Consider the following 203,223-nt stretch of genomic DNA (forward strand, 5'->3'; position numbering starts at 1 on the left):
TGGTCATGTCAAAATTTCTTGATCGTGATCGATTGGAAGATCGAGGACACTAACCTCATGTAACTGTGATCGAATTAGTTGTGTAACAATATATAAATAACGCAAGGACAAGAATAACAGCGTTATTCGAGATCAGAAAGTGCTCTGTCGTTATCAGTTATCTACACTAAGCGCATTTATTCATGTTAGGTTTGATAATATCTAACCTTTCGAAACCATTATTTCGTTCGCTCAAAAACAAACCTCCTGATGAAGAATAGATTCAGGATAAGGGAAGGGGCGATTGATCTGGAACTAGTTTGGTGGGTTAGCCCACATTGGTATAATGTGTGAAGCCCATTTCTCTATTGCTACATGGGGCGTAAAACACTATCACTAAACCCAAAAACAAAATGGCGTGAATGTGACGTGCTGACGCGTTGTCTCTCTCTCTCTCTCTCTCTCTCTCTCTCTCTCTCTCTCTCTCTCTCTCTCTCTCTCTCTCTCTCTCTCTCTCTCACACACACACACACACATGAGGGTATTGTACTGGACATTTACTGTTTACCATGCGTCCCCTGAACTGGACCAAGAATAATGGACAGCGACATATCCATAAAACATTTCAGCAATTCAAGTATCAAAATAGTCGTACCTATCAAACTGTCGCTGCTCAGGAAATGTATATACAGTTAAACACAGTTGTGTCAAAGTTGAAAGACTAACATAAGCTCATTTCGAGTTATCAAGGCGTCATCGATTCCCAATTGCGTAGATCGATGCTCATGCTGTTGATCACTGGATAATCTGGTCCAGACTCGATTATTTACAGACCGCCGCCATATAGCTGGAACATTGCTGTGTGCGGCATAAAACTAAACTCACTCACTCACTTCGAGTAATCCCAAGTTCGATACAACCGCAAAAGAATGACTAATCTACCTGCCAGTGTTTACAGCTGCACGTGCCTATCAGTGTTATAGAGCTGCACCTACTTGCCAGTGTTTACAGCTGCAACTGTCTGTCAGTGTTATGCAGCTGCACCTGCCTGTCAGTGTTACACAGCTGCACCTGCCTGTCAGTATTACAAAGCTGCACCTGCCTTCCAGTGTTATACAGCTGCAGCTGCCTGTCAGTGTTATACAGCTGCAGCTGCCTGTCAGTGTTATACAGCTGCAGCTGCCTGTCAGTATTATACAGTTGCATCTGCCTATCAGTGTTACACAGCTGCATCTGCCTGTCAGTGTTATACACCTGCACCTGCCTGTCAGTGTTATACAGCTGCACCTGCCTGTCAGTGTTATACACCTGCACCTGCCTGTCAGTGTTATACACCTGCACCTGCCTCGTCTACACCTGCACCTGCCAGTCGGTGTTATACACCTGCACCTGCCTGTCAGTGTTATACACCTGCACCTGCCAGTCAGTGTTATACACCTGCACCTGCCTGTCAGTGTTATACACCTGCACCTGCCTGTCAGTGTTATACACCTGCACCTACCTGTCAGTGTTATACACCTGCACCTGCCTGTCAGTGTTATACACCTGCACCTTCCTGTCAGTGTTATACACCTGCACATGCCTATCAGTGTTATACACCTGCATCTTCCTGTCAGTGTTATACAGCTGCACCCGTCTGTCAGTGTTATACACCTGCACCTGCCAGTCTGTGTTATACACCTGCACCTGCCTGTCAGTGTTATACACCTGCACCTGCCAGTCAGTGTTATACACCTGCACCTGCCTGTCAGTGTTATACACCTGCACCTGCCTGTCAGTGTTATACACCTGCACCTACCTGTCAGTGTTATACACCTGCACCTACCTGTCACCTGCACCTGCACTGTCAGTGTTATACACCTGCATCTTCCTGTCAGTGTTATACACCTGCACCTGCCTGTCAGTGTTATACACCTGCACCTGCCTATCAGTGTTACACAGCTGCATCTGCCTGTCAGTATTAAATAGATGCAGCTGTGCGACTGTACAGACTGTAAGACTCAATGTTGTTTCATTCCAGACATGTGGCTTGCTCACCATTTCCTTTCTGACAAGGAGATCTTTGTGGAGCTCAGGAAAAATTGCCACCTGCCTTGAAACACCCACGCTAGGTGCAGAATGTGGGGTGTCCGGTATAGCAGGGTCCAGACTAACAAGTTTGTATTGATTTATCTGATAAGGTCGATAAGACGGGCATAGAGGTTCAGAGAAGACACTCGCTCCAAGTAGCGATTATCATAATTTTACGAAAAATCGTTAAATCATCGTTTTGGGCCAGTTGCTGTTATGGATGTGCCAGTTGCTTTCTGTTTGACACATTGGGGATGCTTTGATTACGCTTTCAATCAACTGGTTAGTTAGACAAACATTGACACTGCCTGCAAGTAATCACGACAATTTGGCCTAGAGAAGTAATCATTGTACACGAATATCACTGCTGCATTAATTACACTCAGTGGAGTCCCCACTTCGAGGGTTGCTCTTATAGTCGCTTGGAAAGCTATATAGTTACTGCCACAGAAAACACTTTCAAAACTAAAACTACAACATCTAGGTAGATAATACGATGATTCCAAAATTTACATATGTGATATTGTGTTCTACTTGGGAGAAGGTATCTTCCAGTATTGAATTATTGCTTTGGTAACCATATATTCGACAATAATAGATAGTTCCTGGTCTGCTTTATGTAACCGCCGTCTGAATTAATAATCACCGAGTTGTTTAAATCTCAACCTGGCTGTGGCTTTTATGAAGTACTGTTGGTACTATCCGACGCTTCAAATTATTGTGTCAATGTTCTGTTAGAGATATTTATTTGAGTTTTGTTTTCATGTTAAGGCTGAAACTTTTAACTGAAACCTGTGAAGATACAGAAATAAAGGACCAGACATATAAATAAAGAACATATATGTTCTTATAAACCATCCATCGTTCCTTTAAACTACATTCAGCTGGGGTCGTAAATCCAAAAGACAATGCCACGGTCTCAGTAACGATGCGAAAAGTTATAAGACCATATTTGGAGATGAAAGTACCTTCAACGTACATATATATATGTATATGTATATGTGTGTGTGTGTGTGTATTTTAAATAAAATAAATATATATATATATATATATATATATATATATATATATAAATAAATATATATATATATATATATATATATATATATATATATATATATATATATATATATATATATACGTTGCCGCCATATTGCTGGAATATTGCTGTGTGTGACTAATATAAGTATATTTTGTGTATATAATAAACACAGTTTAGACTGAGGCATCAATAAGTTTGTCAGCATGCTGTTTGTCAGTGTTATGTAACTGCACCCGTCTATCAGTGTATATCATATGTACCTGCCATATAACCATATATGGAGATGAAAGTATCCCAAACGTATGTGTAATAGTCACGTATATCCAATGTAGATGAAAAACACACATTTTGAATGTGGCGTTAATACGCTTCGATATATTATTCCAATATGGATTTGGTTTCTTATGGATATCTGAAGACATAGGCTGTATATCCACATTCATGGTAATTTTAAACAGAGACTCTATGACTGCTTCACTCAAAACTGGGAATACATCACTATATTTCGTCACCCAAATGTAAATACTATTCACAATTTAAATCATCTCTAAGCGTCGAACCATATTTAACCAGTGAATTGCTACCAAATCAACCTAAAATCATAACTCAGTTTCGGTGCTGCAACTTCAGACTCGCAGTGGAATGTGGCCGTCATACAAACACCCCTGTATAATGAACGTCTCTGCCTCTTTTGTCATGCCTGCGGGCCTTGATTACATCGAAGATGAATTCCATATTTTATTAATACGACCATAATATTCCCAACAAAGATCTGATTGTTTGTCAATATATCTGACTCAACCACCGACAATTGAAACCTTCATCCGATTGTTGTCATCAGACAATATACATATTTTAAAATCATTGAGTAAATATCTTCACAAGTTCGCCTTAGAAGGAATGATTATCCGTAAAACAAATCAATACTAAACTTTACTTAGTTTTACTCAGTATGTATTTACTTTTGCCAAATGTATGTATTATGGGCCTTGTGCCTAAATTACCGAATAAACCTGTCTGTCTGTGTGTCCGATATATGTCAAATAAACTGATGCAGCTACACATTGGTGCAAATATGGGCGTTTTAAGAGGGATAGGAGAGGAGGCACATATGGAAAACCAACACAATCAACTCATTTGTTTAGTAGTATGCTTCCACTCATACGACTATGTAAATCATATTGTTTGGCTGCTTATCTGCATGCATTATCTAACACGTTGTATACCAAAGGAACCTCCCACTGCTTTCCTCGCTTGGGTGGGGGTTTCATTGGAGTGGTCTCAAAAAAATAACACGGGGAGCCGGGGAGGGTTGAGGGGACAAAACTTTGATCTTAAAATATGGTAAACACCTACCATAAGTTTTACTCGCGACGTTAACGACTTTATAGATACCCTGTTGTAACGTGAATATTCTTTAGGATCATTGTGTACATCATTTGGAGGACCGTGCCTAACCGTTATGACTCATGAGCAAACTGCAAATCTAAATGTGAATCTGATGTAATTCTCTCATGGTTTGGGGGATGCATTTTTACCTTATAACATCCTCCGCCTGTGGACAAGAGCTGCCCACAGCTCGGATACATGAAACATGAGCACAGGTCCGATATGTTAAAGTTAAACACATTGAACACCATCGAAGCAAAACAGGATCGGTAATTTCTGAGAGGAAATGATAACCCATTTCAAACTTTCGAAATAATCGGAAAAAGTCGAGGATACTGTACCTTAAAACGAGCATGCCAAGTCGGGTTGGATTAGTAAAATGTTAGAAGTGATTGGACGATATTGGACCGGACTGTCATAGGACGTAGATGAATCTGAATCATTTCCACCAGGCATTACAAAATTCCAAATATCCTGAGGGAAAACTGCAGATAACATATCCCAGCCGCAAAATGGGAACCTACCGTCAAACGTCAACGCAAAGGAATAAAAGGGTAGGAACGACCATATGAAAAACAGCGAAAGGGATCGTCTTAAACATTGTGTTCAAGAAGAACCCACAGACTCCACCATGTCGTAACTGGCGTTTGGGTGGTAGTAAACCCTACCCCAGTTACCTACTAATTATGGTCGTTCCACATTGTTCGGGGAGATGGTAGCTCTGGCGCTCCACTCGCTTGGTCTTTGCAGGATGCTAAGTCAAGGAGTGAGGGTTCGGACGACCGTGACTCCTAATTAACCACATAACATTCATGTACCGGCACACATACATTCAAAGATAAACGCAACACCAAGTTTATACTCACATAGTTTTTACTCAGTCTCAGTCCATCTCTCTAACTACAACTTCAACATCAGACAAGGCAGGTTCGTACCACACGAGGCAACTGAGTGGCGTGGACTGGTTTCTGTCACTAAAAAGCGTGCACCACTCGCTCAGTGCCCAACCTGTCTCTTTAAATGGTTCGAGCCTGGCCTGATCTTGATCACATGTTTCAACTAATCGTTTTGATTCGGTTTGCCTGTATCCGACCTTGCAATCATGAATATTACGTATGGAAAAGTACCGGTAAGAATCGTTCGGTCACTCACCCCTTTGTTGTTTGTTTCAATATAAGATTAATCTGTTATGTCTTTCAACAAAATGTGTTCTGTCTCTCTGTCCATAGCCTAGAGCTAAACGCCATTCTATGGAAACTTTCCGTCTTCATACCGTGCCTAACCGTTATGACTCATGAGCAAACTGCAAATCTAAATGTGAATCTGATGTAATTCTCTCATGGTTTGGGGGATGCATTTTTACCTTATAACATCCTCCGCCTGTGGACAAGAGCTGCCCACAGCTCGGATACATGAAACATGAGCACAATTCCGATATGTTAAAGTTAAACACATTGAACACCATCGAAGCAAAACAGGATCGGTAATTTCTGAGAGGAAATGATAACCCATTTCAAACTTTCGAAATAATCGGAAAAAGTCGAGAATACAGTACCTTAAAAACGAGCATGCCAAGTCGGGTTGGATTAGTAAAAATGTTAGAAGTGATGGGACGATATTGGAACGAACTGTCATAGCACCTTACCTTATAACAATATCGGACTCTACATCTATTTAGTACACGTTCAAAGGAGTGCAAGACCAGCAGTACACGTGACTTACAAATGAAACAGTTAAAACCATAAGGATTTCATTGAATACGGACCCGTGGAGGTCCGGGTTAGAATTGATCTTCAGTAGGCCTAACCCATGTTTGCCCACAGGGAAACTCTAGCGCAAATAGGTTGCGCAAAAGAGAGAAAATGACCAGTCTTTTTATATGCAAGCGAAGCACGTAGGAGGCGACGAACGGGATCGGGTGGTCAGGCTCGTTGACTTGGTTGGCACATGTCATCGGTTCCCAGTTGCGTAGATCGATGCTCGTGCTGTTGATAACTGGATTGTCTGATCCAGACTCGATTATTTACAGACCGCCGCCATATAGCTGGATTATTGCTGAGTGCGGCGTAAAACTAAACTAACTCACTCACTCATCGAATAAGGTATTTCAATCTAGAAGATGTGTCATAATAACATTTCATAATCGTGGAGTATCCAGGATATCATTCGCTGGATAATCGAGTAAGCCATTTAAATTGATTTGCGCATACAGACATTGAAAAAATGCATGTGCAGTAAACTACGATTATGGCCAATTCAAAGGGACCACTACTTTTCGTTCGTTATTACCGTATTTCGTATATGCATTTCTGGTGAAACATACAGCGAGTGACTGCTACCTGACAAAATCAGTTGGTAATAACGCCATTCCCTTTATACACCCGTTCGGTATAACAGAATTCCACTGGATGTACGAGGGGTGGTGATGGGTTTGGGGGATTATTGGTCTGAACAATCCGTTGTAACGATGATGATGGTGATGATGATGCTTTTACGTCGCTTTTAGCAATATTCCAGCAATATCACATTGGGGAACACCAGAAATGGGCTTCACACATTGTACCTAAGTGGGGAATTGAACCCGGGTCTTCAGCGCGACGACCGGACGCTTTAACCATTGGGCTACCCCACCGCCCCGTGAGCAAGATGAATAGCAACTTAGTGGAGATATACAGTAACTATTGAAATGACATCCGAGACGTTGGTGGGTAAATATACATCTTTATGCATAAGATTCTTTGGTTTTATAAACTCTTTCAGCGGCATTATGTTACAGATACGCATGTAGGAATCTAAGTGGAAACAATGCATAAAACAGAAGTTGTTATCAATACAATTGTGCGTTTTTATATTTGTTTATTTGAGATTGAGTTCTACATTTTACAGAAGATTAGAATGTTTAGAAATTTATGGCATATATCGCATCAAAGTAAAAATATTTTGATAAACAATATCCAGTAGGAAATATCAGTTTTACGACGGGGGAAAAGGTACATGTACGTATATATTCACAAATGTCTGATGGTGATTAATAATGAAATAAATAGAAAAATGTTTTTTCGATAACAATATTTTTCACACGGGCGTTTTGGACCCCCAAATCTCGCTTCTTACGACTAGCATGGGTTGCTGAAGATCATATTCTAACCCATCTTCACGTTTAAAACAGTGCTTTGAAGAAGCACTGGTAGGTTTAATGGCTCTTGCAGCCATGCTATTTATTATCATCTTTATTGCTCATTCATAACATGCATTCACCGTCACAGCGTGCATCTATTAAAGAGTAATAGACATACTGATATATACACAGACTGCTAATCAAGATTCCCAATCACAGTCCGCTCGTGCTGATTGCATGTTACATAAATTTCCAAAACGTAACACGGATCAGTAGCCTAAAGACAAACTGATCATACAGTCTCGTTAACGAGTCTGATGTAAAATCAGGACATCCATATAAAGTTGATTCTCGCAACAAACCAATCACCGCGACATGTAACAATGTCTGTGAAAGACATGAAACAACTAGTGGTGGTCCGATTAATTGAAATAATCGAAGATTGGTCGCAGTGACTAAACGATCAAGGAATCAATCATGTTTTCTCATAATCGAATACAAACAATTCTGGAACACGTGTTTTCATCAACAATATTTTTCACAAGGTTGGTTTTATCTATTACATTTCATAAGCACTACAAGCTTGTTCCATGTCGTGATTGAATTCATCTTAAAGACACCAAGAAAATTATGTTCCTAACATACTAGTCATCCTTTAAAGGTCACATGCAACGTAAAACACAACTTTGCAGATTCTGATACCTTTCGATATGGACTTACCGAAACAAATCGTCAAAAATGCACATTCAACTTATAAAGTTGAAAAATAACGCGATGAAAAAAAACGCGCGAAATCGGAGTTCAAACGTTTCACTAATTTTCCCCCGACTTTTCGGGGGAAAACGGGTTTCAACAGCTGGGCTGCGCCCATAGCACGTGCGCAAATAAATAGTTTCGCGGAGCTTGGAAGCGGGTTGTCCGGTGAATACTCGGTGAAGGCTTTGGTGTGAGCTATTTTTCTAACGTTTTGTTGATATCTCACAGGCGCGAGCTTTTTATATGTTATGACAGTAAATTAACTGTTTATATAATTTCATTTGTCTATATCACCACACGTTCTTCTTACCGAGACACTTTCTCAGTTCGATACTTAAAAGCAATGTCATTATTTAGCGTTGACAGAATTTCTAACTGTGATATAGATATGTCGTTGTCACAGACTAAACTAAATGTCTTGTTTTATTGACACCGGTGTGTCTGTCTGCCTGTCTGCTAATGACAATATTCAATACACAGCTGCTATCACTGACCACATGCAATTTGAACTTAACACCAATCAGGCTATACACCATAAACAAAATGCATTGATTTATGGCCCGAGTTCGGTCTCTGTCACATTATGTAATTACACAGACAGGCAGGTGTGATACTTGAACACATGACATGTTATGATGTCTGTTGATTGCAAAATATTATAAACTGAGGGGCAAAAGAAACGTCCCCGATCATTTTTTTATCATAAAATGATACAAACACGTGCAATTCAATGTTGAAATGTTTGATATAATTTTTGAACATATTATGCAGACTGTCATTACAGAACAATTGAAACAATTTGCTGTAAGTAGAGTTTTTGTGACGTTTTTCACAGGAGGTTCAAATGTCCGGTTTTCGATCATGACAACACATGCACATCAGTACTGACAGAGTGTCTTTGAGTGTCCAACTCCTCAGTAGCGAGTGTGTCCACCTCTTGCAGCGATACATGCTGCCACACGACGTCGTGCAGAGTGCACAAGACGTCTGATCACGTGATCTGGGATGCGACGCCATTCTTCCTGTAGAGCTTGAGCCAAACCGTTTCTTGTCTGTGGGGGGATGTTGACGTTGCTTAACCTGACGGCCGAGATGATCCCATAGGTGCTCAATAGGTGATAAATCGGGGGATCTTGCTGGCCAAGGAATGACGTTTACGTTGTTGTTGTTCAGGAAGTTCCGGGTAACAACAGCAGTGTGGGGAGTAGCGTTATCCTGCTGAAACAACACGCCTCGATTCTGCTGGAGGAAGGGTAACACGACAGGTCGTAAAACAACATCAATGTATCGACGGGCATTCAGGTTTCCCTCTATCACCAACAAGTCAGTTTTCCTCTCGCCACAAATTCCCCCCCCCCACACCATCACACTACCGCCGCCAAACGTCTCAACTTCCTGAACGCAACAACGTGCTGTGCGTTCGTTCCGACGTCTGTAGACTCGTACCCGACCATCAGCTTTGTTCAACTGGAAGCGGCTCTCGTCACTGAAGAGTACCCGGCGCCAGTTCCGCGGCTGCCACTGCCGAACTCTACGTGCCCAAGCCAATCGACGACGTCGATGTTCACGCGTTAACGTCACGCCCGGAATGGTCTGTAGGCTCTGATACCGAATAAGCGGAGTCGTCTGGATATGGTCCTTCTACTGACTGGATGGGTAAGGCTGGTTGTTGCTGATGACGTCACAGTCAGGAATCTGTTGCGCAAGTGAAGCACCCGTAAATGGCGGTCTTCCTGAGGGGTGGTTACGGGTGGTCTCCTGTCCTAGGCCTGTCTGCAGTCCGACCTGTTGTTCTGAAGCGTGTCATCAGTCTGGTGATGGTTTTCTTGCTGCAACCCATGATTCTTGCAACGTGACTGTGAGAAGCACCCAGCTGCAACATCCCAATAGCTCGTTCTCTCTGTTCTGCCGTGAGTCGAGGCATGTTCTTTGTGTCCAACGTATTGAAGTGATGAATTCGAACAGTCGAGCATAATTTTTATACTGTACTTTCATACGGGTATGTTTCCACAGAAGCATGCAAAAAACGTGAATAAAAGCAATTTTCATGCTTACAAAAAACTCCACGTGGATTTCCTTTCTGTGAGACGTGGGGATGCGTTCGGGAGATGTGTTCCTAAATAAATTTCCGTCATAACGAAAACAGAAGAAATGTTTTTTACAATTTTACTTTGGGGACGTTTCTTTTGCCCCTCAGTTTACACAAAAAATGAGCATGTATTTACAAAACCCAACATCTCTCTATATTTTTGCACACAATTAGCCGTGAAGGCATCTGCAAAAGAACCAGCCGTTACACTTGAGTGCACACCCGACCGCTCTGACTGGGTTCGGTATCCCGGCTGCTTCGATTCTTTGGAAGTTAACCGAAGTACACAATTTTGCACTTTCGATTTGCGATTGTACGCTTATAATTTTGTTTATTTATTTTTTCGTAACCAGCAATGTATATTATATGTCATGAATAAGTGATAATTGTGTTTTAATTATGTTTGATTTTTTGGTTGTATGTGACCTTTAAAAATTAAAGATACGAAATTTTGCCAAAAACACCCTACAAAAAATAACTACATGTTTTTTTCCTTATTTTTTGAGCATTAACAAATTTCATAAAAGACGCTAACCAATTATTTTCGATGATTGATCGGTGGTAATGAACCAATCATCAATAATGAAATTTTAACCAATTCCCAAAACTAGAAACAACACAAAACGATAATATCTCAATTGGATCTCATGGTGGTTGGTTTGTTGTCTACACCTCAGACCCCTCAGCAATATTCCGGTCTGTAAATACTTGAGTCTGGACCGGGCAATCCAATGTTCAGCAGCATGAGCATCGATCTACGTTATTGGGATACGATGACATGTGTCAACCAAGTCAGCGAGCCTGACCACCCGATCCCGTTAGTCGCCTCTTACGACAAGCATATGGGTTGCTGAAGATCAATTCTAACCCGGGTCTTCACGGTTCTGGATTTCATGTACGGTTGGTTAATGCGAGTGCAAACTTGACAACTTTTGACATTTACAATACTTTAAAAAATAACATACATTTCATAACACCATATAATGCAATGCATAGTGCATATTTTATGAAACTGAAATGTTTCTGTTGGCCCAGTTCCCAGACACGTGCCAGAAACTTATGGTTGTGGGTTCAAAACCTGAATGTGTCCCCACATTTCCATGCTCTAGTGACGGTAAGCATTAAAAACCTGCATCTCATATCAGCCGGAAACGACATGAAATACCGAATATCTTTAATAATTTTAAAAGCAGCTTTAATTATGATTACTCAGATTATATTTGTTGCGAATGTAATATTCTACGAGAAGCAATTTTTAAAACAATTCAAGCTGCAAAATAAAATAGTTCACTCTTGCCATCACCGAAAACCGAGGAGCAAGTTATTACTCTTATATAATTTTCAAATTGTTGTGTACAGTTGTTACGATAAAAATATTCATATTCTATTCTAAAACATCCAAAAGACAGTCTAATGAACAGTTGTAATTAAAGATTGTAAAATTCGCTTCTGTTGTTTTCAATTAATTGGATAGATCCTTGAAGCACTAACTATGATAGAATCTACGTTAGAACGTACTGAATGAAGCTATTAACATTTCGACTGTGTCGTTTTTATGGGAGATTTAGTAAGTCTAGATTTCGAGCGGAAGTACTGCAGACGATGAAATTCAGCGCATGCGTAGTCTCACTTCCGACGTTTAAAGGATTTGCCGCGAAACAGGTGCTCTTCGATATCAAAGATACCTTGGTGTTCTTCACATTATTTCGAAGAATCTGTGTTGCATACATTTCCGAGGTACATTTACAAGATTGTATTCAGCTAATAATTCCATTGAATATCAGTTGAAGTGCTTTCTACATTCACAGCTTGCCCACATTTACCCAACAATCTCGCACATCAGCTGTTTTGTTAGATACGGCCTCTGTTATACCATCTCATTCATTGACAACATTTCAACATCGCACGGAAAGTTTCCCGCCCGCAACCCCCGTTTATTATCAGGAGCACTGCACTTTACCGGGCGCACTTTTTCAGATTAATTAGTGTTGCTGGGGTTCCCTAACCCTAACCCCTAACCCTAAGGATCGTAAAGGGTGGCATACACTGACCCTAAACCCTAACCCTAAGGATCGTAAAGGGAGCAGCGAGGGCTGCGCCCGTTAAAGTGCATTTTATGCCTAAGAGTAGATGTTGTTCGTTTTTTTAAAGAAAGCCTACAATAAACCTAAACCATAACCCCTCGAAATAATCATAAAATAGAATGCATTTCAAGCGGGGGTTACGGGCGGAACTTTTACCCATCGCACATATATACCAATTATTTTATCAGTGGTAAGAAAATGAAAAGCTACAGGTGCCACTCGTTTTGTACTTCCATCGGAAACCCTTCCACACGTTTCCTCCTTCCGAAACTTGTCCATTTCGATTGCAATAGTGTTAAACAGAGGCACATGTCGATTATATTCATTTGACATGATTTGTATAGCTAGAATGCACTTTACCGGGCGCAGCCCTCGCTGCTCCCTTTACGATCCTTAGGGTTAGGGTTAGGGTTAGTTAATATGAATGAAATCGTATTCCTGGTATAGTGCAAGGTTAGGGTATGCCACCCTTTACGATCCTTAGGGTTAGGGTATGACACCCTTTACTATCCTTAGGGTTAGGGGTTAGGGTTAGGGAACCCCAGCAGCGCTAATTAATCTGAGAAAGTGCGCCCGGTAAAGTGCAGTACTCCCACGTAGTAGGTCACTAGAGGAACAGGTCAGGCGAACCAGTCTTACTTTTGCTATGCATGCTGGTGTATTATCCATAGTAAGACATCGAAACGTGATATTGATAAATATTAACTCAAGGTGTTCATATCATGCTTATGACACCATGTTAGTTTACTTATGGGCTCAAAATGTAATTCAATCAATGTTGTATATATGGTACAATATAAAAGATGTATCTAGGTGTGCATCTTTTTATGAACGCTGTTAGCTAAGTAAACAGTATTTGAACTCTTCAAAGTTTATGCAACATCGGATTAGCAAGTTCACATCTTTAGAAACGAAGATTTTTTTAAAGAATTTTCTTAGGTTTCTGGATACGCCATCATTGAAAACACTTTACTTTTCGAAATGTTGTTTCTCTGAGACAGATAATGTGCTTTTGGGAGTCTCTTTCTGTACACGCCATAACTGCATATCTCATGCGGAATGCTGTTTTCAATGTATGTGATATAACCACAAATGCAAATATGTTCATGTTCAGAAGCAAATATATGTTCAAGAGCTCTGAACATGTTCATTTATACAAGTCTCTGGGGATGCATACAGTTTGCTCAACACATTTTCAATTCATACCTCAATGAACTGTAAAAAATACAGTCAATCCTTACATATATACTAATGAAACAAATCTAAAACTGAAATAAATTACGGCCAAGTTTATGTCCATCTCTAATTTTCAGCACACATACCCATCCCCAGTTAAAGTACTCTGCAAGTGGCATCTATAGCCACAGGGGTTAAAACAAATTCCATAGAGAAGTGAAAAATTCATGTTTAAAACTAATTTAAATGGTGACATTTGCTGAAAGACATATTACATGTGCAGCAATATGTCAATTAGTTCACAAGCTATAAAAGTTAATCTGCCTTGGTTTCCAAGTCTGAATCATCTACTGTGGGAACCATGGGGTATTTTCTACTTAAATAGTTTCCATCAGTGCTAGAACATGTTAAATGATGGCCCCTTTCATCTTGTTCATGGGTAAGTAGTGGTTAGAGCGTCCGCCCGGAGAGCGGAAGGTCGAGGGTTCGATCCCCGACCGCGTCACACCAAAAGACGTTAAAATATGGTACTTGTTGGTCCCTGCCCGGCGCTTGGGATTAATTGGTACAACAAGGACTGGTCGGCTCGGAGTCAGTATACTGTGTCTGAGTGGGGTATTCATGCTTCACTGCGGCATGGTATTTCAGCGGGCTAGCACTATAAACCAGCTTTAGTCTGGGCTAGTACATACGCATACACACGCAGGCACATCGTCATATGAGTGAAATATTCTCAAGCACGACGTTAAACCCAGTTTCACCTCACCTCACCTTGTTCATGGGTAAAGTTTGATCATGTTTTGTGTGTGTGCTGCAGAGTTGTCTCCCATGCTGAGGGACTGTGTAATGACTCAGACATGTCGGACAAGAAAGCTGTGACCATAGTAAACCAGATTCTCGTAAAACAATCTGTTTTTATAGAAATGACACATTTGAGTGAGCGATAAGTTCAAAAATGGCTTCTACTAATCATCCAAATAGTTTTTCTAGAATGTTTGTTCATGTTTTTATTCACAGCAGCAGACAGAGCATTTGAGGATGGAGTCTGTGCACCTAGATATGGATGGGATCTTTGAGGATGGAGATGACCATAGAGAAGACTTCCCCTCAACGCTGCCTGATCTCCCAGCTGAGTTGGAGCCCCTCGGTGAAGGAGACGAGGATGTGCCTCTCAGTCAGGACCCAGGTGACGTTTGCCTCGTAGATCATGTAGATGTAGATATATGTGGAATAATGTGCCCCAGATATGTCTTCGGCAACCCATGCTTGTCGTAAACGACTAACATGATCATGTGATCAAGCTCGCTGACTTTATAGTTAACACATGTCATTGTATCCCAATTATGTAGATCAGTGCTCATGCTGTTGATCACTGGATTGTCTGGTCTATGTTCAGTTATTTACAGATTACTTCCATATGCTGTAATATTGCTGAGAGTGGCGTTAAATAACAAACAAAAAACTCATCTGAGCATATTTATTCCAATAGTGTTCATATAAAAAGGCGTTGTCTACATTTGACCAGTAAATAATATTCGAATCAATCAATGATTATATTTGGTGTGATAAATAAGCCATGTTTTTCATACAAAATGATGAAAAATTCTGAACAGTGTTATTTTACAATTTGTTGAGTTTTTTTTAAATGTTTATGCATATTTGTTCGCATTCTGATTCATAGTTGTTACACTGATGTTCATCCTATCAGGAGCTCTGGACAATGACATATATCTGTCAAAATTGTCAGTAATGTTAGTGTTGCTACAGTTACAGAACTGCAATGATTGGTGTTGTATACGTTAAATACTATCATGACTAGGGGAGCGGTGGGGTAGTCTAGTGGTTAAAGTGTTCGCTCGTCACGCAAAAGACCCGGGTTCAAATCCCAACATGGGTACAATGTGTGAAGCCCATTTCTGGTGTTCCCCGCCGTGATGTTGCTGGAATATGGCTAAAAGCTGCGTAAAACCAAACTCAGTCAGTCATGACTAGGGCTGTCTATCGATTCATAGAGATCGATAATCATTTACTAAATATCGACAGTTTATCGATAAATATCAGAAGCATAACTTTGAGCAAAAATGTCTAAAAGAAATAACTACATGTTTCACTCACACTGGTGAGTGATGACGTGTTTTTGCTTGGATTATTAACAAAACACCTTCCTAAACATCATTTAGTCCGTAATTTGTTTATTGCATGAGAAAATGAAAACTTTATTCTATCACAAAAGTTAATGAACAATATTATCGATAACACAATTTTCATATCAATAATCATTAATAATCTTTCCTATTGATGTTATTATCAGTCATCAATCATTTTAACCAGCGGTAACAGGGGTGGAAATAACTTTAATATTGCTAGTTTACTCTGGTACAATGGCACATGTAAAATCACTTGCCCTGATAATTTTCCACCGGTACAGTTTGACATACAAATTTGCTTGCCCAACAGAAAAAAACACACTGGACTCAGACGTCGGGCAATGGGTTATTTCCATCCTCTGGGTAATCATGACTATATAATTAACCACACGGTTGATGTTTATGATATACAGGGATCTAAGTAGTGTTGAATTTGATACCGTGGCACGGTCTAACTTGAAATTGCACTAATGAAATATTTTCAATGTGCCCTGGCGGCACGACTAAAATTATTAAAATAGTACTCACCATGATTCAATTTGTGGAAGGGCGGTGGGGTAGCCTAGTGGTTAAATCGTTGGCTCGTCACACCAAAGACCCGGGTTCGAATCCCCACATGGGTACAATGTGTGAAGTCCATTTCTGGTGTCCCCGGCTGTGATGTTGCTGGAATATTGCTAAAAGCGGCGTAAAACCAAACTCAGTCAGTCAGTCAATTTGTGGAAAATGTGATATATTAGACCAACTGAAATTCTGCTAAAGCTATTTTAAAGTTTTGCATCCCATCACTCTGTTTATTGGTTACACTCTCCGTCTCACATCTTAACATGGGCATGACTATTTTGAATCACAGTGCACATAAACGGAAATGAAGGTCAAGCAAGGACAAGTGAAGCTGAACTATTCTTGCTGTCTTGATAGTGTCCAGGAACTCCAGCTTACAAATTTACAGGTTTACATGAAGTTTATTGATTTATTTAACAATAAATTGAAATGACATGATTGTTGTTTAAAGCTTAATTCAATTGTATCCTCAACAGGTGTGGGCACAGTTACACTTTTACAAAGGCACACCTAAATTATCTGTGCACTACAACACCCTTAAAAAACTTGCATTTCTATCCCTGAATATAGTATAGTGGTGAAACAAGTGATGCTACGATTCATCATTGTGTTTTTTCTGTATCAATACAGGATGGTGTGCTTGCTAAAGCACTTGAGAATTGACCCGTGAAGGTCCGGGTTAGAATATTGATCATCTGTAACCCATGCTTGTCGTAGGAGGCGACGAACGGGATCGGGTGATCTGGCTCGCTGACTTGGTTGACACATGTCATCGGGTCCCAATTGCGCAGATCGATGCTCATGCTGTTCATCACTGGCTTGTTAGGTCCAGACTTGATTATTTACAGACCGCTGCCATATAGCTGAAATATTGCTGAGTGCGATGTAAAACTAAACTCACTCACTCTTGAGAATTGTTTCATCAACTATATAACTTCAAGTCCATGAAAAGATGAAGATATCGAATGGGTCAGCTGGTCGAATCATATCTTCGAATGTTATTCAGTCTATTATATGAAGTATACTTAGAAGATAAAGCTACTCTGTTTTCAATTTTGCGGTGCTTTATCGTTGATTTAAGACCGCTAAATGTAATTTAAAAACCGAACGCGTTAGCAAAATTGAAAACAGAGTAGCTTTATCTTCATTCTAGCACGACTGATAAGCGTTTGAAAAAACCGAACTGTTTGGCGCGCAAGAACACAAGGCGGTAAGGGGCCTTTTTCCTGGAAATCGCTTGGAATCGTCCGGTTGAGGGACAGGTTGTGTAATGAACAAAATAAGACATTTTCAACAACATAAATGCTATATTTCAGGAAACAGTATGCTTGTATTTGTAACAAGTAGCATACCTAAATAAAAAAGTATACAGTTAATACTGTGAGCAAGTACAATTATTTGATTTTTCTCGAGCGAATTATTGATCTCCCCTCCTGTATGACAATCGACTCGCCCAAATGCAAGCCGTGAACTCGCTAAGTTTAGTCGCCGCTAACTTTATTCACGGTAATAATTGTTGATAACCACCCTACTATTCCCAATTTGGAAAAGACCTGACATGCCACGTTTTATGTGGGATACATGGACAGTGGAAGTGGAAGACTGGGCATTACGGCCGGGACGGAAGCGGTTAGGATGTGTGGGCCGACGTGTGTTGTCGACGTCTACCACACGTAGATCTGGAGTCGCTTTGAATATACTGCCGTTTTTTGCGCTGCTGACGGATTTTCCAGCTTCGTAGTTTCTTCAGTGGGATAAGGGTTTAAAAATTCTTCTTCAAACCATTCGCTTTTTACTTCAAAAACACCAAAGATGCTGCCGAGATAGAAATTGCCGATGTCCGACATGTTTGTTTACAAACAATAGGGTCAACGAGTTCGTTGTATTCATACGCGGTGAATCGGTCACTTTAATTAGCGGTCCTTAAACTGTCATTTAAGTACGGTTTTTATGAGCTCTCAGCCAATCAGAATCGAGTATCACACATTGTCGTGCTAGAATCAGTGTTTGCGGTAGGAAAGGAAAATTTGTTCCTGAAACGCATTGTGTGTGCATGTCTAGGGACATGTTCTTCTCTCCACACTTCTCTTGTATGTAGGCATGCCACGATGCATTGATGCATCGATACTTTTTCTAAGACGATACAATTGTCGATACATTCAAAACTGTATCGATATTTAGTTTTGAAAGTATCTGTTTAAATATGTTAATGTATCGTTAACATTTTGCAGTTGTATCATGTTTTTTGATGTTATGTAAGTTATATATGATATTTTTCATTCACAAAGAGGGGAAATTAAAACTTTTTTCATCTTTTAGAATAAAATATGTTAATCTTTTCATGGACAATAACAAGAAAAGTAATATTAATGTTCAAAATGTAACTAAATTTACGAAATAATACAGCGAAAATAGGTATTTTGATACGTATCGATTCGTGCAATTTATGTATCGTGACATCCCTACTTGTATGACATATTTCTATGATGAACATTGCTTCAACAGAAAATGCTGATGTGTTGGCCAAGCTGAAGGGAATGAAAGGTGCTGGGAAGAAGGTGGTGAGACGGCCACAGCCGCAACTAGATGCTTCAAGGTTTGTGTTTTGTTTTGTGTGAACGGGCAGCAGGGATTTTTCCAGGCTGCTCATCGCCTGTTTGTTACCCTTGAAGGTCTTGGTTAGAATATTGGCCTTCAGTAACACATGCTTGTCGTAGGAGGCGACGAACAGGATCAGGTGGTCAGGCTTGGTTGACACATGTCATCAGTTCCCATTTGTGCAGATCGATGCTCATGCTTTTGACCACTGGATTGTCTGGTCCAGACTCGATTATTTACAGACCACCGCCATATAGCTGGAATATTGCTGAGTGTGACGTAAAACTCAACTCACTCACTCATTGCCTGTTTGGAGCAACATTTAGTGTTGTTCAAAATCTGTCTGCCAAGTTTACTTGTGAGTCTTAGATCATTCCACACAGGGAAGTCATGTAGCCTAGTAGTTAAAGTGTTTCTCACACTGAAGGCATAGTTCTATTCCCAATTTGTTTTGTTTTTGTTTGTTGTTTAAAGCCACACTCAGCAATATTCAACTAAATGACTAATTGTAAATAATCTTGTTTGGACCAGCTAAATAACTATCTGTGAATAATCTTGTTTGGACAATTCAATGGTTGGCATATTAGCATCAATCCTAAGCAATTAGGATACGATGACATGTTTCAACCAAGTCATGGAGCCGGAACACCCACCCAATCCCATTAGTCGCCTCTTACAACAAGCATCGGGTGCCATGGTCAGACTCACTGTCTTGGTTGACTCATGTCATTGTATCCCAGTTGCGTAGATCGATGCACATGCTGTTGATCACTTGATTATCTGATCCAGATCTGATTATTTACAGACTGCCACAAAATAGCTGGTATATTGCTGAGTGAGGCTAGTTTTAAACTCATTCACTTACTGCAACAAATATTGGGTTGCTGAAGATTAAATCCTTTTACACCAGGCACTGGGTCGCTAAAGAGCAATTTCTACCTGTATCTTCCTGGGTCCTCTTACACCAAGTACTGGATCGCTAACGAGCAATTTCTACCTGTATCTTCCCGGGTCCTCTTACACCAAGTACTGGATCGCTAAAGAGCAATTTCTACCTGTATCTTCCTTGGTTCTCTTACACCAAGCACTGAGTCGCTAAGAGCAATTTCTACCTGTATCCTCCCGAATCCTTTTACACCAAGCACTTGGTCGCAAAGAGCAATTTCTACCTGTATCTTCCCGGGTCTTCTTACACCAAGTACTAGATCGCTAAAGAGCAATTTCTACCTGTATTTTCCTGGGTCCTCTTACACCAAGCACTGGGTCGCTAAGAGCAATTTCTACCTGTATCTTCCTGGGTCCTCTTACAGCAAGTACTGGGTCGCTAAGAGCAATTTCTACCTGTATCTTCCTGGGTCCTCTTACACCAAATACTGGGTTGCTAAAGAGCAATTTCTACCTGTCTCTTCCTGGGTCCTCTTACAGCAAGTACTGGGTCGCTAAAGAGCAATTTCTACCTGTATCTTCCTGGGTCCTCTTACAACAAGTACTGGGTTGCTAAAGAGCAATTTCTACCTGTATCTTCCTCGGTCCTCTTACAGCAAGCACTGGGTCGCTAAGAGTAATTTCTACCTGTATCTTCCTGGGTCCTCTTACACCAAGCACTGGGTCGCTAAGAGCAATTTCTACCTGTATCTTCCCGGGTCCTCTTACACCAAATACTGGGTTGCTAAAGAGCAATTTCTACCTGTATCTTCCTGGGTCCTCTTACACCAAGTACTGGGTTGCTAAAGAGCAATTTCTACCTGTATCTTCCTGGGTCCTCTTACAACAAGTACTGGGTCGCTAAAGAGCAGTTCTGACCAGGATCTTCCCGGGTTGTTGCTTATTTGTTATATGTCAAGTCAAGATGTTACTGGATTATTGCTGATAGCAACATATAACATTGCTGGCTCCTCGTTGAGCACCAGATGCAGTCTGGTTTAGTATAGAGCTCAGATTATTATGTTGGCAAGATTTATCATGCAGCATTTGCAACATCTACTCTATACATTGCTTCCATATAAAGAAACATTAGGGTTCTCGAAAACTCGAATAAACTTAAAGTGAAATGATTTTCCTTTGGGATATTTTCATCCTGGCTTCATTTTATTACCTGGGTCTCAAATCAGTTTTATGCCATGTAACATGTAATAGCCTACGTATTCATGAGTGAAGGCTGACTAGTGGATAAATGCTGAAGTTGATGACCGAACACAATGCTAAATGTTAATTGTTAAAATGTTCTGTCTGTCAGGTTGAGCGGAGACAGAGGAATACCACTTCTACCGCGGGTTTTCAAGGATGTCAAATTCAAAGGTCGAGGTCATGAGGTTAGCATTCTGTTCCCATTCTACTACACTAAATGCACACATGAGGATGAGTAGGGGTTCGGTAGATTGTCAGTGGTATAGAGAAACAGAAGGCATTGTTGATCGGGACCCTGGATGATATCTTTAACAAGTAGGCTTGCACAATACTACACGTCTGTTCACACTAGGAGGCGAATTATAATGTCTGATATTGAATTTTCAGTCTTCATTGGTTAGATGTGTTGTTCTGTTCTGTGTCATGCTGATTGGATGAGAAACTGTCTATCCAGGCTGATGACCTGCGAGTGATGATGAAGTACCTGGAACACTGGGCTCACCGTCTGTTTCCCATGATGCCGTTTGATGAGGTGTTGGAGCGTATTGAGAAGCTGGGTACCAAGAAGGAAGTGCAGGTAGGCAAACGACAGTGTCAGGACGCTTCTACCTGAACCAAACTATGACCACAGGCCCACGTGTCTTTGCGAGGATTACAGTTTAAAAAATATTATTTTTGAGATGACCCCCGACACGAAATTCTTCACAGTACAATACATCAAGACAAGTCTGGACGCTTTGGTGTACTCCTTTGCCGATTGCTACGCTACCATCTCATGCACTCATCACACATACCAATTCTTTATTGTTATTTCTGCGAATTGATTTTGAAACCCAAGTTTGACCCTCAGCCAAACGATCTTGACACAAACGGAGGACAATAGGTCTGCACAAAACGGGTGTGTGGTCAAAGCAACCCATCTGATTGGTTGACGCTTGTTAGTGAGACTGGTTCTTTCTTTTTGAGAAGCCATTGCCGGAAACACAATTCTTACATTTTCAACTCAAGCTGTCAATAAAAGTGAAAATTTATTCAGAATGTGCAGATTTGCAAGGGTTGATTAATCCAAACCCCTGATTTTTCCTTATCCTGACTCATGTCTCCCTTTCCTTCCGAATGCTAGTGGAACCCTTGAATCCCCTTTTGAAGCTCCCTTAAAAAAAGCGGACGTAAAATCAGTTACCAGGAGTCACCTCCCTTCCCAGGTTTTGGCGGGAAACGGCGCCACCTGTCTCCCATGCTCTTCACTCTCTCCTGATTCGCCCGAGTGGGCGGTTGTGAGAGCATCTGGTCCCCTATACGGCTTTATATCCTTTTATTATTTAGTCTTTTTTCTAAATTATCTGTATAATGCTTTAGTTAACATTTACCTACAATATTTTACGGAATTAATTCTCAAATTTCTACGTTTTTTACGTTTTTTACGTGATTATTCACATTGTTTACAATTGATGAAATCTTGTTCTGGTTGTAGGTATCATTTTTCTGCTGTTGATCTGCATAACCTATGTCCTAATTGCAAGCCTATATGTTTATCTGACACTCGTTGTCAGTTGTGTCTTCATCTGTCTGATATTGCATTTTATAAACATTCATATTATCTGTCTAGACGTGCAAAGGACAGGTCCAGACGAGAATTACACGACATGTCTTTACAAGCTTGCAGAGGACCGGCAGTTGGTGTCTGCGCAGATACACCATTCCAGTGGTCTACCGGGGTCGTCTACGGAGGAGGTTGCTGCCATAGATACCGCTGGCTCCAGGAAGAGGTCATCTACATCTGAGACACCCTCTTCGCAGTCTAAGAAGACTAGGGCATCATCTTCCAAGAGGAAGAAGGCAGCTACAACGAAGACTTTGGCGAAGTCTCCACACGGGGCAACGCGGAGGACGAGGTCCTTTTCAGCTGAGATCGTCCCTCTGGAAGAAGTAGATGTCTATGATGAGCCGCCCATCCTCATCCCTGAGATCACATCTAAGAAGAAATCGAAGACGTCTTCTACAGTGACTACACAGGACAACCTGTCAACGCAGACGTTCGGCACGAAGGATCAACGCCCTTCGGAAGAAGCCTCATCCGTCTAAGATGCGTCGGGAAGGGATGGAAAGGTATGGTCTGCACATGAAATGTAGACGGAAATCTCAGTATTTCAGAAAAAAATACAAGGAGTCTTATTTCAAGGCCGTAGTGTTGATGCGGTCGCTGTTTCCAAAACACCTACACGCATATTCGACAACGGCAGCCCTATATCAATATGATGTTCCAAGCTGTTGGGGCAATCTATTTTGCAGTTTTCGGCGATTTTTCAGAATATTTTGGTAAGGGATGGAAAGGTATGGTCTGCATATGAAATGTAGACGGAAATCTCAGCATTTCAATAAAAAATACCAGGATTCTTAGTTCAAGGCCGTAGTGTTGATACGGTAGCTGTTTCCAACACACCTACACGCACCTTCGACCGAGGCAGCCCTATATCAATATGATGTTCCAAGCTGTTGGGGCCATCTATTTTGCAGTTTTCGGCGATTTTTCAGAATATTTGGGAAGGGATGGAAAGGTATGGTCTGCATATGAAATGTAGACGGACATCTCAGCATTTCAGAAACAAATACAGGGAGTCTCAGTTCAACGCTGTAGTGTTGATGAGGCCGCTGTTTCCAACACACCTACACGCACATTGATATTCCAAGCTGGGGGGTCATCTATTTTGGCAGTTTTCGGTGATTTTTTAGAATATTCTGGGAAGGGATGGAAAGGTATGGTCTGCACATGAAATGTAGACGGACATCTCAGCATTTCAGAACAAAATACAAAGAGTCTTAGTTCAACGCCACGGTGTTGATGCGGTCGCTGTTTCCAACACACCTACACGCACATTGATGTTCATAGCTGGGAGGTCATCTATTTTGGCAGTTTTCGCCGATTTTTTAGAATAATTTGGGAGGGGATGGAAAGGTATGGTCTGCACATGAAATGTAGACGGAAATCTCAGCATTTCAAAAAAGAATACAAAGAGTCCCAGTTCAACGCCACAGTGTTGATGCGGTCGCTGTTTCCAACACACCTACACGCAAATTCGACCATGGCAGCCCCATATAAATATGATGTTCCAAGCTGGGGAGCCATCTATTTTGGCAGTTTTCGGCGATTTTTCAGAATATTTTGGGAGGGGATGGAAAGGTATGGTCTGCACATGAAATGTAGACGGAAATCTCAAGCACTTCAGAAAAATACATCGGCGCGATTTTCAGAATATTTGGGAAGGTCTCAGTTCAACGCCGTAGTGTTGATACAGTCGCTGTTTCCAACACACCTACACGCACATTGATGTTCCAAGCGATTTTTAGAATAATTTGTGGGGCCATCTATTTTGGCAGTTTTCGGCGATTTTTAGGAATATTTTGGGAAGGTATGGAAAGGTATGGTCTGCACATGAAATGTAGACGGACATTTCAGCATTTCAGAAATAAATACAAGGAGTCTCAGTTCAAGGCCGTAGTGTTGATGCGGTCGCTGTTTCCAACACGCCTACACGAACCTTCGACCACGGCAGCCCTATATAAATATGATGTTCCAAGCTGTGGGGGCCATCTATTTTGGCAGTTTTCGGCGATTTTTCAGAATATTTTGGGAAGGGATGGAAAGGTATGGTCTGCGCATGAAATATAGACGGTAATCACAGCATTTCAATAAAAAATACAAGGAGTCTTAGTTCAAGGCCGTAGTGTTCATGAGGCCGCTGTTTCCAACACACCTACACGCACCTTCGACCACGGCAGCCCTATATAAATATGATGTTCCAAGCTGTAGGGGCCATCTATTTTGGCAGTTTTCGACGATTTTTTAGAATATTTTGGGAAGGAATGGAAAGGTATGGTCTGCATATGAAATGTAGACGGACATCTCAGCATTTCAATAAAAAATACCAGGATTCTTAGTTCAAGGCCGTAGTGCTGATGCGGACGCTGTTTCCAACACACCTACACGCACATTCGACCACGGCAGCCCTATACAATTGTTTTTTTATTGTTAATTGACCTGTTTACACAATAGTAGCAATGTTGTGGTACATATGTGAAACGAAACACAATATTACTGAAACTCCAGTAAATTCCATTCAGTACTCTCGAGGTTTTCCAGTACTCCTGTATTGAAAAAATAAGGAGTATCTACTCCTGATGTTGATATATTATCTGGAGCCCTGGATTAGATTTCATTGTTCTTAAAACATAAACACAGATTGCTCTCAAGGGTTTTCAAACCAACAACACCACAGTTTGATAGAGGTAAAACATTAATGTTAGATGACTGCGAGGGATTTGTGGCCCACGTTTATTACCAACACAAATGGGGGCTGAAAATAAAAATGCACATGTAGTACTTGAAGGCATAATACCTTGGTCCAGATGAAATGATTTCTACATAGTCACATGACTGCCGACTCCGGAACAATGGTGATGTTTATCACAAGCACAAATCCTGCTTCTTGAGAGCGGACTTTGCAATATATTTCATTACTGGAAGCAATATTTCTCATCGCCGGAATGGTCTGTATTAAGGAAACATCTGTTTTCAGTACTTAATGTTTCGTGATCCTGTTTGAAGTGAGGAGGATTATAGACATCTTTCATTATCTTAGAAGATGTGTTTCCGTCATTGTGTGCCCAAAGGAGTTCACCTACAGGGCAGATCATCAGGAACCCGTAAACATGAAATGGTCGATTTGGAGGATCAGGTTGTAATACTTATGTGTAACTTTGCTATCACAATAAAATACACAGTTCATTCCCATATATGCTCTTGAGGTAACACCTGATGAATTATCACATTGTGACGTAATAATTATGTCTCATAGAAAGGGGATAGTCATGCGTGTTAACTACACTAAGTACTCGAGTATGTGAGTGAGTTTAATTTCACTCCGCACTCAACAATATTCCAGCTATATGCATGGCGGTCTGTAAATAATCGAGTCTGGATCAGACAATCCAGTGATCAACAGCATGAGCATCTATCTACGCAATTGGGATACGATCACACGTTTCAACCAACTGAGCGAGCCTGACCACCTGATCCTGTTAGTCGCCTCTTACGACAAGGATGAGTTGCTGAAGATCAATTCTAACCCGGATCTTCATAGGTTCGAGTCAAAGAACACACAGCACAAAAAGAAAGAAATAATTTTATATTGTGATAAAAACCTTGGTCAAAGGTTGCACGTCCAGACAGTCCAGTCCAGAAGACACCTAAAGGACCATCCACAAATTGAACGGGCATGTTGTGAGGCAGAAAGAGGCAGCTGAAAGTTTTGGGGGTCTCACAGGGCCGCTTGCCCTTGTCACATAGCCCACAGGCTACTGGTTGAACGCCGTTGCGATGAAACCCATGACAGCAGTGCAATGAGCCAGGAAACCCTTCTCTATGAGTAAAGTGAGGGAGGAAGAGCAAGAGGAATGACAGGATCACCTGGAGAAATAATACCGACACTTGTACCGTGGATGATTTTGTATTTAATCCAATTGGATTTACACACAACTCATCTTTTCAGCATTGTTGTCCAATTATTGTAATACTAACAGTGGATAAAGCGTCTCTCCGGAGAGCGGGAAGTCGGTGGTTCGCCCCCGTCATAAAGATGGCATTTGTTATTATCCTGCCTTCAGCTCGGCATAAGAGGGTTAATGGACTGACACGTTGCGGACGGGACACCTATCAGTAATAACGACTTTACTCTCGGCTTTCAGCACTAGTTCCTGGATTCAGGAACGTGACTCATTTCTTTGAAAAATACTGGATATTCGTAAGTGTATGACGTTTGCATGATGATCTGTTGCTCTAGACAAACACAGTTGTATCGAAGTAATAGTGACCTAAGTAAATACTTCGAATTATCCGATGTTCGACAGAACCGTATAGTGACTCATTTAACAAGCTTTTTCTTCGAGATATATGTTATTTCGACACTTCAAGCTCGAAGCAGTGTTGTTTAAGTGTGACCTTTGGTATTGCTTCGTATGAATGTAAGCTATATCCTGTGCATGGAAATGTTATTTCTTGGTTGTTCATTAAAAACAAAAATAAATGTATGTCTATACGTTCTGGGTTAACCTTCGCGTCTGGGTTAACCTTCGCGTCTGGGTTAACCTTCGCGTCTGGGTTAACTTTCGCGTCTGGGTTAACCTTCGCGTCTGGGTTAACCTTCGCGTCTGGGTTAACCTTCGCGTCTGGGTTAACTTTCGCGTCTGGGTTAACCTTCGCGTCTGGGTTAACTTTCGCGTCTGGGTTAACCTTCGCGTCTTCGCGTTAACCTTCGCGTCTGGGTTAACTTTCGCGTCTAGGTTAACTTTCCGTCTAGGTTGCCACAGCTGGATATTTGGCATGTCGGTTTGCTTGTCCATCAGGAGAGCGCAGATTGTGTGAACAACGTAAATTGAATGAACAAAATATATTTGTATCTTTTTGAATATTGAGAGTGTGTTTGCTGCATATGAACAGCTGTTGTTCAAAAGGCCGTTGTTTGGTTTCCAGAAGCTAATTCGTTTCCTACACGCTCACTCGAGTCTTTGGAGGTCTGGCGAGGTGAGGTGATTGTGTATGGTACACTCGGGAAACAGTCACAACAATGAGATCTTCAAGGTCATTGCGTACACTGACCATCGGTGTATCGGGTGGACAGGCTCTCGGAGTTGGTTGTCATCGTATCCCAGTTACGAGGATCGTTGTACTTGATAAAAATCATTAGACTGGCTGGTTCAGATTCGCTTACTATTAGACATATAGCTTGAATATTGATGAGTGCGAAGTTAAACAAACAAAAGATTCGTAGGAGACACGTTTAAAATTAAACCGGGGCCAAACCTCTAACTGTCAAATCATTTAGGTTAAAATTTCACAATTCTGTTTAAATCAAATACCATTTCTTTTTTCATTAATTTCAGATCTCGGATATATTGGTAACAGTTAAAAGCATAAACATCTCGTGAACATGATTTTAGGAGTAGCGTGTGTGGCCATAGTGACTGAAGCGCTTGTAAAATTCGTTCAGTTTGTAGAAATTCTTAATAGAAGGGGCGTAACTCTTCATTGCCTTGGTCAGCACTGTCACATGGCCTCTGTAAAGGTACAGTGTGTGAGAGAGCAAAATTTGACACACTGAGGATTGGCATCATACGTTTAAAATTATGGGGAATCGAACAAGGGTATTCGGCCTGACGAGCGAACCCTTTAACCAGCAGGCTACACATTTAAGAGACACGAATAAGGAAAGATTGGGATGCTTCATATTTTACATTTATTCAAAGGCCCTTGTGTCGAACGAACGGTTCTCTCGAAGTGAAAGCTTGAGTCTGCTTATTCATGACTTAATCATTATTTTGCGGTTGTTTCGAATCCCGAATAACCCATGACCATGGTTCAAATTCCGTCTCGCCTCTGTTATGTCTCAAGGTTTGTCGAGGCGGCTGGGTAGCCTAGTGGTTAAAGCCTTCGCTTGTCACACTGAAGGCCCGGGTTCAGCATTGCAGAAGGTGAGGTGAGGTGAAATTGGGTTTTACGTCGTGCTTGAGAATATTTCGTTCATATGACGACCTGCAAGCGTGTGTATGTGTGTATGTGCGGCTTCTTGTACTAGCCCAGACTTAAGCAGGTTTCATAGTGCTAGCCCACTGAGATACCATGCCGCAGTGAAGCAGGAATACCCAACTCAGACACATTATACTGACTCCGGGCCGACCAGTCCTTGTTGTACCCAACAGGGAGGGAGCAACAAGTACCATGTTTTAACGTCTTTTGGTATGACGCGGTCGGGGATCGAACCTGCGACCTTCCGCTCTCCGGGCCGACGCTCTAACCACTACACCACGGAGGCGGTCCATTGCAGAAGAGAAAATAATGTGGTTCGGGGACAGACTAGATGGAATACTGTACAAAGCGGCTTTAAACCCAAGTCATATACTGACTGTTTCTGTTTTTAACTTCAATACGTGAATGTGGTACCCTGGAACATTGTCGCGATGTCACCCATAGATATAAAAACAAGCAAAAAAGTGTCAAAATTAACCAAAGCGCGAAAATGTCCCTTCTAGGATTCCATGTGTGACCCCTTAAAAGTGATGTACTTCAACCATGGAAATGTAAAGACAGACATTTTTTGTACTTTTGCTTGCTAACCCAGAACGCCCCTACGTAACACAATATCCCATTCATTACGCCGAGAATAACAGATAGTAACGTCATTGTAATGTAGATTAATGATCTGCTAACAAAGGAAATGACTTGGTCTTTCTATAGTGACGACATAACCATACCATTGAAATATATACGCCACGGTAATGAGGTGTAGCAGTTTGGTGCCTTTAGATAATGAAATCCCATATAACTGAGGATGGAATTTGGCCGGAGGGTAAATATTACTGTGCATGGCTGTTGAACATCTGATTTAACAGATTTCCTCTAAAGACAATATTGACTTGAATAGAAATCCATCTGTCCAGATAATTGTATAATTCGAAACATTATTGATCTCTGTACTTTCAATTTGATTACATCGTGATGGATATTTTCGTCCTACTTTTAACACGATGTTCGTCGACGTTGTCGTTCCTCTAAACCATATACACCGTACACAGTGTCGGTGGTTGGATCGCTGACGCTTGATGCTGTTTGTCACGTGATTAGGTAATGAGTTTTGCTAAATTGTGGACTGGCTTACAGAGTCGAGTTCTGGCTTACAGAGTCGAGTTCCCTCGTCATAAACTGCCATGGGAATTGGAATCGAAGTGGCCACCATAAAATGTAAATTGACGTCATTGATCGACGTTGTTGCTCGGATTTGGGACTCGGGGATTTAACGTTGATAATCCAGGTTCGGAGGATCCAGATTTTGAAAGGGGTTTCACACAACATTGGAAGGACATGGTGCATCACCATCTTTGGATCAGTCAGTGGTAATAGATGTTCTAGCGTTACCATTTTGAGCAGTGTGGTCATTTCAAAATTATAACCGTTGCTTTTCATTCATGTACATGCTTTTCATGCATGTACAATATGTTGGTATCGATTGTCCCAAGTAGCAATCTTCGTGAACGTGAGTGAGTGAGTATGGTTTTACGCCACTCTTAGCAATATTCCAGCAATATCACGGCGGGGGACACCAAAATAGGCATCACACATTGTACCCATGTGGGGAATCGACTTCGGCGTGAACAGTTTAACCTCAAAGCTACCCCCACCGACCGCTACCCCTATCTCTCTCCAGCCTCCCCTCCTTTTTTTGTGAATAGAAGGAATTAGTGTAATGGTCTGTTTGTTGATTTGCATGTTCAACACCGCACATTTTTCACTTTTCTGACAGCGGTCGGTAAATAATCGAGTCTGGACAAGACAATAAGTGCTCATGAGCGTCGATCTGCCCTAATTGCATACGATGCCAAACATGAGTTGCTGAGGACCAATTATCAGCCGGATCATCATTAGCTCCAGTCTATTGGACAAAACTATTTAAAACGCAACCTCAAGGGAGTGAGTATGGTTTTACGCTACATTTAGCAAAATTCCAGCAATATAACGACAGGGGACACCAGAAACGGGCTTCACACATTGTGCACATGTGGGGAATCGAACCCGGGTCTTCGGCGTGACGAGCCACGCTTTATATGTTTTTATTACAAGTCAGTGGGTTATAGTCGCGTAACTACGATTAAAAAACTAGCTCGAGAAAAAACTTTCCTTCTAATTGTAATTATATACCATGAAAAATTACGCGAGCATTGAAAACAGAAATCCAATTTAATAGAACCATAATAAGAGAGTAGAATGATCCACCGTCATTAGGAGCAATAATGTGTCACCGTGGCCATAACCATCAGGTATGTTCACAGTTAGCGATCAAGCCTCATCATCCTGATGTAACATCATCCCGCCAAATCCAGGAAATCCCTCTTTGAACGGCACTTTGATGCCATAGCTATTAACAGGTAAATCCGATACCGCACTCTGCGGGTTTTCTGCTTGACAATACAGACACAATATAAACGCTCCGATCGTAAGTGGCTGTTCAGGACTGTACATCATTTTCATGTCACATCGTCGATAGTTCCTACCGAGGGTTAATCTCACCATTATGGGTCTAGTTACCGTTACTTGTTTTTGGGAGCGGGCTGGCGATAGGTTCATGTTGCAGCAGGACCAGCCCCTCCCCGAAGAATTATTGTTTATTTACTTAAACGAGCATCAAGTGACAAAAAGCCTACATACATCATGTGGACGAAGTTGGTGATTCGTAAACACAGTTTGTATCATCCTCGATGTTCCGGGGAATATTTCCTTGATTAGCGTGAGTGAGTGAGTTTAGTTTTACGCCGCTTTTAGCAATATTCCAGCAACATCAAGGCGGGGACACCAGAAATGGGCTTCACACATTATACTCATCTGGGGAATCGAACCCGGGTCTTCGGTGTGACGAGTGAACGCCTTAATCACTAGGCTACCTCACCGCCCTCGTTGATTAGATCTCATTGTTCTTAAAACATAAACACATATTGTTCTCAAGGGTTTTCAAATTTGAAAAAATAACACTCTTTTATAGTACTTATATTTACGGTGGTGTCAAGGAATCGGGTTCGAATCCCAGTGTTGCACCAACAACACCGCAATTTGATAGGGTAAAACATTAATGTTAGATCACTGCGAGGGATTTGTGGCCCACGTTTATTACCAACACAAATGGGGACTTAAAATAAAAATGCACATGCAGTACTTGAAGGCATAATACCTTGGTCCAGATGAAATGATTTCTACATAGTCACATGACTGCCGACTCCGGCCCGGATTGACCAAAGTTCAATGATGATGTTTATCACAAGCACAAATCCTGCTTCTTGAGAGCGGACTTTGCAATATATTTCATTACTGGAAGCAATATTTCTCATCGCCGGAATGGTCTGTATTAAAGAAATATCTGTCTTCAGTACTTAATGTTTCGTGATCCTGTTTGAAGTGAGGAGGATTATAGACATCTTTCATTATCTTAGAAGATGAGTTTCCGTCATTGTGTGCCCAAAGGAGTTCACTGACAGGGCAGATCATCAGGAACCTGTAAACATGGCATGGTCGACTTGGAGGATCAGGTTGTGATAGTTATGTGTAACTTTGCCATCACAATAAAATACACAGTTCATTCCCATATATGCTCTTGAGGTAACACCTGATGAATTATCACATTGTGACGTAATAATTATGTCTCATAGAAAGGGGATAGTCATGCGTGTTAACTACACGAAGTACTCGAATGTGTGAGTGAGTTTAATTTCAGTCCGCACTCAGCAATATTCCAGCTATATGGCGGTATGTAAATAATCAAGTCTGGACCAGACAATCCAGTGATCAACAGCATGAGCATCTATCTACGCAATTGGGATACGATGACACGTTTCAACAAACTGAGCGAGCCTGACCACCCGATCCTGTTAGTCGCCTCTTACGACAAGGATGAGTTGCTGAAGATCAATTCTAACCCGGATCTTCATAGGTTCGAGTCAAAGAACACACAGCACAAAAAGAAAGAAATAATTTTATATTGTTATAAAAAACCTTGGTCAAAGGTTGCACGTCCAGACAGTCCAGTCCAGAAGACACCTACAAGACCATCCACAGATTGAACGGGCATGTTGTCAGGCAGGAAGAGGCAGCTGAAAGTTTTGGGGGTCTCACGGGGCCGCTTGCCCTTGTCATATAGCCCACAGGCTACTGGTTGAACGCCGTTGCGATGGAGCCCATGACAGCAGCGCAATGAGCCAGGAAACCCTTCTCTATGAGTAAAGTGAGGGAGGAAGAGCAAGAGGAATGATGGGATGATCTGGAGAAAGATTTATTTGATACATTTGCATAAAACCGACACTCGTACCGTAGATGATTTTGTATTTAATCCAAATGGATTTACACACAACTCATCTTCTCAGCATTGGTGTCCAATTATTATAATATTAACAGTGGATAAAGCGTTTCTCCGGAGAGCGGGAAGTCGGTGGTTCGATCCCGTCATAAAGATGGTATTTGTTATTATCCTGCCTTCAGCTCGGCATAAGAGGGTTAATGGACTGACACGTTGCGGACGGGACACCTATCAGTAATAGCGACTTTACTCTCGGCTTTCAGCACTAGTTCCTGGATTCAGGAACGTGACTCATTTCTTTGAAAAATACTGGATATTCGTAAGTGTATGACGTTTGCATGATGATCTGTTGCTCTAGACAAACACAGTTGTATCGAAGTAATAGTGACCTAAGTAAATACTTCGAGTTATCCGATGTTCGACAGAACCGTATAGTGACAGCTAAGGACAGAATACTCATTTAACAAGTTTTTCTTCGAGACATATGTTATTTCGACACATCAAGCTCGACGCAGTGGTGTTTAAGTGTGACCTTTGGTATTGCTTCGTATGAATGTAAGCTTTATCCTGTGCATGGAAATGTTATTTCTTGGTTGTTCATTAAAAACAGAAATAAATGTATGTCTATACGTTCTGGGTTAACCTTCGCGTCTGGGTTAACCTTCGCGTCTGGGTTAACTTCCGCGTCTGGGTTAACCTTCGCGTCTGGGTTAACCTTCGCGTCTGGGTTAACCTTCGCGTCTGGGTTAACTTTCGCGTCTGGGTTAACTTTCGCGTCTAGGTTAACCTCTCTGCCACAGCTGGATATTTGGCATGTCGGTTTGCTTGTCCATCAGGAGAGCGCAGATTGTGTGAACAACGTAAATTGTATGAACAAAATATATTTGTATCTTTTCGGATATTGAGTGTGTGTTTGCTGCATATGAACAGCTGTTGTTCAATAGGCCGTTGTTTGGTTTCCAGAAATATACACGGTTCAGTGTCAAGCCGAATTTGAGCCGTCGTGAGACTGTAGTTCGATGCGTGTGTACACCGATTCTTGACATAAATTCTTGAAAACATTTCACAAATATTTGCCCCCTGCCGAGTGGAATATTGATTAAAGTGGCAAGACCACATACGGGGCCTCGGCAGGTGAGGCGCCATATATCGACGCCACTGACTGTAATCGACAAGGTCAAATTACATGTTTTGTAGCACCGTGTTCGGATCTCATCAGATTTATGTAATTCGTAATAACATATGATAGACTTGACGACACATTATGACATCATGTAATCCCATTACTTGACACAGTATCTATCGACTACTAGTAAGGTGCCGGGTTTTCATATTCGGGGTATTCTCTATCGAGTAGATGGTAGTTATCGGCAGAAAAGGCTCACTGACTATCTAGTGAATTATGCTGGATTTCAACTTTGTATCGCAATATAAATACATGTATGCGATGTTTACGTTTGGGACCTGTTGCAAATATGGTTGCGCAACAGAGAGAAAAATGACGAGTCTTCTTATTTGCAAGCGAAGCGAGCAAAGGTTGGCAACGTACTTCCGTCCTTCGCTCCGTTGAACCGGAAGCTGGCAGGGGTAATGGAGGCGAAGAACGATTTGATATGCCCGTGGCGCTTAAAATATTGAATGAAATATATTTTGCGTGTGTAATTATTGAATATGAGATTGGAAATCTGAGAGCAGGACCCTGTGAGGAAATGGGTTTCTACATTTGATGGTAGCGATGTCATATATTGACATTAAACATATTTTTCGAACCGAAGAGAGGGAAGCAAGTTGACACCTTTGCTCGCATAAGTAGTATAAAGGGAAGACTGGTAATGCTTCTCTCTGTTGCGCGACCCTATTTGCGCTACAATATTTCCCTGTGGGTGGGGTATGTATGCCCTTTCTTCCATACGTTGTTGGTTCAACAAGCCATAGATAGATAGATAGATTGGCTTTATTTCCTCCAGATATGAAGATTACAAGCTTTTAAACATCACATGATATTTACAGACAAGTGAATATATGAATGCACCTGTGGGTGGGGTATGTATGCCCTTCTCTTCCATACGTTGTTGGTTCAACAAGCCATATCCGACTAGTTCTCTGTCTAACAGTCACTGTAGAACTCAAATCCAGAAGAATTCTTCGTGGCTGCTTATTTATTCACTCAATCGATCACTCATTTATTTATCTATTCTTTACATTATTCTATAGATGCGTATTTTTTTATTAGGATAACCAACTTACTGTGATTAAATATCCGTCGACCCGTGAAGATCCGGGCTAAAAATTGATCTTCAGCAAACCATGCTTGTCGTAAGAGGCGACTAACGGGATCGGGTGATCAGATTCGTTGACTTGATTGACACTTCATCATATCTCATCGTAGATAGATGCGGATGCTGTTGATCACTGGATTGTTTGGTCCCAGACTCGATTATTTACAGACCGGGATATTGCTGAGTGGGGCGTTCATCAACACACCAACCAAACAAACATCAGTGACTGTCTGACAGGCACGCAAAAGAGTTGGCAGATATGACCACGTGTCCGCTGATCATGTGACCAGCGTTCTGACCCTCCCGTCCGCCGGGGTAAAAGTACAATGTCATGTCGTCAGTGCACTGTTATCTGTCATGGTCTGTGATCGTTCCATGACATGCCCATAGGCGAATTTACATACGCGCAAAGAACCGTTCCACTGACCCGAGTTTTGATTAATTAGTTTGGGTCTCACTTTGATGCAAGGGCAACGTGGGTGAAATTAAAGACAGAACCAATTGAGTAGGGTTCGTGGAAATGTCAAACCGAACTTTGGTTTGACATGAATGTTGATATACATGGTGCAGTCAGTTTGCCAGTAATCAGGTTTGCGTGTTTTAATACTTGGACCGTGTTCCATAAAGCGATCATAGCGCTAAGGCGAGCGTAACTCACACCACAGGCAAACTGTAGCGCAAACAGGGTTGCGCAACAAAGACAAATGACCAGTCTTCGTATCGCGCGCATATACGAAGACTGGTCATTTTCTCTTTGATGCGCAACCCTGTTTGCGCTACAGTTTGCCTGTGCTCACACACATTACCACAGTCTTACGACTGACGTAGCTACGATAGTTATTTGGAAAGGTGCATTTTTCCACTGATGTATAAATGAAAGAAAATGCGAGAAAATATAATATGCTCCTGCAAGACATTTATTTATGTTCTTTTCATGCAATAGACATTCATAGAATGGTTCTTGAAGAATTCACATGTTCCTTAAAGATCACATAAAAATATACTTCTCAGTCGGAATGGTCATACAATGGTAACACAATGTAATACGTAGTAACAGATGTTCTTGATGCATGCATGCGTACGTGAGTGCGTGCGTGTATATGTGTGTGAGGGAAAGACACATTTAGATTAATCTAAACCTTGCAATGAGGGTTTCACCATCCAAGGCTCGGACTCGAGGCTCGGCAATCGCTATGTTCCACCATACTTGTGAAGCTTTCGAACATCCTTACTGAATTACTGCTGATGAACAAACCCGTAAACATCCTGGTTTAAACCACCTCTTCTGCAACCCATGCTTGTCGTAAGGGGCGACTAACGGGATCGGATGGTCAGGCTCGCTGACTGGTTGACACATGTTATAGTATCCCAGTTGCGCAGATCGATGCTCATGATGGTGATGACTTTCCATACTCGATAATTTGCAGACCGTGCGGCGTTAAACAACAAACAAACAAACAACACTGATGAAGCTCTTGTGACTGGTGGGTGCTTCCAGTGAGTAAGTTTAGTTTTACGCCGCACTCAGTATTATTCCAGCTATATGGTGGTGGGGCCTCCAGCAGAGAAAGATGAGCTTACTATAACCCAGAACACCTGGTGTCATCGCTGGTGTTATCCTTCTCAGTTATCCTTTCATAAAATGTTGCCTTTCACGCACATTGATGCAAATAGCTCGTCGACAAACATTACGCACAGCCTACCGTGTTTGCAGGCGTCATCATTCACGGTGACGTGATGCGTTACATTACGTAAAAGGGTATTATGACGATTTTTAAATTTCTGTGTCGAAACATATCACAGTGACAAAACAAACATTATAGCCTGACTTGCACGTCATTTCTGTGTCACATATCACAGTCCGCTTACGTAAGAGTCCGCTCAGGTAAACATCAACAAGGGACGAAATGGATCTCTAAAATTAAACTCTGCAGCTTCCCAACCATGAATGAATACAATCATTTTAAGTGGAACGTGATTCTATCATTCGATATTTCAAACACAACAGCAAGGCGCGAGCGATCGATTATACTTGAATCGTGGTAGTATTTCAGACTTGGCACGTTAAGGTGCACGTGCAGCCCAGATACCCGATGGCGCATGATATAATTGTCTTATTGTCGGATTATAACCCTGTCAAAAGAAAAAATGAGCCTTGATGATTTTGAACTGGATTGTTGATCAAAAAGTAAAACATTTAAAGGATGCTATATAGTTAAACATTTAAACGGAACAAAGATATAAACAATTACATAGAACCAACTCATCCAAACAGTTCTCTAAATACATTCAATGATGCAAAACATTTCACGGAACAAAGAAACGACAAATAAAGAACCAACAAGGAAAAGTTCTCTTAATCTTCCCATATGCGAGCGCAAGCAGGGTTGCGCAACGAAGAGAAAATGACCAGTCTTCCAAAATGCGAGCGAACCCTATTTGCGCTACAATTTGCCTGTGTGTACACACACTGTACAATCTATTTAATATCATTGGACAGTTTCAACGGTTATCAAAAACGTTCAGTATGAAAATATATAGAGATTTGACAATAAAATGTATTCTCTGCTTTCGTTGTTGTAGGTACTTTAGACGCACTGATGCTGATTATGTCAGCCCTTATAGAAACAAGACGGGCATGTCTAATCTGTCCAGTTCGGACTTAATAGACATAAAGATAAATGTATTATTGAATATGCTAATACACACAGCATTATAACAATATTCATAACGACATATGACAACCAAGAAACCGGACAACATATTTTCTCTCCATATGTTGAAGGGGTGACAGCCCAGTGGCATGAGTTCCATATGACGTCCGCTTGACGTCCGCTTTACATGGCGCAGGTCCGGGTTTGATTCGGACCAATTTGAAGCCCATTTTTGTGTTGCCCGCTATGACTTTGCAGGAATATTACCAGAAGCGGCATAAGAGCACACCAACTAATTCTTTATTTCTTTTTCAATCTACCGTCCTTTATACTTTATCTGTGTATACCGTGGCGTTTGACTGGGAGAGTTTTCAAACGCACGGTTTCCATAGTTCTTCTTGATCTTTGACCAAGAATTTGGGACCTTGAAATAATCAGTGCACGTTAACATGACAGAAAGAGAAATTGGTTCCTGAAATTATAACGACGTTGTCTCCGAACATGCCATGGTTCCAGGCATGGTACAATGTCACTTCGTTGCGGTAATACGTACCATGAGTATCGACGTGCACGATGCGATACTGTGATTGCCAAGAAAACTTCGATATCCCACAATGAGTAAGATCATTGTAGCCTTGACTCCATGTTACAATATGTAAATTTTCTTCGGTGTGAAGAAATTGTAATGTCACTGTACATATTTTCATTTCCTTTGTTGTTCCTGTCTTGATACATGAAGAGTATTTTGACTGGGTCCATATCTGTTGCCACCCTCGGGAATGTTGACGTCATCTCTGTTTCCGCTAGCGCCAGCATCGCTTTGATTATTCCGCAGCGTCGTCATGGAATTGCTCGGGCGGATTCTGTTTCGACGTTGAAGCAGTTCCTTTAACGTGTTTCTGAAGCGAGAACCACTGATGCAGTACAATAAAAAGTTAACAGAATTGTTGGTATACATCAGTGTATTAGAAATTGCCCATATAAGGGACAGAACTGCTTCGCAGTGTGGTGTGGTGTCCACCGTCCAGTAAGGTTCCCCAATAAGGTACACGCTGATGGGAGCGGTACACACAAAGAACACCAGATTCAGAGCCAGGAGCATCATTGTCATAGACGACGTCTTTTTGTCTTGATATCGTTCGTGGTTCGATGTTGTTGTAAACATCTCAGGGTTTATTCGCCGAGCATTCCTCTTTCTGGATACAACTTTCTGGGCGATGGAAATATTGGCAATAATGAGCACGGTCAGTGGTATGAAGGAAAACACACACAGGTCAATCCATGGCCAGACACGTGACTGGAAGTGGTCGTAACCCTCCCAAAGTGAAGCACAGCGTTCGATGTTCGCAGCGCCACCTATCGTCGTCTGAACGTCCCCAAGGCCGTACAAGAAGTGCGAGTTGAGCACCAACAACAAGACTGCTATGACTGCAATGTTTACGAATGCTGTACATCGTGTGTAGTACTTCTTCACCGTGTACGGATACATCACCGACACAAATCTCTCAACGGTGACGGAAACGAGAAGCCAGACTGACATGTCGAGGGTGAAATACACCATCCAGATGTGGATCTTGCAGGACATCTCGCTGATGACCCGGATGTCCAGTGGATGACCACACGCAGCCATTGGCGCAGAAGACCAGTATAGAGAACCAAAATGTCCATTACAGACAAAGCTGTGAGATAGATGGACACCGTGGAGTCCCTCATGGACTTCCTGTTGAGGACTATAATGGACAACACGTTACCGATAGTTCCGAGAATCATTAATACGGGTGGGAAGATGGACCACACCCATCTACCCGCCTTGTATTCAACATACTGGGTGTAGTCGTCGGTCGGTGCTGGTGTAACGTTGGAGATAGCCATAGTGTTCATTGTCGTTGGGATGTATACTTGGTTTCAAGTTGAGGGCCAAATGTCCGCAACGTTCGATAACTATCACCACTAATCACAGCATGTTCTTGAAATGTCACAGTGCGGATAGACACAACGATATGTCTTAAGAAACATCTTATATTGGCCGCAAAAAGACGTCATTTGTATTCATATGATATTGCAGTGGTTCGATTCAGAAGATTTTCCTTGATTTGTGACGTGATATGATATTGATAAATCTAAGCCAGTTAAGTGATTGGCCTCGTTATTCTGACAACAGGGAACGGATTCCCAAGGGATCAGTAGCAATCATTGTATTGGTATTTCCTGCATACGGGAAGTCTCATAAATCAAACAGGAGGAATATTTCAGTGATGCCTACATTGCCATCATTATGGGTGAGGTTAGATAACTGTCAATCAAAACTTTGGTCTGAATATCAAGTTCTTGTAGGTCAGCGCTGATGTTTGCATGGCGGACACTGAGAAAGTTGATGATAGATCAACGGGTCACTCGCATTTGGTTTACATATAAGGTAACTGAATATCAAAGACCAGGTTCAACCCTCTTTCACCAGTAGTGGTAGCTCATTGGTGGTTGGTGACATAAAGTATCACTGTTTTAATACTGCTGGCGATATGATGTGCCTCTTAGTAAACTGATTCAGGTTTCTTGTCTGGACGATGATATATCACCTAACGGATGAGCACTCCCATTATTATGAGATACTCCGAGACATGGTTGTCAGGATGTCATTTCATGCAGGCTGGTACAATTAGAAGCCCTGTATTTCTCGTAGGTTATGGAAGCGAAAAATATATTTGTCGATTAAATACTGAGATAATAATTCAAAACTGACTACAACAGCTGAAAATAGCATCGTCTGTGTATTAACGTGTTCTCAAGTCAGGGATCTGATGTGAGGGATCGATCTGGTATTTTTTTCTTCAGGTCAGCGAGACTGGCCCAGATGCCACAATGGCAGAACAATCAATTCCTTGGTGATTATGTGAACATGATATATTAGCTTTCTGGTGCATAAGAGCTCCCTTAATATTGATTGTCATTTCCATGTGCATCTTCTATGTGTCTCAGCTCCGATGTGAAATGTTATGAAGAGTCAGTCGAAAAACGTTCCCACTTAATGGCCACATTGTGTCCGGCCATGTGATTGGTCAGTCTTGGAATGGGAGTGGCAGCGTCACGTCCATCTTCAGTGGTTGTTAGGGTCACGTGTTCCGTGTCTGAGCAATGTCGGATCTGAAAACAAAATAAACCCAACAGTGCTGTCAAAAAGTGGATTGGTTGTCGTAATGTCATACATGTAACACATCCCGTGTTAAACCTGGAACCATATGTCCGAACATGACCATCTCTGCAACCGGTCCAAGATATCAATATTAAAATAAATATTTACCATTAAAACGAAAGATTGAAATGATAAATATTTCGATCGACGAGCAAGGTCTGTAATATATTACTTTCATGCCGATGTGTCGATAACATATGTTTCGTCGCTATCAATCCAAGCCACACCGACACGTTAACAATGTCACATTTGTCAATATTGCATATCACCGACATTGAATATTATGGTCTTAAACTTGCAATTCGCTGTGCATATTTGCCATGCAATGCATTTATGGCGAAATCTGAATCCAAGAACCCATTTTTATGATACATGATTTGTAAACGTAATTCACGTACTTCACTATTTCGATAAAGTTATGCAGCTGAGTGAGTGAGTGAGTGAGTGAGTTTAGTTTTTCGCCGCGTTTAGCAATAATTTAAATTAAGCCTCTGGCCAATATGAAAAATTTACCTTACCTGTTGTACCCTTATGTTTTGGTGTCCTGTTAAACTCAGCTTAAGTCCTAAGAAATTTCATTTGTTTATATTTTTGTTTGTTTTTTATTGTTAACGTCACACTCAACAATATTCCAGCTATATGAGTTTACAAAAAAAATCCATTTTTAACCAGCCATTCCAATGGCTGAAATCAAGAGCATTGATCTCAGCTGTTAGGATATGTGACGTACATCACTCAAGTTGTCAGCCTTTCCGACCGATCAATATGCTTGCCTCTTACAACCAGCATCGGCTGCTGGGGGCCTAACCCGGAATCCAAAAAAACCCAAGTGTTTGCCACTAATAAGGCAATGTCCCCGCCGCTAAAGAAGAACAAAATATTTATATATTTACTACTTGTTTATATCTTTGTCAGATAAAAGATGCCTGAAATGACTGGTGTCTGTATAATCACCCAATGTAGGCTGTCAACATAATTGAAAACACTGGGTACAACGGTTCATGAGATATCGCGTTAACAAGGGTTTAAAAAGTGGTCAAAGTGGCGTGCTGACCTTGAAAATAAGGTCAAGGTCACCCAAAATTGACTGGTGTCTACGTAATCCCCTAATGTAGGCTGTCACCAAATTTGAAGACATTGGGTACAATAGTTCCTCGGGATACTGCGTTAATAAGAGTTTGAAAAGTGGTCTAAGTGGCGCAGTGACCTTGAAAATAAGGTCAATCCTACAGTGTAGGCTGTCACCAAATTTGAGGACATTGGGTACAATAGTTCCTCGGGATACTGCGTTAATAAGAGTTTGAAAAGTGGTCTAAGTGGCGCAGTGACCTTGAAAATAAGGTCAATCCTAAAGTGTAGGCTGTCACCAAATTTGAGGACATTGGGTACAATAGTTCATGAGATATTGCGTTAACAAGAGTTTGAAAAGTGTGACCTTGAAAATAAGGTCAAGGTCACCAAAATCGACTGGTGTCTGCGTAATCCCCTAAAGTAGGCTGTCACCAAATTTGAAGACATTGGGTACAACAGTTCATGAGATATCGCGTTAACAAGAATCGGGACGGACCGGCGGACGGACGTACGGACGCTGCTGAATAAATAGTTCCCCGTTCCGCGTTGCGGCGGGGGACAAAAATGAAATGTCCAACTCAAGTCCAACTCAAGTCTAGAATGATTGGGGAAGTTTTGATTGCCTCAGCTCTTGGCTGAACTAGTGGACGTTTCTGGGGTCACTCACTCACTCCAGAACACCAAGAATTAAGACATCCATCCATCCCCTTGAGACATTCACTCACTCACTCACTCATTACTCCAGAACACCAAGAATTAAGATTTTCATCCCTTTGAGGCATTCACTTACTCACTCACTCATTACTCACTCACTCCAGAACACCAAGAATTAAGACATCCATCCATTCGAGACATTCACTCACACTCACTCATTACTCCAGAACACCACGAACCAAGAATTAAGATTTTCAGGCATTGAGGCATCGCTCACTTACTACTCACTCACTCCGGAACACCAAGAATTAACACATCCATCCCTTTGAGACATTCACTCTCACTCACTCACTCACCTCACCCACACTCACTCACTCACTCCAGAATACCAAGAGTTAAGACTTGCATCCTTTGAGATACTGACGTGAGATTATACGACACTGGTTACAAGGATCAGTGAGATCAAACATTGCCAATCAGTAGTTATACGTAGATAAATATTCGACATTCTCAGGTACCTTCTAGTCACATTAGAATATTATGTCATAATAAACTTTTCAGTTCTCGGCAGGGATTCTTGTAGGGTCTACTCCCATTTGTGAGAACTCCCAGTTGTGAGACTCCCAGTTATGAGACAGTGGAGTCGGTAATTAGCAACGAAAACACACCATACTCCCCTGCCTGATAGAATAGATTCACCCTAGCTAATTACTGATTTGCTATGTAACTGAATCTTGTGGCGGTAACTTAATGAAACTTTATAAGATAAATTAATTAACATACTCAGGTAAATGTCTTTAATAATTAAACACTTTGTGTAGGTAACTTCGTGATCAAAGAGAAAGTAATTTATCTACTCAGATTTACTCCGTCTCCGAAACTACAAGCTATAGTTTAAGAAATAACTCTGAAATAACTCTGAAATTTACAGTCGAAATGCCCCTTATGCCAAACCCTTTCTACCCGACACAATAAATTTATGGAATGCCCTACCAAATTCCAAAGAGTCATGCAGTCTCAAAGAATTTTAAAACCTAATTACAAAAACCAAAAACAAGATTTATATTGATCTTAATTATGGCTCTTGTTTTTGTCAAAACGTTCATTGCTGGCTCAAGCTCGGATCTAGCGACCCAAACGCCGATAGGTATAACAGACATTTAATAAACAGTGCATGGTGCTCTTGGGGATATCAACTACCCGTTATAACCTGGATAATTTTTGAACGGAAACAAAGAATTTACTCCTCGTGTAAACCAGAAAATAGTTGAATCCGTCCACGATTATATCATCACAACCTTCCAATTTTCACAGGGAAATACTGAAATTAACTAAACAACCTTCTCGTGATTGATTTATATTCCTACAATAGCTTGTTAGACACACACAACTGTAAGTCTCTAATTATGACTACTTAGAGAATAGTTGTATTTGATGTAATCTGTATATATCTATATGTACTTAAAAATATATTTATGCAATAGTCAATATCGATGACGTCACATCCTCCATTGCATTTTATGTTTTATGTTGCATGGGAGCGGTGTTAACATAAGCAGTAATACTTCACCAATCCCAATTCATATTCATAAATAATAATAAAATATGTTTAAACCAAAATGACTTTCAAACTTCATAATAGTCAATACAAATGTGTTATCATAATTACATATTCTTCTGAATAAATAAAATATTCAATGAACTATTTCTTCTGTGTAAATATAATCTTTGATAATCTATTTCATTAATCTACTCATCAATGAACTATGCCTCCTGTGGGTACTGGGCTGGGCTGATCCCACTTTCATTGTAGGGATGTGGAAACACCACCTATGTGCACTGAACCATTAATTAATGTGTCTCACAACTGGGAGTTCTCACAAATGGGAGAACACCTCTTGTAGAGTTCATGGGCTGCTTCTATATTATGTTCAGGACTCTGTTTTGCTAGTAACCCATGCATAAACATGTCAACACTCACTTTTTATGCATTTTTGCGCAAAGTTACTTCTTCGATATCTATCGATATTTGACCGCCTCCGTGGTGTAGTGGTTAGAGCGTCCGCCCGGAGAGCGGAAAGTCGCGGGTTCGATCCCCGACCGCGTCAAACCAAAAGACGTTAAAATATGGTACTTGTTGGTCCCTGCCTGACGCTCGGCATTAAGTGTACAAAAGGACTGGTCCTATATCGAGTCAGTATAAGTCTGAGTGGGGTATTCATGCTTCACTACGGCATGGTATCTCAGTGGGCTAGCACTATAAAACCAGCTTAAGTCTGGGCTAGTACAAGCAGCCAGACATACACATACACACGCATAATATTCCAGCTATATGGCGGCGGTCTGTAAATAATCGAGTCTGGATCACACGATCTAGTGATCAACAACATGAACATGGATCTACGCAATTGGGATACGATGACATGTGTCAACCAAGTCAGCGAGCCTGACCACCCGACCCCATTAGTCGCCTTTTACGACAAGCATGGGTTACTGAAGATCAGTTCTAATCCGGATCTCCACGGGTTCGTTACTGTAGGTCTTCGGGTCTTTGATTAACGATCGATGGCTACCTTTAAATTACGATAGCTGACCATGGGCAATGCTATTACAGTAGCGTACAGGTCTCGCTCTGCGCATAGTTGCTGGGTAGAAGGGCGACTGTGTAAGATTACCTTAAAACGATGTTTGTAATCCTTGAGACCGAGGCGGGACGGATAATGACACTAATTATCAATCACTTTAACAATCACAATCACTGCCGGATGGAAAGTATTGGAGATACTCACGGCTGGAGGTAATCGGCGTAATGATTACATGAAAACGTCAATTAAAAATAATTCCGGCGCCGTGTCATAAATGCAAGATAAACACAGGTACCACACAGGTAAGGCCACGGTGATACATATTTATGTTTATATGCCTTATTTTATCGGAATTCACATTTGCATTTTAAACATGGTTATTGTCTCTTTTTGTCTTCTAGAAAGGACAAATTTTAAGGTTACAAAACAGTGATTTAATGCCATATCGATATAGACGACACCAGTGGCGTGCTGATACCATGCAAAAGAAATTGCGAACCTCTTGAGCAGGCCTGTGATACATGATAAAATATTTACCTTTCCTGTTGCACGCTTTGCTTAGGGCTAGTGAGTGAGTGAGTGAGTATGGTTTTAGCAATATTCAAGCAATATCACAGCGGGGGACACCAGAAATGGGATTCACAAATTGTATCCATGTGGGGAATCAAACCCGGATCTTCGGCGTGACGAGCGAACGCTTTAACCACTAGGCCACCCCACCGCCCCAGAAGGTTTCAGAGCCAAAACCTGATTCCTCAACACACTCGAAACTCTCTCCACAGACCAGGGGCGGTGGGCGTGACGGGCCAACGCTTTAACCACTAGGCTACCCCACCGTCCTATATAAGCGCTTTGTTTGCCCGTTGCTTTGTTTGTTTGTTTATGTTCTCTTTATGGGTTTTTATTTTATTTTTTTAGTAATATATTTTTTTAATTTTCATTACTTTTATGGGAGTGTGTGTGTGTGTGTGGTGGAGGGAGGGGGTGTTGTGGGGGTGTGTGTGGGTGTGGGGGGGGAGAGATGGTGGTCTGTAAATAATCGAGTCGACACCAGGCAATCCAGTGATCAACAACATGAGCTTCGATCTACGGAATTGGATGGTATGTGTCAAGCAAGCCAGCAAGCCTGAACGCCTGATCCCGTTAGTCGCCTCGTGCACATGGGTTGCTGAAGACCAGTTCTAACCAGGATCCATAATTCCACACAAACGATGGAAACTAATTACTAGTTTTCTAACACGGATTTTTACCGTGTTTTGATATGAACATTTGACTTGCCTCTGCATGTGTTTGTGACCGATGCCACCAGGCGGCGGATACGCTCAACACCTGGTACCTTCAATATTTGATAGTGATACTTAAACGACAGCTTATGACATCATCGAAATCTTACATTAAACAAGTATTTTGTTCTAATCCTGGAAAGTTATGGATAGCAATATAGTGGTGATAAACCTCTGTAAACATATCACTCTGTCCCTGCATCAATATTTACAGTTACTCAGTGTTCACTGATTGGACAAGACGTACCTCTTCAGCCATGTTGTCTCATGTTATTCCATCGTGTAAACTGCTATAAGGCATTCAGGCTCGTTCCACTCATTACTGCACTAGGACTTGAGTGGCTGATGGTCTCGCAGCTGTGTACAGTACGCCATATTCAACAAGCATGATGACGGCTGCGTGAAGCTATCTTATCCGGTTTAATAATCGATAGTTTATGAATAGTTTAGCATGAAATGAGTGAGTGAGTTTGGTTTTACGCCGCTTTTAGCAATATACCAGCATTATCACGGGGGGGGGGGGGCACCAGAAATGGGCTTCACACATTGTACCCATGTGGGGAATCGAACCCGGGTCTTCGGCGTGACGAGCGAACGCTTTAACCACTAGGTTACCCCACCGCCCCCAGCATGAAATGAAAATATGATAATGTCAAAATTTCTTGATCGTGATCGATTTGAAGATGGGGGACACTAATCTCATGTAACTGTGATCGGTTTAGTTGTGCAACAATATATAAATAGCGCAAGGAAAAGAATATTTAACAGTGTTATTCGAGATCAGAAAGTGCTCGGTCGTTATCAGTCATGTACACTAAGTGCATTTATTCATGTAAGGTTTGATAATATCTAACCTTTCCAAACCATTATTACGTTCGCTCAAAAACAAACCTGCTGATGAAGAATAGATTCAAGATAAGGGAAGGGGCGATTGATCTGGAACTAGTTTGGTGGGTTAGCCCACATTGGTATAATGTGTGAAGCCCATTTCTCTATTGCTACAAGGGGCGTAAATCTCACTCAGTCAATCACTAAACCCCAAAACAAATGTGACTGTGACGTGCTGACGCGTTGTTTCTTTTTCAGACAGACAGACAGTCAGACAGACAGACAGACAGACAGACAGACAGACAGACACACACACACACACACACACACACACACACACACACACACACACACACACACACACACACACACACACACACATATGTATATATGAGGATATTGTACTGGACATTTGCTGTTTACCATGCGTCCCTGAACTGACCACGAATAATGGGCAACGACATATCCATAAACATTTCAGCAATTCAAAGTATCAAAATAGTCGTACCTATCAAACTGTCACTGCTCAGGAAATGTATATACAGTTAAATACAGTTGTGTCAAAGTTGAAAAGACCAACATAACTACTTCGAGTTATCATGTCATCGATTCCCAATTGCGTAGACCAATGCTCATGCTGTTGATCACTGGATTGTCTGGCCCAGACTCGATTATTTACAGACCGCTACCATATAGCTTGAAAATTGCTGTGTGCGGCATAAAACTAAACTCACTCACTCACTTCGAGTAATCCCAAGTTCGATACAACCGCAAAAGAATGACTAATCTGCCTGTCAGTGTTATACAGCTGCACCTGCCTGTCAGTGTTATAGAGCAGCATCTGCCTGTCAGTGTTATAGAGCAGCACCTGCCTGTCAGTGTTATACAGCTGCACCTGCCTGTCAGTGTTATAGAGCTGCACCTGCCTGTCAGTGTTATAGAGCAGCACCTGCCTGTCAGTGTTGTACAGCTGCACCTGCCTGCCAGTGTTATACCGCTGCACCTGCCTGTCAGTGTTATAGAGCAGCATCTGCCTGTCAGTGTTATAGAGCAGCATCTGCCTGTCAGTGTTATACAGCTGCAGCTGCCTGTCAGTGTTATACAGCTGCACCTGCCTGTCAGTGTTATACAGCTGCACCTGCCTGTCAGTGTTATACAGCTGCACCTGCCTGTCAGTGTTATACAGCTGCATCTGCCTGTCAGTGTTATACAGCTGCACCTGCCTGTCAGTGTTATACACCTGCACCTGCCTGTCAGTGTTATACAGCCGCATCTGCCTGTCAGTGTTATAGAGCAGCACCTGCCTGTCAGTGTTATGCACCTGCAGAGCAGCACCTGCCTGTCAGTGTTATACAGCTGCACCTGCCTGTCAGTGTTATAGAGCAGCACCTGCCTGTCAGTGTTATACAGCTGCATCTGCCTGTCAGTGTTATACAGCAGCACCTGCCTGTCAGTGTTATAGAGCTGCACCTGCCTGTCAGTGTTATACAGCTGCATCTGCCTGTCAGTGTTATAGAGCAGCACCTGCCTGTCTATAGAGCTGTTATAGAGCTGCAGCCTGTCAGTGTTATAGAGCAGCACCTGCCTGTCAGTGTTATAGAGCTGCACCTGCCTGTCAGTGTTATAGAGCAGCACCTGCCTGTTAGTGTTATAGAGCTGCATCTGCCTGTTAGTGTTATAGAGCAGCATCTGCCTGTCAGTGTTATAGAGCAGCACCTGCCTGTTAGTGTTATACAGCTGCATCTGCCTGTCAGTGTTATAGAGCTGCACCTGCCTGTCAGTGTTATACAGCTGCATCTGCCTGTTAGTGTTATACAGCTGCATCTGCCTGTCAGTGTTATACAGCAGCACCTGCCTGTCAGTGTTATAGAGCAGCAGCTGTCTGTCAGTGTTATACAGCAGCACCTGCCTGTCAGTGTTACACAGCTGTACCTGCCTGTTAGTGCTATACAGCTGCAGCTGCCTGTCAGTGTTATAGAGCAGCACATGCCTGTCAGTGTTTACAGAGCTGTCAGTTATAGAGCAGCCCGCCTGTTAGAGCAGCACCTGCCTGTGTTGAGTGCTATGCAGTTGCATCTGCCTGTGCCTGTTAGTGCTATACAGCTGCATCTGCCTGTCAGTGTTATACAGCTGCACCTGCCTTCAGTGTTATACAGCTGCACCTGCCTGTCAGTGTTATACAGACTCTGCCTGTCAGTGTTATACGGCTGCAGCTACTCCGCCTGTCAGTGTTATAGAGCAGCAGCTGCCCTGTCAGTGTTATACAGCTGCACCTGCCTGTCAGTGTCAGTGTTATACAGCTGTACCTGCCTATCTGTGCAGTGTCTATACAGCTGTACTTGCTGCCTGTTAGTGTTATAGCCGCCCTGTCAGTGTTATACAGCAGCACCTGCCTGTCAGTGTTATGCCGCAGCTGCCTGTCAGTGTTATACAGCTGCATCTTCGCCGCCTGTCAGTGTTATACAGCTGCACCTGCCTGTCAGTGTTATACAGCTGCAGCTGCCTCGTCAGTGTTATACAGCTGCACCTGCCTGTCAGTGTTATACAGCACGTGCCTGCAGTTGCATCTGCCTGTCAGTGTTCTACAACTACATCTGCCTGTCAGTGTTATACAGCTGCAGCTGCCTGTTAGTGCTATACAGCTGCACCTGCCTGTCAGTGTTATACAGCTGGACGTGCCTGTTAGTGTTATACAGCTACACCTGCCTGTCAGTGTTATACAGCTGCACCTGCCTGTCAGTGTTATACAGCTGCATCTGCCTGTCAGTGTTATACAGCAGCATCTGCCTGTCAGTGTTATACAGCTGCAGCTGCCTGTTAGTGCTATACAGCTGCACCTGCCTGTCAGTGTTATACAGCTGGACGTGCCTGTTAGTGTTATACAGCTACACCTGCCTGTCAGTGTTATACAGCTGCAGATGCCTGTCAGTGTTATACAGCTGTACCTACCTGCCAGTGTTATACAGCTGCAGCTGCGTGTCAGTGTTATACATCTGCCTCTCAGTGTTATACAGCTGCAGCTGCATGTCAGTGTTATACAGATGGAGATGCCTGTCAGTGTTATACAGATGGAGATGCCTATCAGTGTTATACAGCTGCACCTGCCTGTCAGTGTTACACAGCTGTACCTGCCTGTTAGTGTTATACAGATACACTTGCCTGTCAGTGTTACACAGCTGTACCTGCCTGTCAGTGTTACACAGCTGCACCTGCATGTCAGTGGCATACAGCTTCATCTGTCTATCAGTGTTATACAGCTGCAGCTGCCTGTCAGTCTTATACAGCTACAGCTGCCTGTCAGTGTTATACAGTTGCATCTGCCTGTCAGTGTTTTACAGCTGCAGCTGCCTGTCAGTCTTATACAGCTGCACCTGCCTGTCAGTGGTATACAGCTGCAGCTGCTTGTCAGTGTTATACAGTTGCATCTGCCTGTCAGTCTTATACAGCTGCAGCTGACTGTCAGTATTATATAGATGCAGCTGTGCGACTGTACAGACTGTACGTGTCAATGTTGTTTCATGCCAGACATGTGGCTTGCTCACTATTTCCTTTCTGAGAAGGAGATATTTGTGGAGCTCAGGAAAAAAATTGTCACCTTCCTTGAAATACCCACGCTAGGTGCAGAATGTGGGATGTCCGGTATTGCAGGGTCCAGTCTAACAAGTTTGTATTTATTTATCTGATAAGGTCGATTTATTCGTCAAAGACGGGCATAAAGGTTCAGAGAAGACACTCGCTCCATGTATTTATGCGTAAACGTCTATAGCGATTATCATAATTTACGAAAATCGTTAAATCATCGTTTTTGGCCCGGTTGCTGTTATGGATGTGCCAGTTATGTTCTGGTTGACACATTGAGGATGCTTTGATTACGCTTTCAATCAACTGGTTAGTTAGACAAACATTGACATTGCCTGCAAGTAATCACGACAATTGGGCCTAGAGAAGTAATCATTGTACATGAAAATCACTGCTACATTAATTACACTCCGTGGAGTCCACAGGGTTCGAGGGTTGCTCTTACAGTCGCTTGGAAAGCTATATAGTTACTGCCACAGAAAACACTTTAAAAACTAAAACCACAACATCTAGGTACATAATACGATGATTCCAATATTTACATATATTATATTTTGTTCTACTTGGGAAAAGGTATCTTCCAGTATTGAATTATTGCTTTGGTAACCATATATTCGACAATAATAGATAGTTCCTGGTCTGCTTTATGTAACCGCCGGCTTAATTAATAATCACCGAGTTTAACTCTCAACCTGGGTGTGGCTTTTATGAAGTACTGTTGGTACTATCCGACGCTTCAAATTATTGTGTCAATGTTCTGTTAGATTAATTTATTTGAGGGGTTTTTCATGTTAAGGCTGATAATTTGAACTGAAACCTGTGAAGATACAGAAAAAAACGACATGACATATAAATAAAGAACATATATGTTCGTATAAACTATCCATCGTTTCTTTAAACTACATTCAGCTGGGGTCGTAAATCAAAAAGACAATGTCACGGTCTCAGTAACAATGCGAAAAGTTATAAGACCATATTTGGAGATGAGAGTATACCTTCTACGTATATATATATATATATATATCTCGCCGCCATATTATATATATATATATATATATATATATATATATATATATATATATATATATATATATATATATATATATATATATATATATATATATATACCGCCGCCATATTGCTGGAATATTGCTGTGTGTGACTAATATAAGTATATTTTGTGTATATAATAAACACAGTTTAGACTGAGGCATCAATAAGCTTGTCAGTATACTGTTTGTCAGTGTTATGTAACTGCACCCGTCTGTCAGTGTATAACATATGTACCTGCCACATAACCATATATGGAGATGAAAGTATCCCAACGTATGTAAGTATATCCAATGTAGATGAAAAAACACACATTTTGAATGTGGCGTTAATACGCTTCGATATATGTCAAATAAACTGATGCAGCTACACGTGAAAAAATGGGTGTTTTAAGATGGATAGGAGAGGAGGCACATATGAAAACCCAACACAATCAAATCATTTGTTTAGTAGTATGCTTCCACTATACGACTATGAAAATCATATTGTTTGGCTGCTTATCTGCATGCATTATCTAACACGTTGTATACCAAAGGAACCACCACAGCTTTCCTCGCTTTGGTGAGGTTTGATGGGAGTGGTCTCAGACACACGGGGAGCCTGGGGTAGGGTTGAGGGGACAACACTTTGATCTTAAAATATTGTAAACACCTACCATAAGCTTTTACTGCGACGTTAACGGCTTTTATAGATACCCTGTTGTAACGTTAATATTCTTTAAGATCATTGTGTACATTATTTGGAGGATTAGTGATGTATTTTAAGTCCATCATAACTCCACAGAAGAAGAGATTGTACATTTCATGATGTTGCTATGTACTTAATGTACATCTGATGAGGTTATAACAAACAATTTGTCTGTCTGCGACCTGGTAAGTAATCTACATGGATCTGACAGGATGATTTATTTTCCTAAATGAACTGAAACCGTTACGAGCAAAGGTTTTCTAGTTCTCGTTATACAACAAGCATAACCAAAGGGATGACTGTAGCATGAGACAAACGGAACACTCCGTGATCCAAAATTACATAGTAATACGACTACAACATTTAAATAACCTGCAAACTGATAACAAAAATGAGTAATTAGATGTAAAAACGCTACTCCACCTGGTGAAACAAATATTTATACCAATCAACCTTCAATAAACTCCTACCCGTAGAAAGGTTCTTGTGTGAAAAAACCAACTTACTTGAGAGAGCGTCCTCCGTCGACTGTAGAAACATGAAAGGTGAGGACATGTCCTCCAAGGGTCAATTGTCCTCGAAAGTGACACTGTTCCTTTATTGGTTCCGATGCCTTCTAAAGAAGAGGTCCCTCGCAGTTACCTCCGTTCCCCTCATTAATTTACCTGGCAGGTGAGACAGTCGGTCGATAATGCTACCTGTTTACCTGGTCTCAGGTACTGCTGGACTGAACGCCCGTCTACCTTGAATACCATTCATTACCTTCCAATCACTGACCAGCCGCTCTGACACCCTGACTGTAAACAATGCGTCGACGATGTTCATGTTTCGGACAAAGGTGCAGGATTATGCCTTCCTGCATGCTGAACATGTTGCTGTATAGATTATGAAGTGGAAGGACAGATTTAGAATATTGATATGAATGTCCTAACTCTTTGGAAAATAGCACCATACAGCCTATTGTGCATGTAGAAAAAACATCTTTCAATATTATCTTTTGTTAGCAGTATGATAGATCAGAACCGCCGTCAGACTTCACGAGAAAAACAGAACATTACATGCAGTTGCCAGAGTTATTGCCATGCCAAATAGAAACTATCTTCATCTGGGAGTTATCATTTTCAGGGTCAATAACTAGAATCAGTTTCTGAAACACAAGACAACACACGCGTGTACGCATTGACACAAACACGGGCACGTGCAGGTTCCTACAGTTTGAACTGACAGCGTGTCATTGCATCGTATGGGCGTAAGAGAGAGTGAGTGAGTGAGTTTAGTTCCGTAAAAGAGAAAAGACACAGAGACAGGGTGCAGGGAGAGAGAGGGAGTGTGTGTGTGTGTGTGTGCGTGCGTGCGTGCGTGCGTGCGTGCGTGCATCAATATAACAATATAAAAGAGTCAAAATCAACATATTATATTTTTAAAGAATAGGAAACCGGAAAACATCGTGTGTACCTGTGTATTATGCCAAAGTGACCATGCATCTTCCATCATTCATTGACAGTAAATCATTTCGTTTTAAAGTTTCATTGATCTAACTACAAACATATGAAGCATGAGGGCTTGGGGGCTGCTGTCTTTTAATGGCCTGTGTTATGTTAAAAAAACAGCTGTGTTTACTTCCTGTATTTCGTGGATGGGAGAGATACTACAGCGTGGTACCTAAATACAACACACTTCTCTCTGTCTGCCGCTCAGCAGCAACTGCAGCTGTATACAGGTGTTGCCCTTGATCGAAAACAACAGTCGATTTTATCTAATCAACTTCGATTATTAGCGATATAGCCCCTATACATTACATGGCCTCTTGTCTCTGCATGTTGTCGGGTTGCACAACGTATTGTTTACAGTCCACAAGATTGTTCACACATTGGGTATGATCAAAGTTGATTAAAAAACACCGGGCAGGTTAATTGTGTATTGAATTTGCCACAACACCACATTGTCAATGACCGGTGTTATTAGGGAGGGAGTGTATGGATGCCCCACGGGGTTACAACCACCCGTTGGGGGATATTGTCAAGTGGTAAGGCGTCATAATTGATCGGTTCCTCCTCTTCACATTCAGGGAACTCTCGCTGATTTAACACAATGAATGAGAGATGTCAATTTTTCTATTCTTTTCAATTCGACGTTTCCATGTTGGTTCTGGTGCAATCAAAGAGTGACTGACTGAGTTTGGTTTTACGTCGCTTTTAGCAATATTCCAGCAACATCACGGCGGGGGACACCAGAAATGGGCTTCACACATTGTACCCATGATTCGAACTCGGGTCTTCGGCGTGACGAGCCAACGCTTTAACCACTAGACTACCCCACCGCCCCTCAAAGAGATAGAACCCCTGCTATATTCACAGGTTACCTATGTAAAGAGTGGAGTCGAGTGTAGGTCTTTAGCTTAATCATAAGCACATAGTTATGAATCACTAACACATAGTGACAATACCAGTTCGCAAAAGAGAGCGCGAAACGTGCACCACCGGTGGCACCTGTCATAAACACCTGCAAAGTCTAGTCATTTGTTCTTCTGAATAGACACGGGAACATAATTATCGTACAAGTCAAACGAAGGAATTGCATTAGACATGCTTGTTTGTCCCTAACAACTTTGAAAATGCCCTTCACATGTCTGCCATAATACCTTTGAAAACTTTATTGAGGCAAGCAACTGATCAAATTACTTCAGCGATGGCTTCCATAAACCTAAGTGTCATCAGAACATTGCCTTTTCATGGTAAGCTTCATATCGATTGTTCGACCAGTTGTCAGAGTTTCAATTTTATGGAAACCGCATTGGCTGGAAGGATTAGATCGCTAATTTTGTGTGTTGGCAATTAGGCGCCTCTATCTGGCAGTGTGGGTTCGAATCCCGGATGGGACTCAACCCAAAACAGTAGTAGAGTCAGTACTTTACTAAGGGTAGGTAGGTACTCCGTGCAGTCTATAAGAGACATATATACGATAGGACTGGAGTCTGGAAGCAGGTTAAACACTGTATGCCACGAACCACTAACCGCGATATAAATACAACGTGGATTGTATATCCTTCATTTGGCTCGTGAAATAACGGTAACTGCATGATGAGGCGTGCTGTGTGGTTGTGATTGTTTTCATACAATCAATGGTGATTACTATTTACGAGGAATGTGACTTACTATCGGGGAAATCAGAGAACGCGATGATATCGGACTATACATCCATTTAGTGCACGCTCAAAGGAGTGCAAGACCAGCAGTACACGTGACTTACAAATGATACAGCTAAAACCAATAGGCTTTCATTGAATAAGGACCCGTGAAGGTCCGGGTTAGAATTGATCTTCAGTAGGCCTAATCCATGTTTGCCCACAGGCAAACTGTAGCGCAAATAGGTTGCGCAACAGAGAGAAAATGACCAGTCTTTTTATATGCAAGCGAAGCACGTAGGAGGCGACTAACGGGATCGGGTGGTCAGGCTCGCTGGCTTGGTTGACACATGTCATCGGTTCCCAGTTGCGTAGATCGATGCTCGTGCTGTTGATCACTGGATTGTGTGATCCAGACTGGATTATTTACAGACCGCCGCCATATAGCTGGAATATTGCTGATGCGGCGTAAAACTAAACTTACTCACTCACTCATCGAATAAGGTATTTCAATCTAGAAGATGTGTCAAAATAACAATTCATAATCGTGGAGTATCCAGGATATCATTCGCTGGATAATCGAGTAAGCCGTTTAAATTGATTTGCGCATACAGACATTGACAAAATGCATGTGCAGTAAACTACGATTATGGCCATTTCAAAGGGACCACTAATTATCGTTCGATATTACCGTATTTCGTATATGCATTTCTGGTGAAACATACAGGGGAGTGGCTGCGACCTGACAAAATCAGTTGGTAATAACGCCATTCCCTTTATACACCCGTTTGGTATAACAGAGTTCCACTGGATGTACGAGGGGTGGTGATGGGTTTGGGGGGATTATTGGTTTATAGGAATATAACGCCTGAACAACCCGTTGTAACGATGATGATGGTGATGATGATGGTGATGATGATGATTTTACGTCGCTTTTAGCAATATTCCAGCAATATCACATTGGGGAACACCAGGAATGGGCTTCACACATTGTACCCATGTGGGGAATTGAACCCGGGTCTTCAGCGTGACGACCGGAGGCTTTAACCATTGGGCTACCCCACCGCCCCGTGAGCAATTTAAGATGAATAGCAACTTAGTGGAGATATACAGTAACTATTCAAATGACATCCGAGACGTTGATGGGTAAATATACATATTTATGCATAAGATACTTTGGGTTTTATAAACTCTTTTAGCGGCATTATGTTACAGATACACATGTAGGAATCTAGGTGGAAACAATGCATAAAACAGAAGTTGTTATCAATACAATTGTGCGTTTTCATATTTGTTTATTTCAGATTGAGTTCTACATTTTACAGAAGATTAGAATGTTTAGAAATTTATGGCATATATCGCATCAAAGTAAAAATATTTTGATAAGCAATATCCAGTAGGAAATATCAGTTACGACGGGGAAAAAGGTACATGTACGTATATATTCACAAATGTCTGATGGTGATTAATAATGAAATAAATAAAAAATGTTTTTTCGATTACAATATTTTTCACACGGGCGTTTTGGACCCCCAAATCTCGCTTCTTACGACTAACATGGGTTGCTGAAGATCATATTCTAACCCATCTTCACGTTTAAAACAGTGCTTTGAAGAAGCACTGGTAGGTTTAATAGCTCTTGCAGCCATGCTATTTATTATCATCTTTATTGCTCATTCATAACATGCATTCACCGTCACAGCGTGCGTTTATAGACAAGAGTAATAGACAATTACTGATATATACACAGACTGCTAATCAAGATTCCCAATCACAGTCCGCGCGTGCTGATTACATGTTACATAAATTTCCAAAACGTAACACGGATCAGTAGCCTAAAGACAAACTGATCATACAATCTCGTTAACGAGTCTGATGTAAAATCAGGACATCCATATAAAGTTGATTCTCGCAACAAACCAATCACCGCGACATGTAACAAAGTCTGTGAAAGACGTTAAACAACTAGTGGTGGTCCGATTAATTGAAATAATCGAAGATTGGTCGCAGTGACTAAACGATCAAGCAATCGATCATGTTTTCTCATAATCGAACACAAACAATTCTGGAACACGTGTTTTCATCAACAATATTTTTCACAAGGTTGGTTTTATCTATTACATTTAATAAGCACTACAAGCTTGTTCCATGTCGTGATTGAATTCATCTTAAAGACACCAAGAAAATTATGTTCCCAACATACTAGTCATCCTTTAAAGATACAAAATTTTGCCAAAACACCCTACAAAAAATAACTACATGTTTTTTTCCTTATTTTTTGTGCATTAACAAATTTCCTAAAAGACGCTAACCAATTATTTTCGATGATTGATCGGTGGTAATGAACCGGGGCGGTGGGGTAGCCTAGTGGTTAAAGCGTTGGCTCGTCATGCCGAAGACCCGGGTTCGAATCCCCACATGGGTACAATGTGTGAAGCCCATTTCTGGTGTCCCCCGCCGTGATGTTGCTGGAATATTGCTAAAAGCGGCGTAAAACCAAACTCAGTCAGTCAGTCAGTGGTAATGAACCAATCATCAATTATGAAATTTTAACCAATTCCCAACACTAGAAACAACACAAAACGATAATATCTCAATTGGATCTCATGGTGGTTGGTTTGTTGTCTACCCCGCAGACCCCTCAGCAATATTCCGGTCTGTAAATACTTGAGTCTGGACTAGGCAATCCAATGATCAACAGCATGAGCATCGATCTACGTTATTGGGATACGATGACATGTGTCAACCAAGTCAGCGAGCCTGACCCCCGATCCCGTTAGTCGCCTCTTACGACAAGCATATGGGTGGCTGAAGACCTATTCTAACCAGGGTCTTCACGGTTCTGGATTTCATGTACGGTTGATGCGAGTGCAAACTTGACAACTTTTGACATTCACAATACTTTAAAAAATAACATACATTTCATAACACCATATAATGCAATGCATAGTGCATATTTTAAGAAACTGAAATGTTTCTGTTGGCCCAGTTCCCAGACACGTGCCAGAAACTTATGGTTGTGGGTTCAAAACCTGAATGTGTCCCCACATTTCCATGCTCCAGTGACGGTAAGCATTTAAAACCTGCATCTCATATCAGCCTGAAACGACATGAAATACCGAATATCTTTAATAATTTTAAAAGCAGCTTTAATTATGATCACTCAGATTATTTTTGTTGCGAATGTAATATTCTACGAGAAGCAATTTTTAAAACAATTCAAGCTGCAAAATAAAATAGTTCACTCTTGCCATCACCGAAAACCGAGGAGCAAGTTATTACTCTTTTATAATTTTCAAATTGTTGTGTACAGTTGTTACGATAAAAATATTTATATTCTATTCTAAAACATCCAAAAGACAGTCTGATGAACAGTTGTAATTAAAGATTGTAAAATTGGCTTCTGTTGTTTTCAAATAATTGGATAGATCCTTGATGCACTAACTATGATAGAATCTACGTTAGAACGTACTGAATGAAGCTATTAACATTTCGACTGTCGTTTTTATGGGAGATTTAGTAAGTCTAGATTTCGAGCGGAAGTACTGCAGACGATGAAATTCAGCGCATGCGTAGTCTCACTTCCGACGTTTAAAGGATTTGCCGCGAAACAGGTGCCCTTCGATATCAAAGATATCTTGGTGTTCTTCACATTGTTACGAAGAATCTGTGTTGCATACATTTCTGAGGTACATTTACAAGATTGTATTCAGCTAATAATTCCATTGAATATCAGTTGAAGTGCTTTCTACATTCACAGCTTGCCCACTTTTACCCAACAATCTCGCACATCAGTGTCATCAGCTGTTTTGTTAGAAACGGCCTCTGACCATCTCATTCATTGACAACATTTCAACATCGCACGGAAAGTTTCCCGCCCGCAACCCCCCGTTTATTATCATTCTATGCCTAAGAATAGATGTTGTTGTTTTTATTAAAGAAAGCCTACAATAACCCTAAACCTAAACCATAACCCCTCGAAATAATCATAAAATAGAATGCATTTCAAGCGGGGGTTACGGGCGGAACTTTTACCCATCGCACAGGTGCCACTCGTCTTGTACTCCCATCGGAAACCCTTCCACACATTTCGATTGCAGTAGCAGCAGTAGTGTTAAACAGAGGCACATGTCGATTATATTCATTTGACATGATATTTGTATTGTCCAATATATGGTTGTTAATTATACGGTTCCTACCTTGTCATATCCACTGTTGCTCAATATCGTCAACTGTTTGTTTTACGTAGTAGGTCACTAGAGGAACAGGTCAGGCGAACCAGTGTTACTATGCTTGCTGGTGTATTATCCAAAAATAGTAAGACATCCAAACGTGATACTGATATTGATAAATATTAAACTCACGGTGTTCATATCATGCTTATGACACCATGTCAGTTTACTTATGGGCTAAAAATGTAATTCAATCAATGTTGTATATATGGTACAATATAAAAGATGTACACGTATCTAGGTGTGCATCTTTTTATGAACGCTGTTAGCTACGTAAACAGTATTTGAACTCTTCAAAGTTTATGCAACATCAGATTAGTAAGTTCACATCTTTAGAAAATAAGATTTTTTGAAAGAATTTTCTTAGGTTTCTGGATACACCATCATTGAAAACACTTTACTTTTCGAAATGTTGTTTCTCCGAGACAGACAACTAGCTGTTGGGAGTCTCTTTCTGTACACTCCATAACTGTGCATATCGCATGCGGAATGCTGTTTTCAATGTATATGATATAACCACAAATGCAAATATGTTCAAGAGCTCTTAACATGTTCATTTATACAAGTCTCTGGGGATGCATACAGTTTGCTCAACACATTTTCAATTCACACCTCAATTAACTGTAATAAATACAGTCAATCCTTACATATATACCAATGAAACTAATCTAAAACTTGTAAATAAATTACAGCCAAGTTTATATCCATCTCTAATTTTCAGCACACACACCCATCCCCAGTTAAAGTACTCTGCAAGTGGCATCTGTAGCCACAGGGGTTAAAACAAATTCCATAGAGAAGTGAAAAATTCATATGTTTAAAACTAATTTAAATGGTGACAATTGCTGAAAGACATATTACCATGTGCAGCAATATTTCAATTAGTTCACAAGCTATAAAAGTTAATCTGCCTTGGTTTCCAAGTCTGAATCATCTACTGTGGGAACCATGGGGTATTTTCTACTTAAATAGTTTCCATCAGTACTAGAACATGTTAAATGATGGCCCCTTTCATCTTGTTCAGGGGCGGTGGGGTAGCCTAGTGGTTAAAGCGTTGGCTCGTCACGCCAAAGACCAGGGTTCGAATCCCCACATGGGTACAATGTGTGAAGCCCATTTCTGGTGTCCCCTGCCGTGATGTTGTTGGAATATTGCTAAAAGCGGCGTAAAACCAAACTCAGTCAGTCAGTCATCTTGTTCATGGGTAAAGTTTGATCATGTTTTGTGTGTGTGCTGCAGAGTTGTCTCCCATGCTGAGGGACTGAGTAATGACTCGGACATTTCGGACAAGAAAGCTGTGACCATAGTAAACCAGATTCTCGTAAAACAATCTGTTTTTATAGAAATGACACATTTGTGTGAGCGATAAGTTCAAAAACGGCTTCTACTAATTATCCTAATACTTTTTCTAGAATATTTGTTCACGTTTTTATTCACAGCAGCAGACAGAGCATTTGAAGATGGAGTCTGTTCACCTAGATATGGATGGGATCTTTGAGGATGGAGATGACCATGGAGAAGACTTCCCCTCAACGCTGCCTGATCTCCCAGCTGAGTTGGAGCCCCTCGGTGAAGGAGACGAGGATGTGCCTCTCAGTCAGGACCCAGGTGACGTTTGCCTCGTAGATCATGTAGATGTAGATATATGTGGAATAATTGCCCCAGATATGTCTTCGGTAACCCATGCTTGTCGTAAACGACTAACATGATCATGTGGTCACGCTCGCTGACTTTATAGCTAACACATGTCATCGTATCCCAATTATGTAGATCAATGCTCATGCTGTTGATCACTGGATTGTCTGGTCTATGTTCAATTATTTACAGATTGCTTACATATGCTGCAATATTGCTGAGAGTGGCTTTAAATAACAAACAAAAACTCATCTAAAGCATTATTCATTCCAATGGCGTTCATATAAAAAGAGCCCATTTCTGGTGTCCCCCGCTGTGATGTTGCTGGAATATTGCTAAAAGCGGCGTAAAACCAAACTCAGTCAGTCAGTCGGTCATATAAAAAGGTGATGTCTACATTCGACCAGTAAATAATAATCAAATCAATCAATGATTATATTTGGTATGATAAAAAGCCATGTTTTTCATACCAAAATGATGAATAATTCGTAACAGTGTTATTTTACAATTTGTTGAGTTTTTTAAATGTTTATGCATATTTGTTCGCATTCTGATTCATTGTTGTTACCCTGATGTTCATCCTATCAGGAGCTCTGGACAATGACATATACAGTGGAAACCGCCTTAGTAAAGACTGCTTAACTAAACAGACCTGATAAGTAAACACTTTTCTTTGGTCCCGACAAATTTCTTCATTAATTATCACTATTAGAGTCCGGTTAACTAAACTCGGATAAGTAAACAATACCGCTTACTAAACGTCTTCTCACGGTCCCTGGAAGTAAATTACTTAACAAAAGAGACTGGATAACTAAATTAGCGATCACCACATATTCCGACATGAGGGGCAGTCGTGTCAGTCTCCAGTCAAACAAACATCCTACTTACAGCTCGCTGGCGTCAAGCAGTAGACAATACACTGACAACTGGAGACCAGCCCTGATAAGTTGTTCATTGTTACATATACATGCATATGGTTGTCATTTGCAGGTTTTGATGAGTTTGGATAAGTAAAATACCTGATAAGTAAACAATTTTTACTTATCAGGTTTCCACTGTATCTGTCAAAGTTGTCAGTAATGTTAGTGTTGCTACAGTTACAGAACTGCAATGATTGGTGTTGTATACGTTAAATACTATCATGACTAGGGCTGTCTATCGATTCATAGAGATCGATAATCATTTACTAAATATCAATTGATTATCGATAAATATCAGAAGCATAACTTTGAGCAAAAATGTCTAAAGAAATAAATACATGTTTCACTCACACTGGTGAGTGATGACATGTTTTTGCATGGATTATTAACAAAACAGCTACCTAAACATCATTTAGTCCGTAATTTGTATTTTGCATGAGAAAATGAAAACTTTTTTCTATCACAAAAGTTAATGAGCAATATTATCGATAACACAATTTTCATATCAATAATCATTAATAATCTTTCCTATTGATGTTATTACCAGTCATCAATCATTTTAACCAGCGGTAATCATGACTATATAATTAACCACACGGTTGATGTTTATGATATACAGGGATCCAAGTAGTGTTGAATTTGATGCCGTGGCACGGTCTAACTTGAAATTGCACTAATAAGTAGTGTTGAATTTGATACCGCACGACTAAAATTATGAAAATAGTACTCACCATGATCAATTTGTGGAAGGGCGGTGGGGTAGCCTAGTGGTTAAAGCGTTGGCTCATCACACCAAAGACCCGGGTTCGAATCCCCACATGGGTACAATGTGTGAAGCCCATTTCTGGTGTCCCCGGCTGTGATGTTGCTGGAATATTGCTAAAAGCGGCGTAAAGCCAAACTCAGTCAGTCAGTCTATTTGTGGAAAATGTGATGAATTAGACCAACTGAAATTATGCTAAAGCTATTTTAAAGTTTTGCATCCCATCACTCTGTTTATTGGTGACACTCTCCGTCTCACATCTTAACATGGGCATGACTATTTTGAATCACAGTGCACATAAACGGAAATGAAGGTCAAGCAAGGACAAATGAAGCTGAACTATTCTTGCTGTCTTGATAGTGTTCAGGAACTCCAGCTTTCAAATTTACAGGTTTACATGAAGTTTATTGATTTATTTAACAATAAATTGAAATGACATGATTGTTGTTTAAAGTTTAATTCAATTGTATCATCAAAAGGTGTGGGCACAGTTACACTTTTACAAAGGCACACCTAAATTATCTGTGCACTACAACACCCTTAAAAAAATTGCATTTCTATCCCTGAATATAGTATAGGGGTGAAACAAGTGATGCTACGATTCATGATTGTGTTTTTTCTGTATCAATCCAGGATGATGTGCTTGCTAAAGCCCTTGAGAATTGACCCGTGAAGGTCCGGGTTAGAATATTGATCTTCAGTAATCCATGCCTGTCGTAGGAGGCGACAAACGGGATCGGGTGGTCAGGCTCGCTGACTTGGTTGACACATGTCATCGGGTCCCAATTGCGCAGATCGATGCTCATGCTGTTGATCACTGGATTGTGTGGTCCAGACTTGATTATTTACAGACCTCCACCATATAGCTGGAATATTGCTGAGTGTGACGTAAAACTAAACTCACTCACTCTTGAGAATTGTTTCATCAACTATATAACTTCAAGTCCATGAAAAGATGAACATATTGAATGGGTCAGGTGGTCGAATCATATCTTCGAATGTTATTCAGTCTATATGAAGTATACTCAGTGTTTGCGATAGGAACGGAAAATTTGTTCCTGAAACGCATTGTGTGTGCATGTCCAGGGGCATGTTCTCCTCTCCGTACTTCTCTTGTATGTAGGCATGCCACGATACATCGATGCACTGATGCATCAATACTTTTTCTAAGACGATACAATTATCGATACATTCAAAACTGTATCGATATTTAGTTTTGAAAGTATTGGTTTAAATATGTTAATGTATCGTTTACATTTGGCTGTTGTATCATGTTTTTTGATGTTATGAGAGTTATATATGATATTTTTCATTTACAAAGATGGGAAATTAGAACTTTTTAATCTCTCAGAATAAAAAATGTTGCTCTTTTCATGGACAATAACAAGATAAGTAATATTAATGTTCAAAATGTAACTAAATTTACGCAATAATGTCGCGAAAATAGGTATCTTGATACGTATCGATTCGTGAAACTTATATATCGTGACATCCCTACTTGTATGACATATTTCTATGATGAACATTGCTTCAACAGAAAATGCTGATGTGTTGGCCAAGTTGAAGGGAATGAAAGGTGCTGGGAAGAAGGTGGTGAGACGGCCACAGCCTAAACTAGATGCTTCAAGGTTTGTGTTTTGGTTTGTGTGAACGGGCAGCAGGGATTTTTCCAGGCTGCTCATTGCCTGTTTGGTACCCGTGAAGGTCCGGGTTAGAATATTGGCCTTCAGTAACCCATGCTTGTCATAAGAGGCGACTAACGGGATCGGGTGGTCAGGCCTGGTTGACACATGTCATTGGTTCCCAATTGCGCAGATCGATGTTCATGCTGTTGACCACTGGATTGTCTGGTCCAGACTCGATTATTTACAGACCACCGCCATATAGCTGGAATATTGCTGAGTGTGGTGTAAAACTCAACTGACTCACTCACTCATTACCTGTTGGAGCAACATTTAGTGTATTTTCCAAATTTGTCTGCCAAGTTTATTTGTGAGTCTTAGATCATTCCACACAGGGAAGTCATGTAGCCTAGTAGTTAAAGTGTTTCTCACACTGAGGGCATAGTTCTATTCCCAATTTGTTTTGTTTTTGTTTGTTGTTTAAAGCCACACTCAGCGATATTCAACTAAATGACTAATTGTAAATAATCTTGTTTGGACAATCCAATGGTTGGCAAAGTAGCATCAATCCTAAGCAATTTGGATACGATGACATGTTTCAACCAAGTCATGGAGCCTGAACACCCACACAATCCCATTAGTCGCCTCTTACAACAAGCATCAGGTGCCATGGTCAGGCTCACTGACTTGGTTGACACATTGTATCCCAGTTGCGTAGATCTATCCTCATGCTGTTGATCACTGGATTAGCAGATCTGATTATACAGCTGGTATATTGCTGAGTGAGGCTAGTTTTTAACTCATTCACTACTTGAAATTAACAGATATTGGGTTGCTGATATTTTTCATTTTACAAAGATGGGGAATTAGAACTTTTTAATCTCTCAGAATAAAAATGTTGCTCTTTTCATGGACAATAACAAGATAAGTAATATTAATGTTCAAAAAATGTAACTAATCTTTACGCCAATAATGTCAGCGAAAAATAGGTAATGACATCCCTACTTTGTATGACATATTTCTATGATGAACATTGCTCAACAGAAAATGCTGATGTGTTGGCCAAGTTGAAGGGAATGAAAGGTGCTGAGACGCACTACAGCCTAAACTAGATGCTTCAAGGTTTGTGTTTTGGTTTGTGTGATTGAGCGGGCAGCAGGGATTTTTCAGGCTGCTCTTACCTGTTTGGTACCCTGAAGGTCCGGTTAGAATATTGGCCTTCAGGCACTGCTTGTCATAAAGAGGCTAAAGAGCAATTTCTACCTGTATCTTCCCGGTTCCAATCCTTTAACACCAGGCACTGGGTCTGGCTAAAGAGCAATTTCTACCTGTATCTTCCTGAGTGTCCTGTTCAACTGACTCAGGCACTCATTCGCTAAAGAGCAATTTCTACCTGTATCTTCCTGTGTCCTCTTACACCAAGTACTGGATCGCTAAAGAGCAATTTCTACCTGTATCTTCCTGGGTTTCTTACACCAAGCACTGGGTATCAATTTCTACCTGTATCTTCCTGGGTCCTCTTACACCAGGCACTGGGTCGCTAAAGAGCAATTTCTACCTGTGTCTTCCCACAATCCCTGTAATTTTATACCAAAAGCACTGCATCGCTAAAGAGCAATTTGTTCTACCTGTATCTTCTGGGTCCTCTTACACCAAGCACTGGGTCGCTAAAGAGCAATTTCTACCTGTATCTTCCTGGGTCCTCTTACACCAAGCACTGGGTCGCTAAAGAGCAATTTCTACCTGTATCTTCCTGGGTCCTCTTACACCAAGCACTGGGTCGCTAAAGAGCAATTTCTACCTGTATCTTCCTGGGTCCTCTTACACCAAGCACTGGGTCGCTAAAGAGCAATTTCTACCTGTATCTTCCTGGGTCCTCTTACACCAAGCACTGGGTCGCTAAAGAGCAATTTCTACCTGTATCTTCCTGGGTCCTCTTACACCAAGCACTGGGTCGCTAAAGAGCAATTTCTACCTGTATCTTCCTGGGTCCTCTTACACCAAGCACTGGGTCGCTAAAGAGCAATTTCTACCTGTATCTTCCTGGGTCCTCTTACACCAAGTACTGGGTTGCTAAAGAGCAATTTCTACCTGTATCTTCCCGGGTCCTCTTACAACAAGTACTGGGTTGCTAAAGAGCAATTTCTACCTGTATCTTCCCGGGTCCTCTTACACCAAGCACTGGGTCGCTAAAGAGCAATTTCTACCTGGGTCCTCTTACACCAAGTACTACTACCTGTATCTTCCCGGTCCTCTTACACCAAGTACTGGGTTGCTAAAGAGCAATTTCTACCTGTATCTTCCCGGGTCCTTTTACACAAGTACTGGGTTGCTAAAGAGCAGTTTCTACCTGTATCTTCCCGGGTCCTCTTACACCAAGTACTGGGTTGCTAAAGAGCAATTTCTACCTGTATCTTCCCGGGTCCTCTTACACCAAGTACTGGGTCGCTAAAGAGCAATTTCTACCTGTATCTTCCCGGGTCCTCTTACACCAAGCACTGGGTCGCTAAAGAGCAATTTCTACCTGTATCTTCCGGGTCCTCTTCCCCGGTCCTCTTACACCAAGCACTGGGTCGCTAAAGAGCAATTTCTACCTGTATCTTCCTGGGTCCTCTTACAGCAAGCACTGGGTCGCTAAAGAGCAATTTCTACCTGTATCTTCCCGGGTCCTCTTACACCAGGCACTGGGTCGCTAAAGAGCAGTTTCTACCTGTATCTTCCCGGATCCTCTTACAACAAGCACTGGGTCGCTAAAGAGCAGTTTTGACCAGGATCTTCCCGGGTCCTCTTACAACAAGCACTGGGTTGCTAAAGAGCAATTTCTACCTGTATCTTCCTGGGTCCTCTTACACCAAGCACTGGGTTGCTAAAGAGCAATTTCTACCTGTATCTTCCTGGGTCCTCTTACAACAAGTACTGGGTCGCTAAAGAGCAGTTTTGACCAGGATCTTCCCGGGTTGTTGCTTACTTGTTGCAAGTCCAGTCAAGATGTTACTGGATTATTGCTGATAGCAACATAAAACATTGCTGGCTCCTCGTTGAGCACCAGATGCAGTCTGGTTTAGTATAGAGCTCAGATTATTATGTTGGCAAGATTTATCATGCAGCATTTGCAACCATCTACTCTATACATTGCTTCCATATAAAGAAACATTAGGGTTCTCGAAAACTGGAATAAACTTAAAGTGAAATTATTTTCCTTTGGGATATTTTCATCCTGGCTTCATTTCATTAACTGGGTCTCAAAACAGTTTTATGTCATGTAACATATAATAGCCTATGTATTCATGAGTGAAGGCAGACTGTAGTGGATACATGCTGATGTTGATGAACGAACACAATGTTAATTGTTAAAATGTTCTGTCTGTCAGGTTGAGTGGAGACAGAGGAATACCACTTCTACCGCGGGTTTTCAAGGATGTCAAGTTCAAAGGTCGAGGTCATGAGGTTAGCATTCTGTTCCCATTCTACTACACTAAATGCACATATGAGGGTGAGTAGGGTTCGGTAGATTGTCAGTGGTATAGAGAAACAGAAGGCATTGTTGATCAGAACCCTGGATGATATCTTTAACAAGTAGGCTTGCACAATACTTCACGTCTGTTCACACTAGGTGGCGAATTATAATGTCTGATATTGAGATTTTCAGTCTTCAGTGTTTAGATGTGTTGTTCTGTTCTGTGTCATGCTGATTGGATGAGAAACTGTGTCTATCTAGGCTGATGACCTGCGAGTGATGATGAAGTACCTGGAACACTGGGCTCACCGTCTGTTTCCTATGATGCCGTTTGATGAGGTGTTGGAGCGCATTGAGAAGCTGGGTACCAAAAAGGAAGTGCAGGTAGGCAAACGACAGTGTGAGGACACTTCTACCTGAACCAAACTGTGACCACAGGCCCACATGTCTTTGCGAGGATTACAGTTTTAAAAAAAATAATCTTTTTGAGATGACCCCCGACTCGAAATTCTTCACAGTACAATACATCATGTCAAGTCCGGACGCTTTGGTGTACTCCTCCCGCCTGCTTTGCCGATCGCTACGCTACCATCTCATGCACTCATGACACCTACCAATTCTTTATTGTTATTTCTGCAAATCGATTGAAACCCGAAGTTTGACCCTCAACTAAACGATCTTGACACAAATGGAGGACAATAGGTCTGCACAAAACGGGTGTGTGGTCAAAGCAACCCTTCTGATTGGTTGACGCTTGTTAAGGAGATATTAACCACTGGTTCTTTCTTTTGAGAAGCCATTGCTGGAAATACAATTCTTACGTTTTCAAGTCAAGCTGTCAATGAAAGTAAAAAATCCCGCAAATTTATAAAGAATGTGCAAGGGTTGACTAATCCAAAACCCTGTTTTGTGCGGATATATCGTTAGCCATTTGTGAGTCATTAGCTATATTTTGCCGCAGAGACTGTTTGGGCATAACAATAATAACAGTGAATAACACCCTTGACCATGTTCAATTTAGGAACTGTTTTGATCCTGATTTTATCTTTGTTTCTGTCAGCTCAGCTGAAGGTACTCCTAAATATCATGATTATGAAGAATGAAATGTGATGTTTATCATGTAATAGGTAGAGATGCCATAGCGATATGTCTGTGTGTGTGGTAACTTTTAGTTTCGTGTTGTTTTTCCTGATAAGATTGGCGTGTCTGTCAAGGGATTAGTTAGGACAGAATGTTCAGTCAACTTATTTGCAGTGTATCTACTTTTACCATTGTCACTGCAGCTTTCAGCCTAATTTCACCTATTTCTGTGTTGTGTAGACATGTATAAAGAAGATGCGTCTAGACATACCGATCCTGAAAGATGACTTTGTGGATGACAACGAAAGTGATAAGGAGCAGGAAGAAGAAGAAGAGGGATCAGTCCGTAGAGTGAGTAATGGGGGAAAATGCACAAATATTAATGTGGTAACTGTCATGATTAGACATTGGTCATAAGGGTCGTAGGGGGCGGGGGGCCGTTAAAGCGTTGGCTCGTCACGCCGAAGACCTGGGTTCGATTCCCCACATGGATACAATGTGTGAAGCCCATTTCTGGTGTCCCCCGCCGTGATATTGCTGGAATATTGCTAAAAAGCGGCGTAAAACCATACTCACTCACTCATAAGGGTCGTAGAATGATTATTAATATTTTAACATCACAGGTGCAGTAGAATCTGAACCAAGCATGACAGATGAAGGCTTCATGTCTGATAAGGCTTCTTTGTATCCCTGTATAATTTTCTGACATGTTAAATGGTTTTTAAGGTCAGTGTCACAAAGTATTAATAGGGCATCAATACAGAATGTGTTCATGAGGACCTGGACCGCCTCCGTGGTGTAGTGGTTAGAGCATCCGCCCAGTTCGATCCCCGACCGCGTTATGCCAAAAGACGTTAAAATATGGTACTTGTTGGTCCCTGCCTGGCGCTCGGCATTAATGGGTACAACAAGGACTGGTCGGCTCGGAGTCAGTATAATGTGTCTGAGTGGAGTATTCCTGCTTCACTGCGGCATGGTATCTCAGTGGGCTAGCACTATAAAACCAGCTTAAGTCTGGGCTAGTACAAGCAGCCGCACGTCCACATACACACGCATGCACGTCGTCATATGAGCAAAATATTCTCAAGTACGACGTAAAACCCAATTTCACCTCACCTCATAAGGGTCGTAGAATGATTATTAATATTTTAACATCACAGGTGCAGTAGAATCTGAACCAAGCATGACAGGTGAAGGTTTCATGTCTGATAAGGCTTCTTTGTATCCGTGTATAATTTTCTGACATGTTAAATGGTTTTTAAGGTCAGTGTCACAAAGTATTAATAGGGCATCAATACAGAATGTGTTCATGAGGACTTGAATAAAGGAACACTTGTGCTTTCATGTGATCCCTTATCTTTTTCCCTCAGTATAATAGAGAAGTTGTCGTTATAGATTCACTCACTCATTTTTCCAGGGCCTACAAGACTTTGATGCAGAGGAGGCGTTTGATGAGATTATGCGAGAAGAACAAGAGAAGAAGTCACAATCCCAACAGGCCCCACTCACTTCCCTACTGGCCACGCCCACCACCCCTGCAGCAGGGGTCAGGGCACCTGTCACCACCCCTGTCACCACCCCCAGCACCACCCTCAGCAGCACACCTAATGTAAGATGGGTGATTGAAGCACTCCCTTGTTTAGTCTTGCAGATTCATAATATTTACAAAATTAGTCAGAATGGGTCACAGGTCACTTTTGAAATATTAAGCTTATAGTAGTCAGGTTCTGTCACTCTTTGTATTTTAAAGACCTGTTTTGTACAAGTGATTATGATATTAGTACAAGATATCTCACTGCAGTGTGAAACAACGAAAGTAGATTCATTTATTTCCATTTAAATATATCGAGGTGTTACCAAGTTCTGGTCATACTGGTAACTGTTGCTTACATACCACCGGTACCACCAACCGTGTCCGAGTGGGATACCTATGTTAAACTGAGACATGGTGTGGCACTATAGAACTGGGACTAGCCCAGCCCAGCCCACGTTGCTGTGTATGTGCAGTGCTATTGACGGAATGTTAAACTTAAAGCCCATTTGACCTCACCTTGTCTTAATGTATTGCTGAAATACTGCACATCATTGTCATGATGAAATATAATGCTGTTCATTCACACTGATGATGTCCTTGCAGGGCATGACACCTGAACAGAAGGAGAGAATGGAGAGAAACAAACGACTGGCCATGGAGAAGAGGGCTGCCAGGCTAGCTCAGAAGGCAGCTGGTGAGTGGTGTTAGTTGGACAGTCCTGTGGGGGTGGCAGAAAGTCCCAAGCTCCACGGGAAGGAGCTGGGTGTTACACTGTGTGAGCTGGGTGTTACCATGTGTGAGCTGGGTATTACACTGTGTGAGCTGGGTGTTACCATGTGTGAGCTGGGTGTTACACTGTGTGAGCTGGGTGTTACACTGTGTGAGCTTGGTGTTACACTGTGAGCTGGGTGTTACCATGTGTGAGCTGGGTGAGCTGGGTGTTACAATGTGTGAGCATGGGTGTTATCATGTGTGAGTGTTACAATGTGGTGGTATTTACAATGTGTGACAAAGGTGGTTACAATGTGTGACCATGTGGTATTACAATGTGTGACCATGGGTGGTTTACAATGTGTGACCATGGGTGGTTACAATGTGTGACCATGGGTGGTTACAATGTGTGACCATGGGTGGTTACAATGTGTGACCATGGGTGGTTACAATGTGTGACCATGGGTGGTTACAATGTGTGACCATGGGTGGTTACAATGTGTGACCATGGGTGGTTACAATGTGTGACCATGGGTGGTTACAATGTGTGACCATGGGTGGTTACAATGTGTGACCATGGGTGGTTACAATGTGTGACCATGGGTGGTTTACAATGTGTGACCATGGGTGGTTACAATGTGTGACAATGTGGTTACAATGTGACCATGGGTGGTTACAATGTGTGACCATGGGTGGTTACAACAATGTGTGGTTACATGTGTGTGGGTGGTTACAATGTGTGACCATGGGTGGTTACAATGTGTGACCATGGGTGGTTACAATGTGTGACAATGGGTGGTTACAATGTGACCATGGGTGGTTACAATGTGTGACCATTTACAATGTGTGACAATGTGTGACCATGGGTGGTTACAATGTGTGACCATGGGTGGTTACAATGTGTGACCATGTGTGTTACAATGTGTGACCATGGTGGTTACAATGTGTGACCATGGGTGGTTACAATGTGTGACCATGGGTGGTTACAATGTGTGACCATGGGTGTTACAATGTTGACATGTGTGGTTAATGTGTGACCATGGGTGGTTACAATGTGTGACCATGGGTGGTTACAATGTGTGACCATGGGTGGTTACAATGTGTGACCATGGGTGGTTACAATGTGTGACCATGGGTGGTTACAATGTGTGACCATGGGTGGTTACAATGTGTGACCATGTTACAATGACCATGGGTGGTTACAATGTGTGACCATGGGTGGATTTACAATGTGTGACCATGTGTGTTACAATGGTTTTACAATGTATGACCATGGGTGGTTACAATGTGTGACCATGGGTGGTTACAATGTGTGACCATGGGTGGTTACAATGTGTGTGTTACAATGTGTGACCATGGGTGGTTACAATGTGTGACCATGGGTGGTTACAATGTGTGACCATGGGTGGTTACAATGTGTGACCATGGGTGGTTACAATGTGTGACCATGGGTGGTTACAATGTGTGACCATGGGTGGTTACAATGTGTGACCATGGGTGGTTACAATGGGGTGGTTACAATGTGTGGTGGTTTACAATGTGTGACCATGGGTGGTTACAATGTGTGACCATGGGTGGTTACAATGTGTGACCATGGGTGGTTTACAATGTGTGACCATGGTGGTTACAATGTGTGACCATGGGTGGTTACAATGTGTGACCATGGGTGGTTACAATGTGTGACCATGGGTGGTTATATGTGGTAACAATGTGTGACCATGGGTGGTTACAATGTGTGACCATGGGTGGTTACAATGTGTGACCATGGGTGGTTACAATGTGTGACCATGGGTGGTTACAATGTGTGACAAGGGTGGTTACATGGATGGGTAGTGTGTGACATGGGTGGTTACAATGTGTGACCATGTGTGGTTACAATGTGTGACCATGGGTGGTTACAATGTGTGACCATGGGTGGTTACAATGTGTGACCATGGGTGGTTACAATGTGTGACCATGGGTGGTTACAATGTGTGACCATGGGTGGTTACAATGTGTGACCATGGGTGGTTACAATGTGTGACCATGGGTGTGTTACAATGTGTGACATGGGTGGTTACAGTGTGTGACAGGGGTGGTTACAATGTGAGACGTGAGTGGTTACAATGTTCGACAAGGGTGGTTAAAATGTGTGAAATGGGTGGTTACAATGTGTGACAAGGGTGGTTACAATGTGTGAAATGGGTGTTACGATGTGTGATGTGTGTTAAAATCTGGCAACGCATAGTAAACTACGGTTTCATATCACAAAATTACATGAAGTGTATTTCTGTTGAAATATTTGTGCATGACAATTGGATCTATCATGTCACTGTCATACGGTTGGTTTAGTGACTAAACCGGGTCAAATGAAACGCGTAACAGGGAAGTGACATTTCATCAAATTGTTATGATGTCAAGACATCTATAAAGGCTCACCAGCTGACTTGAATAAGTTGTTACAGTGCAGTGAGTGTCGAATCCAATGGTGGTAGTTATTCATTACTACAAACTTCCATTTCAGAATCAAACAAAGAGGCTGCAGGATCCGCTGTCTCCCCTGCTGTCCTGCCTGCTCCAGATGAACAGATGGAAATATCCAAGGAGATAAACACAGAGGATAGGTCGGACATAGATCCCTCTAAACATCCTGACCAGGGTGATAGTCTTAAAAATGACAGTATTACACTGCCATCTTCCAAGGAAGTGATTGTGAACAGTTCTACACCTTGTAAGGAAAGTGTTGACACCGAGGGAACAGTGCCTGTGAACCGGTACTCGGAACATGACACACACATGGAAGTTGATCAGACTGGTGAAGAACAAACCCCTACCCATGTGCCTTCTTTAGAGCCTGGTTGCTCCCAGGAAATGAACGACAAAAAGATAGATTCAGAAAATTCAAATGTTGAGTTGCCTGATGCTGCAGCTGAAGAATTAGTGAATGGCTCAGGTAAAGAGAGCTTAGAAAACAATCTGAATCAAGTCTGTGAGTCATCAGATAACATGGTGGGTCAGGAACAGTCAGATGAGCAAGGACTATCAAAAACAGACGAACCCATTGTGGAGAGCATAAAATCTGCAGAACACTCTTCTGAAGACCCTACAGTTGATGATCAGCAGACGGCAGATCAGATCATGGATGGTCTGGACAGTGATTAAGTCAGCAATAAGTCAATCGGTTCATGATAAGTCAGGACAGTAAAGATCCACCAGGGCAGAGGACTGTTAGAGCTGCAGATGTCCCCTCTTCCTTGATACTATACGTGAAGCCGTGCAGCTTGAATGTGCAGGAATTTACCTTGGTCTTCCCAGAGACTTGTACATCACTGAGCCTTTTATACCAAGTTATGGATTACTGCATAAAACAAATACTGCAGTTGAGCATTTATTTTCAATAGAGAACTGAGAAGAAACTTTTGTTAAGCTGACTCGAGAGCTAACACCTACACTGTAATGAGATCTGACCCTGTATGCTGTCTACCAGATTACATATTGTAATGGCAATATCACAGTGCGTTAGCACTATAAAAGCACAAGCAGACACACACTACATCACACTTGTACATGCACATCGCAATGTAAGTAGAATAATCTTGAATGCAGGGAAATACCCAATTTGACGTCTCCCCATTCTTTGATAAAGTGTACTTACTTGAGTATGACAATGCGAATAAATTATTACACCACAAGTAATGATTCCGTCATGTAATGTTACTCAAAACTGAAGTATTAGTAGTACAAAACAGAAAGGTCCAGTACAGACATAGTATATAACTGTAGTCCAAATAAACAAAGCTGCTGTTGCTTGTTTTGTTTGAAATAATATATTCCTAAGGCTGTGCCATTTATTCACAGATATGAACATGAAAAAATAATGTGATATATCAACTGTTTTATTATATGTATATTAAATCAATTCACAGGCTTGGTTTTCTTTTCATTGCTAGGGTGAGGTGAGGTGAAATTGGGTTTTACATCGTGCTTGAGAATATTTCGCTCATATGACGACGTGCATGCGTGTGTATGTGTATGTGCGGCTGCTTGTACTAGCCCAGATTTAAGCTGGTTTTATAGTGCTAGCCCACTGAGATACCATGCCGCAGTGAAGCATGAATACCCCACTCAGACACATTATACTGACTCCAAGCCGACCAGTCCTTGTTGTACCCATTAATGCCGAGCGCCAGGCAGGGACCAACAAGTACAATATTTTAACGTCTTTTGTATGACGCGGTTCGGGGATCGAACCCGCGACCTTCCGCTCTCCGGGCGGACGCTCTAATCACTACACCACGGAGGCGGTCTCATTGCTAGGGGGGAGGTAGCCTAGTGGTTAAAGCGTTAGCTCGTAACGTTGAAGACCCTGGTTTGATTCCCCACATCTGTACATTGTGTGAAACCCATATCTGGTGTCCCCCACTATGATATTGCTGCAATATTGCTAAAAGCGGCTTAAAACCATACTCACTCGCTCATTGCTTGAGGGATATAGGTGAAGAGTTCAGGCTAACAATATTCCATTAATAGAAGTGTGTGGTGGAATCCTCTGACATCCTGTTGGTATTTGAGGACTGGTAGATTACTTGTTACAATGTCTGATGAGTGAAGATGAGGAGGGAGTTGAAAAATGTGTGGCCTAACTTAGACTGCCATTGTGTTAGGAATGGGTTGTAGCTGATAATCTCTACCATGTCTACTGTCTCAGCATTCTTCAGTATGGTCAGATACAACTATACTGTTCAGAGGGATTCATCTTGATCCGACATGTCTTCCTGATGTCTTCTATGAGCAGGATATTGTCAATGCAACTTTGGTTTTTAAGAACTCAACCTGCCAGCACATGACAGGGTTGACAGCAGCAATACAGTCTGCAATGTAGAGTTGTTCCCCTTCCCTTCTCCAGGTTTCGCAGAGATTGGTAACTATGGACATTTCTCCCATAAGCATGGTAATCTGATACTCCATGACAACAGAAATACCCTTCAAAGCTGTATTAACACAACACTTAATCTTCAAAATAGCAATCAATTTTAATCAGCAATGTATTTTTACACAAGTTTTAGACACATTTACAAAAGTCAAATAATAAAATATGGTCCTGATTGTGAAGGTAACTTGGAAATCATTAGGAAATCTGATGCAGTCATGACACAATGCTTGATGATACAACCATTTACAAGGCGATGTTTTGTTTGTTTTAGAGAAGGTATCAGCCTGATATCAAAGTTCATTGACAAGTCTGGTGCTGTTTTATGTTAATAATGTAATACACAAAGTATTCAAGTATGTTTCAGTCCTACTGTAGTGACGAGACAAAGTTCAAGCTGATATACAGTGTATCTTCCTATCTGAAATCATGATGATGCTGTAAATCCTGTACCTCCCATTTTCACATTGTGCCCAGTGTGCTCACTGAACTAACATTTTGTGAAAAATTATATGAATGTAATGCAACATTTACAAGTAAATGGGTAGTTTACAACAAATACGAATATAGTAACCTAGCCCAGCTTTAAAGACTCAAAATCATGTGTTTTGAAAGCATTATATTCTCAGGTAATTAAGAACATAATGAATCCAACCTAATGGACCTCTAAACAGCAACACGTCGAACACTTTGTGGCCAGATTCTCTCTGGTATATACTAGTATTTGCCAGATAAGCCAACTGCAAAGTTACCAATGATCAATTAATCTATAACAATTTGCTTTACACAGTAACAAAGGTTACACTTAAATACCACTGTTCTCATTACATCATGCCATATTATTTCACAAAATCGTGCTTCAACTTGTTTGCAAGCCATAGCAGGAAATATCTATTGGTTTTCTGACTTGAATCTGTTTATCGTTTAACTAAATGTACGCTTTAGTATGAACTGCCACTCATTTAAAGTTTTATTACACCCACAGCAACTGAATGGCCAAAGAGACAAACTTTATTTAGTCATCTTTTTGAAGAAGCACATCTGCGACAGGTTTACACATGGCTTTGTCACAACATGCACAACATTAATCTGATGCCATTCCCAGGTTGCTATGGTTACATGGGTGGAATGTCCACAGAAGACCAGCTTCTGCATCAGGTGATGCTCCTTTCAAGAAGGCATCAGCTCATCCTCCAGATCATCCAATCCCTGGATTTCATCATCGTCGCCACCAATAGCTTTCCAAAATGATACTGCGATCTGAAACAAAATTTGCTGTTGTAGTGACCTTAACATTTCTGAGGCCAATTCTGGGATTCAAACCACAGACCTGATCAAAGGGATGCTGTGTTCAACCACAGACCTGATCAAAGGCTGGGATGCTGTGTCCACATGACCAAATCCCTGTGTTAACCTGGTGTGTCAGTGATATTGCTGGAATATTGCTAAAGCGACGTAAAACCACTCAGTCAGTCAGTCAGTGGAACAAGCCGATTGGTAAAGCTGTCCTGTGGAACAAATCCACACCCTACACAGTCATAACAACATGTGAAGGATTTATACTGCAATATTTTCCTTTCACTAAGTTTCAGGGAATAGTCAGCATCATAAACATGTCCTCAGGATAAACCCAAGTGGTAAACATAATCTGGTGACTTGGCCTTTTTCACATGGCAAATCTGCTCGAGTTCTTCAGGCTTGGATCACATTAGTAACTACTCGCCTCTTTCCTTGACCTACAAGAAGACTCTTAACCCAATCTTACCCCAATTATTGGCAAGAATCGTGGCAAACCAATAATTCAAAATACTCAATTTATCTTGGAAAAAATACACACATCGTAGAATTCCACACAACTGATAGATGTCGTGGAGTGCAAAACCTAGAAGCTCTAACCTTTTAAAACAGCTCCAACCCAGGCCTTAGGCTGTTCTTAATGAACATAACATTGGTGTGATTTCTGTTAAGTGAGAGACACCAACAGGCAAAAAGGGAGACAACTCACTTTTTCAGCATATGCTTTTCTCTGGTCCATGGGCATGACTTCAGCTTTCTCTGCAAATACAAGACATGTTCACCAACTTAAATTACATTTGTGACATCATTCCATTGTTTGCTCACTCCATTACTTTTCGGGAATGGAGCGATGTGTAGCAGTTTCAAATTAAAGCCTTCATTTTGTCATTTTGACATTTAATTTTGATAACAGAAATTTCCCCAGTTCTTTGAATGTAATTTAAGCAGGGTAATATCCTCGTAACTCTCCATTCCTTAAAAATAATGTGCCTCGGCCCTCCGGGGCCTCGGCTCCATTATTTTTAAGGAATGGAGAGTTACTCGGACATTACCCTCTCTACATAGTTACAGATGTATTAGAAATTCTACAAAATTAACCAGGGTCCCAATCCACAAAGCCTTCGTAACGTTACAACCTATCGTAGGTTTACAAATGTCGTAGCACTACGATTTTTTTTTAGATCGGGCCTGTATTAGAAATCCATGTCAATCATGCAAATTTTCAAACAATTTACTCAACAGAGATATATTGAAAATTAAATGTTATGTGAACAGGTCAAATAGCGCATTCAGGGGTGGAAATAACCCATTGCCCGACGTCAGAGTCCAGTGGTTTTTTCTGTCGGGCAAGCAAATTTGTATATCACACCGGTGTCCAGTTAACTTTCCAATGTTAATTATGTTGTTTATTTTTAAAAATCAACAAGAAAACGGCCAGTATAGTGGAAAAATTATCAGGGCAAGTGGTTTTACATGTGCCACTTTTCCGGAGTACACTAGCAATTTTAAAGTTATTTCCACCTCTAGCATTATAGTAAATGAACATTTCCAAGGTACACTAACACAAACTGGGGAAAAGATGTCGCTATGTAGCTGGCCATAAGTCATCAGCCATCTAGTTACTTCCCCTTACAACCTTGACATGATCAAGAGTTCACTTTCAGAAAGTAAGTTTTGTATTTTCTTACAAAAACAATTTCAACCATCAGTTCATGAATTTAAGACCCATGCATGCATCTGTGAACAAATTAATAAAGCAAACCTTCTGGCTATACCAGGGGACGCATAACATAGTGAATTAATTAACCAAGGTATAAATAGGACTGCAGAGTATTACAATATATTTTTCTGGCAACCAGTATATTGAGTAAAAGAGTGTAACAGGTTCTGTGATTATCTCTATAGTTTAAGTTAATATCTACAGAGACTTTTATTCACAAATGATGTTTCCCAAAATGGTACACTTCACATACCATAAAGTGGTATAAAAAACATAATACATTCATTAAGGAGCAGGGCCCGGTTGTTCAAAGCACCGTTATTTTAACGTACCGTTAAACACTAACGACCCGATAAATAGCTAACGAAAAGTTAGTTAACAGTACGTTAAAATTTGGTTGCTGGAAGGTGTTTTTAACAGATAAGATTTAGCTCATGTGGGTACTGTACCCACTGTAATATTTTGGAGTGGGTATTATGAATGTTGAGTGGGTATTTCATTTTCCGTTACCCACTGCTTTCAAATATGTGCGTATTTCAGTCATATTACTCACCTAAGTATTATGTCATTGAGTAAGTTTACTAAGCAAGTATGTTCTGCCTTATCTAATCAAAACCAAGTTAAATATAATGGAAATGATTTCATAAAAAAGCACTCATCCTATACTGACAGTACAACACTTGTCCTATACTAACAGTACAACTTGATAGCAATTGATGTCTTTTTCATTACGCAAGCGATTTTTATAAATATATTCCGTACGCATTTGTTTTAAATTTTTTGCGTATCCAACATTTTAAATGCGTAATTGGTACGCAACAATTATTTTTGAATGCGTAATTGGAAATTTTCTATGCATATTTTACCCGGATACGCAGCTTATCTGGGCCGCTGAAGGAGGTGTGTGGTCCTGTGCATAGAGCTCAGGTCACAAATCAGTTGAAGTTAAGCAACGTTGGTCAGGGACAGTCCTTGAATGGATGACTGTTTTGGGCAGCTTGACTCCTGAGAGTTTCTAGGATTTCAGTCAGGCCCCACAACGAAGCTCATGTGATACATGTGGTCTCGCCTTTGGTAAGCGAATTTGTTCAAACTTGCCTCTGTTCACCCAGCAGAAAATGCACAAGCGAAATAAGTCGTGAAACTAATAACCTTCTTCAGGCCTACCATACAAACGGTCAACAAATCATCAAAACTGAACTCATATACACCAAAACAGAACATTCACGGAGAATGAACAAAGTTTTTGTAAACTTTTTAAATCACTAAAATATCGTAATGTTGAATGTGATGCTATGAATACTTTATTTACAAACTGAAGAGAAACTGTAGCAGGGCATGTTGACAAGAAATCCTATTCGGTCGAACGAGGGACCACATAGAATTGCAAGCCTGACACTAAGAAGTATGGACATAGGTTTGAAGCTTACTACAATAGGGGGTTTATGCGCTACATCCCGATATCAAATTTTCAAGATTAGACTCATAGTGAAAAACAATTATGTACCAAAGCCTATTCGTCCCCATCACGCTGCATCTTTGACACATTTGTATGTGCCGCTTCGATGCTATGACTGCCGCGGTTGGGATGCTATGAATGCCGCTTTGTACCGGGCTTAATCGCTCTCTTCACGCTCTTGTAGCTGAGTTTGAGGTAATAATGATCAGGTTGTGAGCTCAGAGCAGGATATCTAGCCTGGAAATGTGTGTTATAAATATTCTTATTATTTACTATCCACCTAATTTTGAGATTGCTGTTATCAGAACCATAACATAAATTTCTAGGGTCTCAGTATTAACAAAATAAGATCTGTATGTAAAATCAGTGTCACTCTCTGTCAAACACTTTAGCTTCCAATATGTCACAATATGTACTGCAGTATGGGTACCAGTATCACAATATATTGCAATATAATTTATGTGCCAATATATAGCCCTATAAATATCACCTTTCATTATTCTCAGCTTTTCAAACATCTCCTCAAAGGACTCCTCTCCTGCATCCTCATTCCCCAGGGAGGCCAACAACGCCATGTCATCCTCAGGAAGGAGGTTGTCTGTCACAGAGAACACTTGGTCGTCATGTCATGCACACAGCTCTGGTCAGGGAGTGAACTCCCTGTTCATACAGCAAATGGGAAACACAAGAACCTTGTACAGCAATGTTCAGACAGTAGTCTGGGTGAAGTGTTTCAGTTTGCTAACACCAATAACTCAGAGCTCCAGATAAGATTTAGCTCATGTGGGTACTGTACCCACCCGCAAGCGATTTTTATAAATATATTCTGTACTCATTTGTTTTAAACCTTTTGAGTATCTAACATTTTTAAATCATGCACAAGTGCCCACCAATTGGTGCATAACAATTATTTTCAATGCTCGTAATAAATTGGAAATTTTTATCTATGTGGCGATTTTACCCGGATACGCAGCTTATCTGGGCCTCTGAATAACTAATGTCATTATTGCAAACTAACAGCTGACAAACTTCAATAGTGGAAAGATTTGTGATACCTCCTGCACAAGTAATTGTTTGGAAGATTAACTTACTGATTCAACTAATAAGACACCTGGGTATATATCTAGGTTTTATCTAAATGCCAATATCAGTATATAAGCGTTTCTCATAATTAAATAACTAACCTTAAACTTACACTACTCAGTACAGTCATATAATGCATACTTTGAATTGTTGTAATATCACTGCACAAGTGTAAATATCTCAGTAAGATTTTCATAAATAGGGTTAACAATGCAAATTGTGAGTCAGTCAGTTCTTAAATCATCTTTTTAGCAATATTTTAGAAATATTATGACAGGGGACACCACAAATGGGAGTCACAGACCGTAAGCATGTGAGGAATCAAACCCTAGTCTTTGGTGTGACAAGTTAATCTACCACCCCTGTGAGTGAGTTTAGTTGTACGCCGCACTCAGCAATATTCCAGCTATATGGCGGCGGTCTGTAAACAATCAAGTCTGGACCAGACAATCCAGTGATCAACAGCAGGAGCATCGATCTGTGCAATTGGGAACTGATGACATATGTCAACCAAGTCAGCGAGTCTGACCACCCGATCCCGTTAGTCGCCTCATACGACAAGCATTAGTTACTGAAGGCTCATTCTAACCCGGACCTTCACGGGTCCCTTGAGATGAAGCAAAACCAGGTCGTCCAACCAGCAGTCACTCACCTATTATTTCATCTTTACAAGGCTTTTCCTTTTTGGTCTCCTTTCCCCCCTCAGCTTTGTCTGCAGAAGCTTCATCTGTTCCGTTACTGACAGGGTCCCCACCCCCTACAGATGCCCCATCCACAACAGGGTCCCCACCCCCTACAGATGCCCCATCAACAACAGGGTCCCCACCCCGTTCAGGTGCCCCTAGGGCAGAGTGTCCAGATTCTCCCTCTGACTGAGATCCAGTCCCAGATTTCTCACTGTCATTAGTTGACACTGTTTCATTATCACAGGATTCCTTGGAATTAGATTTGACTTCATTTGCTTTCAGCTCAGACTCTTCTTTCAAAAGTTGACGATAGTAAGGACTACCAATCACAGGGTTTTCTGAAACAGAACTATTCACGTTACTGACAATACATTTCAAACAGGAAACAATTATCTCAGCCATTCTCAGGTGCACTCATCAGTGTTAAAAACTGAGAATAACAATCAAGGGTCCTTGCATGTCACCTAATGTTGTACAAAGTTACATTAGTACCAGTCGGGCTATACCAGTTGTGTCCACAACATAGTTTAGCCTGAAAATTAAGCAATAGTTTCCGATTATTACTTACCAGTCGGGCTAGCTATACCTGAAAGTTACTTGTCCACAACATAATTCACTAGCCTGAAATTTGAATGTAGAAACTAAGCAAAAGATCACAAAAAGGTAAAATACCATCAAAAACAAATAACAAAAACACATGGCTGAATTTCAGAAATATTTTGTTTATGCAGAAATAAATGATGATGATGAACAATTTTGTCAGGCCATTTAAAAGTGTATTATAACTTAACAAGTCGGAGAGAGTGATATATTTACAAAATGACCCCATGAAAATTCACTAGCCAGTGGGGCCAGTGACTGTGGAGATTTACTGGCCTGACCAGATTTTTAGTGGGCCAGGGGCTATTTCACACACTGGTACAGGGATACTTGGAATTCAAACACCATAAAGATAATCTGATTCTAGGACATCCATATATTCCGAATACTGCAGAAAATCTGTATAAACATGTTAAAAGTGCATGGATCAAATTCTTGCCCCAACACAACAACCTAAACATCCCCAGCCCCTCAAAAACAGCTTTATTAAGGAGTAAGTGATGTCTACAAAGTGATGAGTCTTACGTTTCAATATCAGATTCGGCCATGTGTGGGCATGAAGAGCCTGAATAATCCTCTTAATTCCAGTTGTCTCCACAAAGTCATCTTCCAGATCTGCAAATATAGGAAAAGGAGTGGTGTACATGAACCCAAACTCACAAAAAAATACAGTTAAAGATACAATTAGGAACCACTGATTTCCCTCAACAACTGTAGCACTCCCTCCCATCTCCCAGCCAAGTCTATCCTTATACCTTCATCTTCGTTATCCAACTCTGGGTTCAGCTCCACCAACTCAAAGCTGTTGTCTATACACCACTGTTGTGTTGATATTCTACCCACAGCTGTAGCAAAAAGAAATATAATGACAATTAAGACACCACTTTCAGAGGCCCAGATAAGCTGCGTATCCGGGTAAAATACTCATAGAATTACGCATTGAAAAATAATTGTTGCGTACAGTACCAATTACGCATTTAAAATGTTAGATACATGAAAGTTTAAAACAAATGCGCACTGGAATATATTTATAAAAATCGCTCGCGTAATGAAAAAGACATCCATTGCTATCAAGTTGTACTGTTAGTATAGGACAAGTGTTGTACTGTCAGTATAGGATGAGTGATTTTTTATGAAATCATTTCCATTATATTTAAGTTGGTTTTGATTAGGTATGACATAAGGCAGAACATACCTGCTTAGTAAACTTACTCAATGACACAATACTTAGGTGAGTAAAATGACTGAAATACACACATATTTGAAAGCAGTGGGTAACAGAAAAAGAAATACCCACTCAACATTCATAATACCCACTCCAACAAAATACAGTGGGTACAGTACCCACATGAGCTAAATCTTATCTGGAGCTCTGTCACTTTCATATTGTACAATAACTCAAAGATCTCAACAAATCATGTCTAGCTCTACAAAAAAGATAACCTATAGACCTACCACTTATGTAAACGTCTTTTAGTCTGTTTTTATGCATATAAAGTTGACTGTATTTCTATAATGTGTCCAACCAAGTGAAAACAAAATGTTCTGTGTGGCACAAATGATATTTCAAGTATTGACAAAACTAAATGGACCTACCATCAGTGTGAGAGCTGTTGTTACACACAAGGATTAGAATCTCTGGTTCAATCTGTTCGAGATATGGCATCCATGCTTTCACCAACTCAAATGTTGACTCCTGGAAACATAAAATATTTTCACATGAAACAAATCCATCTGTGTGACTGGATGCTACAACAGAAAACATGTTCATGTTAGACAGGAATCTTATGTACAGTTTATGAATAATTTGTGAAAGGCTTGAAATATTTTGGTAGCCCTGACACTGACAGAGTGGCTTCAAGACCTTTAATATATTATTATATGCCACATTTCTATAGCACCATATTTGAACTACTTCTAGATCACTCTAAGGTGCTTCACAAGTTGTTTTTCCCTCTATCATTGGATGTCAATCTCAAACGGCACTTTGTATTATCAATCTCAACTCCCTGGGGATCATACAACTCTTGCAGTCACTAGGCATGAGTTAATATGGCTTTTCCATCCTTACGAGGTACCCATTCACAGCTTGGTGGACTGGGACACTTAGTCACAGTACTTTGTCCAAGTTTTACTGCTTGTTGCTGTACCTGCAACTAGGTGTTTGCATGTTTTCATGTGGCCACCATCTGGTCATTTACCAATGGATTCGTGGGTTCTTTTAAGTGCACAGGGTTGTGTACTGCAACCTAGGGGTTGTGAGAACACTGAAAGAGTCTGCGCCCAAAGTTGACTCCAAGGTTTTTACAACCGGTCACAAGTGGGCTCGATCCCACTCGTTGGATCACTAGCCTGGCGCCTTAGACAGTTCACCCACCATACCCCATTCAACTTGTTGAACACAAACTAGTTTCAATGTGAAAACAATTATGAACAGTGAATGTTCTTCTTTTCCAAATACATGTCAGTAATGTCCGGGTTAGACATGGCCACTGGTGTGTTAGTTCCAGACTAGTGAGAATCTAAACATGTTAAATTGACCAGTTCTCCTAAAATCTAGTAACCACTACTGGGCTGTTGACACATTGGATTTGACAAATGGGGTCTATCCCTGATTGTTTAAGATAGGTGTAACCTTCAAGCAATGTCTGGTGCTCACAGGCCAAAGAGACTAACATCTGAAATTGTTATCCCTGACCAACAAAGCTTAGGTGAGGTGAGGTGAGGTGAAATTGGGGTTTACGTCGTGCTTGAGAATATTTCGCTTATATGACGACGTGCATGCATGTGTATGTGTATGTGCGGCTGCTTGTACTAGCCCAGACTTAAGCTGGTTTTATAGTGCTAGCCCACTGAGATACCATGCCGCAGTGAAGCATAAATACCCCACTCAGACACAATACTGACTCCAAGCCGACCAGTCCTTGTTGTACCCAGTAATGCCGAGCACCAAACAGGGACCAACAAGTACCATATTTTAACGTGTTTTGGTATGACGCGGTCAGGGGAAGGAACCCACGACCTTCCGCCCTCTCGGCGGACGCTCTAACCACTACACCACGGAGGCGGTCAACAAAGCTTAGGACAGAAAGAGATCTTTTTACCTACAAAATTACACATCTCTGCATTAAGGTCTGAGGACACGGGTCTACAAAGAAGGTTGTCAAGTGACTCCTGAGCGAACTTTGAAGGTCTACCAGTTCAGAATCTAAACATGCTAAATGAAGGTAGTCAGTTGCCAATTTTCTTAAAGGATCTGGCTTCAATTTTAATTTCAATTTTGAATATGATGCTGTGAATACTTCACTTACTAGTACTCAGAATTTAGAAGCCTCAAAGCTGATTGGTTGATTGGAAAGTTATGATACCACTTATATACCACTTATGGCGGTGTCTCAGACACTCATGCAGAGAGGCAGAAATTGAATTCTGTATGGCAGGAACAAAAAAAACCACAGAGCCTGTAATTTCCCTGACACTAGGAGATATGCAGCTAGTAGATGTAAACACATTAAATTTATAAAACTGATCTCATAAAGTGTTGCATTTAACAACGAACCGGTACCTGTTTAGGGTCAAAGTACACAATAAAGGCCTGCACAGCTGTAGCAAACTCCTGGTTGCCGATAGTTCTCCTTAGTGATGTGCACAGACTCACATCAGCTGTGTAGTACTTGGTATCAATGTGCCAGTCATAGGCTTTTATAGACTCTGTAACATGCTGAGCAGTGGGGAGATTCTCTTTTCCTAATATTACTGCAACAATACAAAAGAAATTTTCACCGTGACAAGAGACAGAAAATACTTGAAAGGCCTAAAAAAAATAATGTTGTGGTTCCGATTACCTGACCGACCCTTGAATTCTGGTGCCGACCCTATTTTTTTTTAAGCGGTATGAATAAAATAAGCTTTCAGATACCATTGTTTTTTTCCCGGTACTGACGGACATCAGTGATTCTGATAGAGGAAGTCGACATGATGGCTGCAAGCTTGATTGAATTAACAATTACACATTGATAAATGTGTTATTAGTTTGTACTTTACTTCTAAAAAAAATGTGAAAAATAAATCCTACCTACCTAGCTACCCTAAAAGAGGTTTAATCCAAACCACAACATTTTTTTTATAACATATGTTATATTTGGGATTACACTTTCTTAGTAAAGAACAAATTCTAGTACTTTTTTTAGTTGAGCCCCATCTGGGATTCGAACTCACACCTTCAGAGTCAGGCACCTAATCGCCAGCACACAAAGTCAGCCGCCTAACCCGCTCAGCTACCGCGACTTCCACAATCGTAATCAAAACATTTTTTTTATTTGGCCAAAGGCACATATAATCAACAGAAATGAAATGTATGAGCATGATAGGTAAGATCTACGTGTTTGGGCATTGACCGTTATTTAAACACAAACCTAGGGACTTATGGCTACAGGGGTGTGGGGTGTGTGTGATGATCTTTATGGAGAAACAATGTGCAATGTGAATGACCCCGACCCAGATTTATGTACAAAGAAAGTGACCCCCCTGCAAGTCATGTACTACATCAATTTAAACCCCCACCCCCCCTAATGTTTAAGCTTAATTTTAAAATATTTTTATGCACAAAAATTTCTTACCCCTCCTATATAGTACGTGTGTACAAAATTGATGACAGCCCTACCTCCCACGACAAAATGGGTGACCCTCCCTTAAAATCATCAACCCCCACCCCCACCCCACCCCCAAGCTATAGTTATGAAGGGTCCAATACGTAAACCATGTACACACTCATTAGTTTTTAAACAGATGCTCACCGACACAAGGTTAATATAGCTAATGCTAAACTCTCACAACCTAATTTACACAACCAGCGCCAACCAATATTCCATATTTCCCTTCATTATGCCCACTGGGTTCCTGAAGAACACTTTTACAAAGTGGGCGTGACCAAGCATTTCCTGATATTTTACTGTATGGTGCATGCACACGAGTCGAAGCTCTTAGTCGTTTCTAACATGGAACAACAAAATTTAATCCTGAGGCATAACGTCAACATTAGATGTACATATATTCACCTATCTCAGACGACTGAACCAAGTATATACAATGCCAATCAGATCACGTTACTCACGTTTTATAAACTCGTCTGGATCGAAGGCGCCAGTACAAGAAGCAAATAATGCACAGGGCGCCGCCATGTTTGTTGTTGTCTGTGTGCTACGTCATTACTTCTTGCTGTTTGATCTGTTGCTGCGAAACGTCAGGGGCTTGACATGTGGATCGTACCTCGGATTGTTGTTGATAGCCCCTCGTCCATAAACATCAATGATGGAGTTTAATTCAGTGCAGTAAAGGGAGTAAATAACCATCGAGGCTTCCAAAATGCCAGTTATGACTGAGTTTGAAACCAAACCCGAAGATGTTGGCCAGATCCTTGTCAAAGTAAGTCTCCTTCAACACAATGATAAGGGTCGTGTCAAAGTGACACCCATTTTCCTAGCTAATGAAGCATGCAGTGTGAATATGACCTATACCCTGACATTTTCATCGGATCACTATATTTTTGGAAAGAGTTTACAAATAAAATGTGGGCAGAATATTGTATGTATTAACCAGCTTGATTTAAGTGTAAATTTACATTGGCCTAGCTTGAATCGAAAACATTTCCAGCTGAATCCAATCCAACACACAGGGTAACTGGGTTCATTTGCTTGACACCTCATACCTTCAGGTAAATATTTTCATTTGTTCCTTACAGCCAGTGGAAAGAACACAATGTTGGTATGTCAATGTTGTCATGATAATGCACTTTGACTTAAAACATTTTATCTCCTGTGACATTATTCAGAACTGGCATGGTAGTCATGTACAAAGTGGGTACAAACAGTCCTAATTCCCCTTGATAACTAGATCTACGCCTGGCATTCAGGGATTTACCTGAGTCTATCAATTTTCGAGTCCAGGGGACTCTTGATGACAAATATGATAGATCCAAGTCATGAAGAGAGGATTTCCAGGCTGTCGATATGTGTTTAGAAAAAAATAACAATTGTAGATGTTCAGTATGCGCCTTAGCCTCCAGTAGAAGAAGGTTTCAGAGTTAGATAATCATCAAACTGAACATTTTCGTTTATAGAATGACAGTTTATATGTAACATATCATCAATTCATATTTTGTAGATTCAATGATTCAAACAGCCATACCTTTTTAAGACCAATAGGTCTCATAATTGTAGACAAACATTTCAGCGAGTGTACAGCCCTGGCATATAAAACAAATAACTGACTAATTGCTAAAGAGTATTTGTAGAACGTTAAAAGAGACATGTATAATTTATTCACATCCAGTGTAGTACATTTATATATTGGCAGTTATGATTCAGGACTGTTGTAAAATGTTTAGAACCCTCATGGCTAATTTGTCCAACAGTAGTACAGTTTACCTGATGATGGGGCCAGAACAAGCCCTGAAACGTTGTACTCGAGAATAAAAAGAAGATGTAACCCAGAAAAAATCTCTATGTTCATCAAATATCATCTTCTAAAATGCCAATCAAGCAGCTAGTAGTACTATTTACCAGATCACTTACATGTTTTGTCTGTTGATTAGTAACTTATTCCCTCATCATTCAAGTTTATTGCATATGTCAGTTATGCGGTTACCTCCCTTGAGCCTTGATATGACAAATGGCAGATAACATACATTCTAAAAGATTATGTCTTTATAAATATAGACAAGAAGCCTTTGCTACTGACATAAGTCTTGGCAGATTCTGAATTGCCAAAGCAAACAAGATAGCTGTGGGATTTCTGCACCTCTTGCTTAAGACAAAGTTAATAAATGCTATCATGGCCAAAGAATACACCTTTGAAGAACTTTATGTTATGTGTACCTATGCCTACAAATTCATCCTACTATTAAGTCAACATTCCTTGTACTGATTTCTTCATATTCTATGCAAAAGGAAGATTGCCTGACAGAAATAGCTCTGTCTGGACAAAAAAGAGGGGGTATCTCCCTTTATTAGTGATGTTGGCTGCAAAATGCAATTTGTCTAATCAGAGACAATCCATTCTCCAATCTTTATTAGTGATGTTGGCTGCAAAATGCAATTTGTCTAATCAGAGACAATCCATTCTCTAATCTGCTAAGTGTAAAGAGCAGTCCATTTGTGGGCATGGGCTATTTTATTATTGTTCACTGAAACACAAACCAAGAAGAAAACAGATAAATTCAAGATTCAGGTGTTCTATATCGTTACCATGTTTTAAGTCAAATATGTAGTTATCCTTTTACTTTCAGTTAGATTATTCTATGATAAACCAAAACCTCAAATGGATTAGAGAATATTTTCTCCGAATGATTTACAAATGACAAGCTATTCTGAGGCACTAATAATTGGTATTATATAAATTTGTTTTCAGGTTCAAGATGATCTACGGCAGCTGAAGGAACAATTGCTGGCCCAAGGGGATGGTCGCACCATCAACGTAGCTGACCTGGAGACTGCCCTTGCCAAGACAGAGAAAGGGCTGCAGGTAGAACATAAATGTGTTCTTTCTTCAGACATGACACTCCCCAAAGTTTCCCAGTTCCCCATGCCTGTTGCTAGTCTGTCTCACAGTCCTTGAACCACATCATTTTCCCTACTGCCTAACCCACCCTGCAATGCTAAAGCCCTAAATGAAGCAAGTCTAGATTTCCTCAGAATCTCTGGTCTCCCTGGGGCTCCTTTTCAATTTAAATGGGTTTGTTTGTTACTATCAAAATTATATATATTCAGAGACTAAGCGTTAGTCTAGCCTGTTACATGTGGTATGTGGTAACTAACATTAGGATGGTTACAATGTGTGATGCAGTGTTCATGGAACAAACAGATTTAAGAGGTTTCACTGCAAATATAATTTCTTTATTTTCTTGCTTCTTGATTAAAAACATGTCAAATTTGTTAGAATACACCTCACTGGTTACATTTCATTTGTGTCTGACTTCAGACGCTTTATATAATAACTGCATACATGGCCAGGACACTACTTGATCTGCCTATGACAGTGTATGAAATAAGCCCAAAACCCAGCTTGACATCAGGGCTGGTAACTTCAAAATTGTTACCTGCCCAAAATAGATTTAACCAGGCCAGACACCAAGATATGGTGAATTTGCTCAGATGTATGGAGGGGCGGTGGGGTAGCCTAGTGGTTAAAGCGTTGGCTCGTCACGCCAAAGACCCGGGTTCGATTCCCCACATAGGCACAATGTGTTAAGCCCATTCCTGGTGTCCCCCGCCGTGATGTTGCTGGAATATTGCTAAAAGCAGCGTAAAACTAAACTCACTCAGTCAGTCAGATGTATGGAACATCTAAAACTTTTACTAGATGATCGGGGCAGCTAGCTGTAAATTTAGACCGTTCATCAGAAATCTAGCCCGTCTCGGGTGGTCGGACGGGCTTTATTTCATGACCTCTATAGCCCAGGCAACCAGTACTGGTCATGGAGGCGCCAAGTGGATCGGGTGATTAGACACAGGAACTGGGTAGATGCTATGTCATGTAGTTGCAGTATGTCGTTCACAATCATTGTATTATCTGGTCCAGACATGATTATTTAAAGGCCTCTGTGACATACAACATGCATACATAGTTGAAATATTGTTGAGTGTGGTGTTAAACAACAAACGTACTTTATACAGACAGACCCATGGTACCTTCAGTATCCATTCTTACAGTGACAAACCTGCTGTAATCTCTCTTGTTAAATCACCTGATCATTGGGTCTTGCTGTGTCATCTGACGACACTACCATATTCTTATTTTGCAGAGACGAACAGAAGAAGTCGTCCACCAAATCAATAACTCTGTAACAACATTGCCGTTGTCGGACTCAAATATCCAGGATGACCACTTCACTACGCTGGACACGACATGGGACCTGCGGCAACCAGGAAGGTTGGGAGTTTCTAAACAAGCTAGTTATCTCAGGTAAAATATTACTATGTGGGTTACACCTATTTTGATTTCTTTTTTCAGATGTTTCAAAAGATCAAGACACGGACCTTTACTTTTAACTAATAATCCTATGATAAATTGCATTTTTGGAGTAAAGTCATTAAGTGCTGAGATAACACTGTTGAAATTACCTCCGGATGATCATATGTATCCTTGGTTAATCACACTAGTGGTGTGACGATTCATCGATACGCATCGATGCATTGATCCATGGGCTGCTGATACAGGGAATCGATACAAAGTTTTACATTGTCGTATATCCCGATACGATACTTCAAATGGGCTCCAATACATCGATGTTGAACTTGGAATCTTGCTGAATTGTGATATCTGTCATGAAAAAAGGCTTACTTTTGTTTGATGATTAAAATATATACTTACTTATTTTCCCTTCATAAGTAAATGTTTTCTGGGAAATTCTTGCGTCAAGAACTGTGTCAGACATAGTGCTCGCATGTTATTTTTACATTCACAAAGTCCGTGTATAAACTTAATTATCTCGTTTCCGAATGAACATTGAAAAAACGCTGGCGGAATTTGACGAAATACTTTAAAATGGTTTTGTTTTGATCTTAAGGTATTTTATAGTTGGTGTTAGAATTAAAGATTTTAGTACCATGATACGTAACGTATCGCCACCCTTATATCGGGATTCGTATTGTATCCCAGATGCAGTGCACAATACTTTGGCAATATATCGTCGTGACTAAAATTTTAGTTTCGTGATGTGTTGTATCGCAGGTTGTATGCCAATACCAGCACTAACTCACACCATGATTAGCTACAGATTTTCCACTTTGATGACATGTACGTCCTTATACTTTCTGCGTAACATACCTCAGAGACTAAAAAGCTCAAAACAACAGTTAAGATTGTTAATACAATGTACAGTTACAAGGCTTGAAACTTTATTCTAGCACAACATTTGTGTGATACTTGATTCTGATTGGCTGAGAGCTCATGAAACCATACTTAAATGGCAGTTTAGCACAACCTTTGTGTGATACATCGAACTTGTTGATTGTTTGTAAACAAAGAGTCTCATCTATTTCGGCAAACTTTGATGTTTTGAAATGGCGAAAGGTTTAAGAATTTCTTGACTCTAATCCGAGTGAAGAAAACGAAGTTGGATTCTTCAGAGTGCAAAAGCGGCAGTATTCAAAACCGGGTCATCTAGCGGGCATGGCGCCGACAACACATGCCGGCGCACCGTCCTAACCTGTCTGCTCCGTCCGGCGGTAGAAGTCCTTCCACTTCCACTGTTGGCCAACATTTCCGTCCGGCCGTAGATGCCCAGTCCTTCCACTTCCACTGTCGGCCCATACGTCCTAACCTGTCCGCTCCCGTCCCGGCCGTAGATGCACAGTCCTTCCACTTCCACTGTCCACGTAATCCACATAACACGTGGCAAGTCAGGTCTTTTCCAAATTGGGAATAGTAGGGTGGTTATCAACAATTATTAAAAAATTCCTTGAATACAATTAGCGGCGACTAAACTTAGCAAGTTCACGGCTTGAATTGGGACGAGTCGATTGCCATACAGTAGGGGAGATCAATAATTCGCTTGAGAAAAATCAAATAATTGTACTTGCGCACAGCATAAACTGTATTTTTCAGTTATGCATGCTACTTGTTACAAATTACAAATAAAATGGAAATTTACTGGTTCCTGAACTAAAAAAGCATTTATGTTGTTGAATGATGTTCGTCTTTTACCCGACATCAAACGATTTTGTTCATTATGAACAACCTGTTCCTCAACAGGATATTGGGAAATAGGCGATTCTGATTACGTAAAAGGAAAATATAAAGGAAAAAGGCACAGCATGTTATTTCACAAAAGGAAAAAGCCATAGCCCTTCTTTCATTGGTTTATCGCATTATAAATGTAAGCTTGTTGCAGTTGTATTTCACAGTAATGAAAAAAAATTGAAAATCCCGCACAAGCATATTTCTGAAAAGCCAAAGCCCCTTTCATACCTTTGTGTTCTTAAGGCCACCAAACTGATCGGTTTTAAAAGCATGGGCTTATCAGTCATGTTAGAATGAAGATAAAGCTACCCTGTTTTCAATTTTCAGTCCTTTATACCAAACAGATCGTTGATTTAAGACCACTAAATGTTTAATTTAAAACCTGCTAAATGTTTAATTCACGCTGTCGTGTTCGGTTTTAAAATTACATTTAGAGGTCTTAAATCAATGATAAGGACCGCAAAATGTAAAACAGAGTAGCTTTATCTTCTAATTTACGCATGTATCATTACAATCTGTAATGCATGAAAAGTAGGTTGCATGTCTGGTAATTGTCAAGGTAATCTTTGTAAGAATTGTAAAATGTGGTCACTGCCAGTTACGTTTAAACTTTTAAAATGTACAACATATAGATAATTTGATCATTTTTAGATCTGGAAGTGGTGTGTTTGGACTGGACGTTCATGGTATTTTAAATTTTGGGAATTTTTAGGAGATGGCTTGGAAGGGAAGCCTCTGTAAATTCTGAGTGTGGCAATTTGTAGCTATTACTCTGGAGAATGAGGACAATTTTATGGATATACAACTTCTTTATTCTGTATAGGCGACGTTCTAATGTGGTTGCCAATCAAAATGTACAACGTGTTTGGTGTTCACCACTTGCTTGGCAATGACATTAGAATCGTCAAAACGTCGCCTGTACAGATTAAGAAGTTGTATATATATAAAATTGTCCTCATTCTTCATCTCCTCAACTTCTAGAATGCCAATCAAAGAAGACGTTGCACATTAGCAGGGTTTTACAGGGAGCAAAATATGTCACATGTACACACAAATTAATGTATGCAGAAACTCTGCACTTTGAGTCCCACACATAAAAGTATGGGTGGTTTTATCTGTAAAACTTATTCAACCATTACATGCTTGTAGATCGAAATGACCTTTCAAGCATGTGCTGTTTATATTCAGGTGTGCCACATTTCATCAGTATGTAGACATCAAGTGACACACATTGCTCAGCAGCGTCCGCCCGGAGAGCGGAAGGTCGCGGGTTCGATCCCAGACCGCATCATACCGAAAGACGTTAAAATATGGTACTTGTTGGTCCCTGCCTGGCGCTCGGCATTAATGGGTACAACAAGGACTGGTCGGCTCGGAGTCAGTATAATGTGTCTGAGTGGGCTATTCATGCTTCACTGCGGTATGGTATCTCAGTGGGCTAGCACTATAAAACCAGCTTAAGTCTGCGCTAGTACAAGCAGCCGCACATACACATACACACGCATGCACACGCATGCACATCATAGGAGCGAAATATTCTCAAGCACGACGTAAAACCCAATTTCACCTCACCTCACCTCACATTGCTCAGCCTGGTTCTATGTACAGTTGTTAAACCAGGGACCTTTAAAAACATTTCCTGAGCACGCAAGACTAACAATTAGATAGACCCTACAAATTTGAGAAATGACAGTCTTTTGTTTTTGACAGTTGGGTAGTGTATCCTCCATGCTGCAGCAGTACTGGCAAACAAGGATAAGTTGAGCACCGACCTGACAATTGACCCGTATTAGCATGTATGAGTGCCGCCCACTGGCGCTTGACATTGTTAGCGAAGGGGTCCCAGGTTGTCCGCGATCAAGTGTAGTGCGACTTGCTACACCGACGTGAGAGTTTTATGAGCAAGGCGTGTGCAGCTATGCGCGGAATCAATTTCATTGTCATGCAATGCACGTGCACTAGCCTACATCTGCTCTACCTTTCACAAACCAAATGGGTTTGTTCATTGCCGTGCACCGCCTACTTCTCATCAACACGTTCTCTGCGCCGGTCCAACTTGTCCTTGTTTTCCAGTTAATGTTGTGTTTTGGCTGGATTGTCTTTCAGCAATTTTGTTTTCCATTGCAGTCAGCAGTCACATCCAGCACTGGGGGGCAGACCATCTTTCCAGCCGCTACCCCCAGGGGCTAAACTTCCTCTCAGACAACCAGTGCAGAGCCAGGGACTCACACCAGGACAACAGGTAAGAGTTGACAGACCAGGATAGTTTCTTCAAACCATTGTTGGTTCATGTTGTATTTAAGACACCATAAATACTATTCATAGTCTCATATTTTGTTTAGATTTGTTTCTAATGTTTGTTTTACGGGGAAAAAAATATAACAAAACAATGAGATCTTATTAGGTGCCCACTAGAAAAGGTTGAAGTATTTAGTCTACCCATCCTTGTTTGAACAGAAACACCACAGTGAAGATCTGGGTCAGTAGTTATCATCAGCAACCCATGCTTATTGTAAGAGGCAGCTAACATGATTGGGTGGTCAGACTCTCTGACTTGATTGATGCAATTGCATAGATTGTTGCTCATGATGTCAATCACTGGATCTTCTGCTCCAGAGATGGTTATTTACAGACTGCCTTTGTTTGGCTGGAATATTGCTGAGTGAGGCATTCTATTAAACAAACACACATTAACAGTAGCATATATAAATGGAGTGAGTGAGTGAATGAGTGAGTTTGGTTTTACGCCGCTTTTAGCAATATTCCAGCAATTTCCCGGCGGGGGACACCAGAAATGGGCTTAACACATTGTACCCATGTGGGGAATCGAACCCTGGTCTTCTGGGCGTGAATGAGCCTTTAACCACTTTAACCCAGCCCTATTAAACAAACACCCATTAACAGTAGCATATATAAATGGAGAAGCAGTGTAGTTTTTGTCACACCGTCTTTGAATCTTGTGTCAGCACAAGCAACAGTGGGGTCTGCGTGCAGTCTACAACCCATACAACTCACAGAGCCGGAATGTCCTTCAGGAGAACTACGGCATCCAGCTGCCACTGATTGCGGACAAGAGAGATGCCAGGGTATGTATAGGGTCATAATTATACGTCACAAATATTTTTGTAAATAAAATATTTTTGTAAATATTTGTATTATGAATTCCTGTGGATTATTCCTACTTTCCATTCTAAATACAAGCAATGAAGACATACTAGCTGGGATTATTATCTCCCCTTGATCCTGCGTGGTGTGTAAAATTTGTGCAGCACTTAAGTACATAAGTGATGAAGTTTTGTTCATGTTCCCTTGTTTTCAATTTTAGCCTCCACCAAAGCCAGTGATGGGTTCGACTATAGAGCACTTGAGTGTGTTGCCAAAAGCCAACAGGGTTGACGCTCAGGTGAGATATTTCTCAAAATGTGTAGCATGACAAAACTTTCAGATTACAGGTATTTCAGGAAATATGCAATCAGATGAAAATGAGATCTTTTACTGCACACTTCACTGTTATTGCTTTATTACTCTATTAAATTCTTTTACTGACACATGAAGAGCCAGGTTAGAATTGATCTTCAGCAATCCATACTTGTCATACATACTTAGAGGTGACTGACCACTCGCTCGATCCTGTTAGTTGCCTCTTACGACAAGCATCGTTGCTGAAGACCAATTCTAACGCGGATCTTCATGGGTGCAGTCCTGAATTACTTTGATGGACATAGTAACAGAGTTGTTTGTGTGTACAGCTTGCCCCTCCCCCTATCAACGAGGGCGATGCTCAGATGGGGATCCTGAGTCTTTTGGAGCGAGGCCTGATACCTCCAGCTGCCCAGCTGACCCTTGACCCCTCCCCAGTCAAACAGATGGTGGCACCCCTACATGATCCTCAGGACAGAAACAAAGCACCAGCAATATCAGGTAACCAGGGAGGGGATGTGCCCCACCCAAACCTTCCTTCACCCCTTCAAGCAAGTTTGCCTGGGTCTGCCAGTCATTCCTGGAAATATGTTCTCACTTAGTATAGACAGACATATTCATCCAACCAACTTTCCTTCACCTTCACACAGATATATGGAACCACCAACATCGTCATGTTTGAAAAAGCCTTTCAGTCTTTTATTTGTGTGGTCTGTCATACAGTCCCTGAAACAAATGTATCAGTACAGCCCATGCAAGTCTATCATATTTAAGTCAAGTCTATCATATTTAAGTCAAGTCTATCATATTGAAGTCAAGATTACTGAGGTGTCAGGAGAAGTTTGCAAGGACTGCTATTTTAGGTGGAAAATTTAAGTAGAATGTCCTTCAGTATATCCCACTGTATGCTCAGACCACCTACATTTTAATCATTTCTTTGGTGGATATATAGAGAATACTATAGAGGTCTCATTACATCACTAATTATACGAAGCGAAGTGTCCTTCCTATGGTATCTGACCGGTTTAAAAGCGGAGGTCAGATAACATAGGAAGGTCACGAAGTTTTGTATAATTCGTGATGTAATGAGACCGAGTGTGGTATTTTATTTATTACCCACGCCTTACATGCATTTAATTGACAAAATTGCGTATTTTTGTTATGTTTTTTTGTTTTCAAACCGAACCGGTTTCATAAAGAGGTTCTTGCGGAAGAGTTTTGTACTGTAGTACAATATTTGCATGGCGCCACTGTAATGACGTCACTGCCTTGGTAACCGACGCCACGATGCATGTCAGTTGTCATCGCCGCATACAGCCTCCTACAGTAAACTACTCCGTAGCACCCCGTTTCTTGGTTTCCAGTTGCTTCATCTCGGCTAACATCACTGGTGGAAACATTGCGTTTATGTTTTTCGACAGATATAATGTCTCAGTTCGACTCACAATTAAACAGCGACAACGGCAACGCTCGCAATGTTTACATTCCCACAATGCATTTAAGTTGTAGAATGAATGAATTCACGTGTTTGTTATGAATGAAAAAATAGTTACGTCAGAATGTGACCTAATTGAGAGGTCATCGGTTATCCAATCAATCGTTAGAATTTCAGGTCAAGTCGTTAACGACACAGGTCAACGCGATCACGACACTTTCGTGTGACGCACGAGATTAATATGCAACTACCCATACGTTGACCCACGGGTAATAAATGTATTTGTCTACCCTGTTATGTGTCACCTGAACATCCAAACTCCACTGCACACAGCCATCACCCCAAGACAAAGGTTAATCTCATCTCACGGTGTGCTTACAGATTCAAGCCATCAGTATGCGGAATCCACCTAGACAACCAATCACGACAGCAGAGTGACGGAGTCCTACATTTCCTCCAACAAGATGCGTCGATGACATCTAAAGTCTGCCCCACGCCAGAAACCCGTTCCACGTCTGCTCGCACCAGAATGTCGTCTGCTACTGGTTTCTCCAAAACCCCTGCCACCATCAGGACGTATGAGATGCCTCTCCAGCCCTTGGTGAGTACCTGCTGATTTCTTGTTTCTATTGAAGAATTTAAGACCAAAAATTTATTCAGTATTTTACAACATTCAAATGTATCATCCAAACTATTATCAACTGACATAAGTATGGAGAAGGGCTATTTTTGTTTACTCATTTGCAGGTGCTACAAAATATAAACTAAATTAAAGTGTGTAGAGAAATATTATTTGTCAGAATAGATCATTTCAAAAGGAATATCTATGAAAATGTGTGAAGTTGTATTCACAGTTATTTTCATATTTGTTCAAATATTTGACCATCAGTTTTACTATAATCATGTGTTATTTTTGTTCCTATAGAGATAGTTCTTTGTTGTGCCAGTGAAGCCTTGGCTTTTGTGTCATAGATAGTTCTTAGGTTAATAGTGTACAAAATGTGGCTTGTAGCCATTAGTGGTATAGATAAAACAATGGTATGTTCATATTGTTTTGTAGTTTGCAGCTAACATCACAGGCCCTTGTGTGTTTGCGAGGATTAAAGATTTTTAAAAATGTATAAAAAGTTTGAGATGATCCCGACTTGAAATGCTTCATGGACACTTACGATGCACCCCACCCGCCTGCTTTGCCTGATTGCTACGATTGATACGCTACCGTCGATGCAATCGTTTAAAACTTAATGTAAACATAATCATCGATAATTGGCCTATCGAGCACCACTCATGACACCTACCAATTCTTTATTGTTATTTCTGCAAGTCGATTGAAACCCGATTTTGACTCTCAGCTAAACGATCTTGACACAAATGGATGATGATATGTCCGCGACACAACGAGGATGTGGTGAAGCAAGCCATCTGGTTGGTTGATGCTTGTTAAGGAGACATTTACAACTGATGCTTTCTTTTGAGAAGCCATTGCTGGAAAAACATTTTTACATTTCCTTGTCAAGCAGTAAACAAAAGTAAAATTCCCGCAAATTTATAAAGAATGTGAATATATACAAGCGTTAACCAATCACAGGGCTTGCTTCGACCACACCCCCGTTGTGTGTGGATATATCATCATCCATTTGTGTCAAGATCGTTTAGCTGAGAGTCAAAATCGGGTTTCTATCGACTTGCAGAAATAACAATAAAGAATTGGTAGGTGTCATGAGTGGTGATCAATTGGCCAATCATCCATGATTATGTTTACATTAAGTTTTAAATGATTGCATCGCGGTGGTAGCGTGTAGTGATTGGCAAAGCAGGTGGGTGGGGTGCACGAAGTGTCAGCCTTGTCATGATGTATTGTACTGTGAAGCATTTTGAGTCGGGGTCATCTCAAAAACAATATTTTTTCATCTTTAATCCTCGCAAAGACACGAGGGCCTATGGCTGACATTGTAGTACTTTGCCTTGTTTATGTGTCATGTCATATGTCATGTAATTGATCAAACTTTGTTTATCATAGTTTTAGGCATATACAGTAACAAAGGGAAATCTTTCATTGTTTACACTTTTATGTTAATGCTCATTGACATGTAGGTGCTTGGTAAGGAACTTACTAAACTCTGTTGTGTTTATGTGTGATTTTGATTCACAAGAATATCAACACATACTGATTCTGGTGTTGACACTTTTATCAAATAGCCACAGTTTAGCACAGCTTTATATTTATTTATTTTCTTGCTGTCTTGAAGCAAATACATTTTTTGTGATTTTATCATTTCAAACACTAAAATTATCACAATGTACAACTAGGACCATATGCACATGTTGATACTCGTGTAAAATACCAGGGATTTACAGGACGTGAATTCCTGCATCCTATACGAATAAATATTGACAATGGACGCAACAAAATATATTAGCGTCCACAGGGACTCAGAAAAAGTCCAAATACTTTTTGTAAAAATTCCAATTCCTAGTTTGCTACTAGCTGGGTTATGGTATTGTTTGCAATTTAATTACTGTAACAATGTGGTGATCATGATACATAACACAAAAACAGTATTAATAATAATATTTAAGTGTCTGGGACCCCCATTTTGTTGTCCAGGACCCCAGAAAATTAAGAGTATGAGTCCCAGGGACCCTCAAATACAGGACTCCATGTAAATACCTGAAATACCATACACTAAATGGGTGAAATATTGCCAATGAAACATTATCGATGACAAAATATATGTGTGGAGTATTTACCGCTGTTGTTTTAGGTAAAAACAAACTAATTACTGGTTATTCAGAACTCTTCCTAAACACTTGTAGCCTGTGAAGATCTGGGTTAGAATTGATCTTCAGTAACCCATGCTTGTTGCAAAAGATGACTAATGAGATCGGGTGGTCAGGCTCGCTGACTTGGTTGACACATGTCATCATAACCCAATTGCGTAGATCAATGCTCATGCTGTTGATCACTGGATTGTGTGGTCCAGACTCAATTATTTATAGACTGCCGCCATATAGCTGGAATATTGCTGAGTGCGGCGTAAAACTAAACTCACTCACCCACTCTTAAACACTTGCTGTTTTGTATATTGTATGTATCTTGTGAAAACTAGACTAATTAAAACTGTACCATATGATCATTTATGTCTCCCTTTGATATGATTACGTATGTTGTATATAAATGCTGAAACGGTTCCTGTACAAGATGTTCTAGATATTGTAGATATGTGGACATGGTTAGGTGACTTAATGTTGTCATGCCTGTACACATTTCAGCTTCCACCATTGGTAAACACAAGTTGTCACCTCTGTCTGTGCTGTCTGTGCTGTCTGTGACTGCATGCATCCCCTGTAGCCACTGTCTGCCACATGGTAGACGGGCATCCTTAGTAGTCAATTCCTGATTACATCATTCCAAAGTTGGGTCATTCTGAACTTCGAAAAAAGAAGATATGAACTTGATCTGGACAACAATCTGTGACTTTTAAGGGGTTATTTTGGCTTTGAAAAGTCAAATTTAAAGTAAATTCCAAGAAATTGTTATACTCCTGTTTGAATGCTAAGACATCTGAAAGTTTTAGTATTTCAGATAATGTTTTTGGACAACAATCTGTGACTTTTTTTAAAGGTTCATTTAGGTATCTTTGAGAAAGTTTTAATATTTGGCTTGAGGGACCCAAAATTCCACAAGGACACAATATGCCATTAAAATGTCCATACTGTTATTTTTCTCCAAATATAAGTAACTACCAAGGGGATTAACTCTTACCACTCTGAGGTGAAAGACAACATGAATGCTAATGACGTGAATGTGACAAATGCTTAACAAACATTAAAGTCTTGTCAGAATGTGCAGGAGCTTCTAGATATTTCAGATATAATTCAAATCCAAAACAGTGTAAAAATTGAAAAAAGTCCTTGGATCCTTGAAGTTAGCTGTTGTGGCGCTTGAATCTCTTGACCCCTTATCATTTCAATTTATAACCAGGGCCCAATTACTTTAAAGTTGAATTAAAATCACTGGTAGTTCAGCATTTTACATTGCTTTTGATTTTAGCCTCACTTTACAAATAGAGCATTATGCATAATATAAGACTCAGGTTTTAGATTTTTCCATATTTTCTCATAGATTTTTCTATATATTCTAGTCGTAGTGGCAATGCATGCACACTGGGTATTTCTCCTGTTCATGTTCTGTGTAACAGTGTAGATGTTCTGTGTAACAGTGTAGATACTGTTCTCTACCTGTATGTGTCTGCTGTAGATGCCTTCCTTATGTTGTTCCATCCGTTTACATGACAAGAGCTATCTTACTTCATGTCACTGACTGCCTTTTCCATTTGAGCCTCTGTATGATCAAATGTCCTTTCACAGCTTGTCTTTTGCATAAAACTGAGCTTTTATTTATTATTTATGTAATAAATGGTTTCAAAAGAAATCTACTCAATGATATAATAAACAATCTATACATTTGGAATGGTTTATTAAATTAAAAATACTTAATTAAATGAGCGATCTAATTTATGGCATTAATTCTGTTTTCACTCATTGCTAGTCTATCCTGCTTCAGTTTCTGTCAGTCACTGTCCTGTTCTGCATAATATATCTTAAGTCCATGTTCAGGGCTATATTCTGTTTACTTAGTAACCTTGATAACATTTTCTGGGCCCTACTTCACATAGGAGTTTTAGCACTAAGATTACTCTCATAAATAGTACTGACTTATAACAGTATTTGAGGAGCATCACTTGTGGATGGCAGTCTGTACTTTGAAGTTTTAGATTGCATTAAAATGTACTGATGTAATTTCCTAGTTGTTAAAACTAAATTATAGTGTCTTTTTAATTCATTTTATAGATATGGTAGTGTAATATATCTATGTGAATAGATTTTCATTTTTATCATTTTGTACCATAGCTCATTATAGTTAACTTGTAAAGATGTCTAGATAGCCTTGTAGCTGGAACATGTAGATGTCATGTAGGTTGTAGTTTTAAAGCAACCAATAATTTCATTTTATGTAAATATTATCATTAATGAACTATTACATATGAGGCTAACATCGGATGTAGCCTGTACCATAAGCCATGTCTGCTTCAGCCTCCCCCGACGACACCAGCCAGCGGGGACTTTAAAGCCCTCAGTCACAGGTTCGCTCTGCAGAACGGGAAGGCGCGGGATACACAACCAGAGTTCCTGGCCTTCAAACAGCACTATTGTCTCACCTGGGGCAGGTGAGTCATGGAATACACAGTAGCATGGTAAACTGTGGGGAGCTGTGCTTCACTGGCTGGTTGTCACTCAAGGCTGGATGCTGTGATGTATGATGCTAAGGACATTATCTCTGTCAATCTGGCATTGACTTTTATATATGCACAGAGATGCCAATCATTGCGCTTCTGCAGTATTACACTTTTGACCATTAAATAAGCCATTACACTTAATTAATCTGCGAAATTTACTCTTTTCAACCCATTTTTGAAAAATCAATAAAAGTGGATAAAAATTTCACAGGGAAGTGTTTTAATTACAGGTGCAGGGGTGCAGAAATGGCCTTGCACCCGATAGGAATCGCTTACTCTTTGACTCATTTCAATTGTCGCATAAGGGAATTAAAGTATTTTTGAGTAACATGACCAACAATTTTCGATTTATGGAGCTTCATGCTGATTGATCACATGTGTTTCTGTCTGGAATCTTCCTTTCATGAAAATGTGTACCATTTTAGGCGATACAAAGGACTACACTTTCAAGGTCCAAATTAGCTTTTGACCTCAAATATTGCTTAGGCCCAAAATAGGGTTGGCATCTCTGTATATGCAATCTGCAGTTTATGCTGGCAAGTTAGTGAACTCTTCAATGACATACTAGGACAGCCAAATGGCCTCTGCTTGCCCTGTGTGTCTTGGATACTGTTTTATGTATTTCATGTTCTTTGACAAATTCTTCAAAATAATAATTATTTGGGGGGTTAAAGCCATCAGCTCATGTAATTTCTTCGTTTTATTGCTCAAAGTGAAGCATTATGTCTATGGATTTCAGGTGTATTCTATTGTTGAACTGCATTGTTTTACATCACAAAATACACCTGCAGCAGTGTTCAACAAACCAGTCAGGTTGACCTCTGGTCATGTGACCTTTTAAGGGGTGTCAGCGTTCATAACTTTGTGTTGGAATTCTGTTGGAGCATTTCTTACTGTTTTTACACATTTTTGTACTTTTTGTAGCTGAAAATCGTAGACTCACCTTTAAACAAGGCTTGTAAAATTATTAGGGCTGAGACAATACACTGTGTCCGCGATCACGATACATATCAGCGATATTTTTACCTCGCGATGCACACATACATGACAATACATACACCTTGAAAGAATGACACAGTATTAATGTTTAAAATGATTTATTTCAAGGTATTTGTGTATAACAATAACACTATTGTAATAAACAAAGCGAGTAACTCTATCACATATACTTGTGTATTTTTCTCTAGATAAGTACTTAACATGTTTAAGATAATACTGTTTTGAAAAGACTTGTGTATCGTTTTGTATCGATACACCAGTCGACGATACGATAGCTGTATCAAACTTAAATGTATCACGATGTATCGGTGCATCGGTGAAATGATTCGTCCCAGCCCTAAAAATTATATATAAATCCTATTTCATTTTGAATGCCAATATTCTTAACCTTAATAGGGATGTCTCAGTAATCATTATTTGTATTGTAAACTGCATATACTATAATGTTTTCAGCATAGTTTCAATGATTCGCCACCTGGAGAGACTGATGACAAAGTACTCTGTGCCAGTAAGCCTTCATCAGTGGAGACAAGTGAGTCCAACCTGTGTTCTCCTCCCAGGGTCTTTGAGGTTGGCTCCAGACATTTTTTAAACGTAATATCCCCCAAATAAACTATTGACATCAAGTCTATGACAAGGATCCTTTTTCCTTCTGGATAAATTTGATCTCAGTTCATTGTAGTGCTCTAACATTGAAGTCTATGACTAGTAGGATTACCGATATGTCAATTGTGCAGCCGGTAAATCAACATTCAGTTCATACAACATTGTTGTCATAATGCTGGTGTCATTAGTAGGAAGGACTCTCAGTCCAGCAGAATAACAATAGGATTATGATTTTGAGAATTTACATGCGCTCTTCGACATACTGGGTAATTTGTATTTTCCACAAGACCTCTGGATAATGTGTTGTGACATGTATCCCCAGACTGGCCGATCTCTCCATGGAGTTTGAGCTGGAAATGGCCCCAACTGTGGATGATCTGCTGACAGTTGTAGTGAACCGAGATGACGTGGAGGCCATCATACGTAGGCCGGTATGTAGTACATGTAGTAGCCTAGACACAATAACACTGAACTGTGCGAGAAGGGTTTATATAGTAGGCTATCGGTAGTCTTGTTTTACATATATTACATTTTACATATTTTTACATATATTACATTTTACATATATTACATTTTACATATATTACATTTTACATATATTACATTTTACATATATTACATTTTCACATGTCATAATACTGAAGCAAGGAGAAAGCATTATGAATATCCTCTTCCAAGATGGTAGTATTTCAGGATGGAAGATGGATGTTTTCAGGGTCGTCGCTACCTTGGTTACAATGGCCAGGAGGTTGCTGCCACTCACATCCAATCATCATGGCGCCGGTACAAGGACAGGTCCGTGTACCTGGACTATCGGCGCCACAAGTGGGCTGCAGGTGTGATTGCGATCTCCTGGATCATGCACATCAAGATGGTGAAGGTCCGGCAGCAGCTGAAACAGACCAGACTAGACCAGCTGGAGAGCTTCAGGATGAGGTCAAAGGTTAGTGGAGACACTGAGACAGACGTGTTCAGTGTGGCCCACAGATAACCCTGTCATAGTGTAAAGTCAAATAATTATTACTCCCCGGAAGTTTCGGAATGCATGATTGGACATTAACAACATGGCGACTTCCCCAGTCAACCATGTGGTTTCAGCCCGCTCATTGTAATGTATGATGTATACATTTCTAACCCCTCAATAACAGTGGAATAAATGGGATTCTGGTCCAGGTTACAAAAAAACCTAGGGCGGTTCAGTTCAATTTCTTGTTCAGGACCTCCTTGAAATAGCCCATATATTAGTGTGTCATGGCACGGTAAATAATGGTTAAATGACAGAAATGACACGTTTAAAATGTTCCGGTGCCCTTTTGACACTCGAAAACTAATAATTTTTATAAGAGACATAACTCACATTTAGTCATTTAATCCCCAAAACAATTATTTTTTCCAAATTAAATAATACCATACATATCTGAATGCTCATAAACCCATTTCTTTATTTAACAATATATTTCAAATGATCATCATCATTGTCATTTATTCTAAAAACTTGTGGGCACACTGATTGATTTCAGAAAGGCACACCTAAGATATTTGTCTGGTGCCTTAAGGCACACTTAAAAAAAAGTATTTCTATCCCTGTTGTTGTAAGGACCTCCTTGTGTAGTCATTGAGAGAAAATTATTTCACAAAAGAATGCAGTAAATAATAGTTATAATGAACAAATTTTGACTAAGATATACAGCAATTGGCTAAGACTATAAAATGGTTTGTTATATCCGTCAGTTCGTTATAAGTATGTTTGTTATATACATAGTATTGTATGATAATCTTCTGTGATCTGCCAGAAATTTGCCTTGGCCTGGGATCGGATCAAGATGTCCAAGCGTGTGGTCATCCACCTGCCGTCTCTCGGACTGACTCAGAGTATTCGTGACAGTATACACGAGTTTGGGATCCGTCAGAACACTCAGATGGCCCGACTCTGTGACATCAGAGGTGGGTACTCCTTACTACTGTTGTGTCTAACCATGATTATTTACAGACCTCTTTAGTAAGTGTTTGTTTTGTTTGTTGTTATAATAATAACACTGCACTCAGCAATATTCCAGCTATATGGTGACTAGTGTTGGGAATTGGTTAAAATCTCATAATTGATGATTGGTCCAATACAACCGATCAATCATCGAAAATAATTGGTTAGCGTCATTTATCAAATGTTCCTGTTGTCTTTGTAAAAAATAAAGAAAAACATGTAGTAATTTGGGTTTTTTTGCAAATTAAACAAAATCCATTTGCAAATTTTGCATATTTAAAGGATTATTAGTATGTTAGGAACACAGATTTCCTGGTTCTTTAAGATAAATTCAATCATGACTTGGAACGAGCTTGTGCTTATGAAACGTAAATTTAATGACACAGACAAAAGCAACCTTGTGAAAAATATTGTTGATGCAAACAAGTGTTCCAAGATTGGTTGCGTTCGATTATGAGAAAACATGTTCGATTGCTTGGTCGTTTAGTCACTGCGACCAATCTTCGATTATTTCAATTAATCGGACCACCACTAATAGTGACAGTCTGTAAATGCAGTCTTTGACCAGACAATCCAGTGATCTACATCATGATTGATATACCCAAATGGAATACAATGTGTCTACCAAGTCACCCAATCCCATTAGTCACCTCTTACAACAAACATGGGATGCTGAACACCAATTCTAAACACTTTTGCGTTTCTTCCATATCATCCAAGTATCCACTATGTGTCCTCTGCCAGTTAATGGTGTCTCTGGAAAACATGCGCCAAGATACGGAATGTAGTGACAGATTATCTCACATATCGGTAAACCTGTTTCAGATCCCAATGTTGATGTAATCTTTGTGTCCCCCGTGCCCCTGAGTGACGAGACGCTGCAGTACTACTTCAAACTACTTGGGCTCAAGTCTGCGGTGGACAGCGGTATGGTCGAGGACCAGTGTGACATGACAGAGAGATACAAGATCATCGTCCCCGAGGCCATCAAGAGTTTTCCAGTAAGTCTCACAGCACACCCCCGTCTACATCATGCTATAGAGTGCCGTGTAACTGTAGACCTCAAATAGCCTAACCCTTAGTACATGAAATAAAGTTATGCTAGTTAAATAGATATATATACATATATACATCTACAAAACCCAGAATAAAATCCAAATGGAGCCAGGGTGCCGTTCCACCTAACCCGATCTTAGCCCTATGCCAGTCGTAAATCCCTAAAATCCCAATCTTAGCGTGGCGTTACGATATCGGCATACCGTTCCACTAACCAATCTTACCCAAGTCAATCGTAAAAGTTAAGATTCAAAGTCTAAGTTGCTCATGACCAACTTAGGATAGCTAAAATCAATCAGAGAAACCAAAATGGTGACTTTCCTATTCTTTGTGAAAAATAAGAGGCAGCATTTCACCGTAAAGCGTCCCCTAAAGTCCCCATGAAATGAATTTGTATATTTCTGTGATGTAAACAAACACTGCACTGAGCCTTACAAATGTCAGGCCAGTCTGACCACTGTCGTCATATGGGAACACAACCCGCGAAGTCGGGTGTAACACATTTGTACAACAATATTGCAACGTCATGGTTAAGAATAGGGACAGCGTGAAGTGAACAATGTTCTGAAGCAAAAGATACAAATATGTTTGATTTCACTGCGCATATTTGGTGTGGGATTCTAAAGACAGGCGGCGTGTTATTCAAGACCACTGACAGATTCTACATCGTTATATATAGCCTCGTCAGCATTTGTTTATTCTGATTGACAAGGTTCAGGCACATATTAAAAGCTCTGACACAATTGACATTTTTTAAAGTCCAGACTTAAAACCTGTTCCTCAGTATATTACTTATAATCACGGCTGTAAATATTCTCGTGTAAAATTATCTGTACATAGCTTTGAGCATGCCCCAGGATGTGGAATAGGCACTATAAATATGCATATATTATTATTATATTATGCCTGATACCCAGCGTTCAGGCGGCACCCAGAGTGGGGATGTGCACCCCCACCCTCCCCTCCCACCAAAGAAATTTCCTTGAGAGTCTTTTCCCCCTAATCTTTGGACTTCAGGATGTATGTGCACCCCCTTCTCCTAAATCCTGGAGCCCTGAACAATACATACTTTCAGGCCTGTCACTCTAGGCTTGAACTGGATTATGTGTTTTATCTTAGCATCAGACTAGTCCTCACACCGTGGACCTGATTATAGTTTTGTTTTCACATCTAGATCATCAAAAAAGGATTGCTGATATTAGATGTATCGAAACACTGAAATATAGGGGAAAAATCACCTTGAAGGGCTTCTTTTTAGATGTTGTCATGTATTTTATGTCATCAAATTATCAAAGCATTTGGAGAATAGAAAAATACATTGTGAGAATGAACAACCATTTGCACACCATGAGAATTATTGGTGAGAATTTATCCCCAATGCTGATTTTAAGAGTTGATTTAATGGATTGGGTCTTCTGGCTAGGTGACTTGTTTGATAGTGCGTCATCATACCCAAGCAGTGTGACCGCCTCCGTGGTGTAGTGGTTAGAGCGTCCGCCCGGAGAGCGGAAGGTCGCGGGTTCGATCCCCGACCGCATCATACCAAAAGACGTTAAAATATGGTACTTGTTGGTCCCTGCCTGGCACTCGGCATTAATGGGTACACCATGGACTGGTCGGCTCAGAGTCAGTATAATGTGTCTGAGTGGGGTATTCATGCTTCACTGCGGCATGGTATCTCAGTGGGCTAGCACTATAAAACCAGCTTAAGTCTGGGCTAGTACAAGCAGCCGCACATACACATACACATGCATGCACGTCGTCATATGAGCGAAATATTCTCGAGCACGACATAAAACCCAAATTTCACCTCACCTCACCTCACCTCACCCCAAGCAGTGTGGATCATTGATCACAATATCAATCATTGGATTGTCTATTTCAGACTCAGATTATTTACAGGTTGCAATCAAATGGCAGGAATATTGTTCCGTATGCATTTAGACAATAAACACACAGCTTGCAAAACATCCAATGACAACACAGGGAGCATGATCTGAACACCTTCCACTTCAGACACATCGCATGTGTCTGGCCACGCTGCTCAGATACAGCCCCGAGACTCTGAAGAGGATCAAGAACCTGATCCGTGGGCGTGAGGCGTTCATCGTGACCGGGGTCCCCCACAAGGATGACCTGGGAGTGGCTGACATCCTGGATGTGCCGATCCTCTCCCCGGAGCCAGACGTAGCTCACCTGTACTCAACCAAATCGGGGAGCAAGAGAATCTTCAACAGTGCTGGTGTGGACATCCCACCTGGAGAGTATGATGTGTACAGTCTCGGTCAGGTGGGTGGACGAGAGGGTGTAGTCTGTGTGTACATGGGACCCGTGAAGATTCGGCCCGAGTTAGATTGAGTTACCGAGTTTGATCTTCAGTAACCCATGCTTGTCGTAGGAGGTGACTAACAGGATCGGCTGGTCAAGCTCGCTGACTTGGTTTACATATGTCATTGTATCCCAATTGTATAGATCAGTGCTCATGCTGTTGATCACTGGATGTTCTGGTCCAGACTTGTTTATTTACAGACCGCTACCATATAGCTGGAATATTGCTGAGTGCAGCGTAAAACTAAACTCACTTGCTCATAGTGTGTACATGGTGATGTTGATGGATTCCATTCACTGTTGTGGCTATGCATCAATGATCTTGTCGTCTCCCTTTGATCATGTTGTGACTCACATTAAAGCAATGTGGATGAATAATGTATGTTGAGGTGAAGACAAACTTAAGAGAGGCTAAGGTCAGTTGTCATGGAAACAAATTCCTCCATTGTCTGCTGATGTTATTTCTATCAAAAGTGACATCATTATCTGTCTTCATATACAGAATCTGCAACAGAACATAAGTGATAACTTTCGTGTTGTTACTGCCGATGAAAATAATGGGAAAAATATCCTCCATTCCATGTAACACAAACCATGTTGTCAAAGTGAAACTGATCCAAATTTAATTCAGCAAGCATCTTTTAACTTCAAACAGTTTTGGGGGGCGGTGGGGTAGCCTAATGGTTAAAGCGTTCGCTTGTCAGGCCAAAGACCCGGGTTCGAATCCCCCACATGGGTACAATGTGTGAAGCCCATTTCTGGTGTCCCCTGCCGTGATGTTGCTGGAATATTGCTAAAAGCGGCGTAAAACCAAACTCAGTTAGTCAAACAGTTTTTTGAAAACTGAAGCTGCTACATACATCACATGGTGTTTGTTCCCACAGCTTCATGAATGCCTTGCCCAGCTGGTCACAGAGAACCTCGCCGTCAAGCGCTGGCTGTTTAAGCTGGATGATGAGTTTGATGGCCGTGGTATTGCATACTGTGATATCCCCAGCTACCTCAAGTGTTACAACTGGGCTCTCAAGGAGTCACACCGCTATGGAGAAAAGTGGAGCAAGAAGTGGGCACAGGTCAGTCACCAACTAGACTGTGTGGAATAGAGATCATTTATGTCATAAACTACTTTTGGGGGTCAGGTATACTTAGCTCAAGACACTAAAATTTCTGAAAGAAACCATGAAAAGTAATCGAGTGGTGTAACATGTTCTGCAGTTGTCATCAGAGTTTTGTCATCTGTGGGTTTGGAAGGAACAATTTTACAACAACATACAGTTGAAACTAGTGTTCTGGGCCCCGTGCCATGAAGTGATCTGTAGTGTTAGAACGCTTACAACTGTCATAAGTCTGTGTTAAAGTATGGGAGTAATTGGATGACATTAGTGCTAAGATTGGTTTTGGAACGTGGGCCCAGGATCTTTGGAAGTATGTCCGGTCATCTGTAGCAGATGTTAGAACACAGACTCTGTGGTGCCACAAACGTATATCGTCTTGTACTTATTGTGTATACCCCACGGGTATTCCTGGTTATGATTGGTTAGGCAACCAATGCTGGTCATGAGAGATATCCTGATGAAATATTTGTTATTACTCAGTGACTTGGCTGCTTCCATGTCAATTATTGTTGCTCATGATATCACTCACTGGATTGATTACACAGTGCCATTTAGAAAGTGGTCAAATGTAACATATGTTATATTTGGGATTACACTGTCCACTTATCAGAGGGGTACACAAAGCCCGCAGTCTAGACTACCAGTTGTCCGACTTCCATTTTGTGGAAGTCGCGGTAGCTGAGCGGGTTAGGCGGCTGACTTTGTGTGCTGGCGATTAGGTGCCTGACTCTGAGGGTGTGAGTTCGAATCCCGGATGGGGCTCAACTCAAGAAAGTACTAGAATTTGTACTTTACTAAGACAGTGTAATCCCAAATATAACATGTTACTCACTGGATTGTCTGGTACAGACATGTTTTTTGCTGGTATATTGCTGAGTGCTGTGTGACAGCAAGCAAGATACACACACTCATTGCTGTAGTTTGTGGCACCTGTATGCACTGATTGTGGTAGATGTTTGTCTCTCACCTCTGTTTCTGTGTCAGGAAGCGGCATACATCAAGATTCACGCCGAGATACCCGATGTCCTCACTGAGCATGCAACACCCATCAACACTGAAATATACAAAACATGGGACAAATTTCTGGAAGCATTTTTAAGTCAAGGTACAAAAATTCAGTCTTCTTGTCTAAGAATAGTTTTGTTCAACTTCTACATCCATGGGCAAAATAGACATTATGCCTTAAAGAACATGTAAAATCTCCAAATCATTACCAACAGGTTCTATGTGTGTAAGGTTATTGTAAATAGGAAAATGTTTACCATAAACGTCTCGGATGTCATCTAAGTTAATTTCATTTCATTCGAATTGGTTAGATTACAAATGTAAGGTTGGTGGTCTGATAACATCTTCCTTCTTCTCACCAGGTGGAGTTATTGAAGCATGTCCACCTTCAGAGAGCATCACATGTGTCACGGTCGACATGATGATTGAACCCAGCGGTATCATCAACATTCTCACCTGTGGCGATCAGATCCATGCCGAGACACCCTTCTCCTGCTGGGGCCTGTCTCTCCCTCAGTCTTCCATTGAGCCCGAAACTCTTAACACAGCATGCAACAAAGTGGCTGAGGCCTGCAAGTCCAGGGGCATTGTGGGATATTACACCATAGACTTTGTCACGTTTATTGATGGAAAGACGGTAAGCTCAATGTTTTGAATCTATGCAATAGGTTATCTCAGTTTTCTAGAACAAATCATGTTAGCCTTACCATGCAATTGCTTACAGTTTGCAAATGCCAGTATTTGTTTTACAGTATTTCTCTTCTTGTGTTTTAGTTCAGGTGTTTTTCAGGTTGTCCCATTATTTATTATCTTCCTTGAAACCTGCTCTAGTGTTGGTGTAGGATCTGGTCAATTTTCTGAATTGTCTGAGTCAATATACAGTGCAAATGGCATAGTCATGACTCCATAAGTCTAAAGCCCTTCATTCAGACTGTTTTTGAAACACAATATAAAATTAAAGGGACATTAATTTTATACTTTAATTCATTAATCTGATAATTGTTAATCCAGATTATTTCAGTGAAAACAATACAGTTTCATGTTTCATATCTGTATAATGTCAGTGACAATCTGAAATGTAAGTTGGCACACTTTCCCATGGGGAGGAATATCTATGAGTAGTATCAGACTCATGATGTGAATAATTTTTTCTTTCATGCTACTGATTTAAAAAACAAGCATTGTTGGTGTTCAGTGTTCTAATAATTTAACATTTTTAGTTTTATAAAATTTTCCTAAAATGCTCCTGAACGTTCAGTTTATTAACAATACACATGAACATCAGAAGGACAACTATTCAATGCAGCAAATATGATACAATTCATTCAGGCCAATAGTTGTTAGGTATGAAATATTCAGAAATTACATTCATGAAATGTATTGGATAAAAAAAATCAAGGCATGGTCAAGGGGAGATAACTCTGAGGTCAGATATCACAACTTGCCATAGATAGGCATGATGTTTTGTCCTCAGAACATGATGAACAAATGAAATGATGAGAAGTTGTGCTTTTTTGTTTTTCAATTGTTTTGATAATCCATGTTATTATGTCTGTGGAACACTCCCATGTTTAACTTGTCCTGTGGGTTCAGATGGAACAGAAGCTGTGGGCCCTGGACTTGAGTCTACGTTACAGTGACACCCTGGCCATGTTCCAGCTGGCATGCCTACGTCACGTCGGGCTCCCTCGACACCAGCACACACACGCTCAACGTCTCACCAAGCAAGACGGACAAGAAACCCAAACGCCGGCGGCTGCAGGGGCAGGAGGAGGTTTGTACCTACCTTCACTTATACATACACTTATCATATAATGCATAGTGTAATTGGTGGATTAAACAAATCTGATGATCTTACAATCTGATGATTATGCAAATGAGTTCACTCGTCAAGAACTACTTAAAGCCATACATCTAAAATCTTTGTCTACTGAGCTCAGTTTCGAGAGTCACAGAGAGTCACCAGACATTTTCATTCCATCTTTACACTGATATTGGTTGTACTTGTTGTAAATCTGGAATACAACTGCCAGATGTGACTATGACATCATGTTGTATTTCTGTGCAGGTCTCACCTAGTTCTACTCGCTATGCTGTAATGAGTACACGTCTGCTCCACACCAACCTGGCCGTCGTCCATTATAGCGTGTTCTTCCAGATGTGACTATGACATCATGTTGTATTTCTGTGCAGGTCTCACCTAGTTCTACTCGCTATGCTGTAATGAGTACACGTCTGCTCCACACCAACCTGCTCAACGCCGTCCATTATAGCATGTTCTTCCAGATGTGACTATGACATCATGTTGTATTTCTGTGCAGGTCTCACCTAGTTCTACTCGCTATGCTGTAATGAGTACACGTCTGCTCCACACCAACCTGGCTGTCGTCCATTATAGCGTGTTCTTCCAGATGTGACTATGACATCATGTTGTATTTCTGTGCAGGTCTCACCTAGTTCTACTCGCTATGCTGTAATGAGTACACGTCTGCTCCACACCAACCTGGCCGTCGTCCATTATAGCGTGTTCTTCCAGATGTGACTATGACATCATGTTGTATTTCTGTGCAGGTCTCACCTAGTTCTACTCGCTATGCTGTAATGAGTACACGTCTGCTCCACACCAACCTGGCCGTCGTCCATTATAGCGTGTTCTTCCAGATGTGACTATGACATCATGTTGTATTTCTGTGCAGGTCTCACCTAGTTCTACTCGCTATGCTGTAATGAGTACACGTCTGCTCCACACCAACCTGGCTGTCGTCCATTATAGCGTGTTCTTCCAGATGTGACTATGACATCATGTTGTATTTCTGTGCAGGTCTCACCTAGTTCTACTCGCTATGCTGTAATGAGTACACGTCTGCTCCACACCAACCTGGCTGTCGTCCATTATAGCGTGTTCTTCCAGATGTGTCGGGCTCACGGTATAGGATACGACATCAAGGTACGCTGTCTTAATGACACAGATGAATATTTAGACTAATGCTTAGTCTCTGAATTCAGGGACTGTGAAACAGACTTATCAATATTATGTTCTCCAAAAATGCAAAACACAATAATGTCAGTTCTTTAAAACTTTGCTGAGAAATACAAGTCTTCTTTTGGACTCAGCAGAAACAATCCATTCATTCAATGCCAGTGTTTCAATCTGCAACTAATGATGCATGAACTGTGTACACACTGCCATACACACCTGAACGTGGTTAAGGGGAGATCACTCTATCTGACCTTGATATTCATAACATGTTTTGTTTCCATGGTTACAGGAGAAGCAGGGTACTGTGTTCACCCTAGTGGACAGCTTCAACAGAGAGAGACTGGGAATGCTGTGAGTAGTTTTCTGTATCTTATTGGTAAAAATTTCAGATACCTAGTAACAAAAATTGTTATTCCAACTAAGGCTGGGACGGGTAGCTCGGATACCTGGGATGGGTGGATAATGAGTTGGACCCGGGTACCCGACTCAATACCCGGACCCGTTATGATCATGTGACTAATAGATTAAACAATGTTATATGTTATTCTTTCATGATTAAAATGTATTGTCTTTGAAGATTTAGACATAATTACTGTCACTTCTATTGAATAATATACATGGTTAAGATATTGAAAATCTTGAAATATTAGCCTCCGAGCTGAAGAATGTTGCCATTTCTTACAAGTTTGATGTCAGGAATTAACATAACGGGTATCCGGGTAGGGTAGGGTAATATGGGGTGGGGTACCCGGGTAGAATATGTGGATCTGTCCCAGCCCTAATTCCAACCCTGAATGCTTTCATTGTGTTATGGGGCGGTGGGGTAGCCTAGTGGTCAAAGCGTTGGCTCGTACGACGAAGACCCGGGTTCGAATCCCCACATGGGTACAATGTGTTAAGCCCATTTCTGGTGTCCCCCGCCGTGATGTCGCTGGAATATTGCTAAAAGCGGCGTAAAACCAAACTCAGTCAGTCAGTCAGTCCATTGTGTTATGGATGAAGTGTATGACCAGAGAGGAAGGTCAGTAGCTCAATCACCAGGCCACATCATACCTCAAACTGTTTAAAGGTGGTACCTGTTACCTTGTCGGGGGCGATGGGGTAGCCTAGTGGGTAAGGTGTTCGCTCGTCACGCCGAAGGCCAGGGTTCGATTCCCCACATGGGTACAATGTGTGAAGCCGATTTCTGGTGTCCCCTGCTTGATATTGCTTGAATATTGGTAAAAGCGGCGTAAAACCATACTGACTCACTCACCTTGTCGGCACACAGCATTGAGGGTTAGAAGGACTGTTTGTACTGAGTGTAATGTGTCTAGTCTGGACTAGCACAAGCAGTCAAACACAACTGCAGGAGTCTTTGAACGGCATTTAGAAGTGATACACACAAAGGTTTGAATTTACCTGATGAAGGTGAGGTGAAGTGAGGTGAAATTGGGTTTAACGTCGTGCTTGAGAATATTTCGCTGATATGACGACGTTCATGCATGTGTATGTGTAGGTGCGGCTGCTTGTACTAGCCCAGACTGAAGCTGGTTTTATAGTGCTAGCCCACTGAGATACCATGCCGCAGTGAAGCATGAATACCCCACTCAGACACAGTATACTGACTCCGAGCCGACCAGTCCTTGTGGTACCCATTAATGCCGAGAGCCAGGCAGGCACCAACAAGTACCATATTTTAACGTCTTCTGGTATGACGCGGTCGGGGATCGAACCTGCGACCTTCCGCACTCCGGGCGGACGCTCTAACCACTACACCACGGAGGCGGTCACCTGATGAAGGAGTAAGAACACACTCCAGAATGTCATGTTCCCAGGGATGTCAATTTTCCGCTGATCCGCAGATTTCCACTGATTTTTATCCCACCGGCATATAATGCGGTGGGATATAGTCGTCGCCTCGTCCGTCTGTCCGTCCGTCCATCCGTCCGTAATCATTTTGTTGCCGGACCATAACTCAAAGACCGTTCAATATTTTTTAACCAAAATTGGTAGATATGTCAAAAATAACCTAAGGTGGTGCCTTTTGCTATTTACAGATAATTGTCATTTTTATTTTTCTCGTTTCCATGGAAACGCTTTTGGACTTAGTCTTAAAGAAGGGTGGGCTTGCTTCCGGAGCATAACTCAAGAACCATTCAATATTTTTCAACAAAACTTGGTAGATATATCAAACAGATCCTAAAGTTGTGCCTTTGCATTTCACAGATTTTGGCATTTTTATTTTTCCGGGTTTCCATGGAAACATTTTGAACTTAGTCTCAAAAGTAAGGATTGCTTTTGCTTTCCGAGCATAACTCAAGAACCATTCAATATTTTTCAACAAAACTTGGTAGATATATCAAACAGATCCTAAAGTTGTGCCTTTTGCTATTTGCAGATTTTTGGCATTTTTATTTTCCCCGGTTTCCATGGAAACGATTCGGACTTAGTCCCAAAAGTGAGGGGTGGGCTTCGCTTTCCGAGCATAACTCAAGAACCGCTCAATATTTTTCAACAAGACTTGGTAGATATATCAAACAGAACCTTAAGTGGTGCCTTTGCTATTTGCAGATTTTTGGCATTTTATTTTTCCCCGGTTTCCATGGAAACGATTCGGACTTAGTCCCAAAAGTGAGGGGTGGGCTTCGTTTCGAGCATAACTCAAGAACCGTGATAATATTTTTCAACAAAACTTGGTAGATATATCAAACAGATCCTAAAGTTGTGCCTTTTGCTATTTGCCGATTTTGGCATTTTTATTTTCCCGGTTTCCATGGAAACGATTCGGACTTAGTCCCAAAAGTGAAGGGTGGGCTTTTGTTTCCGGAGCATAACTCAAGAACCGTTCAATATTTTTCAACAAAACTTGGTAGATGTATGAAACAGATCCTAAAGTGGTGCCTTTGCTATTTGCCGATTTTGGCATTTTATTTTTCATGGTTTCCATGGAAACATTTTGGACTTAGTCTCAAAAGTAAGGATTGCTTTCGCTTCTCGAGCACAACTCAAAACCGTCATAATATTTTTCAACAAAACTTGGTAGATATATCAAACAGATCCTAAAGTTGTGCCTTTTGCTATTTGCAGATTTTTGGCATTTTATTTTTCCCGGTTTCCATGGAAACGATTCGGACTTAGTCCCAAAAGTGAGGGGTGGGCTTGGTTTCGAGCATAACTCAAGAACCGTTCAATATTTTTCAACAAAACTTGGTAGATGTATGAAACAGATCCCAAAGTTGTGCTCTTTGCTATTTGCCGATTTTGGCATTTTATTTTTCCCGGTTTCCATGGAAACATTTTGGACTTAGTCTCAAAAGTAAGGATGGGCTTCGCTTCCGGAGCATAACTCAAGAACCGCTCAATATTTTTCAACAAAACTTGGTAGATATATCAAACAGATCCTAAAGTTGTGCCTTTTGCTATTTGCAGATTTTGGCATTTTTATTTTTCCCGGTTTCCATGGAAACGATTCGGACTTAGTCCCAAAAGTGAGGGGTGGGCTTCGCTTCCTCGAGCATAACTCAAGAACCGCTCAATATTTTTCAACAAAACTTGGTAGATATATGAAACAGATCCTAAAGTTGTGCCTTTTGCTATTTGCAGATTTTGGCATTTTTATTTTCCCCGGTTTCCATGGAAACATTTTGAACTTAGTCTCAAAAGTAAGGATTGCTTTTTCGCTTCCGAGCATAACTCAAGAACCATTCAATATTTTTCAACAAAACTTGGTAGATATATCAAACAGATCCTAAAGTGGTGCCTTTGCTATTTGCAGATTTTGGCATTTTTATTTTTCCCGGTTTCCATGGAAACGATTCGACTTAAGTCCCAAAAGTGAGGGGTGGGCTTCGCTTTCCAGAGCATAACTCAAGAACCGCTCAATATTTTTCAACAAACTTGGTAGATATATCAAACAGAACCTTAAGTGGTGCCTTTTGCTATTTGCCGATTTTGGCATTTTTATTTTTCCCGGTTTCCATGGAAACAAGAACCGCTCAATATTTTTTTGGACTTAGTCTCAAAAGTAAGTGGTGGATTGCTTTCGCTTCCGGAGCATAACTCAAAAAGAACCATAACTCAATATTTTTCAACAAAACTTGGTAGATATATCAAACAGATCCTAAAGTTGTGCCTTTTGCTATTTGCCGATTTTTGGCATTTTATTTTTCCCGGTTTCCATGGAAACGATTCGACTTAGTCCCAAAAGTGAGGGGTGGGCTTCGCTTCCAGAGCATAACTCAAGAACCGTTCAATATTTTTCAACAAGACTTGGTAGATATATCAAACAGAACCTTAAGTGGTGCCTTTTGCTATTTGCAGATTTTTGGCATTTTTATTTTTCCCGGTTTCCTAATGGAAACGATTCGGACTTAGTCCCAAAAGTGAGGGGTGGGCTTCGTTTCCAGAGCATAACTCAAGAACCGTTCAATATTTTTCAACAAGACTTGGTAGATATATCAAACAGAACCTTAAGTGGTGCCTTTTGCTATTTGCAGATTTTTGGCATTTTATTTTTCCCGGTTTCCATGGAAACGATTCGACTTAGTCCCAAAAGTGAGGGGGGCTTCGCTTCTCGAGCATAACTCAAGAACCGCTCAATATTTTTCAACAAAACTTGGTAGATGTATGAAACAGAACCTTAAGTGGTGCCTTTGCTATTTGCCGATTTTGGCATTTTTATTTTTCCCCGGTTTCCATGGAAACATTTTGGACTTAGTCTCAAAAGTAAGGATTGCTTTCAAGTTTCCGGAGCACAACTCAAAACCGTGATAATATTTTTCAACAAAACTTGGTAGATATATCAAACAGATCCTAAAGTTGTGCCTTTGCTATTTGCAGATTTTTGGCATTTTATATTTTCCCCGGTTTCCATGGAAACGATTCGGACTTAATCCCAAAAGTGAGGGGTGGGCTTCGCTTCCGAGCACAACTCAAAAACTCTCTATATCTTTCAGCAAAACTTGGCAGATATGTGAGGCAGATATTGAAGTGATGCCTTTGCTATTTGCAGATATTTGTGATTTATTATTTTCTCGGTTTCCATGGAAATGATTCGAACTTAGTCTCAAAAAGGAAGGGATGGGTTTTGTTTCCGGAGCACAACGCGAAAACTTCTTAATATCTTTCAGCAAAACTTGGCAGATATGTGAGGCAGATCCCAAAGTGGTGCCTTTTGCTATTTGCAGATTTTTGTCATTTATTTTTTTCATGATTTCCATGGAAACGATTTGCACTTAGTCTAAAATCAAGCTGGACTTTAAGGAACTGTCAGATGATTTGTTCTTTCAAAGATGTTGGGGCCGGGGGGATATGTCATCTTCTGATGACTCTTGTATTTCAAATTGTTCAATTGTGAATCGTCTAAATCCATTAAGAAACCCTTAACTCGATGACACAATATTAAGTTTTCCGCTGAAAATAGATTTTCCTGTGTTCCTCGAATAAAGAAGCTGACATTCATAAATTCTCGCCTTTAACTGCAGGAATGTCATGATATAAGCAAAGTAATCTTCAAAAAGTCAAGGATTCAAAACACAGCAAACTTCCATGCTTTTATCAGTGTGTATAAATATTTTCCATGGTAAATAAAGTCCATCATTTGAAAAAAAACATGTTGTTCTGCATGACAACATAAATTATGCATCGAGTGTATATTGACTTTCAAATTCATTAAAAAATGATCAAATTATTCAGTCTATGTCAGCATTCAGTTGTCATGATATCATTTGACATCATAGCATTCCAGAGTAATTATCATGTTTCGCCGCTATTTGGGTACACAGGAACAGAATGCTGTGTCTGGTTACTGATGGCATCATACATTTGTCATGTCAATAAACATGATGTCCTTTCCTGTTGACAGCACCATCGGTGACAACCTGCAGGGTGGACTTGCTACGTTTGCTCTCAACATGTCCGTCATCCACCAAGAGATCTCGGCACCCAACATGCAGGGCAACACAAACTTCAAGGTAGACATTGAACCTTCATATTTGGGGAATGGTTTGCTGTTTCATGAAACCCCGGTGTTCTGGTTAAGTTCTGTATGTCTGAATCATTTCTGGGATGGTAGGGTAGCATGCATCCTCGATAATCTCCAGGGTATACGTTACGATCCTCTCCACTATACCCTGGATGCATCCACGGCTTGGCCCGATGATATTATTACCTCCCTTGGCTGGCTTTTTATCCAATCAGGCGTCTACGCTGGGAAGTTGAGCGAACCAATCACAACTCACACACTTTCACTTCTTAAATTATCTAACCGTTTAAACTTGGCAACACAATTAATGCAGAGGTACTCTGTAAGAGGTAGGACTTCTTTTATATATTTTTTGAAAGTTTCAGATCTGTCAATTTGTCAGTATTATTTCCTAAAAATCTGAGTGGCACTGCGAACAAACCTTCGCGACTGCGACCGCTATCTTTGTTGACACTGGCAAGCTCGGATGTAACGGCGGTTTAGCTGATTGGCTACTGTGAGAATGCGGAGCCAGCAAAGGGAGGTAATATAATTATCGTGCCAAGCCGTGGATGCATCCAGGGTATAGTGGAAGAGTGATGTAACGTATACCCTGGAGATTATCGAGGATGGGTAGCATGTGGTGATGGAGAATTCAGCCAAGGGTTGATTCTCCACATAGGTACAATGTATAAAGCCAATTTCAGATGTCTCCAGCCATGATGTAGGTTTAACAGGAACTAATTAAAATACAAATGTGGATTGATTTTATACTATATGATATACAATTTGTAACAATAATAAAAAAATAAAACATGAAGGCAAAAGAAAGCATATTTCAATCAAACAACAAACAGCATCTTTTTCACTGGATTTTTAGTGATTGCATTGAGGTGATTTGCACATAATTCCTGCTACAGGGCGCCATTGAGGACATAGAGGGAATTCTGGGAACTACAATCCAGAACGCTGAGCAGCAGATGGAGGAGGCCAAACAAGAGGAGGAGGAGGCCTAGGTCCAGCATCACCATCATCACAGGAGATTGTCCGCCGAGATTAACATTCCTAAAACTGCTGAACATTGCAGGCAGCAAAGAAAAAGCCAAAATGATTTACAGTGTATTAATGTACATGATTTACAGTGTATTAACGTACCCTTCGAAACTCATTCACTCCAGGAGTGACCAGTGTTTATGGATGATCAACTTCTGTATTGTACAATAGCAACGTTTCGGTATAAATGCTTATACCGTTTTCAAGCATTCACTCCATCCAAAATCTTCCGTTTGAACTTTCTTATATATAATATTTGAAAATATGCCTAGCATTTGATATTTCACTGAATAAATTAAATACCTCTAACTAGGAAATTCAGGACTAAAGTGTCAGAAGTTTTTGGTAGCTTTACCATAGTTACAGGCAATATTGTCAGGGTATAAAACCAGCAGCATTTTCTGATGTCATGTTTGTACAGATTGTTTGTGTAAAAAAATAAATAAAACAGATGAATTGGGGACGTATTACATAGTACTATTAACGACAACACCATGAAACATACACCTGTTGTCTACTACAGATGTATCGGGGACGTATTACATAGTAGTGTTAATGACAACACCAACATGAAACATACACCTGTTGTCTACTACAGATGTATCGGGGACGTATTACATAGTACTGTTAACGACAACACCATGAAACACACACCTGTTGTCTACTACAAGTGCAACCTTTGGGACCCCTGCAGCATCATCACAACTGTCTATGGCAATACATTAATGATCACTTAAATATCAACTGTTTGCAGTGTTGATTATTTGTGTCTCCTCAATCCAGAACACGACTTGCTATAAGAGACATATTAATAGCCTTTGGAAAACTAGGTTATCGACAATAATAATAGGTATCTCTGTTATTACCGATCTGCTGAATCTAAGACATAAACGGTTCTGTCATTGTGTCAAATTAAGCAAGGAAATCTATGTTGGAATGTACAAGTAGTTGTGAACCTATTGCAGTTATAAGAATGACATCAACAGTCGCCTGATTATGATATTTTATACCTCTTACATAAGGGTACATGATGCTTAAATGAAATGGAACAAATGGTGTGAAATGTTAAAAACCATCCCTTTCAAAAGTTAATCAGCATAAAGTCAAACACTTGTCTCAAACTTTGATGTGTAGACTGTAGGACTGTCTTGAGACAAACCTCCATATTCCTTATTTAGACATCATTCTTAAGTTTTTCTCCAGCCTTGGATAATTTGAAGTATACATACATAGATCCCTTCAAGACACATTGTTTGACTGCATATACTTGGTGTTTGATATCTCCTGACATCAAACACAAATGTTTGAACTATGCTGCAGTGTTTGAACATGATACCATGTTTGAGAATTCTGTTGATGCTGTGTTTTGTGAAGCATTTGGTTTTCTGACAGGTTGGCACTTTCACTTCACTAGGTTTAAGACAGTTGACTCAAATCTTACTGAACAATCGCTAATCATGATGATCAGGTTTGGTTTACATTGTGGAAACATTTAAGATTTACAGGCTGTGTCTATGTTTGATGTTTCATCTTAAGTCAAATGTCTTTTTATTTGTAAATAATTACTGTAAATATTTAATCACGCAATGTACATAATTGTTTCATCATTTAATCAAATATGATCATTAACCATGGGTGCAATTTTTTACTATACATATATTTGTGTTTTGTGTAAATTATTGTGCATCATTTTCCAAGTATCTTGCAAGTAGATGTCCACAGTGAGGTACGCACACTTTCTATTCTATCTCTTAGCACTATGGGAAGCTTTATTTTAAATTAACTGATATTCTCGGTTGATCCCCCATTTGCAAAGCAATTGTGTATTGACATTTTATCTTTTAAATTTTTTTATTTTATATCATTATCCGTCCACAGTAATAACCAAAGTATTAAATATTTCTATTCCCTATATTTTATACTTATGTTCGTGACACAATCCTGTCTGGATGTGAAGTGTCGGATTAAAACTGTGATATGAAGTTATTATGCATGATTTATTGTACATTGATTCCAGCAGAAGACTTTGTTTCTATAACAACATGTCGCCAGTAGTGTCTGTCTTCCATTGAATAGTCAAGGATAGCACCGTAAGATACCATTTCCATAACAGCATGTTCAATGAAGTTATGAAGCAGGGCCAGTAATTTGCTGACTTTTTTACATTTTGTTATAATTAAGGATACGTTCAGAGTATTCTTGCCACAGATTGTTGTTTTCTTTCCAACATTTGGGTGTTACAATGACTGTAATAGTTTCTGATTGATCCAGAAAATGTAGCAGAATGTGAAATATTGCATAGAAACATTTAAGTCAAAGATGTTGTCAAAGGTAGTTATAGTATCAGCACCAAGAATACTTTAATCTATTTCAGAAGAAATTGTTTGTAGGAATGGTCTACAAAATTGAACCACTGAAATCTCACAACCTAATTTGTTTTTGTATAGTCCTCTCTGCAATTATTCCTAACCAACAACCATTGTACAGTGAAACCTCATTAATGCAGTCTGTGAATTTATCTGGATAAGTAGATTTCCAGACACACAAATTGTAGACACCAAATAATGTTTTGTTAAGTGTATACACTGCTTAGGGGCGGTGGGGTAGCCTAGTGGTTAAAGCGTTGGCTCGTCACTCAGAAGACCCGGGTTCAATTCCCCACATGGGCACAATGTGTTAAGCCCATTTCTGGTGTCCCCGGCTGTGATTTGCTGGAATATTGCTAAAAGACTAAAACTAAACTCAGTCAGTGAGTCAGTATTCAAAGTTAGAACAACAATGTTAGCCATATGAAAAATCAAACCCAGTGTTCTTCAAGGTTTTTTGTGTAGTATATATTCCTAACATTATGACCAGGTAAGCTTTCGCCATATTTGTTATATCATGAATGCTAGTGACATTGCTCCAAGTGCTTGTTGTTTGCTTGAGTGATGCTCTGATGCTCAACACTGAATCAGTGTTGTCTCAGTACCAGACTTTCTCTGTGCTCAAAGATGTCACACCAAAGGTTTCTCAAACTGCTGTCTACATGAATATTGCAAACATTCCATTTCAGTATATAAACTTGGAAGTATTGTCTACAGCGTTTGTTTTCTGTTGTCATCTCTTTCTGTGAACAAACTTTATATCTTCCCTGATCCCAAATCGGAGTATTGCATTGAGTGAGTGAGTTAGTTGGGTTTGATGCAGTTTTGAACAGAAATCCAGTTATATCATGGCTGGAAGCTTTATGTGTGAGATGGGAAAAGCCGAGAGTGATACAGTTCTTTGATGTTTACACTGTGATGAAACCTAAAAATATAAGCATGGTGCTCACAGAAAGAGTGCTGTTTGCTCTCATTTTAGCTCTATTGTTAGCAATCATATGACTAGACCCCAAGAATGGGCATTATACAATATAATCACCTTGAGAATCAAACATGGATCATTACCTTGAAGAATTAATTAACCACTGCCCACACAGGAGTATTACAAATAACAGACAAATAAAAATTACTAAGATCAAGTTTAATTAATTTAATATTCACATATTTACAGCTTTTTTACAAAGACTCCAGTATCACCATGGTAACTATTGTCTGACACACAACTGGTATTACAGCACTGCCACCAAATATCCTTCCTTCCTTCCCTATTTATGCAAAGCACTGATGTTGATCAATATACCATATATATATATATATATATATGAGCTTTACAAGCTGTAATTGTGCTAAGTCTGCTCCATTTCATGGTTGTAGACACAGCCGTCTCCAAGGTCACACTCCCCAATCTTGTACTTCTTGCATGGGTACTGCTTCAGGAAGCTCTTGTCCCCCTGGAAGACAAAATACTGACATCATAGGTCCATCATTACAATATACTGGTGCAAAAATAGTCATCAGTTTACAAGATTTCTCTTCTACATCTATTCATGAGTTTCCATTACTGTTAATATCTGTTCACTAAAGGAATTTCCGGTACCTTCACATCAGTGTTTGCAATTAATGTAGGTCTGCTTGTCGGAGACTTTGAAAAATTTTGGCATGACCAGCAACATGTACGGTATATATGCACTGCCACTTCTATCATTATACAGATGGTTACCATGGTAACTCTGTAGGCTGTTCATTTTTGCGACCATTTGAAAAATTATATATTAGGGACCGTTCATAGTTTATGGCTAGGGGAGTGATGATGATTTTTATGGAGAAGCATGTACAATGTGAATGCTGCTGCTGCCTCCCCAAAAAACAACAACAAAAAAACATGGTAAAATGTAAATACACACACACACCCTGCATCTGCATGTCATGTTCAAAATGCCCAAAATTTTTAAGTATAAAGTTATAATAAGCATAAAGTTATAATTTTTGGGTACCCCAGAACAAAATGGGTGACACCCCCAACCCCCATCCCCCTTAAATCAAGATATATGCCAAGGTTAACTCTTCACCCCTCACCTGTCTTTCCTTTCTCTTGCCCCGACATCTGTCTCTTTTCTCACTGAGACTCTCCTCCGTGTTGGACTTCTTGGCCCGGGGTTTGGGCCCCCAGTCTGGCTCGGGGTTCACCTGCCACCGCAGCAGCCCCTTCTGGCGTGACTGGGGGTTGGCATCAGGGTGAAGGCTGAAGGATACCTCTGTCACTGGCTCTGTGTCCAGGATTGCCTTAGCTGGTGTTTCACTTTGAAGACGACTAGCCTTCACTGGGTGATCCTTCACCCAGGCACGCATTATGTCCTGTAAAAACAGACTGCATAGTAGAAACAATCATCACTATGTTTGTTTGTTTGTTGGAAATTCAAAGCCACACTCAACAATTTTCCAGCTATATGATGGTGATCTGTAAATAATCATGTCTTGACCAGACAATCCAGTGACGAACAGCATGAGCATCAATCTTCACTACTGGAATATGATTACGTGTCAACCAAGTCAGCGAGCCTGACCACCAATCAGGGGTGGAAATAACCCATTGCCCGACATCCGAGTCCAGTGTTTTTTTTCTGTCGGGCAAGCAAATTTGTATATCACACTGTACCGGTGTCCAGTTGACTTTCCAATGTTAATTATGTTGTTTATTTAAAAAATAAGCAAGAAAACTGTCGGTATAGTGGGAAAATTATCAGGTAAAGTGACCTTACATGTGTCACTGTACCGGAGTAAACTATCAATTTTAAAGTTATTTCCACCCCTGCCAATCTCATTAGTCACCTCTTATGACAAGCATGGGTTGCTGCAGAACAATTCTAACCAGGATGTACACCGGTTTTATCATTATGACATTCACTGTTCACATAACGATAGTCGTCATAGGGGGATCTTCAAACCATGCTCACTTGTATTGTGAAACACAGACTGCATTGTAAAAGCCATTATGTTCACTTTACATACAGCTCTAACCATGTGCAAAATATTGTTTCCTAGACAATTAGAGGATGCATATTCACTGCAGGTACAAAGTGGATGCAAGAAATTCTGTTCTAGCATGCCGAGTCCAGAGCTGCAGTTAACTTTTTTGGTCATTGAGTTATGTACTCGCTTGTGGTCATCTCAACTGGGTATCCTAATTTTCCTTTGAGTAACCAAATAAATTGTACCCACGTCACTCAAACTCAATTGGGTATTTTGTCATTTTCCATTAATTGTTAAAATATAATAAAGTTTAAATGTTAGTGTTTGTTATTTATATTGGATCTGTCATATGAGAAACGATAAGAAAGACTACAAGTTGTCAAGTTCATGTCCTGAAATAGAACCTCTCAGTATACCTCAGTTATTTTATCTATCCACCAGTATGCAAGTTATGATTTGACATTTTTGTGTGTACGCATGTAACATCACATCTATTGAGTATTTACAAAAATTCAAGCGTACTTGTACGCAATAGACTTAATAGGAATTGAGTTTTCACATAAATATTTGCATAATTTATGCAGATACGCAGCTTATCTGCACCTCTGCTGAGTAATTAAAACTGACTGTAATATGAACCAACAGCTAAACAAAATTTCAAATCACAGAAAATACAGAGTTTGGACTGTCCTATTTCATTATGAAGCAGACACACTCCATATCTGTACTACATACCCACACCACCTTCCCCGGTGCATCAGTCTTGTGGGCGTTCTTGGCACAGTGGGTAAGTGATGCCCGATACCCAGCGTTCAGCACAGCAGACCTTTGGCAAATGAAACAAATATTATAATGTTTACCATGTTTACACCAGACATCAGCTGACACATGCCTCAAGTATTTTGGGGGGTAACTTTGTTTATAAAAAGTCAACGCTTCTCTTGATTAACATGGCTAATGTATAATTCAATATATATAAAAAAACATAATTAAGGCAACTGACACCACCCTCTAAACCAACTCAGAAGATTTGTTTTTTAACATGTCAGCAGAAAGTGTGATGATATTAGTTGGTGCTTGACATATATTTTAAATGATAACTTAATACTGACAATAAATATTTGTCAGTTTGACTTCTGTAAACTTAATTGTTAAGAGCCAGAAATTCTTTGCTAATGCTAACATAGTGATGAGAGACAGATCAGAAATGAGGCTGTAGTAGGTCCAGGGCATTAATCAAAATATCTGGTCTTCAGACTGGTTCTATTTCTGGTTGTCAATCAAATTGTTACAGAAACGTTTTTGCAAATTGATGCAGGAGATTAAGTGATTAGGGTTTTACATTGCTTTAAGCAATATCCCATTTGGGGACACCAGAATCTGGGGAATAGTGAGTGAATGAGTGAGTTTAGTTTTCTGCTGCTCTTGACAATATTCCAGCAATATCATGGCAGGGGACACCACAAATGGGCTTCACACATTGTACCCATGTGAGCTATCAAACCCAGGTCTTCGGTGTGATGAGCGAATGTTTTAACCACTAGGCTACCTCACCGCCCCTCAGGGAAATAGAACCCATGACTGTTGCATGAGGAACAAACACTTTGACCACAAGGCTATTCCACTGCCCTTTGGCACAGAAGAATGTCCAGCGGCACAGATGAGCTGCGTATCCGGGTAAAATACGCATATAAAATTTCCAATTACGCATTGAAAAATAATTGCTGCGTACCAATTACGCATTTAAAATGTTAGATACGCAAATAATTTAAAACAAATGCGTACGGAATATATTTATAAAAAACGCTTGCGTAATGAAAAAGACATCGATTGCTATCAAGTCGTACTGTTAGTATAGGACAAGTGTTGTACTGTCAGTATAGGATGAGTGATTTTCTATGAAATCATTTCCATTATATTTGAGTTGGTTTTGATTAGGTATGACATAAGGCAGAACATACCTGCTTAGTAAACTTACTCAGTCACATTATACTTAGGTGAGTAAAATGACTGAAATACGCACATACAGCAGTGGGTAACGGAAAATGCAATACCCACTCAACATTCATATAATACCCACTCCCCAAAAATACAGTGGGTACAGAACCCACATGAGCTAAATCTTATCTGGAGCTCTGATGTCCATTGAATACATAATAAAATAAATAAAATAGATGCACTACCCTTTATGATCATGCACATAATGATATTGATAGATGGAGTCTAATGGATCATGCTAAATGTAATACATAGAGAAGACAATATGAAGAATGATTTCTCCAGTATTACCTGAACTGAACTATACTAGGAGCAGTACAGTGGAGAACGTTGCAGACCTCATCCAGTGTGTAGTACAGTGGAACATCTGCCAGCTCCTCGGACATCATGCTCAGCATTCCCAGAATCCTCTCTGATGTATTAAACAGTTCCTGATTGGATGATACTCGTTGTATTACCTTTGTAAGAAAGTCTCTATCATGCATGGGGTCAGCCCATATTGGGCCACCAATGTGTTGCTTAAATCCACAATGATCACACACTTGTTGTGCCGATGGCGCCAGTGCAGGTGTGAATTTGTAGTTATCTCCCTTGGTTGGGGTTTTGTTTGCAAGTTTTTGCAGGACATGTGATCCACATCCTGAGCAGTGATAAACATGAGCTAATTTTGTAACAGACTGTTTCACTTTCACTTGGCCTGTGAACACTTTGACGAATACTCTCACATAGAAATCAGCACTCACTGAGATAAGTGGTTGAATGTAGCGGGAATATCGATTTGCTGCTGATTCGATCGACTGGAGGATGATTCTCAATGCCATTTCATGACAAAATTTGGCCTTCAATGACACAGATCCATATTTTGAGTAGCAGGTCTCGCATGAATTACCGCACAAGACAGCCATGTCTGTACAAGTGACGCAGAGTAGGCCTCCATCTCTCACGGCCTGGACAGCAGAGTCAAGAAATACAGACGGACTGCCATAAGGGTCAAGGTCAATAACATCAAATCTATCTTTCAGACCTTTATTTTGGTACATGACCATTGCAGCATCTCCACAGTTCGACCGAACGAGGCCTGACAGTTTGTTCTTGGAAATATTCTGGTCGATAAAACCAACAGCATTTTTATCAAAATCATTTGCAATGACTTCTTTCACACCAGGAATTTCTAAACCAAAGCGGACTGATCTCAGTCCAGATGCTGCCAAACCCTCTAAAATTCTAATTCCATTTAGGTGGGAGACACCAGCTGTTAACTCGACATCATCAACTTTAGAATCAGTGGCATTGTCTTCATCACTGCCTGTCTGTTGCTTCACTTTCACAGCATCTTCGCCAGATGTTGCCTCATTTTGTTCTAATACTTTCTTTCTCGCTGATTTGGCTTCTCTTTCCCTTACTGTATCAAAGTGGTCGTGGACAAATTCCGAGATGACTGCGATCGTCAGATCTCTGTTGAACTCCTGTACAGGATTGTAGAACACGGAGGAAGGTGTCAGAACTTCTGCCTTACCCTCCTTCACCTCATTTACCGGCACATCTATTGCCGCTGACATCTTGCATCTGACAGACACAGCAACAGTCCTTTGCCTTTTATACCCAAACCCGGTGATCAAATGACGAAACTTCGAGCAACTGTGTACGATATGGAAACCCTTGCTCCAAACTGAAAGCGCTATCATTGAAACCAACAGTGCATTTTAGAAATCTGAGAAACACACGAGGACATCGTACTAAAATATTACTGTAAAAAGGAATGAAAATAGACAGCTTTGACTAACTAAATGTATCAGATATGATTATGTTTTCAATGATAAACAACGCAACCACTCTTCCACATGGCGAAATCCGCTAACTTGTGTGTTAAACTACATCCGTTACCGTAAAGGAGGCAATCGAAAGTCGACTCCGCATCAAACTGCTATTAGACTCCATTGTATAGTGGTATGGTTAATAACATATTTTCACATTTATTGTTTAAAATTATATTCAACACTTTGTGACTTAAACAAATGGAAAGGTGTAATGGATTTCTTGTTTAACTTCGACTTGCATTATCGGAAATGAGACACATTTGTCCTTTCGACGCCCTGTTGTGATAACGCGAGTAAACATGGCACACGTTCCGGTAGCGATTCTTGTCTTCAGTGGAAAGAGAAAATCCGGCAAGGACTATGTAACTGAGAAGTTATTACAACGGTACATTGCGAATACGCATTTTATGTTGTGTGTGGATTTGAATCATAAATAGTTTGTGAGATGACAAGCTCCATATAAGACAAAACTTAACGGCCTTGTTCACCACACCAAATCAGCTGACCAGATTTGGATCAGGTGATAGTCTGGCCATGACGACACATCTACATATCTATGTTGTTTGCGTTGTTTATTGACTGTTTAGTCAATGCTTTTTTTTCTTACAAAACGATAAACGATTGCCATAGAACTGTTTGAATATATATGTTCTTGATCAGGGCATCAACTGTGATATTGAGTGTTTTTTCACAAGTTTAAATTCACATTAATTAATTGTTGGAATATGTTACTATAGGTCTTTAATGTATTTTTACTCCCAGTTTTTTATTTTTACAACTGTAAATAGACGTTTAAAAAAATAATTTTATGTTGGAACTGAATGATTATAATTAATATTATCAATTTCATTCATACATTGTAGAATATGGACTTGGACTCATCCTGGATGACTATACATATTTATTGTCATTTATATTTCAAGATTTGCCATTTTATTTGTTTGTCTATGAACTCACTGTGAAATTTGTCTACAACTTGGGAGTATCTATACATTTTTCAAGGCTAAAGGTAATTTTGGTTACAAGTTCAATCACATCATTATTTGTTTCTCACCTGCTAGCATATATTTATCATATATACCAAATCAAATAATGACAATTGAAATAGTGGAAGCAAATTATTTACTCAACAGTTATGTGTGAATTCATAATTTATTGTTTCATTTTATTTTCAGGATTGGAAATGAGAAATGTTGCATTATGCGTTTGTCAGCTCCCCTCAAAGGGCAGTATGCAAAGGTGATAACCAGTTAATATTTGACACAAACACTGAGAAGTCAACCAACTGAGCACCATAAATAATTTCAGTAATTGTTCAAGTCACTAATTTTCAACATATTCAAAGTCATTACAAGTTAAACCAATCCTCAAAGTTTTTTAAAAGAAGCATTCTCACCCAAAATGTTAATATCCTCCCTTTACTACATAATTTTTAGGTTCTCGATGAATCATTCTTTGTTTATAATCATGTGATTAACGAGAACTGGGTACATTTCTTGGTCCTTCCTTGACCTGAACGATTTCCTCACTAGCCTAGCGTGCCTGGACAAGCTTTTGTTGTCGTCATTACCCTGGGATTCATACTAACTGACTGTAATTTATCTTCTTATCAATGTCAATACTTCTTGCTATTCATGCAATGACTGGTTTAAGTTGCTGTAATCAGTACCCCAAATCAGTATACTTTTAATGAATGTAATGTAATTATTATCATGCAGTTACTCACTTCTGACATGGCTGTATATATGCATGACTACAATAAAATATCAATATTTCAAGGGACCAATCAAATGTATCCAAGTTGATCAAGCCACAAAAAGTTATACCTAAGCCTACGTTTGTGGATGTTTATTGATCAAAGCTGTTTCCATCCTAGAAATTAGGTCATTGTAACACAAATCAGCAACATTTGCTTGATCCCTTAAATTGTAACCAGAATCTACTGGATGTATTTTGCTTGATCTCTTGAATCCGACAAAGACGTAACTGTCTATCTGTATTCAGGAACACCAGCTGGACATCACACGCCTATTAGATATCTTCAGGTGTGGATGATGTTATGGTCACCATGTTACTTCTTCAGGTGTGGATGATGTTATGGTTACCATGTTACTTCTTCAGGTGTGGATGATGTTATGGTCACATGTTACTTCTTCAGGTGTGGTTGGTCACCACTCTTCAGGTGTGGATGATGTTATGGTCACCATGTTACTTCTTCAGGTGTGGATGATGTTATGGTCACCATGTTACTCTTCAGGTGTGGATGATGTTATGGTCACCATGTTACAGGTGTGGATGATGTTATGGTCACCATGTTACTCTTCAGGTGTGGATGATGTTATGGTCACCATGTTACTTCTTCAGGTGTGGATGATGTTATGGTCACCATGTTACTTCTTCAGGTGTGGATGATGTTATGGTCACCATGTTACTTCTTCAGGTGTGGATGATGTTATGGTCACCATGTTACTTCTTCAGGTGTGGATGATGTTATTATGGTCACCATGGTTGTTACTCTTCAGGTGTGGATGATGTTATGGTCACCATGTTACCAGGTGTGGATGATGTTATGGTCACCATGTTTCTTCCAGGTGTGGATGATGTTATGGTCACCATGTTACTTCTTCAGGTGTGGATGATGTTATGGTTACTATGTTACTTCAGGTGTAGATGATGTTATGGTCACCATGTTACTTCTTCAGGTGTGGATGATGTTATGGTTACCATGTTACTTCTTCAGGTGTGGATGATGTTATGGTCACCATGTTACTTCTTCAGGTGTGGATGATGTTATGGTCATGTTACCATGTTACTGTTACTCTTCAGATGTGGATGATGTTATGTTATGGTCACCATGTTACTTCTTCAGGTGTGGATGATGTTATGGTCACCATGTTACTTCTTCAGGTGTGGATGATGTTATGGTCACCATGTTACTTCTTCAGGTGTGGATGATGTTATGGTTACCATGTTACTTCTTCAGGTGTGGATGATGTTATGGGTTACCATGTTACTTCTTCAGGTGTGGATGATGTTATGGTTACCATGTTACTTCTTCAGGTGTGGATGATGTTATGGTTACCATGTTACTTCTTCAGGTGTGGATGATGTTATGGTCACCATGTTACTTCTTCAGGTGTGGATGATGTTATGGTCACCATGTTACTTCTTCAGGTGTGGATGATGTTATGGTCACCATGTTACTTCTTCAGGTGTGGATGATGTTATGGTTACCATGTTACTTATGGTCACCAGTTACTTCTTCAGGTGTGGATGATGTTATGGTCACCATGTTACTTCTTCAGGTGTGGATGATGTTATGGTCACCATGTTACTTCTTCAGGTGTGGATGATGTTATGGTTACCATGTTACTTCTTCAGGTGTGGATGATGTTATGGTTACCATGTTACTTCTTCAGGTGTGGATGATGTTATGGTCACCATGTTACTTCTTCAGGTGTGGATGATGTTATGGTCACCATGTTACTTCTTCAGGTGTGGATGATGTTATGGTCACCATGTTACTTCTTCAGGTGTGGATGATGTTATGGTTACCATGTTACTTCTTCAGGTGTGGATGATGTTATGGTCACCATGTTACTTCTTCAGGTGTGGATGATGTTATGGTCACCATGTTACTTCTTCAGGTGTGGATGATGTTATGGTTACCATGTTACTTCTTCAGGTGTGGATGATGTTATGGTCACCATGTTACTTCTTCAGGTGTGGATGATGTTATGGTCACCATGTTACTTCTTCAGGTGTGGATGATGTTATGGTTACCATGTTACTTCTTCAGGTGTGGATGATGTTATGGTCACCATGTTACTTCTTCAGGTGTGGATGATGTTATGGTTACCATGTTACTTCTTCAGGTGTGGATGATGTTATGGTCACCATGTTACTTCTTCAGGTGTGGATGATGTTATGGTTACCATGTTACTTCTTCAGGTGTGGATGATGTTATGGTTACCATGTTACTTCTTCAGGTGTGGATGATGTGGTCACCATGTTACTTCTTCAGGTGTGGATGATGTTATGGTCACCATGTTACTTCTTCAGGTGTGGATGATGTTATGGTCACCATGTTACTTCTTCAGGTGTGGATGATGTTATGGTCACCATGTTACTTCTTCAGGTGTGGATGATGTTATGGTCACCATGTTACTTCTTCTTCAGGTGTGGATGATGATGATGTTATGGTCACCATGTTACTTCTTCAGGTGTGGATGATGTTATGGTTACCATGTTACTCTTCAGGTGTGGATGATGTTATGTTATGATCACCATGTTACTTCTTCAGGTGTGGATGATGTTATGGTTACCATGTTACTTCTTCAGGTGTGTGGATGATGTTATGGTTACCATGTTACTTCTTCAGGTGTGGATGATGTTATGGTCACCATGTTACTTCTTCAGGTGTGGATGATGTTATGGTTACCATGTTACTTCTTCAGGTGTGGATGATGTTATGGTCACCATGTTACTTCTTCATGGATGATGTTATGGTTACCATGTTACTTCTTCAGGTGTGGATGATGTTATTCAGGTGGATGATGTTACCATGTTACTTCTTCAGGTGTGGATGATGTTATGGTCACCATGTTACTTCTTCAGGTGTGGATGATGTTATGGTCACCATGTTACTTCTTCAGGTGTGGATGATGTTATGGTTACCATGTTACTTCTTCAGGTGTGGATGATGTTATGGTCACCATGTTACTTCTTCAGGTGTGGATGATGTTATGGTCACCATGTTACTTCTTCAGGTGTGGATGATGTTATGGTCACCATGTTACTTCTTCAGGTGTGGATGATGTTATGGTCACCATGTTACTTCTTCAGGTGTGGATGATGTTATGGTCACCATGTTACTTCTTCAGGTGGATGATGTTATGGTTACCATGTTACTTCTTCAGGTGTGGATGATGATGTTATGGTCACCATGTTACTTCTTCAGGTGTGGATGATGTTATGGTTACCATGTTACTTCTTCAGGTGTGGATGATGTTATGGTCACCATGTTACTTCTTCAGGTGTGGATGATGTTATGGTCACCATGTTACTTCTTCAGGTGTGGATGATGTTATGGTTACCATGTTACTTCTTCAGGTGTGGATGATGTTATGGTTGAGTACCGCTTGATTATTCAACAAACTGGAAGGGAGTATGATTTGTTTGTAGGGTAATGCCACACTCACCAGTATTCCAGCAATGTGTTGGTGGTCATAAATAATCGAGTCTGGACCTGATAATCCAGTGACTGACATCATGAATATATCAACAACCTGATGTCATTTGTGTTTGTTTAATATAATGCCAGACTGATATCAATATCTCCAGCAAGATCCAGTGATTGACATTGATCAACCTGTTAATGTGTGTTTGTCATTTAATGCCTCACTCAGCAATATTCCAGTCATACAAGAAGGCAGTCTGTAAATATCCATGTCTGGGGCAGAAGATCCAGTGATTGACATCATGAGCAACAGTTGATGCAAATGGGATATGATGACATGCATCAACAAAGTCCGAGAGCCTGACCATCCGATCCCATTAGTCTTCTTTTGTGTAGGGGGCGGTGGGGTAGCCTAGTGGTTAAAGCGTCACATGGGCACAATGTGGGAAGCCCATTTGTGGTGTCCCCTGCCGTGATATTGCTGGAATATTGCTAAAAACGGCGTAAAACCATACTCACTCACTCACTCTTTTGTATAGAGGTATCTTCCTCGAACTGAATGAGAGGTGTAAGTGCAGATATAATTGATGTAGCAAGAGTGAGTTTAGTTTTACACCACACTCAGCAATATTCCAGCTATATGGAGGCGGTCTGTAAATAATCAAGTTTGGGCCAGATATTCCAGTGATTAACAGCATGAGCATCGATCTACGCATGTTGGGATACAATATGTGTCAACCAAGTCAACGAGCCTGACTACCCAATCCTGTTAGTTGGCACTTATGACAAGCATGGGTTACTGAAGATCAATTCTAACCCGGATTTTCACGGATCGATGTAGCAAGATATAATTGACAAGACACTTAAAAATAATTAAATTCTTTAATCACATTCACATACACTCTTAAAATTCTCTTTCTTCATCAAACCTTTCACAACTAGCAATTTGTAGTCACACTGCTCCTTGTAGTCCACTGGTCAGCTCGGACATTGTGAGACACACTGGTGGCGAGACCAGCCTGGAGTAGATTTTGTATCAGAAGAGAAACATTTTGTCCAGTCTTGTTGACAGTCTCATCAAATCTTTGCACACCTTACCACTACACACATATCTTCTCAAATCGTCACAGCGAGCAATACAAACAAATTTTAACGAGATTGCAAGATATTTTAAGGTGATATTTTATGCCCATCGATGTTTGCAGTGTTAGGGGTGAGGTGAGGTGAGGTGAAATTGGGTTTAACGTCGTACTTGAGAATATTTCGCTCATATGACGACGTGCATGCATGTGTATGTGTATGTGCGGCTGCTTGTACTAGCCCAGACTTACTTTGTATTGTAAATTGTGTTTACATTTCATCATAACCTGACTAAATTATATGAGACGATCCCGATAATGAATATATACATGTACTAGAGAACAATTGAAAGTTAGAAAACAGTACACACCGCAACAGACCTAACCAAGATCTCATTCAAATGCTGCTTCCTGCTGCTTCATGTGTAGCAGTAGTAAGCACTAACATGGGATATTTATCACTTTGGAAAAAAAGCTTTCTTTCATCCAAGGAGTCCAGGTACAAAAGGTTAGTTTGAGAAACAATGCATGATGAAGAGAGAAGCTGTGCATGATGAAGAGAGAAACTGCTGATGAAGAATGACGGCAGGTTCTCAACCAGTAACAGTGGATGGGCTTGCTACAAACTGACCTGCATTGTGGTTGGTATGTAACCTACAGCAACAGTGGATGGGCTTGCTACAAACTGACCTGCATGGTGGTTGGTATGTAACCTACAGCAACAGTGGATGGGCTTGCTACAAACTGACCTGCATGGTGGTTGGTATGTAACCTACAGCATGTGCTGTACACCCACTTCAGAAACTAATCTCTTTGTTGTTTGCATCAATGAAATCACCACAGGCATTTCAAACTGTATTTTAGGAAGTAGGAATATGTCGGTAACCTTTTCAAACATCTATACAGCAGAGGGTTCTGTATTTTCATTCCATATTAAGGGGGTGGTGTTCACAGGCCCTCGTGTCTTTGCGAAGATTAAAGATTTAAAAAAATATTTTTTTGACATGACCCCCGACTTGAAATGCTACACAGTACAATACATTATGACAAGGCCGGACACTTCGGTGTACCCTACCTGCCTGCTTTGCCAATCGCTATGCTACCATCGCATGTAGTCGATTAAAACTTCATGTAAACATAATCACGGATGATTGGCCTATCGATCACCACTCATGACACCTACCAATTCTTCATTGTTATTTCTGTAAGTCGTTTAAAATCCGATTTTGATCCTCAACTAAATGATCTTGACACAAATGGATGACGTATGTCCGCACAAAACGGGGGGTGTGGCATTTCTTGACTGTATAGGACCGCATCGCGGCTCTCGGCTAAATGTATACTGTCGGGTATTTCGAGTCGGGGGTCATCTCAAATGTGTTATGTTTTCTTAACATCTTTAATCTTCGCAAAGACACGAGGGCCTGTGGTAGTGTGGTTAAAGCACCCACTTGTCTCACCGACAACCTGAGTTTGAATACCGCATGGGTGCAGTGTGAGGAGCCCTTTGTCTTCTGCCATAATGTGACACTATTGCAAACACTAACATGAACCCTACTCTCACATTTCATTGAAATCAAGTGCATAGCACCTGTCTTAGAAACTCTTAAAAAGGCTGATCTTATTAGACATATCAATATAATTGAACATCTTTTGCATTTGAAATTTACAAAATTTGGTTCAGATATATCTTAATTATTTAAGGTCATATATACTCTGGTCAACTCAATATGTCAATAAATGTCCCACTACTCACAACGACTGGTCATCTATGATTAATATACAAATTATTAAGTATTAAGCCCCCCACCTTGCATACACTGAAAATTGATTAAACCTTTCCACATATTTCTCGAAATTGTATTTTGTTATCAATTTTCATTAACAATAACCACAGCTTCTCAGTTGGTACCACCAGATGGTTGATGGAATCACAATACAGGCATTGTCCATTCATTTGTCAGATACTTCATAATGCAGTGTGTTCCAAACACATACTAGCCCGAACTTGGATCTTAACATCATTTTTTAGTAGAATATAATTATATAATGTGGACTCTGATTTGCTGAGTTTTTTAGTCAAAAAGTAATTTGAATAGACTAGGTCTTAAGAATAGTGGCTATATTGACATAGTAGAATGTCTGACCTAAAACGTAAATGAATACACAATGCCATTTACAAGGTGGTCAAATGCAACATATGTTATTATGTGATTACACTTTTTCAGTAAAGTACCAGTTGTCCAACGTCCATTTTCTTGTGGATGTAAGATGGCTGAGTGGGTTAGATGGCCGACTTTGTGTGATGGTGATTAGCTACCTGACTGACAGTGTGGTTTCGAATACCAGATGGTTCTGCCTAACAAAAGGACGAGAATCAATACTTTACTGAGAAAGAGTAATCCAAAATATATCATGGTGAAAAGTCAAGTGAATGAGAAATGTTAGAAATACTATAACTTATTGTTTCAAGTTTGAAAAGTATCACAGCTGCCATAGCAACCAGCCTTGGTGACTGATTTAATCAGGTTATCCATCACTCAACCCTTAATTAGGATTCCTTGGGATTTCAAATTATATTCACAAAGTCAGCCATGTACCATTTTGTTAATCTGTGACGTGAGAACAAATTTGACCTTTGAAAGGAGTAAAGAGGCCATGTCAAGTGTTGATAATGGTATGAACATATCATAATTACTGGTCACAAACTGACCTGCTGAACACAAAGGGGTCCAGTTGAGGTTACAACTGAGCCATCTTGACTGACAACAGCCTAGTTTGGTTATATATTAACCTGGTTAATGTCTGAACCAGTTCCAGGAACTATCTTGGATAGTATGGAATCATGATCACCAAACCAAACAAGATGGATGGACGGGTGACCAACAAATCTTGTTTAATTATGTTAAATGTCATCTTATCTTTCTCTTGACGTCCTGATGAGAAAGGATAACAATATTGGGATGGATAACTTCTTTATATTCTTTTCATCCATATTGTTATCTTTCCTTACTGCTCTAACTTATAAATGCCTAAGTTGTGAGGTGTGTTTTAACCTTTGATGACTGTATGACATATGTACAGTGTATATATATAGCAATGTAGTGATGGTCATCTGGTCATCAAGTCTTGCCCTGCTTGTATCTCTGTCTGGCTGCTCCAGTGCCGCCCTTACGGTGGCGTTTTCCTGATTCTGGCACTTCTTGGGAGGATTCTTCAGGATTTGTCTGGCCTGATGGCTTGCCCTCCATCTCTGTGAGATGGAAAACATGGCATTATAATGTCATTGCCTTGTCATGCAACATCCTTACAGTGTCATTACATTGTCATGCAACATCCTTACAGTGTCATTACATTGTCATGCAACATCCTTACAGTGTCATTACATTGTCATACAACATCCTTACAGTGTCATTGCATTGTCATGCAACATCCTTACAGTGTCATTACATTGTCATGCAACATCCTTACAGTGTCATTACATTGTCATGCAACATCCTTACAGTGTCATTACATTGTCATGCAACATCCTTACAGTGTCATTACATTGTCATACAACATCCTTACAGTGTCATTACATTGTCATACAACATCCTTACAGTGTCATTACATTGTCATACATCATCCTTACAGTGTTAATACTACAGCCATACAATATCATTACAACATCCTTACATTGTCATGCAACATCCTTACAGTGTCATTACATTGTCATGCAACATCCTTACAGTGTCATTACATTGTCATGCAACACCCTTACAGTGTCATTAGATTGTTATGCAACATCCTTACAGTGTCATTACATTGTCATGCAACATCCTTACAGTGTCATTACATTGTCATGCAACATCCTTACAGTGTCATTACATTGTCATACAACATCCTTACAGTGTTAATACTACAGCCATACAATATCATTACAACATCCTTACAGTGTCATTACATTGTCACGCAACATCCTTACAGTGTCATTACATTGTCATGCAACATCCTTACAGTGTCATTACATTGTCATGCAACATCCTTACAGTGTCATTACATTGTCATGCAACATCCTTACAGTGTCATTACATTGTCATGCAACATCCTTACAGTGTCATTACATTGTCATACAACATCCTTACAGTGTCATTACATTGTCATACAACATCCTTACAGTGTCATTACAATTGTAAAACAACATCCTTACAGTGTCATTACATTGTCATACAATATCCTTAATGTTATTACATTGTCATACAACATCCTTACAGTGTCATACAACATCCTTACAGTGTTATTACATTGTCATACAATATCCTTACAGTGTTATTACATTGTCATACAACATCCTTACAGTGTTATTACATTGTCATACAACATCCTTACAGTGTCATTACATTGTCATACAACATCCTTACAGTGTTATTACATTGTCATACAACATCCTTACAGTGTTAATACTACAGCCATACAACATCATTACAACATCCTTTAGCATCATACACCATCCTTATGTATTACAACATCCTTACAGTGTCATTACATTGTCATACAATATCCTTACAGTGTTATTACATTGTCATGCAACATCCTTAGTGTCATTACATTGTCATGCAACATCCTTACAGTGTCATAACATTGTCATACAACATCCTTACAGTGTCATTACATTGTCATACAACATCCTTACAGTGTTAATACTACAGCCATACAATATCATTACAACATCCTTACAGTGTCATTACATTGTCATGCAACATCCTTACAGTGTCATTACATTGTCATACAACATCCTTACAGTATCATTACATTGTCATACAACATCCTTACAGTGTCATTACATTGTAAAACAACATCCTTACATTGTCATTACATTGTAAAACAACATCCTTACAGTGTCATTACATTGTCATACAATATCCTTAGTGTTATTACATTGTCATACAACATCCTTACAGTGTCATACAACATCCTTACAGTGTTATTACATTGTTATACAATATCCTTACAGTGTTATTACATTGTCATACAACATCCTTACAGTGTTAATACTACAGCCATACAACATCATACACCATCCTTATGTATTACAACATCCTTACAGTGTTATTACATTGTCATACAATATCCTTACAGTGTCATTACATTGTCATGCAACATCCTTACAGTGTCATTACATTGTCATGCAACATCCTTACAGTGTCATTACATTGTCATGCAACATCCTTACAGTGTCATTACATTGTCATACAACATCCTTACAGTGTTAATACTACAGCCATACAATATCATTACAACATCCTTACAGTGTCATTACATTGTCATGCAACATCCTTACAGTGCCATTACATTGTCATGCAACATCCTTACAGTGTCATTACATTGTCATCCAACATCCTTACAGTGTCATTACATTGTCATGCAACATCCTTACAGTGTCATTACATTGTCATGCTACATCCTTACAGTGTCATTGCATTGTCATGCAACATCCTTACAGTGTCATTACATTGTCATACAACATCCTTACAGTGTCATTACATTGTCATACAACATCCTTACAGTGTCATTACATTGTCATACAACATCCTTACAGTGTCATTACATTGTCATACAACATCCTTACAGTGTCATTACATTGTCATACAACATCCTTACAGTGTCATTACATTGTCATACAATATCCTTAGTGTTATTACATTGTCATACAACATCCTTACAGTGTCATTACATTGTCATGCAACATCCTTACATTGTCATACATCCTTAGTGTTATTACATTGTCATACAATATCCTTACAGTGTTATTACATTGTCATACAACATCCTTACATTGTCATACAATATCCTTACAGTGTCATTACATTGTCATACAACATCCTTACAGTGTTAATACTACAGCCATACAATATCATTACAACATCCTTTAGCATCATACACCATCCTTATGTATTACAACATCCTAACAGTGTCATACAACATCCTTACAGTGTCATACATCTTTACATAAAAACGACAAAATACTTTTCATATTTATAAGTAATCTCTACTGAATGCAGAGTTGATTATACAATCCTAACTTGTTTATAAGGATGTGTTTACCTGGCACTATCAACCAGTGATGACACCAGGTGCCCATGCTGAGTGTATCCAGCCCCACCTGTACTTGTACAGTATACAACTGGTACTTTTACAGTGTACAACTTGTACTTGTGTAGTATCATACAATTTCCGGGGCGATGGGGTCGCCTAGTGGTTAAAGTGTTGGCTCGAATCCGGGTTCGAATCCCCACATGGGTACATTGTGTGAAGCCCATTTCTGATGTCCCCCGCAGTGATGTTGTTGGAATATTGCTAAAAGCGGCGTAAAACCAAACTCAGTCAGTCAGTCAGTCATACAATTTCCAAAGTGAACATTAGGTCACAGTGAACTAAAGTTCTTATTTAAGCTAATTTCTACATAAGCAATTGACTCTGGATTGAAAATCCCCATCTCCTCGTAGCTTGTATCCCCGATACTCACCCGACAGTAAATCTATTGGTGCTTCCAGTAACGAGGATTTCTGTGAGTTCATCACAAACCTAAACCAACCAACAGAAACAGAATAACTGACATATTCTACAGCAGAACCACAGATGCTTTCACTATGGTGAAACTATAATGTATATATCAGACAATGACACACATTAGAAAGCAGATATATGATACAATAGATGTATCTCAGACTGCAATACATTGACAATGCCCCAGATATCCATTTTACAAAGTATTCACTCGTCACGCCCAAAACCCAAGTTCAATTACCCACATGGGCACAATGAGTGAAGCCCATTTCTGGTGTCCCCCATCATGATATTGCTGGAATAGTGCGAAAGGCGGCGTAAAACCAAACTCACTCACTCTATTATACAACCACAGATATACATCATATAACCAGATATATATCACACAACCACAAAACTTAGTCAGCAGACATGTATGTACCAAATATATCTCAGACAACAGATGTCACAATATACCACATATATATCTGAAAATGTGAAGATACTTCTTTTTTGTTCTGGATGTGTGTGTTAAGCATGATATAAGCAAGAATATACCTGTATCCGAGGGCAATGACATAGCCTAGAGTTGCGAACACCAATACCAGCAACAGCTGTAGCACCAGGTACTGAAACAACAGACACAAACTACTGAGAAGACTGCGAGGATGAAGGATCCTTGCCCACCTCTTCTGTTGGTTATGTATATTTTACATTTATAGATCAGTCCTGTAATTAAAATTACACAATGCTAGGATATATTTCTTTGGGTTAAATAATAGTTTTATGCATTAAATTCATCCCATTATATTATTGCGTATGTTGTAACTAAATCACCAGTAGATTGCCGGGAAACGTGTGCATAGCTGATTGCTATTTCTGGCTACAAGACAAATACACACTGCAATCTTCATCCATGCATATAATACAATGCCTAGCAACAAATTAGAACTTAAAAGTTAAATAATCTTGTCTAGTGATGTTTAATTGCAAATTTGACATCTTTACTGACAAAGTAGTCTTCTCTTGTTTGTTTCTTCACGTGAAGAGATACGATGTTGTTTTCTTACCCGCTGGAAAAAGGTTTGATAAAAGTGTAACCCATAGATAAGCCGACCCCCTTCTACAGACTGCTATTTTTGGTCCTCAAAATTTGGCTTATCTATGGTAATATATGGTACACTAATATCTGAGCTGAAAATCAGAAAATTATGTATCCCTCTGGCATATTTTTCTCAATAGTCAAAAATACTGTAGAACTTTATCATCAATATTTCTTAACAAAAACAAAGTTATGTGGGAGGACATTCATGGCACATTTTGGAGTTAGTGAGTTTCTTTAAGCCACATCAGCAACATTGCAGCAGTTCATCTACTGGACACAACCCTTCAATATAATGTCTGCAGAGGAGGGTTTTATTTATAGTCTGTTTGGGTCAAAATGGTACCGATGAATCACAATCTAACTCCAAATCAGTTCATGTTCAAACATTCATTTCAACACAGAATATAATGAAAACATCTGACATCAAGTCCAGTCTTCAAAGTGAAACACCTGATGACCTCATAGGCCTTCACCTTGACCCTGGTTGTGACTCAAGACTCAAGGTCAAACAATAACCGTGCACTCTCAAGTAACAAATATCTGCCCCATTTGCCAGTAGAAAGTTTGGAGAACATTCCATTGAAGGTAGATGGTGCCGGAGGTCAACCTCTTCTACATGATGGATTTGTTTGACTTGCTATGTCTCTGCTAAAGGAGTTGCTGGTACAAACGAGGAGGTACGTCTATCATCTTCGTTTTCCCAGATACCTCCTGTTCAGAAATCCCTGTTATGGTTGGCATCAGAACATTCAAGAGAATAGCAGAGAAATGCCAGAAGCAGAAGAAATCAGACCTTTTTATGCACCCTGCCAATAAAGAGTGACGTGGCCCATATCTTCACCAGCATTGTTTCCGGACGCCTAGGAACTGTCCAACTAACTGGGAGGAAAAGGATAACTGTATCACCAGCAGGACAAACTATGGAGATCTGGCGTATAACACGGCAAGACATCAAAGGTCAACGTTCCAATCTTTTCCTCCCCAGCACATCACTGCACAAAACATTCCAGCCCAGGAAAGTATTAACCATCAACAGTAGTATGGAGACGGTCTTCAAATCATGAATGCTGTTATGTCTACCACAGGATGTCTCCCAAGAATAAAAGTATTTGTCCACAATTTATCATCTTGTGACATAACCATCTCTCCTCGGCAAGTACTGACCTGTACCTCCCCAGGACATCACTGACCTATACTGGGTGTATAACCATCTGAAGTGCCGTGGTACAAAGCGATCTTAGAGCTAAGGTGACCGTAACTCCCATACCCTAACATAGGCTTAAGGTAGCCTTAGAGCTAAGGTTGTTTTGTACAACGGCACACTGAAGAAGGAAGAAGCAGCCATGTTACCTGCTCACTGTATGGGTACACAACTGTCCAGAGAAGAGCCGTCTTCGGAACAGCAAGAACTGAACACTGACTTTGCCAGAAGACGACAAGCAGGGATTGTTAGGAAGCTTCATGCCATGAGAGATGTGTTTTCAACTTATAATTATGATATTGGGAAGACAGGCCACTCATGCCATTAAGCTGACTGACAAATCACCGTTCAGAGAGAGAGCTCGACAGTACATCCTCAGGACTTCGAAGATTGTCGCCGCCACTTACAACAGTCGGTAGATAATAGTCCAATAACCTTCATCCGCAAGAAGTCAGGAAGCAAAGGAGTCCCAAAGAAATGAACAGGCAAGAAAAGAAGTCCATGGCATATTTCTCAAAATGTTGCCATCTCCACCATCTCCATCTCCAAGGAAGCAGTTCCTGACATTTTGGTAAAGCTACCTACAGTCCTTGATTGAGTTCAATTGTCAGTGGATTGGAAAACAGGGCAAGCACTGGACTAAGAAATTTGTAAAATCATAGCAGTGATCAAATCAAAGAAGGAACCATACAAAGCAGTGACATCCAAACTTTATCCTGACATACATGTTATTAAAGATGACATTCTCTACAGAATGCTCACCAATGCCAAAGGTTCAGAGCAAAACCCACTTGTTATCCCCAAACAATATCACAAGGAGGCAATTCATGGAGTTCATGATCAAGTTGGACATCCCGGCAGCAACAGAACTTTGTCCATTGTCTGTCAGGGAATCTTCTGGCCAATCAGGGCTACCTCTTTCCAAGCTTAGTGTTCAAACTGTGAAAGATGCATCAGAAGGAAGGCCAGGAAAGAAACTGCGCCACTAGAAGCCATCTTACCCTCTGTTCCGCTTCAACTGATCTGCATTGACTGCCTGTCCATCAAACCAGACAAAGATGGCTATGAAAATGTACTGGTGATCACGGATCACTTCACAAAATACGCTATGTCAATTTCAACAAAGGACCAGAAAGCTACCACAGTAGCCAAAGTTTTCTTGGAAAACCTCATCTGTCACTATGGTTAACCTCAGCAATAACAATGGTCCTGTTGCTACAGATGAACCACTCCACTCCAGCATCACTAACTCAGGGGACTCGTGGGTCCTTGCAGATCACAATGGACGACCCTGACTCTGAGATGGAATGTGCAGGGGAAGAGCCTGATACATGAGATGTGAAAGCGCAAACGCATTTAAGAGACTTGAAAGGAAACATTTTCTTTTGTCATCCTGCATGGTTTATGTGGACAGCTATGATAATTCTTAACTGTGTTGAGGACATTGGCATTCCTGCATATGAAAGATCATTTCCGATTCAAGGTACACACTCTTGTATTCAAGGTTCCAAATGAACCAACATCAGCTTAACTTGCTGATCTTATGCAGGCCAATAAACCTTTATGTGCACACTAAAGTCAGAGAATGAAAATTTTCTTCAGTGTGTGTGTGTGTGTGTGTGAAAGGAGAAAGAGAATGGAGGGGATGTGTGACCATGTTCAGCAGCACAAAGCTTAGAGTTTTCTGGCTTTGATCCTGCAATTAACTGAGGCATGTGTGATGTCTCCAAAATATGTCTCTGTTCACCCAGCAGTTAATGGGTACACTGTGGGATGATATGGTAATCGTATGGATAACCGTCTGGGTTGCATGGGCTGTATTCCCCAAGGGAGTAGAGAATGAAAACCTTGATGTAATCTGATCCACTGTTTGGGGTAGAAATAATGACACTCTAAAAGTATTCACTTGGTAAATGGAATTTGGTGCAAAATAAATGGTCTTTGTTACGTTTTGACATGCTATAAACACTCTATGAGGCAAAACCCATATTGGTAGATAAGAACTGACCTCAACTCTATTTGTGTCACGGACTGATCCAGTAACCCTGGATTTTATGTAGAGAAGTTATGTTTCCACACTTGCATAAACATATTGAAGTCAATTCTTAAAAATCCACAATAACAACTTCACAGACCACTTCTTGAATCATTATATATCTGTAGACCACTAGTAGGCATCATTGACATAGTTCAACACAATAACACAACAATCTATTGTCAACCAATCTGGAAAAACTAGTCCACCAAATTCCATGGCTAATGAATCTTTTGGTTTATGGAAAAATACATGAAAAAGCTTTACTTGATTAGCCAATCATTTAATGCCAAGGAATAATGTGTTTCTTGTGTTGTACTCACAGTTATGGAAGGTTCTTTAGCGAGGTACTGATCTGCGATCACAATCAGAAGTCCCATTCCTCCACCACCAGCTGCAAACTTCCACGGCAGACGGGCATTTGCTGAACAATCAATACATCACTTTCAGTATTTCACTTTACAGATAATGGATCAGTCCTCAATATCTAACTTCACATGTTCTGGGTCAGTCTTTAGTTCATCACAACAAACGTCATACAACAATGAACAAAATATCTTTGACAAACATATGAAAATAACGGAGAAATCTTTGACAAACATATGACAACATTTTGAACTATATTTGGCTGACATAGGAAAACTATATGGACGGCGTATGCTTCTGTAATATGAAACTGTAATTTCCAAAGACAACATTTTGAACTAACAATTTGGCTGACATAGGAATAACAATATACCATGGACTGTCAAACCTCATACAAATATTTAGTAAAATTTGTTTATCTGTGTACAGACTTCATTTTAGTATTTAAGAAGCATCCACTTTTCTCTGCCAACCAGGGTTTGATTCCCCTTCATCGGGTAGGTGCGTCTGAAACCCATTTCTGGTGTCCCTTCCAGAAACTGTAATTACCCACTCACTCATCCACCAAAATGTAGTAGTACCAAAAATCCACAAATACTACTTGACTGAAGTTGTTATATGAAAGACATAATAACTTGGTGCGCTTGTTTCCTGTTTATAAATCATATGATTTGTTAATAATTTGGAATGCCAATTCCAATAATAAGAAATGTCAAATCTGAAATGTAGTCTGCTGTTTAACTGCTTTTTCATTCTACCGCCTGATGGGTCCTTTGAATTTTCAATGGGTCAGACAGACATCTGAAATGCCTTACAGGACCCAATTTCCTATGGGTCCTTTACTTTGGGTCAGACAGAACACCATTAGTGAACACTGGTGACACCACTTAGTTTCCAACCAATGATGACCTTGTACCTTTTCTCTCCTTATTCATGGCTGACCTTGTCCTGTTGATGGCATCTCTCACCTTCACATCAGTGGCATCCAGGACCATGGCTTTCTGTGGAGAAAAACCCACAAGTATAACCTGGCTTATCAGGGTGTAGTTTCATATTTCCTGTTTGTTTAACGCCAAACTCTATATTCCAGATATATGGCGGCGGTCTGTAAATAATCGAGTCTGGAACAGACAATCCAGTGATCAACATCATAAGCATCGATCTTCGCAATAGGGATATGATGACATGTGTCTACCAAGTCAGCGAGCCTCACCACCCAATCCTGTTAGTCACCAAACATGGGTAACTGAAGATCAATTCTAACCTGGATCTTCACGGGTTCATATTTCCTGAACTTCTTGACATGACATTGTACTCTATTTGATGAATGTCTAAAATACCATCAACTACTGCAGAAAGGTTATTACAAAATACGCTCCTGTATGTTTCTTGAGATGGTCTCAGATTTGTTTTTCTGTTCATTGTTTAATGACACATGCAGCTATATTCTAACTGTATGAAAGTAGTAGTTTAAATAATCTGTAAATAATGAACATTTCGATCTGAACTAATTGGAGTGAGTATGGTTTTAACCGCTTTTAGCAATATTCCATTACAACATACAGCGGGGTAGACAACTGTATTTCTTTTCTAAGATGCCAAATTTAATACTTTCTAAGGATAATTACGACAATTTAAAGAAAACAAACGACGGTGTCGGTGACAAAGGGCCATAAATCCTCCACAGGCTAACTGGCGCAGTTCTATTCATGTGGCCCCCTACGTTAAGAGAAACGTCAGAATAAACAAATGATAATATCTTTGATGACGGTTTACGCTCGATAAAATATCTGCATGAATTATTTTAATTACATCCGTGATTGTATAGCAATATAACCGTGATTTTACTACCAACATAAGTACATCCAGATGAAGCTGAGATAGTCAAGCCGACATTCCACGATTGTATTTGGGAATATGGGGCCCCGTGTCGCTGAAAACTAGTGAGTCACCTTCGTAAAACTCCACCAGTGATGTTAGCTGCGTGAAGCAACTGCAAACCAAGAAACGGGGATGCAACGGAGTAGTTTACGGATGAGGCGATGTGCATTGTGACGCCGCTTATATTGTCATCAAAATGGTTGACGCTGGGCACACAGAAATGGGGACGGATAATGTCATTCATTGTTACGCCATCCACCTTTATTGTCTGATAATGTATTTTTTCGATTGTTCTAACCGCTAGTAGGCATCACTATTCTTGGAAAAATAATGAAGTCTGAACCAGACAACCCAGGTATTGACATCATGACCACCCCTCTAAGCAATTGGAGTGATTTGTATAAGTAGCAATATTCCAGCAACATCACACCAGAAATGGTTCACACATTGTATCCAGGAATTTAACCATCATGCTACCCCACCACCCCCTAAGCAATTTGCTGACAATAGCTGCCAGTTTGATCACTCGCCTCTCTTCAAACCCACATCTGTGCATGTCGGACAAGTACTGAGGCATAAGGGTAGTCAACTGATTGACTGACTGAATTTGGTTTTACGCCGCTTTTAGCAATATTCCAGCAACATCACAGCGGGGGACACCAAAAATGAGCTTCACAAATTGTACCCATGTGGGGATTCGAACCCGGGTCTTCGGCGTGACGAGCCAGCGCTTTAACCACTGGGCTACCCCACCGCCCCTATAAGGGTAGTCAAATAACCACTGATAATCAATTTCAGTTTTCATGTATCAATATACATATGTCAAATTGTCACAATAGTATTTCAAGTTAAATTAACATAAAAATAATGGCATTTTTATCACGGAACTATAACAAATGGGGAATGACATCACTGTCAATGTAAAAACTGGGGTAGCATTTTGATTTCTTGCACTGCTGTAAGTTGAACACAGACAAGATCACTTCATTCATAAAACAGTGCTCTGTACATATGAATCATTAGAATCAACAAACAAAATCAAGATGACTGTATCATATCTTACATTGTAGGACAAAATGGCATCGTTGTAATGTCCTACTGCAAACTCAACCTCCCCTTTCCTGAAGTAGCCCTGAAATCAACAGAAAATGTCAGACCAGAAATATATTAAACAAGTCATGCAGATAAGGAATAAGATATATTACAGATGTCAACATTGTCTTCATAAAAATATATAAAATAACCCCTGAGCATAACACAAAGAAAACAATAGAAGGTGTCTGCATGCTTGTATTTTGACCTGTGTCTTGTAAAATGTTTAATACCATGATTATACAAGACTTTGTAGAAAGAAGCACTGGTCAAGAACCTAAAGCCAGCATTTGTCCACAATATTTCCGGTCGATATAATGTCAGCCAGACTGAAAGGTGATATGTTACAGTCAGGATTATATTTTCTTAGATACCGGTGGGGTAAGTACAAATTCTAGTTCTCTGGGCTTCGGAAGTTCTGCCTGGGATTCAAACCTACGTCCCCAGGAAAAGGCACCTAACACAAGCACACAACACTGACGACCTAACCCAGTCAACCAACAACACAAGGCTTCCACAAATGACAGTCAGACACTTGTCAGTGGCATTTTTGGACTTTGTGTACCTCTTTTATAAGTGTAAACTGTCACGCCCCTATGATTAAAAGCTATGAATAGACAACACATTTCAGAAAGTGATTAAATGTAATATATTTCATCACAGGGATATTTAATGATTACATTTTCTCAGTTAAGTACAAATTCAAGAGCTATTTATAACGCAGTAAATAGTAATATCACACAAGACTATACCAAACCTTTGTCCAGTTGGGCTGTAGTTTGATGGTCTGTTTGGCATCATCTAAAGCCAGGAAGTACTGCTGGACCTTGAGGAAGGCTAAGGACCGGTTGCTGAACACAAGGTGATTGAATGGGTCCAGTTTGATGGCGTGTGTGTAGTGGATAATGGCCTCCATGTAGTTGTCCTTCTTCACACATTCATTGCCCTGCTCCTTCAACTCATCCGCTCTCTGGATTGGGAGGAAACCAACGAAGAATTGGACATTTGATTTTTAAACAGTTTTGTGAAACACTTTATTTTGAAACTCATCCTGGTCAAAGAATAAGTTTCTGTCAGTATTCATTTCCAGTTTGTACAAACCCTTGAGAACAGGTTCAGAATTGTAACCCCCAACGTAATTAATAAATATGTTAGCTGTCCTCAGCACAATTTAGGTGTCTCCAGTAAACAGACCAGCATGAAATTCAAAAAGACTGTAGAATGTGGGGCCCAAGTCAGACACTTCAGGGTTATGTCACGACTGTTAGGCACTCCCTCACGGCTTGCTGCTGGACATGGTAAACTGATAGCTATGTATTTTATACCATGGGATTTACATGCAATATTCTTGATGAATGTGGGTAGAGAAACACCAAGTTTGTTTTGCCTGTACACACTTATCATGACGGTCTTTCAATTTGAGGGTTGTTTTGTATTAAATGTAGTATATCTACTGTATCTACATCTACTGTGTCAGGGGTGGAAGTAACTTTAAAATTGCTAGTGTTCTCCAGTACAGTGGCACATGTAAAATCATTTGCCCTGATCATTATCCTCTATACCGGCCGTTTTCTTGTTGATTTTTTAATATAACAACATAATTAAAAGTGGAAAGTCAACTGGACACCGGTACAGTGTGATATACAGAAAAAAACTGGACTTCGGGCAATGGGTTATTTCCACCCCTGCTTGCCCGACAGTGATAAAAAAACACTGGACTCGGACGTCATATCCAAGCCAAGCTGCTCTCTCTCTCTCCCTGACAAAGTTGATATGGTCATATAAAGTTGAACGCAATACCAATCTTCATGATCACATGATTCAGCACTTTCCAAACAAAATCGTGATACTTCGATTTACTTTGCTAAAATTCAAATACACATGGGATGCTTTACCTTGGCATTCATGCTGATCAGTTACTTCATGCGATTGATATTAAACGAGGCGATATTTATCCTGGTCTTGTTAATCGATCAATATCTGTTTCACATTCTGTAAGCCGACCAAAATCCGAGCATGACCGCAAATGGATTCCCCCTCTTCCGGTAACGTCAAAAAGCGCAACTTGTTTGGAATAAATACCCTGAACCAATTGTGCTTGACATGGTACGTGGACAGTGTATAACAGATTAACTTGTCAACGTTTAGAAGACGGACTTCTCTTCATAAAACCTCACTCACATGGTGTTTTAACCAAAGTTTTTGCCAGTTTGGCTATTTTTAGTAACATCAATTTCAAGGGGATTCCCGGAGACAGGCACACGTGCTTCCGGCTTGGAATGTTTTGATTTTACTCTGGTCAGAAATGATCAGCGTGTTGACCTAATAGATCGATTATAATATCGTCCTGATAAAGAGATGAATGAAAAAGACAGCTATGGCTGACAGAAGTGAGTTTGAGACCCGACAGATCCATGCTGCATAGTCTCGGCATCGTTTTATCATTTGGTAGCTCTCAAGGGTTCCTCAACTACCATGTCAATACAAACTCGATCTTCCATTTGGGGAGGTGGGGGTGGGGTGTTGAGTCCCATCCAGGATTATTTAAGGCCTTCCAGCCTCTGGGCATCACTTGATAAGCTCCTTTAAATAGCTTGTTTTAGGTGTCATATATGTTTCTTCAGGCTCAGGCTCAGCTCCTGAGGGCTTTCGCATCGGTTGATATCTTCGACTTCGACGTAAACAAGGGAAAATACCTTGCATAGGGACGATGTTCTGCTCTCTGCCAGGAAGCAATGTCATTACAAATTCCCAGCTGATCTTCTTATTGTATAATCACTCTTTTGGCTTGTAGGGCTTAATTACTTGTATTATGTTGTATCACTAGCTGTTATATATACTGTAAGCCATTAAAAACGCAATTTGACATTCATACTTTCTTTACTCACACCAATTTCAACATATAGAAACCTAACTGGCAGATATGTTTTAAGTGAACATCTGTGAATAATTTCATCTGAAAATGTCCAGTCAACAACAACATCAGTGACACAACAACGACATCAAACAAAGGAGGGGTCACTTGCAGTCAATATCGTGTGTGTCCAGCGTGCGATGCAAGACATGCTCGCAGTCTTTGGGGCATTGAAAGACACACATTTCTCAGGAACATCTGTTGGATGGTCTGCAGCCTCTGATGGTCTGTGGTCTGATCATGACACCACCTCCTCCAAAAGCGATCATGTTCAAGGACACAGTTTGGCATAAGTCTTTCTCGTCGATCGTCTGTGGGCGTCCATCTGCAAAGGATAAGTTAAACCTGGATTCATCTGACAAAATGACATCTGGCCATGTCCTGTTGCCAAGATTGGCCCCATTTGCTGCCCATCGCTGTCTGGCAAGTCTGTGGCGATGCAATAAGGTTGGACCACGATGCGGGTGGCGACATTGGATGTTGAAGGCAGCAAAGCGTCCTTGCACCTTTTGGGTGCTGAAATGGCGTTGACTTGTCCCAATTGTCCTCCTTGCCTAATCAACAGCTGTTTGGGAACCGATTTCGCAAGTGTGAAACTTCGGATATTGCGGTTTTGTCGAGCTGTTATCACAGGTGGTGCACAAGGTCGCGGACGATCAGCAACACTTCCGGTAGCCCAAAACATTGTGGAACTTACAGTGGATGGATGCACATTAAAGTGCCTGGTAATCATCACATCTGAAGCACCCTGGCTGACCATACCGATAACCTGATTCCTTTTCATCTTGTGTCAAGTGTGGCATTTTCTCAAAGTGATTGAGTTCCACAATTCCTTGTGCTTTTACAGGGCCTGGGTGCAGGTAATGCATGTGCACAAGCGTGTTTCATGAATGTGGTTGTGTTTACGAGAAATGTCAAAGGTTCAGTTTTAAGTATCAAAGTTCATGTGAGAGGAATGCTCCGGGACTCGAACTCGAAATGGGCCAGAATAACAGCCTTTTATCCCTACATCCTCTGTATCGCAGGCAAAAATCTTCAATAGAACTTTTGTGAGTTTCAGGACAACAAATACCAATTGCGTTTTTAATGGCTTACAGTATATGATACAGTCAGATTGTGAAATCAGTCATTTCGTGAAATGACTAAAAATTTCAGTCATTTCATGAAATGACTGAGGATCAGCTATTTCGCTATTTGCTAAATAAATAGGTTTGGACGTTTTCATCAAATTTGATGTATTAATGTGCTTGATAACGATTACCAATGTTCGTGATGCACGAAACAATTAAATCGCCAAAATGCATTTTGTGGTCCCGACTCTCAGAAACACGAAACACATGTCTTAGTCGGATACATTGGAAATCGATGCCGAACATCAGTATAAATGGCCTGTCCAACACTGCAATATCACTGCACATAAAGTCACACAGAGAGAATGCCAAGGTTAACCCTAACCCAGGTAGAAAGAAGAATGAGCAGTAAGGATAGTTGAATGGCTGACCCTCTTAGTTATTTCACGAAATGACTGAAATTTTTAGTCATTTCGTGAAATGACTCATTTCACAATCTGACTGTAACATATATACTGTGTTGACAGTGCAAATAGTTTGTTGTTGAACACTATTGCATTAAATGCAATGTTTAAAATGCCTCCTAATTTGAAAAAATAACACCTTTAATATTTTTAATTTTCCCAGCTTGCCTGTGAACAGTAAGTTTGGAAAAGTTGATAAATCCCCATATAATGGTGATAACAGATTTATTTAATGTTTTTTTAAAACACTGATGTAATATTCACAGGCTGACCATATGATGCTATGGATGAAACTCCTGGCCTGCCGCCTTGGACACACCCATTGCCGGAGAGTCTCTCAACAAGTGCTATATGGTCGGGGAACAATCTTTGCCCTCTCGTCTGGGCACGGCAGATCTGGAGTTGCTGTTATCAGGGTCTCCGGACCTTCCACATCAGAATCACTTCGACAGATGGTTAGAAGAATCCCACCACCTCGGAAAGCGGTTCTACGACGGATTTACCATCCACAGTCCACAGAAGCAATAGACAAGGGACTTGTGCTCTGGTTTCCAGGTACTACATGTTCAGTGTTTTCTGTGAAGAAAATGTTATATTCTAGTGCAAGGTTTGTTAGATGTGCTGATTATATAGAAATATTCAAATATGTAATGTTTGTGAAAAAAGAATGTTTGGACCTTGTACTTCTGATTTTTATAGAATTATATGCTTTGCTTCATCAGAAAATTAGGAATATACCATTCAAAAGTTTCGTTGTATGTGATAACATGTGATAATTAATCTTGCAAAAGAATGTACAATATTGATTTCATAGTTAAAGAGTCATGTGAATGCACAACATCTTTACAAAAATGTCTTCATGCAGTAACCCATGCTTGTCGTAAGAGGCAACTAATGGGATCGGGTGGTCAGGCTCGCTGACTTGTTTGACACATGTCATCATATCCCAAATGCGTAGATTGATGCTCATGCTGTTGATCACAGGATTGTCTGGTCTAGACTCGATTATTTACAGACCGCCACCATATAGCTGGAATATTGCTGAAAGCAACATAAAACTAAACTCACTCACTAAACAGCTGTAAGTTGTTTTAGATGCATGCATTGTGCAGTTAACATTTGGAGGTAGTAAATGGTGGTGAAGTTAACAGGTGTGGGTAGCGAACAGTTAACTATCTGTAGATAGTAAGGGCTAAAGTGACAGTGTCATTCCAGGGCCGAAGAGCTTCACAGGTGAGGACTGTGCAGAGTTCCAGGTGCATGGCGGTGCCGCTGTGGTGACAGCGATGTTGGGCGCTTGTGGAACTTCCCGGTTTCCGCCATGCTGAAGCTGGAGAGTTCACAAAAAGGTAAGAAAATATTCCTCTCACACTCAAAGGGCTTCCAGCTTGGCATAAACAACATTTGGTTATTTCTAGTTAAGCATACAGTTTAGAGACAAGTAAAAGCAAATTCAATCATTCATTCGTGAGAAAAAATCAAGCATAAACAGAACAGAAAATAATAATGCACAGCATAAATGTGCATTTGCAGAAAGAATAGTGACAATGTACTACAGCTAAGCTGAATCTTCTGTTTAATATACTTACAGCAGCAGTAGTAGTAAGATTGCTTTGTACAAGCTTGCATAAGCTTCCTTTAAGGTGAGGTGAGGTGAGGTGAGGTGAATTTGGGTTTAACGACGTGCATGCGTGTAATGCGTGTATGTGCGGCTGCTTGTACTAGCCCAGACTGAAGCTGGTTTTATAGTGCTAGCCCACTGAGATACCATGCCGCAGTGAAGCATGAATACCCCACTCAGACACATTATACTGACTCCGAGCCGACCAGTCCTTGTTGTACCCATTAATGCCGAGCCCCAGGCAGGGACCAAGAAGTACCATATTTTAACGTCTTTTGGTATGACGCGGTCGGGGATCGAACCCGCGACCTTCCGCTCTCCGGGCGGACGCTCTAACCACTACACCACGGAGGCGGTCCTTCCTTTAATCATTCAGTTACTATCATCGTGTCTAGTCATCTGTAGCTTGGTTGTTTAATGCCACACTCAGCAATATTCCAACTTTATGGAGACGGTTTGTAAATAAACAAGTCTGGACCAGACAATCCAGTGATAACATCATGAGCATTGATCTACGCAATAAGGATTCGATGACATGTGTCAACCAAGTCAGCGAACCTGACCACCCAATCCCATTAGTCTCCTCTTTCGACAAGCATGGGTTACTGAAGATCAATTCTAACAGTCATCTGTAGGGTTTTGGATAATTTGAATTTTTCAGTGATCCATAGAAGCATTCACTATACCTGTTCCAAAACTTCAGTTCTCTTCCTTGTACAGAGTAGTGCTAAAAATATTCGGACACTTAACGTAATTTCCATAGACTTACATGTAAATTTAATGTAGCATAAAAAAATTCCCTTTTTTATATTTTGTAAGATCCAAGTCAAATTTTGCACATTTGTAAAGAATCATCTTACCTACAATCACATAATTTCTGTTTAATTTTCTGTTGCTCATTTATCTAATGGCAACAATTTAATCAACATATGTACAGTGCCATGAACTCCTTTAACATGGCGGCCTATGTGATTGTGCATTGTGGAACCATACACGAGTTGATAAAAGTGATGTCATTAGTTAAATAGTGGTCGGAAAATGAACTGATATTATGTACGCAGAGCAGAGATGATTTCAAATATGCCTGTCAAATTTTACAAAGATCCGTCTTAAACTCACTTTATGAAAATTATTTATGCTACACTGAAATAACATAAAAGTCTATGGAAATCACGTCAAGTGTCTGAATACTTTTTGCACTGGTCTGTAGAATAATTCCAACTCACTGTGATTTATACCTGTCACTCTCTGGAATAATCAGTGTTGTTTGTTGGTTCATTTGCTTCTTTGTTTTTAAAAAAAATGCAGGAATATTACCTAACCCAGTGACAGCATTTTGCAGCTGGTCAAAACTGAGTTGTGTTGTTATTTGTGAGAAGAACATGGTGCCCTTATTCAGACATTTCCGTCCACCAGGGCCTATATGAACGGTCAGCTTGACCTGACGGAGGTGGAGGGTCTGTCTGACCTGATCTCAGCAGAGACAGAAGCACAGAGACGCCAGGCACTACGCCAGATGGAGGGGGATCTCGGGAATATGTACATGGCTTGGAGGAGGAGGATCATCAAGGTCAGAGACTCAGTCGTACCCTGGTGAATCTGGAGCTAGGTTCTGACAGGTGGCAAAACATAGACTTGTACCCAGACTTGCGTAGTCTGTTTCAGTGTTAATATGCCACACAACTAATTATTTGTTTTTCTTACCTAAGCTACAGCTCTGTGTAAATACACCCAGGTGCTGCACCATTTTCTTCTAAATCTGCAGCGCACTTTAAAGCAGTGATTGTGGGGGTTATCTCCCTTAATCAGGAACATTAAGAACCCATGCTCGAGTACTCAATATTTGTCAAATCCCTGATACAAATGGTGAAAAAAAATCGCAGTTGAGGGGAAAGATGTTAAAACAATACACTATTTTGTGTTTTGTGATGAAAAATGTTACGAAATATCAAGATGACTTTCTTCTGTATTTATTGTTTGCAAGGGGTCAGTAGTTTTAATAAATTAAGATAAGTTCTAAGGTAGTATCGCTGCAACCTACAAGCACCTGCATAACCTTGGCCATTTAATCTTATAAGCAGTGGCATCCTCTGTAGCCTATGTTTCCCCTTGAGTATATTTTGTGATAATAAATTCAAATTCAGGGAAAAGTCATAGTTACAATCCCATTTAACATTTTTTATCCAATCAGATGCTCCTGTTTATTTTATAATCCAGAACAACCTATGAACCTATTATCAGTTGTATACAAGTTGTATACATTTCATACAAGTTTAAATAATGTTCCAGTGTCTCGCCAATGTAGAGGCATATATTGACTTCAGTGAAGATGAGAACATAGAGGATGGCGTTTTAGATCATGGTAAGTCTTACTATCAAGAATTCTAATTAATTACTTTGAGGGTTGATTAATTTGATTTTAAGGTTCATTTCCCCAAATTGATACATATTTTTTCATAAGAATTTGCCATTTCTGGTGTCCCCTGCCGTGATGTTGCTGGAATATTGCTAAAAGCGGTGTAAAACCAAACTCAGTCAGTCAGTTAGTCAGTCAGTCATAAGAATTTGGTTTGTTTGGCTTTTTTGTCATTTAATGCCACATTCAATGTCAACAAATAAATGAACAAGTCTAGAACTGACAGTCTAGTCATTGATAGTCATTTAGAGCAATGATCCACACGTATTAGTGTGGCATGCGATCAAGCCAAAACTCTGAACCTTATGCAAGTGGCTTCTTACAAACAGCATAGGTTTCTGGGGAACCATTCTTACCAGAATCCCTACATTGATTCAAAGAATTAAGAGATGTATCAGATGTTATTATGGGACATTTCAGCAAGGTCAGAGGTGCAAGTGATGGCAGAAGAAATGAAAGGCCATCTCCACGACAACCGTAGAGGGGAAAGGTTACGATCTGGAGTACGTGTTGCGATCATTGGAGAACCAAATGTGGGCAAGAGCAGCCTCCTCAATGCACTGTGTAAGTATATCGACTGCTCTCATTTTTACCTCCCCAAAAGGAAAAGTGAGCTTATGTCATTGCAGGTTAGTCATCAGTGGACATGCCCTGAATTCTCTAAAAATACACTTCCTCACTCTGAAACTGCTAAACATTTCAATTTGAAACTTCACATGCTAATTCTAACCAATGATGACAGCTGATTTTGTCAAAAAAGTTCAATCTCTGGCAGATATATTAAAAAATTGTAATGCATATTATGTTATTGATAATTTATGACTAACAGGATCGGGTGGTCTTGTTGACTCATGTCATCGTATCTCAGTTGTAAGATTGATCTGTTGAAGATGTCAGTCACCGGTTTGTCTGGTCCAGTGTCAAGTATTTACAGACCATCATAGCATACCTGGAACATTGCTGAGTGTGATAAACAATAAACAAATATAGTTTATTAAATTTATGATAAGACAAAACATATATACATGTATTGCATTCTTAAATTAATAGGTAATGTTTGAGTGAACAGGCCAATATATTTCATATTGCCAATTTACAACCATGTTTGTCTACAGACAAACCCCTATCCAAGCATATTGGGAAAGTTTGTAATACCAAGTTTGTTGAGTTTGTTTGTTACATCACTAGCTAACACTAGCCATTATGCAAAAACATCATAATCACTTGATCCATATTTAATGCAGGACCAGTGAAGATCTAGATTAGAATTGGTCTTCAGCAACCCATGCTTGTTGTGAGAGGCAACTGATGGGATTGGATGGTCAGACTTTCTGACTTGGTTGACACATGTCATCATATCCCAATTGTGTAGATTGATGCCCTTGCAGTTGATCACTGGATTGTGTAGACCATTTACAGCTTGCTGTCATATAGCTGGAATATTGCTGAGTATGGCCTTACACATCAAGATTGGGATCTTCAGAAGCATGTGTTTATACATTTCAAATAGTTCAGACCCTAGGAACATTGCCTCAGTTCTCCTTAGCTCAACTCGTTAAGAAATGAAAATCTTTACGTGTGTTGGCGAATATTTTCTAATGTTTTTACCAGATGTTTAACATGATTTGTTTTAATGTGTGAAATATATTTGTATTGTATTTGTTGGATCTACAGGTCAGAGACCAGCTGCCATTGTCTCCCCTATAGCTGGCACTACACGGGATGTGGTGGAGACGGCGCTCAACATCGGAGGTTACCCGGTGCTCTTGAGTGACACAGCAGGACTTCGAGAGACAGGGGATGCTGTAGAGAAGGAGGGTGTCCGACGTGCAATAGAGAGGTGGTAAATGTAGACTTCTGAACTGGAAAAAGCAATGCTTTGGTGCAGAAAATGTTTACACTGAACTTTTTATAGGTTATCATATGAACTAACTGTAACATATACTGATGGTAAAAAGTTAAACAACACCTAAATTCTGACCTCACGTGGAACAGTAGAGGGTTATGGAAGCAGTCGGTAGTCATTGGAAGCAGGTTTTTCTGGGGTGTAAGCAAAGGCCAAACATTACGATGTTACAAGACGAAACACATTTACTAACGAAAACATTACAGTACAGAGCAGAACAACAAAAAAGTTTGGAATCATTGTGATAGACGTTGAAAAATCACAATGGAGTAGTATGTGTAAGGTTGTGAATGATCGTGAATCTTGTGCACACCTCCCAGCATGGCATGGATAGTGCTACTGTCTTATCCGTGTTCGTAGTTCTGCAATTCACCATTAGCTAAATATTTTACTCACAATGCAGCTGTTTAACTTTTTACCATCAGTATATTACAGCTTTATGATTAACACTTGTATGTTAATTTGAGATGCCAAGAAGTGATCCTTATTTCCTCAGGTGCTGTATATCTGCTCAATCTGCAGACCCGTGAAGATCTGGGTTAGAATATTGATCTTAAGTAACCCATGCTTGTCATAAGAGGCAACTAACGGGATCGGGTGGTCAGGCTCGCTGACTTGGTTGACACATGTCATCGGTTCCCATTTGCGTAGATCGATGCTCATGATGTTGATCACTGGATTGTCTTGTCCAGACTCGATTATTTACAGACCACCGCCATATAGCTGGAATATTGCTGAGTACGGCGTAAAACTCAACTCACTCACTCACTCAATCTGCAATATTTCTGACATTTTACAAGGATTAATCTGGACCTGCTCAGATATGAATATTCAGCCCTAAATCGGCAGCAAGCTTCCACATACTCAAATCGTAATCACAAACTTCACTGTTAATGTCATATAGCGAAAACTAATATTATGGTCATGTACATGCGACTTGAATTATACTAACCAATTTCAGTGAAATCATTATTTTCCCCATATTACCTGCCAAGGACATTAAGTTTGGTCTCCTGGATACATCCTGTACAATGTCAAGAACAATGTCAGATGGAGAGAGGTTTTTATGCTTCCTCGTTTTGGTACCACATGTTTAAATCCTTATTTGGATTTCAGGTATAGGATATGTCCTACTATGTAATGCTTATCTCCCCTTAAAGTTCTTGTAGCAAGTTACTTCATATTTATAAATGAATGTCCTCATATCATATGCTTGTCTCCTTTTAGTGCTCTTTGGTACCTAAAAAATCGTCAAAATATATATCTTTAAATATCTTTAGTGTTTGTCTCTCAAAAAAAGTTCTGAAAAAGAAATTTGGAAATTCTTTTTTTTCTTAAGTGCTCATTTCCATAGAAACGTTTTGGAAAGTTGATAGCAGCAGATAAAAGATTTATTGGACATTGGAACAACAGAGTTGCCTGTTGGATAATGGACTTCCAATTGATTTCAAATGATTTGTCATTCTCTTCTTCAGAGCAAAGCAAGCAGACATCAAAATAATTCTTGTGGATGCATCAAAGTTTTCATCGGCTTACACAGACTGTGATGTGGACAAATTTGTAAGGGACCATTTGTATGACCTTGGAGTGATGGACACCACACAGCATGAAGACAGTGAAGCAGATAGACTGATGCTGGATGCTGGAGATGCTGTCCAGCTGGATGAGGACAGACAGACACTGCTGGTGGTCAACAAGTGTGACCTTGTGCCCTCATGGAACCCAAACTTTCCCCCTGGGGATGTTGCCACGGCAGCACTGTCCTGTACCACAGGGGAAGGAATGGAACACTTCATAATCCTTCTGGCGGAGACGGTGAAACGTGGGTAGGTGTCACTCTGTATTTGTTGTATGTTGATGGTATTGACATCCTTTACCTTTAAAAGTCAGTTTTCCTGGAGCAGATCTTAGCTCAGTGCATCTCTGTTTTTATACTCAGTGTATAGTGGAAGATCATAGCTCACTAAGTGTCTGTTCAGTAGTATAGTGGAAGATCTTAGCTCAGCAGGTGTCTGTTCGTAGTATAGTGGAAGATCTTAGCTCAGCAGGTGTCTGTTCGTAGTATAGTGGAAGATCTTAGCTCAGCAGGTGTCTGTTCAGTAGTTCAGTATAGAGGAAGATCTTAGCTCAGCAGGTGTCTATTCATAGTATAGTGGAAGATCTTAGCTCTTAGGTGTCTCAGTAGGAAGTCTCAGTAGGTGTTTGTAGTATAGTGGAAGATCTTAGCTCAGTAGGTGTCTGTTCGTAGTATAGTGGAAGATCTTAGCTCAGTAGGTGTCTGTTCGTAGTATAGTGGAAGATCTTAGCTCAGTAGGTGTCTGTTCGTAGTATAGTGGAAGATCTTAGCTCAGTAGGTGTCTGTTTGTGGAAGATCTTAGTAGTATAGTGGAAGATCTTAGCTCAGTAGGTGTCTGTTCGTAGTATAGTGGAAGATCTTAGCTCAGTAGGTGTCTGTTCGTAGTATAGTGGAAGATCTTAGCTCAGTAGGTGTCTGTTCATAGTATAGTGGAAGATCTTAGCTCAGCAGGTGTTTTGTATACCATGGTGGGAGATCTTAGTTCCAGCAGAGGTGCCTGTTAAGTAGTATAGTGGAAGATCTTAGCCCAGCAGGTGTCTGTTCGTAGTATAGTGGAAGATCTTAGCTCCGCAGGTGTCTGTTCGTAGTATAGTGGAAGATCTTAGCTCAGCAGGTGTCTGTTCGTAGTATAGTGGAAGATCTTAGCTCAGCAGGTGTCTGTTCGTAGTATAGTGGAAGATCTTAGCTCAGCTGGTGTCTGTTTGTAGCATGGTGGAAGAATCTTAGCAGGTGTCTGTTTGTAGTGTGGTGGAAGATCTTAGCTCAGCAGGTGTCTGTTCGTAGTATAGTGGAAGATCTTAGCTCAGCAGGTGTCTGTTCGTAGTATAGTGGAAGATCTTAGCTCAGCAGGTGTCTGTTCGTAGTATAGTGGAAAATCTTAGCTCCACAGTTGTCTGTTAAGTAGTATGGTGGAAGATCTTAGCGCAGCAGCTGTCTGATCGAACTACAGTGAAGATATTGGATCAGTGGGTGTCTGTGCATATTAAAATGGAAGATACGTGAGTATCTGAGTCAACAGTGCCCCACAAATTAAATATTTGAGATTACAGACCATTTAAAAAATTAATCCTGTAAGAAAATCAAGACCATGAATCTTGTAAATTTTTGTCACAATGAACTGAAAGTATGTGAATTTTCTTAGGTTAATTATTTCCACTTATAATGCTGAGATAAAATGTGTCAATGACTGAATAAGTTGATGGAAGGAGAATATCAGGGGTTGACCACTTCATAGTCAGAAGTGGGGATGGTATTATTTTATTGAAGAAAACAATGTCCACTGAATTGCTTTAAAAAGTGTGAGATTCCAACGAAAAAAAGTAATTTGTGCTTCAAACTGTTGATGAAAAGTTTCTGCCCCAAAAATACCTTGTTGCAAGATGAGGATAATTTTTTTAAGATTTTGGCTGATAGGTTATAAAGAAATCCATCTGGTTTTGTAGTGCAGGAAAGAAATATTTAATCTCCAGTCACAGTGTCAGGTGATGGCTTTAGTCAACTTGAAACATCTGGAACACAGACTGAAGCATATATAGTGCTCCAGTTCAGTGACTGGGAGAATCTGTATGACTTGTCAGTATAGCTGTAAACCTGGGTAATGTAAAGGTTCAGGGACAATATTGTGAAACATGATGATGTTATCAAACGTCAACCCCAACCTGTCATACCCTGCACACATGTCTGTGTCAGGAGATCATCTCCATGTCTTCAGGGGCCCGTTCCTCACAACGATCGTATCGCTAAGATGATAAGTAACTCCCATACTTTAACAGCTCCATGTCTTCAAGTTACGGGTAGTTCATGTACACACTATGAAATATTTTCATTTTTCATTGATTTATCTAGGCCTGTTGAAAATGAAATTTTGAAATTCTAGCTGAAGTTATTTTTTTAGCTTTTGATGCGAAGAAAATCTGTTTTTCTCAGATGTGGAAATCCTCTGAGTGGCAACCCAAGTCTTACCAAGGCCCGTCATCGGCACCATCTCACTCGGTGTGTCAGCCATCTTGAATCCTACTTCAGTCTGGAGCAAGACACAGATATTGTTCTATCTGCACAACAACTTCCAAAAGCAGCTCGGGAACTTGGGAAGATCACTGGGAAGATAACTTCAGAAGATATTTTGGATGTTATTTTTAAAGATTTCTGTATTGGAAAATAAATATTGGAAGTTTCACCCCTTGATACTAATTTAAAGGTCACATAAACCCTAGGGGGTAAAATACATAAATCACTAACTCGCATCGTTATAAATGAAACCTCGTCATTAAAACTACTCATTTCGACCTTTAATTGACTTAAATCGACCTTTTTTGACAACAGTGCACAATTCTCACCCATGAACGAAATTTCAACCAATCAGAGCGGCGCGACTCTGTGACGTCATATGAGGAATAGCTTGGAGGGCCTGTGCAGAATTCATCTACATTTTAGGGGTTAAATTATGTTGTTTACAGGCTTGTATAAACCTGAAATCGTGACAATTGTTGTGGAAAATGAAAGCTATATGTTCTCACAATCTACTGTCATTTAATTTTGTCTCCTGCTTTGCCTAGTTTCCGAGTTACAACTTGTTTTCATAGACGATTCTGTCAAAATCGATTGGTGTCGTTAGGCCCTATTTGTATAATGACTGATCCAAATTGATCCCATTTCTGTGTTTTTTTACCTCGATATTTAATCATGTCATGTAAAAATCTGTTTGTATTCTCAAAACAGTGTCGGCCCATAAGTTTTCACATGCAATACAGCAATTAATACTACACATGTTATTTGTCATCATTCACTTGATGGTCAGTTAATGAATTTATAACAGGTATAATTAGTGGTAACACACTTAAATTACCCGACAAAGGTTCCCATTTGGCATTTCTTGTGTCTGGAGTAAATATTCAACATTATAAACATCGATCAAAGGATTAACCGATAACACGGTGATTGATTAATTACTTTTATCTTACACAGCGGAATTGTCAAAAAGGTAGTGTTTATGTATGTAGATTTACTAATCTATACTGAATACACTCTGTCGTGTCGGTGTCTGCGTAAAAAACAACGTCCTTCTTTCAAAGGATTAACCGGCAATACATTGATTGATTGCCCATTATTGGCTAACTAAATTACTGTTTTTAAAGAAAGGCGGACATTATGCAATTGGTTGCCAGGTGTGCTATCTTGGGTGACCAATGAGACTATACACCAATACCTGAAAAGATTTATCACTTTTTCGTATATTAAACTGTTAAAAGACACATCATTTGGAACAGTTTTGTGGATATTGATGGATATTGTTCCTATAACTTTAATCTGTTTTAATTTTAATATTTGCATTTTGTTTTTATTCATTTGTCGTAGCATTCAACAGAATCATTGTTTTCGCCGTGAAGTGTAATGAGACAGACAACATGCACTAGGGTGTGTGTGCGAATTATGATTCACATTGGCAAACTATAAAATGTCTAGATATTACAGTTCTGTTATAAATTCACCATAAGTATCAGCAGATCGTCTGCTTTTTATTTAGTTTCAAAATGCATACAAGTATGATAATAAACTAATTAGGATTATAAGACCAAATATAAAGACGCACATTGACTAGTATCTACATACTGGTGAGTGGACATTAACCATGGGAATGTAGCAAGAAATTTATCGCACAGTATTGTGACTTCGACCCCCACCTCGCTTCCGTGGAAGAAATCGTTATGTTATAAGTTGTGTCATGCAAAATCCGTTTGGTTATGATTCCAATACATATTTAACTACGAGTAGAAAGTAGTCTTGATTTTCTAACTTGATGAAAACAAACTATAATCTCATTAATTCTAACAGATTTTTTTATTTTTAAAAATGGCGGCGCCCTATCGGGAACATCCGCCAGTCTGAGGATAAATGGTATTTAGGTTTGTTTCCACCGAGTTACAAAATCAAAACTACTTTCTACTGGTAGTAAAATATGTATTTTATTGATGGCCAATAGGATTTTGCATGACAAAGCGTATAACATAACAATTTCTCTCGTGGCAGCGAGGTGGGTGTCAATATAATACTACTTACAATATTATTGTTACTTCGACCACAACCTCACTTCCGAGGAAGAAATCGTTATGTTACAAGTTGTGTCTTAGAAAATCTTTATGGTCATCAATCATATGCATATTTTACTACAACTAGTAAGTAGTTTTGATCCTTTAACTTCCGTGAAGCGATCTGAACACAAGTAAGATATCGTTTCAGGTTTCCACAACGCTCGCTTCGCACTCACAAACATAACCCATTTAGCACGAACTGCGGGGTCCTGTGGAAATCTGTGCATGGGGACACCATCGCCCGACCCCCTAGGAGCAATTGACGACAAAGCAACGATTCGGCATGTCGTCGTTGATGTCGAGAAATCATCAAAATGATGAGCGTGCTACACATTTTCTATACAACTAACTGAAAATCGTTCCTCATATGACGTCACTGCAGTGCTCCGGCGACAGAGTTACGTAACCTGTCTGTGGTTTCGTTGGCGGGCGAGAGGGAAGCAGGCGACTTTTTGGCAACTTTTAATCGCTCGGTATTAAATAACCACAAGTTTTAAAGAATAAATTTGGTGTTCCGCATAAGACTAACCACAAATCTTTCATATGTAATGGTTAAAGAGTAACAAAAACAAAGTTTAGTGGTTCTTTAAGTACTGCTTAGTAACACATCTCATCAGTTCCATTTGTACCTATACTCATTTACATACCTATATGTTTCTACAGCAACTTTCATAACTGCATGAAGGGCATAATTTTATCAGGATTGTTTCTGTAAACAGTAAGATCAATGGTTGGAAAAAAGATACATGTTTGAAAAATAATTACTGAAATTAGTTTGGTTCATTGCCCATTTTGAACGCAGCTAATGCATCTTGTAAATATTGCTGGTTGAGCATGCTGGATGTATTTAAGACACTCAGCAATATTCCAGTCATAACTCGACAGCCTGTAAGTAAGTAACTCTGGGCACTGCAAACATGTGTTGCCTGTATGAACAAAATTCACTGTGATGAAAGTCACAACCCACAATCAGCCATTCAAATCATACATTGTGGCCAGTCAATCCACATTATGTTATTTGTCCACTCTATGACAAGTATGCATTACTGGGAATCTAATCAGCACCCAACCCTCTCGTGTCCAGTGTCAAGGAAAGAGAGGTCACCTGCATTTTGACAACCCAACCAGTCAAGAACAACCACACAAACTGCTCATAGTGTGAGTGAAGACCCTGTTGTCATGACTACACACACGTATATGCATCAGCACAGAATGCACTAAAGCTTGAGGAGGAAGGTGTCCAGTCCCTGTGGTTTATCAAATTTGTTCTTCAAAATAGTCTCGTGTCGACACAGCAAACTTATTGCTACTATTCTGCAGTTTCTGAAGCATGTGGGTTCAACTTGACGACACAACGTTCATTATGCTATGTTAAAATTTATGAGTTTTGCTCAACCGAGCGATATGATGATCATAATGCCATGTTAAACTTTGGGCGTTTTGTTCAACTTGATGGTTGTAAAGTATCTGAGGTAAGGTGAGGTGAAAGCGGATGCTCTAACCACTACACCACGGAGGCGGTCGTAAAGTATCTGAAAGCATAAGAGTTGAGATCATCTGAACTCAAAGACTGCTATGAGGAATAGGATCCAAATCTCAACAAAGAATTCACAGCTTAGCCACTTATCACAAACAGGTCGTTCCACAGTCAGCCATTTTCCAGGATATAACATCCGATCACCAATCCATCCAATAGAATGTATTTGGGACGTGGGTGCTGCTGTATGGAACAAACTTGGTATTACGACTGTCTTCAATCGTTGTTAAAGTATGATAGTTCAGGGGTGGAAATAACCCATTGCCCGATGTCCGAGTCCAGTGGGTTTTTTTTGTATATCACACTGTACCGGTGTCCAGTTGACTTTCCAATGTTAATTATGTTGTTTGTTTTAAAAATCAACAAGAAAACAGCCGGTATAGTGGAAAAATTATCAGGGCAAGTGATTTTACATGTGCCACTGTACCGGAGTACACTAGCAATTTTAAAGTTATTTCCACCCCTGTAGTTAAGATCACCTCAGCACTAAGGTCGTTTTTTTCAATGGCACCCTGGTACTGCCACACTGCAAAGACCCGTGAGGATCCGGGTTAGAATTGATCTTCAGTAACCCATGCTTGTCGTAAGTGGCAACTAACGGCATCTGGTGGTCAGGCATCGCTGACTTTTGACAATATTGTGTAAATAAATGGTCATGCTGTTGATCACTGGATTGTCTGGTCCAGACTCGATTATTTACAAACTGCCCATATCGCTGGAATATTGCTGCAGGCACATTAAACAAAACTCAATCAATCAATCAATTCACAGTGTAAAGAGCTGTGATATTGCTGTAAAACTAAACTCACTAACTCACTCCACGCTGTAAAACATCCAACAAAGCGCATTAACTGGTGTGTATATAACAATTTATTTCCCTCAGTTGTCTTCGCCCACAATGTACAAAATATGTAAACCACATGAACAAACATATATTATGCACATCTGTATAAAACCCACACATATAGGTAATGAAACAACCCCAGTCATGGATACAGCTCTGCTGTCACCTGGCAACCTGTAAAAGAACTGTCAACCAAACTATTTATTCATAATTGAAAAGCTTCAACTTTCCAATATTAACCAGTTTTAATTATTACTGAGATTAGTTACAAACCTTTAATCATCCCAATTACAAACTCTTTCACATTTTGAAACAAAACATACCCTTGACTGGAGAGGATGAGAAACGAATGTGGTTGAAAAATGACATAGGTGATGGTGGACTTCAATAAGTTGTGAAACAAAGCAGATGTTATGTGAACAATGTTGATGGTCTCTGAAAACAAGTACTGTTACAGCACCAAACATAATCTCAAATCATTAAATTATTAATACCAATTTAGAAATGAAGTAAATCCATGACACAATGTCAGTTTTAAACTTCAATAATACCCACTTTGTTTTATAGAAAGCAATCTGCTACATTACTACCAGGTACTATAATGGTGTCTAAGGATATCTAATTAACTAGTCTTATGAATAAAATTGGGTGCTCTTAATGTCTATTGAGTATGATCTGATATGAAGCTTTCAGTCCTATAATGAATGGAAACATGCATCTTACATAAGCCTTATTAACAATTACTGGACAGCACAATTTGGATGAGTGAAAGACTTTCAGTCTATAAATATGATGGAACAAAAAACAACCACATTAATTCAATTTGGAAATTTGGACTGAAGGAGATGGATTTAACAATTTGGTGCCAACGGACACAAAAAAGAGTAGCCCTGACCTTTACACCTTCACACATAGTTGTCACAATTGTAAAATGAAAAGTAAATCCTACAAACTGCAATCGCTTGCATTATCCATGAAAAACAGACATGCTAAAATGTCCCTCCTATGAAGAACACAGAACAACACATTGAAGCTGAGAAACCAGCAGATTCACATGTCATTATCCCCATCGATTCACATGTCACTTTTCCCAACTTATTCACATGTCACATTTCCAAACTGATTCACATGTCACTTTTCCAAACTGATTCACATGCCATTTCCCAACTGATTCACATAAATGTATGTACATGCATAGTGGATCATAATTGTGACAGCATATCTAGTCAGATCATGACTCTGTTCAATATGACAGTGAGGATCATGAGAAAAGAACTGACACACACATATAATACTCACTACCTGGTGCAAGGATTAAGTTTCAGACAATCAGATCAAGATAAATGGAAATAATTACAAAATCAGTCTGAACAATGCTACTGAAAAGTTAAGTTAACTAAAACACACACAATGGACTGCAACATGGGACATTCACAAATTGACAATTGGAAGAGTTACTTCCCTTTATATATTCATCAGCTCTTGAGGATTATCCTTGTTTTGAAACTGTCACACAGCAAAAATACTATTATCCTAACTCTTCTCCACATTTGAGAATTAATTTGTTGACATATTTTAAACCAAACAAATAAATCTACCACATGAGATGTTAAGAACAACGAATTTTTGCCAAGAATATCAAAAAAATTATGATTCAGTTTCATGCTGGGCAGAATACTTTCCCAAAATTCTCAGTTAATCATATCTTTGCCAAAAAAATAACATCACCAGTTTCATTACATTTAATAACCTCTGATAAATATACAGTGGGTAATTTAAAGACACCACTTGTCACACCTCACCAAATAACATAACTATTTTCCAAGACAATTTCAAGGGTTTCAAACTGAGCAAGGCTACTACAAAAGAGTGAAAAGATGTGATTGTATCGTCATTGTCAGGAAAACCATTGACAAATAAACAACATGTCACACCACGTAACTATGTTACCAAGAAAACTCCAAGATAAAGGTTTTACACTGAACAAGTGGCAAGAGATAATCATAGCCTTGTTCAGTTTCCTAATCAGTGGATGATTTTATCACAGTTTCATACACAACAGAATGGTTTCTACTGACATTGTGATGTACATAGTAATATATGAATGTTTGTTCCCAATAGCTCCTGATAAGCTACAAACACACAACACACAAAAACATAACAGAACTAAATATGAAAACATGATAAAATCTGACAAAATAATTCATACAAGGATTTTGTAAATAAATTCATCTATATAAACATGACATACATTACTGAGACCCCTCGTATCAAGATATTATTTTTGTGGTTGCGTTGGACTTTGTTCTGTGCATGATTTCTGTGTTTTGTTCAGCTGACTCAATCTAAAAACTAAACCTAAGAAAATCTGATGAAGAAACAGTAAGTGCAAGTTCTTTCAGCAGCTGAGGTCTTCTCAGGAACCTTACTCCACCCAAGAGAAAATGGGATAAAATTTGAAAGTCACTGGGTATAGTAATCTTAGCTGATATCTTTCTTTCAAAGATAACATCTTTTTTATATTTATTTTGACTTAATGTTTGAAGGTTGCATTCCGCAATATTCTAGCTTTTTGAAGTTTGACTGCAAATATTCAAGTCTGGACCAGACAACTGAGTGATTGATATTGTGTGCAGTGACCCATCAACGTACAAACTTACAGACTCTGATCAGCTGGTCACTTCCTGCGAATAACACTGGTTGCTAAGACCAACACTGGTTGTTAGGAAACCATCCTAAGACAGAATCCCCACAGGGTCTTACCATCAGTGAGTGAGTAAAGTTGAATCCAGATGCAAGCAGCGTTTCAGTTATATCATGGCATGTTAGTTAAATATGAGTAAAGCCTGAAGAGAGGCAGGAGTTAACCACGGGTGAACCATAAATAAGACATGAGTATGGTACGGTACCTAGAAACCATATTTCATATCAAGGTCAAATCGTCATCACATTCTCCGTTGAACCCAGAAAATATCTAAGTTGCCCTTTTGAAAGAGAACAAAGCAATAGAAAGAATTTCTTCACGATAAAATAAACAGAGTACTGCGATCAGGAAGCATTACTTATCATCATCATCATCATCATCATCATCACCATCATCATCATGAAGTGACAGAAGCTGAGGAAGTAACATGCTGAATTTACTACGTCTTACTTGGGAAACAAACCCATGACTGAAGTGCTATGGTTACCACCTGACATGCTGGGCTAGCCTCTTATGAGACCTGTGTCAGAGAGAGCATAACAAGTTACTTGTTACAGTTGTCCTGTCAACAGCTGGACACAAGCACCTGTCATATATCTAAGTCACAACCTAGAATAATGTTTCTGTAAACAATGTTCAGTTAACAAGGCTAAGTGAAACACTGGTCCAAATACTTGTCACAATCGTTCTAATATTTTCTGTAAACCTGCAGTTTTGAATAGTAATAGATCTCTGGCAAATGCCAGTTACTTCTGGACTTCAAAGGCAATATATGTATGTACACGTACATCAGAAAATCACTAAAAAAATATGAATATTTTGTTTTCACTGTTATCACACAGATGAAACGTGAAGTACCATAGCTTTACCGACAACTATACTTTCAATATACAGAAATAATGACATCATTCAGTGTTTGAAATTAAGAGGGGCCAGGCGTCATTAAGGTTTCCTAACGTATGTGAATCTACAGACTCCTAATTCTTTAACTGCTAAGTTCTGGGACCTCTTGACTCTCATGCTTAATTCCAAACACAGAAATTTCCAAAGCAGGTACGACAACATTTTCTCAGCAAGCAGCAATCTGTGCTATTTAGTCTATACAACAACAACCATCCCTCTCAAACACACAACTTCAAAGACACAACATGAATCGTGGAATGTACTGCAGAATAGGAATAGTGTTAATAGTTAACATGGTTAAAGCAATAATCTTTTGCAAAAATGGTTCCATGAATTTATGTTTTGCAAAAATCTTAGGAGGGTAGGGAATGGGACAAAAGGTGAGTGATGCTGACATGATATACTAAATTTCTGATCATTTTTGGTAAAGCAATGAAATTGCATAAGCAACTCATTAAACTACTGATATACTTATTCCATTATACTTTCTTTGAACTGCTACATTATCTTTCCCTTAAAGAAACATTAATAACATCGAAAATTCTAAGATAACAATGCTTTTCTCCCTCCTAAGCATTTTTTACACATTTTTCCATGTTGCAAAGTGAACATGTCAATTGTCCAATGATAAGATATGACTTTCTCAAGGACACAGCAAGCCCCTGGTGAGATTGGAAAGTATATATTTGTGTGAACTCTGATAAGTGCATATGTTGCAGATGGTACTAATAATGGCAATAAGTACATTTAAAGACTGAAAGCTAGTGAATGGAGATTTCAACTTGAAAATGCACCATAAATCCAAATTCAAGGTCCCAATTCACATTGTGATTGTAGCGCTACGACATTCATAACAGTATGCAAAAACTATGGAGTTATGATGTCATAACGCCACAAACACTTTGTGCGATAGTTAAACATTCCTGATGTAGGTATACCTTGTGGCACAACAAACCCGTGCATGCATTAACAGCTGACCATATGGAAAAACCCAATATTCTCAGATACAATAAAATAATCTAAATCTATAGCTGAAAAAAAAAATCAAAAAGCAAAGATACTGTATTGAACTATGGATCCTGCTCCAAACTATCCCTACAGTATAAAAATATTTTCAATGTTAGAGACTTACATCCTTCTCAGGTGTCCATTATTTTCATGTTATTAAATGTCCTTCACTAGATACTTAATACAAAATTCAGCGCTAAATACATTAAATACGGTATCTGTATCCCTGTTAGCTTCCCAAGTGTGTATTTTGCAGAAGTTGAAGCATTACTAAGATGTCTAGTCTCAGCAACATTATCACATTCCCTGAATACTGAAGCAAGCAACATGTCCATCACAAACAGCCAACAACAGACAGCACAAATCGGTCTGCCAGTCTACATGGTCGAGTGACTTCAAATAATACTCTTAAGAATTGATATTTTCAATTTTGCATAATACCAGCTATTCGTTGTTGGATTTCTCTCATGTAACTTGACCACAGCAACATAAATGTTTAGAAAAACACTTCTAAAAGTAAAATGTATAATCAGGTAGTCTTGAATTTTTAAGAATCTTTCAGAAACATGAAGACATGACTTTGCCCTGATTATTGTTTCATAGATAAATGGCATAAATAAACTAAATAAAAAAATTCTTTAAAAACAAAAAAAGCCATCAGATATCTTGCAATAAATATTAAGTGGTCATTAACTAAGTATACTACAGTTTATGTCTATATTCCTTCACTTTCTTCAATCTTGTATGATCCTTCTGGTTTCTTGTCATCAAGTGCCATATTGTCTTTCATACGGTCTATGGCATCTTCTTCCCTCTCTAAATCTGACGGCTCTTTCAGGTCTTCTCTAAGCTGCAGAAAATACAAACATGAAATCATTATTCCAAATGAAGTGTCTCAAAATTCAAAGGTGATATCTTATTGCACCCAATACAGGTTTACCAACCACCACAGACTTTTACCATGTCTGCCTTTAAGGGTCCTTTAGCTCCAGTTTCAACAAGACAGTTGACATTGATTTCGACATCTATTCAATTCAACATTTAGCTACAGATGTGTTGCACTGGAAAAATAATAATAAACAAACTAAGATTAACAATTGGACTTTTGTCTTTAATATGGTGTCATTATGACAGACGATGACCGTGCTAAATGCTTGGTTGTTTCATTCAGAGTAGTTATGTGCATCCTTTCATCCATCAGTCCACATGATCAATGATTCATTCCAGGCTCTAAAGAAATTATCAAAACGTACAGTTCTCTACACCGTTACTTCACCGGAGCCTCACATCACCTCCAGGGACCCCTAAAACTATTAATTGGGGGTCTCTAGGACCCCCATGTTAGCAAGTCGAGGTAAAACCCTGTAGATGTCACAGAAATCTTGTCAAAGCACCCTGTGAAATCAGTGACTGATATTAAGCCCATCCATTCAGTCATATTTCACGACCAGCACAGGTTGGGGGAACCCAATTCTTACCTGAAAACCTATCGTGAAGAAGATCAAAAACAGCATGTTGCACAAAATTGAATTAATCAGAGAGAGCCACAAGGCTCTGAAGCTCACCTCACTATGAAATAAATAATTTTATCACACTTCAACATTATTGGGGCACAAACATCTAGAGTGAGCTTAAGAAAAATCACTGCCAAAGATAGTAACATCTCACAATTGATAATTGGTTCATTACAATTGATCAATCATCGAAAATAATTGGTTAGTGTCATTTATCAAATTATCCTGGTTATGTTTGTTAATGCACAAAAATATAGAAAAAAGCGTGTAGTTCTTTCAGGTTGTTTTTGCAAATTGCACAAAATGCATTTACAAATTTCACATCTTAAAGGATGACTAGAATGGTATGATCCTAAATTTCATGGATAATTCAATAATGACAAGGAATGAGCTTGTAGTGCTTGTGAAATGTAACAGACAAAACCAACCTTGTGAAAAAATGGTAGTTAATGCAAACAAGTGTCCAAAATTGTTTGTGTTCGATTATGAGAAAACATGATCGATTGTTTGGTTGTTTAGTCTTTGCGACCAATCTTCGACTATTTCAATTAATCGGACCACCACTAGTTGAAACAAAATAATGTTTAAAATATCACTTCCAACAATGGCACTGACTGCTGAGAGTCATGCCTAGAACAAAATTTGTAAAACAAGTTAGGTCCCAAATTTCAATTAATACTGAAGGCATACTGTCATAACAATGGCTTTCAATGGGTCTTAAAAATATGGTCTCCATAGTGTCCATGTTTAGAATCAGATTATTGTGCACCATTACTAAGATCACTCATGCTAAGTGTCATCTTCATGCTCCTTGTAGTTTCAGGAGAAATGTCACAAACACAGAAGCTAATGATGGATGAACAACCATGACAAGCGCTCACTTGACTTTTGATCAGGTGAACCAAAAATTGAAAAGATTCCTATTCACAATCCATGTCCCATTGCATACAAGTAAGTAAATGACATTTACAAACCCACAAACCATAATCGTACTACAATAAAACTAACAGGGCAGTACCAATGGTGGCTCAAACAAATGCACAAAAAGGGGGAAGCCATGAACCAATAACAGTTGTGTGAATGAGGTTCACCCAATCATCAAACATGGTGAAATGTGATCCTCATACTGGACGAAAGTAACAATCGTCTTACTGGAGTGATGCCAAATATGTACCTATAAAGCTCCCTAAACGAATTGGGCAATAACGGGCATACCACTTTATAGTTGGGCGACAACGACTGACTGACTGACTGAGTTTGGTTTTACGCCGCTTTTAGCAATATTCCAGCAACATCATGGCGGGGGACACCAGAAATGGGCTTCACACATTGCACCCATGTGGGGATTCGAACCCGGGGTCTTCTGCATGACGAGCCAACGCTTTAACCACTAGGCTACCCCACCACCTCGGGCGACAACAAATCACTACAAGGCAACAATGATACACATCACTTATACTGAGTAACGAAAACAATAACAAGTGTGATTTTGATGTATTATCCATTACATTCAGTGAAACAGTAACCAAATAGATATTTGACCATGTCGACAGTGTTAATTTATCACGACAATGGCCAATGAGCAGATTACTGTTAAATTAAATATATACGAGTTTTGGTTATTATCCTGCCTAGATTGGATATATCCCATTTTAATATATAACACCCAGATGCAAGTACAGTCTTTTTAAAATAAATTCATGAATATTCTCTTCTAGTGTAACTAATCTAATTCGTACAGAAATATGGTTGGATTCAGCGAATACGCAGGTGTATCAATACAGCCCCACAACTTTGAGCAAGTCTCTTATTGCTAATGTCAGTGCTTCGAAGTGAAAATGTTGTAAATATGATATGAATGTTCAAATTAACAGTGAACAATTCAACATCGCAATGTTACCACTACAACTTCTAGTATGTTAAATTATAAGAGTTAGAATTACCTTAGTGCTGAGATGACTTTGTGAAATCAGACTAGGGACATCTTTCCACAAAGTCATCTGCTATGAATCTCTTAAACTTATGTCAGCCATGGGAGTTATGATCATCTTGGCACTAAGTGAGTGAATTCGGTTTTAAGCCACTTTCAGCAATATTCCAGCAATATCATGACACCAGATATGGGCTTCATACATTGTACCCATGTAGGTAAACTTACATCAAGCTATGGGAGTTATGATCATCTTGACACCAAGATGATTGTAAACCTACATCAAGCTATGGGAGTTATGATCACCTTGACACCAAGATGATTGTAAACCTACATCAAGCTATGGGAGTTATGATCACCTTGACACCAAGATGATTGTAAACCTATGTCAAGCTATGGGAGTTATGATCATCTTGACACAAAGATGATTGTAAACCTATGTCAAGCTATGGGAGTTATGATCATCTTGGCACCAAGATGATTGTAAACCTATGTCAAGCTATGGGAGTTATGATCATCTTGGCACCAAGATGATTGTAAACCTATGTCAAGATATGGGAGTTATGATCATCTTGGCACCAAGATGATTGTAAATATGTAATCATCTTATGTCAACCCTATGGGAGTTATGATCATCTTGGCACCAAGATGATTGTAAACCTATGTCAAGATGGGAGTTATGATCATCTTGGCACCAAGATGATTGTAAACCTATGTCAAGATATGGGAGTTATGATCATCTTGACACCAAGATGATTGTAAACCTATGTCAAGCTATGGGAGTTATGATCATCTTGGCACCAAGATGATTGTAAACCTATGTCAACCTATGGGAGTTATGATCATCTTGACACCAAGATGATTGTAAACCTACATCAAGCTATGGGAGTTATGATCATCTTGACACCAAGATGATTGTAAACCTATATCAAGCTTTGTGAGTTTTGTCAAGCTATGAACATCTTAGCAATAAATTTGTCTTTTTTGAAGAAGACTGCTTCCCACACTCTCCTTCAATGGAATGATTTACAAGCTCTGCCATAAACCAAACAAAACCCTGCACCAAACAGCTAAACTAGTATGTTTACCTCAATTATTTTTTCTGCTGGAAGAAAAACACGCAAAACAAAACATACATTAAACTGTACAAGAATAGGTTGCAAAAACAAATGCTGTTTCAAAGCACTTAATGTTTAACAAACAAAAACAAACATGAGGTATATATTTGCTGCTTTATATAATCAAGGAGAATGTAGCTGAGGTGAACTTTCCATGTCTCCAGGGTATTTAATTTGGTATAAATATAAGGATCATGAACAAAAAATATCATACAAAATACTCCTGATTGTCATTTTTGTGTGATGCATATACTATAGTTGTTATCCAATATGTATAAAGTATGTCTGAGTTACAACTACAACAATAGCTTGGTTTTACATTGGTATAAAATTGCATGATTGTCAAAAGAAACCATCAAATTTTGTCTGTGTTTAGAACTGGAAGAAAAGTCATCCAAAAATGACAAATGCCCCTAGTGACCAAAGTACACAAGGCAGACCTGTCAAATTGATGAGACTTTATTTCTGAAATCAAACTGCAACTCTGAGTCAGATCTCTGTAACAACCTGTCACATTACTCTCGGCTGTGTTTGATGACAAACAGCTTCAAGAAACACACATAACTTCAAGTTGTAATGTCCCATTAGGCTAGATTTTTATACACCACCTATAATCCTTGAACAAACATGGAAAGTTCAGTTACAACTCACACCCTTCCTTGTTGGTTAGCAAAAACAGGACACATGTATAGCTGAACAGGGCTACAGATAAGAGGCGCACAGGCGTAATGTACGCCTCAAAATCAATGAAGTACGACATAATATAAGATTTCAAGCGTATCGGGTTAATAAATAAAATAAATACCTTTTAATGTCGCGTCTCGGATCGTGCAAATGGAAATCTATTTCGGATAAATACTTGTCAAATTTATTTTGCGAAACACGATTTGACACATGAGGAAACCCTGACAGTAGGAATCACTTGCGTTGCCAAGCAACGATATGCATCACTATTTTTCGATTGGCTAAAACTACACTGTTCCTATTTATATCCAGTCGGACCTGACATTTCGCGCATCACACGGTCGCTCAGTTATTTCTGCCCGCGTCTTCAAATACAAATACATGGTTGGAAATAGTGATCGATGAAACGTCCAGACAAACATCACCAACTCGCTCACACAAAAACATGTCAGTACTCCTTCAAAATTATCAGTACACCTCCACTTGCAATATGATGTGTAAGTACACTCGCACCCCAAAAGTTATCTGGAGCCCTGGCTGAAATTCATGACAGATCAATGCCTGGTGATAGCTCACACTGCAAACTGCTCACTGTCCAGAGACAGCCATATACTTACAGGTTCAAACTTGAGTTTATCGTCACCCTCTTTGTGAGCTTCCTGCAAGTCAACGGAGATCAGTTAATACATGTTTTACAAACATCACATTGCTCATTTGCACAAATTAAACACATAATGTGGCTTCACACATTATACAGCTGTTTATGTTTGTAATAAGTAGAAGAATGACTTAAATGCACCCTTGCTGATACAAAGTACCCAAGCTGTCACCATCAACTTGAAACCTTGATACTTCAAACCACCATAGTCATTACCAAGGTCAGTGTAAAACATTATGGATTATTCCCCTTTATATTAATTCAGATATTGAGTCCTTGATAACATTAACTTCTTCAACAAATTGATCCGAGTGATTTGAGAATATAATTGTGCCATTAATCACACTATCCATGAACCAAGATATTGTAAGTACTGTACATGTGTGTACACAATTTCTCTCTCTTGATATCCAAATGATATACATAGGTTCATTTGGTATTTCAGTTTGGTGTATTTATTATTGGTTAAATAATAAAGATAATGTGTCATGGTTAAAAAGTTTACCTTTAACATGTTAAACAAAATACAAGCAAAGCATCGCTCATAATTTTAGTATTTATCTCATCTTGGAGTTTGACCGTTTTGAATCCTTTTTTATAATGCAGCACTTCAAAATATCCTAGAAACATCAGGACAGCCTATAAGGTAATGTCTGGGCCAGTCAAACTAGCGATTGGTAATATGAATGCCAAATGCCATCAGATATCAGATCGATGCCATGCAACCAAGGCACCAAGCCTGACCACCCAATCCCCTGGTACAGATATGAATATGAAGTTAGGGTCGTAGACCAGCTGCCCCATGGGGACGAAAGAATCAGAACAAAGAATTAACATTAAAACAAGTCTGTTGCATTTTCAAAAGCTGATGTCATTAATGCCTACCTACTTGAAGTGAAGCAAATTTGAAGATTTTCCTGTCAAACAAGTTTGATTTGTTTGTTATATAACATCACACACACACCAATATTCAAGCTATATGGCGGTGTAAATAATTGCTTCTGAACCAGGCAATCCAGTGATTGACTATCATGAACATAAATTATGGAAACGATAATATGCATCAACGGCGAACCTGACAACCTGATCCTGTTAAAGGCTTAGACAAGCGCGGGTTGCTGAAGACCGAAAACTGTGATGTAACAGGATATACTGTTAAACAGAATAACACCCAACTCACTCACTCACCCACTAAGCCAGGTCATGAGGACAGCAATGGCTGAACAGTTAGTCCCCATACAGTAAGGTAACAACACCATAACCTAGTATAAGCTTGCTTATACCAGGAATACTGTCACAGAGAACTACTCGGCACCTAGAAGAAGATGGTACAGATCTAAGCCAACTGTCAACAGCACCTACATGTACATTCTAGTGCACCTCAACACATCAGCATATTCTACACTATGTGACCTGATGTATTCTAAGCATGTGTACTCTTGCAGAAATACATGGCAGCATAAGCTACATTAAGGCAGAGCAATGTATGTGTCTGTTAACGATACATTTTCCTTAATTCACGGGGCTACAAATAATATCATAGTGTTGTGATAATCAAATAAATACAAATTTAGTTCAATGAATTTGAGCTGAAGTGTCTGTTATGTTTAATAGTTAGTTACCCTTTACCTGTGAAAATTTTGGATATACGAATTGTGTGAGGTAGCCTGTATTGTTATTTTTGCACAGGGATCAAAGACCTAGAACACTTGCCAAACTGAGACAACCTCAATTTGACACACAAATTCCTTTTGCTACAATCTTTAAAAAATTGACAATTTTTGCTATGAGTCTTTCATTCTACAATACATTATTAAAATTCAAGTAAATAATTTCATTATTGATGGAAATTTGGTACCCACTTTTGAAATATCACCACTTATGCGAACCAGTTTCATGAGTTCTTGATAAAAATCATAAATTTGGTAAATTGGGATACAATCACATGTGTCAAACAAGTCAACGAGCCCATTAATTGCCTCTTACAAGAAGCACGGGTTACTGAAGACCAATTCTTCACAGGTCGTATTTGTGACAACTCCATACAATCATTACATAAAGATCTATAAATCAATACACATTCGCAAGGTGAAAAGGTTACATTATGTAATAAGGATATATTTTGGATATTTTATCTAAATATGCAGGTGATCTGGAGCAATGTTACACAAAAGTCCAGAATGATCTGTGCTCTATGCAAAGCGAGGTGAAAGCTAAATATGCAGGACTGGCATACTGTACTGGTAATAATACCTCCTCGCAAGTCATCAAAACCTTCAGTCATCTTGCCATCGACCTCCTCACGATCAAAGACAATGTTGTCTCCATCACCAACTAGCAAAGGAATTGGGTGGCCTCTCCAATCAATCATAGGGGTGGCAGGGTGCAAAGGATCTTCCTAGATGGTACCAGTTTGGTTGGGTAGGTAGGAATGAGCAAGGAATTGGCAAGTCAGGGGGAGTAAAGAAAACTCAAAATTCAAGGCTATCCAACTCTCCCATACCCTCCTCCCCACACCTTTGCCACCTATTCTCTCTCCCTACCCCCTTTATAACTGGCAGCATTTATTTATGTCACCAACAACCAAAGTAGATAGATTGGAATGACCTAGGAACCAGCAGGGTCCTGTTTCACAAAGACATCTTAGCACTACAACTGTAGTAAGTCTAAAGCATGGAAGTTGCAATCACCTTAGCGTTACGATCGCTTTGTGGAATCTCGAAACGTTCGTAGCCCTAAAAATTCTTAACTTTGATCATACCAAATGTGTTAAGAATGTGCTTAAGAAGTTCGTAGGGCTACGAACGTTTCGAGAATAGCTAGCCTGGTGTGTAACAGTGTCACACATGACCAAGCAAACCACCATCCTGATATTTGCACATCAATATTTTGTATGATTCGGGCACATTCTAGTTAAAGACACAGGGGCTCCATTGCACAAAGTATTCTCAGCACTACAAGCCTTTGTTGATCTTTGGTAGTTATGATCATCTTAGTTTTGAGACAACTTTGTGTAACAGGTCCAGGCATATATCTCTGGTCACTTAAGGAAAATCTGATGCAAGTTAGCAACTATAAACAGCGCAATTACAAAAAGACAATCAGCAGAGGCTTTGGTCACATATATAAAAGGACATGTGATTAATTTCAGGTGATTTACTTGTGATTGGGTTTGACAAGAATAATTCCAGTCTCTTTAGCAGTGGTAAAACTCATGTATCAATTTTCAAAAGCTTTTCAAGGTTTATATTGAGAGATTGTAAAGACAGGCCTTGACCTTCAAGGCATTTTCAAAAAATGATCAACAGCATGAGGAACTGCCACATTAACGTGAACAGGAACTCAATTAATAACAGAATCATGTCCTACCTGGTTAGCAGGGTCCTTGTCACCTGAAACACAAACAGAAATCATTTCAGAAACAAGTCATCCTGCCGTAACGTGGATCATGGTCATCAGCTTCCAAGGATACACTTGATTGCCAATTACAATTTTACTTTCATCATAATATTCAGTCATACCAAGCTTGTTCCATGTATGCATTATCTTCTGCAACATTATTTTATCATGCTTACCAAACACAGTATCAACACTGATTCTTACATCATTAAAACATTAACACTTATTCTAGGTGTTAGTTTACTATGGCAGAAACTATGCCCACAGAGTACCTACTGTCAACTTCAGACATATTGATGTTTGAATCATCTGATTCTACAAGTTATCTGGATTCATGACAGTGCGTGATTGAGTCAGATTTTTTAAAAGTATTTCAGCAGTGTTGCAGCGTGTCGGCTTGGTACTGGAGAAAAGACTGAAGTGATGCACATTTACCATTATGGTGAAACCCAAGTTCAGTATGGTGCTGTAAAACTTGTCCAAACTGGGATTTGAGCCCTTGATCAAATGATTACAGTTTCAGTATGTCTGGCATTGACAGCAATACCAGATGTGGTCTATTTCACAACAATTTCATTACAATCAGATCTCAGTTTCTGCTACAGCTCCACAAAAATCTACCCTCAGAGGTAATGTCAGAACAAACTTTCACAAACATTTACAAACCTATGAAATAGCAAAATCAGCCAATCAGAAATCAGCTTCTTCAAGCTTTAAAGCACCAGTTTCAAACTGCTGACTTCCATTCTAGACTATGAAAAAGAAAGTTCTGGATTGTCTAATATTTGGACAAGATTGTGAAATGTCCTTCACTTCAAAAGTTCATCCCCTTGATGTGAAGACATACAATGTCTGTCAAGGAGGGAATAACAGCAATTATAAACCTCCAGTGACGTCACACTATTGTCTCACCAGGTTCTTCTTTTACCGAGTAAACCTCTACCGGCTGTTTCATGGGAATTCTCCAAGATATCCCGTGGATTTTCACTGAATTCGATTGTAAAATATCTCATTATTGAAAATGTCCAATATATACTTCCGATACCTGGTTTCAAACCCGCAACCCTTCGCTTACTAGCTTGGCGGTTTTATCCACTAGGCTACGACGGTTCGCTGTGAAGAATGAGATTGTTTGTCAGCATGAACCCCTGTGTTCCTCACAAGATGGGTAGCGAGAGCAGAGTACATGCATTGCGCGTGCAAGGCAAGGTGTCGGCTGCCAGTCGCATCCCAGTTTCCACAGTAAATACCAAATATCAAAATTATATCTAAAATACATCTTTGGTCGGTTCATAACTTGCATCAAAACCTCCTCCTTGGTTTTGTTTGAAAAAGTAAGCCTTGGCTTATCGGCCCTCCCCAATTTCCCTCTGCCGCAGGCTTACTGTTTCAAACAATACCTCGGAGACGACTTTGATCCTTTACTTATACCCTGCAATATTTCGGGTGAGGTTGAATCATTAGAAGATGCATTCTGACAGTCATATTCCCAATCTGGAAAGGGACCTCTGACTGCCCGGACAAAAGGTCATTCTGACATTACCGTTGACGTCCTTCTAACTTTGTTAGCAGTAGTGACAAGTAAGATCTGATTTTGTTGAGATTGCAAACCTAATAAATATTCTATTTATAAACTAAGGCAGTGTTACATATAAAATACAGTCATAAAAAAGGGACAACAAGATAGTTTCAAATAAGACAAAACAGTGCACAAACAATGTCACTGTACAAAGATCATAAAGATAAAGAACAAACAGATTTTGAAAATGGACATGTCTGTCTCCTTGATAATTCAATGGGTCCAAACAATCATAGTGAAAAAACAACATATAACAACCACATTAATCACTGCGATGATAAAAAAAAGTGCAAATTTAAAAGAGTAGTCTGTTGAAAATGTTTATAAATAATTAATATTATATAATATGAATTTTCAGTATAAGAATATGAAGAAATCAACTGATCAAATCTATTATCACTGATGATTATCAATTGAAAATGAAGCTGAATTGGTTAGGAAAGCTGAATCTGGATTAGGCAACTCTGCTCTTTAAATAATGATAAAGCAGTTCATGTTAACATAGACTTCACCTGATATGATCATCAAATTCTGTATATGTGAGTGAGTGAGTGAGTTTATAAATACTGTTATACAAGCTGAAACACTTTATACAGTTGATAGTGATGAAGCAGTAACTCAATGTGCCTTTGTTTTGTCTGTACATGTAGAAGGGGTGGGTGGGGGGTATATGGGGGAGTGGGGAGTGGGGTAGAGGTTAGGTTTGGGTGTGGATGTCTGGACAATTAGTGCTAATCCATTGAGACAGCTTGTCTGTACATGTGGGAGGGTGGGGGTGTATGGGAGAAGGTAGAGGTTGGTTTGGGTGTGGGTGTCTGGACAATTAGTGCTAATCCATTGAGACAGCTTGTCTGTACATGTGGGAGGGGGTGGGGGTGTATGGGAGAGTGGGGGTGTTGGTGGGGTAGAGGTTAGGTTTGGGTGTGGATGTCTGGACAATTAGTGCTAATCCATTGAGACAGCTTGTCTGTACATGTGGGAGGGGTGGGGGTGTATGGGAGAGTGGGGGTGTTGGTGAGGTAGAGGTTAGGTTTGGGTGTGGGTGTCTGGACAGATTAGTGCTAATCCATTGAGACAGCTTGTCTGTACATACTTCATGTATGGGAGAGTGGGGGTGTTGGTTGTAGAGTTAGGTTTGGGTGTGGGTGTCTGGACAATTAGTGCTAATCCATTGAGACAGCTTGTCTGTACATGTGGGAGGGGGGTGGGGGGTGTATGGGAGAGTGGGGGTGTTGGTGAGGTAGTGGTTAAGTTTGGGTGTGGGTGTCTGGACCACAGACCTGGTTGCAAGTAACACCTTGTGGTATAATTGAGCCTATTACCTACTTCATCCACAAGACCATAGACTTGGTTGCAAGTCTTTAGATCTCAAAGGTCAATTTCAGACAGTGGCAATGCCAAATTGTAGTACCTTAAGATGCATTGTATTACGATTTTTCAACAAATGTCCAAAAGGGAGATTGTTGGTACAAGTCCTGTCAATGTACCTATTTTACATGAATGCAGCTGTCCTTCGATGTCATAACACTTCTCCATATATGGCCAATAATGATGTGTACTTTGTCAGTACATATAAAATCCACACAAATCCTTTACCATGATGATGAAAAAATACTCACACAAAACATTGTTAAATAAGGTATTAAAAACAACATTCATCAGAAATGTTCTAAGCTGAGAAACAGCATGTGACGCTACAAGCAGAACCAGAGATGACGTACTTGAAAAGGGAGGTGCCAAATGTTTCACAAAATCCAGGATAGGGTGTGTATCACATAAATTTGTAATAACTATTCAAAAAGTGCCAAAGATAACTTATCTAAATATCAGTAACAGATGTGTGATGCTTTCTGATCCATGACCTTCAAGAATTGTTTGACCATAAGTCATCTGTAATCGATGTACTTACTGAATATTACATGTATACTACACTGTCAAGATACACCCTATCCTGGTCACTGTTACCTACCTTCAACCAGAGGTAATGAAAGAGTGTCAGCTAATATCTTTTAGAGCCCCACCTAGCTTACCATTATTGGCCATATCAACCCTCTTCAGCTTGTTTCAAAGCGTCTTTGTCTTTCCCGTTCTGTAAAGGGTCTTGACCTTGTTTCGGTCTTTTACTCCATTTCCATTGTCATCTGCATCAGGTCCCTTGCCGTCGTTTTTGGAAGCACCATTTGTGCCAGTCTTACTTTTTTCAGTCTCCTTGAGTTTCTCAGAGCCTCTGATATCTGCTGGAGACTCTTTGCCTTCTTCCGCTGGTCCTTGCTTGGGTTTACCAGTTGTTGTCGTGGTTACTCCAGCTTTGGTAGTTTCAGTCTTGTTGAATCTCACAGTTTGATTGGAATCTGTTTCTAAGCTCTTAACCTTTGTAAGAAACCTCTTAGCATTTGTAAGTAACCCATTCAACAGGCCTCCATTTGATGCTTCTCCAGTCTTGTTGGTATCTTTGCTCTCCTGCACACCACTGGTGGTTACATTTGATTCCTTTGCAAGTGCTATTCTATCAGATTTTCCATCAATACTTGGCACCTCCCTATTGCCCTGCTCATGCATGGTACTACTATTTACACTGGCAGACACACCTACAGCATGCTCGGAGTTACCTCCCTTCCCTTTTAACCCAACAACATTCTGCTGACCTTGATTTCCATCCTGATTCAAGTTAGGTTGCTGAACAACATTGAGTCCCTGCTGAGGTTGATCGGCAGGATTCTGGGGTGCTTGTTGATCAGGTTTAAGGGGTGGTTGATCGGCACCATTCTGGGGTGGCTGTAGATTGGCAGGGTTCTGTGGCTGTTGCTGATCAGCAGGAATTTGTAGCTGTTGCTGATTGGCAGGATTCTGTGGCTGTTGCTGATCAGCAGGATTCTGTGGTGGATTTAGCACTTGTGGCTGTCCAGCAAGGTTCTGACCAGGCTGGTTCTCTCCTGCAGGGTTCTGTCCAGCAGGGTTCTGACCAGGCTGGTTCTCTCCAGCAGGGTTCTGTCCAGCAAGGTTCTGTCCAGCAGGGTTCTGACCAGGCTGGTTCTCTCCTGCAGAGTTCTGTCCAGCAAGGTTCTGTCCAGCAGGGTTCTGTCCAGCAGGGTTCTGTCCCTGGTTGTACGGTGGCTGTTGATCACCATTCTGTGGCTGGCCTGCTTCAGCAGGGCTGCAAAGGTAAGCATGAAATAGTGAGTGTGAGAGTTTAACATCATTAACAACAGTGGTTCACATTTATTACCATTTAATGTTATGATGGCGATACAGATGTGCAAGATAGCAAGCTTTGGCAAATTCTGTATTGCACTCGATATCTGTATTGCATGGCTGCCAGATCTACTTTTTCAAATGCTCAACAACACTAGGATCCTTCCGTAAACATGCATATTTAAGCATTATTCAAGTCATGGGTTTTCCCATTTTAACAAGATCTATAATTTTGAAGTTGTCTTGTGTCTACTCATTTCTCTCCTAAGATAACATCTTCTCGTTCAATACATAAAGACATTCTTTACATAAACCAACGCTTGTCAACTTGATGTAAGAGCAAAGACCAAACAGATGCAGAACATTCCACAAGATTCCACAAAACTCACTTAGAATCAGTTGCAAATAAATTATTCAAAATATGGTTACAACTGTTGTAGGGATTTAAAATGAACATTTTAATTTTATGTACCCAAAGGAGGATCTCTATGAAAAAGAATTCATATTCCCAAATATGTGAGATTGGTTTCATGCCACTCTGAATAGAACTTCAGTCATATCACCATATCAGTTCATTATGCCACAAGTGATGCAGGCCGTAGACACACCCACCCAAGACATTTAAACAGAAGTGCTACAACACTGACATCAGCTACATGTATTTGGTGATAATGTTGATGTCTTGAATTATAGTCAAATATATCACGACCGCATCATACCAAAAACGTTAAAATATGGTACTTGTTGGTCCCTGCCTGGCGCTCGGCATAATTGGGTACAACAAGGACTGGTCGGCTCGGAGTCAGTATACTGTGTCTGAGTGGGATATTCATGCTTCACTGCGGCATGGTATCTCAGTGAGCTAGCACTATAAAACCAGCTTAAATCTGGGCTAGTACAAGCAGCCGCACATACACATACACACGCATGCACGTCGTCATATGAGCGAAATATTCTCAAGCAAGACGTTAAACCAAATTTCACCTCACCTCACCTCAAATATATCACACACAAAAACACAGCAAAAGGAAAATGAATCGTGTTTACTACTAAAGGTTGGTTCAGTTGGTTGGTGTATTGTTTAATGCCGCACTCAGCAATATTCCAGCTATATGGCGGTGGTCTGTAAATAATCAAGTCTGGGCCAGACAATCCAGTAATCAATAACGATCCAGCGATCTACACAATTGGGACACGTGTCAACCAAGTCAACAAGTCACGGGCTGCTGAAGAACAATGTTTACTACTAAAGAAAAGAGTAAATAACAAAATCAAGGACAGGCTGAAACAATGAACACCCAGCACTGACAGGGTAGTGGGAACTAATTAGAACCAGGATCCACTACAGACCAAATAACAATGCAAGTCGTTTTCTCTTGTTCGTTCATGCAAAGTGATATGATGTCATTTCTTACCACCAGAAAAAAAGTTTCACAAAAGTGTAACCTTCAGTTAAGCTGAGCCCTTTCTACAGACAGATTTTTTTATCCTCAAAACTCGGCCTATCCACAATCATTTCTGAATTCTGCATTTCTTAAAGGAGGGGGTAGTGGAAGTTGTCAAGTAATCCTCACCAACCTTCCTACAATTTAACTACTATTAGTCTTGTGACAAACACTGGAACTAGAAGGGGCCTGTACTGACCAAGGAATCTCTGTGAACCAAAGAGTCTCCCATTACGATACAATATGTTTACAAAACTTGTTAACTGCCACAGGTGAAAGACTCACATAAACTTGTTGGCGTCGATGCCGCTGTTCTGAAGTGTGCCAATGATCTGCTGCCTGCCCAAACTGTTCACCAGCACAGTCAGAATGTTCTTGATAGGTTCTTCACAGGCACTGAAAACAAACAACAACATAAGCGAGAGATGAGTTTCAGCTTTACGTTGCTTTTAGCAATATTCCACCGGTGGACACCAGAAATGGGCTTCACATATTGTACCCATGTGGGAATCGAACCCAGGTCTTCGGCGTGACAAGTGAACGCTGTAACCACTAGGCTACCCCACCGACCCACAACAACATAAAGAATACAGTTAGTCTCACTTTCAGTTTCAGTCACTCTTTATCTTGGTTTACCAAGCATAGAAATTAAATACACTAACTAAAAGTACAACCTAAACAAAGGCTGATCATGTACAGAACTCAAAATACATGAAAGAAAAAGTGATTCTTCCATTACTTTAGTTATCAGTGAGTGAGTACGGTTTTATGCTGCTCTTAGCAGTAGACGAGGGATCTGATTTCGGATCCGAAGTTCTGGGGATCAAATCCCAGTACTGGACTAGATTCCAGCAATTTTATTGCCCCTTGATTGGCACCCAACATTGGGCTGAGCATGCATGCAACTATGAAGCCCATGACGTATGTAGCAGGGTGTGACATCATCTCACAAAAGACATCTGTACCATGTCAGCTTGCTGATGGGGTTAACCTCTTTTGTCATGCAGACAAGGCATCCGGAATAAAAGGTCATGGTTCGAATACCATCACAGGACATTACATTGTCCCTACATCAATATCTGGCATTGTGCTTTCTTAGAGTTAGAATCACTTATGTACATTTAAAGCATTGAGTCTATGATGCTATAGATCCTTTAGCTGGTTCACAGTCCATGTTAACTGATTGGCAACTCCCATGCTAGAACTATTAGCATGATCTTATGTGCTGGTGAGTAATGGTGGACCAGAACACTATAGTTGTGTACTTTAGTCGAGAATCTTTATTGAGTTAAATGTCAATTTGTCAAAACTGTTCAGCTGTTACTATATATCTTGGCTAATCCTCCCTATTGAATTTCTTGAGACAAAGTTTCTGAGATAATTAAACTACTCTGAATGGCATTTAGAAGCTGATATGATGAACAGGAATGGGTTTTTTTTATGGACTGACAACTTCTTTATTGCAATGGCTGCTATGTTTTGGTGCAGATGCTAACACTGTTATCAAGCAAGTGATGTGTATGGTATGTACAGCCAGTGATAGTCATGTAACACATGTTATATTTAGGATTACACTTTCCCAGTAAAGTACTGATTCCAGTACTTTTGTTGATCCGGGTCCTGTCCGGGAATTGAACCCACACTCTCAAAGTCAGGCATATAATCGCCAGCACACAAAGTCAGCCATCTAACCCACTCAGCCACCAGTGTCCCATCCAGGATTTTCACGGCGCTTTTTATTCCAGAACCCACACCCTCAGCGACAGGCACCTACTAGAATCTGAACTTGACTGACAAGCGTAATCCAAAAACATGTTTCATTTGATTTGACCACTTTCTAAATGGCACGGTGTATTCAGTGATAGTCATATTCAACTTGGTTCAGGCTTGTGGTTAATAGGGCTGATTAATACAGATAATTGGAAATATCAAAGAGAAGACTTATTGAATATTGATATAAGAATTGTCTCATTAATAGAATCACACAGAACTCTTTGTGATGCATGTTAATTTATATGAATATAGTAATTTTGTATTTTCACATACCACTGTTGGTGGTGGTTCGAGAAATAAATTGAATAATTTTAATTTACCGACTTACACACAAAACTATGCTTCTATTCATGGGCTGCTGCTACAATATCTGGTTACCCTTGCATAAATGTTTCACCACTCATTAGTGAAGCATTGATTTCTTTCACACAGTTACTAAGTGAGTCAACATTAATACCAGAACCATATGGACTCCATTCTGTCTACCATATCTAAAAATGTCACAGGGAGTGTAGCATGAAGGTCACTGTTTGAGACACAATACCACATCAATATGAGGCAGAAAGTTTGCTATACACAATTGATTACCAATGTCCTCTGGCAACAGATGGGGCATGACAGATGGACAGCTCAGGGCAACATTGATTCTGGCTTCAGTGGCTTAGAGACAAAATTTGCCTCTGCACAAAATTATCACACCCTTCCAAGAGCTTCAAGTTAACAACTTTCTCTGAAATCATCATTTTTCTTGCACTCATGATTCAACCTTGCAGTAAACCCTCAGATGGATTTAAGTCATCCCATTGTATCATGTATATTGTTTCACTCTCTGACTTTCCAAAGTGACTATGATTATCCATAGATTCAATTCTTCAATTACTTAATATACAGGGCGGTGGTATTAGCCCAATGGTTAAAGTGTTCGCTGGTCATGCCGAAGACCCGGTTCGATTCCCCACATTGGTACATGTGTGAAGCCCATTTCTGGTGTCCCCCGCTGTGATATTGCTGGAATATTGCTAAAAGCGGCATAAACCATACTCACTCACTCACTTGATATCCACGTGACTTTCTAACATACTGGATACAAATGTTCCAAGCAACTGATAAATTGTTAAGCATAATTTAGATTTCCAGGACTAATGGAAAGTGTCCGTCTTGACTATGAAAGTAAAATGTGTTTAAATAAAGGGATTACTCACACAGTAGCTAGATGTTGATTTTGTTATTTAGTTAACGAGACCAAAACAAACTATGCCAGAATCATGTGTTGTACTAAAGGTCAAACTGAAGTCAGAAGAGTAGGTGAGTGAGTTTAGTTTTATGCCTCTTTTAGCAATATTTCAGCAATATCATGGCGTGGAACACCAGAAATTGGGCTTCACACAATGTACCTATGCAGGGATTCGTATCCGGTTCTTTGATGTGATAGCGAACGCTTTAAGCACTAGGCTACCCCACTGCCTTGAAAGTCAGAAGAATCTGAGACAACAGCGTGAAGAACTACACAAGTTGTCCTCATGCTTCAGGTCTGATCTAAATCCACTCTATAATGTTATGTGGTAAATCAACCTCATGATGGCCATCATTCATACTGGGATGCCCACCCTACCTACCACCACCCAGCAGTTGGGATGCCCACCCTACCTACCACCACCCAGCAGTTGGGATGCCCACCCTACCTAACACCACCCAGCAGTTGGGATGCCCACCCCCTACCTACCACCACCCAGCGGTTGGGATGCCCACCCTACCTACCACCACCCAGCAGTTGGGATGCCCACCCTACCTACCACCACCCAGCAGTTGGGATGCCCACCCTACCTAACACCACCCAGCAGTTGGGATGCCCACCCTACCTAACACCACCCAGCAGTTGGGATGCCCACCCTACCTAACACCACCCAGCGGTTGGGATGCCCACCCTACCTAACACCACCCAGCAGTTGGGATGCCCACCCTACCTAACACCACCCAGCAGTTGGGATGCCCACCCTACCTACCACCACCCAGCAGTTGGGATGCCCACCCTGCCCACCACCCTAGGTTGGGATGCCCACCCAGCAGTTGGGATGCCCACCCTACCTACCACCACCCAGCAGTTGGGATGCCCACCCTACCTACCACCACCCAGCAGTTGGGATGCCCACCTACCTACCACCACCACCCAGCGGTTGGGATGCCCACCCTACCTACCACCACCCAGCAGTTGGGATGCCCACCCCTACCCCTACCACCACCCAGCAGTTGGGATGCCCACCCTACCTACCACCACCCAGCAGTTGGGATGCCCACCCTACCTACCACCACCCAGCAGTTGGGATGCCCACCCTACCTACCACCACCCAGCAGTTGGGATGCCCACCCTACCTACCACCACCCAGCAGTTGGGATGCCCACCCTACCTACCACCACCCAGCAGTTGGGATGCCCACCCCTACCTACCACCACCCAGCAGTTGGGATGCCCACCCTACCTACCACCACCCAGCAGTTGGGATGCCCACCCTACCTAACACCACCCAGCAGTTGGGATGCCCACCCTACCTACCACCACCCAGCAGTTGGGATGCCCACCCTACCTACCACCACCCAGCAGTTGGGATGCCCACCCTACCTACCACCACCCAGCAGTTGGGATGCCCACCCTACCTAACACCACCCAGCAGTTGGGATGCCCACCCCACCTACCTATGCCCACACCACCCAGCAGTTGGATGACCACCCAGCAGTTGGGATGCCCACCCTACCTAACACCACCCAGCAGTTGGGATGCCCACCCTACCTAACACCACCCAGCAGTTGGGATGCCCACCCTACCTAACACCACCCAGCAGTTGGGATGCCCACCCTACCTAACACCACCCAGCAGTTGGGATGCCCACCCTACCTACCACCACCCAGCAGTTGGGATGCCCACCCTACCTAACACCACACCCAGCAGTTGGGATGCCCACCCTACCTAACACCACCCAGCAGTTGGGATGCCCACCCTACCTAACACCACCCAGCAGTTGGGATGCCCACCCTACCTAACACCACCCAGCAGTTGGGATGCCCACCCTACCTAACACCACCCAGCAGTTGGGATGCCCACCCTACCTAACACCACCCAGCAGTTGGGATGCCCACCCTACCTAACACCACCCAGCAGTTGGGATGCCCACCCTACCTAACACCACCCAGCAGTTGGGATGCCCACCCTACCTACCACCACCCAGCAGTTGGGATGCCCACCCTACCTAACACCACCCAGCAGTTGGGATGCCCACCCTACCTACCACCACCCAGCAGTTGGGATGCCCACCCTACCTACCACCACCCAGCAGTTGGGATGCCCACCCTACCTAACACCACCCAGCAGTTGGCAGCATATGGAATTGTAACAATGGAGAAATAGTTTGTCACCATTAGCAAAACTAATTTTACAGGTTCCATAAAAATTATCCATCCATAATGTTTCATCATCCAGCCTTCTCAAAATCAATAAACTTTTCATATCATAAGCTCACAAGCTCAAGTGATCAATTGATTTCCGTGTATAGGACAATGCTTGTCAATAACTTGACTGGGAATATTTTTAAAGTAAATTGTAAATTTTATGATATTGGCTGTCAATGTGTCATGATAGAGTGAGGCCATGATGTATCCTGATAATATTGATGTAATAAGATTTGTTCCAACATTGTATAGTCCGTTTGGCTCAAAAGCAGGCCGATGAATTGCAAAAACATAAAATACTCAATGAAATGCTGATCATAATCAAAACATCATACCCACTCTGTGAGGTTTTTGCAAAAAAATTCCTAAAAATAATAAAGTTGTTTAACAAACTATCATTAAAATATTGACACAGTTCACTATTTTTTATGTGGGAGGAGTGCAGAGAAAGGGACAGCCAGGTGTTCGAGAACGGATGGAGACGGCACAGCACAGGTTAATGAATAAATACCTTTTTCTGTGAACGTGCTTCTCGAACTAGTGAACTGTGTCAATATTTTAATGATAGTTTGTTAAACAACTTTATTATTTTTAGGACAAAAATACTGCAAAAACCTCACAGAGTGGGTATGATGTTTTGATTATGATCAGCTTTTCATTGAGTATGTTATGTTTATTAGTTTTAGAGAATATATTTCTTCCCTTTTTGCAAGTAAATCAGAACCCTGAAATATTTGCTATAAATTTTCAGATAGCAAGGATGAGATACTGTAGGGAGAAACAAATAACATTCTGCTGTTCATAGCCAACCAACCAACTTGAGAAACTGCACAAAGTGGTTCTTGATCAGCTTCTGTCATTATTCATGTTTTACATGAACACAACTTGAAATGAACCATAATTTGAAATGAGCCTTGTACCATGATACAAAACTTTATGGCGGTATTGTTACATCACTAATTGGCAGTATGTGGTTCGGCATAATGTAGTGATCCATTCCACCCTTATCATTAAGATCGGGATCTTGTCTATTACCCACCAACAGGGTAATATACCCAACCCTGAGGACAAACTTAATCATGATAGTGTTCCTATTGTGTCAGTTAGATATCACATTTCTTATCAACAAGTATGAGGTACATAACTTTGCCTGACCCGAGGCTGTAAGTTGCCTCCAGATACTGAGATAGTGAAAGGCTTTGTATTACCTGGTGTTGTGATAGGCACTATTGGTATAGATTATCCACTACTGATATAGATTATCTAGGAGCCTGTTTCATGGCCGAGCTGACCGAATCTGTTTTATAGTTGAACTGATAAACAATGTTTTATAGCTCATGTTCCATACATCACATGGCTGAACCTACTTCGAGTTTAGCCATATTAACCATGTCTTTTTCAGTGGGGAGGGGGGTTAAAATGGTAAACTTCCGCTCTGATCCCTTTGTACAATACAAATAAGCCACTGTATGGAAAGAATTCTAAGGAACCTTCAAAGCAAAGACAGGTCTAGCCCCTATGTATCTCCAGGAACTCCTCCAGGGGTACAACCCCGCGAGGTCTCTTTGATCCATGGGACAAGGCATGATGTGTGTTCCACGCGCAAAGACCACCACCTACGGAGATCGATCCTACGCCAGAGCAGCTCCATGACTCTGGAATGATCTGCCATTAGAACTGAGACTTGAAAATAACTTGGCCACTGTTAAAACCAATCTCAAACCAAACCTTTCCTCAAAGACTTATGCCTAGAGCGAGTGGACATTGTTGACACATGTGACATGCATGCTCTCAAAGCGTTTTAGAGTAGTTATACTGACTAGATTCTAGAACTATATAATTTCTTAGTTGATGATGATGATGATAAGGAAGAATCCCCACAAGGATTCAACAGAATGACAATACTCACTTCTGATCACACTGTGCTGGCTTCTTGTCCATACTCCCCTTGAGAGACTCAGTCTCCTCTGAAACGTAAATGAACAAAATGTTAATCCTGCTACCGGCCTATATAATTTCCATTTCTGTAACTAATTCTATGGCTCAAGAAGGAACATGCATTTAGTACAAATGACTCAGAAGAGGTTTTAAAAGCCTTAGATTTATGTTGTATGCAGTTGTAATGAACACAATAACAAAATACACTGTCATAACACCTGAACCATGAAGAAATGCCCAAAATGAACAAAATAATGATCAGAGCCCAGGGCCTAGATTTTCAAAGCTCTCTTAGTGCTAAGATGGTCACAAGTGCCATACATTAACATTGACAATCTTTGAGCTATGACAGCTTCGAAAATCCTGGCCCAGGAACACAAATCTGAATAATGAATTTATCCTAGTGCATATATATATATATATATAACACAAGTGCTTGAAATGAAGATTTCAAATCAAAGGGTCTTTGTCCTGACCCATAAAAAGACAAGTAAATCATTTAAGGTGTCCTCGTACTGCAGGAACATGCAAAGACACAAGGCCCTAATATTCCTAACCGAGTAAACAAAAATCATTACTCCTGTGATCTTGTATGAATCATGGACATGATCATTTACAGGAACATTACTTAATACATAAAGGTAAATTACCTTTCAATTTCTGGAGCTCTTCTTTAATCCCATTGGAGTCCTGTTCACATTTAGTCTGGAATCACAATACAAGCATGATTAGCAGGAATGCGACACTACACACATTTAGTCTGGAATCACAATACAAGCATGATTAGCAGGAATGCGACACTACACACATTTAGTCTGGAATCACAATACAAGCATGATTAGCAGGAATGCGACACTACACACAGTTAGTCTGGAATCACAATACAAGCATGATTAGCAGGAATGCAACACTACACACAGTTAGTCTGGAATCACAATACAAGCATGATTAGCAGGAATGCAACACTACAGCAGTTACACTACACACATTTAGTCTGGAATCACAACACAAGCATGATTAGCAGGAACGCGACACTACACACATTTAGTCTGGAATCACAATACAAGCATGATTAGCAGGAATGACACTACACACATTTAGTCTGGAATCACAATACAAGCATGATTAGCAGGAATGCGACACTACACACATTTAGTCTGGAATCACAATACAAGCATGATTAGCAGGAATGCAACACTACACACAGTTGAGTGATGCTCACAGGTCGTGGTGTTCTCATTAATTGAAATAATCGATGATTGGTCACAGTGACCAAACGACCAAGCAATCGAACACATTTTCTCATAATCGAACACAAACAATTTGGGACTACAGTTTTAGTGTTTGAAACACTTGACAATGGAGGTGAGGTGAAATTGGGTTTAACGTCCTGCTTGAGAATATTTCGCTCATATGACGACGTGCAGGCGTGTGTATGTGTATGTGCGGCTGCTTGTACTAGCCCAGACTGAAGCTGGTTTTATAGTGCTAGCCCACTGAGATACCATGCCGCAGTGAAGCATGAATACAGTCCAAAACATTGTGCTCCTCATAATAAGAAGTTGACATCTATAAATTCTTCCCCCTCTTAGTTCAGTGTATAGAGAGTGTTCACAAAGTTGCTACTTCCTCAAAATATCTGACAGACCCTTGACAACATCTCATTCATCAACCAGGATACCACAAGTAGAGCAGTCCACCTTGACAGTGATATAGTAATCTCCCAGGTTTGCCCAAGTAGAGATTTTGTATGCTCCCCAACTCTAAAAGAACAGTGAAGGTTTGAGAAAAGGAAGGTTGCGAGGGCCAACCTTCAAGGAGTGAGGGAGAACTAGGGTCGGTTGTATCATTAAACAAAGCCACAGGGAAAGTCTGAGAGGAAATGCAAGAGGCAAAAATATCAATATACAAAGCCATCCTTTCAGTCGTTATGCCCAACATGGAATCTTAGGGACCTAGTATTCCATGTTAATAAGGGCAACCCTACTTAGCTATTTTACAGTAGTGAGTGAGTTGGGTTTTCGCTGCTTTTAGCAATACATATATTCCAGCAATAACACGGCAGGGGACACCAGAAATGGGCTTCACACATTGTACCCATGTGGGGAATCAAACCGGGTCTTCGGCGTGATGAGCGAATGCTTTAACCACTAGATTACCCCACAGCCCCTCTATATCACAGTATGGGCCCATATGTATGGCATTGATTGCAGTCTTCATATTAGATTATAGATTCTTACACATGTATGTCACAACTTACATGTATAAGATAAAGATGATAATCTAAAAGCGATGACTAATATTAGTTTCTTATAACCATAGTGTATTATATCCACATCAACTAAAATATACAGAAAGTAATCATTATAAGAGTGTTTCTTCTAAACATAGTTCTGTGCAGGGGATGACAGTGGCGTTTATCATGTCATACAATGTCTTCAACTAATTTTGTATTGCAATTCAAATATGGCCAGAATGCAAATTACATTTTATCATGAAAACCTTTAACATTGTTGGTAATGGTCAAAAAGATGTATGCATCACGCTTAAAGCTGTTCATAAGAGAAGTAAAGGTGCTATGCTAAATCTCGCTAATAATTTATACACAATTTCTGGATTTATCATCCAAGAAGGAAATCAAGTGCTTGTCATAATATTTACGATCGTCTTTTCATACACTTGTGCTTAGCTTCTGAAAATATATGATATGCATACAAAAGAACTTAATTTAAACTGAAAACGTGCGAACGAGTGATCGGAGATTCTGCACCTTAGCAAGGAAAATCTAGACTTGCTTCATTTAAGGCTTTTAAAATTACAGAAAGGACTGGGTGGAGGGGGAAATATCGTTTCAGGGACTGAGAGAGAGACTAGAATTTCGCCGTATCTATTTATGTTTTTAAGAAGTTAACCATTATCCACTGAAAAGGATCAACTCACCAGTGATGCTCCTTTGTTGTCAAGTTCAGTGTTCGAATTCTTCAGTTCGTCTTCTTTTCGACCGAGTTCATTTTTAACTGATTCTACTGCTCTAATTTTTTCTTGCATCTCAGCCACCAAACCTGCGTTTCGCTTCTCGAGAGCACCAGCTTTGTCATTAGAAGCCTCACTTCGTTTGTCAGCTTCCATTTTTCGCGTTGACAGTATCCTAACTTCATCTTGGAGTGTCACGATTTGTAAGGCTTGGTCGCTGCTCGTACTTGCAACACTCCAGTAACTGTACCCAAGGATACACATAACTACCAAGAGGCCAATTAGGAGAAAAGGTGGTGTACGACCTTGGGGTCTCATCGTTCCTCGACCGTTTGCTGTCATAATCTGTACCAACTAGAATTAAGACGTGTTTCGATCAAAACTGAAACACAAGTCTTGTTGCTGTGAACGTGTCAGCGAGAAATAAAACAAGTCTACAGCGCCCTCAGTGGTTCAGTTCGCCAACTCAGGGGAGTTAACTCTGAATCCACCAGTTAATCACAACAACGAGTTGACACGTTGGTCACTGGTCATCCTGGTTCCTGGGCCTCTCATTAGTTTGTATAGAGTAATGAGAGGCCCGGGAACCAGGATGGTCACTGTTTACTAATTTCTTTTCTTATTCAATAAGTATTTTCATCTCTCTCTATAGATATAGAGCCTGGTGTCTCAACCAATAAATCATTTAGGAAATTATATCAAATTAAGTTGTCGGTAAATAAAGGTCAACT

General features: G+C 40.2%; 9 protein-coding genes and 1 long non-coding RNA gene across 22 annotated transcripts; 5 read left to right on the plus strand and 5 right to left on the minus strand.

Annotated features, from left to right (window-relative positions):
* Positions 1-11,970: 11,970 nt before the first annotated feature.
* Positions 11,971-19,115, plus strand: LOC124259759. Its single transcript, XM_046693956.1, has 3 exons — positions 11,971-12,010; positions 14,721-14,889; positions 18,920-19,115. Exons 1-3 carry the CDS (start codon positions 11,999-12,001, stop codon positions 19,030-19,032), a joined length of 294 nt encoding a protein of 97 aa, XP_046549912.1. The 5' UTR covers positions 11,971-11,998; the 3' UTR covers positions 19,033-19,115.
* A 19,291-nt stretch (positions 19,116-38,406) lies between these two features.
* Positions 38,407-40,353, minus strand: LOC124259758 (FMRFamide receptor-like). The gene is given in 2 exon segments (XM_046693955.1): positions 38,407-39,571; positions 39,574-40,353. Coding segments are annotated over 2 exon segments (1,176 nt in total). The 5' UTR covers positions 39,845-40,353; the 3' UTR covers positions 38,407-38,666.
* A 19,180-nt stretch (positions 40,354-59,533) lies between these two features.
* Positions 59,534-75,875, plus strand: LOC124259757 (TIMELESS-interacting protein-like). 2 transcript variants are annotated; one of them, XM_046693953.1, is made up of 9 exons: positions 59,534-59,703; positions 61,686-61,854; positions 65,102-65,192; positions 68,558-68,633; positions 68,905-69,027; positions 69,964-70,074; positions 71,141-71,332; positions 71,861-71,951; positions 74,472-75,875. In XM_046693953.1, the coding sequence occupies exons 1-9, from the start codon at positions 59,569-59,571 to the stop codon at positions 75,107-75,109; spliced, it is 1,626 nt and encodes a 541-aa protein (XP_046549909.1). In that variant the 5' UTR covers positions 59,534-59,568; the 3' UTR covers positions 75,110-75,875. The 2 variants fall into 2 exon arrangements, with proteins under 2 accessions (XP_046549909.1, XP_046549910.1); XM_046693954.1 differs by having other exon boundaries at positions 61,689-61,854.
* A 1,084-nt stretch (positions 75,876-76,959) lies between these two features.
* LOC124259764 (alpha- and gamma-adaptin-binding protein p34-like) lies at positions 76,960-88,913 on the minus strand. 2 transcript variants are annotated; one of them, XR_006893911.1, is made up of 10 exons: positions 88,835-88,913; positions 87,287-87,477; positions 85,318-85,417; positions 84,477-84,566; positions 84,247-84,336; positions 83,088-83,459; positions 81,843-81,950; positions 78,883-78,932; positions 77,683-78,137; positions 76,960-77,644 (listed from the first exon to the last, which is right to left on the minus strand). XR_006893911.1 is itself a non-coding variant. In XM_046693966.1 (9 exons), the coding sequence occupies exons 1-9, from the start codon at positions 88,899-88,901 to the stop codon at positions 78,048-78,050; spliced, it is 1,158 nt and encodes a 385-aa protein (XP_046549922.1). In that variant the 5' UTR covers positions 88,902-88,913; the 3' UTR covers positions 76,960-78,047. The 2 variants fall into 2 exon arrangements, 1 of the variants encoding a protein (XP_046549922.1); XM_046693966.1 differs by having other exon boundaries at positions 76,960-78,137.
* A 24-nt stretch (positions 88,914-88,937) lies between these two features.
* On the plus strand, positions 88,938-123,738 carry LOC124259744 (IQ domain-containing protein H-like). The gene is given in 26 exon segments (XM_046693937.1): positions 88,938-89,145; positions 91,129-91,242; positions 92,522-92,682; positions 96,589-96,703; positions 97,428-97,547; positions 97,787-97,864; positions 98,211-98,446; positions 99,698-99,917; positions 102,590-102,601; positions 104,414-104,547; positions 106,069-106,126; positions 106,128-106,147; positions 106,544-106,652; positions 106,937-107,164; positions 108,015-108,165; positions 109,028-109,203; positions 111,275-111,547; positions 112,471-112,659; positions 113,686-113,806; positions 114,069-114,343; positions 115,300-115,371; positions 115,373-115,480; positions 116,528-116,653; positions 116,976-117,037; positions 122,532-122,640; positions 123,551-123,738. Coding segments are annotated over 26 exon segments (3,423 nt in total). The 5' UTR covers positions 88,938-89,085; the 3' UTR covers positions 123,647-123,738.
* Positions 123,739-127,175: 3,437 nt separating this feature from the next.
* LOC124259761 (tRNA (guanine(26)-N(2))-dimethyltransferase-like) lies at positions 127,176-132,881 on the minus strand. Its single transcript, XM_046693957.1, has 4 exons — positions 131,309-132,881; positions 129,755-129,845; positions 128,126-128,404; positions 127,176-127,500 (listed from the first exon to the last, which is right to left on the minus strand). The coding sequence occupies exons 1-4, from the start codon at positions 132,700-132,702 to the stop codon at positions 127,396-127,398; spliced, it is 1,869 nt and encodes a 622-aa protein (XP_046549913.1). The 5' UTR covers positions 132,703-132,881; the 3' UTR covers positions 127,176-127,395.
* A 224-nt stretch (positions 132,882-133,105) lies between these two features.
* On the plus strand, positions 133,106-134,879 carry LOC124259767. The gene is made up of 3 exons (XR_006893914.1): positions 133,106-133,219; positions 134,010-134,073; positions 134,839-134,879. It is a non-coding gene; the product is annotated as an uncharacterized LOC124259767 (long non-coding RNA).
* Positions 134,880-138,881: 4,002 nt separating this feature from the next.
* LOC124259765 (hsp70-Hsp90 organizing protein 1-like) lies at positions 138,882-155,489 on the minus strand. Of its 3 annotated transcripts, none has more exons than XR_006893913.1 (9): positions 155,193-155,489; positions 154,055-154,267; positions 153,269-153,337; positions 151,241-151,325; positions 150,282-150,382; positions 146,176-146,246; positions 145,598-145,656; positions 139,865-142,345; positions 138,882-139,746 (listed from the first exon to the last, which is right to left on the minus strand). XR_006893913.1 is itself a non-coding variant. In XM_046693967.1 (8 exons), exons 1-8 carry the CDS (start codon positions 155,202-155,204, stop codon positions 142,215-142,217), a joined length of 741 nt encoding a protein of 246 aa, XP_046549923.1. In that variant the 5' UTR covers positions 155,205-155,489; the 3' UTR covers positions 138,882-142,214. The 3 variants fall into 3 exon arrangements, 1 of the variants encoding a protein (XP_046549923.1); XR_006893912.1 differs by having other exon boundaries at positions 138,882-139,805; XM_046693967.1 differs by having other exon boundaries at positions 138,882-142,345.
* Positions 155,490-155,551: 62 nt separating this feature from the next.
* Positions 155,552-167,941, plus strand: LOC124259763 (tRNA modification GTPase GTPBP3, mitochondrial-like). The gene is given in 11 exon segments (XM_046693965.1): positions 155,552-155,968; positions 156,004-156,034; positions 158,012-158,300; positions 158,961-159,048; positions 159,050-159,094; positions 160,783-160,936; positions 161,656-161,728; positions 162,203-162,346; positions 163,457-163,622; positions 165,164-165,514; positions 167,692-167,941. Coding segments are annotated over 11 exon segments (1,635 nt in total). The 5' UTR covers positions 155,552-155,909; the 3' UTR covers positions 167,927-167,941.
* Positions 167,942-172,242: 4,301 nt separating this feature from the next.
* LOC124259762 (translation initiation factor IF-2-like) lies at positions 172,243-202,945 on the minus strand. 9 transcript variants are annotated; one of them, XM_046693962.1, is made up of 10 exons: positions 202,460-202,945; positions 200,170-200,224; positions 199,491-199,548; positions 192,654-192,764; positions 190,377-190,885; positions 186,123-186,145; positions 185,038-185,151; positions 182,713-182,754; positions 181,382-181,395; positions 177,572-177,699 (listed from the first exon to the last, which is right to left on the minus strand). In XM_046693962.1, the coding sequence occupies exons 1-9, from the start codon at positions 202,832-202,834 to the stop codon at positions 181,387-181,389; spliced, it is 1,296 nt and encodes a 431-aa protein (XP_046549918.1). In that variant the 5' UTR covers positions 202,835-202,945; the 3' UTR covers positions 177,572-177,699; positions 181,382-181,386. The 9 variants fall into 9 exon arrangements, 7 of the variants coding, with proteins under 7 accessions (XP_046549914.1, XP_046549915.1, XP_046549918.1 ...); XM_046693960.1 differs by having other exon boundaries at positions 181,382-181,398; XM_046693958.1 differs by lacking the exon at positions 181,382-181,395 and having other exon boundaries at positions 172,243-177,699; positions 202,460-202,944.
* Positions 202,946-203,223: the final 278 nt, after the last annotated feature.

This window comes from Haliotis rubra, unplaced genomic scaffold (genome assembly GCF_003918875.1).
Source record: "Haliotis rubra isolate DU_JTF1 unplaced genomic scaffold, ASM391887v1 Scf735, whole genome shotgun sequence".
In the NCBI taxonomy this organism is placed as follows: Eukaryota; Metazoa; Mollusca; class Gastropoda; order Lepetellida; family Haliotidae; genus Haliotis; species Haliotis rubra.

Excerpts from the sequence above, each read along its gene's own strand:
- LOC124259759 (XM_046693956.1), top strand. Across the intron at positions 14,890-18,919 it reads GCCTCTCAGTCAGGACCCAG|AAAATGCTGATGTGTTGGCC; the intron begins GTGACGTTTGCC and ends TTGCTTCAACAG.
- LOC124259757 (XM_046693953.1), top strand. The coding sequence starts at position 59,569 with ATGAAATTCAGCGCATGCGTAGTCTCACTTCCGACGTTTAAAGGATTT. Across the intron at positions 59,704-61,685 it reads GTGTTGCATACATTTCTGAG|CAGCAGACAGAGCATTTGAA; the intron begins GTACATTTACAA and ends TTTTATTCACAG. Across the intron at positions 71,952-74,471 it reads GCTAGCTCAGAAGGCAGCTG|AATCAAACAAAGAGGCTGCA; the intron begins GTGAGTGGTGTT and ends CTTCCATTTCAG.
- LOC124259764 (XM_046693966.1), bottom strand. The coding sequence starts at position 88,901 with ATGGCGGCGCCCTGTGCATTATTTGCTTCTTGTACTGGCGCCTTCGAT. Across the intron at positions 85,418-87,286 it reads TGTACTTTGACCCTAAACAG|GAGTCAACATTTGAGTTGGT; the intron begins GTACCGGTTCGT and ends TTATGTTTCCAG. Across the intron at positions 78,138-78,882 it reads GAAAAGCATATGCTGAAAAA|ATCGCAGTATCATTTTGGAA; the intron begins GTGAGTTGTCTC and ends ATTTTGTTTCAG.
- LOC124259761 (XM_046693957.1), bottom strand. The coding sequence starts at position 132,702 with ATGATAGCGCTTTCAGTTTGGAGCAAGGGTTTCCATATCGTACACAGT. Across the intron at positions 129,846-131,308 it reads CCTAGTATAGTTCAGTTCAG|GTCTGCTGTGCTGAACGCTG; the intron begins GTAATACTGGAG and ends CATTTGCCAAAG. Across the intron at positions 127,501-128,125 it reads GCAAGAGAAAGGAAAGACAG|GGGGACAAGAGCTTCCTGAA; the intron begins GTGAGGGGTGAA and ends TTTGTCTTCCAG.
- LOC124259765 (XM_046693967.1), bottom strand. Across the intron at positions 146,247-150,281 it reads CTAAAGAACCTTCCATAACT|TACCTGGTGCTACAGCTGTT; the intron begins GTGAGTACAACA and ends CTGTTGTTTCAG. Across the intron at positions 145,657-146,175 it reads GTCATTGCCCTCGGATACAG|GTTTGTGATGAACTCACAGA; the intron begins GTATATTCTTGC and ends TGGTTGGTTTAG.
- LOC124259762 (XM_046693958.1), bottom strand. The coding sequence starts at position 202,834 with ATGACAGCAAACGGTCGAGGAACGATGAGACCCCAAGGTCGTACACCA. Across the intron at positions 190,886-192,653 it reads ATCGACGCCAACAAGTTTAT|CCCTGCTGAAGCAGGCCAGC; the intron begins GTGAGTCTTTCA and ends TTACCTTTGCAG. Across the intron at positions 182,755-185,037 it reads GTGAGGAGGTCGATGGCAAG|GAAGCTCACAAAGAGGGTGA; the intron begins ATGACTGAAGGT and ends GTTGACTTGCAG.